The 248,672-nt window shown below is 37.4% G+C and overlaps 37 protein-coding genes and 2 long non-coding RNA genes across 85 annotated transcripts in view; 14 read left to right on the forward strand and 25 right to left on the reverse strand.

The window, feature by feature from the left end:
* Nucleotides 1–2,084: 2,084 nt before the first annotated feature.
* On the reverse strand, nt 2,085–4,349 carry LOC113688808 (probable inactive receptor kinase At3g08680). Its single transcript, XM_027206607.2, has 2 exons — nt 3,035–4,349; nt 2,085–2,944 (listed from the first exon to the last, which is right to left on the reverse strand). The coding sequence occupies exons 1-2, from the start codon at nt 4,278–4,280 to the stop codon at nt 2,358–2,360; spliced, it is 1,833 nt and encodes a 610-aa protein (XP_027062408.1). The 5' UTR covers nt 4,281–4,349; the 3' UTR covers nt 2,085–2,357.
* Nucleotides 4,350–8,589: 4,240 nt separating this feature from the next.
* Nucleotides 8,590–11,095, reverse strand: LOC113690152 (probable serine/threonine-protein kinase WNK11). Of its 3 annotated transcripts, none has more exons than XM_027207977.2 (3): nt 10,933–11,095; nt 9,595–10,154; nt 8,590–9,165 (listed from the first exon to the last, which is right to left on the reverse strand). In XM_027207977.2, exons 2-3 carry the CDS (start codon nt 10,087–10,089, stop codon nt 8,764–8,766), a joined length of 897 nt encoding a protein of 298 aa, XP_027063778.1. In that variant the 5' UTR covers nt 10,090–10,154; nt 10,933–11,095; the 3' UTR covers nt 8,590–8,763. The 3 variants fall into 3 exon arrangements, with proteins under 3 accessions (XP_027063778.1, XP_027063777.1, XP_027063775.1); XM_027207976.2 differs by having other exon boundaries at nt 9,595–10,098; nt 10,933–11,094; XM_027207974.2 differs by lacking the exon at nt 10,933–11,095 and adding an exon at nt 10,696–10,907 and having other exon boundaries at nt 9,595–10,098.
* An 897-nt stretch (nt 11,096–11,992) lies between these two features.
* LOC113690150 (truncated FRIGIDA-like protein 1) lies at nt 11,993–17,418 on the forward strand. Of its 2 annotated transcripts, XM_072058981.1 has the most exons (5): nt 11,994–13,076; nt 13,791–13,966; nt 14,062–14,549; nt 16,322–16,425; nt 17,236–17,418. In XM_072058981.1, exons 1-4 carry the CDS (start codon nt 12,245–12,247, stop codon nt 16,386–16,388), a joined length of 1,563 nt encoding a protein of 520 aa, XP_071915082.1. In that variant the 5' UTR covers nt 11,994–12,244; the 3' UTR covers nt 16,389–16,425; nt 17,236–17,418. The 2 variants fall into 2 exon arrangements, with proteins under 2 accessions (XP_027063773.1, XP_071915082.1); XM_027207972.2 differs by lacking the exons at nt 16,322–16,425; nt 17,236–17,418 and adding an exon at nt 15,981–16,320 and having other exon boundaries at nt 11,993–13,076.
* Nucleotides 17,419–18,364: 946 nt separating this feature from the next.
* On the forward strand, nt 18,365–24,231 carry LOC113690148 (probable WRKY transcription factor 20). The gene is made up of 6 exons (XM_027207970.2): nt 18,365–18,824; nt 20,116–20,310; nt 21,236–21,776; nt 21,893–22,052; nt 22,134–22,289; nt 23,457–24,231. Exons 1-6 carry the CDS (start codon nt 18,465–18,467, stop codon nt 23,947–23,949), a joined length of 1,905 nt encoding a protein of 634 aa, XP_027063771.2. The 5' UTR covers nt 18,365–18,464; the 3' UTR covers nt 23,950–24,231.
* Nucleotides 24,232–24,679: 448 nt separating this feature from the next.
* LOC113690153 (peptide-N4-(N-acetyl-beta-glucosaminyl)asparagine amidase A-like) lies at nt 24,680–30,393 on the reverse strand. 2 transcript variants are annotated; one of them, XM_027207979.2, is made up of 4 exons: nt 25,745–30,393; nt 25,505–25,554; nt 25,094–25,178; nt 24,680–24,979 (listed from the first exon to the last, which is right to left on the reverse strand). In XM_027207979.2, exon 1 carries the CDS (start codon nt 28,776–28,778, stop codon nt 26,916–26,918), a length of 1,863 nt encoding a protein of 620 aa, XP_027063780.2. In that variant the 5' UTR covers nt 28,779–30,393; the 3' UTR covers nt 24,680–24,979; nt 25,094–25,178; nt 25,505–25,554; nt 25,745–26,915. The 2 variants fall into 2 exon arrangements, with proteins under 2 accessions (XP_027063780.2, XP_071915852.1); XM_072059751.1 differs by lacking the exon at nt 25,505–25,554.
* Nucleotides 30,394–31,401: 1,008 nt separating this feature from the next.
* Nucleotides 31,402–32,186, reverse strand: LOC113690155 (NADH-ubiquinone oxidoreductase 20.9 kDa subunit-like). The gene is made up of 2 exons (XM_027207981.2): nt 31,925–32,186; nt 31,402–31,755 (listed from the first exon to the last, which is right to left on the reverse strand). The coding sequence occupies exons 1-2, from the start codon at nt 32,076–32,078 to the stop codon at nt 31,601–31,603; spliced, it is 309 nt and encodes a 102-aa protein (XP_027063782.1). The 5' UTR covers nt 32,079–32,186; the 3' UTR covers nt 31,402–31,600.
* A 991-nt stretch (nt 32,187–33,177) lies between these two features.
* Nucleotides 33,178–36,899, forward strand: LOC113690154 (transcription termination factor MTERF9, chloroplastic-like). 21 transcript variants are annotated; one of them, XR_011818636.1, is made up of 8 exons: nt 33,178–33,678; nt 34,126–34,180; nt 34,255–34,448; nt 34,531–35,220; nt 35,468–35,922; nt 36,173–36,227; nt 36,317–36,381; nt 36,562–36,899. XR_011818636.1 is itself a non-coding variant. In XM_072060313.1 (5 exons), exons 1-5 carry the CDS (start codon nt 33,343–33,345, stop codon nt 35,777–35,779), a joined length of 1,587 nt encoding a protein of 528 aa, XP_071916414.1. In that variant the 5' UTR covers nt 33,178–33,342; the 3' UTR covers nt 35,780–36,899. The 21 variants fall into 21 exon arrangements, 1 of the variants encoding a protein (XP_071916414.1); XR_011818628.1 differs by having other exon boundaries at nt 35,468–36,227; nt 36,317–36,411; XR_011818630.1 differs by having other exon boundaries at nt 35,468–36,227; nt 36,317–36,411; nt 36,565–36,899.
* Nucleotides 36,900–38,535: 1,636 nt separating this feature from the next.
* LOC140004121 (zinc finger CCCH domain-containing protein 18-like) lies at nt 38,536–43,636 on the reverse strand. Of its 2 annotated transcripts, none has more exons than XM_072060312.1 (8): nt 43,271–43,636; nt 41,195–42,169; nt 40,906–41,073; nt 40,633–40,812; nt 40,174–40,250; nt 39,684–39,842; nt 39,429–39,546; nt 38,536–39,042 (listed from the first exon to the last, which is right to left on the reverse strand). In XM_072060312.1, the coding sequence occupies exons 2-8, from the start codon at nt 42,151–42,153 to the stop codon at nt 38,970–38,972; spliced, it is 1,734 nt and encodes a 577-aa protein (XP_071916413.1). In that variant the 5' UTR covers nt 42,154–42,169; nt 43,271–43,636; the 3' UTR covers nt 38,536–38,969. The 2 variants fall into 2 exon arrangements, with proteins under 2 accessions (XP_071916413.1, XP_071916412.1); XM_072060311.1 differs by having other exon boundaries at nt 42,828–43,636.
* A 6,988-nt stretch (nt 43,637–50,624) lies between these two features.
* LOC140011098 (uncharacterized) lies at nt 50,625–53,925 on the forward strand. Of its 6 annotated transcripts, none has more exons than XM_072059283.1 (4): nt 50,625–50,803; nt 51,812–51,847; nt 51,985–52,006; nt 52,339–53,925. In XM_072059283.1, exon 4 carries the CDS (start codon nt 52,393–52,395, stop codon nt 53,797–53,799), a length of 1,407 nt encoding a protein of 468 aa, XP_071915384.1. In that variant the 5' UTR covers nt 50,625–50,803; nt 51,812–51,847; nt 51,985–52,006; nt 52,339–52,392; the 3' UTR covers nt 53,800–53,925. The 6 variants fall into 6 exon arrangements, with proteins under 6 accessions (XP_071915384.1, XP_071915383.1, XP_071915382.1 ...); XM_072059281.1 differs by having other exon boundaries at nt 50,626–50,803; nt 51,948–52,006; XM_072059282.1 differs by lacking the exon at nt 51,812–51,847.
* Nucleotides 53,926–56,323: 2,398 nt separating this feature from the next.
* Nucleotides 56,324–59,374, forward strand: LOC113689644 (putative calcium-transporting ATPase 13, plasma membrane-type). The gene has a single exon (XM_027207388.1). The coding sequence runs from the start codon at nt 56,324–56,326 to the stop codon at nt 59,372–59,374; it is 3,051 nt and encodes a 1,016-aa protein (XP_027063189.1).
* Nucleotides 59,375–61,149: 1,775 nt separating this feature from the next.
* On the reverse strand, nt 61,150–67,798 carry LOC113690643 (putative DUF21 domain-containing protein At3g13070, chloroplastic). 4 transcript variants are annotated; one of them, XM_072059318.1, is made up of 14 exons: nt 66,923–67,798; nt 66,350–66,447; nt 66,159–66,252; nt 65,322–65,399; nt 65,056–65,159; nt 64,468–64,549; nt 64,049–64,188; nt 63,883–63,961; nt 63,703–63,790; nt 62,986–63,077; nt 62,819–62,884; nt 61,838–61,957; nt 61,510–61,689; nt 61,150–61,421 (listed from the first exon to the last, which is right to left on the reverse strand). In XM_072059318.1, the coding sequence occupies exons 1-14, from the start codon at nt 67,520–67,522 to the stop codon at nt 61,173–61,175; spliced, it is 2,070 nt and encodes a 689-aa protein (XP_071915419.1). In that variant the 5' UTR covers nt 67,523–67,798; the 3' UTR covers nt 61,150–61,172. The 4 variants fall into 4 exon arrangements, with proteins under 4 accessions (XP_071915419.1, XP_027064436.2, XP_071915420.1 ...); XM_027208635.2 differs by having other exon boundaries at nt 63,703–63,766; nt 66,923–67,797; XM_072059319.1 differs by having other exon boundaries at nt 61,838–61,954; nt 66,923–67,796.
* Nucleotides 67,799–68,291: 493 nt separating this feature from the next.
* Nucleotides 68,292–70,354, reverse strand: LOC113690644 (tabersonine 16-hydroxylase 2). Its single transcript, XM_027208638.2, has 2 exons — nt 69,296–70,354; nt 68,292–69,058 (listed from the first exon to the last, which is right to left on the reverse strand). The coding sequence occupies exons 1-2, from the start codon at nt 70,184–70,186 to the stop codon at nt 68,435–68,437; spliced, it is 1,515 nt and encodes a 504-aa protein (XP_027064439.1). The 5' UTR covers nt 70,187–70,354; the 3' UTR covers nt 68,292–68,434.
* Nucleotides 69,053–70,789, forward strand: LOC140011490 (uncharacterized). The gene is made up of 2 exons (XR_011818669.1): nt 69,053–69,180; nt 69,279–70,789. It is a non-coding gene; the product is annotated as an uncharacterized lncRNA (long non-coding RNA).
* A 1,632-nt stretch (nt 70,790–72,421) lies between these two features.
* On the reverse strand, nt 72,422–75,090 carry LOC113689645 (cytochrome P450 71D10-like). The gene is made up of 3 exons (XM_072060232.1): nt 74,098–75,090; nt 73,258–73,678; nt 72,422–72,727 (listed from the first exon to the last, which is right to left on the reverse strand). The coding sequence occupies exons 1-3, from the start codon at nt 74,980–74,982 to the stop codon at nt 72,516–72,518; spliced, it is 1,518 nt and encodes a 505-aa protein (XP_071916333.1). The 5' UTR covers nt 74,983–75,090; the 3' UTR covers nt 72,422–72,515.
* An 847-nt stretch (nt 75,091–75,937) lies between these two features.
* LOC113689035 (serine acetyltransferase 1, chloroplastic-like) lies at nt 75,938–77,617 on the reverse strand. Its single transcript, XM_027206873.2, has one exon. The coding sequence runs from the start codon at nt 77,466–77,468 to the stop codon at nt 76,260–76,262; it is 1,209 nt and encodes a 402-aa protein (XP_027062674.2). The 5' UTR covers nt 77,469–77,617; the 3' UTR covers nt 75,938–76,259.
* Nucleotides 77,618–83,397: 5,780 nt separating this feature from the next.
* On the reverse strand, nt 83,398–86,107 carry LOC113688877 (small ribosomal subunit protein uS10c). Of its 2 annotated transcripts, XM_027206687.2 has the most exons (3): nt 85,747–86,104; nt 85,553–85,603; nt 83,398–83,888 (listed from the first exon to the last, which is right to left on the reverse strand). In XM_027206687.2, exons 1-3 carry the CDS (start codon nt 85,954–85,956, stop codon nt 83,577–83,579), a joined length of 573 nt encoding a protein of 190 aa, XP_027062488.1. In that variant the 5' UTR covers nt 85,957–86,104; the 3' UTR covers nt 83,398–83,576. The 2 variants fall into 2 exon arrangements, with proteins under 2 accessions (XP_027062488.1, XP_027062490.1); XM_027206689.2 differs by lacking the exon at nt 85,553–85,603 and having other exon boundaries at nt 85,747–86,107.
* Nucleotides 86,108–88,347: 2,240 nt separating this feature from the next.
* Nucleotides 88,348–90,272, forward strand: LOC113689646 (pectinesterase QRT1-like). The gene is made up of 5 exons (XM_027207390.2): nt 88,348–88,661; nt 88,995–89,190; nt 89,310–89,513; nt 89,605–89,840; nt 89,915–90,272. Exons 1-5 carry the CDS (start codon nt 88,348–88,350, stop codon nt 90,063–90,065), a joined length of 1,101 nt encoding a protein of 366 aa, XP_027063191.1. The 3' UTR covers nt 90,066–90,272.
* An 86-nt stretch (nt 90,273–90,358) lies between these two features.
* On the reverse strand, nt 90,359–95,057 carry LOC113690554 (uncharacterized). Its single transcript, XM_027208516.2, has 6 exons — nt 94,064–95,057; nt 93,170–93,234; nt 92,972–93,094; nt 91,958–92,692; nt 91,344–91,560; nt 90,359–91,211 (listed from the first exon to the last, which is right to left on the reverse strand). Exons 1-6 carry the CDS (start codon nt 94,356–94,358, stop codon nt 90,718–90,720), a joined length of 1,929 nt encoding a protein of 642 aa, XP_027064317.1. The 5' UTR covers nt 94,359–95,057; the 3' UTR covers nt 90,359–90,717.
* Nucleotides 95,058–97,226: 2,169 nt separating this feature from the next.
* On the reverse strand, nt 97,227–100,413 carry LOC113688980 (DNA-dependent metalloprotease WSS1-like). The gene is made up of 5 exons (XM_072059424.1): nt 100,290–100,413; nt 99,287–99,454; nt 98,707–98,896; nt 97,493–97,961; nt 97,227–97,419 (listed from the first exon to the last, which is right to left on the reverse strand). The coding sequence occupies exons 2-5, from the start codon at nt 99,442–99,444 to the stop codon at nt 97,304–97,306; spliced, it is 933 nt and encodes a 310-aa protein (XP_071915525.1). The 5' UTR covers nt 99,445–99,454; nt 100,290–100,413; the 3' UTR covers nt 97,227–97,303.
* Nucleotides 100,255–102,810, reverse strand: LOC113688979 (zinc transporter 11-like). Its single transcript, XM_027206808.2, has 3 exons — nt 102,035–102,810; nt 101,242–101,300; nt 100,255–101,144 (listed from the first exon to the last, which is right to left on the reverse strand). The coding sequence occupies exons 1-3, from the start codon at nt 102,528–102,530 to the stop codon at nt 100,626–100,628; spliced, it is 1,074 nt and encodes a 357-aa protein (XP_027062609.1). The 5' UTR covers nt 102,531–102,810; the 3' UTR covers nt 100,255–100,625.
* A 2,092-nt stretch (nt 102,811–104,902) lies between these two features.
* On the reverse strand, nt 104,903–110,815 carry LOC113688841 (mitochondrial import inner membrane translocase subunit TIM50). The gene is made up of 10 exons (XM_027206649.2): nt 110,408–110,815; nt 109,264–109,352; nt 108,699–108,735; nt 108,293–108,354; nt 108,056–108,175; nt 107,435–107,539; nt 107,252–107,353; nt 106,220–106,376; nt 106,022–106,124; nt 104,903–105,514 (listed from the first exon to the last, which is right to left on the reverse strand). Exons 1-10 carry the CDS (start codon nt 110,685–110,687, stop codon nt 105,475–105,477), a joined length of 1,095 nt encoding a protein of 364 aa, XP_027062450.2. The 5' UTR covers nt 110,688–110,815; the 3' UTR covers nt 104,903–105,474.
* A 4,164-nt stretch (nt 110,816–114,979) lies between these two features.
* Nucleotides 114,980–116,154, forward strand: LOC113688770 (uncharacterized). Its single transcript, XM_027206560.2, has one exon. It carries the CDS (start codon nt 115,121–115,123, stop codon nt 115,937–115,939), a length of 819 nt encoding a protein of 272 aa, XP_027062361.1. The 5' UTR covers nt 114,980–115,120; the 3' UTR covers nt 115,940–116,154.
* Nucleotides 116,155–121,649: 5,495 nt separating this feature from the next.
* LOC140010915 (heavy metal-associated isoprenylated plant protein 28-like) lies at nt 121,650–123,511 on the reverse strand. The gene is made up of 3 exons (XM_072058560.1): nt 123,433–123,511; nt 122,422–122,497; nt 121,650–122,330 (listed from the first exon to the last, which is right to left on the reverse strand). Exons 1-3 carry the CDS (start codon nt 123,451–123,453, stop codon nt 121,918–121,920), a joined length of 510 nt encoding a protein of 169 aa, XP_071914661.1. The 5' UTR covers nt 123,454–123,511; the 3' UTR covers nt 121,650–121,917.
* A 3,735-nt stretch (nt 123,512–127,246) lies between these two features.
* Nucleotides 127,247–131,810, reverse strand: LOC113690022 (meiotic recombination protein SPO11-1-like). Its single transcript, XM_027207847.2, has 15 exons — nt 131,714–131,810; nt 131,525–131,624; nt 131,046–131,119; nt 130,715–130,816; nt 130,263–130,336; nt 129,636–129,652; nt 129,059–129,128; nt 128,937–128,973; nt 128,661–128,711; nt 128,507–128,565; nt 128,345–128,376; nt 128,137–128,242; nt 127,847–127,967; nt 127,636–127,699; nt 127,247–127,555 (listed from the first exon to the last, which is right to left on the reverse strand). Exons 1-15 carry the CDS (start codon nt 131,775–131,777, stop codon nt 127,429–127,431), a joined length of 1,098 nt encoding a protein of 365 aa, XP_027063648.2. The 5' UTR covers nt 131,778–131,810; the 3' UTR covers nt 127,247–127,428.
* A 1,146-nt stretch (nt 131,811–132,956) lies between these two features.
* On the forward strand, nt 132,957–136,202 carry LOC113690392 (two-pore potassium channel 1). 8 transcript variants are annotated; one of them, XM_072059495.1, is made up of 5 exons: nt 132,957–133,126; nt 133,464–134,066; nt 134,283–134,459; nt 134,655–135,578; nt 135,727–136,202. In XM_072059495.1, exons 3-5 carry the CDS (start codon nt 134,428–134,430, stop codon nt 135,875–135,877), a joined length of 1,107 nt encoding a protein of 368 aa, XP_071915596.1. In that variant the 5' UTR covers nt 132,957–133,126; nt 133,464–134,066; nt 134,283–134,427; the 3' UTR covers nt 135,878–136,202. The 8 variants fall into 8 exon arrangements, with proteins under 8 accessions (XP_071915596.1, XP_027064068.1, XP_071915599.1 ...); XM_027208267.2 differs by having other exon boundaries at nt 133,464–133,670; XM_072059498.1 differs by having other exon boundaries at nt 132,958–133,126; nt 133,464–133,670; nt 134,283–134,393.
* A 7,429-nt stretch (nt 136,203–143,631) lies between these two features.
* On the reverse strand, nt 143,632–146,348 carry LOC113688818 (uncharacterized). The gene is made up of 3 exons (XM_027206619.2): nt 145,992–146,348; nt 144,377–144,474; nt 143,632–144,211 (listed from the first exon to the last, which is right to left on the reverse strand). Exons 1-3 carry the CDS (start codon nt 146,041–146,043, stop codon nt 143,936–143,938), a joined length of 426 nt encoding a protein of 141 aa, XP_027062420.1. The 5' UTR covers nt 146,044–146,348; the 3' UTR covers nt 143,632–143,935.
* A 4,911-nt stretch (nt 146,349–151,259) lies between these two features.
* Nucleotides 151,260–159,789, forward strand: LOC113690047 (DEK domain-containing chromatin-associated protein 4-like). The gene is made up of 12 exons (XM_027207866.2): nt 151,260–151,421; nt 151,917–152,574; nt 152,698–152,731; nt 155,126–155,205; nt 156,144–156,203; nt 156,287–156,397; nt 156,713–156,793; nt 156,926–157,009; nt 157,752–158,232; nt 158,539–158,651; nt 158,778–158,808; nt 159,311–159,789. The coding sequence occupies exons 2-12, from the start codon at nt 151,960–151,962 to the stop codon at nt 159,469–159,471; spliced, it is 1,851 nt and encodes a 616-aa protein (XP_027063667.1). The 5' UTR covers nt 151,260–151,421; nt 151,917–151,959; the 3' UTR covers nt 159,472–159,789.
* A 1,846-nt stretch (nt 159,790–161,635) lies between these two features.
* Nucleotides 161,636–163,276, reverse strand: LOC113691112 (nuclear transcription factor Y subunit B-3). Its single transcript, XM_027209316.2, has one exon. The coding sequence runs from the start codon at nt 162,499–162,501 to the stop codon at nt 161,854–161,856; it is 648 nt and encodes a 215-aa protein (XP_027065117.1). The 5' UTR covers nt 162,502–163,276; the 3' UTR covers nt 161,636–161,853.
* A 3,925-nt stretch (nt 163,277–167,201) lies between these two features.
* LOC140011154 (uncharacterized) lies at nt 167,202–171,771 on the reverse strand. The gene is made up of 3 exons (XM_072059628.1): nt 171,637–171,771; nt 168,965–171,514; nt 167,202–167,561 (listed from the first exon to the last, which is right to left on the reverse strand). The coding sequence occupies exon 2, from the start codon at nt 171,452–171,454 to the stop codon at nt 169,196–169,198; it is 2,259 nt and encodes a 752-aa protein (XP_071915729.1). The 5' UTR covers nt 171,455–171,514; nt 171,637–171,771; the 3' UTR covers nt 167,202–167,561; nt 168,965–169,195.
* A 3,347-nt stretch (nt 171,772–175,118) lies between these two features.
* LOC140010918 (uncharacterized) lies at nt 175,119–176,174 on the forward strand. Its single transcript, XM_072058570.1, has one exon. The coding sequence runs from the start codon at nt 175,413–175,415 to the stop codon at nt 176,106–176,108; it is 696 nt and encodes a 231-aa protein (XP_071914671.1). The 5' UTR covers nt 175,119–175,412; the 3' UTR covers nt 176,109–176,174.
* Nucleotides 176,175–182,423: 6,249 nt separating this feature from the next.
* LOC113689660 (LOB domain-containing protein 4-like) lies at nt 182,424–183,594 on the forward strand. The gene is made up of 2 exons (XM_072058571.1): nt 182,424–182,727; nt 182,997–183,594. Exons 1-2 carry the CDS (start codon nt 182,539–182,541, stop codon nt 183,408–183,410), a joined length of 603 nt encoding a protein of 200 aa, XP_071914672.1. The 5' UTR covers nt 182,424–182,538; the 3' UTR covers nt 183,411–183,594.
* Nucleotides 183,595–188,008: 4,414 nt separating this feature from the next.
* On the reverse strand, nt 188,009–192,694 carry LOC113690917 (uncharacterized). The gene is made up of 5 exons (XM_027209045.2): nt 192,575–192,694; nt 189,372–189,800; nt 188,959–189,096; nt 188,606–188,767; nt 188,009–188,406 (listed from the first exon to the last, which is right to left on the reverse strand). The coding sequence occupies exons 2-5, from the start codon at nt 189,726–189,728 to the stop codon at nt 188,293–188,295; spliced, it is 771 nt and encodes a 256-aa protein (XP_027064846.2). The 5' UTR covers nt 189,729–189,800; nt 192,575–192,694; the 3' UTR covers nt 188,009–188,292.
* A 647-nt stretch (nt 192,695–193,341) lies between these two features.
* On the reverse strand, nt 193,342–196,826 carry LOC113690916 (uncharacterized protein At4g15545-like). Of its 2 annotated transcripts, none has more exons than XR_003448513.2 (10): nt 196,374–196,826; nt 196,150–196,218; nt 195,638–195,691; nt 195,457–195,520; nt 194,886–194,960; nt 194,522–194,779; nt 194,227–194,272; nt 194,050–194,128; nt 193,810–193,960; nt 193,342–193,718 (listed from the first exon to the last, which is right to left on the reverse strand). XR_003448513.2 is itself a non-coding variant. In XM_027209044.2 (10 exons), exons 1-9 carry the CDS (start codon nt 196,656–196,658, stop codon nt 193,868–193,870), a joined length of 1,023 nt encoding a protein of 340 aa, XP_027064845.1. In that variant the 5' UTR covers nt 196,659–196,826; the 3' UTR covers nt 193,342–193,718; nt 193,836–193,867. The 2 variants fall into 2 exon arrangements, 1 of the variants encoding a protein (XP_027064845.1); XM_027209044.2 differs by having other exon boundaries at nt 193,836–193,960.
* Nucleotides 196,827–198,096: 1,270 nt separating this feature from the next.
* Nucleotides 198,097–201,586, reverse strand: LOC113689710 (uncharacterized). Its single transcript, XM_027207449.2, has 3 exons — nt 200,976–201,586; nt 199,960–200,148; nt 198,097–199,122 (listed from the first exon to the last, which is right to left on the reverse strand). Exons 1-3 carry the CDS (start codon nt 201,192–201,194, stop codon nt 198,712–198,714), a joined length of 819 nt encoding a protein of 272 aa, XP_027063250.2. The 5' UTR covers nt 201,195–201,586; the 3' UTR covers nt 198,097–198,711.
* Nucleotides 201,587–213,387: 11,801 nt separating this feature from the next.
* On the forward strand, nt 213,388–214,689 carry LOC113691074 (auxin-responsive protein SAUR71-like). Its single transcript, XM_072058390.1, has one exon. The coding sequence runs from the start codon at nt 213,587–213,589 to the stop codon at nt 214,010–214,012; it is 426 nt and encodes a 141-aa protein (XP_071914491.1). The 5' UTR covers nt 213,388–213,586; the 3' UTR covers nt 214,013–214,689.
* Nucleotides 214,690–216,286: 1,597 nt separating this feature from the next.
* On the reverse strand, nt 216,287–217,853 carry LOC140011216 (uncharacterized). The gene is made up of 2 exons (XR_011818524.1): nt 217,502–217,853; nt 216,287–217,316 (listed from the first exon to the last, which is right to left on the reverse strand). It is a non-coding gene; the product is annotated as an uncharacterized lncRNA (long non-coding RNA).
* A 1,303-nt stretch (nt 217,854–219,156) lies between these two features.
* LOC113690278 (nucleolar complex-associated protein 3) lies at nt 219,157–227,030 on the reverse strand. Of its 5 annotated transcripts, none has more exons than XM_027208120.2 (14): nt 226,854–227,030; nt 226,102–226,266; nt 225,505–225,674; nt 225,200–225,409; nt 224,562–224,770; nt 224,327–224,429; nt 223,548–223,711; nt 222,423–222,561; nt 221,852–222,028; nt 221,650–221,771; nt 220,679–220,984; nt 220,219–220,358; nt 220,032–220,129; nt 219,157–219,750 (listed from the first exon to the last, which is right to left on the reverse strand). In XM_027208120.2, exons 4-14 carry the CDS (start codon nt 225,245–225,247, stop codon nt 219,280–219,282), a joined length of 1,977 nt encoding a protein of 658 aa, XP_027063921.1. In that variant the 5' UTR covers nt 225,248–225,409; nt 225,505–225,674; nt 226,102–226,266; nt 226,854–227,030; the 3' UTR covers nt 219,157–219,279. The 5 variants fall into 5 exon arrangements, 4 of the variants coding, with proteins under 4 accessions (XP_027063921.1, XP_027063918.1, XP_027063919.1 ...); XM_027208117.2 differs by having other exon boundaries at nt 225,213–225,409; nt 226,102–226,344; nt 226,854–227,024; XM_027208118.2 differs by having other exon boundaries at nt 220,032–220,042; nt 225,213–225,409; nt 226,854–226,995.
* Nucleotides 227,031–237,495: 10,465 nt separating this feature from the next.
* Nucleotides 237,496–240,333, reverse strand: LOC113689809 (uncharacterized). Its single transcript, XM_027207596.2, has 2 exons — nt 239,704–240,333; nt 237,496–238,177 (listed from the first exon to the last, which is right to left on the reverse strand). The coding sequence occupies exons 1-2, from the start codon at nt 239,881–239,883 to the stop codon at nt 237,647–237,649; spliced, it is 711 nt and encodes a 236-aa protein (XP_027063397.1). The 5' UTR covers nt 239,884–240,333; the 3' UTR covers nt 237,496–237,646.
* A 7,174-nt stretch (nt 240,334–247,507) lies between these two features.
* LOC113689178 (ubiquitin-NEDD8-like protein RUB2) overlaps nt 247,508–248,672 on the forward strand; it is a 3,747-nt gene continuing 2,582 nt past the window's right edge. The window contains exon 1 of the mRNA XM_072059840.1: nt 247,508–247,921. Coding sequence (XP_071915941.1) covers nt 247,601–247,921 — 321 coding nt within the window. The 5' untranslated portion in view covers nt 247,508–247,600. The remainder of the gene's footprint in view (nt 247,922–248,672) is intronic.

The raw sequence follows: 248,672 nt of genomic DNA on the forward strand, positions 1-248,672 counted from the left end.
AGTCAGGTCACGGGACCGAATCCCCGATTTACCGTGGCTAGTGATGCTTAGGGCGAGCAGCTCCCAGCCCGCAGTGAGATTAGTTGGGCCGTACGGTAACCAGTCCATGGGCCCAGATACCTACTGTGTAGAAAAAAAAAAAGTAAAAATTTGTGATATGTTCACATAAATAGATTATTTTTTCTTTTTTTCATGTACGATGATAAAGAAGAGAAGATTAAAACATGAGTTACTACGTGATTTGACATACTAATACATATTTTAATACAATACTAGTTATATTATATGACTTCTTTACTCTACTTTGTAGGCTTTATTTCATTAATGTTTTTTTTAATATTATCAAGCTGTTGTTGGACAGCTTTGTTTTTATAAAATATTTTTTATTCAATTGTAATTATATATTAAATTTGAATTATTAAACCAAAGTTGTTTGACAACTATGGAGTTGCGGCAATTTATCTTATTATAATACAATTTTTGAACTTATTTGTATTTTTTAGATTTATTTATAATTTTTTCAGATCTATTATATCTGTAAAACTACGCATATTTAACCTGCCTATCTGTTTTTTTTAATGCATGTTTAACCTACATATTTGTTACTTTTCATGCATGTTTACTACAATAATATAAATTAATACGTGCTGAACGATTTCTCACAATCCGTTAATGAATTTTATTTTAAAAAAAAAAACCCCGTTTGTTTTGGTTAAACCGACGAGGATTCCAAAGAGGACCGCCCTTAAGGATTCTGACTAGAATAATTGAGTCATTCACCTCGAAAAAGTTCCCTCAAAAGTACACTTGGAGGGAGCCTTCCATTTTTAGGTCCCTCAAATTTTCCTAGTTACTCTATAATATCCCTTCTTTTTTTAAAAATTGTTTTGAGAGCTTGTAATGTGATTTGTTTTTGCTGCAAATGATAGCTATGAAGCAGTAGTGTTTTGATAATTAGTTAATGAGAATTGCTTAATGATCCAATTTCTAATGTAACTGCACAACAAAATGAGATTAAAAGCAAAATTAGCAAATAGTAGTAGTAGCATTTAGCATAGTAGGGCTACGCTTGGTCGATAAGATTGCGGCTTGCCAGCTGATTATTGCAATGCACCTCGGGTAAAAATAAGGTCAAGCGTCCACGTCTTGAGATTGACATGTGACAACATGTCTCTTCCAATATCTCTGATCCATGGAAAAAACTTTTTTCTTTTTCTCATAAATTTTATCCTTTTTTTCTAATTAATAATTGTATATAAACAATGGTCCAAATAAAAAAAAAAAATCAGTCCCAAACCTCTTTTTGATTAAAAAAAAAAAGTAATTTCGTTACAAACATATGAAAACATAAAACTCCAAGAGTTTCCTCCATTAGATGAATAAAAATCACATCAACTCAATAAATCTGTGTGCTGTTCTTGCATTTAAGTCCCCCGTATTGTATTGTTCGAGGCCTTTTAGGCTTTCTTTTTTTTTTTTTTTTTGGTCAACACAGAGGTATCCCAGTCATTGCCGGACTAATCCCCTGGGCTGTACAGAGCCCCGTCCACGGATATACAGTAAGATTCGAACTGGTGACCTACGAGATATTATCGCATGTGATTTTTTAGATTTTTTTTTAAATTGCATTTTTTTTGGACTTTTTGTAGAAAAAATACTATAGCGATTTGATATATATGAGATAAAAAAATGATTGAAAAATATATCCACAAAAAACGTAATAATTTTTCTTTAAAAAATTACAATCCAAACACACCCTTAGATTTTTCATTTTCAAGCTTTTTACCATAAACTGTAAGGGTGAGGTTTCGCTAAACTGGGATGTTGATGGTTGGGCCACCGGTGCGCGCATGACAAATTCAATTGGTGACACCCAAAACCGAATTGTCCTGAAAAGTGCCATGCATGATCATTGATGTCTTCATCAGGGATATATGTCTTTCTAGGGTCATCCATATTCTATTCACTGTTCATTCATTTCCACTAAAATAACACGAGTAATTCTACCATGCCCTAACTTCATATTAGAGTTCTGTGATGCTGCAACAAATTTAAGATTAAGGAAATAAGTTGAAACGCGAATATATTTGCAGTGGGTTGTCCCTTTTATACCAGCTATTCCTCATTGCAATGGTCTTTTAATCATGGTGTTTCTTACCTACAGAATCCACACAGAAGAACAATTAGTCGGCGTACCCAAGGATGTCCAGATCCAATATGGAAGAATCTACGAGGCTGAAACTGAAGATTAACTATGATTTCGCTATAAAGGTTCAGTCAACTAGTCGGCCGAACCTTACACATAATCCGGACGGTTGTTTTGGGATTTTAAGGCCACAGGAAGACAACAGTCTTTGCTAGATTGATTCCACAGAATTTGTGGAGGAGGAAGAAATATCTTCTTGAGCAGTTACGACTTCCTGTATTTTCTCCAGCACTTCAGAGATGGAAGGTCGGTCTCCAGGCAATTCTGACACACATTTGAGAGAGATGTTTAACAGTGAAAAACCATACATCTCAAACTTTTCAATCTCCTTGTCAAAGACCTCTCCGGTCCATTCCTCGCGCACCTTGGCCTTCACCCACTTCGGAAGGTCCAACCCATTCTTCTGCATTTCTGCAAACTTCCCTGTTAATAGCTCAAGAAGGATCACTCCAAAGCTGTAAACATCTGCCTGCTCAGTCAGTCGTTTTTCAGGTGCTGCGTAACTGGAGGAGTTGAAGAAACGTGCTTTGTTGGAAACTAAAAACTTTGCAATTCCATATTCACTAATGAGTGGTTCTTCCTTCTCGTCCAACATGATGTTTGAAGGCTTAATGTTGCCATGGGGGATGATCTCCCCGTCTTCAGGCCACTGATATATGAAGTTCAATCCCCTTGCTATCCCAATTGCTATTGATAATCGAAGTTTCCATGGCAAATTCCTTTTGCCCTCGATATAATCTGCAAAGGCAAGAATTGTTCACATAATTTGAATCTGCAGGAACGTGAGAAAAATTCATCACATATGTTTATCTATGCAATGAGACTAACCGTTGAACAGAGTTAGTAGACTTCCATTATTTTGAAATCTGTAGATTAAGAGTTTTTTCTCTTTAGAGGAATTGTAACCAACAAGAGATAGGATGTTTTGATGCTTCAAATTCCCAATCTTTCTCATTGTTTGGCCAAACTCCTCAAAGGACACCTGCAACTTTTTCAATCTTTTGACGGCAAAAGTGGCATTATTCTTCAGTCTTACCCCGTAAAGACTACTACAATGCCCCTGCCATCGCAGGTCAGCTGAAGCTTCAAGCAGCTCTTCCAAACCAAACCTTTCATGCTTTTCTATGAAGAACACGAGCTCTGAATGTCGTTCTTCCGCCTTTTCTTCTACCACAATCTCGACATGAGGACTTTTCGGGGGGGAAAGAGAGAGTGCGAGTTCCCTTGTAATCTCTGTGTCTTTAGCTGCTTGGACAGCTTTCAGCCTCGTGAAAAATATGAGCAGCAGAACAAATGTGACTCCCATAGCTAAAACGACCATCCACGATTGCCAATGTTTACGCGGATTATCATCATTCTTTGAACTTTGCTTGCCATGTGATACATCTTCTGGAGCTGGAGAGAATGCATATCTTTTATTTGAAATTTCGCCTTTGCTAATAGCATTGGCTTGTGATATTTCTGAAACAAGCCAATATTTCCCCACACGTCTGGCTTCACGATTCAATTGAGGATCCGTACTACCACAATGATTGTCAGAAATATCAAATCTTTTAAGATTTTTCAGCTTACTAAGAGCTACTGTAGGTAGGCTTCCTGTCAACAAATTGTTGCTCAAGTCCAAGTGCATCAGGCTTTTGCAATCTGCTATGGAATCGGGGACGGTCCCTCGGATTCGATTCTTGGCGAAGATAAGCACACACAAAATTGGTAGTTTGCATAGTGTCTCTGCATCCAGAATCCCACTAAGGTTCAGGTTTTGAAGTCTGATTTCTGTTACAGGGCGGCCAAATAGACTAACCATCTTGCATCTAACTACTACATTCCACTGATTTGAACATGGCTGTCGTAGTGACCGACTCCACTCAATTCTCAATACAGTTTTGGGATCAAGAGCACGAATGAATTTGAAAAATAGCTCGATTTCAGATAACTCACCTCCATTGCAGCCGCTGACAAATAAAGCTAAACCTGCCAAAGCTGCCAGCCAAGGAATGCTGCCCCTCTGCATGATCCTAGAGTTGCCAATAAATCGGAATGATACTTGTCCTGCTCTCAATTCAATGACTATCATTCCCGAGTATCATTCATTCTCCTGCATCTTCCCGTTTTTAGTTTTGCATAGGAAATGGAAACAATTTCTTCACGGTTTCCAATGACCAGCTCGCATAACATCATCCTACAGCGAAACACCCTATGCTCGAATTTTTTGATGGGAAACAGACAGGGGCGGAGGGAAGGGGGGGGCCAGGGGGGCCAACCGCCCCCCCTCCAATTGCTAAAAAAAAAAATTTCTAAGTAAAAAAATTTTTATTATATTGTTTTGCCCCCCCAAATATTGAAAAAAATTTTCACTTTGCCCCCCCTCCAATTGTTATAAAAAAATTTCTAAGTAAAAAAATTTTTATTATATTGTTTTGCCCCCCCAAAATATTGATAAAAATTTTCACTTTGCCCCCTCTCAAGGATCCAAACAATAATGTATAAAAGTTATTTGGACCAAGAGACTCGCCCCCTCTAATTGCAATTTCTAACTCCGCCACTGGAAACAGACTAAACGTTATTATAAATTTGCTCCAATCGTCCAGCACCCTATGCTCTAATTTGACCCTATGATAAGGTTAAAAACATGGGACAAACTCGTATCAATGTGTCATTGAGTTTGAAAACTCGATTAGATTAAATTGAGTTCAAGTACAAAAAAAGATTTGAAATCACGTTATTTCTAAACTATATACATAAATGTGAAATTTTTAAAATTAAGTAGGTGGACTATCTTTTAGTCTATGGCTGTTGCTTAAGTTGTATTTTACCCTTAATATAGGATTTTTCGATTAAATTTTTTCAAATAACAATATACGGAGACATGTTGGCATGCAGATTGTTTGTACCCTGTGTCGTGTTATGTAATTCTCAATAGCTGACCAATCAAAAATTTATGAACCTTATGGAAAAGGACGATTTGTATGTAGGGGTGTTAATTGAACTTTTTTGAGTCAAATTTTAGCAAAATCAAACTCGGCTGACAAATTATACTGGTTTTCTAATTTTGGGCTTTTGAGCTTCGAGTTCAAATTAAAAGACTCAAGTTTAACTTACACTACTATTATATGAGTTTCGGGTTCAAATCGAGTTTGGCTCAAGTCGTAATTAAATACATAAACATATAATATATATATATATATATTATAATTATGAATTACTATAAATTTATATAAAAATTATTAATATTTTATGTCATGATATGTACAATTATAAATTATATGTATTATTATTTTGTGTATATATAATTATACTCATATATCGATCGTGTGTTAAGTGGGTTCAAATCTAGTTTGGTCCAAATTCAACCCACATTTAATTTTAAACCCAAATTCTATCCAACCCAATTAAAACTTAGGTTCGACGCGATGGCATTGACAGCCTATTAGCATGTGCATTTGATGGAACTCTTGCAAACGTCAAAAGCAAGAAATGGGAACCGCCCATTTGTGTGATGGTGCTAATCGTAGCATAAGGTATATTAGGCAGATCACGTTTGTAGTATCTGACGAAGGAAATCATGTGATGCGATTAACTGTCTAGCAATGGTTTTTAGCAAAAGGGCATTAGATTACTGATTGAGACTGGACTTTTGAGTTTGATTGAATTGTGCAAGCTCATTGGTAACATCGCCCCAAAAAAGAAAAAGAGAGAGAGAGAGATATTTGGACGGCTCTTTTTTTTTTTTTTTAACTTAAAAATATTCTAATATTTCGACAAGATTAATCTTTTAAAATTATGTAAAATCTTATCTCAAAAATATATAGCGAAATAATATACAAAAATCGATCACGATATCACTAGATATGTCAGTAACTATCAGGTTACGAGAACAATTGGAGTATCCCCACGAGCCATTATGTTGTGTTGGCTTTTTGGATTCTACTGCACTTTTGGGTTGTCCGACCAGGGATCAATTCTTTATGCTTTCTTTCGCAGGAAGAAAATTGTGAGCAAAACCTTATTTACCATCTACTTGTGGCGAGGGGTATTAGATTATAGAGGGTCAGAATCAAACCACTGGCAATTTTGATTTAGATCCTTTCAATTACTACTACTTTCAGTATGCTAGGAGAACTGAAAATGGCAAAATTCAGATTTCTTTTCAACGCATATCATTTTCAAGATAATCATTATTTGGGCTCTGACCATTTTCCTGCTCGCTCGCGTTAGTATGAACTATGAATAAAAATTAGGGTAAATTTCAATTTGACCTTTCAAAGTAGATCAATGTGTTAAATCAATCCCCGAAGACGATCAAGCCCCAATTAAGCCCTAGTTCGTATCGAACCAGCCTAGGGATGGCAACGGGGCGGAGTTGAGGCGGGAGACCCCTCCCCCATCCCCCGCCCTGCCGCCTACAAATTCCCCCCGCCCCCGCCTCATCCCTTGTCCCCCGCTCCTCCCGCCCCGCCCCGCCCCGCTTCCCCCGCAGATGTTCTCGTGGGGCTAATAAGAATTTGTTATATAATTTTATTATGGTTAAATTTTAGCAAATAATCAAGTACTAAAATATCAACACATCATTAAATTATTATTCATTGTAATTTTACAATTAAAACTTATAAAAACAATCAAATAAAATCATTTGAATACAATCCAACATGATGAAATAAATATAACTAAAGTAGTCAAGTTTTCACTTTTTGCACAAATACAATCACTAATTCATTATTGTGTTTGTACTTTTTTTTAAGAAAAAAAAAGTTATTGTATTAAGTGTAATTAGGGATTTAGTATAAATGTATTAGTAAATTTAGTATAACCAATTAATAATTTGTATTAGTACACATATATAATTATTAGTATAATTAATAATATCAATTATATTATATACACTAATAGACATTATATAATACATATAACTAATAATATCATTATCATAAGTTTGTAACTAATTAAATTATATATTATATATATAATTATATACATATATATTTTAGATATTTATTTTTTTAAAGCGGGTGGCGGGGCGGGGGATGGGGCGAGACCTTTTCTAAGCGGGGGGGGGGGGGGAATTCCCCCTTAGCCTCCCGTGGTGATGCGGGTGCCTGCGGTCACCCGTCCCATTGCCATCCCTAAACCAGCCCTTCCATCAACTCATGATTGGCCAATAACGTATCACTAAAGTTAGTAATAAAGTAAAATCTATCAATCTTTAGGGACTTTAAAGGAATTCACTTCCCCATCTTAATGATCTAAAAACGATAAAATAATACTCTTCTAATCTGGAAAAAAAATATATATTTTTGCTGCTATTTTCAATCTTTTAAAGCCGAGTAGACTAGCACCGTTCTATAATTTTTCAACTCATCTTACACAGGAGGTTAATCGCCTCTGGAATCCAAAAAATTGATAAGACTTCACCGTACCAGTAAAGTTTGGTTAGTGTTGTTGACCAAACTATATAAATTTTGGTCGCTGCATGCCCATTATGATTATGCACCACCGCATTATCATAGATGAGAAGAGCTCCACCAATTTTTCCATTTTTGTGATTTTTTTGGTCATTACTGGAAGAAATCAGCCGCGACCTTTGTTTGGTCGTTGCACAGAGTTGATGGAAGTGGTTGGGCATGGAGGCAGAGCAGCCTACGAGTCCGACGGCCGTTAGTTGGAGAGGCCCATATGAAAATCTGCTCGTGCGCCATGCCGCCGTTGCACCGCCTTCTTTCTTTTATATTTCTGGCACATTAAATGAAACAGAAAGCAAGAGATAGCCGATCACGGCAGCCATTCTTTTTCCCTTTTCTTTTCCTTTTCTTGAGAGCGACAACTGGTACTTGCCAGCCGCTTCTTCTTCTAGTAAAGCTGTCTTCCCCACCTCCTACGCCAAAGAAAGGCCCAAATTCGTAAAAAAGTCAGAAGGTCGTTTGCTTCGGCCTCAATCTTTAATCTTCTGAGGTTGGAATCTTGGCTTGTTGGACGCCACCAATGCACAACAAAATACTAGTGAAATACTACTAGAAAACAAAACAAAATCACCCCACCGGCCAGCCAGCACCAGAAAGTGTGCTAGCTAGTCTGCACATCTTTGCCAGCGTTTAGTTTCAAAAGAATCAATCACCTATTGACTTGCAACTATGCAATTGCAAGTCGTCTTTAGCTTTACGTGAATTGTACTGACATAACTCTTTTTTTTTTCCATTGATCAGAATTGCGTCTCAGCAATCGACAAATAAATTAGTAATATTTTTTACTTTTGCTCGAGGAGCCGAAACGTTCCCAAAACCACTTATAAATCTTGTTCAACAACTTATTCTTTGGTCATGTTCTTTCTTGTACAACTCGACATCCTACTCATTGTCTTTGTTGAACTTAATACTAACATAATAGTGTGGTTGTGCAACTACAACTTTGTTAATATCAAAACAAATCATCCAAAACCAGTTGTGATCCTCCCCATGCCTCTCTAATAAGTCAGAGGCAAAAAGGGCGGAAAGCTGAAGAAACAATGCAACAAGGTTGCTTGCTGACTTAGCAAAACCAACATGTACATCTATAATCAATAGTCATCATAGACGAATATTATCCTCTGCATTATCGTCATCATCGTCAACTATCCCATCAAAGAACGGGTCCTTGAGAAGATCAGCAGCTGAGGGCCTATCCCTTGGCTTTGCAAGGCACTTCTCTACGAATGCCTTCACCTCAGGGTCCTTAATCTTGTCCATGGCTTGAGGTCTCACCCCAGACACCACCTTCTTGTATATCTTTGCAACATTGTCACACTCACTGTAGGGCAATTCAAGGGTTACCATCTCAAGCACACACATACCAAATGAATATATATCAATCAACTCAGTGTAATCCTCCTCGTATAGCTCTGGGGCCATGAATTCTGGGGTGCCAACCATTGTACGTGCACAATGACTCTTCCCCACAATTGCAGCCAATCCCAAATCACCAATCTTCACCTATATAAGTCAAAAACAAACTGTAAAGTTCCCCCCCGCAGAAATTTCAAGCAATTAACTAATATCACAATTTCCTAAGCCGCAAAAGGAAGAAAGTATTGCAAAATCAACTCCTGAGTTTTCTTTATCTAACCAAAAACTACATGTTCTACAAGGTTCAATTGAGAGGAGCGAGATAACAGTTGGCACGCGCACGCCTAATCTTATTGATCCTGGTCTCTATTTCTAAAAAGAAAGCAAAATCAAACAATCTCATTTACTCCAACCTAATTTAAAATTTCACTCAGGCATATACTAATGCATTATCAGTAAAGGAGAGAACATTTACACCGTTGTCGTTATCTAGCAACTACATTTCCAAAATTTCAACAACATCCAAGCAAATACTGACAATAGCAATGACAGACAACTAATAAAAGATGTTTATACCTGTCCAATATTGCCATTGATGAACACATTGCTGCAATTCAGATCTCGATGAATGATACAGGGTTCATGAGTATGCAAATAGTCCAAACCCTTGAGAATTTGCCTGGACCATTTCTTCAATGCCTTCAACGAAACCTGCCTATGCTTTTTCCTGTACTCCCTCAAATTCCCAGAAGTACAAACTTCAGTGATAAAATTCAGTGTTTTCTTTTCCTCGTCTCTCCACACAGAGTACAGGGCTATAATATTCTTGTTCTTTAATGTCCTCAGCAACCTAACCTCAGAATATAGCCTCTCAATCATAGCTTTATCATCACAGAATTTCTGCAATTTCACTTGGTTCCAAGCCACCTCTATTCCTTCCTCTTGATCGAATGCCCTGTACACTTTCTTCACTGATCCTGAGCCCAGAAGCTCATTATACCGGCCATATCGGCCACTGGGATCAACCTCCACGAATGGCTCTGTGTCTGCATTGGCCGCATCAGAGCCCATGCTTGTTAGCTTCAATGAAACGACCAAAACTTTATTCAGATCCCAACAATAAAACCGATTAAGGCCTGATGACAAAAAAATTCTTACGACTTGGCAGCTTCAATAAATAAAAAGATCGAAACTTTATTCAAATCAAAGCAAACATAATACTAGTCAAAAGCAATACACAACCTTATGAGTGCCAATTGAAATGATGCAATCAATCTCTGGATCTCAATTTTGTCTTTTCCTTTTTTTATATAAATGAAGCAGATAAAAAAGAAAAAAAAAACGAAATTCTAAGTAATTTGCAGGGACTCCAATTAACCGTCAAATTCCTAAATGCAAATTTACATAACAGCAATTATCCAACGATAAAAACTAACCAAATTTACGATTTCACAGGTTTATATTCAAATAAAAAAAAGATAAATTCATACTTATCCAAAAGATTTTCTTTAGCTAAAAAAAAAGAGCAGTACAACCGATTCTGAAAATCTTGTTAACGAAAGAACCACACAACTTCCCAAATAGCAAAAGCAATAAAAGGGAAAAAAAAAACCAACAATCCTAAACTTGACAATTCATAGAAATTTTCCGAAAAAAAAAAACTCCTAAAATTCTTACTTTCTCATATTTTTGCATGAAGATCAGAGTTTCATGGTCAACCCAGAAATCCAGAAGTTTTTTCTTTATTTTTTTTTAAAAAAAATTCAAAACCTATGATGCGCAATCTTGACTTCTAAGGCAGTTCAAAGCTTTGTTAACGAGAAAGTAAACATGCCAACCATACGAAAACATGCACGAAATAGACCAAAAGCCCGGGGTGGTTGGGAGAACGACGAAAAAGATAGGATCTTTTACCATGTAGGGAGAAGGCCCAGAAGGGTGGATGAGAAGACTTTTGTCTTCTTCACTAAAGTCTAAACAGAAGCTTAGAGCTTACTGCTGCTTCCGTAAAAAGACGAGACAAAACATGCGACATTGAAAACGATGAAGAGTATTGAGGTGGCGGGTTATATAGTAGTACTTGGGACTAGGGGGAATTTTTGACTTGCTCGGTTGGGGGACTTGTCAGCCAAAGCCAGCTAGGGCTGCTGATTCTCGACGGCTCTGATTTACTGGGTCTTAACCCCTGTTCGGTGGGTTTTACTGTGGTTCTAAAACTCGAGGGTTATTACTTACCAGTGACTAATTACTAGCACTAATTTAGCACTACTAATTACTAGCACAAGTAAATTGTTTGCGCGTGGATAAATTTGTCCAATTCTGATTTACTTCTATTATGGATTCTTCACCCAAAAAAAAAAAAAAAAAAGGAAAGAAGAATACACAAGAATGGATTATTATCATTATTGTAATCTCTATGATCAGAATTACAAAGTATATATATTGAACTGGTGAAGATAAATATTCCATGGGATTTGGCAATTCTTTGATTTGATTGAGTTTACAAATCCCACGTTTTGAGTGTGTGTGTGGGAAACTAATTGAACAAGATATGATAATGCATACATATTTATTAAGATTTGTTAGAAGATAAGAAGATCAAGACATATCCTCTAATAAGGAACAAGGTATGAGAGATAAAGGCTCCATATTACTACGTGGTGCTTCCCTCTATTTCCTTTTCTTTTTAACCTGACAATTTAAGTTAGGACTGAAAGTTAATGCATCCTTCTATCCTTTTAGGCTGGCTTCATTTGCTAAGGTTTTATTTTTTATTAGCATTTTTATTGGTACATAATTTTATGAACAAAATCAATCCCCCACCCCCATCCCCCTCTCTCCCGACCGGCTTCCTTTTGTTTTACTTTTACCGTGCCAAGCAAATATCTGTACATTTATATCAGTTGAATCGAATTTGGTTCGAGTGTTTGACGCCTTAAAGGCTTAAAAGCATATTTGCTAATAGCGCTCGTGTTAAGTGTTTTTTTTTTTTTTTTAAATCACTTCAATTCCAAACGGGTTCTCTCGAGAACCAACATCAAATTAAGCCCATTTAGGATCCGCTCGGGTTCAATTATCCCCAAATTTGGTTCGGGCGGCATCCTGAATTCAAGTCACCCGACTTGTTTCCTCCATCTCGGAAGAATTCGATTTTGATTGCAATATATTCTTCACCCCTAATAAAATTCAATCTTTGTGACAAAAAAACAGAAAAGCGGGGGAAAAAATGGCGACGGCGACCACCCAGAAATCAATCTCAAAGGAACTAGAACTGGTCGATGGAAAAAAGGCCAAACTTAAATCAGCATTCGAAGAGCTTCAAGCCCATTATTCTGTCACCAATCTCAATTGGGAAGACTTAGATTCGTACTTCACCTCCCTCCAGTCCCACCTCCTCCACAAGTTCTCCCGCCTCCAATCCCAAAAACCTGACCCGAAACCCCTGTCCCAACCACAGCCCCAGCAGCCCAAACAGAAAGAAACTCCAGCCAAGGATTTGTCGAACCCAGTTCCGGCTCGGGCTGAATTGAAGTCTTTCTGTGAGAATATGGATGGGTTAGGGTTGAGAAATTATATACTCGACCGCCCCAGAGAACGGGCTGCTATTCGGGTCGAATTGGCGGACGCTTGGAAGTACGCGCCGGACCCAGCTAAAATGGTTGTCGATGCCGTGCAGGGGTTGATTGCGGATGATTCGGGTTCGGGTACGAGTGTGGACTTGGGTGGGTTGAGGAGGGTGGGCGTGGTTTTGTTAGAGGAGTTGATGAGGGCTAAAGTGGAGATTAGGGACGGGGTTAAGGAGAAGGCGAAGGCGATAGCGGCTGAGTGGAAGGGGAAATTGGCTGCCGCCAGTAGTGGTAGTGGTAGTGGTGGTGATGGTGGAGGTGAGGAGGATGGATTGGAAAAGTTGTGTTTTTTGCATATGTTGGCTGCATTTGGGTTAGTGGAGAATGATGGTTTTGACTTGAATGAGCTGGTTGAGTATGCTGCTGTAATCGCGAGGTATCGACAGGCTGTGGAGTTGTGTCGTGCCCTTAAGTTTGGCGATAAGATTTCTGGTAATTTTTTATTGTACTAATATGCTCATCATTTTTACTCACTTTGTGTAAGTGAATAATTTCTTAGGTTTTTGTACGCTTTTAGTGGTCATGCAGTGACACGTGATTATTTTCAGGGGATATTTGTTGAATTTATGGATATTTATTGTGGAAAGATTTGAAAAGGCTAGTAGCCATGTGGTTGTGAGCTGAATTTGAGTTAGGTTTTGCACCCTGGTTTTTATGTATTGCTTTGTTGATTATTTGTTGAATTTGCCTGCCTTCCATCACCTAAATTGGGGTGAAAGAAGTGGAATTCTATGTGTAAACTGTCTCTAACTGGGAATTGCATCTGGAATTTGGCTGTAAAATGGTGAATAGAGTTATCTAGAACTTGTAGAAACTTTTGCAATTTTTGTACCCGAACAATGGAAATGGACGAACACCTTAGGTTAACGTAACTATTTTGTGGAGAGAATTCTCGCTCCTTGTACTGACAGGATGCTTGTGCATGAGAAATAGAGCAGAGCCAGACTAAGCTGTGAAGTCCCCTGCAAGTTTTGTCTTAATTATCTTTGCATCAGGCTAAGCCTTAAAGTTTGTTAGTCATTACACAAATGATTGCATACTCTAATAAGAAAAATGTAAGGCATTTATGGAATATGCTCTTGGATTACCGCTGAATCTCTTCTGAATTGTCTGATAAATATATTTTTCCTCGCTTGTTTGTGACAGACATAATTCAGAAACTTATTGGCGAGGGCAAACATCTTTTGGCTGTTAAGTTCATATTCCAATTTGAGATGACGGACAGGTTCCCACCGGTGCCTTTGCTGAAAACCTATGTATTAGATTCAAAGAAACTTGCTCAGAAAGTTCGCAAGGATGGAAAGAGTTCTCGTCAATCTTTAGTAATCTACTATACTTTAAAATGTCTTCTGTAGACTTCTTCACCGATTGAAATCTGCCTAAGTTGCTCAAGTAACCCATTCCTTCTTCCTTGTAGAATGAGGCAGCTGCAAAAGAAATTAGCTCGCTCAAATCAGTCATTAGAATTATTGAAGATCACAATTTGGAATCTCAGTATTCAAAGGACATCCTTCTGAAGCTTGTTGAGAAGCTAGAAAAAGAAAGGACAAGTAAGAAGCGACCTGCACCTGTCCCTGCAGTCAAAGCTCAACAACAGAAGCCCAATGTAGGTAAGCAGAGTAGGAAGATTGGAGCTGCTGGCCGGTCTACATTCCAAAAGAATGTTGCTACCAATCCAACTGTTCCAACAGTCCAACAACCTCATATGCAGATGGCAGGTTTATTGGCAGATCCATACCTCAGTACATCTGCAGCAGCCTATGGCTTGGCAGGCTCAACTCCTGCTGTTGCCCCATATGGAGGCACATCTGCTGGCATTTATGGGTTGCCAGGGACCCATATAGACCCTTCTGTAGCCGGTCTATACCCTTCTGAAACCTCCACGCGGCCTAGTTACTATGATAGGTCAGTTGTTTATGGTGGATATGGTTTCCCACCTCAGTACCATCAAGCTTACTATCCTCAGTAGTTTGCTTTTATAGATGGTCTCTTAATTTCCCCTGACTTTCTCCTGTGGCTAGCACAAAAGCATACTGCTTTTGGTGACCAGCATTTAGCAGATACTATACTTGGTTCTCGAAAGTTGCTGATATTTCAGTGATGGGTGGTACGCCTGAATTAATTTTCAGGTGTACATCCTTTTGGCATTTAAGAGATCACTTACTGATGATCAGTGATGCCTACCATATTCCCAAACTATCTTCCAGTTCCGATCCTTTTAGGCCACAATCATGTAGTTTCATTTGCATCCTGTGTGGCATAAGCACATAGTTCATTCCCATTCTTTTTCCCATAATCATGTGGTTTCACGTTGAAATTTGCTAAAAGAGATTTCTGGGGTTAACCACCATTGGAAACTGTTCCAGTTAAATATGTCTTTGTACCTTAATTACAGTTTTCATTTAGTCAGAATAGGTCAAACCTTTTTTTAATATTATTTTGTTCCTTTCTCTTATTTCTGTTGAAACGTGCAGCTAATTTGTTTTGTTAATCCTGATTAAGATATCATAATAATCCTGCCTCTCAGAACTTAAGAATATAAGCATGCCAGGAATTCTGTATTTACCACATGGATTGAAGTTGCAAATTTAAGTGGCCCGTTATTTTGTGTTCATGAGTTTATTTTGTACTAGGCTAGTTAAATGGGCTAGTTATTTTTAGTCTGAAGCTTGTAACGCTATGTATTGGTACTGCATCTTATCTTTAGAACTGAGTACTCTTTTTAATGCTCAGTGAGTGCAAGGTCAAATTTTTCTTCAATCGATGTTAGATGTATCTGCAAGCGCTGGTGCAGAACATCCATGGTTGATTTTTTTACCATCGACAGGCCTTTGTACATAAGTTTCCTTTTAGTGATGTAGCCTTTCACGTTAGAAATACATTTTCATCCTAGTGACATTAAGCTTTCATCATTGTCTTGTCGTAAATGAGAATCTTAGTGTCCATGACATAATTTACTTGTGTAGCAGAACCAATTGTTTTGCTGCCTTATATGCATGGGCAAACTTTTAAGTGGAATGCTTCTCCATGATGGGGAAGCTACTAGGCTGTGGGTCTTGTAGTTGGCTGATATGTTGACATGACTAATTGTTGATTGGGAACTTTTTGTGGAGGATATCATGACCGAAAGTGGACAAATTCTTGATCCTGTTTGTTTTGCATATTGAGAGCACATATTTAGGGTGTGCGTAACGGGTGCCATTTGCATTGGAGCTAAGGTTGTGAATTGTGATGCTGACTTGCTTCGGGCCTTGAGAGTAGTCATATTTGGCTGCCAACCTCGTTGTGTTGAACATCTCTAATAAAGTCTTGTCCATTCTGACAAACTTTTATCAGGAAATGGTGCAGAAGCCTTCTGCAAATCCAGATTCCACAGACCCTGAGATGGATAGGATCTTCTTCCTGCCCAGTCAAGCCCAAGCCCAAGCCCAAGCCCCCCAACACCCCCCAAAAACACCCTTCCTCTCTCTCTCTCTCTCTCTCTAACACACACACACAGAGATGTGCATGCATTTAAAATTTTATTGACAGAATAGTACTTGCTCTCATCTGTCTATTTGTAAACTCTAAAGATGTGGATTCAAACTGTGAAGTTTGTGAGAGTTGGGGTGTGATGTAATTATCTCAACTGTCTGATTTTAAGTCTATTTTATTGGCTGTTCCGGTGTTTTTAACAGATATGAGATGCTTCACTCTCTCTCTCTCTCTCTCTCTCATATTCGACGAAGTATGCTTCCTATTTGATGGAAATAGCACCTTACAGGTGTCTAGTCTCTAGCAGGTATGTGCACATTAGGTCTCGAAATCTTGATGATATTACAACATGAAAATGCAAGATAAAAAGGTGAATCGGCTATCATTCATAAGGTTTCTGTGGTTGTATGATATCCCAACACAACAAAACCTCTCAGAAAGTAGGTGGGGAAGTGCCTGGCGGTTGTAGCTGGAAATGGACACCTTTTGAAGTATTGGGAAACTGCTTTAGGCCTTGATTATATTTCTTGCGTCTCTGCTCTGCTAAAATCTAATTTTCACGGAATCTTAAGCTCCGATGTGGAGTCTTTTCTAGGGGGGGGGGGGGGGGGGGAATGATATTCATAGCTTGTTAATTATGCTTTGCTTGTTTCAAGAAGCCTTCGTTTGCTACTACTGCGGGAGAGCTCTATCTAGTGGAGGGCTTTCTTCAAGAGGGCAAAGGCATTCTTTAGATAAATGGAGGGAATTCTTTAGCGTTCGGACTTCCTTTTGTTAAAGATTTGTACAAAGCCTGGAATTTAGAACCATAACATATGAGCAGCACGTAGTAGCACGAGACCATAACATAATGAGGTCTGTCATTTTCTTTTTCCGGGGCAGGCGAAAGCAAGGTTCGTTCATTACGTGCAACCAGAACTTTTGTTCAGTTTTAAACGATTCCAAAATAATAATAAAACCGAATAGAACTATTATTATTTAGTTGTAAATGATATAAATCTAAAGTTGAACGTGCATTATGACGCGTCTATAATATCATCTGACCAATCTTTGGTTGTCTAAGATTTTTTTTTTTTCAGCTCAAGGTTCCTCTATTTTTTTTCTCTCCTTTTTACAGATACAGAAACCTTGCGGTGTGGTTTGAGCGTTACCTAAAGGGCATCTCTTGGCACAATAGCAATTGGAAGTTTCTCTTTTCCTCATTCGTTACAAGTTTTAGTCTCTTGACATGTTTTAGAGACCTGTTTAGTTTTGGTGGCATTTAAGGCCCTTAAAAGTTATTATAAAAGCGATTTTCTAAGTTTTGTAGTAATTTCTGGAGCCCGAGTGGCACACATATTCGTGAATTCTTTGAAGAATCACATGATGTTTATAGAACTGGAATAAAATAGTCCACTAAAATCTCTAAGGTTCTAGGAAGACAAATGATTTAGGTGAAATATTTTTGTGACTAGTAAAAGGTAACGTAGAATTCAGGGTTAAAAAAAAAAAAAGAAAGGAAGAAAACAAGGAGAAGATGAGTGATGGGACATCAATAATGAAATCTTGCTTAATCAAGCAAAGATCTAAAGTAAACAAGGAGGAGGAGGAGGAGGAAATTAAAAGAGAAGTAATGAAATTAAGTACTAGTAACAACAACTGACACTTGTTCGTCATTTGGAATTCGCTCCATGAAATGGAACCCAGTTTGCTTTCCCATGAATAACATATTGTCACCTAAACTCTTTTTTTTTTTTTTTTTTTTTTTTCTTTTCTAAACCAAAAACAAAGAAAGAAGGTCACCTATGAGCCCTAATTTTTTCAGCATAAAATTCTCCAATTTTGATTTTATGGTAGCTTGTCAACGGGGAATGATGATTCTCCACCAATACTCAGGTTCTTTGCATCTAACTATTTGATCAGTCACCTAATAGTGATTTCTTAACCAAAAACGCAATTAGTACTATAGTTATCTTGATACAAAATCCATTAACCTCACACTTTACCACATATATTCGAATACATTCTTAATCTTAATTAGTCTTTAGCAACCCCAGTAAAACTGCTAAACCACTGGTCCCTTACTGACAAGTCTACTCTCGCACACAACTCCGTATTTACAATCATACCCCTAACACGGTGCAAAGACAAAAGCTTCATCCAGGAGCAGCGTATTTCTATCTACTCAATAAATACAAAGACATCGGTCCAATGCTAATCCACGCGCGAGGTTTCAGAGGAAAACTCGAATTTACTGAAGCACCCCTGAACGTAAGTTTACCAAAATAGCCCTCTCCCATTAAACAAGAAGCAGCAAAAAGAGGTCCTCCCTCGTCCTCCCACCATCGTTCTCTTCTGCTTTTCCCAATGGAAGAAGCCTCCTCACTGCAATCACGCTATCACTCCCCTCACGCCTTCGAACAGCTGCACCAACAGCAAGTAGAAGAACAGCAAAGTGGTGCTTGTTCGAATGTGGAGATGGACGGACGGCTGACTTCATCTCTCCAGCGAGTCAGGGATGGAAATGGAAATGGAAATGGAAATTACTCAGAAGCTGCTGCAGCATACCACCACTCCGCCGCTGCCGCCGGTGGTGGCGGTGCTAAGTATAAGCTCATGTCTCCGGCCAAGCTCCCGATCTCTAGGTCACCTTGTACCCTCACAATCCCACCTGGGCTTAGCCCGACGTCGTTTCTTGAATCCCCTGTTCTACTCTCCAACATCAAGGTTAGCTTTTTATTTTAGATTAAATGGGTTATCTTCAGCTTTGATTTTACTTTTCAGTGGAAGAACAAGAGCCTTTTTCTTTTCCCTCTTTACTTTTGGTAGTAAAAATTAAACTAGCCTTAGCTTTAGGTTCAGATTCCGATCCGATACCCATTTTCTGTTTCATTTAGACACCGTACTTCCTAAAATTAAAAAAAAATGGCTACAAATATGAAAAAAGAATGGTTCTGAACTTGGACATCTTTTACAGCTCAAATGTTTTTTTTTTCCTTTTTCTTTTTTGGTTGGGGGCCGAGGAGGGGGAATGGGATGGTGTTGTTGACGTCAAGGGTGTCGCGAAACTGAGTGTCTTGATGATGTTAGATGTCTGTCTTAGTGTCTAGTGGAGAATTTGAGGAATTGGATGTTGTGAAGGGCTGCTTTGTAAAATGCTTTGTAGTCTATTTGTGGATAGTACCATTTCAATTAATGATAGGATGTTTGGTTCCTTACATCACGTCGCAATTTGTCCGTTTTAATTCCTTTTTCCATCTTGGGCGCTCAGTAGACTGAGAATATGAAGTTTTCTAATGGGATGTCTGATTCTTATCATCACATTTCACTTTGTTGGGATCATTTCCTTTTTGTCTACCATCTCAGTGCTATGTGGAGAATATCTAGTTTATTATGTGCGAACTTGTGTTTTAGCGTGGATGTCTCAGGACGTAGATTCTGATGCTCGCACTTGAGGTGTATTGTATTTGTTTCTTGGTGGATTTATGCCTCATGTTCTCTAGAACATTTTGCTTTCTGGGTTTACTTTTTAAGCTTCAGTATTGTTTTTTCACATAATGAATCTTTGCCTTATTTTTCTTTTTGGGTGCTTCCTTCTTTTCCGTTGTTGCTCTTATAGGGCAAATGATGTTGCATATGCATAAAATCACGTACTAAGTTGTTCTTGGCATCTAGAGAGGAACACATCTTTTCACTTCTGTTGGTGTGAAACTCATGAAACACATCTGATACGTTGAAGTTTTAGGTCTCATATTTCAAATTAATGAGCACTGTTGTTACTAAGAAGGGACCTACTTTCAATCATTCTTGAAATCACTCCTGGAGTGCCAGGACAATAAACATTTAAAGACTAATAATTTCCCTTCAGTTCCTCCCCCTGAAGATAGAGAGGCAAGAAGTTGGGGTGGGAAAACAGAAGAAAAAGATTAACAATTGCTCTTTAATTTCATTCTGCTAATTCCTGTTTGTTGATTTTTTAGTACCTAATTCTGCTAACTTCACCCTTGTAATTTTGCAGGCAGAGCCTTCTCCAACTACAGGCACCTTTTCTATGCCTCAAATGATGCAAGGCTCTAGTGGGACATCCGGATTTTCATATCTCACAAACTGTTCCAGTCTGAATACTGTAAACAAGACGAATTCCTGCAATTTTGAGTTTCAGTTCCATGCTGATTCAGGCGATGCAGCAGGATTGAGACCAATTGGACTTGCGGTAATTTGATCACTTTTAATGTACTTGTGTAGTTGATTTAAACAATTATTCAAATTTCTATGTTGTTGAGAACCTAGGTCTTATACAGTCTCTGAGGTCAAAGTTGTTTAAGCATTTCTAATGATAATCTCCTGAAGGTTTTTTAGTTTGGTGTGTTTTTGGTGAGTAAAAAAGGGGCTATAAGGCAAGAATGATTTTGAAAGCTGTTGATGTTCATGGTCCGCTTAATATTTCTTTGCTTATTGTGAATAGCTCTTTCCCTGTTTAACAGGGTAGAAATGATCTCTTATTTTCTAAAATTTCATGACCCTGAACTTAGGATATTATTATGCTATTAGAAGTTCACTTGATACCATTTCTTCTTCTGTTGAAGTTCTCATGATGGAAAAAGATCAAAAAAATATTGTCGTTCAAAAATTGTGTAAAAAATGAAGTTATATGCTGCACCACTATGTATATGTAATGAGAATGTTTTGAAACCAACCATTGACTGATGAGTTTCTCTTTTGGAAAATTTGTGTAGCTGCCTTTTGTTTACTGGTGTATTATTTCCTTCCTGTGACTAAGTTTATGTTGACATGCCAAAGAGTACATAATCATAAGGATTAGATCTTTTTTTTTTTTCTTGGGTTTAATTTTTTCTCATTATAAGTAATATCATGGAACAAGACTATGGTATTTATACATTTGGAAATATTTTTCGCCTCTTCTGAGGAACTTTTATTAACCAAAAGGAGAAGAGAAGATTTTTCATTTCCTGTGACTGCCCTTTATCAGCAACCATATTATGTCATAGTAAGTATGTCCCGACGCTAAGCAAAATCTCAAGGGCTAAAATATGTGGATTTGTTCAATACTGTTCATTAACTGCTTAGTTTGCCGCTTTGGGGGTTACTGGAATCTTACTTGCAGAATTATTTTGAAGGTGTCATCAGGTTTAGTCCAGCAGCATAATAAGTCACTTGGACAAGTTCCAGATTCGGGCCTTTCTCAGTCATTAGTATCTTCATCTTTGGTTAAACATGAGGTGGTGATGGCAAAAGAGTCAAATTTTTCTGCACCAACCACAATATCAGATTGTGCTACTACAGCTGTTGATTCTGATGTATTGAATCAGAAAAATCATCCAAATATCAGCAATCAAGTATCAAATTCTGATAGTAAAGATACAACATCATCAGTTGCAAATGACAGGTCATCAGACGATGGGTATAATTGGCGAAAATATGGACAGAAACTTGTAAAAGGAAGTGAATTTCCTCGAAGCTATTACAAATGTACGTATCCTAACTGTGAAGTGAAAAAGATATTCGAACGTTCTCCTGAGGGGCAAATAACAGAAATTGTGTATAAGGGTTCACATGATCATCCTAAGCCTCAGCCAAGCCGTCGATTTACTCCTGGTGCTCTTTTGTCTATTCAAGAAGAGAAATTTGATAAAGATTCAACTTTTACTGGTCAAGAAGGTAAAGAAGTTAACAAATTAATGCAGTTTTATGGAACTTTTTGATCCTTATTTTGCTGTATGCATCTAAGAATGGTAAATTAATATCTTCTCTCTTGTTTGCTTCTCTTGCCAAAGATAAACTAAACGTTAACAGCCAGAATACCAGTGTCGAGCCAAATAGCACTCCTGTGCCATCTCCGCAACAAGAAAATGATGATGGATTGGATGGTACCCTGTCAAAATTGCAGTGTGTTAATGATGAGATTGATGAAGATGACCCATTTTCAAAGAGGAGGTATTTTTGTTTCACAAAAGATCCATGTATTATTCTTACTCCTATGGTTGTCCTATCAATTCTGTAAAAATTTTTGAGCAGGAAATTAGATGGTTCACTTGATGTTACACCAGTGGTGAAGCCTATCCGTGAGCCACGTGTTGTTGTTCAAACTGTAAGCGAGGTTGATATACTGGATGATGGGTATCGGTGGCGTAAATATGGGCAGAAAGTGGTCCGTGGAAACCCAAATCCTAGGTACATAATAAGTTTATTGTTGTGCATAGAGATTAATAGTAAATTGTTGCTGTTTATGCTCTTGTCCCAGAAGTTGCGTTGTTTTAGAACATCACAAGGTACTATGTTGGTGGTGGTATATGATTCCTTTATCCAAATCCAGAAAATTATCTGGAAGCATCATTATATCCAAATACATCAATACCTTCTTGTGTCACATCTGTGTTGACCATCTGATATGGCTCAACTTGTATAAGTTGCTCTATTTTTGTGCTTGAAAGGATGGGTTGCATTTGATTGGGTGTTGAATTATACAATGTGCATGCTCCCATTTCGACTGATATCCAAAAACTCAACTTTATGTTTATTTGTGTCATGGAGTAACTGTACCTTCTCTTTGAAGCTGGCTTTTCTGGGATATCCTGTTCTACTTGGAGAAGTATGAACTTGATCATGCGTTGTTTTGCTTCTTTCATCAATAGAATTTAGCAACCAATTTTCTCTGCATATTAGCAAGGCGTTGAGGACAAATTGAGATATAAGTGGTTTAAAAAATTTCTTAGAATCGATTTTGTTCTGCATTTTGAACTACCTACTCCCAATATGAGATGAAGCTATGTTGCAATCTCTGCACAATTAGTATTTGAAGCCCTCTGAATTGAATTTGAAATAAAATTTTTATATTAGAGTGCACATAGTGCTTGTCCACATTTTTCTGACACTACATGGTCTGTGATCACTAAGACGGCACATTGTATAAAGGAAAATTATTTTGCTTGTAGAACTAACCTCCATTTATTAGGCCTAGCATTCTTTATGTATTTTAATGGAGTATTAAGCAAGATTTCTGTCTTACATTTATTTATTTATATTTTTAAATGTATGAGCTGTTGGTTGTTTGTAATCATTGATCTTCCATGAATTCTGCGAAGTCAAGTCTTGAGCAATCAGATTTTGGTTTTATGGATTATAAGCAAGTTGGTATTGCTCCTTTTATCTTCTTTGGTGGTTATAGTTGTATGATTCCCTCATTTAGGCGTTTCTTATTTTTGACAGAAAATACCCAGGCCCTTGCTATCCAGTTGCCATGCACACCCTATTTTCTTAAAAGAGATGGGTGTAGTTTTACCATTTAGCTAGGAATTATCTTCCAAGTATTTTGTGACTCACCACTTGGGTGTGATGCAGGAGTTATTACAAGTGCACTCATGCAGGATGTCCAGTAAGGAAACATGTTGAAAGAGCATCGCATGATCCCAAAGCAGTTATTACGACGTATGAAGGAAAACACAATCATGATGTACCAACTGCCAGAACAAGTAGCCATGAAATGGCAGGACCAGCAACGATGGGTGCAATGTCAAGAATTAGGTCAGAAGAGGATGATCCAATAAGCCTTGATCTTGGAGTTGGTATTAGCTATGGTGCTGAGCATAGACCTGATGCTCAGCTACAAATGCTGAACTCTGAGCCTCTTCAAAGCCAAGTTCCTGCAGCTGCTTCTACTCGAATGGTAGTTCAAGCATCTACATTGCCAGCATGTTATGGTGTTGTCAATGGTGGAATAACTTTCTATGGATCAAAAGAAAATTTGGACGAAGGCGGTGGTTTTGGGACAGCACCTTTGCGGTCTTCAAACCAATGTCCACAAAATCTTGGAAGAATAATTTTGGGCCCGTAAAGTGTTACCGAGTACGAGGAGGAAAAGTGAAAAAATAATGCCACCATTTATTTTTTTCGGGATTCTTGGTGGGTGAATGGTCGAATGATTCAACCGATGTTCACTTGTGAATGCCTGCCTCTCCAGTTTTATGTTTGAGAGCTGCTCATGCTGTAAGATAGTATTAGTTACCGTGTAAATTAGAATACAGTAAAGGTTGACATTGCACCCTCAAAAGTGCTCGAATTCTTTTGGTTTTTGTAGCAAATCCATCTCATCTCCCGTCCTCATTTTCAAGTAAAAGCTAGCGTCAATTTTAACAGGATTCTTGTCGTCTGCCCAACCTCATGATTGGCAACAACTAATGAAAGAATTTTGCCCCGGGTATGAAGGTTCCTCCATCTGCTTACTCATTCACTTTCCTCGGGCATTCTTGAAATCATTAATTTGTTGTTTATACGTCTGATCGAAGATAAAAAGGGACCACTACTTGGAAATGGCAGAACCTCGTCATGGGAGCCACCCGCCACGATGAATTTTTCCGCCCCTCCATCGGTGTGAGAATAGTTCCATCCGTGCTACATCTACAGTCTTTCTTTTGTTTACACTGATACAGGAGTTTATGTACCGAAATTCATGATTGATCGAAGGAAAGATCACCATCCATCATGCACAAACTGACTGACGATTAAACAGGTTGAGGAAGGTGTATTTGTCTGTCACCTCTTCTGATGCTTTCTGGGGAAAAGACTGACCTCCTCAAATGTGGTTATTTTTGTTACATGACTGCAAATTCCTTGAGTTACACAAAACAGGAGTCACAATCCGTATGTGGTGTACTACTATGAAGTACGAACCAAACCCAGAATTACAAGAATAAAATCTCCTTGAAACACAGCCCACAGACTGCATAAACTCGTACCCGCATCCATATCTATCAACATTTCAACAATGTACCCCACAAATGTCCTCAAGGCAAGAAAGGTATAATAAGCTATAGTATTTTAACCCGTGAAGAATCTTCTCCAAGACTGCCATGGTAGCCATCCACCTGCCAAGAAAGGAAGGGAATGCAGTCAAAGAGAATAAGAACGCACAGCGATGAAGGTTCTTCTGGTCGTGTCTTCCAGTTTGAAGAAAACAGAGAGTTGGTTAGAGAAGATACCACAGGCAGGACAACGGACGTATTGTTGGTCAGTCCGGAGAACTAGACCTGACCCTTTACATTCTCCACATTGCCTCTGTTTCACCTGCACGTTGCAATTTTCCATTTTTTTTTCAGTAAAACTACCTCGTGGACTATTCCTAGGCATTTCAGTAATCTTTTCTATTTTGCCTTCACATGGTATCAGAGATATTTGCTCTAGTATTTGCACGAATAATACTAATTTACCGCACCAAGCTCCCCTTTTTTTTTTTTCAAAAAAATTTCCTTCCTTTTTCGTTTCAATCATATATAACAATCGACAATAATAAAATCTGGATGGTAAATACTACGTACTAATCAAATTTACTCCATTCTCTACATCAAAATTCAAAGTAGTACGATAAACAGAAGGATCCTGGAAATGCTTACAATTCTTTTGCCGAACTCAATTCCAGCAACCATAAAAGGTGTAATTCCAGCTGCCAAAAATTACAACGCAAGGCAAGACTTCTTGAAAAGTTTGTATTCATATATTGTGAGAGCAACACTAATAATAATAATAATTTTTTTTTGAAAAAAAAAACTTTTCCCCAGACACCACTCATCAGAGAGACAGAGAGTGAACACCCGAACAAGCCAAGATAATTAAACATGGTCAAGGTCGAGTACCTAAAGCACCAACAACAATTTGCCATGTGACCACAGCCCGGGCAGGGTCAGAAGTGAAACTGGAAACCTCGGCCAGGGCGGATATTCTTGGCTTTGATTTCTTGATTTTGAGAGATTCATGACTTGTAGTAATACTAGTAGTGTTTCCACTGGGAGCCAGAGATATTGGCTGGGAAAGTGTTGTGGTGGGGAATCTGGTTCGGGTGGTGGGTTGATTTGAGCTTCGTATAAAGCCGCCGCTAACGACTGCATACCCCATCTTCGCTTTTGATTAAGAGCAGGGCCAGGGCCAGGAAGGAAGTCGGCCGGGAAACTAGAAAGCTTTTAACTTGTTCCGTTCGTTGATGATTCACAACATTTTTGGCTATGGCATTTTCGGTTTAGTATTTATTAGAGCCACAGAGTAGGAGCCGCTGATACTTCTCCACGTCCACTTGGACCTCCACTTCGCGCCAAACCCAGATATAAGTAGGTCATATCATACTTCTTCACGTCCCCCTTTTTTCTTTTTTCTTTTTTTTTTTTTCCTTTTCTTTCGGTGGAACCTGACCATTGCCCTAGGCCCCTAGCCATGAATTTCTTCCGCTCATCAAATTTTCATTAGGCTCCAGATGTTTGCCGGAGAGCAAGACGGATCATGGACTCATCAGCTTGGTTGATGACAGAATGCTGGACGGCAGGTGTCTTCTTGTTCTACTATAGTTGAATTAGCCGTCTATCCAATCATGGAAGCGCATTTTAGCGTGTCATGCATCCAATGATTGTTTTAGCACAGCGTATTGCTTTTGCCAAAAGACGTGAAAAAGGCCAATGCAGCAGCGGAGCAATATGGTTGCCGCCGCGGTCAACAATGGAGGGGCAAAAAGCATCCAACATCCATCAAGTATATTAAGCTAGGACAAACAAGTAAATAAAGCTGATTAAAGTAGCTGTACAAAACTTAAAAGAACCTCTGAAACCAAGCGGTTTAAATCAAGAACTGTCCAGATAAACTGCAGCAGAGCACAAACAATCTATGGCAAGCTGCAAGCTTGCTTCTACTTCCGGACCAACCGCGGTATATCTAGGTTAACTCAGTCTGGGCTTCAGAATTCCCCAGGGGATACTTCAGAATTTGCAACACATAAAAGTTTTAACTACAAAGATTTCTTAAAACAAACCAAAAGCAAAATTAAGAGGAAGTTGCACATAGAAGTTTAGCAGCGTCCTTAAGAAGAGTACCATTTTCAGCTTCAACTACCCGCGAGTAGCATTCTAACCCATCCTCGTAACTGTAATTTTGCTCAGTACTTGCACCACCAGAAAGAACTTCATGATCCTTGACAGACATCCACCCACTCGACTTCTGGCTGTTTTCCAAAGTGCTTTTAGCACGCCCTACAGTCTTCTTCTCCTTCACCGAATTTGTCACCCTAGCGATCATCGAATAAGTATTATTTCCCCCAGGAAGTGTTTCAGTGGTAATTTTTAGCGGATAAGTTCTTTTAGTCTTTGTATGGAGAATCCTGTACCCAGTACCAGATTCAATCCTCACTTTAATCTTTTCCATCACTTTCTGCTTAACCAATTTCCGAGTGCCATTGTTTTTAAACTTTATAGAGTTCTTGAACTTCAACTTTTGCGAAACTGAGGTAGTAAAATTGCCAGCAGTTGAGCTCACCCAGCCATAAATCTTAGTCTCCCTCTCTGCCTCGATTTGAAACTTTCCATCAAGCCCATCAAACTTCAATTCACGCTCTAAAGAAAACTCCGGAGAACTAAAAGCAATTCCAGCCTGAACCTCCTCTGAACCAGCATCCAACCAGAGATGCAAATTTGCATCCACAAGCCAAAATGAAACACCATCGGCCACTTGAACCGAAAAAGAATGCACCTTCCCGTCGAGAAGCAAGCCTAAATAGGGTGTCAACTCTACATCATATGAAGGAAGATCAAATGCTCCAATGGAAACCACTGGCTCCCAAAATAAGGGATTAATTCCACCAGTGAATATCACCGGAAAAGGTACCACCGATCCAACAAGATTCCCATCAATCATCACCAAAACTTCACGGTAAGCACCGTGGCCTCGCCCTATACTCACCTTATTCATGTTTGCATATGAATCAGAAGGATTCACATGCTGAGCCTCATCATCATTTGCCACCTTTAAGTATGAATCAGGAGGGTTAGAGTACCAAAACTCATCATTCCCATGAAATGACACGTAAATTTCAACCACAGCTCTATATGTATTCTGAGGAATTCGAACTCCTCTGGAATGAATATCTGATTCATTCTGAATCCTAAACCAATACCCTTCATCTCCAACCTCTGAAATAGGAATGATCAAATCCGCTGGTTTCTCATATAGTAAATCAAAGGAACCCTTTTCAGAATCCACCAGTGGTTCTAAAGGGTTGTACGCAGATTTCAATTTCCTACTACTAGGCCAGTAATTCTCTGAAGGCAAAGCTAACAAAGGCTTAACATTTATGGCGTTAGCATCATAGTAAAGGAAGGTAACATTAACTTGGTAAACGCCAGTAAAGACATCATTAACGATGTTTTCAAGCATGACGGAGAGAGTAAGGTTGTTCTGTGATAAAAGAGAAGAATACCTGGTGACGTCCTTCCTAACCGTCCAGAAAATTCCATCAGCTGTGGGCTCAGCCGTGCTGGTGCGGATCAGCTCGGCTCCACCGAGCCAGAGGGCGGCTATGCGGTCGTATTGCTCCCCTTGACAAGAGGCTTGGATCTCGAGAGTGACGTGAGTCCAGATGCAATTCAGGGGCGGAAAGTAAGGAACGGAGAGGGGGGGAAGGCCGCAAGTGTTGCTGAAATTGTGAGTGAGGATTGGGAGAGTGCATGTTGCGTGGACGCCGTCGAATGGAAGTGGCTTGGTGACTTCAAAATATTCTTGCGGTGGGGAAACGTTGCGATCATTTTGATGGAAAGAGCGTTTTGTAAAGTGAGATTGATGGAAGGGTAGCGTTCTGCACTGAAGTGGAATAGTGAGGCGCAACAGGATCAGTGAGAGGAAAAAAGTTTGCATCTTGGCTTTTTGGATTGTCTGGTTTGGATGGTCAAGGAAGAACCGAATGAGTATAGAGTATAGACAGGGAACTCAAAGAAGAGGAGGTTTTACATGGGTTTCGATTTTCTTGGATCGGGACTTGGTTTAGCCATTGATTCTGAGGAGTTCGATAAGTCAGATGGAGAGTTGAATAGAATGAAAGTCAGTAATGGATGTTTGGTGGCCTTAAACTACATAATGACAAGTTAACTTTCATTTTGATGGAAAGACGAAAGAGCGTTTTGTAAAGTGGGATTGATGGAGGGGGTAGCGTTCTGGACTGAAGTGGAATAGCGAGGCACAAGAGGATCAGTGAGAGGAAAAAAGTTTGCATCTTGGCTTTTTGGATTGTCTGGTTTGGATGGCCAAGGAAGAACCGAATAAGTATAGACAGGGAACTAAAAGAAGAGGAGATTTTAGATGGGTTTCGATTTTCTTGGATCGGGACTTGGTTTAGCTATTGATTCTGAGGAGTTCGATAAGTCAGATGGAGAGTTGAACAGAAGCTTGAGCAATGAAAGTCAGTAATGGATGAATGGTGGCCTTAAACTACATGATGACAAGTTAACTTTGATGAATCGAATAGGCTGTTGAAAACGAGAAGAGCTTCTATACGTGTCCAGCGGATATAGGGCAGATAGGTAGATTTGCTGTTTTTTAATTCCTGCATGGGACCCGTGGATATAGAACAGATAGGTAGATTTGCTGCATTTGATTCTTGTCATGGGACCGTACCCCGTTGAAAATTTCCAATATGAAAATTTTATAGTATTTAATGCAACAATCAGCAACTCTTCCCCCCACTTCCTAAGAATCTTCCTGAATTTTGTCCTACGATGCTTTCACTGGTTGAGCTTTAGTCAACTGTCCGTGCGGGCATTTTTATTAGGCCAGCAACAATGCCAAAGTCCGATTTGCACTATTCGCGTCAGCTTCTCCATCAATCTTGACAATAGGTTTTAAAAGCTTCAAGTCTTCTCTTATTTTCGTTCATTCTGAAGCTCATGAAGCTAAGGCAACTAAAGCTAGGAGTAAATGCTCTACAAGCCAGCTAATCCCTTCCAGGAAACAAAGTAGAGGGCGCCGATCAATTCTGAGTTACCAGTTATGTAGCTATGAGTTATGATGTCCTTGTTTCCCTCCTGATGTTTTGTTTTCTTCCATCTTCCTAAGGAGGAATAAGATTAACCATCACCTGTTTACACCACACAACTTCAGTGACGACCACTGTCGAATCTTTCTGCTGGCTTCCAACAATGTCATCGCATCTGGAAGATGCTTATTCACATACATATGACAATAAACAAGACAATCCCATCTGGATCATGGCCTTCCTGTATATTGTAGAACTATTCACCAATTTGCAAGTGTGAATGCAAACTGAAATCTAAACCATAATCCCTTGCTCTTTCTATTGGACATCTGTTAAATGTATCATGCCCCGTAACTGATGACAGAATACATTGCATCCAAAGCAAAAATCGAAGGCATGCATTACCATGGATTTGGAGAAGATAAAAGAAGAGCAATCTTTACTACAAGCTTGGATCTTTAACTCATAAGGACAATCAACTCATTGTTTAACTCAGTATCATTAAGAAGTGTAGTAAGAAGAAACAAAGGAAGAAAAAGAAAAGTAGAATATCCAAAGTGTTAATCTTCATACAAGGAAACATAACAGGTTTGAATGAGGGGTACATTGTTGTTGAGAAATCAACTCTTAATAGATTTTGATGGTCACAACTAAAAAGAAGTATGCACCTCAATTTTGATTACAGAAAACTCATGAGCTACTGTCGAAATGCTAGCTTCAACAAAGCATGCTTGGTTCGTGAATCAATACAGACTCGTATTCAGAGCTCAAATAACATTAAGAGACCACTCATAGAACTCACTATGATGTCCATACTTACCAAAGCGCAATTCAGGTTACAATATAAGCAGAACGATGCTTGCAGTAATGGCAATCATCCTTGAAGCAACTTTTGAACTATATATTCCATGCATGAACGATAAACTGACCAGAGTGGAGAACCATTATATTAAAAAACTGTCATTCCTTATGGATAACTTTAGCAAAACCAAAAGAAACATCTAATAAATGTCCGATTAAGCAGGTAATGATAAAGCCAACAGATGCAACTTCCATTGACCTAGAGCATCATATAGTTCTCAATTCAAAAAAAGGGGCTCTAAGTGCTCTCATCATAATAAAACCTTCAATGTTGAGATGGACGAGTAACCATGACAAATTATCAAACACAATAAGCAAAGACCAGCATAGGCCCTAGGCACTACCACGACAATAAGCAAGCACTGCAAATAAAGTCTCAATCAAGCACCGAGACAGCAAACTTAAGCAACTTAAATCTTTCTATTTTTCGATAGAAAGGAAAAGATGAGGGGATCTAAAACAGAAGTCATTTGACAATGCTACTCCAAGATATTTGGCAATGCGGTTTCATATATCAAATATTCATCAGCGACAGCTTTTCAGAAACCCAAAAAAGCCCAAAAATACAATGACACCAATTAGAGTCCAGCTAAAAAGGAAAAGAAGAAGAAAAGCTTAAGAACTGCAGGGCTAAGACAACAATCCAAATTGGGAGTAAAAGAAGCATCTTGAATGATCAATATATAAACTGAGAACAAAAACAATCCGAATCAAAGAGTAGCCAGAGTCTAATTATTTCTCATAGCACCTTTTTCACCAAAACCGTCACAAAGTTCCTTCCTTTCCTCAATTATCTCTAGAAAACGTAAAGAAATGCTACAAATTAGCACAAGACAGGGCAAGAACCCTAGAGCAACTTCTTGTACTTGGCTACCTCTCCATCATTAGGGAAAAATCCCATAAGCCTCCCTGCAGAATTCTGGTACGCGTACATGAACCCACCCATCAGTCCAATTAATCCCCCAGTCACCATTGATGGGCCCCTTATCCCAGGCTTTATTCCTAGAAAGCACAGGAAAAAAAAAAAAAGAAAAAAGATCTCACTTTTACGACCAAAAAAGATCAAGTCCACGATACGTATATTGAAGAACAAATTAACCTAAGAAAAGATAAAAGAAGCAATGGGTTATTGAAATATGAGCACAGTAGGACAAAGGGATCTTGCGGATACCGGAGAGGTAGCCGACCGTGACTGAAACGCCGGTGATGGTGGTGAGGCGGAGGTAGTCAAGGGTGCTGAAGTTGCCCACGACCTTGGTGAAGGGTGGGTTGCGATCTATAACTGGATATTCTGGCTTTGCTGATGCTGTGATGTCTGTATTCATTTTTTGTTAGCTCTTGTTTTTTCTTCTAACTTTTCACTTCTTTGCAGCTGCTCTTCCGAGGAAAGACTCCCAGAGGACTGTAAAATCTCTCTGCTTTGCTGCTTACTTCACTGTTTTCTGGAGAATAAAAATGGTCAGGTAAGTTTGGGTTTTAGGTGGGTCCACACGGGCATATCTGAATGTTGGTCTGCGATTAATTGCAGTTGGGCCGCTTGTTCTAGGCCACAGTGATTTTCAACAAGGTAGTAAACTGAAGGCCCATTAGTTCGAGGCATTGGATGAGATCTCGCGTCTAAGATATGTATGTGGTTTGTACAATTACACAATTAGGCCTCCTCCAGACAATTGAGCTTTCAATTTATTGGCGAGTGAGCGTATTTGGACACGGGATTCTCTGAAAAAAAAAATGTAGAATAATAGCGTAGCACATTTTTCGTAACATGTTATACCGTATCTATACATCAAAAAACGTGGTTAAAAAGAGGAAAAGGCGATTCACAAACATGTTCGTTCATGATGTAATTAAATACGAGTCACTATTTTTTTGAATAATGAGTTGAGTAAACAAATTTAATTATTCAGTAATAGGCAACTCGAGAATGATATTTAAGATTGTCACTTCTCAAATTCAAAATTGATGGTAATTTATCCGCACATAATTTTTTTCTTTAACCTCTAAACCCACCTATATTAGGAGATTTTTTTTTTTTTTCCAAAAATAGTTGTCCAAACTTTGGTCTTAAAAAACGTCAAAAGTCTCCATTCCTCCTAGTTCCCCTTCCCAATTGCCATGAAAAAACCTCCTCATTAATGGTAAGATACAACAAAAACTTTTGTGCTAGAGTAGGTAAAAACTTTTGTTTGGATTATTATTTTTATTAAAAAATATATTGTAATAATTTGATACATGTGAAATTAAAAAATAATTTAAAACGCGTTCAAGAGAACGTAAAAATTTTTCTCCAAATACCAAAGCATGTAAAAGAATAAATGTGTTGGCTCTTGGCTCACTACTTCACACTTCATCAAAAAAAAAAATAATAATAATAATAACAAAAATCACCCGCCTCCTGCCTCAGACAAACACTTGTGGGAATAAGTAATGCATAATTTGACTGAACTGATGACGGAGGGCGACCCGGGGAGGAGATGATATGCGAACCAAGAAGATAAGATAGATGTTGTACGGTCCTCTCCCTTTAAAGAAGAACTTGTTTTTGCTGTCAAGGGCTTTAGGGTTTTAGAGTATATTCTTCTTCTTGCTATGTCAGTCTCCTTTCACTCTTCCTACTATGAGTGTGCTATTAGACAGCATATGGCTACGTGCCCAAGCTTCAATTCCGCATTATTTTGTGCATTTCCCTTTCAATCTTCTTCTCCTTCTTTAATCTTCTTAAATTTGTCCCGTGTTTCTTCTGCTGATGGAAGCAGAAACATTAAAAATAGAGTTATATTTAGCAGAATTGGCGTTGCGTCATCTCATTCCAATCCGAATATTCTCAAGTCCAAGCACATGTCTAGGTACGGCCTACCGATTTCACCTTATGACACAGAGGAAGATGATGCTGAAGAAAACGAGGATGATGATTGGTTTTCTGACGTGGGTTTTGTTTCTTTATCTTTAATTGCCTGCTTAGCAAATTAGTTGGGTGTTTTTTTTTTTAATTCCGTTCTTCCCTGAAAGCATACTTTTCTACTGTATTATTATAATTTTTTCGTACTTAAGCAGCTTTGTTTTAAATGTTATTCAAATTAAGCAAGATTAACTTTTAGCAATTGGTTATAGATTTGCTTGAGTTTTCATTTCAAAGGTGCAACCTTTAGATTCTGTAGTCTCAATCGGACTATTCCAACATGGATTCTCTGCTGTAGGTTTCCATTCGATAAATATTACTCGAGGTCTAGTTGCAGAAACGAATTCTTGCTTCAATTTGTTCATTTCACATTAGCTAGTAATTGATTGCAAAATTTACATGTTATATAGAACTATCCTTATCTTTGACTGCATTGCTGCTCGCTTTTAACGATGTGCTATCAAATACTGTAGGATGATTCTCCAGGAGATAAAACAAAATCGTGGAATGCAAGCAAAACAAGGCAAGGTATACTTCAAGTTCTCCACGATAAATTACTTCAATCTTTTGTTTGACTATGACTTTAATAACCTCTTATGCAGTCGAGCACGAAAATTTTGAAAGTCGATGGGGTGTAAGATCATTGAACTCTGGGAAAAGCCTAGAAATGAACAAAGGCAGGTTTGGCAAAAGAAAAGGAAGAAATGCCTTATACATGAGAAACACTGGCAGTTTTCATAATACTTCAAAATTTTTAGCGACTGCTGGCTCATCTGCTGGAGATGCCAAAGAAACGGTACGCACTATAACCATTAAAATATGTAAAGAATACTCTGTTTTGCAATAGTACTTGTATGAACTTTATATGGCTGAAGCAGGACGTGGGAATATCCTCTAAGACCAAGTATCACCGTTTAATAGAAGAACTAGATTTAGACGAAGGATGCTTCGCACTTCTTGATTATCTCAGCGGCTTTGGACTAAAAGATTCACACTTTATCCAAATGTATGAGAGACACATGCCTTCCCTCCAGATAAATGTTGTATCAGCACAAGAAAGATTGGAATTCTTGTTGAGTGTCGGTGTTAAGCGCAGAGACATTAGAAAGATGATAATGAGGCAGCCTCAGATTCTTGAGTATACGGTGGAGAACAATCTGAAATCCCATGTAGCTTTTTTGGCTGGTTTGGACATTCCAGATTCAAAAATAGGGCAGATAATTACAGCAACTCCTTCCCTATTTTCTTACAGTGTGGAAAACTCATTAAAGCCCACAGTGAGGTACCTGTTGGAGGAGGTAGGTATCCAGAAGAGTGACCTAAGCAAGGTTGTACAGTTGAGCCCTCAAATCCTGGTTCAGCGGATTGACAGTTCGTGGAATACTCGTCTCAAATTTCTTGCCAAAGAATTGGGTGCTCCCAGAGATAGTATAGTGAAGATGGTAACAAAGCATCCCCAATTACTTCATTACAGTATTGAAGATGGATTACTCCCAAGGATTAATTTCCTGAGGAGTATTGGGTTGTGCAATGCTGACATATTAAAAGTCTTGACTAGCCTTGCACAGGTTTGTTTGTCCTTATTATGAATGAAACTACTTTAAGATGATGTAGCTGCCTGAGCTTATGTTTTACAGTTGTTAATTGCATCATCTTATTGCTTGCTCATTTTGATAATCTATGTGCAAAACTATTTTGAATGTTGACAATAAGAGGCTTTTGATTGTGCTTATGCGATCGAGAGAACATTTGAAATGTTTTTGTTCCTGGATTATCTTCTCATATGGCTCAGAGATGATTGCAACCCGTGTGCAGGTGCTCTCACTTTCTCTGGAAAAAAATCTGAAGCCTAAGTACATGTATTTGATAAATGAACTTCGAAATGAGGTTCACTCTTTGACCAAGTATCCAATGTACCTGAGCTTGTCTCTGGACCAAAGGATTCGGCCTCGCCACAGGTTTTTGGTTTCTCTGAAGAAAGCTCCAAAGGGACCATTTCCTTTAAGTTCATTTGTGCCAACTGACGAGCACTTCTGTCAGCAATGGGCAGGAACGAGCTTAGACAAATATCTCGAGTTTCGGCAGAAATTATTGCTCAGGGACTTTGCAAAGAAGTATGAAAGATAACACAGCAATATTTAAATTTGAAATTTGTCTTCTTCAGACATTGTAGAGGAAATAATGTCTCTTCTATACCATTATGCACCTCTTTCTTGAAGCATTCAAGAATTTGTGAGGGTGAACCTCTGATGCTGTTTCACAGATATATGGTAAGAGAGTCTTTGCCTTCAGTATATTGATTGGTTTCAGTTACTCACCTAATTGGACTGGTGAAGTACTTTGTTAACACCATAAGGTTTTGGATTAAAAATCTTAGAGCATTAATTATGTTCAAATTGTGCATTTGCTTCGTCCTCAGACATCCTCAGACAGAGTGCGATGCACTGAGCATCTCATATTGAAGATTTTATTTGACTCTGTCACTGTTCTCCTTGCCTGTTACTGGCAATGATCTAACAGGAAGCTGATATATTCATGGTTATATAAAAGCCAAAAGTGTCGATGAACGTTCAAGGTTAGCCCTTTCCAAAATGATGCTATTTCATCATTGGATTTGCTAGTATTAAGCTCGTGTCTGATGCCTCTAATTTCAACCTATTACAGGTTAATCCTACTTGCATTTTATCTCAGGGTTTTTTTTTTCTCTCAAGTGGCTTACATATTTTCTGGTGAGAAACCAGAGGTTAACAAGTCATTGTGTATGTGTTATTCTCACATTTCTGTTATACATTTGCTTTGCAACAGTGTGTCATTTTTGTACTGTACCTACAAGTCCTTGGACCTTGGTAATTTTCTTTGGCTGTTAATGCCTTGAAACATATTCTTACTTCTCATTTCATTTTTGCCAGAAGTCCTGGATGATGTAGACTGCTGGAGTTCCAGTATTGCGTTCAGATCAAAGGAATCAATGCATATGGATACCAGAAATATAGCGACAACACCCACTTTACAAGCCATAAAGAAGCATGTGTGAGGAGCAGTACTATACATCTACCTGATCTGTATCTTATCGAAACATGGTCTGTTTAAAGTCCAAACAGAGAAGGGGCAACTGCCTAAACTCTGTAAAATTTGTCGGATAGATTGTAAAATCATATGTTTAGCACTGTGAATCACATCATTGTAAAATCTTATGATTCATGTTGTCCATTTTGTGGTCTAAACAAGCAAAAAGGCCTTCTGCAAACTTGTTCTCAAGCAATATCAAGGTGGTGCCAATAATTGAAAGAAGCAAGCCTTCAAATCTCAACAGAACAACAATTATCCCGGAACCTGTATGCATCAGGATACGTGGCATGGTATGGCATCCGAAAGAAGGATTAATTAGCAGTTGATGACACAGTTTCCTTAACAATCAACGACAGAATGATCAAAGACTGTGGCCAAGAAAGCGATTAGTCTCATCTCATGTAACACAAGTATTAGAGTTCCACCTGTCAAGACTTAGGATCCAGTTCGGGGAAGGACCAAAATGACATTGATGAATTGCCACCTTGAAATTTACCTTGTTCAAGGGGAAAAAAATAAAGATGTTTAGAATTTATTTATCCAGGCAATCAGGCGCTGGCTTCTCCTTAATTGTTACTATTTGGCACCATGCGTTATGTCAACTCAAAGCGTGGGACCTGATGGTTTCCTGTTGCCATCCAATTGATGACTCAACTAAATTCATTATCCAACGGAGGAAGAAAACTCAGTGTCACTGTTGCTGTACTGGTCCTTCTACACTCCAACCGGGGGATCTTTGTTCTTGATCCCATTAGCTTTTTGTCGGGACGTTATTATATATTTGACATTTCCATTTGCATGGAAGAAATGAAGCTTCTATCTGCAGCTACTGTGACGTTATCTTTATTTCCCGAGATTAGCGGGCCTATTTTTGCCACAATCCAGCCATCTTTATGTTTAATTTATGTCTATTTTTGATGAGCTCAAGAGAACGTTTTGATGATCCGGTTTTCAAACAATTACTACTAGATCAGTGCCTGATCATCATCGGCCTTTTTGAGCATCTTGGTCTGCTGGATCCAGGTAAAGATGAAGATGAAGATGAAGAGGAAGAGGGGCAGTCCAACTCAAGGTGACTAAACACAACCTTACACATTCCAAACCAAATCGAAAACGGGGGCGCCTATCACATGTCACTTTCCAGAATTGCTGTACAGCAGGATAAGCTTCGGCTTAAGTGTGACCTTCCGCATATGCTCCATTTACCTTTATCACGAGGGTCAATTCTCACATCATAGGCTATACAGAAACTTATATTTAACAGGGCCCGTCCATTGCTTTCCAGAGGGACAACGCACCTTCAACCTTTTTGGACAAAAGCAAGCTTTATGTTTGTGTGGTACAGTTTTATTTAGCTGGAGAACGGTGAAATTTAAGAAACGAAGCGAGGAAAAGGGTAACCGAATCCAATATATCTTTTCTAATCTTGGACTCTGAAAGCCCCACATATTCCTGTTACTTCCCTTCTGAGGGGGAAAGCAAGATGACCATGGAACAGAGAGCAAGGCACAAGCATATTCGCCAACGGTCAGCAGATTACACAGAACTTTGCCATAAAGACCCTAAACTCCAGGTGCAACACGAACAACCACAGAAACCACCTATCATCTCAACAATAAACCCTTGGTCATAATGACTTTAGGCCGAAAAGGCAGTGCAACATGAGAAATCAGTTAGTCTAACAATAATTCTATAAATGAGGCTTTTTTCAAATCCTCAGCATGGTGGCAAAATGTGCATAGCTTAAGCAAAAGATCAAATAACAAGAAACTAGCAGGTTGGCATGGATAAATTGATCGAAGTGGAGACAACACTAAATAGCAAACTGATCTTCATCAATTAGTTGAAAATATGCCACCAGCGCTTCGGTTTCTAGTTATTTAGTATATTTCTAGGTCACAGATTCTAATACTATATTCACCTCTCTGAAACCTGCCATATATACTTAGCTTGTTTCATCTAAAGCTATATTACATTTCGACTTCTAGATATTCAAGGCCTCTTCCTTTTTCTGTGACTAAGATTGAAATATATAAAGAAAAGAAAAACCTGTAGAACTTCTACATATACTCGGTGTCATTCTTCTTTCCTAGAGGACATGCCTTTGATGATCCTTCCTTTGCTAAACTGTACTTGATGCAAACTATGTTTTGTAAATCCAAATGAGAATTTGGAAACCTGACTAATAGCTGTACTCTGTCAAAGAAAAGATACTGCCTTCCAGAACCAGTAGTTCAACTCTCAGTGCCTATATAACAGAAGAAATGCTGCTTGCTACCGGCAATTCAAATGGGCTGTCAGGGAGATTCAAACCTTCATTGCTGTAATGATGGGGGAACAAAATAAGAAGTTAATCAGATATCCAAATATGCAAGCAGATAGCAGTAAGCGTGTGAATAGTAAAAGAATAAGAACTCAAATATGAGTAGAACAATCGTGAATCTCAATGACATGGAGACAATGAAATGTAAGCAATGAGCACAGGAAGCTAAATAATAGGTTCAAATATGAATTCACTTAGCATGACAAATATCTTAAAAGCCCAATATATACTGAGTGACTAAAAGGTAAAAGGTAACCAATTAAGAATACCAGCAAGAAGAAAATAAGTCAACAAGCACATGCATAGACTTCTTTACCCAACTGCGAATACATGAAAGCGTAATACTGAATAACAAGACAGGCTGGCAACAGATATCTTCCATACCTCCCTTGATCAGTAAAGTTAGTGCCACGACGTTTTAGGTTATCATCACTTGTTGATCCGTAACTCAAAACATCCAGAAAATGATAATAGTTCTCTGGCAATGAAAGCTTAAAACAATCTGCAACAAACATTCACACACCTTGTAAATAATAAAGAAACAAACGAAAAATTGTGAGCACACTGGAGCCAAAACCAGGGTACAGATGAGTGATAAAAGAGACAAACTCATGATCACATATGATACACATGACAAACCTTCTGAAAGTTTTAGTTCATCCATGGAATGGCCAAAAAAAGATCGACTGGCAAGAGGTTTTCTTGCTAACTTTAACTGTGACATGCGTCTCTCCAATTCAATGACCTGTTGCTCCTGCTCCTGCCCTTGAATTTTTCTGACTCTGGGTGAATGCCATCCTGTTGCAATCCAAATCAAATTATTCATATAGAAGAGAACGTGCTGCAACTAAAGGTATTATTGGGTGATGTAAGAGGTGAATGCAGAAACATCATGAATAGGGACAATCTACAGAATACATCCTATACTCATTAAGCAGAAAGAGTTTATATACAAAATTAGGCAACCAAATTCTTGTAATCCATGATACAGACAAAATCTGCATTTAAACAATTGTCTCTACATATTAAGGAAGAGAACTAGGTTTTTCCTCAAGTTACCAGCAAACGCATACACATCATCAAAATTCAAGTCTTCAAGTTGGAGTGCAGTAAATACAAAATTCCTTACTAGCTTGAAGCTCAGAATCCATATTTATGTGGTCCAGATGGTAGCACATTGGAGACTCAAGCTTCTCTGGAAACTTCCTGCATTAGACCAATGACCTCACCATGTCAGGCAGAGAATAGAAGGTTCTTCTTGCAGGTGCTACTATTATAAATAAAAAATTTTAGGCGGAGATAAAAGTATGCATGGAGATACGCTGTATGTAAATATCTGTATTAGTTAGACTTTTAGGATTTATGGCATAATGCAGAACTGAAAAACTCATTTTGGGTGATCTTCAAACATCATTTACACGCACCATCACCCAAGGGTACAATGATAAGCAAAGCATCTTATATATCCACTACATAATATAACCAACCAAATTCACAAGGAATGAAATAACTCAAACTAAAACTTTAGCAAAAGAAACCGAATGATGAATAAATCCTATGGAATTCTTAATGAACATCATCAGCATACCTGTCAACAAGCTTTGACTTTTCCCTGTAGGGTTTCACAAGAACACGAGCACCACAAACATAATGTGGATTCCCTTTTGACAAAATCATCTTGACAGTGTCAGCACTGGCAAAAGTTACAAAACCAAACATCCGTTTCTGCTGACAAGGAATTCTAACATCTTGAACTGGGCCAAAAGTACTACAGAGAAGTTGCAAAAAGAACTAGATAAATTCCAGGAAGCAAAATTCATATTTCAAAGTTGCCGAAATATGGAAGATTGAGACAGCTTACCTGAAGTAATTGTAGACATCTTCCTCTGAAAAAGTGCTCTCAGCTGGAAATGTTAGATATATTTGTCGTGAACCACTAACAATTGGACCAGGATCATTTTTTTCACCCCGCGATTCCATGTACTTTGGTGCATCTTCAGCCAGTATCACTGCATGCTGTCCATGAGGCCTGTACACAACCAGTGAAGGGTCAAACACAGAATGGTACCAGAATTAACAATAAAACCTGAATTAATAATGCTACCAGGAAAAAAAACCTACAACAATGCTACCATGATAAAGGATCATACCTGTCAATCAGGCGAATACTGCCCTTCAATCGAGCAAGCAGTTTTGTCAAACTATAACCAGCTTTACCATGTCTCTGGCTCTCAGTCAGATATCCTTCAGCCTGAAGAGTTCTCCCATATTTTTCATAGTAGATCATCGGCAGTGATGCAATTGAAACTGGATTCCCTCTTCTACATTTCAAGAGCTCTGTGATTTCGAATTCCAATTTTTCAAGGGAACCAGGCGACAACAGTTGATCTTCATAAGCATTCTCATTTGAACTAGGGCCAAAAACTCGAGGATAGCTATCTGGAAACGGTTGTCCATGAAAGTACCTACAATTACTGCCATGCTTACAAAACCCCCTGTTGAAATAGTGACAAGTCTTGATTGGAAACTCAAGTTGGCTAAGAGGAACCCTGCTGCCTCCACCATTTGCATTGCAAAATGCAGCTTCAGGGTAATAAAAATCACCAGGAAAATCCAAATTTCTTAGGTTCACTGGTTCTAGCTGTTCTTCCATGCCCAGAAACTGATTTTGGAACCTATGATCATCAGGGACTGAATCAGGATAAGTTACTGGTATAAAATCCCCATTACTCAAAGGCTGTTGGTCAGTGGCTAATTGGCGTTCCCAGTATGAAGCTGAAACCCGGAAAGCAGCAGGAGATGAAAAGCGCCGAGGGGAAGCAGGTGAAAAAGTGGTATATTGAAGAGAATGATCCGAAATAGGAGTAGGATTCATATTAGGTGAAATTGGAGGAGACGGAACTGGTGTCGAGCCTAACATTAGCGCAGCCTTCGCTTTCTGTACCAAACTACGGATTAATTGGTCAGGTCCCAGAGCTAATCTTATCATCTCTTGATCAGGGAAGTCATGTAAGTAAATATATCCAACTATCTTCCTAGCAACATCATGTTCAGGTTCTAATTTCATTATTCTGTCATGTACAACTTTAGCAGCCTCAATGGAATCCATTTTATTGTGCTGGTAACTGCACATATATCAACCCAAAACAGAAAATAGAATTAGTAAAACAAAGATATTTTTTTTTAAAAAAAAAGGCTATAATTATTTCCAGATAATAATGATGGGATCTTGGGAAAAAAAACCCAAAAAGCAAGCCTAAGATAACAATATAAATGAAAGACTGAGAGCGTAAGGCGAAGGCTGCTACAATCTTGTCAGAGACACAATCTAAAAGACAGTAAAGACTACAACTTGGCCTAGGGCAAACCTCAAAAAGGGCTAAGATCTCAGTTTTACTAAATCATTCCACCTCATTGCTTAATTGAATCCAATCCATTTCAGGAAAAATTGAAAAAAAAAGCCTCAGACAACTCCAGAGAGGCTGTAGGACGGTGAGAAAGCCAAAGTAAGACTTTTTACTAAACAGGGAAACAGTAAAGTTTGCAATCTTTTGCAGAAAAATAAACAAAAGCGGAAAATATTGAAAAAGGAAAAAAATAAGGGTACCAAGCAGTGAATGCATGAAAGCTGCATAATTTTCACTAAAGCGGTTACAGAAAAAGATTACACTGAAGATCCAAAGAGTACCATAAGAAAAACATGAACAAGAAATTCAACCAAGTTAAGATGCGAACGTATTGGAATTTCAAATTCTTGAAAGCAAAAGGATGATATTCATTTACCAGAGCCCAAAACTGAAAACTTCCCCCTTACACAAACCAAAAGTTTGAGTTTTGATTCAACTCAAAGTCCCTATTCCCCCGGTTCATTACCATATAGAATACAACATCTTCCAGTACAGCGTTTCAAAATTCAAACATCATTAGATAATGATAATCCACAATCATGCTCCCACATCATGAAGATTTCAACCCCCCTTCCCACTCTCCCCCCTTAAAAATAAGAAAGGAAAAAAAAAAAAAAAAAAGAGTACTCTTGCACACATTAAAGAAGCAAAAGCAGACCAAAAAAAAAAGAAAAGACCTCAATCTTGAGGCTTAAAAACCTGTTCTCAGGATTTCAATAGACAAGAAGTACAACCAGAGTGAAAATACATCTTGAGACTCAACAAAAAGTCCATTTGGAAGAGCATATAAAACAGCAAAAAGACCAGATTTTTACATACCCCACAAAACCTTTTGAGTATGAGTAAGAAAATTTAAGTGTGAAAGGAGACCCCAAAACTGCTTGAACCCATGAAGAAAAAACTGAAAACAAAACTCAGAATTTGCGTCTTCACTTCACTCCATCTCTGGTTTTGCTTCACTTCTCTCGGAGAAAGGGAAGAGAGTAAAGACACCGTACCAGAAAGCAAAATGACGGAATTGAAAGCTTTTAAAAAAAGGCACAACTGTGTTTCCTCCGAAAAATATTATTCAAATAAAATGAAAAGAAAAGGAAAAGAATGAAAGCAGGCAAAATTTTACTTTAATTTGAATTTCCTATTCCAAGAAGAAGAAAAAAAAAAGTTGGTAATGTCACTTATTGGAATTTGTTTAAATTTTCCAGCTAGCATTATACTACTAATTAATTCATAATAAACAAAATATATTCCTAGAGTTACGAAATTGTTGAAGACAGCTTGAAGTTTACGATGTTACGATAGTACCCCTGCTAGAAATCCGAGCGGATGATATGATAAACAAATTTTTTTATATTAAAAAAAAAAAAAAGCCATTCAGTTTTTTTTATTATTTCAATTTGTGGGTTTTGGATAATGGTCTCGCACTACTAGTAGTGGCAAAATTGAAAATTGAGCGTAAGGTGAACTGGATTAGTTTTTTAGAGATTGGAAAAGCTTAGACTACAGATGTCGGGCGGAGGATCAATTGAGTGGCAACAACGTGGGGTGGGGGTTTTCTCTTGATCACAGAGCGCCTCCTCCTCTGATTGGACCGTTGGATTTGCGTGGGAAGGATTTGATTAAGATGATTAGAGCTGGCCTTTGATGTAGGATAAAATTGCTTATACATCCTAATCTGTTATTGTCTACTCTTATTGAATAATAATAAGGTGCAATGTTACTGTATATTTTGTCATGTTGTTCATCACTATGATTAAGGGAGCACTAGACATGATTAGATGCAACTTGTACAACACAGGACCCCCACTCCTCCTTTTTTGTTAATCGACCCCACTCATATCATTTATGTCTCGTTGTACACCACAAACAATTTCAGATACAAATATATGGCCAAAAATTGTGCAGTTAATTACACTTCCCCCTCCTCCTAAGTATGGAGTCGCCTGCACTTTGCAACCCCTAAGACACAAATGCTAATAAACTCGTCGCTCTGGCGTCTTATGGTTAATGGTTCCTTTCGATAATTCCACTCGCCAAATTTAGTCATAAATAGCATCCTCTTTAGACGTCGAAATGGCCAAATTCAGTTTCTTTGTTTTCGTTCGGAAAACCTGATTCGAAGAAAAATGCTACGATACCGGTGATGCAATTTTCAAAATAAATAAATTTTTAAGCCAGGACGTGTAAATGAAAGATGCTTAGAGGAGAGTTTTACATATGTATATCTATTTTGAACAGTTATGCATCTTTTTAAAAAAAAAAAAAGAAAAAGAAAAATTTCTCAACAGTAGTTCAAGTTTCAAATATCAAAGTTGGTGATAGAAAAACTTTTTGGATTATCCTACAAAGGATAAATTTGTTTTGAATGATCAACTGTTGAAGTGGTTAATATTTTTCTCGGTTTGAAAGCATTGCACTCAGGGGCAAAGTGCAAATGACCTTCACCTCGGTGGGGTCAAATTGTGATTTCTGGAATCTTGTGTGCTCTCAATACACTTTCTCCTCAATATATATATATATATATATAAAATAAATGACTCACTCGAGTTTACACTCAGAATGGATTATTTATTGTAACGTTTTATATGACAGAGTCCTAATCACAAAGTTAATACTGTAGACGTAATTAAGTCATCGGCACGTGATGTTTGCTCTTATTTATTATTTTTTTCCGAGAAAGCCAAAAAAAAAATCTCATGATTTTTTGTTTTTGTCTCCTGTTTAAAGGATAAAGTCGAACAGTTCTTACTGGCCCATCCGCCGCAGGAAGAATTTCAAGCCAGAGAAGCTATAAAATGGACAAAATTACAAATTTTTGCGTTTGGCAATGCGGCTGTTAACAGAGCAGCTGACAAAGAGCTTTGTACTATTTGCTGGCAATTTAGCAAACAACAATAAAAAAAAAAGTATTTTATTCAGACAAAATCTAAAAAGGCATAAAAATAATTTATGGAAGTGGAAGGGGGTGTTTTGGGAAGAAGAACTAAGTAAGGGACCGTTTCAAGCGGCTGGACGGCCGGATGACAGAGAAAGTTTTTCCCACGTTGCTTCCTTTTTTTTTTTTTTGGCTGTCTTCAGTTTCTGATGAAGGCGATAGAGTGGGGCCCATGGAGGTGGGTGGTTAAAGATTAAAATAAAGTACCACAAGTAGTACTGTATAAGATTTAGATTTGTTGAGCAGAGTCAAAGGGAGCAGTGAGAGGTAGCAGTTATTAGATGCGAAGGAGAGACTTAGGAGGGACAGTTTAGATCTGCTGTGGAAGCGGGCTTCAGTTACGTTCCCCGCCCGCGTGGACTCTCCAAATTTTGGACGTTTTGACTTTTTTGATTTCTTCTTCTTCTGCTTCATCTTCCAATCTGTTCTTTGCTTTGCTTGTAAGTTGTAAGCACTAAGTTTATTCGCATACTACAAACCCCCCCCCCCCCCCCCCCAACCCAAAAAATTTTTTTTTTCCACATAAGGCATATGCAATGTGTGTCCAACTAAAAATGTTTTTCGGTGAATCAATTTTATATAAAATTTTTGTTACTAAGGCAAATGGTGGTATTTTAACCTTTTTTTTTTTCCATCAAATGACAGTTATTTTAGTAGTTTCAATACTATTAGTATCAGTCGATCATTTTGTCAAGAAGTGTTTAGATGAGTTTTGGTTAAAAATAATCAAATTTAGTTATTTTAGCATTTTGTGTAAATAGTGAGTAATTTTCAGGAAAGTCAAAGTTGAAAGTATATAAAGTGACAAAAAAAATATTTATCCCAAAACTCCATCTCTTCCTTTATATATATATATATAGTATAGATTAATGTATTGGTTTAACATGGGGCATTTAACCATCTTGCTCTTTTCATAAAGGTTTGCAAAAAGACTTGCTTTATTTTTTGGATAAATCTTCTTGAGTTTGAGACTAAATTACATGACATTTGACTAAGAAGATTCTGCTCAACAAACCCACCCCCCTCCCCCACCCCACCAAAAAAAAAAAAAAAAAAAAGAATCTAATCTCTTGCATTACAGAATTGTGGAAAGAACACATCCATGCGTACGGCCGTATGCTGCATGCGAAGGAGATGTCAGTTTAGCATCGGATGAAAATCACAATCAGCTTTTGCAAATTACATATAAATATTAGAAAAAAAACTAAACAAAAGAAGAAAAATGTTTTAGCGACGTGTCCGGAGTTGACTACTTAGCCAATCATTTCCATTGAGCATATTACGTGCAATTTAAACCATACCCACAACACCCGACTTCAAAATAACTTGAAGCTGTCAAGGGTTCTCAATTCTCAAAGACGTACGTACTAACAACCATGTTGACCTCATTCAGATGCCTGCTCTGCTACTGCTACATATTTAGCTGCGCATTCATTTGTTTTTCAGTCAGCGAATTGGAAATTGTTATTTTATTCCGGCGGAGGAGGAGGAGTGAGAGTAGTTTAGACCGGTCTAGTCTAGATAATGTTCTAATAAGGAGTATTATTTTATTCTAAGCTAAGCATTCCCGCACGCTACGTAACACCTTTTTTTTTTTTTTTTTTTTGCATAATTAGTATTCAACATCTATTATTTTTATATTACTCCTATAAAAGAATGCTTATGCATTTTCCATAATTCTACGCGGGGGGAGCAGAAGTCACAAACTGATTATAATTATTTATAAGAAGGGATGAAGGGGAATGAAAGTATGTAGAAAAGGTTAATGCATATTTTTGTACTTGAAGAAAAGTCCTGAAATCCAATCAAAGTTGCCCCATGTGGCATCGACGCGCCACGATCACTGAACAAGTACACTACTTACGATCACTAAACAAATACACTACTTATCAAATTAATTAATTAATGATCCTTGGCCCCAAAATGTTAAACATCTAATTCCATCTCTAAGCACACCTATAAATTGCTCCTCGCTGAGTTTCTAACGTAATTGCACCAAACCATCCATTTGTTTAAGCAGGCCGCAATATATCATCAAATTCAAAGGGTTCTCTTCTTATTTTCTTTTTAATTTTTAATGTGCCCGGGTGGAAGGGTAATTAGTAGCGGGAGGAGTTTCATTGCGGATGGGATTGGGAGGTTAGTGGCTTAGTGCTTTGACGTTTTGAGTTCCAGCCTTCCTATTCGTCCATATTACCAGCTTCACTTTTCAGTGAAATGACCACTAATCAAGCGACTAGTGCTTAAAAGTTATGCACAAACCATAATTTGATGGTAGAATGATACTAGCATCAATCAATGCAAATCAATCTCGATTATTGTTCCTAAGCTATGAAGTCACGTGTCAAGTAATTGTTGGACCAAATTTGGTAAATTAATCAGCTAGCTCGTTCTTTCACTACTGTATCCCGGCTTCAAGTGGTCGGTCCATCAAACTGTGGGACATTTTGATTTAACCACAAATAAGATAAATAAAAAATAATCATGCTTTTGCTAATAAGATGGAGTAATAAAAAGTTGTTGAATTGTAGAGAGAATATAACCACCATACGGACTTCCCGATTCTGCCCATGAAGGCGCTGTTAGGCCTTGTTTGGATTGTGGCTTTTCGTCGAAAAATTACGTCATTTTTCGTGATCACATTTCTCTATTACTTTTTTCCCTCACATACATCAAATCGCTACAGTATTTTTTCCATGAAAAATGACGAAAAATACAATCCAAACGGGCCCTAGGCAAACATGTTGACTTGTTCAGATGTTTGCTAATATCCAAAGTTTTTTTGCCTGCTTAATGATTAATTCATACTAGACTAGATAGTAATGTCCACTTATAGAGAGTATCAAACATCAAACTTAGCATTGCTTTTCTGATTGAATTCTAGTCAACATTATGCCGCAAGTATGTATGAACAACATATATCTAGTGTTACAAAAGAATGCTTCTGTAACTATCATAATTAAGAGAACGGAAGTCACGAATTGATATATCATAATAGTTGAAGTCATAATGACCACTTTAATCAAAGTATTTAATCATTAAAAAGAGTAAAAGTTAGCGGATGAAAAGTGTCACCGTAAGGTGGTTAGGAGAGGATTCTTAGAGTGCTCTCTACTGTCAAGTTTAAGATTCAAATCTTATTTCTGACAGTTGAGAAAGGAAAATGTGTGAACAAAGGTATTTAAAAAAAATGTGTGGAGAGGGGTGAGAATATATTTTTGAAAATATATAGTGATAACGATCAAAATTGAGGGTTTCTAGAGAACATAAAACCTTTGTTATTCAATAAATATAAAAAGTTACTTACACTTCACCCATGGCTGAAACACTCCTGCTTACCTATGCAGCTTTTTTTAGTGTCTGGATTACGGCCTAAATGTTTGGAGTCCATGCACAATTCAAGAAACGTATTTCTCTCTCTCTCTCTTTTTTCCCCCCTTCCACAAATATAACCGACCGAACATAAAAATTCATATATACCCATGTCATTTTCCATTAGTCTTGTACTAGATGTCGAGGAAGGACTTAGCATGAGCACAAAAGGAAACAAAATGCGAATAAGAAGATTATTTGAGGGATCATGTAAGTTTATGAAATAAATATTCCTTCTTTTTTTTTTTTCCTTCCTCTAAGAGAGGAGACCAAATGAATCCAGTTGCCATTTGTGGCAGGTCATAAACAATTTCACAGAGCCGATAATGCCTGGAATTAGTAGTGTTTGATCTTTGCTGAAAGGAAAAATCAAAAGTAAATGGTTTCCTGATAGGAATCACATGCAGCCGGTGTTTGTGGGCCAAACATGATCGATTGCCACTCGATTACAGACAAAGCAACAGCGTCACTGTTACAATAACATTCACGTCCAAATTCCACACAACAACACGCTTCTCCACCTGCTCAATTGCTCCCATGTTTCCATTGACGATTATTGCATTAAGAGACATGCACCAACATTTTTCACTTTTCCTTTCTTTTTTTTTTTTTTTGGGTTTTCTTTTCTAGTCGGAATGGAAAGACATGTTCTGTAATTGCAGTCGGATTTGAGCATGTGCATGTTAATTTCGATCGTGGGAAAAACAAAAAATTCATTCATTTTGTCGAGCATAAGGATTGATCAAATCTGGTACGTAGTTGAAGCTGTTTTCCTGGGTCGACTGTTAATTCTCTCTTTTCATAAGGATTAATTCTTTCTTTCTCGAAATGGATTGATAGCTACACGATATGCCCGACTAGGATTTTGATAATCTGCGCCTCATTCTTTCGGGTGGGAATCGGTAGTTTATGGGTCGTGTTGAATACAGATCACATGCGTGGTCCATGAGGGAGAAGGGGACCATAGCATAGCATTGATTTACAACTTTTATAACGGAAGAGGCTGCATACTGATACTATTGACGTCGTTATTAGTGGATATCATTATCAGTAGTATTGTGAAAATTTTTTTTTTTTGGTTTTTGTTTTCTTGACCAAAGTAAGAAAATCAATTTGACTGTGAAAAATGAAAAATGAGAAAGAAATGAGAAAGAAGGAATCTCGCACCATTTTATTCTCCACCATGATATGATGTTGCTGTCAAAAAGCTTGACAAAACGTACGTACGTATTAAATTGGTTAGATTATTGTTTACTGCGGACGCTTCTACTTTTCGCTAACAAGAAGGTATAAAACCTGTGACAGTAGTAGTATCATGAAGATAAATTCTCCACTTGATGGCGAGAAAGCAATTGTTTAAGAATGTGATCTCAAAAAAAGCCAGCAACTCTGACACGATGAAAAGCTATCATTTAATCTCATGAGTTTTGGAAATGAGGAATTGTGCAAGTAGAAAGCTCTGGGTTCGTTCAAGACGTTCTGCTTACCGGAAAGAAAAAAAAAAAGCTCATGAGCTTTATAATAATTATTATTTCCAAATCCAAAATCCGAGCGGCTTTTATCATGATGCTGAAGTTAAAGAGGACGAGATTCATTTGATAATTGTCTGATCCATAGGTAATCAGACGATGTTTTATTTTCTTTGCCCTGATGGAATGAGTTAGCGCATCTTGATGATGATCCATCCACTTGCTCGGAATAAAAAGTTGCAGAGTCTTGGCAAAAACTTATTGGGCTGACACACTGAACACTTAGGCCTACATTTCCTGGACATTGACAGCCCAGAAGAACAATTAGAGTTCGGGCTGCTTCAAACTTTCACCCCAAGGGCTTTCAATCCTGCACGGCGGGACTAGGAAACCACGCTTTCAGGATTTCAACTTCCAAAAAGGCTGTTCCGGACCCACGCCTTAAGCAGCAGTTTATATTCAAGGATTATTTGACCATTCATTCCGACAAGTAACAAACCTCTCCATGACTCCAGCTGAAACAGCCGACGGAGAAGAGAAAGGGGAAAAGATTTTCATATTTCTCTCTGATAACTAGAGGTTAGGATTATCATCTTAATGAGTTGTCATCCGCTGATTAACCCTAATCTCAATGATATAACGCATGTCCTCGGGTGCTTAATTTTATTGTTTTCTTAATTGGAAATAATTTTACCTATTTGTGTTTCCTGTGATTTGCAAGAGATATATACTTGTCGTCGAAACTACATGTACTATTAATTGGGGCTCTGCTTGATTGGAATCATTTTAGTCTCAGCTGAGGTCTTTCTCTCTCTAATTCAATTTGTTCTTCGTTTTTTTTTTTTTTTCTTTTTTGCTTTTCTCTTGATGACTATGTATCCCGCCAATTATGAGGGAAATTTCCACAATTTGGTGAAATAACTGATAATTTGTATCGGGTTTTCCCTTATGATTCAATTTGTATAGTTTATTAATACCATTCACGGATCAAAGTCAGTTCTTTAAAGTGGCTGGATTACAGTTGCTTTGCCGAGATGTGGTCTATTTCCATATTATGGGTTCGTTTCATAGACATGGATTCATTGGATGACATGACTGATCATGGATGAGTGAATGAGGATTAATTTCGGAGTATTAGGCCCTGTAAATTGTATTTTTTTTCCTTTTTCTTTTTCTGGCTGTCATTTTGTACTCAATTTACCAAAATTACCAGTAAAAAGCCAATGTCTTGGATAAAAATTTGATTGCATATTGGTTCTGCTGCTGATTTTCTCCTTGGGAGTACTTGTAGCTGATGATGATGACGTATTGGTTATGCACTAGTTTGATGGTTTTGCTTGCTTTCTGTCTGCTATGGCGAGTGGTACTCTGGTTAGTCAATCGCAAATAAGCTTGAAATGTGGTCATGGACTCGTATGGCTGAACTGTTGTTCTAGGTGTCTGATGTAGAATGTGAATCTTCTTTATGAAGTAAAAGTGATTCTAGCTTCTAAGTTGGGAGTTCTTGTACTAGGTCCTCAGTGTGCAAGATTAGTGAAGCTAGTCTAGTGTCATCTTTTACATGTTCCATTTTATGGTTTTTGGCAGATTCACTGATGCTGATCATTTTGAAGTTTGTTTTGGGTAAGAAAAGAGGTTCTGGAACTCATGTAAAGCTGCGATTTTATACATTCATTTGCTGCCTTGCAACTAAGCATTCCTTCTTTACATGTTCTGTTTTGAGGTTTTTGGTGGATTCACTGATGCTGATCATTTTGAAGTTTGTTTTGGGTAGGAAAAGAGGTAATGGAACTCATGTAAAGCTGTGATTTTGTACATTCATTTGCTGCCTCGTAACTAAGCATTCCTTCTTTTTATTGTGGATTTGGCTTGATTAATGCTCCTTGTCACATCTTGCCACTTTCGATTTAACTATGCTTACTTGAATGACTTGCTTGGATTAAGATTCCTACAAGGATCCCAACCAACATTTTTTCGGCACTTCTGAATTTTTTCATTGCCATCAAGCTTTTCTTTTCTTTTTACCTGATAAAAGTATTTTTTTTTAATTTACTTTTGAAAAAGCTTTTCTCATTCTTTCTGTCTTCCCTGTTCCCCTCTCTATTTGATCTTAGGAGTTCCTTCTAATGGAGATCCGAAGTTGACCAATTATCGGTCTTCTGCTCAATATGATGGATAAATTGGATACAAAACAGGCAGAACTAGGCACAAATTGGGAGAGGTCGTTTCATCTATATGAAACTGTGATTGCAGGTGATGAAAAATCTAAGCGTATCCAAGCAACCTTCAAGCTTGGGCGCATGTCCAAACATGCACCTGAAAATATTTTAGCTTGTGCCATACCAGTCCTTGTGGAGCTTCTCAGAAGCCCATTTGACAATCAGACTCCATCCATTCACGGAGCATCTGCCTACTGCTTAAAATGCATTGCTTGCTTAGGGGAAGGTAGATTGGCTGTAATCATCGGCCAGTGTGGGGCAATTCCTTCCTTGTTTAGCTTATTACAAGCTTCAGAAAGCAACCTGCAAATGGTTATTTTGAAATGCCTTCGCAACATGGTGACTTTCAGTGATAGTAATCGCCCGGCTGTAGTTAGAAATGGTGGTTTGGAAATTGTTCTCAATATGTTAAATGCTAGTCCTGACGGATTAAAAAGGCCTTTATTGGAAATTTTGAGTGCATTATCTCTTTTGAGAGAGGTTAGAAGGGTACTTCTCAATTCAGGTGGCCTTCGTTTTCTTATTGAATCAGCAAAGTGTGGCAGCATGGCATCTAGAACTAGAGCTGCTCAAGGGATTGGGTTGCTGGGATTGGTTAAAAGAGCCAGGCGTACACTTGTTAATTTTGGGGCAGCGGCAGCACTCCTGGACTTGATTCAGAATGGGGATACTTCAGCTAAATTGGTAGCTGCTAATGCACTTGGTGTGATTTCATCGCACGTTGATTATATTAGACCAGTTGCTCAAGCTGGAGCCATCCCAGTGTATGCTGAGATTCTCGAGGGATGTGAACCATTAGGCAAGGAGATTGCGGAGGATGTGTTCTGCATATTGGCTGTAGTTGAAGAAAATGCTGCTCCAATTTTTCAGCACCTGGTTAGAATCCTAAGAGGAAGTAATGATGAAGCTAAGGCAGCAGCGGCCGATATTACATGGCATCTGGCAAGTTACAAGCAGTTGGTGTCCGTCGTGCAGGACTCGGGTGCAATTCCGGCGTTAGTTGAGCTCCTGAGGAGCGGTAATGGTGATGTTAAGGAAAAGGTTTCTGGGGCCATTGCCCAATTCAGTTACAGTAAGTCTGGGAGAGTAGCTCTTGCTGATTCAGGAGTGATTCCATTACTTATTCAGATGTTGGAGGATGAGTCTCAGGAACTGAGAGAAAATGCTGCTGAAGCACTTGTCAATTTTTCAGAGGATCCATCACTAGGTGATAGAGTATCGTGTGTGTTGGATAGTCCTTTATTTCAGGATACGCAGGATAGACTGATGCAAATTCGTGCCTCTGATGCACGCTTGGATTCTTCTTTGAGACTGTTGAGCATCGAACACCTCACTTTGGATCCTAGCCTTTCCTAATTTTTGTCCTTTAAAGGATCTCTGTAAATCGAGTTGCAAATTGGCAATGCATGTACGTATTCAGTAAGAGAATGTCGGTCGTCTAAAACCCGTTTTGGCAATCAAAAAAGATGATTGCTTATTCAAGACAGTTTGTGCAGTTTTTCCTTGTCCATCCTGCGACTGTCTCTAACTAGGGATAGACCAATATTTGTTGTCATCTTGTCTAAGATTTTAAATCGTTCTTTTTCACTTTGCTCTCGACTCAAATAGCGTCCGAAAGACCAAAAAACTGAAAAAAGTAAGAGAGAATCATTGCGCTTTCAAAAGAACCCCCCTCTATTCGATCGTTGCAAAAAAAAAAAAAAAAGGGGCCCGGGGTGGGGGGGGGGGGACGCAAACGTTTCCGCACTATGTCGGCCACAAATAAAAGATTATACAAATAAGGTTGCTGTATATGCGAATTTGCATGCACGGCCGGCATTGAAACTAGTAGCACATTTCTTTTCTCAGATGACGGACTCACATTTAGTTAAGAGTATAACAGCAAACAACTCTCACACCATTAGAAATGTTTTCGAGCGACTGTCAATCCAGCAGGGAAAAAACAAATTCAGTCTAAGAAAATACTAATGTCATTCTAATGGAAGTTGTCACTTATTTGCACCTAATTACAAAGATGGAATAAATTGTAGAGAGAGAGAGACAGAGGGGTCCCGGGGTGCATTGTCAATAGATTTGGTTCAGCCTGGCTGTGGGAATTGGTGTGGTAGGACGATGGAGACAGTTGAGATAACAAGATTGAATTTCAATTGGCATTTTCACTTCTTTGTAACGAAAATGCAACGAAGTTGTGTTAAGCTTGACGTAAAAAAAAAAAAAATTGACTATAAGGGCCACCTGACGTGAGGATGGATCATGGATGGAAGTATGTGTTCATTTTTCTCCTGGCGGCCGACTCATTATCGCAGTCTTAAAAGGTCCTCTGCAAAGATTACAGACAATGACGACTCGCATTCCCGATTGATATATCATTGATAATGATCAAATCACTGATTGATGTAATCAGAAGTTGCCACATTGTAAAATGCCAGCCGGCGTCCTGATCGCTCCGATGCCACCCACCCACGTACGACGTCCACTGGCTGGCTGTTTTTTCTAAGCAATTTCATTTCATGTTGAAATGCTTTTCTGAAAATCTTTTGCGCCTCCGGTGTCATGAGCCAGCCAAGTAAGCTGGACCAAGAGAAGGAGAATGATAATAATAGTAGTAGTGAGTTCCATTCCAAGATGAAAATGCACGGAAGGACACCACCAGTGGGATCGGAGTCAGCTGTGTTTTGACTGTATTCTCAATAGACCAATCGCATGATAGACTGCTGGTGGGTCATCCTCCCAGCAGCACGCCAAATTACTAGGAAGAGACGCCATTTTTGTCTCGTTATACAAGGAAAGATGCTGCTCAAATTTCAATCCATGGTATATATGTTCCCACACACACAACAAAAAAAAAAAAAAAAAAAAGAACCTATCTCTTTAGCTGCCAAACCTTCACTACACTATCCCAAGGTAGTTAAAGCGGCCTTGGATTTTTTTTTTGGCACATTTGGTTCAGGAACTAATTTAGGACTAATTAGAATTTAGGCCACAAGTTCAAGCACACCCAGAAAACAAGTCCAAAAAAAAAAAAGGAGGACTAAGTTATTATTGACTATGTGAAAGTTAGTTAGGAATAAAATCAAATTAACAAGTATTTGAGTCGAAACTTTTCAAACTAATAAACAATAACCATAATAATCAAAATAAATAATAAATAGTTATTCTCTTCGTTCCATAAAGATAGGCTCACTTTTCTTCTGTGTTTGTCCTCCAAATTATAGGCTTATTTCCCTTTCTAAAGAGTAGTTAGTTTGCTACTTTACTAACACACCCGTATTTAATGTACATAGTTATTAGCAAATGCACTACTCCATTAGTTGATTATTCTACTTTGAATATTAAATACAACACTAACAACTACTTTGATTTACCATTTTTGTAGGATATAGCAACGTGTGTCTCTTATTTTGAATGAATGATCTAATATTAGTAAGAGGTATTTGAGGAAAGTATAAAATAAAAAATAATTATTCTAACTACGTTAACTAAATTTCTTAATCTGTGTGAAAAAAAAAAAGAAACGGAGGCACTATAATAAATGACATTTGAGGTTAACTTGATTGAGGAGGTCACAAAATAACGAAGTTTAACGAACCTGTCGTTAGTCACTGAAACTTCGAGGAATACATGCACATAATTTCCAAGAGATTCTAGCCATACTCATTTGTTCAACATCACTTGCATATGATCATCCTTATAACTTGTTAAAAACCAAACAGTAGTACATACCCCTCATGAGCGCCATTCCTCTTCATTTCCTTTTCCCTAAGAACCTCATAGAGATGGAGTAGCGCTGTTTTTACTTGTTACAGGAAGCCCAAACTCTATTGCTAGCTACTTTGTCTTTCCAGTCCCCACATTGGTGCCAAGTGCTATTCAAATGTACATGGGATGGCCTATGAAAATTCTAAAAGCAAAATCTTGCAAAAGTACGATCACGAGCAACCCTAACATTCCGAGTGGATCCCATCTTTCAATAGAAATTGGGGACACTTCTGTTCAGGATCCCGTCCTGTCCTCATCAGCTGGTAAAAATCAAAATGAGCAAGATCAAGTTGATATGCCGTATTTCTCTGTTAGTCCAGAAAGACTAGCAGAACTTGTCGAGAGCAATGGCCTGAACTCTCCTGATCATCCTCGTCCGACAATCCAAGAAATCGGTGAAGCTTTGCGATCCAGCATTGATTCTGGTATAACAGGAGACGAAAAAGATCTTGATTGCAGAATCAAAACGTTTGGTTCAAACCAAGAATCAGACAAGCAACCCAAACTTGGGACTAAAGGCTTAAACCGGCTAGTCTTGGAAGCTTTCAAAGACGGCACGATTATCCTCTTAGTGTGTTGCGCAATTCTTTCTCTTGTGATTGATGTCAAGAGATATGGTCCAGAAAAAGCATTCCTTGATGGAGCAATCGTTTGTCTTGCGATGTTTGTTGCTGTCAACTTTGGCCATATCTTTAGATTCTTACAGCAAAAACGTATTCTCAAAATATCACAGAAGCACCAAAAAGGTGTTAATGTTGTGCGCCGGGGAAAGATGCAGGAAATACCAGCTTCTCAAGTGGTGGTGGGTGATGTAGTCTTGTTGGGGACTGGTGCTCAGGTCCCTGCTGACGGATTATTCATTGATGGATCCTCATGCAAGCTTGACGATGGTTTGTTTGAAAGAGGGGCAAACTATGCCAGCATGTTTACGGGTGCAAAGGTGGTGGAAGGAAACTGCCGGATGCTCGTGACATCAGTTGGGAAAAACACAGAAATAAGCAGGTTGATTAATATGGTATCAGTCGGCAATCAAAGAAAGCTCATGGATTCCAAGCTGCAGGATGGTATTGACCGATTGAACTCTCGTTTGGAGAAGTTATGGTTGAGCCTCTCCTTATTGATTCTCATGGTGCAGGTGCTTAGATGTTTCGTGTGGAAATGTGCTTGTGATGAAAGTCATAATCCAGACCCCAAGGGCGTAAAGAACACGGTGGAAGAGATAGTCGATGAATCAACAAGACTCTTGAAAAAGCAAGGTGGAAAAATCAATGGATTGGTGAGCATGCTCTGCATTCTACTCTTTGCAACAAGAGATGGCTTGCCCCTAGGGATTTTCATTTTGTTCTTCGTTGTATCAAAGAAAATGAAGTTTTTCAGTGCCATGATTCAAAAGCTTTCTACATGTGCCACACTTGGCTTGGTAACAACAATTTGTCTTACCAAGACCAGTGATTTAACCATGAAGCATGCAGAAATGGCCGAGGTGTGGATTGGACTTAACCACATCAAAGATATTTCTCAAGAAATAAGTGGCCAAGTCCTCGGGAAATTGCAGGAAGCTGTTTGCATGAATTCTTCCGGGGGTCAAATCGAGGATTCTCTCCTTTATTGGGCTCAACAGGTGCTTGATGTGGACGTGGATGAAATGTACAGAAACAGTGAAATCCTTCACAATGGACCCTTTCATCTTGAGAAGGATCAAAAGTTATTGGTTCTGAAGAGACTTGAAGAAAAACAGGAAATCTTGGATCTCCACTGGAGAGGAGCTCCAGATTGTATACTGCCTCAGTGTTCTAAATATTACGAAGCAGATGGAACCATGCAGGCCCTAGACGAAGGAAAGAGGGCCATGTTCGACAAGATAGTTGAACAAATTGCATCTTCTAATCTCCCGAGCTTTGCTTTTGCTTGGGAGAAACTGATACCTGAGGAACCAGAAACTCCAAAACCGGAGAAGGAAGGGTATCTTGATGATGAGAAAACCCTACAGGTTGATGGTGGATTGACCTTGATTGGCCTCGTGTGCTTGAAAAATCCGTATCCACCTGAGGTAAGGCAGGCAATCAAAGCTTTGCGGGACTTGGGAGTGAATACCAAGTTACTGGTGGATGACAATCCAAAGGCAGCAAGGATCATGGCCATTCACTCCGGAATCTTGAGGCGTGAAGATGACAGCGAATTAACTGTCATTGATGGCTCAGACTTTCGGAACATTTCTGAGGAAGTTCGCATGAACATGATCGATAAAATCCAAGTGATTGCAAATGCCTCCCCTGTCGATAAACTCCTAATGGTGCAGTGCCTGAAAAAGAAAGATGAGGTGGTGGCAACCATCGGTTCATGTATAAGAGACTTTCCATCTCTTGTGAATGCTGATGTTGGAATTTTCATGGGAGAAAAAAATGCAGAAATAGCGAAAGACTATGCGGATATTGTTGCAGGGCTGAGCATTGCTACAGTTGGTAACATCTTAAGGTTGGGAAGGTATGCATGTCAAAGTATTGAAAAGTTTCTGGAATTGCATTTGACTCTAAATATTTCGGCCTTCACCACAAATTTGATATTTGAAGCTTCCTCAATTGAGGTGCAACTTTCTTCGATTCAGCTCCTTTGGACAAACTTAATCGTGGAAGCTCTCGGAGCATTTGCTTTGGCGGTATTGATGGTAGAAATGGAACCATCAAAAAGTACTCAAAGCCAAGGGAAGGATAGGAAGAGTCCACCACCGGTTTTCGGTGCCGGTCCAGTCATAACCAAGACCATGTGGAGGAATATAGTCATTCGGTCTATGTTTCAAGTCGCAATCTTGATGGTCCTAGGGATGAAAGGGAAAGATATGTTTCACATTGACGAAGATGTGCTGGAAACCATGAGCTTCAATTCTTATGTTATGTGCCAAGTCTTTACATTGATTGCAGCCATGAAGGCAAGTAAGAAGAGCATTGGTAATATTTCGCGGGGGGAATTGTCGATTGAGAATTTGTTGTTCCTTGCGGTTGCGGGGATGATGCTGGCCCTGCAGATGCTTCTCATTGTGATCATGGTTGCTGTTGCTCACTGGGGAAGCTTAAATTTCAAAAGATGGTTGATCTGTATTGGACTTGCAGCGTTATCTTCTCCCTTAGCTTCGGCTGCAAAAAGGGGTTCTGATGTTGTGTTTCCATGCAACTGATCTCATCACGCAATCGTGCACTGTACATAGTTTATCTTCCTTCAGAAGCACGAAACTCGAACTCTCTAAATAAAAATTGGAACTTGTCCAGACATTTTCAAATCTTTGAGACAACAGGAAAAAACTTGAACAGTAGTCATATATTTCCTTCCTCCCTCGATCATCTTCGCCTTTCATCTCGTGTCATTGTGCATGGACTCCAAACATTAATTAGGCCGTAATCCAGACACTAAAAAAAGCTGCATAGGTAAGCAGCAGTGTTTCAGCGTGACTTTGGATATTTTTATGCAGCGTGAACCAAGTGCATTTTCTTTTCTTTTAAAGGTTATGAGTACCATTTGGAAGAAAGCATCCATGCGCGTATATAAATGGATTCGATCGTGGTCAAAAAGTGGAGAAAAATGAATGGAAACTTACAGGATGGGTCCAACTCGGTCTTCATCATTGCAATTAAGAGAAATTCGTTACGCCTCTCTGGTTCTGTCAAAACTCTAAAAGACTTGAAAAAAGTAAAAAAAAAACTCTAAAAGACTTGAAATGAAAATGGATGATAAACATTTTGCTACTCTTTTTTTTTTTTTTTTTTGGGAGGGAAGAGAAAAAAAAAAAATAGGGGAGCTCGAATCCAAAAACAAACAACTGACTAAAAGACTCGGTAAGACGGAGCAGATGGATCCGGGGCCGCCGACATCTTGAATTGGAAAATACACTACTATACATTATACATTTTGAGAAAGAATCAAGATTGATGGGGTAGTTATGACTATGACTTAGCTTTCATTCATTCATATATTGACTTTACCTAACATGAAAAAGGTTGCTCTTTCTGCGTATCCAGAGTAGCAATCAGTAGGGCATAATTCCCAGGTAGGTAACCCTATCCAGCCATGGCGGTTGCAGTTGGCATCGATCAATCAATCAATGCGTATTAATCCTTAAAAGAATACAGCAGCAGTAAAGCACACAACATCGACATAGACTTCGCGCATGGTCTTGTCGATTCTCAGATATAAAGTTAATTTAATAGTAGTAAGACTGAAGTGGGCTATTCTCCGTTGTTTAGATCGTTAATACCTTGGTGTGCTGTGCTGCAATTAGTACTAGTTATCCAATCGTCATAATACCAAACAAATTGCTTTCCGTCCAATCATAAAATCAGTTATTCAAGCCTTTCTGGTTCAATTATTAACTCCCATCATGATCATGCGCATGCCTCGAAAAAGCATCTGAGATCAAGGGTGACTTCAAACATTTGTTCTTTGGTTAAAAGGAGACCAACGATGACTTCTCTTCGTCTGGTCGGTCATTCCACGTCGCCCCGGTCACCCTCCTCATCTCCAGCAAGCCCCCTCCCCCTCTTTGGCTACCTGGACTCCTACAAGCTGGACATCTGAGATCATCTTGCATTACAGCAAAGGAAGCAAGGCCGTCACAAACAAGAATCCGATCAATTGAAACCCCGGGCAGTTTTTGTTTCAACACAAAACATCAACACAGGTCCCTATGCCTCGAGCAACGTTTTCCAAGGGAAGCAAAACTTTCCCTCAGAGAGAGTGAGGGAGTTTAGCCTAGGATTAGAGAATTTCATGTCAATCAAAGTTCTGCCTTGTTACTCAAAGGTCTGATGACGAAGGGCTAGAGCGTGCAGCACGTACTGTGATCATAACCATGCACTGTTGTTTTTTCATTCTTTTCTCGTATACGACGTAATAATCTGTTTCGTTCAATTGTTTTTTTTTTTTTTTTTTTTTATGCTTCTTGGCAATGCTGAAGGGTGGTTAGAATGTGAAATGCTATATTATTGTTTGATTTGATGGTCATGACTGTCAACATGCTCAGCATTTACAGTGTCATCAGAAAGGTTGTGGTCGACTATCTCCTTAACTAGGACCCCATCGTCGGCCTTGTCTGTGTCGTCATCAGCACCCCATTTCTTCTTCATAATCTTAGGGACCAAACGGGTCACCTCTTTTGTCTCCAATTCATCATCTTGGTTTACCCTTTCAAATCGGACGGCACTCACCTTTCTAGCATTTCCCGCTAGTATCTGCAGTGAGATGCAAATCACAACCCATCTTTAACACTTGCATATGTATATTGGCAGCAGAAAATGCAGAGCGATTTGGCAAATGTACCTCAAGCTTAAATATTTGACTCTTTTCATGTTGATCTGTCCGATCAGATTCTGCCTCTTCATACTCATCATTCTCTTCTTCATTTTCCCTTTCAAGCACCACTTTTATAGTCTCACCAGTCCTTGGGATGTAACCAAATGCTTCGCAGACAAAACCAGACACCGTCTCATACTGATGACCCTGAATTATAATTATTAAAAGTTGGGCTGTAAGGCAGCATTTGATAAGAGAATTACCATCCTAAAGTCTGAAGATTACTGTTTGAGTTACTCATGATGCTAGACAATAAGCACAACAATATCCTTTTTATATTAAATAAAAAAGATACCTCTGGCATTTTGATATTTAGATCCTCAGAAAGATGGTCAATAGAGGTGTTCGCATCCACATCGTATATGCCTTGAGCCCGCATTACAATATAACCAGTTTTTTTCTGAATTTCCTCCTGCTATATGATGGTAAACATGAGACCCAAAAAAAAAAAAAAAAAAAAGCTAAAAAATGAAGTGTATGATACAACACCAATTTTTGTATGAACTCAATTAATAAGAAATGCCCCCAAGCCACACTACTACCATAAGATGTCAGCGAAACCGTAAGCTGCATGCAAAGAACAACATTCAAGACAATAATACTTCCAATGGCCCAAAGCAAATGTACATTGTCAAAAGTCAATAAATACCATAACTCACAAAGAACTTCTCTATTTTTCCCCAAACATGGCTAGCCTGACGACATGTAATTGCAAGGTGTTCAAATTAGGGGTGATTTTGGTATGTTAATAACACCACTGCTACTTAAGCACTGTTCTGGCCAACAAAGATGGACACAGCGAGTACAGTATATTCCTTCCCACTTTTTTCATATAGGCTACTAGTGTTCCTACATGTTCCTAATTATCTATTTAGATTTATTCTAGTTAACCTGATGGAGATTTTCCCACCAGTTAACTTTCATATCTCCCTTAGTGCCTGTGCCTGGTTAAACTACGACATCCTATTGTAAGTGTACATTTATTTATCTGTAACTGCCCACTGATCATTTTCATGATCTGCTTTTCTTAGGATAGCACATTGAAACAGCTCAAGCTAAGATCACATCCTGAACTGAGTAGGGGGAAGCAAATTTATCTCATGAAATGCACTTAGATATCATATAACCATTTCCAACTTCAATGCTGGTTTGATATAAATGATCTAAACATACAAATTTAGCTCTGAACTGAGTAGGGGAAGCAAATTACCATCATGAAGACATATGCACAAAATTTTTTAAAAAAAATACTATTAGTAATAACAATGAGCCTTACACTTGAATCATTTTCATCAAAGATCTCACCAACAATTTCCTCAACCACATCTTCAAGTGTTACTAACTGTTACATTAATTAGCACAAAGCAAACATGAGGGATCAGGCAAAAACTCAATTGGAAAAAGGTAAGGACTCTTTAATAGAATCAAGTAAGTGATACATACTCCAATAGTTCCTCCATACTCGTTAAGAACAACAGCCATATGTACTTTTCTGATGCGGAACTCCCTAAGAAGATTCCACACTGACATCGAATCTGCAACAATTGAAAGTCATATTATTCCATTGCTCAGTAGTAGCACAAAATTAAATTGAAGGAGCAACAATTAAAACATACTGTCTAGAATAGAGATGAGAACACTCGATAAATGCGGATGCAAATTCAAATAATAGTTACTAAGTTAGAAACTTTGTTTTCCAGTATGATGCAAAACATCAAGTAAATTATAAAAGATCAATCTCAACAGCATTCTGTAAACAATGATATTCCTACAATGTGATTTCTGAATACAGCATACCTATAATCTTCAGCTCATATACATTACCAATAATGAGATGTGAACTAATTTAAAAACTCAATTGGGAAGGAGAAAATCTTAAAAAAAAAAACAACTGGGGCCTATTTCCCTCCATACAATTTTCTGAATGGGCACTGATATGTTTCTTTTTAATTGCTCATTCCAAAAACAGCATGAATCTGGATTTACTCCAATGTCTATGTGGTGTTCAATATTCTTCATAATCATCAATCTTGGAAGAAGTAATAAAACAATGAACTGCAAGCAAGGAGGCAGATAATACCAAAAGAACCTAGACAAACATAAGACATTCCATGACTGCAACATACAAAATCAATGAAACATCAGGCACTCTTAAATTACCAGGCACAAAGTATGCAGGTTTATGTGCCATATCTCCCACAACAGAACTTTCTAGTAGATCCCCCTTCAAAATCAAACAGAATAAATTCTGCAGACTGTGAGATATTTTTGCATGATTAGATAAAGATATTGCTTCCCTAATTAAAAAAGGAATATCATTTGCAGAAATAGTTGGTCAACCTTTTGGACAAAATCTAGAAGATCCATTGCATAGGCAATGCCAACTATGTTGTCAATACGCTGTTCAAAGACAGGCACTCTGCAAGCAGGGATTCATATTTATTAGCAGGCGGTTGATAGGGTAAAAAAAGGCCAACTAGACAAATGAAAATGAAGCTTCAAGTACCTGGAGTACTGATGAGTCACCCACAAATCATGGAAATCAACAAGTGTTGCACTGGCATCAATTGCAACAACATCAACAAGAGGTGTCATCACCTCTCTTACATGTGTATCTTTTATCTCTAACACATTTTCAATCATGTCCTGAAAGAGTCAAATCAAATGCTGTTCTCATAGGCAAATTACATTTTTCAACGGGATGCATCAAAACAGCTCAGAAAATGAAAACAAAATTAAGCATTGGATGATCAACTGCTCTACTGTTTAGTTTAACATGTATATCTTGAAATTTGACGTGTACAATGCTCCTGTGATTGTAAAAGTCTCAACCCATGTTTTTAAATAGCAGAGAATTGCTCCTATAATTCATATGGCCTCTATGCATGAAACATTATGAAAAAAAGAAGTGAGTGCATTACTAGCCTGTTCTTCCTCCTCAATTGCCCCACTTAACTCTGCTCCACGCAACATTAACTTCAATTCATCTTCAGTAACATATGGTTCACTAGTACATTAAGAAGAAGGCCAAAAAGCAGAGTCAAACGAGAATCCAATTTACATCTGAAACATGAATAATAGCAATAAACAGTAACAAAAACTTGTAGTGAAAATTAGTGGCACTGTTCAAGCATAGTTTGAACATTTTATTGTGTACAGATTGTTTGAAAGCCATTCAAAGCAAGCAGATTAAAAGAATTAAACTGTTTGAAAGCTACAGGGTACTGAAAGAGTCCTTAGAGTTACGAATTATACATCGTAGGATTCTTGGCACTAGAAAGCTTGATGGCACATGACCGTCCTCCTTAAAGGGGACTAAGTCCTAATTTTCCTCATCCTCATTAGAACTCTTCTTTACTGGCGCTAGCCAGGCAAAATTCAGATAAAAAAATAACCAAACATAAACAAATGAGATAGTGTTGAAAGTCCAAGTAAATTACTGATGCAGTGTACTAAATTGGCCATCTCATGGAAGTTAGAAAATGTCAGAAAATTTTGTATGCTGAGACATACCTTCTTCCCTTCAAACCAAGGAGTTTCAGCATTCCCATTGACAAATATGTGACCACTCTTCCTACAGGATACAGTATCAAGGAAAGCCACGCCACAGGCCTGACCTAGATACATTTACGATACATCTAGTCAAATGCACTTGATAGCAGAATATCTTCACACATACAGAGAGATACAGTAACGAGTTGGTAATTTTACAAAAAGAAACAATCTTCCAATCCTTATTAGCTTAAAATTTTTACTAAAACGAAACAAGTTTAACTTACCACAAACCTAGCAACATCGGTGGCATTATGAACAGCTATACTTTTTGGAGTAATTTCAGTGAGGAGCAAAATAGCCACCTGGCAACATTGTGGACAAGGGGTTTATATCAGTACACCACATAGAAGTCTTATTACTCACAGCTAAAATTGATGTTAACCCAGGGGAAAGAAGGGAACGAGACGTCCTTGTCATTGTACCAGAAGAAATGCAAGAACCTCTTTAATCCAACAATCAAAATTTTTAATCTTATGCATTATTTTCTTACTAAAATTTTTAACTTCCTTTATTGACGATAATTACAAATTTCTGAACTCCAATCACCAGCTCTAATAAGGCGTACCCTTTTTCAACACTTCAAATTCATTCATTAGTGACCATTTAATCTGCTGTAATTCTCACAAGTTAAAACCTTTTCCAATCCTAGCCCTGATGTCCCATTAAGATTGATAGAAAAAAATTTTACATCATAATTACAAGATATGGAAAATAAGAAAATGAACAGAAGTTTAGTTTGATGAAAAGGAGACTAACATGCAACTTTTGGCTCAACATGAAAGGAAAAAATATCAATGTAGGTCAATTTACTGCCACCCATAGCAAGTTTTCAAGCATGCCTTAGGACACTAAAACTGCCAAGACTTTTATCAATATTTTGTTTCAAGAGCATCAGACAATAAGAGAAATTCCTACAAGAAAGACACAGGAACCACGACCCTGAGATCAATATCTACAATGGAATACTGAAACATCTTCAGAAACAGAAAAATTTATCAAAAATTTTTTTACTGCAAACTGTGAGATTCTCAGTTGACAAACTCAGAGAGATCCATACATACCGTCATTACTCCAGTTGCAGCACTCACACCAGCTTCACCAAATATTGCCGTTGCAGCCTCTGTAACCAATGCCGTAGCTCCAATATTAACCACGCTGAGTACATAAATGAAATCTACAATAAGAGATAATGCTTGTCTTCAACTGGAGAAAACAGAATAGTCATAGTACATTTACAAAAAGAGAGCAGTACGTTGTGCCAATGAGGATAGTCGTCAAAAACCGAGTAACATCGCTACGGAGCATTTTAAAAACACCATTTTCAGATTCTTTTTCAGCTAGCTCCCGCACCTGGCATATTTAAAGTCTCAAATACTATCATGTAGAGAAATTAAGCAGGGAACAGAAAAGGTAAGAGAGACATCATCTATATAATTTGCAATAGTATTGCAATCAATACCCAAATAAAACTCTTCAGAAAAGAAGCAACTACTAGCATTTATAAGCCTGAAAGTCAGTGTTCTCCACATATGTTACATTTTTTTTTTAAATTTTTTTATAATTACACAATAGATCTATACTGGAAGGATTAGTTATTTGTTTCAATAACTCTTGGATAATGGAACATTAGCGAAAACAATATCGCGCTCCCAAAATCTGAAATAGCTTAAATTTGATACTATTATTGTATAAAAGTTTCGTTTACTAACAGGGTTCTAACTTCACCGTTCAGGATAAAACAGGAAACAGAACCAACAGATGCAATAAAGAAACCAACATTTGCTAACCATATTTCAGCGTTTACAGTGGAGCAGAAAGTTGATACCTTCCAAGGCCAAAGAGTAGTTATAGAGGTCTCAGCCATGGAGAAAAATGCCGATAAACCCAACAACGCAGCCAGAACCAGACCTTGCTCCTTAAAAACCCTAAGAACCTGCAAAACCTTAGGCCAAGAACTCCTCAACGCCATCCCACTCCTCTCAAAAACGCCATTCCATCCCGCATTCAGTACTCCCTCCACCGCCACCGCTTTGCGACACGACAACACCATAAAGCCACAAATAAACACTGCCAAAACCAATCCTCTCCTCAATGAAACCTCCACAAAACCTGAATTCGTCCCTGCCACTGCCGTCCCCGAAGATTTTTCCACATTCTCCCCCTCGTAATCCCTACTAATTGCTAACGAACCACTAAAAGCTTCAATTTTCGGACTAATTCTAATCCGTTGGGAATTGAATAGATTTCTCGAACTGTGGGATGAAGTGGAGTTGATAATTGTGGGGCGGTAAGTGTAAACTCCGTTTCTCGAGGGAAATTTGGGGAAAATTTTGAAAGTCAAAGTTCGGAAATTGCGAAATGGGGGTTTGGGAACGGTTACAGATGTGGAGCGACCGAGGAGCGAAGCTTCTACCGCTGCATCCATTTTTTTTCCCTTTTCTGTTTGTTTGTAAAATACAAATATTAATTCCAAAAGAAGGAAAAAAATGAAGCTAATTTAAAGGAGGAAGAAGAGGAGCTAGGGTTTTTTGCGGAGTTTGAAGCGGTGAAATCGAACAGCTGGGGAGGTCATCGCGGTGGTGGTGGTGGTGGTGGTTTTGTTCTTCTTTTCAACCAAACATGGAAGGATTTTTTTTTTTTTTTCCTACAGTACAGGCAACTGGGTGGCGCGGACTTTGGAGCGAAATGACGCCAAATGCCCCTGCAACTTGCATTTTCGTATCTTTGTCCTTTTCTACAAATAGTCGATAGGCGGACCGCAGACCTCTCCCATTAAAAGAAAAATGGGCTGAGATTCGTTGTTGCAGTAGGGGTATTTAGAAGCTCAGGCCCACCTTCGTTTTGCCCTCCAAACGAAGACCCTCCCATGATTTCCAGTTGGGCTCGTGCTTATTAGCTGGGATTCTGCAGGTCTCCTCCTTGCCCTTATAATTCCTCAAAACGTTGTCATTTTATGTGACTTCTTTAATATTCATATGGATGCGTAATTTGATGATAATTTAGTTTTCATCGATTTTTCGTGACCCTGTTGGGTAACCTCTTAGTATAAGTTAGAGTAGAACTAAGACTAGAAGTTAGACAAAAAAAAAAAAAATTCCTCGACAAAAGTTACATACTAGTAGCAAGGTACTAGCAAACAGTTTTTTTTTTTTTTTTTTTTTTCATATTCTAGTATAGTAAATTACTGTCTACTCTTTTGGTGGGAAGTAATTGTTCTACTTATATATTTAAAATTTACTCGTACAACAAAGTAATAATAGCATACATCAGATCAAATAAAATAATAGTACATGCCAAACTGCAAAGCTCCGTAACAGCCCCAAAACCACATTTAGAATTATTCCAGAAAGGAACAGCTACTGGGAATTGGAATCAAATACAGGTCATTTTTCCTCCTCACTGTCAAAGCAAAGCCCTCACTCATGTCCAGTTGCTCTGGCTTCTGTTCATTTGGGAGTTTCCAGTCAAAATGATACAGTAGCTGTGCAAGTTGTAGTTCAATACTAGCTAAAGCAAATGATATGCCTGGACATATCCTTCTTCCAGCTCCAAAAGGCATGTATTTGAAATCATTCCCATGATAATCACTTGGACAATCAAGGAATCTCTCCGGCTTGAATTTCTCAGCTTCAGTCCAGTATTTGGAATCCCTGCCAAGAGCCCAGGCGTTGATAATAACTCTTGTATTTACAGGTATGACATAACCATTAACTTCACATTGTTCACTGTTTTCCCTTGGAAGCAACAGTGGTGCTGAGGGATGTAGCCTCAGGGTTTCTTTTACCACTGCTTGCAAGTATTCTAGTTCATGAAGCCTTGATTCATCAACATTTCTTCTTCTGTCATAAACTTCTCTTACCTCGTCTTGTGCCCTTTTCATGATGTCTGGATTTTTCAACATTTCGGACATGACCCATTCCACGGTTGTGGATGATGTCTCGCTTCCTGCACTGAAAATGTCCTGAAGATTGGTGGACAAGGCAGAGGATAGTTTTTAGATTAATCTCACTGCATTTTCGAGCTGGATAAGAAGAGCAAAGCTCAGTTGAATTCCATTAGTGTAATATGCAACACCAGAAAGTGGTAAAGTAGAATCATCTATCCTTGCTTTCAAGATGAAAAGCTCTCTTTGAACTACAGTAAAGCAATTTAAAGAATGAAAATAATTGCCAATTTGATAGGTAAATGTTTCACTCACCATGACGACTGATTTGATGCTGCTATTGGTTAGTGAGGTTCCAGATTCACCAGATTTTTGGATGTTAAGAAGAACATCCACTAGATCCTCTTCTGCTTTTTCATCTGTACCTCTTGTCTTTAAGCTTTTCTCTTTATGGTCGTTGACAATGTTTTCAAGTATTGCATCGATGTTCTTGTGTAACCTCCTGAGCTTGGGATTCAATTGACTAATGACTTGAATGATTTCGACCGAAGGATACATGTCAGCTATGGTGAAGCCTGCAGCGATTATTATAGCTTCCTTTACGAGAGAGATGAAGTCTTCTTGGTATTTGCTCTTCTTGCCAAAGGCAGCCCGTGCGGTAATCCCATATGTTAAAGATAAAATCTTGCTGCTAAGATTGATTGTTGAACCCCTGTTGGAGGAAATTGATTCAATTAGATTCATTACCTCCTCTTCTCTAATGGATCGGAAAGTCTGAACGCGCTGGGGACTTAAAAGTTCCGTCTTGCAGATTCTACGCAGCTGTCTCCAGTAATTACCAAATGGAGAAAAGGCAATGTCAGTACAATCATAATTGAGTATCCTGCCCGATAGAAGCCGAGGCCTATTGGCAAAAATGATATCATGTGTTTTCATGAACTCTTCGGCAACTTCTGGTGAAGACACGATGAGAGTGGAAGCCTGACCAAGCTTAAGGTGCATCAGCGGTCCATATTGGTTGGCCAAGTCTCTCAGGATATGATGCATTTGTGAGCCACCAAGATGGTGCAAGTTTCCTATAATCGGCAGTGGCTTCGGCCCTGGAGGCAATTTCAGAGCAGACTCCTTGCCTTTGTACGGATTGAGAAGCTTTACTAGCATGAACGAAAAGAGGAGGAATATGCAGACGGTGGTGAGGAACTCCATGAGGACCGGGGAGAAAGTTGATCTGTTGTATTTTGCAGGAAATCAAATGGCCCAAGAGAGTGAGCAGATCATGGTTGCCAATATTGACTTTGTAGAGTCGCTTTCGAAGGGCAAAATTCCCGCTTGGATCCTCGGTGACATATCTTGAGTGCCAATTCAATGTCACCTCTAATATTGTGTCAAGTGTCCTGTTATTATTTACATTTTAATTTTTTAATAATTCAAATTGATTTGATTTAATACAAATTTTTTCTATCCTCTAAAACTTTGAACCAAAATTAACCGGCGGTCTAATTAAAATACCATCACTTTTGAGTTAACTACTCACGATCTGGGGAAAAAGAAAAAGAAAACCTAAGCAATTGAGCCACCAAAGTCTTTCATCGGTGATTGCTTTGAACAAAGCCAAAAAGAGACAAAGTCCCTGGAAGCTTGTGGCACCGTTGCCCAATAAGCTAAAAGTTGAGAAAAGACCTTGCATCACCACTCTAAAGTTTTGCCTGCGTTTTAATGCCAAGAGGTGACTTTTCTTCCCCTTTCTTGGATAACGAGATTCTCCTCCATATTGCTGTCAAGGACGATTGCTGGAGCGAACATCAGCAAGGGAATTAAAAAGATATTTTATTACTATCTTCAATTCTTCCCCTTTCTGGGCAGAGGCTGCGGGGACCAGCGGACGGAGGTGACGAAAGGGGAGAGGGAAGGAGTAGCAGAGGTAGCAGCAGTAGATGGAGGAGGGAGAGGAATTGTGGCAACTAACTGCATAGAATGGGTATCGACAATGGATACAGAGCTGCCGGCGGCGTAAGCAAGGAGACCGGCGAGAGATAGGTCGGCGGCACCGCCATTGTTGCGAGAAGGTGGACCGGGAAGCATGCTATCCCAAGATTCATTTAAAGGTCGCGGAATTGATGCCATGATCCTCGTTGAATCAGATGATGTGATACTAAATTTTGAATGGAATGAATTGGAAGGATGGGGAGTAGTGTTGAGAGATCTTGAGGTTCATCGTCCTGATGGGTAGAGAAAACTTGGTAAATGAATTAGACCGGTGGTTAATTTTGGTTAAAAGGTTCAGAGAATAGAGAAAATTTGTATTAAATCAAATCAATTTGAATTATTTAAAAGTTAAAATACAAATAATAACAGGATATTTGGCGTAATATTAGAGGTAGCATTGGATTGTCATTCAAAATATGTCACCGAGGATCCCAAGTGCAAAATTCCACGCCAGATGATTAAGGTTGATTCCAATGAAGGCAAAACAGTCGTTTTACCGTTTTACTAAATTCTCACAGGGCGGCAGAACCTCAATGGATATCCAATCCATTTACCAGCTTATACTTTTTCAAGAGGGCTTGGGGACACTTGTCCATCTATTTGATGTGCATTTGTGGGATTGGCTGTATTGAATGTGGGGATAGACTAGAGTTGTAATCGAGTCAAGTCGAGCTCGAGTATCGCCATACTTGAGCTCGACTCGACATACAGTTAGGGTGCTCGAGCTTGAGCTCGAGCGAGTAGTATTATTGGAACTCGAGCTCGAGTTCGAAGCTTGCTCGCAGTACTCGAGCTCGACTTGCATGGGTTCGAGTCCATTCGAGCCTATTTTCTTAATATTTTTTAAGCAAAATGATATTATTGTCCTTTTAAAATTTTTATATGACTTGAAACATTTCGTAAATTCGACAATTCTTTTGGATATAAGGGTAATTTTATAATAATAAAATAATAATATATTAAATAATTAAAATTAAAAATATTAAATAATTAAAATTAAAATGCTCGATAAGGCTCGTCGAGCCTTCGAGCATCGCTTCTGGATGCTCGATCTCGACTCGACAGCCTTATCGAGCTACTCGAACTCGGTTTGACCGAGTTCGAGTCAAGCTTTTGACCGAACTCGCGAGCAACTCGGTTCGATTACAGCCCTAGTGCTCGGTTCGATTACAGCCCTAGGACAGACGATCTTATCTACTTGTGATTGATCTTGTGGCTTGTGCAGAGCCATGTAATTTCTATCCTGAAGCAGATGATGAAAAACTGTAATTCATGGGCGAGAAAAACCTCTACCCAATTCAAAATGGCAAAACCTGGACAGCAGGAAATTTTTTTTTCCATCCCAGTATACAAAGTTTGCTGAACTTTGTCAAGTAGGATAATAAAATGCATATAACTTCAATCGACTTGTAAATTGTAATAGGTCTGTAAGTCCGAATTTTGAAAGACGGATAACGGATTTGAATCATAAAATTGTATCAATGGCAGTGTCTCATGAGATTGATCTGTTGAAATTAAACAATCTTGGCCTGGTAAATGGACCAAGTTCTTATGCCAATAAAGAACCAGTTTTGTAGGGAACTGCAACCAATTGCAGATCATTTTTTCGCCTGACAGTCAAACCAAAGGCCTCGGCCATGTCTAGCTGCTCGTTCTTCAGTTTTCCTGGAAGTTTCCAGTCAAAATGATAGAGCAATTGTGCAAGTAGCAGCTCCATTGATGCTAGACCAAGTGCTATGCCTGGACATATCCTTCTTCCAGCTAGGGGTGCAAACGAGGCGAACTCGAGTCGAGCTTTGGCTAAACGAGTCGAGCTCGAGTCGAGTTTTGGCTAAACGAGCCGAGCTTGAGTTAATTTTGTGAAGTTCGATCTCGAGCTCGAGCTCGACGAGCTCAAAATATCAAGTTCGAGCTCGAGCTCGAGTCAAATTCGAGTCGAACTTGAGCTCGAGCTTAAAAAATAAAAAAAATAATTATTATTATTTTATTTTTTAAAAATAAAAAATAAATATTTATTTTTAAAAGTGAATAAAATATTAATTTTTTTAATAAATAATAAAATATTAGGAATATATATGTAATTTTACTATTAAATAAAAAATAAAAAATAAAAAATAAATATACAATTGAGCTCGCGAGCGCTTAATGTTTTTGAGCTCGAGCTCGAGCTCGAGATCGACTTAATTGGCTCGAGCTCGACTCGAACTCAATATTGACGAGCTCGAGTCGAGCTCGTATTCAAGCCGCTCGCGATCGGCTCGTGAGCGGCTCGATTCGCGAAACACCCCTACTTCCAGCGCCAAATGGGATATATTTGAGATCTTTCCCCTGGTAATCGATTGTAGAATCGAGAAACCTCTCAGGCTTGAATTTCTCAGCATCAGTCCAGTGCCTGGGATCCCTGCTAATTGCCCAAGCATTGATGATAACTCTGGTTTTTGTAGGTATTTCAAATCCATTAATGTTGCATTGCTCGCTACTTTCCCTTGGGAGTAACAGCGGAACAGGGGGATGTAGTCTAAAAGTTTCTTTGATCACTGCTTGCAGGTACTTTAATTCATGAAGTCCTGACTCCCGGACATTTCCGCTTCCATCAAAAGCTTTTCTCACTTCTTCTTGTGCCTTTTTCATCACCCCTGGATTTTTTAACATTTCCGACATAGCCCACTCCACTGCTGTAGATGACGTCTCACTCCCAGCACTGAAAATGTCCTGAAACAAGGCAATCAACTCTTAGTGCAATTCATAAAGGACGTAAGATCAGGGTTTTGGCAACAGCAATTATGCTTTGAAAGCTAAAATGCAAGATTCAGATGAACCAAAATTGGCATTTATTTGCAATGCCAGCTTTTGAGCTTGGTCTTTAATCCTTCTTCCAAAACTCAAATGCCTTGCAATTCTATTATTTTTATAACACTTCTAGGTGATATTAGTTATATTTCCCCTACTAAAAGGCTTATTTTTTTAACCACATGACGACTAACCTGAATCACACTTTTCTTTTCATCTGAATTATACATGAAAATGGCAAGCATGTTCTTCTCAGCAAGCTGGTAGCTAGCGCAGTAAACAAATTGCAAAAATTCATTACTTTCTTTCTGAATGAAAATTGATAAATATCACTCACTCACCAGTATGACTGCTTTTATATTGTCCTTGGTCAAGGGGATCCCAGAATCACCGGATTTTTGGGCGTTTATAAGGACATCAACCAGATCTTCCTTTGTTGCTCCATCCGTGGGAACTATTTGTCGACTTTTCTGCGCATGGTCATCAACTATGTTTTCAAGGATTTTGTCAAGAGCCCTGTGCATTTTATTCAACTTAGGACTCATTTCACTTATCACTTGAATGATTTTGACTGAAGGATACACATCCGCTGCATTAAAACCTGAATTCATCTTTAAAGCTACCTCCATGAGTGAGATGAATTCTTCTTGGTACTTGCTCTTCTTGCCGAAAGCAACTCTTGCAACAAGGCCATACGTAAACGAGAAGATTTTTCTGCTAATATTAACTGTTGATCCCTGATTTGAGGAAATATCTCTGATGAAATTGAGGACCTCCTCTTCTCTAATTGGCCGAAAACTCAGGACGCATTTCGTGCTTAAGAGCTCCATGACACAGATTTTGCGCAGCTGTCTCCAGTATTCCCCAAATGGAGCAAATGCAATGTTAGTGCAATCGTAATTGAAAATCCTCACGCTTATCAGTTGAGGCCTGTTGACAAATTGGAGATCATGTGTTTTCATGAACTCTTCAGCAACCTCTGGAGAAGTTACCACCAGCGTGGATACTTCACCTAGCTTTAGGTGCATCAGTGGCCCATACTTAATGGCCAAATCTCTTAGGGTTCGATGTGCTAGAGAGCCAAAGAGCTGATGCATGTTTCCAATAATTGGAAGTGGTTTTGGGCCTGGAGGCATCTTCAGATCTGATTTAATGGGCGATCTTTTCAGAAGCTTGATTAGCATGAAGAGAAAGATAAAGAAGGCAATGACCGTGATGAACTCCATGAGGGTTGAAACTTGAAACGACAAAGTGCTAACAATGGGTTGAATAAAAAACTGGAAGAAATGGTTTTTTGAATGCTTCGCATCCAATTAACTGGAAGAAAAGATTGAAAGATTGCAACTACTTATTTTTTCAAGTGACTGGAGGAAGTAATATCTTATAGGCATACACGGTTTATCTGGGAACGAAGACAAAATTGTCTTTAGTTTATGAGGCAGCTTACGCAGGAGATGATCCGCGTACCTAATTGTTTATTTTGATTTGTCTGATACGATTTGGTTTTAAGCCATTAATCTAAGCGACCCGCTATAAATTACTTGTCTATGGATTCAACTTTTCTGTGCTTAGCTGCTGCACTGAAAAACGGATCCAAGGCACTAAAATCTTTTGACCACTAGCCTAAATATCAATTCATGAGTGCAACTGGTGCTTATATGAGAGCTTTAGGTAATTAGCTAATGAAATATTCATCAACTTTAAGAGGTTAAGGTTAATTCCAGATAATCTTATTTCCTTGCAAGCAATTATTCAACCCGCAGATGAAAAACATGAAACATCAGTTTGCTGAGTCTACTACAAGAAGAGGAACAAGATAAAGATGATCTTTTCTTCTTACTGCGATCCCTGAGGCTTTCTGTCATGTCCAACTCTTCCTGCTCCTTTTCTCTGTGTAAAGTCCAATCGAAATGATACAGTAATTTTGCAAGCGGGAGCTCCATATTTATCAGAGCAAATTGTGTATCCCTAGGCAAATTCTTCTTCCAGTACCAGAAGGGATATACACAAAATTTGTTCCAAATGCTACTCAAATGCGCTCACATTTTGATGAAATCATTTTACTCGAGTTGCATTGTGCAAAATGTTTAGAATTTGAATCGCCGTTCTTGTGTAGCACGAGTTACAGTAAAGAACATGAAAAACATAAATAAAATACTAGTTGAGAAATGAAAGTAGAGATCAGCAAAATTGAAATACCATTTCATCCATGACAATCAGAGATATCTGATATACTGTCCGTGGCCAAACTTGCAATCTAATCAGGCCTTGGTACATGAATTGGAGAACTTAAGTTCTCTCTTAGAAAGATAAGACAAGAGAGGAGTTACGGTCCCCGGGACTAATCAAACAAAGACCTAGATGGGAACAATGTCAAAAACATTCTAGAGTAAGGGTTGGCGCTAGAGAACCATCTTGACTTTAACTATGAAGATGACAAGTTCAATACTCAAATCCTCCTGCTTGCCAACTACAAACACATGTATATAAATATACCCAGAATCTAGATTACATAATCAGACCACTCAGATATATGTGAAGTGTGGTCCATGGTTAAACTGGGCATCTTGTCAAGCCTAATGGGGTTCTCCTTTCCTCCAACCAACCTTGCTGGATTTCCAACAGCAGTAGTCCTAGCAGGCACCTCCTTGAGCACAACTGAACCAGCGCCAATTTTAGCCCCGTCACCAATTCTAACATTCCCCAAGACACAAGTACCAGCACCAATTAACACCCCATCACCAAGTTTTGGGTGCCTATCTCCAGATGCCTTGCCAGTGCCCCCAAGGGTCACATTGTGCAAGATTGAAACATTATTTCCAATCACCGCAGTCTCTCCAATAACAACGCCGGTAGCATGATCAAGCAATATTCCCCTTCCAATCTCTGCCCCAGGATGAATATCCACTGCAAAAACTTCAGATACTCTGTTTTGTATCAACAGTGCCAATATTTTCCTCCCATTAGACCACAAACTATGAGCCACCCTATGAGCCTGGCAGGCTAAAAATCCTTTGAAATTCAAGAAACAGTGCACATAACTGATACAAGCAGGGTCTCTTTCCTTAACTGCTCTCAAATCATCCTTGACAGCTCTAATAATTTCCTTATCCTCAGCTATAACACCTAAGAAAAGATCAAACAACGTACCACTAGGAAGAGTCCCAGAATTGCTCAATTTAACAGAAAGATGATTAGCTAAAGCACTTTCCAAGGAATCATGTGCCAATATAGAATTAACATAGAAATTTGACAAGATAGGTTCCTGCAAAATATCTGATCTTGCCTCATTTTTCATCCTCACCCATAAATCATCCTGATTTTCAACAGGGTCAAAGCTGCCCAAATCTTCGGGGATGCGTATGCTTTTTGAATGATTCTCAGAATTCGGCACACAAGAAACAAGGTCAGAAAAATTGGGTCTGCAGTATTTTATGTAATTGCAGACACGATCATCAATTTGGGACCCGTTTGGATCGCAAGAAAGTGAGCTGGTCCTAGAATTCTCTGCTCTTGAAGTGTGAATACAGGCTGCCATGGCTAAAGCTTGAATCTTAGGAGTTTTGGGAGGGTTAAAAAAGATGGCTTTGAGAATGTTTGTTGGTGATCTGAGAAAATCTGTGGACATAGGCACAAGGAGACGAGGGGATGACAAGTGAGATTTATATAGAGGCGGAGGAATTGTGGATAGAGCAATAACCAGAAATTTCATACAAAAATAAAAAAAAATTAATTGCTACTAGTACTAATTATGTTCCTCGGAGCAGAAGAGAAGAGAGAGAATAAAAAGAATTTCTTGTGCGAATCTTCCGTTTATATAATGATGGATGCTCCTACGGCATACGCCGGTACTGTATTTATTTATTGTTCATAGAAGATGGTCCAATCCAAATACAGCCATAAACGTATCCAACAAATTTCTTTTCTATTCTCATTTTATATTTTTATGGCGCCGGTCAATAGGAAAGTCGGCATAATTTTTTTTTTTTTTTTTTTTTTGCATTTGCATATTTTGTTCTTGTCTTTTTTTTTTTTTTTTTTTTTGAACTTTTTCATTTACTATTAAGTGAGAAATAATATGTGCATATTTTGTTCTTGTCTATTTTTATGGAACCAATCAATTGAAGGTCCACATAATTTATCTCACCTTAGAAAGTTGCAATTGCATATCTATTGTCCGAGGATAGTGGCATTAATTAGTTTCTTTTTTAAGGTAGATTTTTTTATTTAGAAAATCCAAATGGCAATCTTCTTCGAGTTGACAAATGGAGAAACAGTTAACGTTTGAAATCTAAGGTATCAAACGCACTTGGTGACATATACTATCACTTGCGGTTTTTCACACTTGTCTTTATTTAGCCAAATGGTTGCGTTGGATTGCAATTTTTTGAAATTTTTATAGAAAGTGTAATGTAACAATTTGATACATATGAAGTAAAAAAATGATTGAAAAATATATTTACGAAAAACGCAGAAATTCTTTTGATAAAAAATCCCTTTCCAAACAATGCGGCATTAGAATTTTTTTTTTTGATAAAAAACCTCTTTCCAAACAAGGCGTCATTCAATCTCACATGGACTGCAATCAACCAGGTAATTTGTATAAGCTCCTTAAAGCCAAATACTTCAAAGGCACCTTAATCTGGAAGATGAAAGAGAAACATACTGATTCATGGTGTTGGAAAAGCATTTTGAGTGCAAGGTCATTGCTGGAAGAGAGGGTGAGGAAGAGGGTGGGAGATGGGAAGACTATAGACATCTGGAAGGATAGATGGATCCCTGGGGTGGCAGGAGGGAAGGTGAGCACACAACAGGATTCAGGTCTAGGATTGGGTAGAGTTAGTGAGCTGATTAAAAATGGGAATTGGAATGAGGAGTTGCTGGGAAGGGTGTTTGTTAAGAAAGATAGGGAGAGGATTCTGCAGATTCCCTTGAGCCTGCAAGATACCAAGGATAGACTCTTCTGGGCATATTTTGCTTTTGGGGAGTACACTGTCAAGTCTGGTTACAGGTCTGCTCAGGAGAGGAAGATAGGTAGGAGGGTGAGAAATAGTCATGAGGAATCTGGATGTAGGAACGAGGTAAATGCAAGGGGATGGGAAGCTTATGGCAACTTAATATGAAGCATAAACTGAAACATTTTATCTGGAAATGCATGAAGGGTATTCTGCCAGTCAATAAAAACATCAAGACTGGGAGCATGCAAAGCGGGCCACTGTATAAATGCTGTGAGGTTGTTCAGAGTCGACTGAACATATGTTGTTTCTATGTAATCATGTAGAGGCTATTTGAAAAATGGCTCCAATTCAGTGGGATGGTTTGGAAAGTTTGAGAGGGAAGTTTTGGTTGTGATAGTCTGAGTTGGTGGAGGCAACAGTTAAGGAGAAGGGGGAGGAGCACATTACTTTCACAGTCAACCTGCTATGACAAATATGGAAGGATAGGAATGAGATAAACTTCAATAGAAAGGGTAGGGCTCCAGGGGTAGTGGTACATAAGGCATTAACAGAATGGTTGGAGTACTAGGAGATCCAGGGTGAGGGAATGGAGGAAGAGAGGGAGTTAAGGCAAAGGGTAGGGTAGCAAGAAAGATGGGTTGCTCCTGATAAAGGGTGGATCAAGTTGAATACTGATGTTGTCTTGAATCAGCAGATAAATAAAGCTGGCTGGGGTATTGTTGCTAAAGATTGGAAGGGGAAGCTGGTTGCTATATGGGCTTGTCCTTCCTTTACATATTCAGCACCAATACTCGAGGAGGCATTGGCAATCAGAACTGCAATGGTTAAACTACTTTGGAAGGCTGGGAAAGGATCATTGTAGAATCAGATTGTAAGGCTGTAATAGATAGAATACAGAAGGATACGGATGATGTGGTTATATCCACAATCTTGCAGGATATTAAGCTGCTAAAACATAACTTTGAGGAATGTTGTTTCTCCTTTGTTTGAAGGGAGTTCAACTTTGTTAGCCATAAGTTAGCAAAATTTGCTCTAAATTTAGGATTTGTTATTGATTGGAAAGCTTGTTTTCTAGTTTGGTTGCTTGATAGTGCTCAAGCAAACATTGAGGAGCAGTTGCTCTAGAATGTGTAACTTGGTTTTGATGAACGAAATGTTGCCGTTTTGACCCAAAAAAAAAAAAACCAAGTAATTTGTACAGTAAATTGTAATTTGCTATTGGGAGGGCAATAAGCAATTTGGTGGGCAATAGCCAAAAGTTTATCTAGTTGGTGTCCTAAGGCACTATAAATCCAAAAAAAATAGAAAGTAAATTTGTTATTAAAGTTTTAAAATAATTATATAACCCACAAAATTTTACATACATGGCATTACAGAAAGTAGTATAGTATTCTAAATAATCTCATATCCAAACACCGCTAATAAGGACTAAATATTTCAAATAATCTCATGGCCAAATACCATTAATGATTTCATGAAAGAAAAAATTGTGCAAATAATCCACTATCCAAACAAAATATATGGGACAAGTTTTTGAAAAAAAATGTGGTAGCATTTTTTTATATGATGTATGTGAGATAAAAAGATATTTGAAAAATGTATTAATGATATAAATAAATAAAATGTGCAAATAACTCACTATCAAGACAAATTGTTCTTTTGCAATATTAAAATGTATTATAAAAATTTGAAATATGTAACGTAGAAAGATAAATAAAAAAAATGTGTTCACAAAAAGTTTAAAAAATTTTGGAAAAAAAAAAAGGTAATCCAAACAGGACTCCAATTGGACGAACCAAACGCAATTGCTATAGACCAATGATGATGAAACGTGGAAATGTTAAAAGCTGGCAGCGGGAGCGTTTAAAGAAAATAATGATGTAACTGCTTTCGTAATCGAACCTAATAATTGGACTCAAATCAATGCAGCCACCTTCCCGGACGGATGCAAAAAACGGTATTCAGTGTGGCCGCCGCCGCCGCCGCCGCCGCACACATATCGTATTCTTCTTGAACACAAACCCCCCATAAGGTTTGTCACAACACAAGCGTGGCAGGCGAATTATGTAATCCCTTACGTCCGGGGAGGTTAATTATTTATGCGTCCACCTGAAGCGTCCGCATACAATTCCTATCGTTTGACAATTGAGGTTATTTGCATTCTTCAATTTCATATCATTTTATGTACATTTAGTAGCAGTATATCACATCACTGATCACCCCATAAACTAATGCATATTAGTTGTGGTTATTTCATCCAAAAGGGTCCATCTAAATGCCAATGATTGGCCAAAAATGAAAATGCGAAAAAATTTACAGTTTCTCCATTATGCATTGTGATTAAATACTACGCGCAAACCACATTTAAGACTTCCATTACTGATTTGCATTTTGATACTCCCCTGTTCCATTTTGATAGTTCTAGTTTTTTTTTTCACACAATTTAAGAAAAAATAATTAATTTTGTTAGAAAAATAAATTTAGATTGTTATTTTTCTAAAATATCCTTACATTAAATAGAGTATAATTTTATATTAATTATTCATGAAAACTTGAATTGATAGTTTATGAAAATTTGAACTGATGATCAAGAAAAAATCAATCCTCATTTTACATTAAGTTGGGTATGTTATATTCAATAATAATTTATATTAAATAAGGTAATTTATACTAATAATAACCTACATTGAATAAAAATATTTTAGAGAAATTAAAAGATAACTACACTCTTCAATTGAAAAGTGAACAACAGTTTGAGACAGATAAAAAAGGAAAACAGGATTATTAAAATGACACATTCTGATTGATTATTCGTCCAAATTGGGATGGTTTCGGCAATTGGCATTTATTTATTGGGTAATAATGGAGCCTCATTCATAGAAATAAGAGTCGCAAAAGCAATAGATTCCCTAGCAACAAAACGAGGCATGCGCACTTCCTAGGAATTGGCATTCATGACTCATGAGCAGTCCCCTTCGCTTACTTTATGGTAGTAAAATTCAGTGATGGGGATGTTGTATTATCAACTTTGAAGATGAAAGAAGTGGATAGAACTTTTGGGTCTCCTACCCTGCAATCTTCTTCGTCACTCCCTGAAGGGCCCTCCGGTCAATGTCGATTCTTTTGTGGTTTGAACTTTGAATTGGCTTTTCATCAGCCAGAGCAGCTACATTCATTTCATTCGACCTCCAGCATATCAGTAAGAGCCGCCTATACTAGGCAGTTTTGGCTTGTATATTAGAGTCTTGGTTGTCAAGATAGCTAGTGCCTTCCACTTGCAAGAAACACAGCAGTTGAGCATTTGAGACTCTAAATTTGATCTGTAATGAATTAGTAGGATCCTTTAGGTTTTTAAGCGAGGAGGGATGGATTGAATGATACGGAAGTTGAGAATATAAGCGATAGGTTTCGGATTTGAGAGCTCCCATCCCACTTACATTGAACCCAAAAAAAAAAAAAAAAGAGCATCCTTTGTTTCCTGTCTTCTTCCCCAGAACCCAAGATTCAGGGACATGATTTGTTGATAACCATCATATATGCTCGGACAAGGGGCACGAATGGTTACAAGTGCAACCGTCTCCAATAGTTTTGGTTATTTTTAACAGCGCATAACTTTGGTTACACACAGCATAACTTTGTTTACACAACATGTAACTTTAGTACAAAATTTTACGGGCCTCACACATGATGTGAAAATCGATGCATAACTTGTTATCTGATCGCACAAAGTTTTTTGGCCAAAATTATGACCATTAACTGCTCAGGGACGGTCACCGTCCCTGCCCCATTTCCCGCATGCTCAGCACTGACAAACACTTTTGACTCTGGCGTCATAAAGAATCACAATAAGATAGTATAATAATATCAGCATATGCTAACTAGGCAAACCCAATACGTGCTGTAAAGCAACATAACGCTTCATCACTTGAGAATTACACGCAGGGCTTTAAAGTTTAAATTTGATAAACTTTGGCTGGGGATTAGTCTGCAGAAGCATACACGTCAGCGGAGAACTTCAAAGATTCACAAAATTTTCCCCACTCTGTGTTGCCACTTGACGCTTTTCTGGCAGCCCAGCAGAGACTTGGTGTCCATTAGTTGACCATGTTGGCTGCCAAATCAACTTACTATACCAGTACCATTGACGTAGTCTTTCCTTGCACCCATCTTGGTGAAGGCCCAAGGTCCCAGTAATACATGCAGTTGGAGGAGAGAGCAGTCAACGACAGGATACAATGGAAAAAAAAAAAAAAAAAACTTGATATGGCATCAAGGGCTAGGCGAAATTAGCAAAGAATTCGCGAGTCCACGAACCATAACAAATTATCCGACTCTATCCTGGCTTACTACACAAGTAACAAAAGTCATTATATTATCATGGTACCAAGTTTTCTATTATTGCTTAGAAAAACAAGGGTAATGTGTTTCAGCAGTTACCACAAATCTTGGAAGATTATTAGGAGAAATTTACTCGGGAAATGAAAGCCAAATGGCTGGTTGACACTTGACAGCATGGGAAAGATGATCAAAAACCTGACAGCATGCGTGAAAAAGCTGAGCCCAACTAGATTGTCTCCAATTGTAGAAATTGAGCAAAGAGCCACAATGCTAACGAGTGTGCAAATTTTCAGTAGACGCTATCCCAAGCCAAAAGCGTATGATGTCATAAAAAAGATACATGAATTCACAGCAACAGCAAAACATATTATAAACATCGCAAAATGTAAGATGGCAGTAAGATCCTGTTATGATATCCATAAGAGTTAATGCCAATTACATCATCCTCTTCAATGCTATGCTAATGGCCATTCTACAACGCACAGATATTCAAAAGTAACCATTAAAATGAAAAGAGTGCTATATCATAGCTTGACCTCCACATCAACCCCAGCAGGAAGGTCGAGCTGCATCAGCGAGTCAATTGTTTGGGCAGTGGGGTAAAGTATGTCAATAAGACGTTGATGAGTTCTGATTTCAAAGTGAAACCTGGCGTCTTTGTGGACATGGGGAGATTTCAGAACACAATATACCCGCTTCTTGGTTGGTAACGGCACAGGACCCATTGTCTTTGCGTTTGTATTCTTTGCAGCATCCATTATCTGCTTGCATGAGTCTTCTATCAGGGGTACCCAATATGACCTCAATTTGATCCTAATCTTCTGCTTTGGTGCTACCTGAAAACGTGTTTTTTTGGTAAGTATAGACGTACAGTACATGTCTTTCTTAGATAATAAATTCCAGCAAGTACAACTATAAATGGCTCAAAACTTTCATCTGTAAAAAGGCTTTGCAATTTTCGACTGTTGTGCAATCGCCACAACATGACATTTAGGCCATCAGATAGCAATTAGATTAGCCTGTTTTTTGCTAGTTTCTTCTTCCTCTGTGTGATGCTGTAACTTGATTTCAGTCTGGATAGAAAGTTTCCCAAGTTCCAATAGTTATCCACAGGACCAAGAACTAGCTCTTGGAGCCATGTAAATCTTTATATATCCCTCCTATATAGAATGCGATTACACGAGCATTCCACTAATTAATCAGTTGGTGATGTTGTAGCAATCCAATCACAGAAGGCCCATGGACAAGATCAATTTCATGATAGTCATGTTTCTCAGTTATGAGAAAGCTTTGGACATGAGTGAGATGTCGAGATACCTTAAGTAGTGAATGTTGGTTTTCAGTAATATTATCTCCCTTGGAGAGGTATCTCAAAAGATGACCTCACATTTCCAGCTTTGTTTGTTATTGCAGCAAATCTGAATATGGAATCATCTCATGTAATAATGATGGGCAAAGCACGATTCTGTGACAGTCGATACCAGAACTCATGCATCGTGTAGGTAATATAATCATCTTATGTCAACTGAGGTAGGAAACTAAGGAAATGATTTATGAAATTACTTGGAGATAGAAAGACAAAACCAATCAAATGGTCCATCAAGACGAAACTTCAAGACAAACATTGTCAGCCAACCAGCACAGTATTAGTAAGGCAAAGCTCAAAATACGAAGCACAATTAAGGAAGGAAATTGAAGACCAAAAACTCAAATGACCCATATATCAGGCACCCTTTGACTGATTCTTGATGAAGCATTTCATATAAAACTTTGTTCTTGATGCAGAGTTGTCATGACTTTGAATATAAAATCAAATTAAATTGAGAAAATAATTCCCAAGCTAGTGACGGTCAATGGAGTCTACATCCGAGGAGTTTGCAAATAAAATTAAGAATCAAACCTATTAATGTTGGCTAGGAATAACAAGGTAAGTATATCTATGAAAAATCTTCAACAATTGCATATACGAGTTTGGCAAACTCTCATGTTGCCACTCAAGTATCTAGTAGCTAAATAAAGCCATAATGTGATTAGTCGGTTCGCTTTTTTGTTTTGGCTCCCAAGAGATTACTCAAATCTGACAAAACTTGTGAAGAAGTAGCATATACTGCGAACCTCCTCAATACATTATAACAGAATAGCTGAAATTCCAAAAATCGATCTTTAGAATATCATTTTTGTTCCTTAAATTTGCCAAAAAGGATCTTTTGTTCAGGAAATGTATTGGCTCTCAGAGTTGTATTGAATTGCTTAATTTCGGAAGCGCAAAACGCAGCTAGAGACATTATTGATGAAAATTCAAAATGCAAAAAAAAAAAAGAACACGTCATATTTACCACGTATCAGCACAATATCATGGTGATATAATTCAGATATCCAAGAAATCTATTAAACCAAAGACCATAACCACCCTTTAGAAAAAAAAAAAAAAAAAAAAAGGAAAGGCAATAAAGAAAAAGAGACCCGGAAAGTTTCTAGTCAGAATTCATAATGGGCTCACCCTGTCAGAGTCGCCACCAGCACTCAACGTTTCAACACCAGAATCCTCACCCTGAAAACCCCACAAAAGAACACTCCTCAACCGCAAAGTTCAAAATACAATCTTGATCAATATTTAACTAAAATAGACTACAAAAAGCCAAAAAAAAAAAAGGGGGATAAAAATAAAAAGAATTATCAAACGAAAAATGAAACCTGAAAGCCAGTGGAGTCAGCAGTGTCCAAGACTTCAGGGGCAGCAGAGAGTGTTGAAACTAAAAATCGAGAGGATTTTCCAAAAAGGGTCGGCAGTTTTGCCGCATTTGAAGGCAAAGAAAGAAGAGAAAGCTTGGGTTTTGCAGAGATTGTGGTGGAAGACGAATTGCATATTGGAAAAAGTGTGGTAGAAAGTGACGAAGATGACATAGCTATTACTTAATTTCTTGAATTCAGCTTCACTTCTTTTCTTAGTTTTCGAATTTTGGTTCAGGCGTTGTCTATGAAGTATGGGAAGCTGGGAGCAATTCGTCCTGCAGAGCGAGCTTTGCAAATTTTGAGGTTTATCCTTAGAATTTTCGAATTTTTATTTATTTTCATTTCTGTTGACACCATGTGTTGTATGGGCCAATGCATATTTAGTCGGTACATTTGTAAGAGTAGAAGTGGGTGGGTCTAGTACTATTGGCAAAATACGAACTGGGCTAAGCCCATTATTTACAGATTGTACCTCGGACCCAAAGTTAGGGCGATTTTGTCCACGTAATATTTCTCTGATTTAGGCCCAAGTTAGCCCAACCCCAACTTGTGGTACTTTTAAGTTTTTACTTCTCTAGAGATGGTTCTTTCTAGTTCAATGTTTGTTTGACAGAGATCAAGCACACCAACAAATTAATCATTTTTTTCTTTGGACAAATGATATATACTCGCTCCGTCCCACTTTGATAGTCCTATTTCTTTTTTCACACAGTTTAAAAAAAAAGTAGTTAACTTTATTGGAAAAATAAATTTAGATTGCTATTTTCCTAAAATACCCTCACATTAAATATGGTACAACTTTATGGGAGCTTGAATTGATGGTAAAAAAAGAATCAACTCTCATTAAATGGGATAAGTTTATAGTAACAACTACTTACATTGAATAACGGTATTTTAGAAAAATTAAAATACAACTACATTTTTCAATTGGAAAGTGGACTACAATTTGGGACAGATGAAAAAGAAATACAGGACTATCAAAGTGAGACGGAGAGAGTACTAAAGTCACGTAATTCTAAAAATGTGGGTTGTGGTTTTGTTGACGAATTTCTATTGCCATGAGATTCTCGTATATGATTTGAACCCACGGCCTCTTGATATTAAGCCAACGCCGCGGCTGATCAGAAAGGAAAGGGCAGCTTCACTACGGCGCAACGCAAGCTGCAATTCATAAGGTTCAATCACATGATGAGCTAAAACAAAAAGTCAGAATCATTCTTCTAGGAATCTTCGTATTGGTTCTTAGTTTATTAGTAAGTTTAAAGGTGATTCAAAGTTATTCTGGTGCAATCGTAGAGATCAATATGATATCAAAGAAGAATGATGTTTACGTTCGATCAGTGTGATCATAGATCAATAAGATCTTTTTCAACAATTTGGATGAATTGTACAAATGATGTTTTAGTATGCCAAAGATGAGGTCTATACAATTACAGAGAAGAGAGAAGTGAAATATTAACTGATAAGAATAATGATCATAACTTTTTAAGCGTAAAATGCAGTTTTGATATTCAAACTTTATATCTATTAGCGATTTTGGTAGTCAAATTTTGGGTAAAAATAAATCTAATATCGAATTTTATAATATTTAAGCATATTTAGCATGTTCAAAAAAAACCCAAAAAAAAAGGGAAAGAAAAAGGCAACCAGATAACTGCCCAAATATATTTGCTTACATCACCATTACAATTTCCAATACACCTTTTTATCTTCTCAATTACCTTTTTATCTCATATACATCACATCACAAAAAGTGCTACAGTAAAAATATCTCAAATAACTTACAATCCAAACATATATAATGAGAAAATTTTGAAAACTACTGTAATATTCAGTAATACTTCAACTAAAACCTATATAGTTTCCTTCTTTCCCACCCAAAAAACATGATTTTGAAATTTCTTACTTTGTTCCCAAAGATGAAACAAAAAATACAGCGAGTATTACCGTAAAAATTTTGGCCCAACAGCACCAAATATTAGGTAATTCTGATGTACATATATGCCCTCTCCCTCTCAAATTAAATTTTAAAATCCGACTTCATCTCCTAGTACCCAATGGCGAACGCACCTGAAATCAAAGACAAGTGGTCCTAGACGTGGTTTAAAACATCAGAGTCGAAGAGCTGTTCCAGTTCCACCTCCACCTCTTACCCAAAGAAACCATAACTGTCCACCACCTCTTGAAGTTCCATAACTACTCTTCAACAAATCTCCTTTTCTCCACTCTACAGCCAAATATCTTGAATTAAAAACTGAACCCAATGGTTTTTAACGTACGTAGGTTCTTTAGGTGGCACAAATGCATAATTGTGCTCAACACATTTAATACTTAATGACCTCAACAGTCCTCATTTCTCTCCATAGACTAAACGCACACCATCTTTGTATTAAACTTCTACTTCTTCACATGACGTATATATTGTATGTAGTACACAGTTTCCTTCCCAGGACGCTCCCACATTTATGGCCTTGATCACAAGTTTTTTCAGGGTCGCAAAGCTCTGCTTTCTTTACTTGTCAAATTAACCACCAAGATATTATTCTTTTTGTTGTGAGGATGATGAATTTGAGTTGCTTTAGTACTTGCGGGATTGTGGTTTTATTAGTTCTTTTGTTTTGGGGTGACGTTCTAAAAGGTCCTCCTAAGGTTTACGCTGTGGAAGAGTTTGAGAAGCACTATATTGAGTGGGATGACTTGACTGTGGCTGATGAGAGTGATCAAGGGTTAGACTTGGATCGAAGAAAACCTAGCAAAGTTATTGTGGTTGATAAAGATGGCGGAGGAGATTCAGTTACAGTTCAGGGTGCTGTTGATCTTGTTCCCGAACACAATCAGTTGAGACATAAAATTTACATTCTTCCAGGAATATACAGGTTCCTCTTAACATGGCGATGCACATTTATTTTGCAGAATTCATGCATGTTTCCGTAATTATGTGTGTTTTTCAGCACGTTTTACTTTTTCTTGATATCTTCCCTCCCCTTGGAAGGTTGAAGCGCAGATTTTCTTTCCAGCAAGAGTCTTTGCATCTTCCCCAAGTATATTTGCATGCAACGACAAGAAAATAGGACGTGGGTTGTAGCTAGTGTTCAAGGAAGTTATTAACATAGTTAGTGGGCTAGCCATTTTCGTTTGTTTTGTTAATTAACTTGTTATATATTTTGTGCATGCATGGACCTCGGTGCCTGGTTAAAATTGCTGGACAGAGAAAAGGTGCGTGTGCCAAAATCCAAACCGTACATTTCTTTCATTGGAGAGGAAGGTCGAGCATCTGAAACCGTTATTACTTGGCACGACAAAGCATCTGACAAAGACACAGAGGGTAATGAAATAGGGACCTTTGGAACGGCTTCCGTTACTGTGGAATCCGATTACTTTGGTGCAAGAGAGGTCACATTCGAGGTACGAATAATTAGTTGTCTCTGCTGCAAAATTTCTCAGTTAAATACGAGGTTGAGAGTTAATTCTGGGACGACTGATTAATTTCTTAGTACCTCTCCTCCATGGATTTATTGTTGCAGAATTCGGTGGTCGCAATTCCTGGAACCAACAATATGCAAGCTGTGGCATTGAGATTAAAAGGTGATAAAGCGTGGCTGTATAGAGTTAGGATTTTAGGGACACAGGATACGCTGCTGGATGAATCTGGGTTACATTTCTATGAAGGGTGTTTCATTCAAGGCTCCGTAGACTTCATATTTGGCAATGCCAAGTCCCTTTATCGGGTATTTTCTTCTAAAAACCCTTCCTCTTCTTCTTCTTCTCCTTTCCGTATTTTAATCGTGTAGCGGGCTATCATGGGTTGGAGTTGTACAGGACTGTATCCTTCACTCTGTAGCAAACGGATCCGGAGCAATAGCAGCAAATCATAGAGACACGCCTAATCAGGATTCTGGGTTCTCTTTTGTCCACTGTCAAATCAAAGGGACTGGCAGAATCCTCCTGGGCAGAGCCTGGGGAAATTACTCCAAAGTAGCCTACTCTTTCTGCGATTTTGATGACATAATCGCTCCTGAAGGGTGGAGTGATTGGAACAGCACAGCCAAGGAAAGGTATAGGAAAGGAAGGTTCTTGCAGTTTCTCTTATTGTTACTGCTCAAAAGTTTAATTGGCTGCTCTGGCGTAGGACCGTGGAATTTGGAGAATTCCGTTGCAGAGGCAAGGGGGCCGGCAGGAGAAATCGGGTGGCGTGGTCTAAATCTTTCAGGTTCGATGAAGCGTTGCCCTTCTTAACCACCCAATTCATCCATGCTTATCAATGGCTGCTACGGCGATGAAGAGAGTTCATGTTTTGCAACCATGAAGAGAGTTCTATTAACCGTGTCTTAATTAGACGGCACAGAGTGCAGCACCAGCAATCAACTGCCTTTGCATTATTGTTATAAACGAGTTCACTAGTTGTGTCTAATATGTAGTGACTAATTTTATCACCTTCTAGGTCAGTTATAGCATCGTTTTGGAAAACATTGCCTATCGTATACCATATGGTTGCAAATGTTTCCACATTTCAGTCCAAGAACGAAGTGCAAATGCAAGTGGGTTAGGCCTTGCTGCATGAAGACATCACAACTGACATGATATATGGTACTATATATATATATATATATATAACCATTTGAATTTGAACGTTACAATGGGATTAAATACAAGTGATAAGCAAGAACACAAACACAATAAAGACTACGAAGAGTAGCCAACAGAGGAAGAGGTGGTCCAAACCCATATCACCAGACTTGTGTTCCCTATCCATCATATACTGGTGTTCCCATACCACCAAAGCTTTTCCCTTGCTACAGGCTCCCGAATCCTCCCCGTCAAAGCAACGCAATTTCCTAGTCCTCTATCTATTTACATCTAACCTAGTACTTTTAACAATCATCACCGCATCCAACAGTTAATACAACTGTTAAAAGACATTCTGACAGCATCTTACTCAGCCGCTTCCGCTCTTTCAGCTTCACATTGCCGCCCACCAGTCCCAATTTCTGCTAACTTGTCGTCATGGCTTCCCTCATTGTCATCATCACTATTCTGTGAATTGGCCATAACAGAACTGTTATCAGCAAGGTGAGATTCGGCATTGTCCCTTACATCACTGTCATCAACTTGTTTACCACAATGTTCCCTATCTTCACAATCAAACACTTGCTGCTGATCGCTATCGGCACACGCACCATTCGGGGTCTCATGGACAACGTCAAGTTTGATGTCAGTTGGAGCCTTAAGGCATGAAACAGGAGACCCATCGGATTTGACCTCCTTGGTAATGGCTGATGAAACAGAATGCTTACTATCTAAACTAATAGCTGCAGATATGATTGAGAGAATATCAGGGTTTCCCTCAACATCCATCCACTGATCTCCCACCCAGTCTCTTGATATTCTTAGCTTCTTTTTGTCTATATTCAAAACCAAGTTTTCACCTGATACAAAACACAAGGTAGGATTAGAAAAGTGGTTACTGGGGTCCGGATAATGTGGCAAGATCATGCAATAAAGTTGAAAAAAAAAAAGTTCAGCTGATGTCTTCAACAAAAATAATAAATAACACTTACTGGGAATATAAACTTGATAACTGCCTTTGCCAGAGTTGTAATTTCCAGTGACTACTCCCTCCCACCAGCCGTCACTCCACCAGGCATCAACAGGAGCTCCAACCTTGAAGACATCATCCATTTGATTAGAAGTGACAGCAGGCCTAATAGTTGGTCGGCCTGGGTATCTCATTCCAAATTTATCAGGAGTTGCCAGTCTAAATGCCGGGATCCATTCCTACCAGGTGCAAGAAAACGTCAACTCACATCTTTCAAATTAAATCTAATTTAAAAATTTGCGCCGTCAAGGCACGAAGGAAAAGTTAGCATGAATAATGAGAATACTTTGTGATACCAATTGGAAGAATCTAAAACCTTTATAGAGCTAAAACTTTCCTTGCAAGGAATCAGTTAATTAGTGTTTAGCTTGACATTTCTTTCATCAGGAATATTTATGGCCATAAACACCTAGCCCATTGTACCCTCAAAAGGTTAACGAGGATATCTTTGATATTATTTAGTAACATTTCTGACATGACAACTATTACTCACAAAGTCACAAGGATCTTTGTTATATATTTAAAATTGCATCTTAGCAATAAAAAAATAAATAAATAAAAGAAAACATTAAGTACCTCAAGATATCCACAGCCATCTTCATCCTCAATGTCATCATATTGGATTCTCATCTGTCTTCTTGAGATCTCCAATACAGTGCACCTGAACCAGCAGCCCCTGATGCCACTATCTTGGCACAAAAATTCAATCTTATCATTGACATTAAACATTGGAGTCTGCCAAAATTGACCTTCAACATGTTTTTGCAAGTTCGGCCCCCCATTTAGCAGACCATACTTCAATTTATGAGAGGAAAATTTGTTTGTCACATGTTGAGGTTCTCTACCTCTCTTCGTCCTTTTAACACCCACTTTTACCTCATCCCCAGAGCTAAATTCTTCATCTTCAAAGAAATCACGGCTAAAGCATGAGAAAATTGGTTGATTAAAATATCCACCCAATTTACTTAGCTTGAATGGTTTGACTCGATTGCTCTTGAATTGTCTAAAACAAAAATGTGCTCGAGCAAACACATCATTTGGGAAAACAGCTATGCACTTCTCATAATGTTCACGAGTCAAAACTATTGCAGGACCATCAACACACTCCGCACTGATAACTTGAGCATAAGGTGTAATAAATACTTCTTTAGGATGCGGGTTCCGTAAAGAAACAACACCCCTTACTTCTCGATTATGGTGAAACCATCTCACTTTTACCTTTTTGTGGCCCTTTCTGTCTTCATACATATCTTCCAAATATGCAAGATACCTGTTCTCCTTTTCAGCCATGACATATACAAATGATTGAACCTGAAAATTAGACTGCACATCAGTCTAGGCAAAATATTGAAATCCAAATGACGCATCAGAACAACATAGAAAGAAATATATATTAACAACTCAAGGAAAACATAAGGAGCATGCAGTTGATTTCCCCAGGTATTGGATGTCCCAAGCCTTCAGACTCATCATACTCAGCGGTTACATTAAATAATTAAAATCTCAAAGGGGAAAAGGAAGTCCACATCTTATGCAAATGCTACTGAGAAAACCTCATGTCAAGTCTTTAGGACGTCTCAGTACGCTCACCGCTATAGTAACCCCATTTCTGCAAAATGCTGGGAAGTGCTTAAGTTGTTTACCACATGCCCATGCTTCATCAGACCAAACTATATCCGAGGGATTTCCTCTTAAATTCCTTGCAAGACGGCCCTGAAATGAAAGAGCACCTGCATTAAGTTTCACTTCTAGTTCAGACTGCATAAGAAAGAAGAGGAAAACCAGTACCTTAGGTTCTCGAATTTGTGGCTGTCTAATGTTGACGGCAAAAATTGGATCATCTTTTGGTGATCCTGTAAAGAAGAAGGGCAATCTTCAATTGAAGGAACTAAACAATCTATAAATGTCAAAGCCAATATACTCGCACCAAACCATTATGGCTACTGGTCTTGAATAAAGGTAAAAATGTAATATGACAGAATCAGTGAAGGAATATGCAAAATATTATACAAACCTCTACCTTGCACGAGAATTTAATCCACAAAAACATTGCCATGAATTCAATGTTCAATTTCAAAAAACTGAGAAAAAATTGTCTCTAATGTCCAGAAATATCACGAATGAAATTAAAAGCCTTCAGCAAAGGCTTATCCGGGCGGTAAACCCCCATGTCTAAAAATAACCTGCCAACCCCAGGCCCACCAAGAAGAAAAAGAAAAATCAAATAGCCAGGTAAGTATCCATACTTACAAATATAACTTAGTTAATCAAGATTAATTTCTCAATGATGGCTCACGAATCCTCAACAGGGTAAACAAGGTCATATCCTTCCAAAATCAAAACTTCTAAGTATCGAAGCATGCTTATCAAACAAACAAGTGTTAACGCGTACCCATGAACGCTTGCGCAGGGCACCACGATTGTGAAAACTCAAATGCAAATAGAAAAGCGATGAGAAGGAAGGCAAAGTGGAAGACACATGGCTTCAGAGCTATAAAACAGGGAGAAGCCAACAACAATTTCTCTAATTTTTATCAAACCTTCAAAAAGTATCAGAATATGCAGTTTACAAGAGAGTTCCACAATTGAATCAATATCGGACTTGCTAAATCAAAGATATGGGCAATCGCACAACACACAGCTGGAAAACAGCTAGCACTACAAATGACGGCAAAAACATACTTGAGCAATCGCTTTGTCTATGCTGTTTTGAAAGCATAGATGTGAGCCAATTTACGACCTCTCTCCTTGATCTCCATCTGAAGCCAGCATGGACAGAATTCTCAGCCCCATAAGCATTCAAAAACTCCTCAGAAACAACATAGAACATGTGCCTAACACTTCTCTCAGTACCCACAACAGCAAGAATGGATTCCCCTGATGAATCCTTCAAGAAATAGTGAACCACCCGGTTACCCCTCTCTTTTGAAACAAATTGTTCTTTCCACTCTACAAAACACTGATCACTTGCAGCCATAATTCAAATAATACTAAACCTAACCTAGGGAGCTAAACGAACCGTCGAAGTCCTAAAAAATCCCAAATTTGCAAAACTTAAGCTGCCCTACAAAAGAAATCTGTCAAAGGGTGTTGACCAAAGAAAACTAGCCGTCCCCAAAAGCTAAAGCTGCAATCTTTGCAAGAACTGAAGGACAAAAGGTTACAATCTTGCCGATTGAGTGCTCAAACTAAGTTCACTCAAAAGGGCTTTTCCGAAATTCCAGCCGAAAGTCAAAGAAACTCAAAGCAGACAAAAAAGCAGGGTATTTGGGGCAAAACTGAGGACGACCCACAAAAGCCCATGGCTCAAAAGATCTGAACGAACGGCAGAAACCTAAGTAAGATAACAGTTCAAAACGCCACCTAACTTTTCATTTCTCCTACCTAAGTAAAAAAAAAAAAAAATCATCAACAAAATGAAGTAAGCGTCAGGGTTAACAACAATAGGGACAGAGCTAAGAAGAAATTAGCAAATCCAAATGGTTTGGGAGTTGAATAGAGAAAAGAATAGTATGCCCCAGTTGAACGTGGAAAAAAAATAATAATAAAAAAAAAGAACCAGTTTTTGTTCCCTGGCTTTCAGAAGCTGAACATTGAAAAGCTAGCTAGGGAAGAAAGAGAAAAGGAGGAGGAGGAAGAGTTGAGGAGAAACACCGGAGAGAAAATGGGGTTCAATGGGAAAAGAAAGCATAGTGGAAGGGAAGGCAAGGGAAGGGAGAGTTGCAGAGTCGTCAAAGGAAGCTGAAAGTGGAAACTGGAAACCCTTCGAGATTTTTTTTTTTTTTTTTTTTTTTTTGGAATTGGGCAAGAGGGAGTGGGGCTGGGGTGGGGACTCGTAGCCGGTGGAATGATCAAATGAGGTAACAAGTAAACTATGATCATAATGAATGATGGGTAAATCTATCATGTGATTCGCTTAGATGCTTTGAGCAAACAGTGGGACCTCCTACTTCATCTTGATCGGCTTGATCTTGATCCTACGGTTATTCCGTAAATTCTACTTTGTCACGGACGCTGTAATTCTCATTCATAGTAGGCATGACCGCGATTCCACAATCAACAATTTTGGTTTCAGAATCGTCGGTTCTAATTTTTGAAAGAGGTAGAATCAGAACCGTACCATATAAGATGGTTCTGGTTCTTCAAAGAGATAGAACCAAAACTACATAGTTTTGATTTTGATTTCTTATGGTTCTGGTTCTTGTTTTCGGTTCTGTATGGTTGTATTTAATTTTATTTAATTCCTTATCCTTACCAAATTTAATACGAATATAACAATATATTTAAAATTTTAAATAAAATGTAAAAAAATAAATACAAAATAAAGATCATATTTTAATTTTATTATTATTCTACAAAGTAAGAAATAATAAAAAGATAATATAAATTTTATGAAAAGTATATTACATTGTCAAATTAAAAAATACATTACACTATCAAATGGTTGTCATTTGTTAACTTTCTTGAGTTGGACAATCATCAATGTTGAAGATTCCATTTGAAGAAATATTGCAAAATATATATATTTGCTTGCTTGATTTTGAAGATGAGCTACTACCATCAAAACTTGTCATTTGATAGCAAATAAGTAAAAAAAAAAAAATTGTAAGTAATAATTTAATACTTACAAATTATAATGATAGATATTAGATGAATAGAAAGAATTAAGTAATTAATAAAATATATAGAAAGTCCATAAAATTTAAATTTTCTTAAAACCTATTAAACACAACTAATTTTTTTTTTGAATTATCTCACTACTTATATTAATTATTTTTAACGGTTCTGAAACCGGCAATTTTGGTTCTGATTTTATTTTTTAGAGAACAAAAGCCGGAACCTTTATCCATGGTTCTGGTTCCATGATTTTAATTTCGGTTCTAATCTGGCTTCAAACGGTTCGATTTCAATTCGGTTTCGATTCCAAATGAAACCATGGACATGTCTAATCCGTAGGTCTCTAATTTAAATTCCTCCCTCTGAAATTTCTACTCTCAATTGTCAATGCTCCCTTCGTCTCCCTTTTCTTTTTCTTTTTTTTTTTTTTTGAAGGACGCAACCGTTAAAACCTCATCCATTTTTGGGTCGGGTGTAAATGCTAACCAAAAACGGGGCATTGGCTGTTGTCGCAGAGTATTTCCGGAATGGTTCTTAATTCTTGTACGGTTGAGCGAGCTGGTTTAATGCTCCCCTCGACTCGACAGTTACTTTTTTGGGCAGAAACCTGGAAAAGTCAAGTAAATGCCCTGTTTGAGCACAAGATTTTACCTTTATTAAATTAGGGACTTTTCAAAAAAAGTTCTTGGATTTACATGACGAACAGCATCAACGCTATTATCCTTTTTTCCAAAAAGATAAAAAAAAATAAATTATCAATTTCAATACATGTGCTGTTGAAAGTAACTTCTGTAACACAAAAACAGTCTGACATCCACCGAGAACTCTGCGGTAATTTTGGGTTTCGGTCGGCTAGAAGCAGTATATCATTGGGTCCACAAGGGTCTGAAGGGCCGATCCAAAATGTACTAACCCGCCTAGAAACAGACCAAAGACCTACTCATGGTGGTCCAAAGTTCAACAGATCATTTTGATCTTCGCCTATGTATGGGCCAGGTTTTTTTGGGCCCCGAGGCCCAAGCTTCCAGAAGTGAAACCGAAATAAAAGGTCGCGAAGCTAGTAGCAGTACTAGTTTCTTTATGCACAGCAGCGTTATTCCCTGTGCTTCGGGGAGACGGAGCAGGACGGTCATCGAAGGACCGTCCCTGAACAGTGCACGGTCAGGATTTCATCCAAAAAATTATATGATTTAAATCATTTTTTGTACCTCGTTTTTGACAACGTGTGTGAGATCTACAAAAATTTGTTCTAAAATTACACGTTGTACAAATAAAGTTACACCGTGTGTAAAGTACATAAAATCACTAGGAACGGTTGCACCTCACACTCCCACATGGAACCCTAGTTGCATTGCTTCCACAAACAGATCTAGGAGCAGAATCGCTCGATAAATCCTCTCTACTTGACTCGAAATCGGCATCTGAGCAGGTGGATTATTTCATTATCAAATCCTAGTACATGATAATAAATCATAGACTCCGTGATTGAGGTACCTGTAGTTAGGTCCAAAAACTTAGACTTTGAATGACCATTATTAGACAGAGATGATGATGCTCTACTATTTAATCCACGCCTTCTTTTCCGAGATATCACATTCAAAGTCTGACCATCAAAACTACCAAAATCCCTTGGATTTTTTGAACTGTGCACTATATTCAAGGAATATTGATTGTTGTTTTCTTCTGCATTTTCAGATGCATCATAAGATTCAGCGCCACACCAGATATTATCTCTATATCTCCTCTCTGCAGCCATTGCAGCTGCTGGCGTAGGAGTAAGTGCCGCCATCATAGAACTGTCACCACCTATGCGTTTGGGTCCAGATGGCAGTAAGGGTTGCACTCTCGTTTCTGCAGCAGCCAAAACAGTCTGGCAGAGAAATGAAAGAGGGGGATGAGGTTTGATACCTCCCAACGGCCTTCCTGTCCCACTTATCCGCTTTCTGATAAGGTCCTCGCATTCCTATGCATATAACAATTGAATGACGAGATACGAGAGATTATACAAGGTAAAGGGCATACACGTTAATGCAAAATTTGGATAAAAACAGAAATATATACTCCCTCCGTCCCATTTTGATAGTCTTATTTTCCTTTTTCATCTGTCCCAAATTGTAGTCCACTTTCCCATTAAGAAAGGTAATAATCTTTCAAATTGTCTAAAATACCCTTATTAAATATCTTGTTATTAAATACTAGCCCACTACACTCTTCGTGATTAGTATAAGGGTATTTTAAGAAATTATTAATCTAAATTTATGTTTCCAATCAAATTAATTACACTTTCTTAATCTGTGTGAAAAAAAATCAAGACTAACAAAACAAAACGGGACGGAGGGAGTATATACAGATAACCACATCTCCATACGCTCAAAAGGCACTTTACCTTTTGCCATGTCGCCTTTAGTTACAAATATCCCACTGAGCCTAGTCATTAGTTGGTACAGCTAATAAATGATGAAAGTAATAGAAAATTCCTTTTGACGTCGCAACTGACAATCTTTCAATCCATATTTTGAATTAATGTCCATCACATGTTGAACATCAGAGGGCAGATTATTAAACCTCTAAATCAAACCAAGGTTTTTTGTTTCTACGTGTGATTTTTCAGTTTTCCATAAAAAAGCAATCTTTTTATTGGAGCAAGTTAAATATACTTCTTTGGTTCAACATCTTATCAAAATAAAAGCAGACACAGGGAAGATTACCCTCCTAAGTTCATCCCAGAGCCTGTAGAAGCCAGCATCGTGAGGGCCATGAACATTGTGGCAGAGCTCGTGAAGCATTGTATCAAGAACTTCATCAAAAGGGAAAAATTCCTCATCACTGTAATAACTCCTAAGCCTCAACTTTACATGCTGGCCTCCTCCTATGTTCAACCCCAGAAGGTTTTGTTGACTGCAAAACCAATCCGCTCATTCAGAAAAGAAAATGCAGATGAAACATCGACCCACCTTATTCAAACCACAAATTAGTCTACGAAGAACTTTAACAAGAAAAAAGAGAAAAGCCAATCCAGTGTGGTTCGTCTGCCGGCGAGTAACCAGTCACATACGGTCATGCCAACAATAAGGGAACAAAGAAGCCCATTTCAAAACTCCAAAAATTCCAACCTTTCCCGGTTTCTGGGTTTTTCAATCTAATGAAAGAGAAATTCTATCCCATACAAAAAATTAATCCTTTCTACTATATTTCAACAGATTAAACAGGCAATAAAGTGGTTACACAAAATTGTAAAAGCCAACCAAAAAAAAAAAAAGAGAGATATAAAAGAATAAAACAATTTACCAGAATTCGGAGAGGAGCTTGACCTTCCAGTTATGTTTTTGCATAATTGGTTGAACTTGCGCTGCGATCTTTTCTAGAAATTTCCTGGCTTCTTCATGTTTAGGCTTTGTCTTCATAACTCTAATTTCCCATACTTTGTTCCCATCCGCCGAATTCATGATCTGATATCTAATGGTAATGGAAACAGATAAACCGGAATTAGAGATACTTTATGCCTGCACTCTATCGATTGATTCCACGAGAACGAACACACGGAGAAAAAATTACAACACTGCACTAATTGGAAAATTTGATGGACGCTCAGAGTCGGAGACTGAGTTGGCGCCGGGGCGGGCATTCAAAATGGTCAAATAGAGGGTGTAGAAGTTGACTCGAGTGGTGGGTCGAACTGCTATATGTTATATGGGTCGAAGCCCTTTTTTTTTTTTTTTTTTCTCTTCAAAGGAGGTCGAAGCCTAATCCAAGCTATATGAATTTTTTAGGGAAATTCTGCCATCCTTGGTACCCATGATTCTAATCTAATAAACTCTTATGCTTATATCTCTTTTTATACATTCAACGGTGAATTATCGTATATTTCTCAAAAATTTTAAGGCCCAAGTCCAAAATATACAATGGAAAAATGTGTTTATATTATTATTATTATTCTTAAGAATTTGTTGAATTTGAAGAGGGTTGAATTAAATAGTAAGAGAAAAAAGATTGCAAATAGAAGATTGTAATTCAAAACCTCCCCTTGACAAAAGATGAAAAAATAAAAATAAAAATAAAAATTTTGTATGATTTGGGGACTGCTTCTAAAATTCCAATTAGACAAGTTAATTCTTGATTCTCGAACACCTTTGGCGGAACAATTGGAGTTTGGACATTCTGCAACGTGTTAGAGATCGAAGCAAATTTGTCGAGTGAATGGAGTCGATCAACGTTTCAACTATTGACGATCCATTCCATTTGTACTAAAATCCAACTCAACCACAAAAGGAAATCTTGATACCAAATTTACCTGCTGCAAGAAAAGCAAATCAAAATGGCTTAGTTCTGCAGCTGCTCAGACGCAAATTTTATTCTCTCTGCAAATCTCAGGCATGCAGATGATACAGACTGCTGCCGGTATGGATACCCCTTTAAAAAAAAAAAGAAAAAAGAAAAAGAGGGCGCCATTAAATTTTGTTCTATCAGCTATCAAAACCAGTCTAAAATTTGCTTAATCACTCGACAAAAGCTGGACGTGTGATTTTCTTTATAAGAAATTAAACTCTATCTGCAATATACACTGACGTACCCCCTCCCCCACCCCCCCCCAACCCCAAAACAAACACACAGCAGACTCAATATGAGCTCAAGTGTCCCAAATCATCACAACAGCGATGACTCCAACACCTAATAAGACGGCCAAAAATTTGTGATAAGGCATGTCTACTTCCTGAGGATTGTAACCCTTGGAGAGCAGATGGTTGATGGACACATATATGAACACCCCACAAGCAAGACCCATGGATATCGCATATGTCCAGTCTGCAACAGCACCTTCGGTTGTAGCATCTATTATAATTCCAATGGCAACACCTATAGGGCTGGAAATTGCAAATGCAAAAGCATAGGCAGCACAAGATAAGAGAGGGCGGTTTGGGATCATCCTGAGGAGAGCTATTCCCATTGCAATCGCTGCAAAGATCTTGTGCAGACATACGGTCCAAAGAGCTTTCCAAGCATCAGCTTTGCTCTCTGCAACTCCAATAGCGATGCCCTCAAACACGGAATGGAAACACAAGGCAACGATCAACAAGATGCTATCCCCAAGAGAAGCAGCAGTTACAACTGGTGCCTTGCTGAAGTGGTGATCTGAAGGGCCATGGACCTGTTAACAACGAGTTGTTCAATTGATCTGAGAAGTAAGATATTTTCTTCAAAAGTTAACTAGACCAGAGAGCTAAAGCACTGGAAGAAAGACCAACCTGAACCTCAGGTTGAGCAGCTCCCCCGTTGCCAGTTCCTTTTCCACTGTGAGCAACCCCTGCAACACCCATACAAACTTGGACTATCAATCACCTTTTAAACGCAAAACATAGCATGAATCCCACTCAATTGGAACTTAAAATATCAAGTTAACATGCTCTGACCTAGCTCTTTTGTTTTTTAACCATCTCTACAGACATAGCTACATCTGTTTTACATGGTAACCGTGCAAGCTTTGCAGCATCAGATAATCCAATCTGTAAACTCAGTTTCATAATTTCTTACAGCAGGCTCTCCATTGGAATCAGAAAAGTTCCTCTTTATGTCAAATAAAACCAAAAGATTCCTCTGAGCGGAGCAGTCTAAACCTCTAAACTCATGCTACCGCTCGAAGGGCCTTACAAGTTACCAAATCAATTGCATCACGACGACAAGATTCTATCTCTATTGTTTTCCTCAACTTCTTGGCAGCCAAAGGCAAGCTATAACACAGACAAATTAATTCCAAAAGCACTAAACTTCAAGAACATATTCAGGATGAAAACTTTTTAGTAGCCATTCTTCCAAGTTGGTATAATTTGATTCACAAATGTCTCGTCTCCACTCAACTTCTGGGCTTCTACCAACTAAACAAGTAATCGTCAAGCTCTGACTCAACATACATAAAACACGTGGCAACCATACACAGCTTACTCAATATCAAACCAAACCAACTTGCCGGAATTTGTCAGAATCTAACTCTGTGCAAATACAAATTGAGCATTTAAAAAAACACTTAGATTTAAATCCAACCTTGATGATGATGAAGATGATCAGCACCACCGGTTGAAGAAGAACCGTCATTACCCTGCTGCTTCCCATATATATAGAAAATGAAGCAATCAGCCAACATGGTCAACAAGTATCCAGCACTCGCCAGCATGAATGCAAAAGGGTATTCTTTATGAGTCAGATCCTCAAAAGTCTCATTAGAATCGCTCAAGAAATGCATCAAGGCAGTTCCCAGGAAAACCCCACCGGCGAACTGCGTCCCCAGCACTATAAACGCCTCATTCCACTTGAAGAAATACGGCGACATCCCCCCAGCAAAAGTCCCAACAAACACTAGAATCAAGCACCATATCTTCACCAGAATCAGTGAACGCGCTCTAAGATTGGGTTTTTCTGAAGATGGGTCGGACCCGGGGTCTGCAGAATCATCATCGCCGTCGTGAACGCCGCCGTGCGCCGTGGCGGAGACGACTAAGAAGAGGAGAATAAGGGCGAGGATTATATGGGGTCTGGCCATGGAAAACTGGGAGCATCTTTTGACGGGGTTAGATTTGGAGAATATATATGGAAAATTTGGTTTTGGTACTAACCGTCTGGAAAAACTATTGTAGTACAGAAATTAGGACAAGATTTATCATCGCTTTGGGTTTATCGTAGAAGACGACAGGAGTACAACGTACAGCGTACGATCACCGAAACACGTTTATGGATTTGATGGTTAAGCTGAGAACTTGGAAAGTAGACAGCTTTCTTTCTATCCACTGCGCCTTTGGATCAGTGGCCACACCTGCTTGAATGATGGGGTAATGTCACGTTTATGTGGCTTGTCTTCAAAAAATTGAGGTTGATGTACCGTGCACTCGTCTGATTCGGTGGTGATTTAGTCCCCTTTAACTTATTTCTGGGCTCTTTAGGTCCGCCTCTTTCTCTTAGTGTAGAATAGATTAGATTTATCGTCTTCAAAAAAAAAAAAAAAAAAAGACAGCCTTCTTTCTTTTCTTTGGAGCGTGATTTCCATTAATTCCTCCTGTGGATATTGGAAATCACCCGGAATGTAATCCAATTGCTGTATTTTCTGCTAAAATACTTGAATGATTTATTTGAGATAATTACCTTAATATTTTTTGTGATGTATTGCACGTGAGATAAAAAAATAATTGAAAAGATAAAAAGGTGATTGAAATTTATGAATCAAATTATTTTTTCTCAAATACGCTCAATTCTCATTCAAAGAAAATATTTCTATTTAAAGTACCAGCATATCTCAGAGAATATCAGTTTCCTTTTGTTTCCCTGTATTCTTTATAATTACCCTTTCATACATTGGTTAAAATTCAAAATTTTTTTTTTGTGGTTTGAATTCCAAATGTTGGTACGTAGAAATACAAACAAATTCTTAATATGTAATGGTGCAAAGCATTCCAATTCTCTTTCGAAGCATTTTTTTTTGGTAAAAGCAACAAAAAGGTTACCAATGTTCTTCGCAACAAAAAGGTTGCCACTATTCTATTTCATTCTTCAGTGAAATGAAACGAGGAAGCTATTGCTTTGTAGACAATTAATGCAAGTGTGTAATACTAATTCCTTTAACTTTACTTCGCTAAATTTTGTTTAATTGTGAGCAAATGTGGTGATTACAATGGGAACAAAATGTAAACTCGAGTTGCGCAACGTTTAACAGTTCTCTACGAAGTAAAAGAAAAAACCCAAACCCACACATTTCACTTCATTTTTTTTTGTTTCCTTCACTCAAAGTCGAATTCTCCTGAAAAATTAATTAGTGAAATAGGCCTACAAATAGAAGACAAAAGATGGAAAAAGAAAAAGAAAAGTAAAAAGAAACAAATAAATGGAGTATTACTGATCCAAAGAAAAGCTAGAACATGAAGCTCAACCTGCGTTTAGACCTGAGAAGCAATCTATCTTTTGCCCTTTTGCCTTTGGAACCAGAAATTAGTGTGCGGTAAAACATTACATCAAAGCCCAGCAACCGGCGTGCTATGTAGGCAACCTACCACCCAAGAAGAACAAGTCAGTCATTTTCTTTTGAGAAGACGATCACGATCAGTTTAATGCCGTGATGCCTCCACCGTTCGCTGGCAATGTCCGTTTCAACTTTGGAACAAAGATAACTTTTTATTATTCCCTCCCAAACATTTTGAGTTCCCTTTCTCCTCCTTTACCAAACCATTACGTGGTTAAAAAAAAAAAAAAAATTCCCCCCCCCCCCTTCTTTATGCATAGAGAACGATCTAGGCGATACAATTGCAGTCAGAAGCCGTCCAAACCACATCTCAGTTATCTACGTTTGCAGATGGAACAGAATATATACCCAAAAAGGATAGGTTAATGCCGTAACCGTTGCTATGATGCATCCTCCAGATCTTTTCTTTTCCTTTGTTGTGTAAATAAGGAAACACTAACATTGCAATAAAGATGCATTCTCCGGATTAATGAAAAAAGACGGGTAAGGCTTCATGAAAGGCCAACAATTTAAATGAATTCGTTACAACCGAACCAATATGTTGATTTTGCATGCGTCAAGGATGCTGAAATCAGTCCATAGCTGCCTAGCTTTGACCATCCTGTCTACATTAAAGAAAATCCGATCACAATGAGCACATCTGCAAACGTGCATTCTTCCCTGCGTTACGACTAATTATGTCTCCACTAACATATGGTTGGTTGGTATTTCCATTTTTTCACTAGATGAAATAATTATTGTTATTCCAATTCTATTTCTTTTTCAATAGCTGAGAAATTGCTCTTACTGCTGTTTGTCTACCGGTTCATGTTGTATATTATATTACTTTGTTCAAAACCACGACAATTACCGGGGCTGAAACATTTTGGGTATGCAAATTCAATTGGCAATTATGTGACTCCATATGCAAGTAATAATGTTAGTAAACCCGTTAAAAAACAGTGGCAGGTTATATAACGTGGGATCTCTTGAAAGTAAAGCCTAGCAGGCCCCGTCACCCGTTCCGCCACATTTAACAGAAAATCAAAATGAAACATTACGAACAACAGTGCCCTATGGAGAGGACCCGCGAAGAATTACCTTCTCCCACCAACAAAGAAGAAGATATTTCCCCTGCAGCTGAAAGTCCGGTGGTGCAATTTCTCTGCTTTTCTTTCAACTCTCCGCTCCTTTTTCTATACTTTCTTGCATTCTATATTCAACTCTTCATACCCCAAACCACGACCACCACCCTTTTTTCTAAACCCCTCAAAATTGACAATAATCATCGGTCAGACGTGTCCCCATGATGCTGCAGCCTTCAAAAAATGCGTACAAGTTTCTACTTGCTACATGGACTAAGATCATAGGGATTATAGACTATCGTCTTAATAATCATCAAGCGAGCTGAAATGAACTACACAACGGACTGACTAGTATCTCATCAGCAGTCATAATCCGACAAACACTCACTTCCAATAAATTCCAACCATATTCCTTAGCGTTGCCAGAACCTACGTTTCTGCTCTTGCATCCGTCTGCCACAACAAAACAAATACATCAGCCAGGCAATCAAAACTTCTGCATCATGCATAAAAGTTACAAAATAAATCTGCCTTAGGAGTACGCTTGATTTGAAGGAGGAAAGTACGAGTAGGGAATTTACGACTGCTTTCAGCATCATCAGCCAAACAGTCTAAAATAAATGCACGACACACCCAGAACAATTGGACACGCCCTTTTTCATATCAAAATATGAATAAAGATTTGTTACCCAGACACTAATCGGGATGACCAAGATTAAATGGTAACGCTTCCATAAATATGAACTAACATGAAACTGCAAATTTAGATTTCCACAAAATTCTTTCTTTTTATTGTGTTGGGTCTCTTTCTTTCTTCTTTATTCATTGAATTACAAAAAACTTGAATCCCTATCAAATGGGCGCCTAAAAATAACCGGACAAGGAGAAACAGATGCAACAGCAACGTCCACTCTTGAGTTTTAACTTTTAAACTGAAAGTGAAGCTAAGACAAACTTCACCTCTGATGCTCTTTGGAGCGTTGAATGAACTCTTTACCAACATCATCCCCTTTGTATGAAGCTAAGACAGCTCGAATATCAGGTGGTCTCACCTTAGCAACATCTGCAATCAAACAAGGTGACTGTAAATCCTGCTTCGTAAGCTCAACTAAATTGTCAACCACAAGTATCTTTTTGAAAGCATATACACAGGCTCACATTCAAGAAATGGAATTAGATCTAGAAGTGCTGTGTCTTCTGTTTCACCCTTCCATGGTTTTACTTGTACAGCATTTTCTGGTTGAAGGGTAGTTTCTGCTGCATGAGCACTCATATAAATAATTCTGGAGGGATCCCTGTTCAGCATTGAGAGGTCCTGCCACCAGGGAATGCACAGAGTACCAAGTGATATCCATCAAAAGAAGCTTTGATCAGACAATGTAACAAAACAAGGAAAATTACAAGTTATTTACCACTGGACTAACTTTGATCAGCTAGTCTATTCATACTAACAGACTTCAGATCATTGCAGTATGATAGAATGTCTGGACTCAGGACTCAATGCCTTGTTTTTGCGAAGCTCTACAATTTAAGCTTGAAGATTGTATCCTCTCTAAATGTAGGCCTAGATTAAATTTCTCTAAATGCACAGCATAAGAGAAAACAACTTGCTCATTCCTCGAAATCTTTCCTTGTGGAAGGCAATGAGTGACAACAGGTTGATGTTGCATTTCCTTCTCTAAGTGCAAGAAAGTAAGATTCCTAGTAGATCTCTGTTTCAGAAGACCTTGAGACATGCATATTGTTGTCCAACCTAGGCAATTCTGAGAGTACAACCAAAACTAGTCCAAAAGAATTCTTTTGGCAGACTTTGTTTCGTGTTCTAATAAAGTGAATAGGATCGATAGAAACCCAATTTAGAATATAGGAGCAGCTCTCAGAAGAGGCAACCATTTTCCCTAATATTGTAACCAGTTGCATAATAGTTATTATATTTGATTCAGTTGAATATTAAACAAATCCTCTCTTTTTTTGGTAATAATATATCAAAAAACAAGGTAACAGTAAGCAGTAGGATGTAGCTCCCTTCATGAAAAGGGAAAATGAAAATGTAGATGAGATGTAGGAAATAGTAACAACATATACAAAATTTATGAGAGATTTTTTCTTTTTGTGTGTTTTTTTTTGTTTGTTGGGGGGGGGGGGGGGGGGTGGGGGTAGGGAAAGAGATAAAGAAGAGCATAGACATACTCTATAGTGCTTTCCCTTAATATATCTAGTTGAAACTCTATCTAGCTTCTGTCTGAATATTGTTTGCTGTGGGTCTAATCTCTGAACCACAGGGTCCACAAACTGCAAATGACAGGAGTAATCATCACAGAATTTGATAATCCAGAACCAAGCAACCCAATACAAAAAGGAACATGAAATTACCATACTCGTTTGGTCAGAGTATACAATGACTTCGAAAAATTGCGAAACATGTTCTAAGAAGGCATCAACACCAGGTCTTTTAAATGTTCTCCAACCCCTGTCACGCTTTTGAAGACCAAAATACATAAGAGTAAGTAACATTAATTAGCCTATTATCCAAAATGCTAGTTACTTACAAAGAACCTTCTCAAAACCAGCTACCATACTGGGAATTCGTTCAGGATTTGCACATTGTAAAAAGTATAAGAGGCAAGAGGTTGAGACTCAATGAAGAAGGGAAAGTTCCTTTACCACAAAACAGGACTTCAGTTTCTATTATGTTATAGTAGCATCCATATTTGTTGAATTCTAGAAACACAACATTTCGTGCTATTTGTTCAGATAAGATAAAGAACCAGCCATCTTGTAGGTACATGGACTCTATCATCTCTAACACAACTCTGGAAGAACCACAATACAACTACTGAAGAAATTATGTCCAGAAAATGGGAACACAGTATATGATCATTAATAGCTAAAGTCTTCTGGTTGATCCTTAAATGCTATAAGCTACACCATCAACCAATATATGATCATTAATAGCACAATTAGTAATCATCTATTCAGTACTGAAAATTTTACCTTCCAATCAGAATATACTAGAGTCTCATTCAAATCCAGAACAAGAGTGAGCACGCGCGCCTGGTTTTCTTCAGGCAGCATGTCTGGTAGTAGCTTATCAGATGGTGGTTCAGAAAAATCCTACCACAATGCAAAATTTCATTAGATGTAGGGAAAATAGAAAGCAAAAGAAGGAAATAAAAATAACTAGTCAAATCTATAACTGTCAGAATTTCTCAATGTTCATAATCACTCAACTCGAATCTGATCTTCAGCCAACCTCCGTAGATCCAAGTAGAATTCAACTAATTTAGCAGGCACTGAAATAACATATAAACAAATTAAAACGATGGAGCATAAAGAATATTAATATTGAAGGAGAATAGTAGATAGTATGGAGCTATAGGAACAGTTTTTAGTCAAGAGTTTCATTAAAATTTGTTACCTTTTTTCTTCTCCAAAATTCCCCACTGAAAAATCTAAGAGTAGACTCCAGATGTCAAACACAACAGGTGACATTCACCATATATTATCCCACTTAAATAGGTTCAAAGGCTTATTTTCTGTTCCCTATTAAAATAGTTCAACGTTCTTGTAGCTTTAAGTGAGAAAAGAACACAATCTGAAACAACAAATAATAAAGAGTACAAACGGTTGTATTCACCTGTCATTCCTCCTGAGATCAGCAATCCTTTCAATTTCTGCATAAAAAGTATAAAAAGAACATTATCCTTCAAAGATGCAGGCATTACTGCAATTAAGATAACATGTCCAACCAAAATGAAAGTGAGAAAAAATTATCAATATCCAATATATCATGCACCTAGTTCATCATTGACTCTTGAGGTGACGTTACAGTTAATGCTCATTTAAAACACCAAACCAGCAGATAACCTTTTCTCATCATTAAAAACTATATGCTTTCAGTACATAAACGTTCTTATCTTTTACCTATCTTTCCTCCTTCAAAATGAGTACTTGTCATTTGGTAGAGTACTTATACATGTAAACACAAACACCACGATAGGTATTTAAGCACTTAACTGAAATACAGCCAAGAAAAGAATATAAAAGCACTTGAATATTTCCCTCAATCTGCTAAATGGCTTAGTTCAGCTCTTGATACAGAAAAAGGTGTTTGAACAAAATGGAAGCGAGGCTTGCAGCTTCTCAAGTGGATATAACGGCTGCTTTCATGAAAGGTTTCAAAATTGCAGTAGCATACTCACATCAAAAGTAGGTGCATCATCCTTGACAGTGTAGTTTGTATAAGCCCTCAAAGCCTTTGTTTTCTCCGCAACCTCTTCAAGAGTATATGCTGTGGAAAATATCAACGACTTTAAGTAAAAAAGATAAGTCAAAATCTCCTTGGCTGTAAATCACAACGACATTTCATGCAGGCACCAGCTTGATTCCCCAAACTTAAAAAATGCCCTGGACCTATTGACTTTTATCAGGAAAGTTGTATAAGTTTCTCAAAACTCAAAATTCATCTTTCTTGCATACCCAAACAATTAACAGGAATCAGATATACCCAAAGATTTGGAAACTTCAGAAAATACTCCAATCAACAATACGGTATGATAAAATACGGAATATTAGCCCAATCAAGCAATAATTGAATACTCGAAGCCTGATATCCTGACATGACGGAGGAAAACAAATAAACAACAAACAAGCTAAAGGTCTTGGTTTTAAACCTTTCTAACACGGAAATGGTTCGCGATACAGTTTCTTCGTTGTGTAATATAGCATATACTCTCGTACCACAAACTCCCGTTCTTGCCCTATGAACCAAATATTCAACTATTTACATCCGCAAAAAACATTTTCCAGATTTAAAAATAAGATAGGAACCTCAGCAATATGCATTTTTATCTTTTCCTTCCTTACCAACAAAACACCTCAAACATAAGCCTTTTTTCTTTTTATAACCTTAACTCATTCTTCACATTATCTGCAAGGAGAAAACCATAACAGCCCACGCTTCGTTGCAAACCCATACCCCTCTTAAACTTGACCTGGGGCCTACTGATTCGCATCGACCAATTGTCGCACCCATATCAACACGTGTACGTCAATTTACATAAGCAATAAACAAAATATGCATATTTTCTATTTTTATCATGTGCATGGGAGAATGCAGCTTTTACCTGAGAACCGAATTTTTACATGGACAATCTTCACCACAATTTAGCAAACAACTCACCATTCCTGCCTAAAATCCCATAAAAACACGTCTACGTATCCTATGGCAGATAAATTTGTCGAAATTAAGAAAAAAAAATGCAACTTGCTTCTTCTCGGAATAAAGACATTCCATCAAATTCCGCATGGCTAATTAAATTATAGCAAAATTAGGCAGAAGCGAACCATATGAGGCATAGCCAGCAGTAGCAACGCCACCGGTGATAGCGGCAAACAGACCGAACTTCATAAAACCCCAGGATTTCTTCTGGGCAACCTCGGGGGGAGGAGGAGGCGGCGGCGGAGAGGAACCTGCGGGAGGCGGATCGCGGTACAAAGAAGATGCGGAAATGAATTCTGGATCCCGATGTGGCTCATTAGCGTAACTTGAATAAGATACTCGACGACCGTTAGATTTCGAAATTAGTGAAAAAATTCGCGATCGAGTCGGAATTACGGAGTACATTGTTGAAGGATAAAGATTCGATTAGGGTTTGAGGTTTAGCATGGAAGAAGCGGGAGGACGACAGCAGGAATTAGCGCAGGGTTTTGCGAGGGGGGTTTTCTTTTGTTCTTTTTTGGGGAAAAAAAAATTAAAAAAAGGCAGTGCAAGGTTGCCGTAGAGAATAAAAAATGTTACTAGGAGTAAAAGTTCGGGGATCATTTTCACGGACGAATATGCCCATGGATCTTGACTGACTTTGCCTTTCATTGAGGGTGTAAAACGGTAAAAGCCTGCAGCAATTGGCTTAAACGCCCCGGCGGTCAAATGAGCTCTAATTGCATTGGTGGATAATTGGGCAATTTCACTTCCTCACAGGCAAATTTCACATTTTATGATCCTTTTTTCGTTAGTCAAATTTTATGTATGAAAAATTTTAATTTTGGAAAATGATACTTACTTAAATAATACTGCTGGCAAACGTTCTGGGAGTTGACCAATTCATGTGAAACAAGCTACTTTTTTTATTTGCAGAACTCGCAAACTATGCAAAAAGGCTATTTGAATGCATTTTCTTTTATTTATAGTAAAGAAAACTACGGCATAAAAGCCAATTGCTCTCGTGAATTTTTTCTTGGGTGCCAAGCAATTCACTTTTCTTGGGTGGCAAGCAAGAAGCCAATTGCTCTCGTAGATATTTTCGAGCTTGTATCGTTTGAATTAGTATTAATATTACTCGAAGGTCCTACAAGCCTCTGACCAATCAATAGGCTCAAAAAGATATACTTTGCAAGACATACTTAATTTCTATTGCCTTAATTACCAGATTTTTTTTTAAGAAAATAATTAATACAGCAAATTAATAAGTCCAACCGCCTTCAATTTCTTTCGCCTGTTTATGCATGCGCCCAATTCGAAGACAATTGCAGCTTACAGAGGAAAGGAGGGGAAAAAAAAAATATATTAAAGTAGTTGCGGAGGGAAATGGGAAGCAGCTGGTAGAGGATTCTGAGCCCATTGTGTGGCATATGTGTTTGGACAGGAGATTGTTTGCCCAAATATATTTGATTACATCATCATTACAATTTTTAATACAATTTTTTATTTTCTTAATTATCTTTTCATCTCACATATATCAAATCACAAAAAAAAAATATTTGTCAAAATTTATTTACTTGTATCATCAAGACATTTTTAAATTATTTTTTAAATTTCATATACATCACATTAAAAAAATGCTTTAATAATTTTTTTCAAATAATATGCTATCCAAACTAGGAGTGTTTCGCGAATCGGGCCGCTCGCGGGCCGATCGCGAGCGGCTCGAATACGAGCTCGACTCGAGCTCGTCAATATCGAGTTCGAGTCGAGCTCGAGTCAATTAAGTCGATCTCAAGCTCAAAAACATTAGTTCGTTGGCTCGCGAGCCGCTCGCGAGCTCAATTATATATATTTTTATTTTTTATTTTAATAGTAAAATTACATATATATCCTTAATATTTTATTATTTGTTAAAAAAATTATTATTATTATTTATTTTTAAAAATAAATAATTATTTTTTATTTTTTAAAATATAAAATAATAATAATTATTTTTTTATTTTTTAAGCTCGAGCTCGACTCGAATTTGACTCGAGCTCGAGCTCGAACTTGATATTTTGAGCTCGTCGAGTTCGAGCTCGAGTTCGAGCTTCACAAAATTAACTCGAGCTCGGCTCAATTAGCCAAAGCTCGACTCGAGTTCGGCTCGTTTGCACCCCTAATCCAAACACAATCACTATATTTGATTGTTAGTGGCCAAATCACAAGCAAGCATTTTATAAGCCACTACTACTAATTAATTAGTAATCACAAGTACACATGATCGTATAAGAAAAATTAATTCTAATACTAATCTAGTAGTTGGTAAGAAGTAACCAAAGATAGGTGTTAGCTAGTAACTTCTAAAAAAAATGAACAATTACTCAACTTCTAATAACCAAAGATCAATTACTAGAACATCGAAAATTTACAAGGGCTTTGACTACTATTAACCAAAAGTAAATTACTATTGGTGACTTTAAAAAATTACTCTTAATATGGCTGGTAGAAACCAAGTATAAGTTACTGGTAAGGTTAAGTAAATTATTAATTAATTACTCCCTCCGTCCCATTTTGATAGTCTCGATTTTTTTTTTCACACAGTTTAAGAAAAAATAGTTAACTTTGTTGGAACAATCAATTTAGATAGTTATTTTTCTAAAATATCCTCCCATTAATTAAAGTATAACTTTATGGGAACTTGAATTGATGGTAAAAAAAGAATAAACTCTCGTTAAATGGGGTAGGTTTATAGTAACAACAACTTACATTGAATAAGGGTATTTTAGAAAAATTAAAATACAACTACATTTTTTAATTGAAAAGTGGACTATAATTTGGGGCAGACGAAAAAGGAAAACAGGACTATCAAAGTGGGACAGAGGAAGCAGCTATTAGTAACCCAAAAAAAAAAAAAAAATTAAGCATAGAAATGTAAAATTACGTTCAACTTGGTTGCAAGGACAGATCAGTTACTAGTAATTTGTACTACAACTCATTCACACAGACACACCACTTATAGCAGGAAAAGTAGTTACTCAGCTATTGTAATCACCGCCCCGCCGGGAGAAGTGAATAAGAAATTTTGGTGCGTGCGTGCGTGCGTGTGTATATATCATTGGGATCAAAGGCTTAATTAATCAAATTGCCAATTCCCGGTAACAATAATGAGTTAGGCCAACGATTATTCACCTAAAATCATGAACTCATGATATAGTGTGTAAATATTTAGATTGAAAAGGTATCAATTTGAGGTCCAAAAGTTGCACACACTACCAAAATTAATAGCCATCTACCCCCAACATATTTGTTGGTTGTGCCCAGAATTCGAGTTGCTAATTGCTATTATGTCAGTTGCAACTTAATTGCAAGTTTGTGGAATGCTTTTGCCTGTGGAAAACGATTCACCCCGTGGCACTTAAAAAGGGGTAGGCAAGATATAAGAAGTTAAACCGTCCAAGAAGAAGACAGCCCAATAATAGAAAAAAGGTAGGATATATCCCTCATTTTAGTGCTTGTATTTTGGGAGAAAACTTGGTGATCAATAATCAGGAAGATGCATTTTACCGGTTCTTTTTTGCATCACTGAAGGACTAATTTTTCACCATTTATAACCTTCTCGATCGAGCCCTGCCTGCTAGATACTCCCTCCCTTTTTTCATAACTGACGTTTAAGAAATTTGCGCTAATGTACTTTTATCTGTCATTTTATTATCCCCATACAGTATTAATTATTTTTTCACAATTTTACCCTTTTATCTCTCTTCTCCAATACAGGGTTCTTAATTACTACTCCTAGTAATTATTGTTTCTCTCTTTGTAACAACCCAAGTAATTATTGCTTTTGGCATAATAAAACAGCACCATTTAGTACTCTAGTGAGAGAAAATATGGGTGAATTGGACAATTAATGAGGGTACAAAAGAAAAGTAGTGTACAGATTTAAGCAATGAAAAACTTTTCTTAATTAGTGTGCAAAACCTTAAACGTCAGTTATAAAAAAAGGGAGGGAGTAATATCTAGTAGTGATGGTCGAAACAAACTACGACCGCGCGATATCATGTTCCTAGAAACTTGAGGGTACGTAGTTGATTTCATTTTTCAGGTGGACTAATCTAGTTAATCTTAATAGTGTCTCTCTCTTGTTTTTTTTTTTTTGAGCCTTGTATACTTCAACTCATTTGTATCACTCCAGCTTAAATACACGTATTTATTTATTGCCCCAAAGGCACCATCAATTCAATCACCATCCCAACGTTTTTAGACAGTAGTGAAGTAGGTGGGCAGAATTCGTCCATCTGAAATGCAGTCAACTTCAGATTTGATAAACATGAGGAGGATCGCTCTTACCTTACAACTCGGTTGGAGGAGGACAGCTAAACACTTGAAGAAGACGATATATTCGAGTAAAATGCCCACATGGATTACCCCTTCCACATGGCAACAGGCAATCTCAAACCATCCACACACTTCTCTTTGGGGGCGGTTGGATCCCCTTAATTAATTACTAGTACTAGTACTAGCAAGTAGTACTAGCAATTCTAAACCCTACTAGTATCCAGAAAATTACAGGTCCTCCAATTGAATAACCCATTCATTTTCCTATCCTTATCCAAGGCTATTTTTGTCAAATCAAATTGCACAGAACGAAATGCTACCAAGAAACTAAGTGATACCAAAGGGCCGCACCGCAAATACACATATAGCTAGTAACGCCTATAAATTAAAGGGAGAAGCCCATCTCCTATCAAATTAAAAGCTTCAACTTCTCTACCTCCTTCTCAATCAAGAAACTAGCTAGAGCCAACGTTTGTCTTCTCTCTAGAGATTGTCATCGTATTAAGGAGGAGTACAATTTCTTGCATTTAGATGAGGAAATGGAGTATTATAACTTGGAGAGTTTAACTCATCATCAACCAATCACCCCTCGGACTCTAAGGACCGTGACCCAGTTTTTACTCTCAATTTCGGTGTTTACCTTCATCTACTGTTCCCACCGCTCATCATGGTGCTGTTTCATGCTAAATTCTTTGAAGTACTACATATCAGCTATCTCCTTTCACGGCTTGGACAAAAGCTGGATATTCCTCATATGCAATGGGATCTTAATGGCCGTAGCAACCACATCTGCGGGCTTGGTTTCTTCTCCATCTAAGGGGTTTGACATGGCAGAGAATCATGTTATTGCAGATGGGCCGCGTGCACCTGAGGAGTCGAAGGAGGACGTAGAGTGGTTGGCAGAGCCAATTCCAAATGCAGTTGTTCAAGTAGAAGAAATGGAAAATGATCATGAAGAAACTCTGAAAGTAGAGGACCAAGGGAGCCAAGATGATCCCCGCTTTGAAGAAGAGCGGGGAGGAGATCACTTAATCTTGATCGATGAAGATCATGAAGAACAAGAGCTGGAACGCGGAGCACCCTTAAAGCAGCCGGAAGAAAGTACTGAAGCAGAAGCTGAAGAAATTAGAACCTACTATACCCTGGAAGAAACGCACCGTCAGGAGAATGAAGAAAATTTGGAGGCTGGCGGAATTCACTTGGGAGAAGAAGTGCAGGTGGAAGACGAGGAGGAAGAAAAACGCGGACTGGAGAAGCTGAGTACAGAAGAGTTAAACAAGAAGTTCGACGATTTCATCAGGAAAATGAAGGAAGAACTCAGGATTGAAGCTCAACAGCAGCTGGTGGTGGTGAAGTAATCATGGCAGCAACAGTAGACAGTAACATCTACTATCATATAATTAGTTACCAAAAAATTTTCCATTTTTCCTTCTCCTTTGTAAATCGTTGTGTGCCCTTATGCATGTTAATTATTTCAGCAGCAATAGCAGGTCTTCATCCTGTATCAGTCTTATTGTTCATGACTTAATTAGATGAAATTAGTTAGTCTGTGCATGGTATGTGCAGTTCCTTAGTTGGTCAATTCCATGTTAATTTGCGAGGTAGATTAGCCTGATGTTACTGTCAAGTCTGCGTTCTTGCACAACGTTGTTTAGTGGGGATTGGGGAGTGTGAATACGTTATCAAAAAGATTTTGTTACGAAATCTGATTAAAAACTTGGAAAAATTCCATGGGAAATCTCCAAGTTGTCCTCGACGATTGAATATCGTACAGTTCCTTTCCTTGTAAGCACCGCACGCCAATCCCTACGAACCAAGTATCCAGAAACTTAATTTTAATAATAATTGGGACGTACTTTCTACATGAAAGTCAATCATTATCGATAAGCGGTGTATACCTCTCTGCAGCTTCTTAAAGGTCAAAGCTCAACGATACCCTGCTTCTTGTTACTAGCTAGAAATCCCTTGAACACCGAGAATAAACCAGTTTTTCTGATCCTAACATATGGATTTAGCCCTATCAGATAATTTCCCTGTTTCAAATCTCTTTTTTACGCACACCTGGGCGGATAATTAATTGCTCAGTACTCTAGCTAATAGACAGCAACCTTTAAAATTCTGCCAATAAATCTTTCAATGCCTAACTCGAGAGAATATTTGAATTGGGATTGTTTATCATTGTTAAATAACAAGCCGTATATTATGCCAGAGAACTGAATACTTGCTTTAGTTCTGATCAACGTCACTTAGCGGCGAGCAATTATGGAAAAAGGATTCTGGAGGAGGAGTTGATGATTGGTATGATGTGGCGACCGGAGACACATACGACCACATGAAAACAAAAAACATATACACAGGTTGAAATAATTAACATTAGTGGGTCTGATTGAGTTCTAAAGCGAAATGATGGATGTTAAATAATTATGTCTACCGTTAATCAATCACAGATACAGCGGATCGTACTTGAAGTTTGGACACCTGGAATTTTTGCACAGTTACCAGCCTTCACCTGACGTGCTTAGTCAAAGAATATAGGAAAAATCGTTTAAAACGTTCCTCACATTTTATAAAATAATTTTTTTCGTCCCTTACTTTTAAAAATATAATTTTACGTCTTTTATAAATTCGCATTGATCAAATTTGGTCCCTATTTAGGTTTCTGACTAATTTTTTTGTCGGAATTCACCACGTGATTTGCACGTGATCATATTTTAAGGACAAAAAATTCATTTTGAAAAATGTGAGGGACTATGAATCAAATTATGTAAAAATTTAATTTGACAATTTTGCTCTTAAAAAATGATCACATGCAAGTCACGTGGTGGATTCCGACAAAAAACTAGTCGAAAACCTAGATAAGGACCAAATTTAGTCAATGTGAATTTGTAAGGGACGTAAAATTATACATTTAAAAATGAGGAACGAAAAAAGTTATCTCGTAAAATGTGAGGGACGTTTTGAACGATTTTTCCAAGAATATATCATCGATTAAAGCTTTTTTTCTTTTCGTTTTGGTCGGCTTGCAATGCATCTCACAAATTTTTCGTTTGGGAATCCTCAATCAAAAAGGTTATTCGCGGGGAATCTTTAGCCTGCTTTAATGGGATCAATTTTTTTTTTTTTTGGTATTTTAACTTGTAGTGTAATTTTCAGCAACCCAAAATTCAAGTGGACCAATCAACACAAATACACAATGGGGGGAAATGAAAAACCAACCCAAAAAGGGATATCATTTCAGAAATTCAATTGCTAGCTGTTTGAGATTTAAAATACAGTAGTATCATTTATATTGTCACAAGTCAATCCGCATGTATCTTGGATAGTTTTACTAGTACTAGCTAGTATTTTAATCCAATGCCAAAAAAGAAATTAAGAAATGATCACCAGCTGTTATCCAACAAGACAGATCAAATATCAAGTTACAGGAAATGCATGTCAGATGAACAGTATGTTCACAAAAACAAGAGGCAATTGTAGTAGATATCATTCATGAAGGAACCGATGATGATCATCGACATTCTCACAGTTTTGCTGATGGATTAGAGGATTTAGTGTCTGTCCCCTCCTAGAATCCATACGTGACAAAACAGAACAGCGTACTTTCAAGGATTGAGAAGACTGTGTTGCAACCGAGGACATGAATCATGATAAGCTTGATCTCGGTGACTGAAAGGGACTTGCAATATATAATTGCACAGGTGGCCAAACAATTCACGGAGAAAAGACAGGTGTGGCCGTGATCCAATGGCCATCATTTTCAGAACCCCCCCTCCGCATAGATTTCAATCATGGAGAGGTTCCATCCCATTGATTGGGAATGGGATCCCTTTTTCTCGTGCCAAATTCGGTCAATCTCTTAAGGTCCGAATAAAAAGTTTTCATTCATAACCTCGACCCCAGAAGAAGGAAAGGTGTGCAAGATCTAGAAAGACCTCCCCGAATTGGCGGACATTCAAAAGAGACGTACTCTGCATTCGCAAACCTCGTTTGATTGCAAGTTGAAACTAAAATGAAATGTACGACCCACACCATAAAATGGATGTCCATTTTTTGCTTTTATGTATGGCACTGTTTTTTACCCCGGCTGCCAGATACGTGGGGGGTGAATTAGATGCTAATGGCGGGAGCACTACCAAGTTTATCTGAACAAAAAAAAACATCAAGTACTTATGAGATGTTTTAACACTAAGAACCGTAATTGAACTCGACAGCTAATGGTGAAATTTTGTGCCACCTAACATGGATGGAAGGAAGGTGACGACGTTTCTTAATTACCACATGAACTTGGCAATGATTGATCCAATCACGCGAGAGTACGAGTACGACAGGGTTCTCATTTGACTCTGATAAACATGCATGTAAATTCTAGATTCTGAAGCATCCATTTTTTTTTTGTATATTTTTCACCTGGGGCAGCCGGCTGCATTTCAAAATCCAGGCGGACGTCCTGGATAAGAAGCTTGATGATTTAAGTGCGTCGAGCTGGCTGAAGTGCTCGTAAATGCAATGATTCCCGGTTGAATGGAAGCCGACCACTTTTTGAAACCATAATTAACCTGATATGGTTAAACAATGAATTGGCTAAGATCGATGTTTTTAGCCAATTCTGGATTTAAAGCTCAATAGTTACATGGCGTCCCCGTATTCGACTAGATAACTAACGTTCCCAGAGCGTCCATCGATTCGGATTACCACGACAAATTGGCATTTGGCAGTGATCAGCAAAGCTAAGGAGAGAATAGAAATTTGTGGAATTCTGGCACAGTACATTTTACGCTAGCTAGCTGGTACCATGCATACAGCCAAAATCATTTCCAACGAAAAATATCAAAATCAAGCTTGTTCGATGAAAAAGAAATAAAGTTAAAATAAAATACCGCGTACGGAGGAGGGTTAGTGAAGATTGAAATGGAGTGAATTGAACCAGATATTCGAATTAATTTCCCTCAACTGGAGGGAGCTGACAAGTTCGTGGTCAAGAGATTTATGTGAATGAGAATCCTCAAGCTCTTCAGCCTCCTCCTCTATTGGCTTCACAAAATGAAGTGTACTCAAGCATTTATTACACAATCCTTCTCAACCAATTGCTAGCTACTGCTCCTTGACTACTGATCAGATCGACCACTCATATTCTTTTTGAGCTATAGAAATGCTGCAAGTCTTGGTCTGGGGTTGAAACTTGAAACTGAAAGAGGCACCAGAAATCCATCAACAGCAACCCCCAAAAGCAAGTTGTTTCAGCCTTTTAATTAAGTCCAGTAACTCTCTTGTTGATGCATCATTTTCCATCCTTAGGTTGCCGCGAGAGACAGACGTTGAAGCACAGCCAGTCATCGCACTTGAGTAACTAAAACTAAACGACTGACGAGCCTGTTGCCCAAGTACCGTATGCATTTAGTATAGGATCTTGTTGTGGTGGCTATTGATGCGAAAGAAGCGTCACCCAAACAAAGATCGAAAAATGTCGAAATGACAAAACCTAAACCTCTAAATAAACAAAGGCATTAAAATGTGGATTAATTTTTCCTACACTGACAGTGTATATATATTATCAGCGTTGGATAAGTGATAACTGTGCAAAATTTAAATTTGAAATTCAACTTTTTCACACATGTCATGAATCAAACGGTGATAGCGTATACACTGTCAGTGTATATAAGATTTAATCTTAAAATATACGAATAGAAACTTTCCTCCCCTAAACATAAGTTATGAAATTGTAGCACCATTATTCGCATTTTTTTTAGCATCATTATTCACATAAATAGCAAAATAACTAATACAAACATAAGCAATTTTGAGTTTTGATACCCAATTTTTGTCTCTTGAGCAACTCTAATACTCAAGCTTTGGACGAAAATAAATCTGATACCGAATGTTACAATTTTTAAGTACATTTGATACAAACTTGACAAATTTTTTAAAATTCCTATCGAAAAAATCACGTGCTCGAATATGAAATTGTAAAACAAAAAAAAAATTCACGCACATACCTAACTAAAGGATCTTTAGATTGTTGCTTCAAACTTTCATGTGAAACTACATTTCATAAATTTTTCTTGCGATTTCATGGTTGAATCTATAAATGTTCTATTTAATAAGGTCTCAAAATTCTTTTTTTTTTTTTAAAAAAAAAGAAACTAGAGAAGAGAAGAGAGGAGAGGAGAAAGGAGTTTTGAGCTTGTATAATTAGTTCATTTGGTTTCTTCCTTAAACTGCCTTCTAGATTAGCAAGTTATTTCACAACCCTCTTAGAAATTGAAATGGAGTGTTTTGAAACCAGATAGTCAAATTCCCGTGAATGAGAGGGAGCTGACAAGTTCGTGGCGGCTATGAGATTTATGTGCATGAGAATTAATAGCCTCTATCTATTGGATCCACAGAATGCAGTGTCAGGCATTTATTTATTAGAATGAAGTGTCATCAAACAATTAGTTTTAACTGCTAATTAAGACCACTCAAAGGAGTTGTGGAAATGCAGCAGAGCCGACCAGACCTTGGTTTACGGCTGAAGTTGACAGACGCACCGGAAATTGGTCAACAGCAACACCAAAGCAAGTTGTTTTCGCCCTTCAAATTGTAATAAAAGTAAATCCATAGAGGGAGGGACATTCCCATGATGCTCTGTACCTTTATCTTTGGAAGCCCAAGCGGAATGCCCGCACCCACGATTCCCAGTAGTAGCGAAGAAGCATCATTTTCCATTTCTAAGTTGCCTTGTGAGGCAGACGTTGAAGCATAACCAGTCATCACCGTGTGTATGCAGCTAGATAACCCTTTATTTTCCGGTCCTATCAAAGGAGAAGAGGGATGGAAGGAACGGAGGAGAATAGAGATTCGAATCTAAGATATCTAAATTTTGAAGGCATATACTCGATCTCAACAAATTGACTCACAAGTCCGTCACCCAACCATAGGAAGCATTTCGAGTGTACGAGCTTCTTCTTGTAGTAGGCATTGCATTGCTGCAATAGAGGCGCGGCGGCACTAAAAACCAATAAACAAATAAAGGTGGCGAAATTGGTAAACACAACTATTAAAGGATAGTAGATAAAAACTTTCCTCCCCCAAATATTAATTATAGATTAAAAGTTTTTGTACCTATATCACTCACATAAACTAGCTAATAATAGCCAAAAAAAAAAACTAATAAAAACAGAGCCCATCCGAAATTTTGCCAAAAGCTCGTGAACGGGCAAACGAAACAACATGAAACTTCAAATTCTAGGCAGGCAATGGTGATAGAGAAGGGGAGGAATGTAGACACTAGTTTCGTTTCTTTCTGCAGAAGAAACCAGGAGGCTGGATCAAGCGAAGCCATGCAGCCCTTCACATTTCACATGATGGAGCAGCAGTTGATTCGCTCATCGTCATAGGGATCATATTCTCGCCGAGGATATGAAGGAACATGCCTTGGCTGCGGCAGCGCTCCGCCGCCTGTGGTGTGGCTGTACGAATTAGGATAGTACTGATCGTGCCCATAACAACTAGTATGATCAGGCAACGACCTCCCGTACCCATGCCCATAGCCGCCGCCACAGGGGTTGTTCTCCAGAAGTGCATCATAATTATAGCCGTGGCGACGCCTACATGAAGCATTTTCGTTTATCTGTGGATGCTTGATGTCCATATGAACCAGCTCTGCATGTCTCCCGGATGTTCCTATTGCCCTCAGAAGCATGTTTGGGTCAACTTCGCCGTAAATCTTTGCTAGCCCTTCCTCGCCATCTATGGCGACAGAATACACCCCTGCAACATGATATATTTTTGTTTTTTTTTTTAAAGAATATTTGCATATTGGATTGTGACGCTATATATATATATAGTAACTGGGAATTACCAACTATAGAGCTGAGGATTTCCATTGTCTTCATCTTGCATGCTTCACAACGAAGGTTCACTTTCAAAACACAAGCCTAAATATACAAATGGAGGATCAGAATATGAATGATTTTTGGGATGAATTAATGGTACAGATCCAGATGAGCAACATTATGAAAGATCAGAATGGTCATTTATCTTTGTCATCCTCTACTACTCCATGTGAATATGATGTTGGACTAGGGGTCTACCTTAATTACCACAAAACTAAAGTTCTGCGGATGCCAAAAAACAAATAGAATCACCAGGCAGGGCATTAACGACAGACCTGTGAAAGCTTTCGATATGAAAGGAAACTATGTAAAGAGTATCACAGCGTCAAAAACAAATAGAATCACCATGCATGCATCAAATAGAATTGTTATATCGATTCTGGACATCGAACTCACGTACAACTCTATGAATGTATTGAACGAACCTTCATGAGAAACAGGTTATTGGACAAGAATAAGAGATTGAGTAGGAAAACTTTAAAAAAAAAGAACATAATCGAACTTGTACGCTGTTACTAAAATAGAGCGCAACGCATGCACTTAGACATGCGGTTACGTTGCAGGCAGTTCACATACATAACTCCTTTTAGCCAAATGTAAAATTTGTATACAAACCCATCTGTGGATTCATGGACTGGCTTCATCATCTTAACACCACACTACATACACTTCCCGTCGTTTAATTATTTTCCGCAGAATACTTTGTGGAAGATTTCCCACCAACCAAAGGCAATCAATCATAAACACACAAATTCAATATCCGGTGAGCCATTAATTATTGAAATTTATATTAACTTCAAGATCTGGACAAATATATATTTCTTTAACAAGGGGGGAGGATGTATAAAAAAAAAAAAAATTATCGTTTCAAATCGTAGTAGATTATTATAACATATCAGAAGCTTAATACTGTATATTACTAACGATGATATAGGAGTAAAGAGGAATCTGAAACAAAAGGGAAACCATGGGATTACCGCATCAGCATGAAGTGCCATCGAAATCAAGAGGGTTTTGAAACTTCTTCTCCCTCGCTGCCCAAATACGTACTCTAACAATAACACTATATATCAAGAGGTGAATGCTAAACTGATTATTTTGTAAGAAAAAAAAAGATGGAGAGAATGGTATTTATAGATTTAAAGTTAGCCTTAATTTCTTGTGATCGCCATTAAATATAGTATAAGAAACCTACCATTATACCTAAATAAAAACTTTCCATGTGAACGTTCTATGCTCGATCGCTTCATTTGAAAGTCGAAACCCCATACCATAGTAGTTCTTCTGGCTTATTATGTATATATAGGAGGAGATCAATCAATTGATTCTACTTTCCATATCTTAGATACTCTACTTCTCTTTAATTTTCTGTTCCAAATGGGAACATTTTGCTTCCACGACAGAAGATCTCGTCAATCATCCAAAATTCTAGGCACCCCAAATCACCAATGACAAGGTCGGTGGTATATTTAATTTGCATATCTTCCCCCTCCCTTTTTCTTTTCAATCAACAGAGGAAAAAACTGTCGATGCCTCCAAAATCGGTTTAAGCATTAAATGTGAGCGACCGGATTGCAAAAATTAGGCTGAGCTTTAGTTACTAGCAAAAGATCTGGGATCAATAATTTCTTTTAATGCATTACATGTAAAACGGAATGGCATGAATTAAGTCGCACCATTGCCATTGGTATGTAAAGTGCAAGACGATCTGGACGTAAACACCACCCCGAAAAGTTCTGTTCTGTTAAAAAAAAAAAAAAAATCCGGAAGGATTAATAATATAATTTGCATCCACGGTGAATCGTTAATAAAATTAAAAAAAAAAAACACAGGTAGACTTAACCATACTGTAAAACATCAGAAGAAATGACAAAATACTAATCGTGCATGAATATAGCCATTCCGTTTTACATGTAATGCATTAAAAGAAATTTTTGGTATTTAACCACTAATACTATACATCCCATTGATCACAAAATGAATATTTTGGTGCAATTTTTTTTCAAAAATTCATAGTATCAAAATTCTTTGTGACCAATGATGAATTCTTTTTTTTTTTTTTTTTTGGTTGGCTGAAAAACAGAAGTATTAATAAGTCAAAGTAAATGGAAGAAAATGGTGGGTATTGATAGCCGTCAAAGCCAGAGTACGTATAACTCTACATGGAGATCGAGTCACACTCACACCCTCGATGAATGATTTACTGCGCTTTGCATGTAAGAATCGAGTCGTTGCAGAAACTGCAACCATTAATGTGAATCGATCAAATTTACAGGATGAGGCTACTTTTTGTAACAATCGCAACAATGATTCTTCTACCAATTGTGGCTCAATATATCGCCCGTCATTCATACGAGTATCTAAAAGTATAAGCTCAACCCTTTTGTCTGTCTGCATAATTTCTTTCACTTTTGTTGCAGTGTTGTTGGCGTTCCCTTGTTATTTAGACAAGCAATTTGTTAGTTCAACTTGAGAGTTGGCACACTGAAATTAGTCCCCAAGCTTGGAAGAAATGAGATCATCAAAACACTCCACATGCAGTTATAAGCAAACCACCAATGGTTTTTAATTAAGAACTAAAACACTCGCCTTTGCATGATGTCTTTATTGCTAGTAGCATAATAAGACCTCATGAAAAGGCCGAACCAAACAAGTTTCAAACTCATACTAATTGTTCGAACTCCAATAACAGAAACCCAAACAAACACGAAATTTAACTACGTAGAGAAATAGCAAGCAGCATATTATTTGTAGAAGATATAGAAAAGAAGCCAGCCGTTGACATTGCAATCAACCGTTGAGGAGATCACCACATGCCAAAGCACTTGAAGGACCCCTTGCGGTGTCGCCGAGGCAGCTCCGGCATGTACGTAGGTGGTGGAATCAGCCCTATAGGAGGGCGGTGGAGCCGGTACACCCTCCTATGCGGGTATGCAGCTGTAGGATGTATTCTTCCGTAAGTGTAGCCGCAGGGATACCCGTAAGTGTAGCCGGGGCCAGAAGAATTACGCGAACCATCGCCGTTGATTTCTGGATGCTTGACATTGGCATGAACCAGATGCCCATGCCTGTTGTTGAATGATGTTATGGCACTCATGAGTTCTGTAGGCTCAACTTCACCATAAAAGCAAGCTATCCCTTCAATGGGATCTATCCTGACCGAATAGACTCCTAAAACACAAATTAATCAAGAAAAAAAAATTAATTGCAATGAGGAGAAAGCGAAATCAAAGAGCACTGATGGAGTACGCGGCTTAATTATTAGGAGTAGATATATACCGACTACAGAGCTGAAGACTTCACAAGCCTTCATCTTGCATGCCTCACAGCGGATGTTAATTCTCATCAGACAATTCTACAACAATCAAAGACAAAATATTCAAGACTTTGGTTTTTACAAATAACGTAGGGATAAGTCTTTATCCTCGCATGTAAAGGTAAACCAGAACTGGAAGATTAAGAATAATATATTTTAAAACGCTAAACATCAAATGAAAGAGTGGAGTCAATGTAAACTAAAATCTACACGCAAGGAATTATTAATCTGTAGAATCAAAGATTGTCGATCGATCTTTTTATCAAACAAAAAAAAATGAATTTTTTTTTTTTATAATTAACTATGCAAGTCATCACACATCCTGCACCAACGACTATTAACGATAAACCCAAAATTTAGAGTGAATGAATATGAAATTAATATATCTGCTTATAACGAAGACATTATTATTGTTATCTAGACAAAGGCCACCGTTTTAATTAGGGGGACATAATTTTGCGTTACAAATCCAATAGAGAGAGCATAATAATCAACACATATGCATCAAAAAAACTGAAACAGGCTTGAACGAAAAGCAAAAAAAATAAATCTTGGTTTATTACCGCTTCTGCGTGCAACGCCATCAGAACTTGCCCTCGATCGCGTTCTCCAACTGCCTCAAAAACAGGGTGAATGCTAGTATCTAACTTCGTGAAAAAGAAGTATGAATGCAATGGTATTTATAGATACGGTTTAGCCTTCTTGGAATGAAATTTAGGAAAATTTCCATTATAATATATTAAAGATACGCTCAATATATTATATTCGCTACCTTAATTAAAGACTTTCCATGTATATCCGATTCATTGCACTTAATTAAAAACCCTAGTAATTGCTGCCAGCAATGTTGGAGAAAATTTCCATTCCATGTTTTGGCCTTTTCACCCGTTTTTGGACATTCTTTTTTCTTGCATGAACCGAGTTTATTCCTTACAAGTTGAAGATCTCGCAATCGTCATAAATTCTGATCGTATATAGTAGCATGAGAGGTTACAATGAGGGGCAAAATAAGACGCGTCTTTCTTTGTTTTTTTTTGGTTGTTTGGCGAAGGAATTTAAATGATGATGATGATGAACATATTTAACTGTAACTTTAATTCTGGACTTGCACATAATTAGCAAAACTTTAAGGTTGTGTTTGGATTGCATTTTTCATGATTTTTCATGAAAAGATTACTATAGCGATTTGATATATGCGAGGGAAAAAAATAATAGGAAAATGTGATTACGGAAAATAACATAATTTTCTTACGAAAAATAACAATCCAAACAAGGCCTTAATCTGGAGAGGATTATATCGGATTCATTAGAAACTGTCTCTTATCTTATGAGGGGACTTGGGAAAACATTTACCAACTTGTGATCGTGCTATATTGACTACATTGAAGATTTGCTGGAAACAATGAAAATTTAATACATATATATATATATATATAGATTGGGTGTCCAGAGCTTGAGCAAAATAGTTCCACACAACAGGCCCGATCAGTGTATTTATAAACTTCTTAGCATTCATGCATAGAGGTACTGATCCTAAGAATATTAACCTGACCAGCGGCCAATGTACAATCTATCAGGGAAAAAAAAATAAAAGGGGCCGGTGTACAATCTATAAATCAAAAAGGAGGTCCTCTCATGTTCCAAATAACGAACTATTTTAGATGTAGACTCCTCCTCGGATCTTGGATGGAAGATACTCCTCAGACAAGAATGAAAGTGACTGCACCGATAATGCTTCTATCTCACATTTGAGTCCTCGAGCAAGGAGCAAGTCCAGTTCAAACCTTTTTTGAAAAAAAATGACCAAATTGTCAGCGTTGAGAGAGAGAAATAGAACCAATGAGACAAAGACACAGAATTCAACCTCCACTGAGGTGCTTCGCGTCGCAAGTAACACCTTAGTAACATTGCTTCAACTCTAGTCTTATCTGACAAGGAATTCAGGACTTTTATGAGATGTATTATGAAGTATGCCAAATTCAAGTTGTCGAATCCGCCAAACACACTAAAAGACAAAAGCAAGAAAAGAATAGAAAGGGAACGAGTAAGAGGCTATCCTTGAGCATGCATCTTACCTTCTCTAGTTAAAGGTAGCAGACAATGTTGAGGAAGGCAATACTTCTCAACTTCGGATGGAAAAACACCAAGCCACCTTATCTCTGGAACGCATAGAAATTTTGCATCATAGGCCATTTGCTTCAAAATCGGGAGAAAGATATCAGTCAATGAACCAGGTAATCAGGCTTCTATTTTATAGCAGAATTGCAGGTTCCCATCTCCATTACACGTACATAAGAATTTGATTATGCTAGCACGCGGTCAATATGTATTGAGAGTGAAAAATACTTCAGTTATGAGATCTCACCATAGAACCAAATCTGTAAGTTGTCAAGATATCAATGCCATAAGGATCACAATCTACCAAACAATAGGCGGGCAGATGCAGCTTTTCAATAAGGAGGCGCAAAAATCTGGTTGAAAGGCAAAGCAATAGCTACTGTTAAGATGGCCAACCAGAATCTTGTAGGTCATATGTTGCATATCTCAACAGCAATCGGAACAACAGCCTTTACCTTCTCGTTGGCACATCAGGATAGCCTCTTCCCTAACAACCAGACGTCAAATTATATAATTGTGCAATGAAATTCAACCAGAAGAAAACTAACTGTGATGAAAATGTAACTCTTTCTTTGTGCAACAAGGATCATTCACTAGTTCTGGAATACTAAACTCACTGTGACGACAATGCAACGGTTTCTTGTGCAAAAAGAATCATTCGCTAATCTCTGGAATACTGAAGGGTATATGAAGAACAAAAATGGTTAAAAATAAGAATCTAAATTATCATAATGATAACGAGCACCAGTTTGCTAAGAAAAAATCATATACCTGATTCTTTCTCGACAACTAATATATACCGAGCAACACCAATTATATCTACTTGCAACTATTAAGGATCACAAGATTCCATTTTGCTTATATTGACCTTTGCTAGCAAACTAAATCTAATAGCAGACTACTATAGCATGCTAGGATAAACTTTGATTCAGCCAATTTGCATGTTAAGTATGTCCTTGTTGGAGGAAGAGACCGAATGCTCTAAGCTATTGAACAGAATTGTAGTATCAAAGAAAGGCTATATCCATGTCTTTGTCAACCGGATACTTTCGACATCTTCCACATGAACAGGCACAGGATAAGCCTGCACAACAACAAACAAAATAGCCATAACTTTCATCCCAGCTTCATCCGAAAATTTCAACGTGAACATTTATTCTCATCTTTACCGTGTTAGGATTGTTGATGCAATCAAATTTCCTCCCAGCTTCTGAAAATTTGAGCCAACCCATAACCATTCTACATCAGAAGAATATGTGATGTAAATTAGGGCCACAACTGTCATAATATCAATTGAAGTCGGTATAAAAAATCAGAAGAAAATTTCAGCATATAAAAGTGATTGGTAGTTTTGCAATACAGTAAAATCACATCTTGCTGACAAAATATGGTAATGCCACGTTGAGGATAACTACAGAAAATGTCTTTTTTGGTTAGAGACAAAAAACAAAAAAAAAAAAAACTTCAGCTCAGATGCACCGGATATCAGTATCATAACAGGGTACTCTTATTAGGCAAAAGTAATAATCATAAGGGCTGCAGTTTTCATGAAACTAACAAGCATGAAGTTGAGAGAGATAGCCAACAGAAGCCATGTCAGATTTCAAGTACTAGTAAGACAATCCACTTGCGGAAGAGACATGTGTCACATTGACCACATCATTTCTACATGTCATGCTTGAAACATAGTTCCAGTGATTTTGATATGGAAATTTACTTTTGCCATATTCAGAAGAAGTTACCAACCCATTTCCAACAGATACCTGCACAAGAGAATCACAGATGCATTACTTTCGTGGTCATAAGTTTCTGAATAGTCGGGCAATCTTTTGAAGGAGTTTGAATTATTCAAAATGATAGCAGTAAAGTCACATGCATTATCAAGGCAGCATTTTGACATGGCCATGTGCTATAGCATACGTAAGTAGCACTTGGAACTCTTGAGCAAAGCATCAAAGCAAAACCCATAACATCTAAGCAAGCAAATAGTCACAGACAGAGCTAAGTATGTTAGACTAAAATCTTTTGTCAGCCGAAACTTTAAGCGAAAAATAGTTAATTCAGAAGAGAAGACGTTTATAAATTACTGCCAGAACAAAGTTTAATGAATGTAAACATATCTCTAATTTAAATCCTAAAAGCAGGCACTCTGGGTTAAACAAACACAGCAAAGGAGAAAATAACAGAGGTGAGTATTGAGGTAACCTAAGTTTTGCCCGCGTCATACGCGTTCATAGGAAAGCAAGCCAAAATATGTTTCAGATATTATTAGAAACATTTGGCAAGTTAAATACTACAGTTACACGTTTATGAATCACAGGTATATCCAGCATTGATCAACTAAAAATTGAAAACCACATTAACAGTATTTACCACATTTAAGTTGTGACGACTGCACTGCAGAAGAATGCAAATGTCATTAATTGCTCGGTCAACAACAGACTGCTCTGTTTGCAAAAATAAAATGATAGTTAGATGCCTGTCTTAGAAGTACAGGGAAGAAAGTTCCTTACAACTGTTAAAATTAAGTAACAGATTTATGCAAAGATCTAGTAAAGTATGATATGTGGTTAAATACGTTCCTCTAACAGGTATAGGGACTCCATTTCATCAGCCTATTATAAGTATGACAATACCTAGGGATGAATGTAGATCATTGAGCTAACTTGCTAAATGTAGAGAAGATTTTATAAAATCATTCATAGTCCTTCACTGAAACTACCCCAAAGACAGAACCAATATTCATTACTCATTCCTCAATTTTTAAATCCTGGAATTTGAAATGGACCATTATTGATTTCAAAACAAGGAAATTTTTTTTGTACCTTTGAAAACTGTAGGATGCATGTAGTAAATATCCCTTTTCGAACCATGCCTGTTTTGTTGCAGAAGTGTCTGAACTACAAGCAGCACTCGAAGCAAGACATCTGAATAGGGAACTCACAATATAGAAATTAATATGAACTTTGGTTTGCACTAACAGGAATCAAGATTCAGAATTGGCTGAACAGTCTTCTGGATAGTCATCTAAGGTTTGACCTGGTTCTTGAAAAAAAAATTTAGAGGATAGCAAAGTAAAAGCAAGGAACTGTCTTTCTGGTTTCCAAAAAGAAAAACATTATAGTCTGGGATACAGCAACAAAGTACATCACTCACCCAGTCTACGAGTATGACATTCTCTCTGCAACGTCAATAGCTCCTTCCCCACAGATATACCACAATTGCAGTAGCTGCACAAACACAATCAGACGCTTGAATCTCATGCGTCTGAAATTCTTTTTCCCCTTCTCTTTTTCAGCTAGAAAAAAAATTAAATCTCAAGGGCACTAATCCACTAGTCATTACTATATTTCGTTTCAATTCCACACATCATCTGTCAATTACTAATTAGAAACATCACTACTATACTCATTCCAGAAAAGGGGGAAGTAACTTAATTTCCTACAAAGAATAGCTCGTATGCCCGTTGTTCGGAAACAAAAGACATGTTGCAGAAATTCTAAGAATGACGCTGAAACATAATTTCGAAATTGAACTGACAACTGAGATTAATCGAGAAATTTGGGATGGATATTCCAAAATTAGAAAAAAATACTTGATCGAAGCATTCAAGGAGAAAAATCATGAGTTCAAACCAGTTTCCAGAAGTTTCGGTGCAGTAGTTTCGGAATCGATCAATTTGAACGACCGGCGATTGTCCATTGGAAAGATTCGTGAGGATCGATAACGTCAGCTCTGCAAAACGAAATCAAAAATTAAAAAGTGAAATTATAGTAGAGAAGTTTCTGTTCCTCAGTTGGGGCAGATAATGGTGGTGCTATTACTTCTAATTCTTCTGAGCAAGTCGGAGGGTATGGAACTGCTCAAGCACGAACGCTTTCCCTCCATTTTTTGTCTGTTGGAAGTTGGAACGAGCCTTTTTAAAGTTTAAACGCCGTGACCATAGGCGGGCTGTGGACCAATTGGGCCATTCAAATGTCGAACATGATTCGGCTTTTGCTGGGCCCATGTGGCCGGCACCGAAACCGTCATCATCTTATCATCCTGCAGGGAACGATTGCCACCAGTGTTGTTGGACCCAGTTCTCAAACTTTTCTTTCTTTTTTCATCCAAACATAATTTTGAGTTACCTAAATTGTAATATATGCATTTATTAATAGAAATAAAAAATGCCATTCATTTAATGTAAATATCAAAATGACTCATTTTTCTGAATAATCTCTAAATCAATATGTGTTTCATTCCTATGATTTTATCAATTTAGCATCCAATTTGCATTAGTTTAGTTTTTCAAGTAATTTTGGAGAATGGATATATTTTGCCATGAATTTACATTTTTATATATAATTATTAGATGTATATTTAATTGCAAGTCTAATATATTTGAAACATTTTCTATGATTGGCCGAATATAACCAAGAATTTAATTTTAATATTTTTGAAAACTTATAAAAATATAAAATAATTGTGACATCATACTAACGTCAGTGGATTTTTTATAATGGTTCAACCGATCCGATCAATTAATCCCCGACCCAATAATTTAGTCAAGTCGTTGTTCGATCTGAGTTTAATAAGTTGATTGCCACGGATGATGATTCATAATTTGATTTTTAAAAAAAAAAACTTTTTGCGCTCTTCTATGACTTTCCATGAGCTATAAGATACCTAACTTTGTGTTCTATAGCTATTCAAAAATTGACTTTTGGAAATTCATAAGTATTTGAAAGCACCCTAAGCTAAATGAAGAATCGGAGATGATTTAAAATAGATTTTTAAAATAATACTACAATACTTTCTGTGATGCGATATATGTGTAAAAGAAAAAGAGAAGAAAGATAATTAAAAAAATTGACACGAAAAACAAAAACAGGACTATTAGAAAGAGTTGATGCAGGTCAAGAGTCTAGAATGGTCCCTGACTGACAGTGTCTAATACTGTAAGAGATGATGATGGTAAGCATGTTGCAATGGCAAAGCTTTAAAAAATAGACCATTTTTTTTTTTCTTTTGGAAGGAAAACAATAGACTTATGTGGATACTCATCAATTATATTGAAAACGATAAGCCAAGCTCAACTTGTCCCAAAGTCTAAATATGCTTCGACAATGATATCATATCGGATTCCGTTCTGATCTTCTCCCCATTCAGAACCAAATCTGAAAGTAAATTATACAACTGAAGGTCAGCGAGTCTGCAGAGATTAGGAAGATAAATCATCCCCACAACTCCACAGTGTAATATTCTTTGAAACTTTTGTATACTTTCAACTCCTACATAATATAACCTAGCCCCTCCCCACCCCCTCCTCCCCTTCCCACTACCCCACCAAAAGGAAAAAAAGAAAAAAAAAGAAAAAAAAGAGTTTTGAAGAGCACCAAAATTATTACTGTTGTTGTTGTTGTTATTTTTTCGCCAAATGTAGGATATTTTCATAAAGTCCAGCCGAATGCTTTCATAACTATATATACAGGTTGATGGTAACTTCGTTTCCCTTTTTAATTTGATCCTATAATTTGTGTAAAGTACAATTAATTAACACTTGGTATTGGGCATGTGTCAATTATACATTAGCGCGGTAGCTTTACTCTACTGGAAACACTACTGATCCAGAAACTTTTTCTCCCGGGAACTGGGTCATCCTGAAAACGATGCCAAGCCCTTCGGATCCACGATGTTCTAGCAAATTCTGAGCAGGATTCCGAGCCTTCTACTTTGCAGTGCGGCAGAAAACCAGAATTTCTGGACGGAACCCTTATTGCCAAACTGTGCTTCCACTGTGTGAGTTTTTCTAGCCCAGATCATTTGCGGTTTTATGCTACTTGACCCCATCGTTCTCTAACTTGTAAATTGCTTTCTCCCTGCCTTGCTTACATATCTGAATTCATCTGATTATAATGCCACTTTTATATGTACTCCCCTCGTGTTCATTTTTCAAACCTAGTGGTTCGTTACTCTTTAATGTGGACTGTAGTGTATATGTTTTGTTTTCTTGATGATTAATCAGGCCGTGAAGTGGAAATCGATTTCTTGTAGTTGTGGTTTTGCAGTATTATCTTTTAGCCTAATTGATTTGAAAACCAATCACTTTCTTCAGAATAGTTTCTTTTTCTTTTTGTCCTGCTCCGGTAACTGTTGAATAGCTGATCTTTCTTGCAAAGCGAGGAATTTTACAAGGTAAGAAGTCCAAGAACTTACTGTAATTTTAGCTAGTTGTGTCAAAGTTAACATCTTTAATCAAACAGAACGAAACTGCGTTTGGGGGATCAATCAACTTGGGAGTTTAAAGGGATGGAAGCCTACAAATCGTGAGCTGCAAAACTAAATGGGGTTTGATGCGCTATTTTCTCACGGTGTTTTTTCTATTTCCTTTTTTTGTTAATTTTTTTGAAGGGAAGGGTAGGAAATAAGGAGCTGGAATGGGGTTTTGGATGGCTGAACCAGCAGTCGAAGATCAGGAAGAGTGATCCTTGACCATCTGGCCATATTCAATCCTATATGGAGGTTTTCCCTAACACATTTTCAGGTCAAATTTTTAATGACATATATTACATCTGGAAAAGTGCTGAGGTATGGTTTATCTAAAAGATGAGCTACCGTTATTGGCATTAATACGCAAACAAAATATATTTCTTTGAAAGTAGTACTAGTGAACTTCGAGGATGCTAGCAAAACCACTTCTTATATATTACATCACAGTCTGTAGAGTGTGATATATTGCGCTTCTTAGGTCCTTAATATGTTAAAGCTGTTAATATCGTGCAGGGTATTGCTCTACATTTGCTGGATGGCCGAGAGTGGTGTAAAACAACCATTGTTAACTGAATCACTTGATGTTGCGCCAAAAACTAACCAAAAAATTAATCACAGAAGAAGATTCCGCCGATGCAAAAGTGCACCACTAGCAGAATTTACCCCTGGAGAATTGAATGGAAAGGATGGCTCACTTCCTCGGTCTGAATCGATCTTCAATAAACTCCATCCAAGTATAAGGAAGGTTGCCATTTTCTTATTCTTGTACCTGGCTGTAGGCGCCTTCTGCTTTTACATTGTTAGGCACCAGATTGCAGGAGAAAGGACTGATGGAGTTCTTGATTCGGTTTACTTTTGCATCGTGACAATGACCACTGTGGGATATGGAGACCTTGTGCCTAACAGTGTAGCTACGAAACTGCTAGCCTGTGTTTTTGTATTCTCAGGGATGGCATTAGTTGGTCTGATGCTGAGCAGAGGAGCAGATTACTTAGTAGAGAAGCAGGAGGTATTGTTGGTCAAAGCATTGAATTTACGCCCAAAAGTTGGACCAACAGAAACGACGGAGGAGATTGAAACACAAAAGGTCAGCTACAAGTGTGCAACAGTATTTATCTTTTTGCTGGTGCTAATAGTAGTTGGGACAGCCTTCCTGACCATAGTTGAGAAACTAGACATTGTTGATGCCTTTTACTGCGTCTGCTCCACCATCACAACCCTTGGTTACGGGGATAAAAGTTTCTCGACCAAGGCTGGGCGTATTTTTGCAATTTTTTGGATTTTGATGAGTACACTTTGTTTGGCTCAATTTTTCCTTTATATTGCTGAGCTGAACACTGAGAAGAGACGGAAGGAACTGGTTAGATGGGTCCTTACTAAGCCGATGACCAACGTGGATCTTGAAGCTGCTGATCTTGATGATAATGGTATAGTTGGGTGAGTATATCTGCTGCCTAGAATTGATTCTGCAAACTCTTATTGCTGGTTCTTTTGTCGCTGGGCTCCTCATTTACTAAGTTGTTGCCAGATATTAAGGGGCTTTGTTTTCCAATTACTAATTACCTTTTTCTTGCTTGTATGATAGTGCTGCTGAGTTTGTCATATACAAGCTCAAAGAGATGGGAAAGATCAGCCAAGAAGATATCTCAGTTGTGCTGGAAGAATTTGAATATCTTGACGTTGATCAGTCTGGAACTTTGTCAACCTCTGACATATCCCTCGCCCAATCATCTTAAACTGCGATGTGATTACCTTATCTTTGAAAAAAAAAAAAAAAATAGTGATGATATCCTGTCTGCTAGTTGCTTGTCGTCATATAGAAATTCTTCTTTGTTGTCTACCATGCTTCACGCAGAAGCATGCTCCTTTCAACCTGTCATGAATGTAAATGAACTTGATGTTCTTGTCTCAGAACTGTGGGATGATGGCACAAGTTCTTTCTTCATGATGAGTATTTAGAAAGAGTTAGCGAATTCAGTCACCGGACGCGTTAACATCTCCTGTAGGGGCTTCCAAGATTGTCAGTTTGTTCTATGTTCAATTGCAGTCCCATTAAAGATAGACCTCTCCAATAGAGCTATTCGATTATGCACGTAACTAAATGGATATGCCCACCACCCATAAGCCCACAGGATCGGAGGCGTAGCAGCCCTCTGAAGCTCCATTCCCCGCTGGTTACGGGCCAGTTTGGATAGCGTCCGTTTGGAACAAGGTAAAAGTCTTATTTATCCCCGCCCCTATTTATATCTACTTAAAAAAATTTTCAACTTTTCTTTTTTCTTTTTTTTTTTCTTCAAGTGTAATGGAATTAGAATCTCCCAACTACACTATTGTCTTTCTTTCCCGGTGCTGCCCCAACCCATCCCTCCTCCTATCTAATGAAAGTTAATCAGTAAAGTAAAGGCCAACAACCTAAGAATATTGTCCATTTTAAGACAGCTTCATAATTTCCGACCTGATGAAAAAGACTGGCACCTAACCCATGATTACTCTTGTTTAGACATCACGAAAACTTGGTGTTGCCAACAAGAGTATAGATGAATGCAGAGTGCCCAACTATTGGAGGTTGGCTGGACGAAATATTTGATGCAGAGGCAGACGACAGACCAATATTTACCTAAAATCTTTTACTTTGTCATATTTAATTACTTTAAATTGTTGTTAAAACCCATGATTTAGTCAACAATCATCCATGTTGACTTCGTACATCAGTCCAATTGGATGGAATACAAGTAATTCAAAGAGCCTTTAATCTAGCAACTGAATTTGAGATTCCAAAAACCCACAAAATCCTGACTTCTTAAATTTCGGACAAATAAATAACAATATTGGAGCAATTTCCTTAAGAGTTGCTTGGCGGCCAACCATGATAATATTTTGTGCTTTTTTTCTTGTGCATAGAAAGCTAAGGCCTTTTTGGATTGCAATTTTTCACCTAAAAAGTTTTACAATTTCGTTAAATTATATCATTTTTTAATTTCACATTATATCAAACTATTATGGTATTACTGCGGTCCTCATAAACATATTTTTCAACTCACCTTTTTATATTTCTAACCATTTTCTTTATCTCAAATCCATCGTATCACATAAAGTGTTACGGTAATTATCATTACAAATGAATAATAGTAGTCTATCCTAACAAATTCATAACCATTCAAAGGGTTCGGCAAATAATTTTCATACTTGAAATTCACAAATTGAATACGGTCGTCGTTGCTTCATAAACATCTACGCAATAATAAAAATCATCAAGGGATTGGGCAAAGATTAAGAAAAAAGCTAAAGTCATTATTGTCCCGACATGGAGAAATGAGCGGACGGACCTAAGTCCTTTCTAAGGTATTGTCAGCCAACAGTGTCCGTCGATGTCAAATCACAGTCAAACGAGCGTCTCCAACTCTACTCTAATTCAACCCCTTTCATCATTTCCACATTGATTGAGAAAACCAATGGAATAAAAACAAAAAAAAGTACTGCCCCTTGCCGAAAGCAAAATCCCATTTTACTATGAACCACCACCAAATTCAAAATATGTGTACCAATTGTAACTTCTGCCAGAAAAATTGCACTTGGTGATACTCAAAGTGGTGAGAATAATTGTACGTTAAACAACATATGAACCACCCAAACGAAAAGGAATTAGGGGACCCAACTATCAAGCAGCAAGAGTGATCTGAACGACATTTATTTAATTTCTGCAATATACAATTCCCAACCTGTCAAAGTCCTTGATCTCCTTAAACTACAAACAATAATAATGTCGAGAGAGAGAGAGAGAGAGAGAAAAATCCAAGGAAAGAGAGAAACGTTAGAAACTAGCAATTGATTTATGCAGTTACTACACCATGCTTTTTACTCGTCATCATTTTCTGCTATTCCTTTTCCTTTTGCTGCTGCTGCTGCTGATGCTGGTGCTGATACGGCTGCCTCCTCTGCTGAATCATGTTCATCTACTTGGGTTTGGAGATTATCTGGCTCGCCAGCCACGTAATCTAAAATCCCTTCACCGGCTTTTTCAACCGAAGCCTCCGGAGGCGGCGGAGAAATCCGGCCAAACACCACTATGGCCACCAGGAAAAGAGCCGTTGAGACCAAAAGGGGCCAAAAGTACTTGAGAATATCTAGGAAACTGGGTGCGAGATAGACCAGAAAAATAAGTAAAAGGCTTAAAATGGCCCCAATTAAGATATGCACCTTGAACTTCAAAAGCTTTTCTGGGATATCCATAGCCGCTGAGATGGAGGTAGAGATGGGCTTGTGATAGGCTGTTGCGGGTTTCTGTGAGAAAGAGAGAGAAGGAAGAGAGGGAGTGGGGGCCTGAGGTTTTGGAGGCTTTTATCTTTCTTGCAGAGATTCTCTGGCCGGGAAAATTTTTTTGCCCTTTTTCTAAGGCTTTGAACTTCGAAGACTGTAAATATGGTGCAGTCTATTTTCGTGCCTTTATTTTAAAAGATTGAGATTTTGTTCCCATATTACCCATGAGGTTTTTTTTTGGAGGGGGTGGGGGGAGGGGAGAAGGAACCCCTGACAGGCTCCAAAACATGCCAAAATGAAAAGGAAAATAAAGGACCATAAAAATGGTAAAATCCTGTCCATTTTTTCTGACCTTAGCAAGAACAACCATCTATCTATTCACACGATCCTTCCACAACATGTGAAGGCAATTGAAGACTTGACGTACAAGCATTTGTATGGACAGTAGTTAATTTAGATGATTTATTTGAATTAATTAATATAGTATTTTTTGTGATGTGATGTATATGAGATAAAAAATGATTGAAAAAATAAAAAGGTAATTAAAATTTGTGAAATAAATTATTTTTTTTTTCAAATCATCTCAATCCAAACACACTTCGATTAACCTTTTTTTTCGTTCATTCATAAATGGTTGAATTTATGGAAGGATTTTGATTCACTTTTTATATTTGTGGATGCAAGAAGAAAGTGACAAAAGCCTATAAAAATGATTAAATTTTTTTATAAGTATTAAAAATGATTAACTAAAATACATTTTAGCATTAAAAGTTTGGAACTAATTAATACGTTTGAATGCTCTCAATACTTGTCTTAGGTCTGTTTGATAACATAAAAAAGTGCTGAAACTTAACCTTTTCATACATTCAGATGTGTTTGAGTATTTGATAAATGAAAATTTATCTATTGAACTTATTAATCAGTGCTGAACTTGTGTGTATTTTTTTCAGCACAAGAATCATAACTGAATGCTTAATTTTGATAAGAATCAATAAAATTATTTCAACTATCTTATTTTATCTACCAAATCTACCCTTATTTGTTAATTATATTCAAAATTCTTATCTAATTAAACAATCTGATATTTTCTATCTAACGATTTTCTATTCTCTTTTCTCCCTTTTCAATGACTTTCACTTATTCTACATACTCCTCATATAATATATTTCATTTTTTATATTAATTTGATTTAAAAATAAATATTGTCATTTTCATATCTAACAATTTTAAACTAATTAAATCATAGATTCTATTTCTTTTTTGAATGAAAGGATATAAAGGCAAAATTATCAAATTAAGCTTATTAAGCATTCAGTTATAAATATTTATCAAACAGTATAAATAGATTTAGTATTAAAATTCAGACATTCATATATTTCTTTTAGTGCTTAAAATTTAGTAAATTAATTATTTCAATATTCAGATTTCAGAATTCAGACTTTAAAATTCAGATTCACTATTATCAAACGGAACCTTAGTCAATTAAGTAAGCCACAAAGACCATAACTCCATACCTTTATTGACACCACCGTAGAATTACAAATACAGCTGAGGGTGTAAGAGTCATTTGGGACCGAGAATTCGAGATTTCACGAACCCCCGGCCACATACCGCATGTCCTTTCTCTGGTGTGTCGGCTACTTTTTGATCAGGGCTGTGTCCTTTAGCACTGAACTATGTTTTTTTTTTTTTTTTTGGGGCAAGCCTATTATATGGTGGGTGAGGACTGAGGACAGAGGGGAGGGGGGTTGATTAGATCCAGCAGCTCGGTCCCGTTAGCTAGAGGGAAAGTTATTCCACCATCTCATACTATGCAGGAATAATTCTATTCCCAGATCTTTTTGGTTTGGGCTGGGTGGGTGGGTGGGTGGCTGGTGTGTCCCTGCGGGAGCCAGGTCACAAATTGTACTTGATAAATTCTTGAAGTTCCGTAAACAAAAGTAGACAATTCTTTTTTCAATTGTTTATTGACTAAGTTATTACTATATATTATTCTTCAATCACAACATTTTAATTGACTTGGATGGTATAGATTCCACCTGCATTACTGAGTTTTGACAGAACCTTTACTTACGTGGAATTTAGATTCACCAAAATTGGTCTGAAGCCTATGTAAGAAATCCTCGAGAATAGGCTGCACTGCCGGAATTTGCCAATCGGGCGAATGTAACTGTGTATGTGATTTTCTGGTTCAACCCCGAGAAGTTGAATGTGCTTGGTTCGACGGCCACATACATCTCTACACCCGGCCCCGGGGGGGGGGGGGGCGGGGAGGCTCTGGACTGGGTAAGATGAATGAGCCTCGCCAACATTGGTTACTGTCCCTGTATACCTCACCAAACTTGATCCCAGAATGATGGAAAAAGAAGAACACTAGCTTTCTAAGGGCTTCCGATGGCTCTGTAGCTATTTGAGCATCAGGTGCCTCACACATGAACAATATACGTTTCTAAGCTGCACTTTGGAGGCAAATCATTGCTGAAAAAATGAAAGCTGAGCATCCAAATGAGAATTAACTGTATGTAATCTGTCTGAGCCCCTAAATGGAGCAAAGAACTGTGCAGCTTGGCTTTGTATTTCAGCTACTGCAGAAAGCTAAAGATACGCTAAAAGTGGAGTTGCAACTGCTACTGAATTTTCATATTGAGTGAGTAGGACTTTTTTATAAAAAAAAAAAGTGAAAATATATAGAAGGGTTCGAACCTGATATATCTTACTTGGATAATTACCTAGCCGCTCCTGGAAAAACAGGTCATTAATCGCTCCCTGAGTGAAGTAGTTGATTTGATTGCCAAAGTTATAAAACTTTTTTAAGGGGCATGCTTGCTAGTTGCTATATCCCTTTGGGCCATCGTCAATAATCAGGGGCAGTACGTAGTCACGGAAGACTAAGAAATAGAAGTCGCTATTTGTGGTTTAGGAGAAAGGAAGACCAAGGGAACAGAAGTCATTTTGTTCTTGACTTGACGAATTGTTTGGGTTTCTCAGTATTGTGCTAAAAAGAAAGCGATTGCAGACGCCCTTTTGCCTTTTGAGCTCGGAGGCTTCTGTTCCTTCATTTCCTGAGCTTATTCAATCCCCTCAAGTCAGTCTAACCTACCGCTGGTTGACTGCTCGACCGCCGTCTAACTTCAAAGACGTTTATTTGCACTTGACCCCGTCAACTACGCAAAGGATTCTATGAAATTGGCTTTGTGTCCTTGGAATAATTGACTCATGATGGAAATATGCACTCCAGGACAAAAAAAAAATTTGTAATTGTACGCTGCACCATATATACTGATAACAAATACAGATACTAGTATAATGACAATGGCACCTTCGACCAAGTTTCCAGCAGCTGTGCTTGCTCTATGGGTACCGTGGCCATATTCATCAGCTAATGTACCATTTTGATCATCTTGGACCAAGTGTTGTGCTCCAATGATTTTGTTGTTACACAAGGATGCAGGTTTGAGTTCACACTTCCGCTTCCACTTGGCAGGTGGAGGAGCGATTCCTTCATCACCTAAGGAAGGGTGTCCAAGATGCCAATGATCACTCACTCGCACCGTTACCATAATTTGAGTCTTTCCAGAATCCCAAATTTTGTTGTAACCCCATAGAACTAGGAGGATGAGTCGTGTGTAGCTAGGGATAGTTTTCTCGTGGGCGCGCAGAAGTAAAACCCATCTTTTTTCTCCATTTCTTTCACTCCTTCAGGAGATAATCTCGCGGCAAATCCCTTCATTACATTGCGATAGGAATAAACCAAGCGAGACTTAAAATTTGAGTTTTCAGTTGTTGTTGGCAAAAATGAACGGTACCAGCTTTCCAAGTCTTCGGACTCGGAAAAAAGCTGACCATCCGGGGCCTCAACGTGAACGATGTAAGTTTCTAAGTTGCTTTTTTCAGGAACTTCCCCCGCAACAATAGCCAAAACACAGAAAACGAGAGAGGAAATGACCATTAGTGCCATTTCCAAAGCTTTTGAAGTCTTGAAATTCTTCGTTAACAAGCTAGAGATTATGTGCTTGAGCGGCTGAACAAGGCAAGCATGTGTATAGAGAAAAGTGGAGAGGGCTAATTTCCTTTCTTTTCGAGCAGTGGTATTTAATTTATTGCCATCTTGCGATTGATTATGCATACTTTCCCACGGGGTAAAGTCATTTGGAAGAATTATTTAGGGGTGGAATGGCTACTTTTACAATGAATAGTCTACCTGTCTACCAGCCAATGGGGCATCGCTCTCCCCATTGCAATCAGTTGATGTTAGTGTTGGCCTTGGAGACTAAGAAAAACATGTCCGAGGACTTGGGAGTCTTTCGCAAGTATGGACTAATTAGCTCACTACTACATTTCCAATTGCTGTCTTCTAAGCTCGTAAAATGTGGGATAAGGGAACTCTTTACCTTGGAGACTAAGAAAAACATGTCCACGGACTTGGAGTAAAGAGAGGATTCTTTGTCAAAATTTATTTGCTTACATCATCATTACAATTTCCAACACGCCTTTTTTTCTTCTCAATTACCCTTTTATCTTACATACACCACATCACAAAAAGTGCTACAGTAAAAATATCTCAAATAATTTACAATCCAAACTGAGCCAAACTCGTTCTTGGGTCCAACATAAGAATTGACTTCTTTTAGGAAAAAACGAAAACACAAATTGGAGTATATTGAATTGGACTAATTAGTTCTTGGACGTATGATTGCATACGTTAATGTGCCAAAAGACTCTGCGCAATGTAAGAGTTTGAATGCCTCGTTTGCTTCAAAACTGCCAAAGTTACAGTGATGTTCTTGTATTTTTTTGTTCAAATGTCCTAACCTATCGATTTGCCCATGAAATTTCGAAAAAAAAAAAAAAAAAAAAAACCATCCTTCATCTTTCCCACATCAGACGTAAAATTGCAAGCCATCCTCGAATAACAATGTGATTAGTTAGCATTCATGCGATATTTCATTTATTGTCGCCATTTGCAGCCATTCTTGAACAGCTTGCCATCTGCTGTTGACGGTTTGATCAATAGAACCTGTAAGTGGCAAATCAATGTCTAGAAAGTTTGCATACTAGTATTAGATGAAAAAAATTTTGTACCTTACTCGCAGTCCTCACTCCTCAGACCTTATCCGTGTTTCTGCAAAGCACTACAAATTAGCACGTGTAAAAATGTCCACCCTATCTACTTCAGAACTGGAAAAAGAGCACCAGCTTCAAAAGGCAGCAAAGACAAAGTCTTCAAACAAGATACCAGCAAAATTTGGGCAAGAAAGTTTCAATTGGAAATCTAGTGTCAAGACAGGTAAATCCTGATATACAATGATAAAGTCACTAATGCTACTGAGAAATTTTGAAAAATTATTCGCCCAAATATGATCATTGGGAGGATTATTCTGAAAATACATAAACTCCAATTTTTGCCTCCCCTGGGAGATAGGACAAGGAAGTTGAGAGATTTATTGTAGCACTAAACAGCAAGTATGACCCTCAAGCCAAGAAAAGAAAAGGACACCAAAATGAACGAACAGCTGCAACAGATGCCACTAAACGTATCAAAGGTGTTTCCTCTCAAACTGAGACTCGTGACAATGTGGGTCTAGCCAATCCCTAGAAGAACTCTTTGATGGGTTGACAGGCATTTTCCCACCCACAAGCTCTCTCAAATTGTCCACCTTATCTTCACGACCAGTTCCACCAAATCTCCCATCTGCCTCCTTTAGTTTCTGTTTAAACCTCTGTTTCCGACTAGAAGAATTCTGCTCCTGTTGTCTCGTATGTGATGGCGGAGCACCATGCGGTCCAAGGTATATATAATCGTCCTTTTTGGCCTGCACAAGTGCAATCAGCTTGTGATAATCCTATACTGTCTCGTTATGTGTGTGTGCATGCATGCACGTGCAGCATTTGAAAGATTTGCAGTAGTTAAATAAGAAGGTTCCTGCAAATGCTTGCTTATTCTGATTTGCTTCAGAAATATATTTGCTGCAGCTCACCTTTACCAAGACATTAGGATCTGCTACTCCTGGAGAATCTGATTTCTTTTGGTCGGGATTGCTTATTCCCAAGCTTGGAATCACAAATCCATCAGTGTCTAGTCCAAGAAATAAGAAGTCAGTCTGTATTCTAAGACTTGTAAACAAAAGCTGATAAGCTTTTGAGCCTGAGTGGGTTAATTAGACACCAAATCGGCAACATGCAGCAGATTTCATGACTTGCTGCTCAAAATGCTAAAAATGAGAATGAACTGTAGTACACCAAAAGCGTAGTCAAGCTTTATATTGGTTAGGCAACTTCACATCATTGTTCATGGCCACTCAGATCAGCATTTCACACAGACATCAGCATTCTTCAATCCAGAAAATGTGCAGTCAACAACCGCAAATTTGATATTCTATCTCTGGGTCACGAGATGGATATAACCATAATTGCACAGATAACTATCAAATGGCTTCTTCCTAATCATATCTCCTCCTCCTGTTCTCAAGCTCGGGCTACATTTGTTTCCTGAGCTGGTGAACCAAAGAAAAGGAGCAAAGATCTTTTGATGTGATGCATAATCTATATGCATCCTACATGTACTAGATATGATCCTCAAACAAGAGGATTACACAATAGAAAGATGAGCCCCCTAACTTAATTTTGTTTCAACTCCAAATTTTAACCGAAATACGTACTTCCCTCGTGGATGAATTTCGACTCCAAATTTTAACCGAAATACATACTTCCCTCATAGATGAACTTACCATATCCTAAACGAAGAAAGTATGCAAGGAAAGAAAAATAGTGCAAGAGGAAACACAGACTTAATTAAGGACGCAAATATCACCTTCTCCAACAAGAAATACATGGAATAGTAGATATTGAATAGCATCTGCATTGCAAATTCACATACGAAGAAAATATTATTAACTCAACAAAACTATGAATTCACCATGAACTTTGCTCATTTGATTATGCTAGACAACATCCCACAACCTTGTTCAAAACTAAAAGCTGTTAGGTTTTAAACAAAAAACAAAAAATAAATAAAAAGTTAGTGAATTAACCACCAGCCGGAGAGTAACAGCATTGACCGATAACCACATTATGCTGTAGCTGTCCCATAAATTCCAAACACTTTCTGTGGACGTTCCAACAACAGATTTAACGATACCCTTATAACAACTTCATATCAGAGGTTCAATATAAACATACACTTCCAATAAGCTCAAGCAATAACTTTAGCTAGAAGGTGAAACTTGGACCTCAACTTCACTAACAATAATCAGTTAATCCACAATTTCCCTGACACCAACATCATTCTCCTGTATTCTTGAAATAATATCAATGCGCTAAACTTGCAGCAGCATATCATATGCACTGTTTCTCAGACTCGGACTAGGCAGAAAAACTCATTACTCCAATCATTAAGAAACTACGAGCATCCTATTAGCATAACCAACAACTTCACAGATTAGAAGTCAATTAATCACATAGATTACACAAGAAAATACCAATCACTATCAGTAACGGGAAAAAGGAATAAATTTTATACAAACCATCATCAGTCACTGCAATATTGTACTCATTCCAAAAAAATCTCATTAAAAGAAGAATTAAAAAACTTACCCCACTCATCTTCTTCAGTGGAAGGAGTGGTATGCACTGGAGATGGGTCCATGGAATGCAGATGATCATGGATTTTGAGTTGGTCCAGAGAGAAAAAAACTGGGAGGAATTAAACTGAGGAGTCAATTCGCTAAGAATTGGAATAAAGCTGAAAACTTTATCAGTCGAGTTAAAGAATTTTGACGATTGGAATATACGACACTGGCAACTTTTTTTTATTTCCCTCCCCCTCTCTCTCTCTCTCTCTCTTTAGTATGGGGTCAATGGTTATGGGTAAAGCGAAGTAAATCGATGAAAAATGGGGAAACCCTAGCCCTCCATCAGACCTGTATATCTCCCGACTCCCAATTTCTTTATTGCAGCCTGCCAGCAAAGCTACGTGGCAACTCATTTGCACGTTTAAGTGGAATGCCGAAACTGCCCTTTTATTTACTTTTTTTTTTTATAAGGGCCCTTTTATTTACTTGCCTGAACTACAATTCATCTCTCGATCTAACTAGCTCGTGAGTCGTAACATCCACTGCTTATTGTACCCTTACACAGAAAAAAAAAGAAGAAGAAGAAGAAGAAGAAGAGGAGGAGGAGGAGGAGGAGTAAACTATAATAAATTTTAAAAAATATGTGTTGATGACACGCATACTGTTTGTGCAATCTGGAAATAAGGATTGTTATTTTTTAAGTTTTTATAGAAATAGATACTGTAACAATTTGATGTGTTTAAGGTAAAAAAGAAAATTAAAAATTATGTTTACAAAAAACGTAAAATTTATTTTTTAAAAAATGACAATCCAAACAAGAGCTAAAAATTTTATATCAAATAATGTTTTAGAAACTTTTTACTACTAAACAAAATTATTACAACACTTATGAGTGATTATGTTGATGACATGTGTTTTTAGGTAATTGAGAAAGAAATTAGTTTTTATCCTTTGTTTTGAGGGTAAAACAAAAGTTTAAGAAGTGACGAAAATATCCGCACAAAGAAAATGGAAAATAGTCCAAAACGTCTCTCACATTTTGTAAAATAACTTTTTTCGTCCCTCACTTTTAAAAGTGTAATTTTATATTCCTTACATATTCACATCGGATAAATTTAGTCCCTAACTAGGTTTCCGATCATTTTTTGGTCGGAATCCATCATGTGCAAGGCACGTAATCATTTTTTAAGGGTAAATTTGTCAAATTATATTTTACATAATCTTATCTATAGTCCTCCACATTTTATAAAATAAATTTTTTCGTCCCTCACATTTTATAAAATGATTTTTTTCATCCCTCACATTTCACAAAATGAATTTCTCCATCCCTCGCATTTCAAAAAATGAATTTTTCATTTCTCACTAATTATGTGTGTGAATACATTTTTTTAAAACAAATATATATGTATATTTGATTTTGTTTAATAATAATAGCATAAACACATGTATGTAATTGGCCCCAACTTGTGAGCTATCTTCTGTTTTTGTATGATTATGACTAATATTTACCAATAGAACCTTAATTTGCATATTCTTAGTATATTTTGACCGAAAATAGCTTTATTGGACAACTTGACAATGAATGCAAGATTATTTACTAGCTAATACCAAATGAAATCAAATGATTACGTATAATATATGGTATTCGTATTGTTAAGTGAAATCAAATAGACACATACATATATTTATGCTATTCGTATTATTAAACAAAATCAAATAAACATATACATGTATTTAAACAAAATGTATTCACACACATTTTTTTTAGGGTTTCCCTTATATACATAATTAGTGAGGGATGGAAATATTCATTTTTTGAAATGTGAGGGATGGAGAAATTCATTTTGTGAAATGTGAGGGATGAAAAAATCATTTTATAAAATGTGAGGGGCAAAAAAATTTATTTTATAAAATGTGGAGGACTATAGATCAGATTATGTAAAATATAATTTGACAAATTTATCCTTAAAAAATGATCATATGCCTTGCACGTGATAGATTCCGGCCAAAAAATGATCGGAAACCTAGTTGGGGACTAAATTTGACCAATGTGAATATATAAGGGATATAAAATTACACTTTTAAAAGTGAGGGACGAAAAAAGTCATTTTGCAAAATGTGAAGGACGTTTTGAACGATTTTTCCCAAAGAAAAATATGTCTCTTACTTTATAAGATCATACCAAAGTAACTGTTTTGATGGTTTCTTGGCAAGGAAAAGGCATAAGTCATTCTGTAATTTTCCTAAGAAAAAAATATTACGATGGTTTGGGTATAAGAAACCGGAGCACCCCTTTTTTCTTTTATATTTCATTATTGGAACTTTGTTTTGTCGTTTAAAGACAGGCCCAATACTTTGATTGGGCGTTGAAACTGACTCTGGCGTTTAATACAAATAGTGGAAAATTTTGTAAGGTTTGTTCTCTTCTTTAAATTGAAAAAAAAAAGATCTTCAAAATTTATTGAAACACATATTCTCCCTAACAAATAGAGATATTCCAGTCCATTTTCTCAAGAGAAGTGGCGGAACAAACACAAATGATCCCTCTCAATATCCATAAAAGGCAGGACAGGTTCGTTTGGAGGCATAGCAGCAGTGGAGATTACACCACCATGTCAGGATATGCTCAAGCCAAATTAAAAATGAGCAAGAAGGCCAATAAGATGTAACCAAAATGAGGGATCCAGCGCAAGGAAGTATCATCCTACACTATGGCATCAAGTCTAGGATCTAAACATAAAACATAAACTGAAGCACTTCCTATGGAAATGCCTTCATAACATACTACCTACAAATGAAGAAGTGTATAGAAGAACTGGCAAAGGGGACAAGTGGTGCAAATGCTGTGGCGAAAAGGTAGAAAACACCTTTTTTTTCAACTGTAAAGCTATAGAAGAGGCTTGGAAGACATTCCATATCAAATGGGATGGTATTCAAGAAAGCTCGTGGAATTTTTGGAAGTGGTGGGAAGCGTTACAGGGTGCTAGAAACAGAGTTAACGCCATCAGTCACATAAAAGCCACGACAAACTTCTTGTGGCAATTGTGGAAAGCAAGGAATGCCTGGAACTTCAACAAGGAAAGCACAAAAGGTAACCTGATCTCAAATAGAGTTCTAAAAGAATGGATGGAGTACAAATAGATATGGGACTTTGAGAAAATTGAAAGAAAAAATGATGTTCCAGAATAACCAACGATGACCATCACAAAAGAACTTCAAGATCAACATACCACCCTAATGTTCACGGGTGCAGCAATGGACAAAAAGATAAATAGAAGGGGATTGGGCATCGCAACAAAGAACCATAATAGAAAACTTGTCAAAACATGAGCAATCCCTACTGGAATGATGAAGGATGCTGCCATACTAGAAGATGAAGCAATCAGATCAGCCATGCTCAAAGCTCTGGAAGAAGGGTGGACATCTCTACTTATACATTCAGATTGTAAAGGTCTAATGGATAGAATTAATCACATATGTTTTAGGCTATCTTTGTTAGATGTGTCGGTAGAGGATATTATACATCTTAGTCGATCTTTTTGGCGATGTTCCTTCATATTTATTGGAAGGGAATGTAATAGCACTAGTCATGATTTGATAAAATTTACCATCAACCTAATTGATGAAACAAGGTGGGAGCTAGACTTTCCTATGTGGCTTAGGACTGAAGCCTACAAAGATGTCCTGGCCGTGTGTCAGTAGTATGTATATGCTAGGAATATTGTAACCTTTCTGACATATATATTAAATGATGACCTTTTGACAAAAAAAAAATAGAGATATTTCACATGGAAATTTAAACTTTATATGTTTTGGATCAAAATTGCTGTGGCGCGGGGCAAACTGTATGCTACTTTCAACTTGGATTTATTCTACAAATATAATAGCACATTGTGTATTTTGATGAGTTACGGTTTATTAAAGTTGGGATCCCATTTGTAGTTGTAGGATTAAAAAATGAAATAAATTACTCGATACTTGAATCAAGGTCAATTTGATAAGAGTTCATTTGAGTTTGATTCGTAAATTAGTCAAATAAAGTTTGAATAGTATTTTATGCTTAATAAATTTTAAACTCAGCTTGAGTTTTATTTGATTAGTATAAAATTAGATTATATATATAAAAATTTAAAATTACTCGGACTTGACTCAAAATTTTTTTTTGAGTTTGGTTTGGTAAATAAATAAACAAAATCTCAAATTCATTAAAATAATAAAAAAAAAGCTCAAAACAAATATTTTTTTTAAGTATAATGACTTAAATTTGAGACATTTCATTTACACTTTATTTTTTGAACCACCCAATCCATTATTTTTCTAAGTTCGATTAAATTCATTTATACCCCTAGACATCATAAAAAAACTGATGAACATTCTTAATTTTGAAAACTCTGACACATGTCTACAACGTAATATTTAAATTACTAACGCTCTTAAAAACTTACAAGGACAAAAGAATTTATATGCTTAGGGTTTGCTTGTCAGAACAAAAAAGCTCAGGATTAGAACATTAATTCTAGAGATTGTTTGGATAGGAGTTTATTTGATTGATTTATTTGAGATAATTATTATAACAATTTTTGTGATGTAATACACGTGAGATAAAAAAGGTAATTGAGATATGTAAAACTAATTATTTTATTTCAAATCTTCTCAGTCCAAACACACCCCTAGAGTTCGTACATATTTGAAAAAAAATATGTACCTCTAGAGTTTGTACCATTATTTTTTTTTATTATTTGAAAAAATTTATTTCAATTGCATCATAAGCAAGCTTTCCAACAATACTTTTATCTATTTAATTACTATTTTATCTCACATAAATCACATCATAAAAAGTATATAATGTCATTATAAATAGTTTTATGAATAATGGGTATTGAAATACCCTATTTTAGGTTGCCTTTTATTTGGAAATTTGTTTTTAAGTAGTATGTTTTTTCAACTACTGTTTTGCATTCTTTTGTGAAAGTATTGTATAGTTTTTTTTTATAAAAAATAAATTACTTCTGAAAACGCAATTTAAATGGAATCATCAGGTCCGTTCTTATTTGCAAAACAACTAAAAGGCAAGCTAAAATTATTTTCGTTTTATATTATTAGAGGTACTAAAATATCAACCTAATCTTCTAAATTGTAAACCGAATATCCAATCTGGGCCGGTCATTTTCAGGCTCTACTCGTAAATAGATCAATGCCGTCGATTTAGTTCCCGATTTGAAATTCCGCCCAGTGTCACTGACACTCCAGTCCGACATGGCATAAAACCGTATTTTAAATCCGGAATTGAAGTCCGGAGTATAAATTCACAGTCCCGAAAAGGTGCACCCAGCACTAATGCTCGAAGTGTGAAATCGTTGAAAGCAGATAGCTAGAGAGAGAGGGAGAGAGAGAGAGTGAAGAGTGCAACTCGAACAGCTTCTCGGTTATCAAAGCGAGCTCAATAATCACCGTGAGTTCATTTTTCCCCTTTTCTTACTCGTAATTTGTGTTCAAATTTTAAGTATTTTGCTCGTTTTTCCTCTCAATTAGTTATTTGCCGGTATTTTTTGTGTAAAGTTGGGACTTTGTGCAGCTTAGGGTTTTTCGGTAACTCAATTTGGGAAATTTGTTAATTTTTGATGATATTGTTACTTCATTAGTGAAATTTTGAGCTTTTTCTTTGTGTTTGTATTTAGTTACTGTCCTGTTGATACTGTAGATCTTGATTGGCTAATAATACGCGCTCTTTTTTGTGCGCAGATTGTACCTACAAATTTATTTTTTTAATGCATGCGCCTGTTAACTTTTCTGCAAAGTTTGTGCTGCATTTGTTATGAATTACTGCTTTTATGCCTTTTTTTCCCTTCTCCTTTTGTGTTTAACTCAATATTCTCCTCATTTGATTTTGTGCGTATGTGCTGTTTATTAATTAATTTTGTTGGTTTTTGCCCCTTGTTGAGCAAAGGCTGGATTTTTGGTTTGGAGTATTTGTTTGAAGTTTATTTGAAATGGGAGAGGAAGATGCTGTGCCTGAGGTAGCAGAGGCCACAGCAAATGGGGAAGCTGCTCCAGAGGAAAAGAGTGGAACAGGGGCAGAGAAGGTGGAAAAAGAAGAAGTAACTGAAATGGAAGAGGACAAGAAAGATGATGAGAATGTTGAGGATCAGAAAATGGATGTAGACAAAGAAGGTGAAGAAACTGAAGAAAAGAAAGAAGAATTTGAGGGAGAAGAAAAAGAGGGCAAAGTGGAAGAAGGAAATGAAGAGAATAAGGGTGAGGAGGTGGAAGAGGATGCAGGCACTAAAGTGAATGAAGAGAATGAGGAGGAGAAGGTTGAAGCAGAAGTTGACGGATTGAAAGAGGAAAAGGAAAACTTGGAAGATGTTAAAGAGGATAGAGAAAGTGTTAAAGAGCAGAAAGGTTCAAAAAAGCGTTCAAAAAGAAAGCCCGTTTCTGGGGAAAAGGACAAAAGCAAGAAAAAGGAGGTGGAAAAGAAAAAGAAAGAGGAGCCAAAAACTCCTGCTGCTCCTGCAATTGAACGGCCTGTACGTGAAAGGAAATCTGTAGAGAGGCTGGTGGCAGCAATTGACAATGAAGGTGCCAAAGAATTCCGTATTGAAAAGGTTCTCATCCCCCTTTCCTGTTATTTCTGTGTTTTGTTGGCTTAGAGGGAAAAATACATTAGTTTTGTTTTTTAATTTACGTTCTTGCTTGGAGATTTACTTTGTGTTTTAATTGTTATCCAGGGTCATGGAACTGCTCTAAAAGATATCCCTAATGGTATATTTCTAGACAATTTCTATTCTGCTTGCATTTGCAAATCTTTATTTTCAATAAACGTGCTTGTCATTTTCTTTCTAATGGGAGCAATATGCAACCCTTTAACCGGGCAAAAGATACTTGCCTGCTGTGATGCAACTATCTACTTCTAATTGGCCCATCAATCTAATTTCATAGTCAGCTCCCTCTTTTTGGTTGTTGGATTATGTGGAATGTTGGTAGTAGCCCAAATCTAAATGAAATCTTACTGCTCCTAGTAAGTGCTGAACCATTGGTATGCCGGGAGAATATCTTAAATGCTATAAATTGCTTGTCTATGGTGGATTTATTGTCTCAACTATCACTCAATTTTGATATGTTTTATTTAAGCTTTTTTTTTTTTTAAAAGTTGTATGTAAACTGTTTTGTGTTTCCAATTGTAATGGATGTCTATCTGTTATCTACTACTTGGGTTCAAAGCATTTTTCTTTTTGGAATTTTCTCGTCCTTGTCTATTTAGTCACATAGATGGATGCTTCTCCAAAATATGGATAAATGGTCTCTTTGTTATTGTGGTACAAGGAGTTTCAACATAGTTATCAGTCATGGTATATCGCTGCTCGACATGAGAGCATAGGGACAGTGTTGGGATGATTGGTTAGAACTTAACAATGAAACAGTTGCTTAAGCAAAGTTTGGTTATTGAAGAAAATACGCTGGCCATAGGTTAGTTACATCAGAAATTGGTAAAAGATTATTTGTAGGACTAAGGTTTTTGTCGTTGCCCTGGAGTGTGCAATTTTGAGAATCTTTACGAAGACTCTTTGCCTTCTAATTGACTTTGCCACAACAGACAATTCTCAAAAGTCTATACGCAGATCATTTTTTTCTTTGTACTTTTAATGGGTGGAGTTACTGTTTGGTTTGTTTCTAACATTCTTGTAGGCATACGCTCAACAAACAGACTTTCTATGTAAATTATGTACCAATTTTCAGCAAAACTAGAGCATCCAGGAATATGTACCTGCCTGATATTGGTCTCCTATTTGGTGCTTTACAGCCACTCTAAGTGGTGGGTAGACAGGGGTACTAAGGCCCCATTTTTGGTTGTGGTTTGGTGAGCATCTTTCATAGAATTTAGGAGTAGAACTCTTGGCCATTCAAGCAGTTTTGGCATAAGCTTGAAATTGGTGCTTTTAGAGCAACTTTTATGTTCAAAAATAAAAAATTAACTTTAACAATTTTATTATAAATTTTGAACTAAATTAAGAGATAAATATGTTAGAAATTCAAAAATATGTATTGTGAAATAGAAAAAGTACTTAGGCAAGTATGCATCCAAACAATATGATTTACCACTTAATAAGTACTTTGACAATAAGTTCTATTAATGAAGTGCTTCTTGATAAGTCATCGCAACCCCCAAATGGGCCCTAAGTATATCAATCTTGTAGTCAATGTTTTGATTCTAATTTGTGCCTAAAACTTTGTGCTAGGGAATGTGGAAGTTCAAATTTCAAATTTAGTAATATGAGTATTCTGAATGCTTGTGCTTTTCTTAGTAAAAAAATGTGTACTGCTATCTAGGCCAGTATTCATCTCAAAAGACGTGTTAACCTCCCTGCACAAAAGCCAAGTCTATACCACAGATACAAATTTTTATGAACTATGGCATTGTGCACTCTCCTCCTCTGGGTCTGAATGACAACATAGCTGCACCAGTGACAACCTATCCTTCCTCAATCCATCTAGGACGCCATCTGACTGATGCATAAATCAGACTGTCTTTAACAGCACAACAAGAGTAAGAACCACAACAGCACTATTATGGAAGATCTTGACAGGCTTCATCTGCCTGGTCAAGAATTTGTGTCCTGTAGGCACTCAAAAGCTTACTGGTTTATTTGATTTGATCAACCTCACTCTGTATGCAGCCACGCAAATGCTGCCTAATAACAATATCCTTTATTCCAAAAAAAGCCTTGTTGACATTGACGAGGGTGTGGCCCCTGACCACTGGCTTCTTGTGGAAGGGGGAGGTCCTAAAATGATGACTTAAAGACTGATCTTGCAGCTTGTTGGCTGTGGCGCATTGTGCTTAGAAAGCAGCTGGAAGTGTGGAGGCAGCTGCTAGTTGCAATTACACTATGTCTGGATTTTGGTTCACTGGTTATTGGCATGAAAAGATGGCCAACATGGGTTCTGAAATGGCTTTGATTCCCTTTAATGGAAATTGATGAATAGTTGTTTTAAATCTATCCCTGTATTTGGTTATTAGGAGGGATTTTTTTGTAGAAAATCGTAGAAAGGTCACTTTTACAGTTATTAATATATACTTTTCTGGTATGCCTGCTATGCAGCTGAAAAGAACAGTTGAATTTAAAGCCATTATCTAAACCCTATTTTCTGTTCCAGTGGCATACAAATTAGCAAGGAAGAAGAGTGATGATACTTTCAAGTTGCTGCATACAATACTGTTTGGGAGGAGAGGAAAGGTGATGTTTCATAAATTGAATTTTGCATTATTTCTGTCTCTTGGTTTGGCTCATTTGATACCTTGCTTTGACAACTTTTCTCTGCTGCTTTAGTAAGTTGCGTGGATAATATCAGATACATCTGGGTGTCCATCTAAGTGTCATGGGATAGCTAATTTACTAACTCGAGTTTGGACACTTCCAGACCGACCGTGTCAATAGGAATCCAACCCCTCCAAATCCCCCCCCCCCCCCAAAAAAAAAAGCTTAATATTTGGGATGCATATCTTAACAGTTCTGCAAAACTATTACGTTTTATCCTACACATATGGTAATCAGAGGACTGTGCTGTAGAGTAAAAAATTGTTGCAATTGTTGCAGTGGAATAAACTGTTTAGATTTCTAACTATATTTGTGATTGGAGCTAACATTTGTGTTGCTAATCATTTCCCAGCTGCAAATATATATACTGATTAGAGGTGGTTACTTGATAGCCTGGTAAATTTTCTGTGACTAACCTTTCGATTCTATAGTCCATAAAAGTGTTGTAAATCAATGGAATGGTCCTTTGGATGATTTATTACTAATTATCATTGTATTAAAAAGTGAAATTTGAGAATTTGAATTGATCTGATCAAAAATTGGTTTTTCCTCGCACATTTTCTGTGTTCACATCCTTTGCAAAATGTTCTCAAAAGAACCTTCTATATTGGTAAGGATTCCACATACACCCGCCCCTGAAAGCTATAAAGAGAGGAAATAGATATAGGATGAGCATTAGATATTATGAAATGTTTTATCAGGATACTGACTTGCTCAACCACTTGATCACACTCTCTGTCATGCAACTTTTGATGATTACCTGCAACTACCTTGACATTATACATTATTGTGCATGTTGTGTTTGTTTCAGTTGACTACAACTCTGTTGTTATGATTGTAATTTTTTTCTAGTGCAGGCAACTCAGATCAAGAGTAACATTTCACGGTTTTCTGGCTTTGTTTGGCATGATAATGAGGTAAGCAAACATAGTGTCACTTATTTCTTCTATTTCACATGATATGAAATCTTGAAGCATCTTAAATATGATTATACTTGCAGGAAAAACAAAAAATAAAAGTAAAAGAAAAGTTGGACAAGTGTGTGAAAGAGAAATTGTTGGAGATATGTGATGTGCTCGATATACCAGTTGTGAAGACTAATACAAGGAAGGTTTGTTTCTTTGTTTGTGTTGCTCTTTCTGTTGGAATCTTTTGCGAGTATTGTAATAGCAGTGCCCAAGATCTACAGAAGACATTTATTTCATTTTGAGAAGTACATCTGTTCTCATTTCAACTGCAACATCAATCATTTGGATATTTCTATTTGAAACGAGGTTCAATTCACTGACAATTCACTGATTCCAAGCACTCGGTCATAGTTTTTGTTTGGGTGCTATAATGAAGTTGCCTATGTTGCAAAATTTGTAATTTTAATGCATTGCATCTCTTATGCACAAGCTTCAATTTGATTGAATTCTTTGTACAGGAAGATATTGTTGTAAAGTTAATAGAATTTTTGGAGGCTCCTCATGCTACATCTGATGAGTTGCTTGCTGACAAGGAACTGGTTGGTTGCCTTGACTTCCCCCCTAAAATTTTAACTCTAAAGAGGAACTTTTGTTTCTCTCATCAAGAGATGAGGATCGTAATTTTCTTTCCTGTTATGTTTCTCATCTTATATCCTTTGTATGTTGATCAGTCAAGTAAAGGGAAGAAGCGAAAGAGGGTCAGTAAAGGTAGTGGATCTGCAACGGGAAGCACACCTTCAAAAAGCTCAGCTAAGGTATTGACTCTCTGGTATAAAGAGGAATGCTTCAGCTCTTGTTAGTTCTTGAAAAGTAGGAACAAGGTTCTACTTGTAACTGGTCTCTGGCTTAAGTTTCGCCACCTTGGTTTTGACATCTGTAATTCAAAGTTTCTGCCTTTAAATCACTTTTTAAGTAGCTGTACTGCAACCCATAATAAATTTTTGTTTGCTGTCAGAGTTGAGGTTGGGGACACTCGTTTTTTCCATGTTGGTCCAATACAAGCATGATATTTCTGCACAGGGTAAATTTATTGGGTTTGATAATAGTGGTTCATGGATTTATTTCTGTTTAAATGCAGTTCTTTGGGGCAGCATAGGTATGCAGTAGTTATTCCTTTTAAGCGTTAGATTAATTAAAAAGATGATATTTGTTTTTAATGATGGCTTTCAAACATGGTATGGAGGCATACAATTGTCTTGTTTCTTTGCTTAGGCATTTCTTTACCAGTTGCTTAATTTGGGTTGGGTTCAATTTTCGTGTTCACTGTTTTCTTCTTAGATTACTCGGGGCTCTTTTCACCATGTATAGTAGATTCTATCTCTACATTGATCTTAGATGCCTTCATTTGCATGTGGACAAATTCTAAACAAGTGACTGTAATTCTCTCCCAGTGTCTATGGCACACTCCTAAAAAACCAAGAAATAGAAAAACAAAAGGAAATAAGAGCTTATTACCTCATATTCATTCTATTTTTTTTTTTTTGAAATACACATCAGAGTCGAAAAAAGACTGACACTGCATCTGAAAAAGGCGAGAAAAAGGATGTGTCTGAATCGGAAGACGAATCAGAAGAAGTAGAGGAAGAAGAAGAGGAACAGGAGGAAGCAGATGAGGAGGAGAATGCTAATGGTGTACCAGAAAAATCAGATGATGAGTTGTCTGATCAAGCTGAAAGTGACAAGGAACATGAGTCTGAAGCTAATTCTGAGGAGGAAAAAGGAAAGGACAAGCATGGCTCTAAGAAGGCACCAACAAAGGAGGACTCTGCAGGAAGCTCTAAGAGTAAAAGAGTTTCTACACCTAAAAAGTCGAGTCCACCATCCAAATCCACACCTTCCAAGACACCACCAAGTCGTTCGAAGGTCACTCAAAAAACCATTTCCAGCCCAAAGGTGTCCTCAAAGAAGAAGACAATGGAAGTAGATGCTAAGGAGAGGACCTCAACTGCCAAGAAATCTGCGTCCAAAGAGAGTACTGGTAAGACTCATATTTTGCCTTGTATGCATTTTTTAAAGTCAATGAATCCTATGAAGTCGTTTGTCTGGCGTGTGTGTAGTGTTGATATTACATGCACCTTGTGATTTAGTTAATATTGCCAAACTGCACTACCACCTTTATGTCATCTGTTTGGTGTACTCCCAAATTATGTTTCCATTATTGGCATCACCTACATGCTGAATTACCAAAGAAAAATTCACAAATTTCACGTTGAAGTTGAAAAATTACAATTTTCCCCTTCAAAATTTACATATCTGGTTTTGTGGTTTTTTGGTCTCCTTGAAGGTAAAAAGGTTGACAAAGGGAGAGAAAAGCCTAAAGAAGAAAAATTGAAGCCGAGCGATGCTGCACTCAGAAAGGCGATTTGTGAAATTCTTAAAGAGGTTGACTTTAACACGGTGAGTATCTGATCTTCATCTACTCTTTTAGCTGCTGCCTTGGGGGTTTATTTTCGTGTAGCCGTTTGTGCTATTCCTCATTGATGCTTTGGCTCACTCTGTTTCATCTATCTGTTGCATCTGCAGGCTACGTTTACTGACATTTTGAAGCAACTTGGTATGGTTCCTTGTATTATAGTGTTCATTATTTTTAATTTGATGTCATCCTACATGCCCTTTTTGTTCATAGAATATTGGTACTAGGTTTATTTTCTTTTCTTTTCATTTATTTTTCTGAAAATTTGACTTCTGTGGGTGTGGGTGGGTGAATCAAGTAAGGTGGGAATTATTTGCAAATGCTAGTGTTCTTTAGCATCCATTTGAAAACTGTCACTGATTTGGAGATTGCCCTTTGGTCATAACAAAATTGGGGGTGCAATCTGTAACTTGGCCTCTCCCTTGCTATTTGTATCTGTAGCTCCTGGATTTGATAGAACATCACAACTTAGGCCTTGGAGGGTGATGAGAATAACTGCACATGAACTCAATACTTACATAAACAAGTGTTTAAGTGTGACTGTGGTAGATTCATTCTGCAAGACAGTTTAGGAAAAGATCCTTTCTTCAGTGAGGAGTTCTCTCTTTTTGGATGACCAAATTGGTATTCTCATTATTTTCAGCCAAGAAATTCAATACAGATCTCACGCCCAGAAAATCATCTATAAAGCTCATGATCCAGGATGAGCTTACAAAACTAGCTGATGAAGCAGATGATGAGGAAGACGAGGGTGATGCTGAAAAAGATGAAAGACAGCCTTCAAGCCAAGATGTTGTGGCCTGAGAATCTAGATAGGAAATGACCACAGAGATATAATGGTAAAGCCTTTTGTGACTGACGTTTTTCTTTCTTTGTAGTCTCGTGCTTCTGATTGTTAAGGTAGTTGTAATCTATTTTCTAGCGTTCATTTCACTGGCAAACTTGTGTATCCTGGGATCCCCCCATAGTTGCCTCCTTTGTATCTGCTTAAAATCGCACCCTGTTATGTACAACCCATACCATTGTAGGAGTTTTATTTTCTTTCTTGTTTCCATGGCCTTTTTTGGGCTAAATAACTGAACCTTAGTGGAGTATCAATAGATGTTTAACTGTGTTGTTGTGTGTCGGGAGCATCATGCTGGATTAACATCCGTACTCTGCGTTCATTACGCTTTGCCAATGCAACTACTCTCTATTCTGTTCTCCATGTTCTTCTTTAGGGAAGGTGGGTAGGTTGGGCGATCTCTGTTTCCAAGATTAGGATGTCGTATATCACATGCAAATTTATGACAAAAGTCTGAAGTTGAACCTCTCCAGGCTCTGGTCGGGACGATCTACTGAGCTGCGGCGTTCACTGGATTTCGACAAAGAATTCGCGAATTACTGTATTTTTTATTTTGTCGCTATGCTAAGTGTTATTTCTTCTCATTTTACCGCAGTATAGATGCTCTTGATTTACAAGGAGCGAGTCTTGTATTCCCTTTTTGGTTTTTGGTGATATGTCTGGCGTACCTTGCGGAATAGGTAATCGAAACCTGTGGAAGTGCACAATACGTGGAAAACAAATGAGTTAGAAATTGTGACGTAAACTCGGTGCTTTATCTCAATGTCTTGGTCAGCAGTGTGTTGTTATCATTTTGTTTTTAATTTTTAAGTTTAACAACTTTTCTCTAGCTGTTCAGTACTTGAGTTGCCCAGGACAAATGGATCCACCTTGTGGTTGTGGTAGTGGAGCACTCGGTAAAAAAAAAGTGTGTAGAATATGAGTGGATGGCATTGATACCATTGGTGATATAGGATCATAGGATTTGGTCGTTGGGTTGACCAAAGCAATTCCAATTCTTGTTGGGGTGCATTTAAACAGTGTGGTCGCAACCGTAACGGTGCCTTCAACCGCAGGGATTACAAAAAAGTACATGAAGACCGGTGGCAGGATTGAATTTCGTTGTTTTGATTCATCTTTCATGGGTTTTGGCTGCGCCGCTCAATCAATTTGAAGATTTGGAGATGGCTGAGATTTTACTCTCTTTCGTCCAAGGAGTTAACGAATTGTTTGAACTGTCTAACGCACCGGGGCCAGAGGAAATTGCTCCGATTCGATGCCACGTGTCTTGTAAATATAAAATATCTTCCATAGCTTTCATTGGATTAAGATAGATAGAGCGAAGACAGGAGAAGAAGATGAATTATCTTCTTTATGCCTGCCTAGTGGGCCGATCCACGTTCAAAATATTTTCTTTGTGCGTCGGTAAAAAAAAAAAGAAAGCAGAAAATCACCAAAAAATGCCCTCTCATCATTGTGGTGCCTCCCCGACTGGCAGTTGAAACTTGAAAGCTTAGCCACAATGACGTGGAAAGACCCATGATCATTCAATCTTTATCTGCTGACACTTGCCAAGCTCTCAAGGGTCCACTTGGTTCCCAGATTAACAAAATTGAAGGAAAAAAATGAAAGCACTTTGTACCGAGTGACTTTGCATCATGGGCACCCCCCCCCCCCGGGGGGCCTTTTCCTTTTATTGCTTCGCATGTGCGCGTTTAATGCAATCACTAACCACAACCGCAGCCAAAAGTTTACTAGTGTATGGTTTCAAAGCCCATCAGTTTGTACTAATTAAATAAATGGTAAGCAGCAGGTTAATCAGAGTCCATCCCCAAGAAAAAAGGGCATTGCAATTCTGATACCTAATGGGAAGAACAAAAGGAAGTTATTCATGTGATTTGATTCTTGTACTTCATAACATCTCACTTGTATGCCAAGGAAGCAGAATAAGTCTCAAATAAGTAAAAATACTACGAGGGTAATAATCCATAACATCTTTTTTTTTTTTTGGGGGTTTGAGCACTGAAGGAAGTAATAAATCACAAACCACCTCACTCGTGTAGTCGTGTCGTGGCTCTCTCCAACTGAACTGCCTTAGTACTGCTGCTCTACATCAGTCTGACAAAACTTTCAAAGGCGCACGTCTAACCGAAAAAAACGAGAGATTTTACTCGAATCAAATCCTCATGTACATTCATACTACCAACATATTTCTTATACATGTATAGGAACAATTCCTATATAATATTCCATTTTGAACATATATAGAAAATATTAAAACATTCCCAATTTCATTTCACCTGCTACTACTATTTGTCAATCATTCCCCGGCAAGGCAATGGCAATCTGCTACAGTGTATTGCCTACCTTGGCCTCCCTGGGGCGGATGACCCGGATCCCAGGTAACCCGATCCAACCTTTCCAGGCCCCCCACCGGGCATCTGATTGTATACCCCAGAGCCGTACACGTGCCCCTGATGATGCTGATGCTGCTGCTGCTGCTGCTGCTGATGCGCTGTCCCCATCATCAGCCCCGTTGCACCCCCATACATCCCACCGCCACCCTCCCCTACATAACCTCCCCCAGAATTCCCCATATTCACAACGCTGCCATTCCCCCCGCCGCCTTCTTTCTCCTGCCGTCCGGCCATGGCGCTCTTCTCCCCTTCCATGTCCCTGAACCTCTGCAAATAAATCTTCAAGGGCTCAACATAATCTTCAAACCCCAGAGTGGTCATGGCCCACAACAAATCATCACCGTTGATGGTCTTCCTCTTCTCCCTTTGACACTTGTCAGAGGCTTCTCCGGTGATGAAGCTGATGAACTCAGAAACGCACTCTTGAACTGTTTCTTTAGCATCTTTTGATATCTTCGCATTTGCAGGCAAAGCTTTCTTCATGATTCTGCTGACGTTCGCTATGGGAAGAAACCTGTCTTGTTCTCTGGGAGAGCTTTCACTGAGGTTGTTGCCATCTCTGTTTCCTCCCGACTCGTTGTCAGAATCAGCCATTGTTGCAAAGTGGTCAAAGATTGGATTTTTTTTTTTTTTATTAATTTTGCTCGAAGAAGAGTCCCAACCCTAAAAAAGCTACCTTTCTAATTCGCTAATATATAGTGCAGTGAGAGTAAAGCGGAGGTCTCGGTGGATTTAAAAAGCAAAAAAAAAAAAAGGCTTCTCTTGGGAAGGCACAGCTGGGCTCTGATTACAGATAGAAACCCGATGTTAATTATGAGTGGCGAACTATTTCAATAATTAAAGAGAGAAGAAGCTATGGGAGGAAATTAAAAAGACTGCTTAGTTTTTTATCATTCCCGAAATTCCACTGAAATGGGATTTTTCTGTGAATAAAATAAAAGGCTTTTGAAGGAACTTTGAGAGTGAAAGTTTAGAACTTGCAGATGAAGCGATCATGAATGATTGAGAGAGTACAAGCAGCAGCAGTAGAGGAATAGCACAGCTTGAAACATACCATCAGTTTTATGGAGTTTTTCAGTAGTGTAAGATTAAAGAACTAGGGAAATCAACAATCGGATACATATCCCATCCGCGGAAACAAAAGAATTTAAGAAGAAAAAAGCCTTTGACTTCTTTTTTCTCTCTCTCTCTCCCTCTCTCTCTCTTTTTTTTCCTTTTGACTCTCAGAACCTTTGAAGTAAGACTTCTGAAATTTTTACAGAAACCAGTTGTAAACTGGGATAATCGGCGGAAAATTTTATCCGGTGGCCGCAGGGGCGGCTCCGGGGAGGCTTTTTGGGGGGCAAAAAGAGGGAGAGATATTTCAGGAAATTTTGGACAAGGAGAGAATGTTGAGGTCCGTTGGATCAAATGCTATAATAATGCGATCAGTAGTGATACGTGGCCAAATATGGACCCTTGTTTGCCGATAACTATGTGTTCCCGGAGACGAGTTTTCAGCCATTCGATTGGCTGGAAGTGGAGAAATCTGGGCCGTTGCTGTGGCATCTGGCACGTGGTCGGCTACTGCTGGTGATCGATTTTTTTTTAATGCCCAATGGCGATGAGGCATCATTGATGACGTGGACCACGCTCTTCTCATTTTTGATCATCTGCCCCTTTTCTTTTCAAAATTTTTTTTTAAAACTTTTCATTTTTCCATTTTAACAAAAAGGTTTGATCATCTTGTGCTAGTCCTTTCTGTAAGGTTTACTTTGTAGTATACTATTAGAAAGTTTTTTTTTTTTTTTTGTTATTTATTTTGCAAGATCGTGACCCTTCATTTATAGAGGGGCCAGACCAAATTGGACGGCTAGACCCACTAATCCTACCCACTAAGTTAATAGCTTTGTTTGATTTGGAAATACTACTAGCAAAAGCAAGTAGCAGATAAAAAAGAGAGAGAGAGAGAGAAATAAAAGGTTGTGTAGCATTTAAAGAAAATCTTAGGTATCATAAAGTTACCCCATGGAAAACCATACCTCTCCTTGATTGTGTGTTTTATTCAATTTAGTTTAGATGCTACCTAAATATACTTCTCAGGTATTTAATACTTCTCGAAAAATATAATAATGATGCTTTGACATTTTTCCATGGTTGTTTTCAAGAATTATATTTAATACTACTTTGGTTATGGATTGGAGATCAAACAAATTATGAGGTCTAACATGAATTCGGGGTTTAAATTAAAGCAACGTAAGGCCAATGTATAAATTTGGGAACGATAAAAGGACTAACTTGCCAAATGAATAAAGGATTGTTTTTGTCCTTAGAACCAAGGCTGGTTGGTAGAGTATTATTAATCAAGTGATCATGAGGTTTTTTTTTTTTTTTTTTTTTGCCTTAAAATTCAACTGCAGTGCGAAAAGTGAAAAACAAAAAACACAAATTTTGGGATGATTCATTTGGGATGTTTACTGTAGCACTTTTTGTGATGTGATGTGATGTGTGTAAGATAAAAAAGTGATTAGGAAGGTAAAAAGGTGATTGGAATTTGTGAGGCAAAATTTTTTTTCCAAATTTTCTCTATCCAAACAAACTCATTGAGTTTTAACTCAGTGATCACAAAAAGGGATTAAACCTATCTTTGTACCGTAGATAGGTCGGGGGTTCGAATATCACTTGTAGTGAAAAAAATTCAAATGAGATATCAGAGCACCACTTTAATCTAGTCGAACGGCCAAAAAAAAAAAGAGTGTGTGTTCTTCGCTTGACTTGATTTGCAGTAACAACTAATTTTTCTTTCGAAACTGTAATTGAAAAAAAAAAAATTATACATTTCATATGAAGTGACATTTTCAGTCCATGCATCACTACGGAGGAGCAATCAAATTTATACGTTTCATTTTTGGTGCTAAAGTTTTGCTTTTGTTAGTGGGGGTTGGGGGAAGGGGTTGTTAACTTGATATGCTATTAGTTTTGATGTACTCGGACTCTAAGAATGAGATTGTTCTGCGGGGAAAAAAATGAGATGCTAACTCAACTTTATTTTGGTGGCCAAAAAATCATTCACACAATCAAAAAATTTGGGCCCCATGTCTTCCTCTAACACAAGAAGTCGGTCGGTCCCCGCGTTTCCGCATGGAATGAGTTAGTTTGTTGACCAACGTAGGCCGCAAAGAAGGCGAGGATTAGCTATTTCTAGGTCGCCAACAACAGTGTCGACCAATACCAGGAATTTCCTCTTCAATATTCAGAGGACTGGAGTGGGGACTGGGGAGGAGGAGACTAGATTATTCAGACAAAATGGAGGGAGACATAATCATGGTTGCTTCCTTTGCATTCCGAAGCCACTACAAAAGTCGAAGACCACCACCACATTCAGATTCAGCCCTGCAAATGCGACCCCTGCTACGTGAGTTATGAATACAGATTCTTCAAGCCCCTCCGTATCAGCCCCCAACCCCCCACGACAAAAGGAAAGGAAACCCAGAAACCAGAAATAAACACATAAAAAGTAAAGCATTAATCTGAATGGGACGGATTGGTGACAGATTATTTTCATTTTTGGCCTGGAAAGCCGTCCACTCTCTTTAGGCTTGAAGTTAGAACTTAGAAGAGAAAGTCCATGAAAGATTTTAAGTTATGGCATGCAGTGCACAGATACTGTAGCATATGTGGTTTTCCTGATGGTAGTTGCAATTTCAGCCATGCGAGTGCAAGCCTTCGATGTGAATTATGATTACAGCCATGCATCAAACCACAACCCTTAGAGCCACTGCCCAAAATACACGCACAACACACACAGAAGAAGAGAAACAAAAAGAAAATGTAAATGAACAAGCAATCTCAGTGGGAATGGATTGGTATTACATCATTTTGATTTTTAGCCCAAAAAGCCAGCCCACGCTCATTCGCCTCGACCAAAGTAGTGCATGAAAGATTGCTATTTACTACTACAGACAGATACTGCCTGTTTTTCTGACGGTAGTAACATTTTCCTATAGTAAGTGGTTTTTTTCAATCCTATATGATTTGTAAAACATAGGACCTTTTTATCGACATAAGCATGACTTACAATAAAAGGTGGAAAATGGAAAAACTTGAGGCTCAATCTAGTAACAAAATTCCGCTAAGAAAGTACTACTATTGCCATTCAAAGGAAGATTTAACAAAACAAGGTATACAAGCTATCAAAGACAATAACCAATTCTCCCAAAGCGAGTTAGCCACCAAGTGGAACACATAAAGTGCGGGGCTTGCTACGGATCAGGCTTCAAACCTCTGCACTTGTAATAAAATTCAAAGATCTCTTTAATAAGTAGGAGTAGGAATAGAGTTAATAAGCAGGAGTAAGAGTAGAATAGCACGATTGATCTGGAAAAAAAAAAAAAGAAGCTAGTAAAGACAGACAGAAACTGAGGAGTTGCATTCCCAGTTAGATTACCCGACCACTTTCTGCTGGTTAACGGTCCGAGTCCATATAAAACTAGGCTGGACCAACATAAACAAGGCCAGATCCACAACCAACATTGATTCGTGTGAATTTTGGTACCAACATTCCTCACACAACATGGAAGTAAGTCGTACCCATCAATTGGACACCAAAGTAATGGACATTAACCGGGCTCATCTCCCTATTTTTGTTCCAGGCTTCCAGCAACCAGGTAATTCACAGTTGGAACAAACTTTCTGTGGACGAGCAAAATCCCTCCTCGTCATTAAAGTTGATCTGATGTCTAGCATTTTGCCGGTAAAAGCTTGCAAGAAATACTTGGCGCAGAGGGAGTTACCACCGCCATACAGCTCTTGCAATAGAGAGGCGGTGGCCTCATATCAAGTACTATCTTCTTCAACCCCCCGACAACAATGCGAATTTATGCACAGAACCTGCCTTTGTTTTCTAAGGCTATTAAACAAAAGATATACTCCTTGCTGCAAATTCGGCAAAAAGCTCTGGGACATTCAAACTTTTACCGCAAATTATTTGCCATCAATACAACAGAATCTGTGCAAAGAAGCCAAATAATAGCAGGTATTGCCTATTGGAGGAAATAAAAATATAGGGCTAAAAGCTAGGCGAGCTAACCGAGCACAAAGATCAAATGCCCAAGACAAGAGATTGGGCTTTGTTAAATTGCTGATTCAGGAATACAGACCAGTACATTTCTTAAACACTGGAGTAAACTGTACAATTCCTGTGCCAAACACAAATTTCACTACTACAACAGGTCAGATTCTACAAAAAATTCTACATGGAAAAATTGTATGGTCAACACAGCATACCCAACAAAAAATAGGGGTAAGGGTGAGGATAATACAACAAAAAGATCAATACAAAAAAGGGGCCAGATTAGTCACATCCTCAGCGTATCAATCCTAGTACATCAAATTCAAATAGTAAATTCTAATTATCCACCACATCTCAGACTTCAGCATTCAAGCCACAATCATCATCCATAACACTGGTTTGTTCAAGTGACAATTAGCTAAACAGAAATAGAAGAAAAGTGGCTAACAACTTAGTTGGAATGTTCACTAGCAACAGAATTGAGTAAACAAGTAACGCATGGAATTGGATGCTCTCTCACATCAGAAACTTCATGTCCAACCCCATCTTCAATGACTCCAGGCATCTGCTGAACAGCTTCGTTTCTGAAGTAATATCCTTCAAGCTATGACAAAAAAACTAGTAAGACCACAAAATCAAGCCCGATGTCTTAATATAACACTGTCAGTGCAAAAACTTAAATACCAAATTAACAATAACTAATCATGAACTTAAATTTTGCAAGAACACAGTTGCACAAGTTCTATTCAGACAACAACAACATGAAACACATCAATTTGTGAACTCACACAGGCCCCATGAAAAGTATTGAAAGTATCCAACAAAGAAATTGTCAGAGTTCAAATTGAGTGGAACACACTGCACACACTTTAAAGCCATCAAAACTGCCCCCAACCAATTAGTAGTATCATATACCAACACAAAACTTACACAATTTTGAACTTATGTCAATGGCTAAGTTGGACGATTAGACATTTAAAATCAAGAAGATTAGACACTAAATCCTATTTAGCTATTGCTCAGACGAACATTACAATGTACCATTTTGGACAAGGAGTGAAACCAGATCAGATGCGGCAACAGCAAAGAAAAATTTCCATCATGCATAATATTGAAGACTACGGTATTATGCATGAATGTAGAAAATGGACATGCCATGCCAGGAAGATGACCAAAACTAATTTCACTCTGAAGATAGACCAGCATAGTAGCAAAAGAATTACCACAGCCAACATAATGAAAAAACACTAAAGTATGGCTACTTTCTTTGAGCAAGTACAGTTGTAGGTAACCAACTTGAGTAAGATCTCGGGAAAGGCAATAAAGGGTTCAGATTTTATTGACACATAAAGCATTCCAAAATTAACTCCATTAACCGGGAAGACACCACCATAAGTGGAAAACTTTTACTTTTTCAAAGACATTTAAGATTCAGAAAGGAGAGAAAACCATTATATACCGCTTTGCCGAGGCAAAAGTTAAAGTTAAAATACGGAATCTCAGTTGAACCATGGCAACCGAGAAAAAATGACTAGTTTATTCCTTGTTAATAATTAAAGAATGAAATGCACTTGTATTTGGAGCTTAGTCATAATGCAGAGGACCAATGCCAACATCAAATAAACTAAATTAACCACAAGGACATGCCAATATCCTTTTCAAACTGACCAATGCCTAAAAGAAAGGTAATAAATGCAAGAGATGCTATTTTCCTATTTTTCATTTACAGTTTATCTATCAATTGGTACGGCCACAATAAATTTTTGAAATCACTAAAGGAACCATGAAGCAATAGTAACACATTCCTACGACACAACGGAAACACAACAGAAAAGTTATGTATAAAACAACTGCAACATGGAAAAAGCTCAAGAGGTCAAGACGCAACGACATGCAACCAATTTTAGCAGGTTCAAGTTGCAAAGTAGTGAAAAGTTAAACATTTGTTCTAAGAAAGAAAACTCAAAGAGCTGAATGAAACTAATAGAAGTGGGACAACTGACTTACTCCTTCCAATTGCTGCAGAAAACAGTGCTCCCTTGAGAAAGGAGCTATGGAAAAATCCACAGCATCTGAAAGATGACAGATAGAGAATACTACAAGTCATTTGGTGAAGCCAAAGCCAGGCAACCAAACAGGCAAGTTCGGTGAGAATCTCAATGAATGTCACAGTTCGTGTAACTTCAATCATCATCTTTGAGTAATCAAATCCGGACAGCAATACACCTGCAAGCCTGGTTATTCAGAGGTTAATCGCCGCCTCTTCCCATATTCAGCATCCCTTGATCTTGACCTTTGCTCTTCTTCATGTGATATTCGTGACTTGCTGTGAGTCCTAGAAGACCGTCCCCTGTCCCATTCATCATCGTATTCTAGATCACGTTCCCTGTATCTATGATGATCTGCATATCTGTCCCTGTCATCCCTATGACGATCCCGGTCACGTTCTCTATCACGATCCCTATCTCGGTCACGCTCACGGTCTCGAGAACGCTCCCGATCCCTATCTCGCTCCCGATCCCTGTCCCGTCCAACATCTCTTTCATCGCGTGGCCTCCTTTCTGACCACTCATTTTCGTGTCCCGCATCTTTTTCTCTTGGTATATCTCGGTCATACCCTGGTTCTCTTTCGTCACGATATCTCCTCTCCGAAGAACCAGACCAGTCTCTTTCTGAGCCTCTATCTTTTTCTTTGATGGCATTGGGCCAAGCCCCTCTGTCATGACTTACTTCTCCGTACTGATGATCAGATACAGCATCTTCCCCATAACTAGACTCTCCTGCTCTCCCACCATGGTCTTCACCAGCCCATCCACCCATATTAGGATCAGACCACATTCCCATATTAGGTCCATCAACTCCAGCTGTGGGCATCATGCCCATAGGGTTCATAGGCATCCCTCTCCCAAAAAATGCTGGATTCACGTGAGGAGCTACACCAGGCAAACCCACACTTCCAACTGGTGGAAATGAAGACAGAATCCCTGAAAATGGAGGGGCTGGGGCACCAGGAAATCCACCATAACTACCCATTCTTCCCATAGGCCCTCCGAAGCCAGGGTCAAAGCCTTGGCCCATCATTGTTTGAGGATGCATAAGGGGAGGAGTTGCACCAATGCCCTGCCCAAATCCATTCCCACCATTCCCCATCATACCCCGTCCACCCATTCCACCACCCCTACTTCTCATTGGATTCATAGCTCCCCTATTGCCCATCCCTTGAGCATTACCTCTACCCCAATTTCCTCTCCCATACGCTCTATTATTTTCACCACCACCCTGGTAATTACCACCTGTTGCAATGTTGCTACCACCAGGCTTACCCGGCTGATCTCCAGTCCCTCTCCTACCTTGAGTAACAGTAGATTGAGCCATTTGCTGATTCCTGTTCACCTGAGCCTCACCCATCCTCTTGACAGTATAGGGAGAGGCAAATGCAACAACACATGGTCTGCCATTAAAGAGATGCCCATTCATTCCCTCCTTACATGCAGTGGCAGCTGCGGGATCATAAAACTCAACCTGGCAATACCCTTTTGACTTCCCACTAGCCTTCTCATCAAAAAATTTCACCTCTTTCACAGGCCCATACTTGCTCAATTCACTCTCGAGCTCAGCATCTGTCGTCCACCAGTGCAAATCACCTACAAAAAGAATAGTCCCTTGGCCACCCCCAGCACCAGCCCCACCTCCACCACCGACAGTGCCACCAACATTGCCATACCCGTTTCCACCAGCTCCATTTACATTTGCACCTCCTGGCCTCACTGTGCCCTCAATTCCACCCATATTTCCTACACTCCCCATGTTTCCTACAGGACCAGCTAAGCTACCACCAGATGGTGCATGTTGATGTGGAGGAGGCTGCTGCTGAACCATACCCCCTTGATTCACAACACTATTGCTAACAGTTTGCTCTTCTAACTCACCTGCCCGCTTATTACTCGAAGGCTGCCCTAACTCAACCCTCAGCCCACCACCACCGCTAGATGTCCCAGTGGGACCACCTCCAGCACCAGCACCTGGTCCCCTAAACACCATATTTTGCTGCTGCTGCTGCTGCGGCTGCTGTGGCTGCTGCTGATATCCATCAACAACCCTACCAGATGGCGCCCTAACAGCAGTAGACCCTACCTCATCTCTCTCAAAGTTCCTCTCCTCCCCTCCTCCTCCTCCTCCTCCTCCAACACCACCACCATCCAGCGCCCTTTGCGGTGGAGGAGGCAACGGCAGCGCCTGCGAAGAGGGATTCCCAGCCATCTGTACAACCCTTTTCTCAGACAGTCCCTCCTCCTTTCGAACCCCAAAATCCTCAGTCTTTCTAATTGACTGAAGAAAATTCTCCCCGACATTAACATCGTTATAAAGATCCTCGTAGTCATCGTCCTCTTCCCCAAGAAAACCCTCGTCCGCAACGGCCGAGATCGCTTCGTTCCTGTGGAAGTGGTGGTCGTTCGGATCTCCACCGAACCCGCCTCCACCTTCGTTCTCCTCCATGTCTTCTTCCCCTCTTTCTCACAAAACCTAAGGTTAGGGTTTCAATATTTTTTCCTCCAGCTACATAAGTTTCGAAGAAAGCCCAAATGAATACCCAAAATTACAAGAAACAAATGAACCAGACACTAAAAGGAAAAGGAAAAAAAAAAAGTACAGAAGAAGGGGGGTTTTGAGGATCTTACCAGAAGAGTGAGACGGAGTTTGGGGAAGAAAGCAGAAAGAAACCCTAATCCGGAAAGTCGTGTTGTGACTCGATTTTGATTTGTACTCGTAGTACTTGTATTTGGGGAAGAAAAAAAAAAGGGCAAAAAAGTAAAGAAGAATGGAGAGAGGGAGATGCCAGTGCTATCTATTGGACGTCACAGAACACTTGACTACTTGAGTGAGTATGGTTACGTTGCGAATTCTCCGGTGTGCCACGGTGCATGTGCCCCTGTAGCACAATACCACACTACTTGCACCTCCAAAAAAAAGAAAATAAAAAAACGCAAATAACCTCGGACTAAAAATATTTTTGCTCTATTGCGATTACCAAATGGGGATATAAAGGAGTTTAATTAACCACGCTAGTTGCACTCTAATATTTAAATTTATTCGATCATTTTGATGAATTTATAATTATATTCAAATTTAGTTTATTTATTTTTATCGAGTTGAATTCAAATGAATTTTTATCAGACCGAGCTCGAGTAACTTAAGTCCTTTTTGGATTGCTACTTTTTGAAATTTTTATTAAAAAAAATGTAATACAATGATTTGATGTATATGAGGTCACAAAGGTAATTTAAAAATGTGCTCACTGAAAACATAATAAATTTTTTTGAAAAAAAGATCATCAAAACAAGGCCTTAAATTTTTTAAACATAAATTCTAATTTTATGATAATCGAGTCAAGTTCAAGTCAATTTTGAAAAATTTACAATACGCAAAATATTATTCGAATTTAATTTGACTAGTTACTTGAACGAGTTGGTATTGAATCGGATGCAATTCAAATATCGAGGAGTTTAGTTGTCCTTCAACTCTATCACTAAGAACAAGTGTGGATCAAAGAATAAAAGGATATACTTAGCATGAATTAGGATTTACTCCTAGCAATCTGGTTGACCTTAGGGACCAGAGGGGTGGCCTAAGAAGTTGATATATCCATCAATCAAGTATTACGGCTCCGTTCAGATTAACTATTTTTTGGGATATTTTTGAAAAAATTTACTTTAGCAATGTGTATGAAAATTTTTTACTATAAAATTTTTATGAAGTATTTGATATATATTATATGGATAAGATATTTTTTAAGGTCTTATGTATTACTGTAGCATTGCATTTGAAAAACTTGTTTTTGCTGCACATCTAATAAGTGCAAGTTGTGATAGAATTAGGGACAAGTATACTCGATTTTGGTCCAATCCACGCTGTCGTCACATTCCTTTTAGAATTTGGTACAAACTTATACATACACAATTGTATCAATACTACATTATTGTATTGATAGGATGAACAAAATATCACGCGTATAATAAATTACATATGGGCGGGTGCTAAATCACGGTAAAATATAACAATTGCAAGTAAACTTTAATATAAATACAAAAAACTAAAAAAAAATATAACAATTCAGATAACCCCTTATGTTTAGTAGTCAATGCAAATGTAGTTGATAGAAAATTAGTATCATCCACAGTGAGAGTGTGGACACTAATACACAGTGGTTGCAAAATTGCAATCCAAAAAAGGCTAAATCTGTATACTATTTTACATCAAAATAGAACATTTTACCATTTCGCCTGATTGTTACTTTATCATTTGTTCATCAATCGACATTCACCCCACTTTCTCAGTATCCCCATTCCCTGACTGGACTTGATCCGTTCGTTTGTGCCAAATAAATTTAGGGGGCGCTTGGTTAAAGTTTAAGAATCAAAATTGTTATTGGAATCATACAAAAAAAAAAAAAAAAAAAAAAGTTAGTATGGATTTTGGGCAAAGATATGGACCGTGTTTGGCAAACAAGTTTTTTGCCAAGTTTGTCTGCTACAAGTTTTTTAACAACTTTAACTATAGTAACTTCAAAAAATTTCTCAAAAATTTTAAACTATATACTTTAAAATATCCAAAAAATTTGCACACTTTAAAAATTGTTTCTACAACTTCTACAGTAAATTACAGTAAAATTTTAGACAAACATCTAAAAAACTCACTTGCCAAACGGGGTCCATGATTACAAAAGCAGGTGCTTGGTAAATATTGGGCATCAATTTTCTTTTTTTCTTTTCATATCTTTCTTATTCGAATGTTTATCCCACGTACATATCCATCATAATCCTATTGAACCAATACCCAACCATGACAATACCTATTGAACCAGCACCTAACTACCACCAATTAGTATCTACATTCAATTTTTTGTAAAGACAATGGAGCTTTAGAAGCAACAGTCCCAATGATGCAACAATAGCCGAAGCAGATCCGGATTTTTATTTTGTCGAAGTTTATGACCGGAAATTGTGAGTATACCTGCATAATTTCAATCCCCCAATCATCAACACAAAGGAGGTAAAGAGGTAGAAAGAGATTGAGTTGCTGTGGAAGGCAAGAAGAGGGGTTTACGTGAGAAAGAGAAGGGACCAGAAGCTTTTTTTTTTTTTTTTTTTTTTTGATTTTGGAATCAAATGTAGGATTCATCAAAACTCTCCGATCTAGTTGGGTATGGAGAGTGGTTGGTTTTTTATAATTCATTTTAAGATTTCAAAACTCATACCCAATAGTCAAGCAATAATTATGGGACTCAATCCAATTCTTGATTCCTATACATTCCAACCAAGCACCACCTTAGTACTACTCTAAAAAGAAAATGGGAAGAAAGAAGAGAATCAATAAGTTACTTAAAAATATATATATACCAAAAACTGGAGGAATAAAAAAAATATCATTTTTTAGTATATAAGAATGAGTTGCGGTTAAAGGGATGTTTGAATTTCAACCGTATGGATAGGAGATTTTGAGGAATATGGAATGTTGTGTAATTTTTTAAAAACTTTTGATATAATTGAGGGCAACATGTGTTTAGATATAGTTATCGAAATACCATAATTTTGGTACATTTAAAGTTTTGATTTATAGAGACATCTAAATATTTATGAAATATGGAATTATTTTGTAATTATTTTTGCACTAAGTACGACTCATATAAACTCATGTATTGGTATAATTATTGAAATGGTATTATAGACACATTTAATTGAAATGTGACTTTTGTTGTATAATTATCACAAAAATAAAGACATATTAACATATTGTGCAATTAACACGTTGGTATAACTAACAGTTTGAGAATATTCCTTTATCTGAAATAATTTATGTTTCCTCTTGCACGATTTTTAGCTGACATCCATAAGAGTTTTTTAAGAATGAAAAAATATTGATAAAATAAAGTGTACAAATGTGTATTGTTATTAAAATATACTACTATTATTAGATTTATCATATTTAATGACAATTTTTTGAGAATATACTATTATTTATCTAATAAAAAATTATATTTAATCACAACTCACAAGCACCGAACAAACCACGGATGTGCGGGCACTCCTCCCTAGTTAACTGTATAAGGAAAGGAACCACGATTGGATGGTTGGCTCCATGTAAAACTTTCAACGGCTCTCTTTTCCGGCTCCAACGGTCACTTCGCTTTTGAAACATTCATCAGACTCGCACCGTTTAGTACTACTTACTATCTGATGCGAACCCACCACCAGGCACCCTCCACCCTCCATCCCGCCTCCTTGTCTTCTATATAAAAACTCACCCTTCAATCCCCTCCCCGCACCGATCTTCATCTCATATCGCTGTAATCACCCCCCCCCCCACCACCACCATCTAACATTCTCTTAATATTATCCAAATATTCCTTCCATTTCACCCTCGCTCGCACTTCTTTTTTCTGCCCACACACTAAACTATGTGCAGACGGATTTTCTTTGCTTTTTTATTATTCTTGTGTGTGTCGTATTCCGGTGAGGCACAGACGACCCCTCATGCTCCTGCACCGGCACCCAAGTTCACCAATGTGTCTCCGGCACCCTCAAAAACTCCCGTGCCCGCAGCTTCTCCGGCTAGCCCTCATGCATCCCCGGTTCCTTCTCCATCTCCGAAGATTCCTCCGACAATCCCTGCGGCTTCTCCCCAAACCAGCCCGTCTGCTTCCCCGGTACAGTCTCCGGCAGCTTCTCCCAGAACCAGCCCGTCTGCTTCTCCGGTACAGTCTCCGGCAGCGAGCGCTCCACTTTCTCCAGCGCCCACTCCGTCGTCCAGTGCGTCTGCACCGGTCCCATCTCCTTCTCCGTCGGCCGAATCCCCGGTGAATGCTCCGGCAGTGTCACCGCCTGCATCATCTCCATCTGGAAGCCCGGCGAGTTCTCCAGTTCCGGCCACTGCAGAGGTTCCATCCGCCGGTGCCAGTGTTCCTTCCACTTCTGCGACACCGGCAGAGTCACCGGCGATGTTCCCTTCGAGCAGCAGCCAGCCAAGTCGCTCACCGGCTGGGACGAGTTTGGCACCGGAAAGCCCAGTTGCTGATGAATCGAGTGCGACCTCCATTCATGGGGGCCTAATTGTTCTTGCTGGGCTTGCTCTATCCGCCGGTTTTGTCATCTAAGAGTCTGTAGAAGTGTAGAACACGTAATTTTTGTGGTTACGGGTTCGCTTTTTTTTTTTTTTTTTTTTTCCAGATATTTCCTGTAATTGGTTTCCAGAGATTATTCACGTCATATATATATATATATATATATATATATATATATATATATATATATATATATTTCTGCCGTATAGTTTTTTGTTGTTGGACACAGCTGTTGATCTTAATTCACCAGGGCAATAAATTTATATATATATACACTGGATTGCTTTACGTATCATTATTTATATATTATGGTTGCGAATTCTATTTGGATATATGCTCTGTTAACTCTATTGGATATAATTTAAAAGTTTTGGTCCTTTTAAATAAATTGTAAAATTATCCTGCATTGAAGCAAAGTGGCCCAACCAGTTTTTTCACCATAACAAAAGCACATAAGCAGTGATGGCTTATTTTAAAAATCCAATGACCCCCCGACCTGTTGTATTTGTATCCTCTTCATTCATATTGTTATTGGTCCTTCCACTTTCATGAACTTGCATTTACTTCATCTTAACCTCCTCCCTGGCCGACAAGATGATTTCCCACCCCCAACAAATACTGTGAAGATCAAATTATCTGGATGACCATCAAACTTTTGAAATCGTCGAATTTTGACCATTAAATTATGAAAAATATAATTTTAGTCATTGAAGTATCTAAAGTTTAGATTTTAGATTATTTTATTAGATTTCGTCGTTAAGCATGGTAGATTTCGATGCTCACACAATTTACGAGACAAAACAAAGGGGCATTGTTAATGATTAAATTTAGTGAAATGGCTTAAAAGCTGTAGTAGGCCCGAGGGTCAGTACATAGGCTTCTTTTTTTTTTTTTTTTTTTAAATATTGGTTATCCTACAATTTCACTTCTTATTCCTTCTTTAAGTGTGAGCTTTAGATGATAGTTCCAGTTATCATAAGGACAAAAAGAGCCAATTCACCTCCCCAACTACACTACTGGCCCACATCCTCCTAAAGTCCCCTGCTAACAAATTACCTCGATTTCACAACACTTAAAATGGGGCAAATTCCTTAGATTGTAGTTAAAAAAAAAAAAAAAAATCGATGAATTGTTGTTATGACAAAGTTATATTTGCTGTGCTGACGAATGGGTAATCGATTTTTTTTTTTTTTATTTAAAGGCAAAGGCTGCTGTACTTAGACGGGGCGCGGTAGCCAATAATTAAGCCACCAAGGGCTGCCGTGTCACGCTTGCTAAGCATGGCAGCCAACAATTGTGTTTTTTTTTTTTTAATCTCTGGTTTAATCAATTGTTCTTAAAAAAATTAGTTTCTAATTTGTATCACAGTTTTATGCCTTGATCGTATTTAGGCTATCTATACCCCACTCCATAGAATTTTACTTGTCCCTTTGACAAATAGGCATGTCATACACGTACGCTGGCGACCCGTGAGAATTGACACATTTACCTCAAACAATCTTCTTGTCTGAGATTAATGGTATGGTGGAGCAATTAATTGCCTGATTTCCCCAATTGGTGGAATCAAATAACATCTTAGGTGTTATTAACGAAACTAAGTAATGACAAAACCAAAAAATCCTCTCAGAGTGTGCATACATAACGTAGAAGGCAAAAAATGTTCTCAACTTTAGTGAAGATGCGACGAGAGAATGTCATTTTTTTTTTTTTTTTGTATATTTTGATGAAACAGCAAAATCAGAGCTCGAACTAATATGATTTAATTCAATAGTTAAAACAAACAAATCTTAGAGCTGATTAACAAGTTACAACAAGATAATATACACAAAATTATCTTCAAATTGTACGTAAAAGTTTATTGGCAGACTTCTTTATGGCCTACTCATAATCATTTCCTTCTCTTCTCCGAGTGCATTATAGCTTCCACGGCACTTTAACAAGTATATTGTTAAATCAGACAAAATCCTATTTACAATAGTAATTTAGAAAGACGCAAGGGGCAGGCAGTTTTGATGGAACTTATATCAACATAGCACCATGAAGGATGTGCAGAAGACAGGACGAAAGCTAACAGAAGTATTGATTTTGAAAGTACATGCAAAAAAAATATATATATATATATATATATATTGTTGGCTGCCGTGGTTAGTAAGCATGACACTAAGCACAGCAGCCCCTGGTGGCTAATTATAGTCAGCACAGCAGCTTTTGCCTTTAAAAAAAAAAAAAATGGTTGCCCATATACCGTGCTGACAAAACACGACAGGTATAGTATAAAAGCACAACTTTGTCAACAATTCGCCGATTTTTTTTTCCAGCTATAATATAAGGAATTAGCCTTAAAATGGGCAATCCATGCAAAGTGAAGTGCTCCACTTTGGTTGTTGGCAACAGAATCATTTCAGTACTCTGTCACTTCAACTTCTCTTCAGGGGACATGCTTAAATGACAAGATTTATTTTACACGCGGTTTACTCAAATCATTAGAACACTGCATTTTTAGATCAGTTTAAAGAAAAATTAAATTCGATGATGCTAATATTGCTAATGATAGACTTCACACGATAGTATGGCTATTCAAAGCGGATGCGGAGGCTCTCTTCAATGTGCTCAGGCCCGTTCTTCCTTTTTTTTTTTTTTTTAAAAAAAAAAAGTAAAATAGAAATTAAACAAAGGATAAAAAGGACCAAGAAACGAAGGTCTACGATCACAATGATCCTTAGATGCTCAAACAAAGAGTTTTGTGTTTTGATGATGGTCCGTTGACTTTTCATGTCGTAGTTACTGTGTCTTCTTCCTTTTTCGCAGCACGAGTTTCTGATGACTTGGAGGAAGCTCAAGAAAGAGAAACAAAAAAAGGACTTGAATCGCAGAAATAGTCCCTCGCATTCACATTGGAGCTTAATTTGCACCTTTTGAGTCTCTTACTTTTTAAAATAATGATGCGTTTTGTTACCTTATATATTTCAGTTTGTATTTTTTTTTTTTAGTCCTTTCACTTTTGAAATTACGGGTTTGGTCCCATACATACACGGAATACAGCATTTTCCTCCCAAAAATCAATTTTGATCGCATTTTCACCTAAAATAACAATAAGCAATATGCCAAAATATTGTGAACATGTGTGTAGATTCCTGAAATGACCATTAAAATTAGTACCGGTACCATTCGAAGCTAATTTGCAGTAGGAAAATGCCTTACTTTGAGCAGGACCCTTGAAAATCACCCATAATACGTTATTATGACCAAAAATTATTTTTTTTTTCCAAGGGTCATTTTATGGAAATTCAGCAACCGCCAATGACATGCATCACTTCCCCACAATGCAAGATGCTGGTTGCTGTTATTATCACCATATATAACCTGATGTAAGAGTACTTAAAACTCGGTGGATGCTTCCAATTGGCATTTGTGTAGCAAATAAGATTTTCTTAAAACTTACAGTTGCTCACGTTTGCTTAAAGTTTAAACCTAGGACCTTTATGCTCTCTTTAAAAGAAATAAATAAAAAGAAAAACAAAAATCTGTCATACATCGGCACGCCAATCTTATCTTGATCATTCTGACGTCAAAACAAAATCCTAGTCTTTTCCTTTTGGAACACGTAGAGAGAAGAAAAGGCCGTCGAAATTATCCAAGCAAACATCCATGTAAAGGGAGAAGGGCATTGCCAGTGCAATTTTCTTTGACAATCGTCCACAGTTGGCCTGCCTGTGCATTCCAAACTCAAAGAGGACATCATTCAAAACACAAAGAGGGTTTGTCTTTAAGTATTAATTTTTTCAAAACAATAAATTATAAGGTAGAAAACAAAAAAGCCCCCCCCCCCCGTAGTTTCAAAAGATACAACACGACACCTCATGCTTTGAACTAAATTATAAAGGCGACGGAATCCGTTAAACTTAAAGAAAATGAACGAAATGCCCTGATATAATTAAGCAAAAGACAGTTCAAAAAAATCATTTGTTTTATTCTCTAAATAGAGAGAATTGAGAGTTAAGAGGTAGAATAGGTATATTTGTTAAAAATTAGGTATAAATTTTTTTTTTTTTGGTTCCAACAAGTCATTTCCATTAAGTATAATGGATTCCGTCATCGTTACAATTTAGTTCAAAACACGAGGTGTCGTGTTGTATCTTTTGAAACTACAGGGGTTTTTTCTGTGTATTAGACTTATCACAGGTGTTTTTTTGTTTTTTACCCTAAATTATAATAAGAAATAGTCTAAATAAATGTAAAATGGAGTTAATACATATATACGAGTGTATGACACTATACGTAGCAGTGGCTAAGGGGCACTATCGCGTGCGTGCTTAAAATTAGGAAGGTAGGTTAGCAGACAGTAGTGAAATTTCTTTCTTAGTCACGGGTGTCGTGGGTATTTCTGGTAATTTCATAATGTTTGATGTACGTAGGAGTGAAAAAGGTAATTAATAAGACAAAACATGATTAAAAAACAAAAAAAAAAACTTAAGTAGCTGCACGGATAATGGACAAGCACTATATATTTTTAAGATCCAATTCAACTAGTAGAGACATTTTACTGTAATATTCAAATTTGACTTCCAAGAACACACCACCTTCACACACACACTCTCTCTCTCTCTCTAAAAAGAGAATTTGAATATAGCATCATAGTAAAAAAAAAAAATTTTTTTTTTTGGGATCCGGAAACCATGCATGGATAAACGATCATGATTAGCGTTGTGAAGCCATGCCAAAGTCAATGAAAGGAATATCTCTTAATTATATCGCCGACCCATGGCATGGATAATTGATTTGTTGAAGTAGTGGACTTGCTTTTCCATAAAATCAAAAAAAATAAAAAAAAAAAGAAAGAAAGAAAAGCGACTCGTATGACATATAGGTGAGGTGAGGACTGAGGAGGAGGTCCGTAATAGATGCGAAAACGCGAAATAAGGATCAAAAGCTTGTCAAATAAAGCGTGCCCCCATGTCCCAGGATTAAGATAAAGCAGAGAAGTCGCACTCCTACGCCAAAAAAATATACTCCTTAAATTACTTTGGAAGTAAGCAAACTTTTTTTTTTTTTTTTTTTTTTTTACATGGCGATGGCGTGAGGGAGTTTGATGCTGATGTTGGCCATGTTTGCTGCTTTGTGTTTGGGAAAAGTAGATAAAACCCCTTTCATGGAAGAGGAAGACGAAAATGGGCACTACGGGGCAATTGAGGTCCCATGCAACGTAGAAAAGTGGTGACTTCGTGAAAGCTTTTCCATTAGAACTTGGAAGAATTAACAAAGCCCAAATTTCTCGATCGTATGAGGACGGATTTGATAGCTGATCTACTCCCCAAGATTTTGAATGATCTATGGGTGCTACGTGTAATGAACAATAGCAGTATCTCCAGCTCTGGACAAACGTCAATGGACAAACTTTCAAGCTCAATTACAGAGACCCGTTGACAAGGATGCAGTCACAAAGCTCAGCACCAGACAAAGTGGTGGTAGAGACGCCAACAGCAGTTGCGGCCCGCTACGTTGAATTTGCATCAAACTTTTCGTTTCGATGGATCAAGCATCAAAGAATATCGGAGACTAATTAAGGAAGATTTCCTAAGCATGTAGGCCAGGTAGAGCCATCAGATCACCCCTGCTCGACCGACGTGGTGCTCGGACACAAACATGCCCATGCTTCTCAATCGTACGTAATTCAAAATCAATCAATCATAAGTTGGATCGATACCCTTAGAAGATTTGTTCACTGCCATATTTGGCTCAACAACTATCGTGTTAGTTAGCTAGTTGGGTGTATTTGAATGTAAGATTATTTGATGAGATGTTACTTGAAATAATTATTATACAGCTGCTTTTTATGATGACACGACGGTGAAATGAAATAAAAAAAAAAGGTAATTGAGAAGACAAAAAATATTACTGTATTAGTTAAACAACATGTTATGTTTGTAATGCAAGCAGACAATAATTATTTTTTTTGTCAATATTAATTGTGTAATGTGATATCCAAACACACACTGGTATTCTTGGAGGAGCTCCATAGATCGAGTTGCAGTAGAATAGGGTTGTAACTGTAAGGCTGTGTGTGTATGTGACAAAGATACGCCGTAAATTTTCAACCGGGAGGAGAGAGCGGCTTAGTCAAAGAGAGGATTAATGTTGTGAGGTAATTAAATCTTAATTAATTAGCCACCATTGTTAAAGCTGTCTTGCTCGTTAGTAGGACCCAGTCAAAGATCTCCGGCCCTCATGACCACCTGCCATCAACCCATGGCATGGCATGGCACCACGGCACGGCACGGGCTAGTGTATATCTCTTCTACTAGCTAGCATTACTCAGTACTACTATATAAAACCTGATTAACCAATCCTTTCCTGGAGCCTCAGACTAGTCCAATATTCCCCATGTGAACAAGAAAGCTGCATAACTTGGAGGAGAGCGGAAGATTAAGTACATATAATAAATTAACAAGAATGAAAAATTAAAATGAAGGAGAGCGGTAGAAAACACGTAGGTGTGGTGGCGGGGGGTTCCCCTTGCGCAGCATGCAAGCTTCTAAGGAGGAGATGTTCTCAGGAATGTGTTTTTGCTCCCTACTTTCCAGCTGATGAGCCGCACAAGTTTGCCAGCGTCCATAAGGTGTTTGGTGCCAGCAATGTAAACAAGATGCTTCAGGTTTAATCATGAATCCCTTTTTTCAATTCCCTTTCCCTCTATGTACCCCCAAACCCCCTCTTCCCCAAAAAAAAAAAAAAATTGAAGAAGAAGATTAAGTTTGCACTTTGCAGTTAGCTAGCTATACTAAAGGGATGCTGATGTATATGTACTAGTATTTGCTAATTAGTCAAAGAGCCAGCAGCGCAGTGCCTTCGATTGATTCAAGTAATTATTGAAATCCCGTTTTCCTTCATCCCCGAAATTTAACATTTAACTTAATAATGCAGGAGCTGCCAGAGCAACAGCGAGGGGATGCAGTGAGTGCTATGGTGTACGAGGCAAACGCGAGGATGAGGGATCCAGTGTACGGGTGCGTGAGTGCTATATCTTCTCTACAAAACCAGGTTGACCTCCTGCAGTCTCAGTTGGCACTTGCACAGGCTCAAGTTCTCCAAATGCGAATCTCCTCCACCCAATCCTCCTCCTCGCTGATATCTATGTCCCAGGATCAGTACTATAACAGTACCACTGTGCCCACTGATCACAACTCTGCGCCACCTGATCATCATCATCAGAATCACTCTCCCACCGCGTCCAGGGATCATCGCCATCTTGAGCCCACCTCGTCCCATTTCAACACCGATACGCCGCCCATGATGCTGGATGAGGGCAATATTGGGGATTCCTTGTGGTCGTACTAGCATAATATTGCATATACATGTCATACACCCACATCCCTAGCTAATTCCTGTAGCTGTATACATTTCCATGTACTACTACTATACTACTATGGATTGACTCCCCTGTCCCTCTTCTTCTTCTTCTTTTTTTTTTTTTTTTGTTTTTGGGAGTTTAATTGCTCACTTTCTGAATCCTTTACCCGCCTGACTCGTGAGTTTGTTTAAATTAATTTGATATACCAATCACTAACCACGCATGCCATAGTATATACACTTGTACCTATCTAATTTGTATCGGCGCGTGATTATATATGCTTATGATTTTCAATTTTTCAGTTGCAGTAGTTCATTAGATGTATACGCCTTCTCTTGTAAGGCATTTTATTTCTAGTTCCACGACATGTCTTTCCGCTTCAAGTTACCCGAGAACGTTTGTACAGCAGGTGCAGGCTTGTAAAGTGAAATCAGGCACTAACTACTTCTTTGGAGTAGTTGACCACCGCATGTCTTGTGGAGTGGAATCAGAGATAAGGGTTTAAACATTGCCTCCCTTTCATTAAAATTGTCACTTAATGTGATTTCTTTTAAATTCATATGGGTGTTTAGTGCACCCGTGTATAGTCCAATGGTAGGTCAGTCTCATTGATTCCCCATGGCCCTTCCCTTAGTATAGGTGTAGATGGTGTAGGACTATGAGTAAGAGCAGGTGTAAATGATAATAAAAAAAAAAATTAGTCCGAGAGTAGTTCAGTCTTATTAGTTCTCCGTAGCCCTTCCCTTAGTATAGGTGTAGAAATATAGAAATATGAATAGAAATAGGTGTAAATAGTGACAATAGATTAAAAAAAAAAAAAAAAAAAGGATGTCAGGCGTTTTGGTCTGTGCCGGTGAGTTACCTTTAAGGCGTGACTATCGGAAGAAGATTTACAAAACTGCAGGACTAGCTGGGCCTGTTTGAAGTTAGTATGATTTAAACCCTTGTTTAATGGGCCGAAACACATTTTTATGGGATACGACATGGGCCATTAAGGCTATCACTCTAACAAATTTATTGGATTGCCGCGCCCGAGGAAAGCTAATCACTTGTACTAAGAAGAATCATTACAAATGTATTGTTTACCCGCGCGTCGCGTGCATGCTGCCATATTGATATTATTATCATGTACGTACTGCTCCAATAAAACTACTACTACTAGTCTATACAAAGGCCTATTTTTTTTTTTTGTCTGTCAACATTCCATTATAGTTATCCCCGTTTAGAAGTTTCCATTCTGATTAGAGACGGGTTTTTTTGGCCAAGCACAAAACTATAGATTGCAAAATGTTACTTCACAGGTACTGTTACTACTTCCAATCTTGTTCAAGCGCAATGAACCTTTTGCATCCCACTAATCGACCTATAATTATGATAGCAATCTCAAATGGAGAATCCTCGTCTGCAAAAATTTGTTGTTCAACTAGTTGGTGTAGCTACTAGCTTCTGAGGGGACCAGCTTACGCACTACTGTTTGGAGTCAAAGCACAGGTCACTGTCCAATTCACCTTCATGGCCTCTCATTTTTCTTTTTCCTTTCGCCTTCTTCTTCTTCTACAAAAACCTCATGTGCATTTTGCAAAATCTATGAGTAGTCAAATCAGTCCCTAAATCGAAAGAGGAGATTCCAACGGCCAAAACTTTTCAACTTCAGAAAATGCGGAAATGATCACCTGAAAGAAAGCTGCGCGCTGCTCGAATCTTCTGTATGTCATTTTCCCAGTACCCTTTTTCTTATTTATAATAATTGTACTACAGTAAGTAATTATTTCATGGATTCATTGGTTTAACAACCATTCTGTACTAATAATTTAGTTCTTTACACGGCCACACTAGTGTGTGTGTGTGTATATATATATCCGTTTGGTAGACAGCCAATGAATGCGTGATCATGAAAGTTAAAATCCCACGTGGTTAGGAGCTTCCGATGATCAAAGAAACCTACAGTAATTGATTTTTATGCTTCATGGAGGAGTTGATGAGTACTGATCATGTTGGAATTTATAAGTTGTTTTGTGTTAATGGTCAAGAGCACAAGTGAAGCAAGCATCTTGTTTCCGCATTCCATTACGATGCAAATTACATCAAGTATACTAAATATATAGGAAATGATAGTGGCACTCACCCCTTAATTAAATTTAATCTAATGCAAAAGAAAGAAATGTGTGTCTAAGGTTTTTTTTTTTTTTTTTTTTACTTCAAGGAGTATTAATATCATTTCCCATACTAAATTGGTACAACATTTAGTTGTCTTGTCACGGAAGTCATTTGACCATTAATCAATGTGTATTATTTGTAATAAAGTCTTGTTTCATGCATTGGTCCTCATGACCCAAAGGAAGCTTAGCTTAAGTTACCAATCACAAATCACTTTGGAGATCAGTATCACCACTGTTTTTATTGGGCATAGTGATTATTGCTCACAAGATTATGCTAGAGATTATTGACCTCAGGATGGCGATTAAAGAGCGTTAGTGGTCAACCAATAGGAGAGAGACGCTGTTGAGTTTTAATATATCAACAGTGTGTTGGGGGCCTTGAGGTGGTACTTGTGGTGGTGAGTGGCTTCGACTCCCCAGCTTTGTGGTCACAAATAGGATTGCAAGACAACTAGTTATCGCCGACAAATCTACTGGGGATTGATCGAACCCTTGAACATGAATTTGGAGCCAGCCCCAATATCCATTCCTGCAACACTAGAAAATGATCGGAATCATAAACTGTACTGCTACTGCTAAGGCCTAAGCTTAGCTATCTCGTAGGCTCACAAGTCACAGACTTTTACATCCCACTCAAGACATAACCATCCTCAGTTAGCCCTACCTCAACTCCAAAGGACGGACACACTAGACTGATTTCTTCTGTATTCCCTCATTTTGTGTGATTTCGGTAATGATTGCGCTGCTGCATCGACAAGGACAGGGCATCACCCCAGCCCGGCCGCCACCATTTCCATTAATTCCCCATCTAGTTGCAGGGGAAGGGCTGGCGTATTTGTTTCCATCATGCCTGATTTGATCAAACATATTACTGCTATCTCCAACGAAACCCGGCCAGTGGATTTAGTTGCAATCACATGCAGTTCTCTAATGTTCTATCGCACTGCAACCCAATTCTTTGGAGTATTGGCATTGGAATGATTAAATTGGATTGCAGGGTTACAGTAGTATATGATCTGGCGATGGGGACAAATTTGCAAAGTTGATGTTGCAGTCACCTCAGTATAACAATCTTTAGTGCCTTCTTACGATCAGGAGAATGCCTGCTTGTGACACCTATCTTTTCCTTCCTCCTCCTCTCCAAATTCTCTGACGAGGAATTCTTCAGAAAACTTAACTAGGAGGGGGCCTCTTTCCACCGCACTTGGCATCTTTTTGTTGACTTTCGTGCTTGACTTTAAATTTGCAGAAAAGATGAAAATATATATATATATATATATATATATATATATATATATATATTTTGTGCCTTAATTCCTGTTCTTTAATAATAATGCACTATTTACCTATCAAACAAATATCGCAATCATGCAGGCTAAGTGCGAGTGATGTTTTTAAACAGCAGTACTCAGTACAGTAGTATATTATCCCAAAGAGTTTTTATCATAAGCCAACATCACTATGCTTTCGAATCACTAATTACTTTGAAATTAGTACGTACCAGCATTAGCTCAACTAGCTAGTGTGGCGCTGGTCAACTTATTGAACAGAGCAAGGAATTAATATGTGTTCATTACATCATATGCGTTCTCAGCTAGACATTCAGTAAATAATTATACAATATCTATTGTGCAGCTATAATACATATGAAATATTAAAATTTTGTTGGTTAAAGTTCCATTCTATACTAAATACGCAGTTTTTTTTTTCTCGATTTTGCAATCCCTCTCCAGCTTGCAACAATCCGGCACGAATCGCTATCTTTTAATAATTCATTAACACTTGATAATTGTTTTTATTTGATCATCCACAACAAAATTTCCTCTTTAATTTTTTTTTGTCTTTCTTCGTATTCATACAAAATTTGCTTTCATTAGTTTCAAACATAGATTCCTGTCTGTCAGCCAGTTTGGTTGTTGGCCATGCACGTAAAACGTAACCATCCCGAACCTTACCCTGGTCACACGTACCAACCATTATATAAAATTACGTAATCCAAAAGAAAAAAAAAAGGGTGCTTATCTGCAGTTATTCAACATTTTAAGCCTGGGAAATTCCGTAATAAATTGCAAGCTAAATGTTTCTTAAACTTCCAATTTCAACCCCAACTGTTGATCGTTGTTCCCGGTCTTGCATATGGCTGGAAACTGAATCAAAGTGGGGTTTGGTCATTTGTGTAGTACCTGTGTTTAAATATTACCCCAAGCCCAGAAGATATTCTCCCTGTCTCCCGCTTCCCAACTGATAACATAAGACTGGAAATGGTTTGTAATTTTGGGAGGTCAGATGCGGTAACGATTCGTTCTATAAATAAATTTTGGTTTTTCCCCCCTCAAAAGTTGCCAAAATTCATCGCACATGAAAGATGAAAAGTCACGTATTAACTTAAAGAATCCAAACCGTCTTTGATTAAAAATATTTGCACGTAGGGTCAAATAGCTACTATGTATGTATGTATGGTGTATTGGAAGTATCCTGCAGCATGTTTCATCCGAATTAGCAATCACAACACGTATGGTTGTCCAGCTAATTAAGCTCAGTAGCCGGATATATATGGATCTCAACCATGAACAACGAATTGCGCGCTTAAGCCACAGAAACAAGAAAAAATCATGAACGGGCCAAATATCTTAGTATTACAATGATTTACCATGAGGGGACCAAAAATAAATAGCATGAATCAGCCGGCTTCCCAGCTTGGAGAAAGATGCTAGTTCATCAGGTACTTGTCCGGAAGCTCCAGTCCATTATCCGGCGCTATACGATAACACATAAGGCTGGCAATAGCCTCCTGCAGCCATTCCTCGTCATAGGATTTCATGATCTGTTCCAGTAATTAATGTAACTAACAAGCATATAGTCTACATATGTGGCCGGTCAAAGATTACTTTTTAGCAACCTAGCCCCGGCGCGGAGTATGATAATAGTATATATGATCGACATGATGAAGTGATGACGTGCGAGCGGTGATGGTTTGACAATTAATTAATCAAGCACCGCGTCAGTTATAGTTAATCGGTTACCCGGTCGTCGGCAGGAATGTTGTAGCATGAATCTGCTTGTTGAAGATTGCTATCTGTCTTCACCAGTACTAGCGTTTGATCATCTTCGCAACATTCATTATTCCTGGCAAATCTTCCACGAACACGGACCCTCTTGTCGGCTAGGGTTTTGCGACAGGCATACTGCACAAGCAAGCAGTGCAATATTTGTTTTTTCCCTCAAAAAAAAGAGAACTATATATATAGATATCAAATGCTGAAACCTTAACTTTTGGTACATATATATACAGGGGGAAGGAAAAAAAATTCATGGTCCATTATATTATATATACTGACGGAGAATAAGGACGCATGTAAACTGATCATCAAGTAACCTTGATAGTCTTGTTGAAATTCCTTTGACTTCTCTTCTTTAAGTATCTGAGAATTCTGTCTTTCCTCTCTTCAGCTGAATACCGGGAGACCTTCAATGTCGCCTCTTCCATCCTTTGTGCTACCCCGCCTTGAATTTCCTAACACATGAAATTTAACCTGTCAGCTATGTTAATGAACAAGAAAATAAAAATGTTCCTTCAGTCCTGTAAGAATAGAGAGTAGTATGGATTTCCAAATATAGAGAAAAAATTTTAAAAACAATAAATAAATAAACTATTTTGTTTTGAAATAAAAAATATATATATGACAAAAGCTTGTGAATTAATTGCACGTGGTGAAGGGTTGTTAAAAAATTAGTACATAAATTAATAAAGGAGAAAAAAGTACTAGCACTAGTAGATAAACTGGGTACCCAATTGTCGGAGGTCATGGCCCGCGGATAGAGAGGCCAGAAGTTGGAAGCCGGGGCGCCGCATTCTTGATCTCCAAAGTCATATGCCCGATCATGTTGGTGGCAGTAATTGCCGGCACCACTGCTCAAACCTTCGTTTCCGGAAATGCCAAACAAGGTGCCTGATAATGTAGCATAACTAGTGGGCCCTACTAATGCTGGGTCATGGGTTGTATCCGAAGGCCCAAGCGGTTCGGCTGTTGGGTATGATAATGCTGCTGCTATTGACGACAAGGATGAGGAGGAGGAGGAGGGGGTGGAGGAGCAGCTGATATCTGAATCAAAAGGGACCATACTACTAACTGATGCTCCATTCATGTCGGAGGAGAAAGGTAAGGTTAGTTGAGGAGCAGTGATGGCGGAGGATGTGATGAGGTGATCGGCTGGAAGCTGGGTGGTGAATTCATCAGAGCACACGTAGTTATCAGGGTAGTAAAACTGAGAAAAGGAAGCCATTGAGAGAAGAGGAGAGAAGAGAAGAGAAGAGAACAGGGGAGGTGTTGTGGGCGGTGTCAAATGCTTTATATGCCCATTTAGTATTTATAGCATATGTAGTAGTAAAAGCTTTTCGAGGCAGGCAACTTGTTCTCCCTGCCACAGTTGCACTGTTGCCTGCTGCCTGTTGCCACCACCCCCCAACCATGCATGTGTGTGTGTGTGTGTATATATATATATATATATATATACATTTTCTTTGCTCTACAGTACTGTTGTGTTACGAGCTTTCAGTCAACAGTTGAAATGTTAGTAAGAGGAAATCCTTGAACCAAAGTTTAGTTCGATTCCTTTAGGTTAGAATACCAGGTTACAGTCCATTCAAAAAAAAAAAAAAAAGGAAATTGCTTGGAGAAGAACCAAAATGAATGAAGAATTTTAATTGTTGGTTCTGGAAAATGGATTTTGATGAAGGTAATTAATTAACAAAGTGCTTTGTGGAGGAGGGAGCAGCATGATTTTATTGTTTTCGGCATACGAATTAATTTTAATTCATGCACGAATTGCTGAAAAAGCAGTTAAAATAAAACTCGTAGCGATCGATAGTATGCACTCCACTACTGACACGACACGCTGTGTAGTAAGTACTCCATAACATAACTGTGTAGTGTAGCCGCAGGGTAGCAACATTTTGAGATGGCTAAATACCGCCACCAGCACTTACCACCATGCGACATGCCTCTATAAAAATGAAAAATAAGTCATAGGAAACGAACGAAAGCATTAGATCATCGAGTTTTATGTATTCCCCTGCCATAACAAACCTCTATATATATACATATATGTATCTTCTGCTAATCACATGCATAGTTCCACACTAATCAGATATCCTGTCTACAAAGTTGATTAAGGTATCAGTTTTGGGAGTTTTACGTGATACTCCTTAGGCTCTCAATCCTTCCCCGTCCAGAAGGGATGGAACCAAAAAAAAAAAAAAAAAAGTCCTACCCGATGGAATAAAATTCGATCAGCTGCTGGGGTTGGGTTCTAAAACAAAATTCCAAGAGGAATCCATTGGGCATCTCAAAAACATGTGCACAAACAAAAGGCAATTATCAACAAAAAAAAAAAAAAAAAGGCAAAAAGATGCATGCATAAGCATAACATAAGAGGTGTTTTTTTTTTGGTTAAAAAAAAAAAAAAGGAAACCCATATTCCGTAACCATCAGAGGTGTCCTGTTATTCTCAGTGGCGGTAAACTTTGAAGACTTGGACTAGTATGGTATGGTATGGTATGGTAGTACACTGATATCGGGTGTTATCTGGTGATTGCAAAGATGTGACCTATTCCTTCCTTTTAGGCTACGAATCCAACACATGGGGTGGGGGGCTACTCACAGATTGTGCATTAACGCGCCACAATCCACATATATATTATGCCCAGAACGAGATTCCGCATTTCCTGTTCCTTCACCTGTTCCTCACTTGCCAAATCTACAGTCTACAGTACAATACAAGCCGCCTCTTACCAAGTTTTTGTTTTATCTTCCAGTTCTCTTAAATAAAACTCAATTGGAACAACCCTCTTCCGCTTGGCTTTAATATGCGTCGAGTTAAAATATGAGTTTTTTTTTTTTTGGGGCTTTAATTAATTATGACAAATGGTGAATCAACGAACGAACGAACGAAAGAATTCATTCATAATTGGGCCAAGGAAGGTGGAGGCTGTAGTCCCCAATCTTTGCGAGACGAATCAAGCAAGCATTTAGGAATGCCACTTCCATGCGGGCCACTGCTGCCCTTTTCCACTTGGTAGAATTTTTCTTACACAAGCTTCGCCCTATTCTCCGCGCCGCAGAAAGATGGAGGAGAAAGAAATCAGATTAAGATAACTTTTTGAGTTTCTTTTTTTTTTTTTTTTTTTTTTGGGGGGGGGTTGGAAAAAAATAAAAACAGCCAAAGATGCATATCATCATGTACATATCGCCTGCTGCTGCTGCTTTTGGATTAGCATCAGGTGCTGAGTAGTACGACTGCGTCTCCTCTGGCGGGGCTCCCATATTCCATCATCACAGAAGTTATCCAGCTAAGCTTAAAGGGGCAAAAAAAAACGTCGGCCTTTTTCACCCACCCACTAGCCCCCAGATGCATTCCAACTTCATCGAATTTTGATTTCAGTGTTTATCCTTACCCGACACCCCGCGTAAAACCTCGTTCATGTTTAGCAGACTACAAGGATGGTGCCGCCATTCGGTCACAACTTGCTAGTTACACAGCACAACTTGCGGTTCAACGCCTAATGATCTACTATATAACTTAATCTGGTCCACAACAATTTATTCCTGAGAGTGATTACGAATATATATATTTCTTTTTTCATTTCTTCAATTCCCACAGAATAAAGAACTACTGAAGCCTAGCCTGATGAAGAGCAAACAAATTGCTATAAAATTCCTCAATCACAGAAACTAGCGTCTGGAAGATTAACTAGTGATGTGATGTGAGAGGAAAGGAAGCGTCTGGAGTACTGAATTGGAGGCAGGAGAAAGCTTACACTTGCAATTTGAGATGGACCAATGTTATCTTAATGCTTCACTACTGCATCTATGGGTTACTTCGTGTGGTTCACACAATGATGTCTTTGAATGCATCTTAGAAGACAAAATTTCCAAATGATTTGATGGAAATCTTCCAACTTTGGAATAAAAGCGGAGGAAAATATCTCTCACCTCTGAAGAAAGATCCAGACGCGAGAGTTGCTAAGTACACGGTACGCTTTGTTCTCTGATCGCTCGACATCTAGTCTCCCCTCCTCTTTTAGTCTTTTCTTTTAATCCGTCCGCTACTTTGAAAGTAGATGGAATTCATTTGCCAACAAGGTCATGTTGCACCAACGTGTTGCCTGACAAGCCAAAAAAAAAAAAGAAAAGGAAATGAATATGAATCTCGAGCGGGGCATCAGATCACTGCAGATCGATCTTTTTTTTGCCAGTTTTCCTTTTTTTTTTTGGACAGTACACTTTCTTTGTTACCCTAAGCAAGATGAGATTCTCTAGTCACAGCTTTGTCAATCCTTTTATCTACATGTTCAGTTCTCTGTTTACCATTAGGTCGGCATCCCAATCCTTTCTGTCAAAACGAAGATCAGAACTTAAATTATTAATTTTTCTTTTCCTCATAAATTGCATAGAGTGTGTGACTCTTTTATATTTTTAGCCAAGAACAAGGAGGACTAGGCATGCTTCTGAGTTCTGGCATTTAGCATCAGCGCTCGCTCTTCCCCCACAACGAGATGCTTTATGTCTCTGCAAATAAATTCTTATTTCGATAAACTAATATCAATATATATTTTTAGTAAAAGGATTTTTTTTGTTTTTTTGCCTTAAATAAATACAAACAAGCAGCAACAACAGGTGAACGTGCGAATTCACATAGCTCAAAGGACGAGTTTTGATGCATGCAAACCTCAATGGAGAAGTCGACATAATAGATTGCATTTGCCCAAACACAAGCAAGCATTTCATCATTAGAAGCAGCAACAGAAGTGAGATTTTTGTCATAGGCTGGTTTTTGTCCTCAAATATGCCTTAATACACAAGTTATGAAGTCGAGCAGCTAAATGGATCACAGTCGTCTACCTATATAGTAGACAGAATCCCGTCCAATGTGAACCAGGGTCAATACATACCATAGTACGGACAGCCAGTGCTGATATAATTTCAGCGCATCACTACCAGGCACCATGGGATTCAACAATTAGTCCTAGATATATCTCACTGGTTCAGTCCCTGCTCATTTGCACTTCCACAAATTTGCGCAGTGAAAAATATCTTGTGGCGAAATTCAGCTGTTACCAGAGACTTGACCCCCAAACTGTGATACAACAAACAGAGATAGACAAGTCACAAAATATTCAATTATTGAATAATTATATATATATATATATTTGCAATTTTGAAAGCACCTGAAGGATGGTGAACTTAATTATACCTCCTCTGCAAACACTTCCCAGAAAATTCCTTCTAGTGTACGTTTCGATTTAGCAAACCTTGAAAAGATAGGTATAGATCTTTGTTATCCATACCAAAAATCTGTTCCGCTTTCCTCAAAGTTTCCTGGTTGTTTGAAAGAAAAGAGATTGTGCAGTTAACAGGGCTACATGAAACCAGGATAAAAAAATAAGATTAACTTCCGTGGTTTATACCTCACGGGATTGCTTTTGCGCATTTAGTTCCTTTATGTTGGCCAGAAATGCACTGAACTGCTCATAGGATAGACGGCTCCTACATAAACAGTCCAGAAGCAATCGAACAAGTTTATAATCCCTCTGAATTAAGCAATCAAGTTAGGGTAACAGAAAGAGCAAAAAGTTGGTAGCTACCTTGCTTGACGAAAGAACTCTTTTCCATCAATTCGAGGAGTGCGAGCTTAAAAGTTCCAAATCCATAAAAAGAAAATGCAAAAAAGATCAGAAGCTGTCTAACCATATTAAAATGCACAGAATTCATTAGCTACCAGACACAGCAATTAATACAGCTTCCAATCAGATGTCCTTCCTTAACGATGATGATATGACTAAGAACAACCCCACATCACAAAATATTTTGCAGATTGATAGGCTTTACCTTTAAGACTAGCTATCAATTATGAAATCTAATATCCAGAATTCAGCAGACCTGGCATGGGGCGACCACGAGGGGGAGAGTTTGCTGCTGATGACTGCTGGCTTGATGGGTACCATGATGATAGTGAACCCCGCATTTCATATTGGCTTTTAGTAGGAGAGGTAGCACCAGAAGTTTTTTGAGGGGATCCTGCAGCAGAATACCTCCCAGGGGACACACTAGCAGAGACGATTTTTGGAGTTGCAGTAGGAGTAAGACGTGGAGATAAATACGGTGTCATAGAAAATTTCAACCCACTTTGTTTCGAGGCTGTGGTACCGCAAGCCAAACAAAAAGGAGCAAGATAAATCAGATAAGCGATATAACCTAAGCAGGTATCCAAGGTGATCCAGAAGAAGGATTTCATAGCCCCTACCATCATCAGAAATGCTTGCAGTATCTGTTCCAGAGGAAGAATAATGTTGTGTTGTGTAGCCATTCACCTCCTCATCTGCAAGGTGGAGTAGGTAGACGTGTTAATAGAGGAGCACATAGATCTAAATGCCAAAGTCACCATTTGGAGGGAACAACAATAAACTTATAGATCCTGAGGCTCGAATCAGATTTCAATGCAGAAAGAGAGAGAGAGAGAGGGAGAGAGGAGAAGAAGAAGCAAAGATCTGCAAATGCAAGAATCCTTTTGTCTGTAGGTCCAGCCAAATGGAACCAATGTTGGGAAACAGAAAGGATACATTTTCTCATTGTATGACGTAAAACATTTCCAGAAAAGGTGGCAATTCGCGAAAGATTATAGACCTGTATTGAGTGTTTCTCAATAAGAAAGAGACTTGATGTCTTTGGGAATGACTTTGAAACATTTAGGTCCATGAAGTCTTTCTTTAACCAAAACAACCAAATTCCAAAATGCTTGTCAAGAACACATTGGGGGTTTTCCTTTTTCCACAGAGAGAAATGCAATTAAAAAAAAGGGGCAAAGCTAAGTTTACCTTTTGCAGGACAGGCTTTGGGAACTGATTGGTCATAAGTCCCAATATCAACAGTGTCAGCTTGCTGATAAGGATGAGCTCGGAGTGATTTGTAGCAAGACACAACGTGAAATGTTATATAGAAGTTGCAAACAAAATAAACCACGAAAATACGAGCAGGAAGACTAGTTAGGAAACTTACAGATGAATTGTCATCATTAAGTGACTGCATCAACTGCCTCTTGAATGTCTCCAACTGTCAAACAAGATCACCAGGCCGAGGATTTTAATAAACTTGAGTATCATATTCGAGCAAGTTCAATGTAGAGGCGGTTTGAGACCGTAACTCTTTGCACACAATTGATGAATTAATGAATTCCAGGACACGCAGAAGATGCAGTAAAACGGGCAATTGGCAACACGCACTCACATATCAGCTCCATAGTTTACAACGACTTGGATAAAAAGTTTACAGCAAAAACAACAGAGACCACAACAACAATAAATGATAGCATTGGTAAAAAGGTTGAAGTACAGGTTTTAGCACCCAAAGAAAAATGTATTAACAGAAAGTAAACACAGGTAAATGCTAGGCCCAGGAAAAACAAAAAAGAAAGCTAGTACAAGTTGTTATCAGCATGTAGAAACAAATATTACTAGTAGAAGATAATAGAGGGGTGGAAGGGGGAACAAAAAGAAGTAAGAAAACTATACCTTGGCCAAGTCACGGCTCAGCTTCTTGGCGGCTAGGGCCAAGGAATCCCTCTCCTTTGTCAGCTTCATCTTCAATAGTATGAGAATGAGAAGAACAAAAATTAATTCATTACAGCCTCTTTTATATTTATATATATATATATATATATATATATAAGTAACCAATTCATCAGAGCAGAAGAAAAATAAAGAAAGGAAGAAAAGATGATGAAAAGTGTATGTACATTGTTGTCGAGAGCGATTTTGAGACGCAAGTCGGTCTCCTGATAAGCGTGCTGGAGCTGAGAAAGCTTATCCTCGAGGTCCACAACCAGGCGGTCCTTGTCGTAGAGCTTCTGGCGAAGCCTCCCCAGTTCAGACTCCAGCTTGGTGACCCGGGAGGCAATGGCCATGGACGTAATCTTGCGGGCCAGATCTAATTGGTCGTAGGGGTCGGTGGGAATGACCGATAATATCTCGTCCGGTAGATAGAAGTCCGGCGACCCACGACCGCCCTCGCTGCTCGACATCTCTAACCCGAAAAGTAATTAGCTTTAATCCCCGGGGGCTGGGGGTGGGGGAAATTCTCTCTTGGGAGAGAGGAGAAGGAAGACTGGACGAGGACGAGGACGAGGACGCGGACGAGGTGTCGGAGAAATCTATGGGGAAAAAAGGGGAAAAAAAAATAGAAAAAAGACCACCTTTTAATTGATTCAAGGAAATCAAATGCACCCTTTTGTAAGTACGTGCCACTACTTATTAATACTCCCTCCGTCCCGTTTTGTTAGTCTTGATTTTTTTTTTCACACAAATTAAGAAAGTGTAATTAATTTGGTTGGAAACATAAATTTAGATTAATAATTTTCTAAAATACCCTTATGCTAATCACGAAGAGTGCCAATTAATATCAATTACAGCTAATGGGTTAGTATTGGAAAAGCTCAATGTATTCAATGCAGTGGGTTAGTATTTAATAACAATGTATTAATAACAAAATATTTAATAAGGGTATTTTAGACAATTTGAAAGATTACTATATTTCTTAATGGGAAAGTGGACTACAATTTGGGACGGACGAAAAAGGAAAACAAGACTAACAAAGTGGGACGGAGGGAGTATAAAATACTACTCTACTCACAAATTATATAATATATGACTCCATAAACAAACGGAAACTACTCCCTCTTCTTACCATTCAAAATTCAATTGCCCTCTTTTATTTTTATTTTTTTTTAAACCACGGAAATAATACACTACTAATTGTCTACTATAACAGAGTACTCTTATATTTATAGTAGTAGTAGTAGTAATCCTTTTTGAAATGCTGCTACCAGTCGTAGTAGTAGCATACTTTCTCTTTTCGAAAAGCTTTTGCGCTTTGAGTTTTGGGTGGAATGGACCAAATTTGGGGTTAATGGGTCTGGATTTGAAATTAAATTTTTGGTTTCCCTCCAACTCCATACAATTAACTGTCCATCCTTTTCTTTTTTTTTTAAAAAAAAAAAATAACAATGGGGCCGTCGTTTTCTTTTTGTTGTTTTATTACAACATATATATTCATTGGTTAGTATCGATTGGGACAAATGACAAGTTGAGAGCTCAAGCCTCAACTCAAGGGACCGGTGCAGGCTAAGGCCCACTCTTCCTTTCCTTTCCAGCCTCTGAATAATGGAAATTATTTTTCTTTTTTGCAATTACACTTAGACCTTGGGAATGTTTTGAACAAAATGAGATAATCGGAGATGATTTTAATTTGCTTTCTCCTGAATTTCAATTGAACCTTTCTTTTATCTGCACGAGGACAGAGGACCTCTTTCCTGCTCTGCTGTCGACAAAAAAACTTTTTCCTTTCTTTTTAAAAGCCTTTTCTGCTTGTCAAAAAATAATTGAAAAAAAAAAAAGCCTTTTCTGCTTGTCAAAAAATAATTGAAAAAAAAAAAAAAGCCTTTTCTGCTTGTCAAAAAATAATTGAAAAAAAAAAAAGCCTTTTCTGTAGAATGAAGCCAAAACCGGTCAGGATCCTTTTGACACCAGTACTTGTCTGCGCTAGAACAACATTCTAATCATGCAACGATAACATCTACTCCATAGCCGCTTCCCTGCTTCTTGTCTAAATGTGCCATTTTGAGTACCGTCTGAATCTGCTCCGTTAAGTGCGAGGAAAAGGAAGAAGGAATTTGATTGCGCCTTTGCCCATAACACAGCAATAAGCCAGGAGAGAAATGTCCCTTCAATATCAGACATCGTAAATGCAAGCCCAAGGTTCTATAACATCCTTCAATCTTCTTTTCAAGCCCATCAGAAAACGCTAGTCCTGAGACACTGCCTTTGCCATTCAAGATCTCCAGATACACAAAAATCCCTTGAACAGAACAGAACAGCTTCAGTGTTGATCATTTGCAGCCAACCAGCAAAGCATTGCACGTACCATTTGAAGTTTCATTTACGAACCATCAACTGCAGCCTTCAAACCACAGCACCTCCGTTCATCCATGGGCGGCGTTACACTCTACAGACACTTGTCTGCAGAGTCGGTCATAAATGAGTCAAGTAAAATACATTGTTCGGGCAATTCTTCTGACGTTACTTTACCGCACGCACACCAACTGTTCTCACTCGGAATCTGTACTGGGGCTGAGAATCATTGTCGCTATCTTCATCATCATCTTCGCTGGATTCATCTGCAACTCTATCCCACCTTGAGTAGTCAAGTTGTGAGTGTCCTTTCGGTTTTGGGATAGCTTGCCACCCAGAGGAATCTTGTTCGGATAACTTACCAACGGCACTATTCTGAGCAGCGACCTCCCCTCTGGCAGTAACCCCACAACTCTCAGCCTTCTGCTCGTCAGGAACTACCGCCTCTGTAACTTGCTCTACTCCATCTTCACATTCCTCCAATGCTTTTCTTTCTTTTACCTCCTTGTCCACCTGCAGTTCTGTATCATCTTCATCTTCTTCAAGCTCTGCATCATCTTCAGGGATGGGAGCAAGGGACTTTCCTCGAACAAAACAAACCATCTTTTGTCACTAGTGAGCAAACATGGGCCTAAAGATGTGAAACTACTACATCAGAATTTGCTCATATTGTACTTCGACACATTGTATGTATGATATAGACTCCATGTGACTCGCAGTACAAGAAAAGATGCATCACAAATATCCGTAGGAAGGCTGTCTGGAAAAAGTTGATGCTCCTGTAAAGGTCATATTTAGCAGCTACAAATAATCCCTTAACCACCCCAATCAAATGCAATTTTACATTTTCCTATTCCAGAAGTAATTTGGCAATTGATTTAGTTATTCTCCACTTACTATTTACATCCTAAACAAAATCAAGATTGTTTTCTGTATACAACATGTAATTCTGGGACAGCTCATCTTGTATCTTGAAAGTCCGAATTTCTGTCCGTTAAAGCTATCGACCGTCTAGTACAAATTCTTTACAAAATTTAGAAGACATTTTGTACATCAATGTTGTTCATTTCTCCAAGCCACATGAAATGCAATTGCTCCACATTGATGAAATTTATCTAATTAACATCTGTCATACTTAGAATGCTTTGATCCTCAAAAATAGTTACCTTCTACAACTGAAACCACGTCAAAAAATTCCAAGGCAGGTACTTCATTTCTTTATTAGTATAACAAACTCTGCTGCATCTTCTTAACTCAAACATGTATAAATTGCTGAGTTCACAAAACCCGTAAAAAAAATTAATAAATAAACTAAATAAAAGCTGGAAACAAGAGCAGAAAATTATATTAAAAAAAAAGGAGCCAAACGCAAAGGATAGGAGCTAAGGATTTAATAACAGAAAGAAGGAAGAATACCAATTGTGTCTTTAATCGGGCCTGAAGATTCTGATAAACTTCTGATGAAGGGTTTAAGTCAATGAGCCTATTGACGTCAAAAAGAGCTGAGTTGTACTCCTTTAGAGTGACTAACGTCTGAGCACGCAACATCAATGCTCCAGTGTGATTGTGATCAAGCTCAAGCACCCAGGTGCATTCTTCAGCAGCCTATACAAATTTGCAGACATTATGCAATCAATACACAGAACAAATTTCAAAACGGAAGTGCAATTCAATCTAAGTCTGATCTTCATCAATTCAGAAGTAGTGAAAGCAACATACATGGATTGGTCAAACAAATAAACAACGGACGTGACGTAAAGACGCAAAGACAAAAACCAAAAGCATGTATCCCATTGAGGAAAACTCCCCAGAGCTGAATGCCAATAAGCCGTCAAAATCCATAACCAGCTACTTTTGAACAACCATTACCCCCAGAAAACACCACACAGAAACCACAGACCACAAAATATCCAAAATGGAAATGTCCAGCTCTTAACCTCCATCATGGAGAGAAACTTATCTGAACGACACATAAAATAAAGTTGGGTAGATAAAAGATTATACAGGTTAAACCAACACTCCAAGATCCTAGCTCACTAAAGTTTCACAGCCAGGAAACATTCAAAACTATCGAACGAAGTTAACAAGAGTTCATTCCCCCTGTTCCAATAAAAAATAGTGGATATTCCACGCTTTCTGGATTCCAACTGCCGCCCCTCCCCCCCCCCCCCCCCCCCCTCTTTTTCTCTTTTATTTGGGTTTCTTTTCGGCAATCACTCTATCCAACAGTCTTACCTCAATAAACTAATCCAGTTTTTCCACACCCAAATTGATGACCCAAGCAATGAATAATAAAGCAAAAGTCATTTCTTAAATAATGAGGAAATAGTTGTTGAATCTAAGTAAATCGATCGAAGCTTAAAATCATAGAGGAGGGAAGAAACAAGAAGGATGAAAACAGGATAGAAGCGGGAGCAGGAGAGTTTGAGAACCTTCTTGAAGTTGTGGAGTTTGAGAAAACAGGCGGCCCGATTGCTGTGGAGAGCGATTTGTTGGGGTATGGACTTGGCGGCGGAAAGCGCTTCGGTGTAATAAACTAAAGCTTCCTGGTACTTACCTTCTCTATACATTTGATGAGCTCTCTCGATCTTATTATTCACGTTCATCACCCCCACCCCATTTTTATTGGTACTACCACTCGTCGATGCCATTTCTCTCTATCCCTTCTTTCCTATTTACAGTGCTCCTACCACTGCGTGTAATCTTTTCTATTGCTTATAATCTGATTTTGATACAAGAGGGATCATACGAATAAATTCGGAACCGGACCCAATAAATAAACCAATCAAACACTACCCAGAAGAAATTAAAAAAGATGGAAATGAAATTTGATGAGATCAACAAACGAGTAGCAAAGAAATGATGGGAAATGGATTGAAGAGAGTGTTTGTGTGTGTGTCGGACACGGAAGAAAACTTCGGAGAAATCTAGGTGGCGATTTTAAAAGTGGCAGCTTCCAAATGATTTTCAGATGCAAACTGGGGAGGCGGCTGCCGACGAGTTTGGGGCCGTGAAAAGATTGGATAGTTCATCATTTGCACAAATTTATTTATTTGTTTGCATAAATACATTTTTTTTAATCTTTTTTTTTTTAATTTCAAGCACATTACATTATTACTAAAAAAATGTTATAATATTTATTTCAAAAAAAATTATCCCGTATCCAGGCATGTCGAATATGTATTACAAAACCCCATTTTCTTTCCTAACTTAAAAAAAAAAACAAACAAACAAACAAATAAAAGCTAGGGAAAAAAAAAAAAAAAAACAGCTTTAGCGGGGATGTCGTCGTCTAAGATACGGAAAGTATTAAAATGTTTTATGTAAAATCTCTTTCCTTGTTGGGAAGTTCAGCCTTTAGGGCACTGTGTAATATATCAAGCAGCTGGTTATATCAATAACATGGAGTGTTGGTTCTAGAATTTTGTAAATTAAATAGTACTACACTAGTGTGAATATTCGTGCTACGCACGGTACTGATATTATTGAAAAAAATAAAATGGTGAACAAATAAAGGTGAAAATTTTGAATCAACAAAATTTAAATGTAATATCTGTTTAACAATAGTTTAAAATATAATAGAATGTGTATATCATTCAAGAACTGTCTTTTTTCGAAAGATGGATCCTGAAAAAAAATTAAAATTTATATTAAAAAAGGGAATGATATATTTCTACAAATGAATGTAATTGAATGTTGTTAAAATGAAATACTTACAAATACTAAGCATTCGATTTGATAATCTTTCTTGAAGGTGCTAACACTTTTCACATCAATCCACTTTTAGTACGGAAGTCAAAATTGATGATTTAATTAACTATGTTGAATTTTGTGGAGTGTGTACTATAAATGAAAATGCACGATCTTTGACGATATAAAAAATTGCATATTTACCATGATCACACAAAAGTATTGGTGATGCAGATGGCTGTCGAACTTGAAAAGAGTCAATATTTTCATTTCTTTGATCTAGAAAAAATATATATATTAAATCAAAAATAAATAGTTTTTGTATTTATTTTATGTGTAGTAGGTGATACATTGTACGAGAATTGTTAACAAAAAAATACAATAGTTAATATATGAGTAGCATCAATAGAATTTAATACAATTGTGTTGTAATCAAATGAAAATTACGCACCAATAGCATTGTTATTAGCACCCATAGTTAATGAAGCAATCTCTATATAAATATATTTTGATACATGTGGACCCCCCAAACCCCGCAAAACCAACCACCACTTATTGAAAACAAACCAATAAATGCACTAAAATGCCTCTCATCTATATCTCAAATTGCACTTTAACCCACGAATTTTGTGCGAAATTATCCCTCTAATTGCTTTTGTCCTTTTCGATTTTTTCACATATCGCTAACTGCTTCATTCTCTTTGCTATCACTTGTATATTAAAATCAATTTTTAATATTAAATAAAAAGGAATGTATTAGTTTATAATATGTTCATAATGTAGATAAATTATTAAATTTGGAAAATGACGTATGTTCTTATAGGCTTCTTTTCTTTCATTTTTTTTTTGGAGAAAATGAGTTTGTTCTTGTAGGTTTTTTTTTTTTTATCTTTTGGATACAGAATTGTTTTTCAAAGATTTTGGTTCGTAATCCCTACTATGTTTAAACCATCTTTTAATATTCAATTCAATATTGTCTTTTAATTTGGCAGCCTCTATAATTTTTAATTTATTCTTTTGGTTTAAGTTCAGTTAGAATTCGAAATTTTTCAACTACCAAGAAAATTCAGATTTTTTTAAAAAATCACCGTCTTAAGTCAGGTAGAGCGCCGAAATATGAGTCAGGATTATTTCCTTTATGCAGTTAGTTTCCTGATATCTGGTATGATATATAATTATGTCCATTGGGTTTTTTTTTCATATAGATATCATTAGGTTTTTAGCATCACTACTGAACATAATTCAAGCTTAGAAGGACACGTTTTTTCTAATTCAGTGGATGCAAAAATACAAAAATACAAAAAATGAAGGTAATATTGTGATTCAAACTCTAAAAAGTAGGATACCATCTTTCAAGAAATTTCATGCCTTCTTTAGCATCTCAAAAAAATGCAACACAGAACAGTTATTTGAATGCTAATAAACTCTCTTTATATCATTCAATTTTAATAATGGGCGTACAGTGCCTTAGTTATTAGTAGTATCTGAATTGTTTTTCTCTAATTATAAACCATTTTTTATTATTTTTTATTATCAACAAATATTTTTTTATTTCATGCACGATCATTTTTGGAATAAAATTATGAAAATAACTATCGTAACACCTTTTTTATATGATAAATGTGCAATAAAAAATAATTAAAAAATTTCAGTAATACAAACAAATAAATTTTTATAATATACAATTTATGTTAGAAATAGTAAAACCCTCAATCATGAACCTATATCATCCACAATTATATAAGCAAGCAATACCTTATGTTAGAAATGTGATTGTGATTTTGTGTTTATACTCTATTCTACTATTGACTATATTTGCTTTACAATGTAACAATAAGCAAGCAACCGTTCATAGGATTTTGTAAAAAATTTTCAGAAATAATGGATGATCAGAAAATCAATGTAATATCATTCATGACAAAAAGTAAAGCAAAAGCAAAATATACTTAAAAGGCAGAGGGAACCGACCTGAAAAATTAAGATGGCAAGAATATACTTCCAATTCTCCACAAGAAGGTTGAGTTCTGCTGAAGTCTCTGCACATAATATCTTCCACTATTGCTCATAAAAGAAACAAAATCAATACATTTACAAAATGAATAGAGAACCAAAAACAAATAAAAAATTGGGAGAGAGATAGTGGGATAGTGAGAATAGAGAATTTGTAGGAATGATTGTAAGATGAGTTAAGATAGTGGGATAGTGGGAATATTGATGGGTGATAAGTGGGTTATAACCCACTACATTTTATGTATAAAAATAAATACAAAAAATCTAGAAAAAAGAATGAGAAGTTTAGAAGTCATTGAAAGAGTTTCTGCTAAAAATCCCTTCCTGAATACATATAGATATAGATGATGCATTGAAACATTTTTTTCCATTGATTCCAGTGGTGTAGCCTCTATCATCCCAGGAGCAGGAGGGCCAAAGGGAATCTGGATAGATCTTGGAACCTAAGACTGGCTGGCAAATGAGTGGGTTTGAGAGTCCAACAAGACCAATTACATGGCTAATTTCGCTTCAAAAAGGGCTTTGGTTTCAAGCCTTCTAGGGAGGGCATTGAGACTTGGTGGACATCACTGGCTAATTTCTCTTTGATTGATTCCCTTCCAAGCTGTAACCGGGCCGGCCTCATTTAACTTTGAACGCCTTTGCAAGTGACCCAAAAACTCCATGCCTGTTGCTATTATCACTCATTGGAAAACAATAATATATTTAATGGCCAGGAGTATCACAGAAAGAAAGGCGAAGGTTATGGGGTGGGGGCGGCGAAAAGGCAACTTCTTCTCATTTGATTTGATGAATGGGGTGTTCTGGCTGTGGCGTTATTGTCAAAAGACAAATCCCGCTGCCGCCCCCCCCCCTCCCAAAAATAAAAATAAAAGGTAAAGCAAAGGGCCGGTACAAATTCTTTATCTTTCTTGACTACGATTTACAACCCAATAGAATGATAGAAGAAGAAGATTACTCCAGCTTCCTGCGTAGCTAGTAGCATTGGAAGAAGATGGGGCTGCTGATGTGGCATTTGCCTCTTTTTTTTTATTTTCAATTTTTTTTTTAAAGGTGCAAAGAGAGAGGGCCAGTGGCCCAATTACACGTATGGATATTAAGAGACAGAACGAATGGTGCAGAGGGATAATTTTGTTTAACCAACCGAGAAAGACGCCATGACCAAAACGAATACATACATACTACTACTACTATATGTGTTGTTAGTCAAATGCTAGTAGTTGTAGGAGCTAGTAGGCTAAAGGAGGACCGGACCAATTGGGTAACGATGGTGGGGAAACGAGCACCAACAACCTTTTTCTCCGTCAAATGAACGTGATGACGTGGCCGGTGTAGTACTATATATATATATATATATAGTTTTCCTAATAGTAATAGCTCACTCACTTTGTCCCTTGACTCAATTTTCCTAACAATAGATGACCTGCTGCTCTTCCTCTTTTCTACACTTTTGCTTGATTCTTTCTCTTTTTTTTTTTTTCTTCTTCTAAATCTCCCTTGCCTTTTCAAAGATACCAACGTCGTTCAAACATGACGGCCTCCTGCCATTCCATTCATGTACTGCGCTTGGTGACCATTTTTCCCTTCCCTTTTGCTTTTCAAACGGCTGTGGTACGTCTGCTTTATTTACATTCAAAAAGTGGTTGCAAACAAGTTGGTAAAAAATAATTGGATCCTGTCAAGAAGATAGATAGAATCAAGGGAGAAATTTTTTGTTTGGATTGTCTTTTTTTTTTTCAAAAGTTTTTTATGTTTTTCCGTATACACATCAGACCACCGTTACAATTTTATTTATTATTACTCCCTCCGTCCCGTTTTGTTAGTCTTGATTTTTTTTTCACACAGATTAAGAAAGTGTAATTAATTTGGTTGGAAACATAAATTTAGATTAATAATTTCCTAAAATACCCTTATGCTAATCATGAAGAGTGCCAATTAATATCAGTTACAGCTAATGGGTTAGTATTGGAAAAGCTCAATGTATTCAATGTAGTGGGTTAGTATTTAATAACAATGTATTAATAACAAGATATTTAATAAGGGTATTTTAGACAATTTAAAAGATTACTACATTTCTTAATGGGAAAGTGGACTACAATTTGGGACAGACAAAAAAGGAAAACAAGACTATCAAAGTGGGACGGAGGGAGTATTATTATTTTTTTTTACAAAAACTCTAAAAGAAATAGCATTCCAAACGAGCTACTAGAACTACCAACCTTAGAACTAGAAATAAATAGGTTTACTCTTCTTTCACTTGGATCATACTTTTAATTTTTTACTCAAACATGGATTAGTGTTTTGTGCTTAATCCAGAATTGTATGGTAATTTTATCTTTGATTCGAACTCTAAAATAATTTGTGTTTTATCATAATTTTATCTTTATCCCTCTTTCTAAATAATGAGAAACAATTTGAAAGAACTGAATTGACAGCCTTAGAATTAGAAACAAATACGTTTACTATTTTTTCACTTGAATCATAATTTTAATTCAAACTCAAACACAGATTAGTGTTTTTTCAAGAATCTAGATTTGTGCCGTAAAGACAAAAGAATGAATCGGATGAGGTTTTTTCTTCTTAAACGCATTCATTGATTTTGACCTTTTGAGGTTTTTTTTTTATATATAATATAATTTCGACTCTGCTTTCCCAAGCTCACCCTCTGCGAAAATCTATCGATTTCTTCGTATAATCTCATTGGATATATATATCTATGTATAGAAAATGTGTGCGCGCGTGCGCGAAATCATCCATCATATAAGACATCCGGTGTCCTAAATTTGCCTTAACTTTATAATAACTCGTGTTCGTGTGACATGTCCATGAGATGTCGTGATTAATAGAGCACTGACAAGATGTGGTGATGCAAGAGCTCCAGAATGGTACTACTATCACCCATGCCTGTCATTTGTTTACGTGAGCCTTATCCTTTTCTGGGGTAATCCTACTAAATTAAGGACGAAGCGTCAGCTACAATGAAAGTCTCGATCCCGTACAGGCCGATGAGCAATAGAAGGGCAAGTAATTAATAAAGGGACGTACGAGAAGGCTTTGTCATCGACTGATGTTACTCATTAGCACCATATCCAGTCAAAAAGTCCGCACACCCATTTGTTTTCCCAAAAAAGTCACGACGGATACATAGAGGATAGCAGCCGCCAATCGGGGAAAAAAATTTTTTGCCTGCTCTTATTCTACGTTAAGAGAAAGGAATGTATCCAAAAGAATCAATGAAAAATTCAAAGAAAAATTGAATCGCCACCACCGAACCAAAAAAATTAGTTTGGACTGAAAAAATTGTTTACCCAAGTGACCAAGCGGATTTGACATTACATGGCCCAAAATTTTATGGTGATGGCCTTGTTGGAAGGAAAGCAGTAAGCTATACATGTAAGGCTTTTTACTCTGTACCAGTGCTCAATGCACACTCAATACTAGTGTTATCAAAAAATATATAATATTTATGATTATATATTTTAAATAAAATTTTAATTATTGAAACAAATTTCAATCTTTTAATTTTTTTTTGTAAAATAATTTTATGTTGGCAATTATAATGTTTAGGGGTAGTTATGTTGAAAATATATATTTAAATAATTAAAAGTAAAAATAATCATGAATAATTATAAGTAATTAAAGTAAACGCAATTTTTATCGAGGTAAGAAAAGAAATTCATAAAATAACGATAAATATTAACCGACTGTTAATCCCAAATCCCCTTTTCAGGCTATAAAAAAATATATATATAATATATATATATATATATATAGCACGGGCAAGTAGATCCCATGTTTAACCAAAGTAATAGACATATATACATGTATATATAATTGGGGATTATTATTAGGGATAATTTCAGAAACCTCCCTCGAGGTTTCATGAAATATCACCTAACTTCCCTAAATTTTTTAAAATCTCACTTAGCAACCTTGAAGTGATAGTAGAGCCATATCAAAGGTGATGAATTGTCAATAATACCCTCATATTTAAATTTTCTGAACTTGTTTTTCTTTTTCTAAATTTCCTACTTTTCTTTAACAATGTCTATACATACATACATACATATATACATCCATACATACATATTGTATGTATAATTGAATTGCAGATGTCAATAAAATATATGATTTAATCAATGAAATATTCAATGAAAGAATAACTGCAGGTTCTTTTTTTTTTTTCTTTTTTGGTGTTTCACAATTTTATTTATTTATTTATTTATTCCTATTCGTGTAGAGCGCAAGAGAAATAAAGTAATTGAAACTCCAAATAGTTTTTCAAATTCTGACTTTTTCTATAATAAAATTTTCATATTTCACACCCATAAAAAAAGTTTGTCTATTTTAAGTAAATATTTTGTATGATATTGAAGTTGAATTTCATTTATTACTAAGTTTTTTTTTTGCTCAAATATATGATTTTACGTGCTAATTACCTTCAACGCTATAAAAGGTTCTATTTGTAGAAATGATTTAAAAAATATTATTTGCTTTTACTATCTGTTCCTATTGTAGCAATAACTATTGACTTTAACATAAAATCTTACCAATTTTCATCTCCTTACTTTTAAGATGGTTCCAATTTAGTACATTTTTTCCTTGTTTTGTAAAATGTTCATTTTTTTTTATAGTTTAAGGGTATTAAAGGCACTAAAATAATCTCTCTCCTCAAACATGAATTTTTTAATATTACTTTTGGTTAGAATGACTTCCAATGTTATTAAAATGTCAATTCAAAGGGTGTTAAGTGAGATTTTGAAAACTTCAAGAGAGCTAGGTGATATTTCATAAAACCTCAGGGGAGGTTTATGAAATTATCCTTATTGTTATTATTAGTTTGGTGATGGAAATGCAAATTTATACGAGAACAATTAAGATCCTAAACAAAAAGCAAACTCCAAGGCCCCCTAATACTACAACGGTACAAGCCACCAAACAATTCTTTTCCGGAAAGAAAGCAACGGAGCAGACGCAGTGAGGAATGAGGATGAGCACGTCTGCGTCTGTTTGGCGGACTAATTTTTATTTCTTTATTTATTTTTTTTAAAAACAGCGAAACTGACGCCGCTACAAATAGTACGTAGCTGTTGGCGGTGGCCCCACTTGCGTGGACATTCGTGTCGTGCCCAAGTGATACGGAAGGGCGGTGCTTTCCGTGTACTACTTGACTGTACGGCATACATGGAATTTGCGACGGTTCCGCATATCGGCCTTTCCGTACAAGTACCTTTTTTTTTGGCCGACGGTGGGTTTATCAATTCTTCTCGCAAGTGATCAATTTACTCCAGATCCAGCTTTGCTTTCCGCCTTCCGGTGCTAAAATATTTTATTATGCTTACTATTAGTAGCGAGTACTATCAGAGTAATTACGGACTTCACCTCCTCCGCCCCACACCTAAACTTATATCGGCGGTTATTTGTTCATAAGAAAAACCGTCTGGCTGAGTTTAGATTAACTTCTTCCTAGTGTTTCCATTACCAACCAATGCCGAATCTGTACTTTTTTTTATGTTCTCAGAGACTGGAGAGCATATTCGTGGATGTCTCTCCAGTTACAACTGTAGCATATATATCTCTATTAACACTAAATTTCTGACTGACGGAGCCAGATAGTGACCATGCACGATCTCGTATAGGAGAGCTGCAATTGGTCAAGATTCCCTCCCATCTTCCTAATGCAGACAAAGACCCGGGGGGGGGGGGCCCAAAAAAGAGGTGTCTTACATGAAAACTGTATTCATTAATTCATTTCTATCGGTCAAAAGCATGGTGCATTTATTGATTTTGAGCCGAAGAAAAATTTTCACCAATCCAAGGCTGGTTTCCCCCAACTCTGCCAATGTCTAGCAGGCCACCTTTCAGTTATGTCTGGAATTCTACTATAGAATAAGGTGGAAAATTCTCTGTTATGCATCGTGGAATTACCTGAAGGTAACTGCTAATACACTGCTACGAGCATTGAGAAAAGGAAACAGCTAGCCGGGTAACAGATCGTAAAAACTAAGCTGCATAGTGAAAGAGCTTTCGCTGGTGCCCTATTATTCTAGCCAAGATAAAAGGCCTCCTACTGTGAAGCAGCACAACCCATACCTGCCTCTTAATTATGTACCATGTAGTACATGATGGTTTTTTTTTTTTTTTTTTTTTAAAAAAAAAGGGAAGTTGGAATGCAAAATATCCATGAATATTTTGACCGCGTTACGCAGCTAGCGGAGCCTGGATGCATATCTCTCTTAGCTTAGCTAGCTAGGGATCAGAAAGGGTGCAGGTGAGTTGTTTCTTTTAGCTAGATATGGATGGATATTACGAGTTCATTTGTCCAGGGAATGGATCTGCAGCAGCAAGCTAGCTAGCTAGCTGAGGCAGGCCGATGGATGCATGGGTGAGATATGCAGAGAGTTGGCTGAATTAAAAAAGTTGATGGCTGGAGTCTTCAATGCACGTGGGAGCGCTCCCTGCCTGCTGCTACCAGCTGCAACAGCATGGGAGCATATTTATACGCATGCAGCTGAGCTGCTGCTTCTTAATTAGTAGAAATTGATTTTAGGATATATATATATATATATATATATATATTTCAGGCCAGGGTAATTCCCCTTCAAATTCATGGAAGGGTAATATAATAGTTGTAGTGAAAAAGATTGACTGCACGCACTACCTGGTTAGAGTCTTTCAGAATTTAATATTCCATCTAATTAAATGGATATAAATGGGTTAACTCACTTATATCCGTTATTCATTTTATCCAATTCAAACCCGCTCAAATCACCCATTTTAACGCCTCTGCTCCCAGCATTGAATTCCAATCACATCGTTGCTAGCTAGCTTGAATTTCAATTCCATGCTCCTTAGGTATCAAACAATTAACTCAAGATCATTCACGTACGTGTTCATAGTCACTTATAATTTTAATTATAAGTGCTGATGCTCAACCGAAGATGCACCTTGCATCAGCACACCAGTTGCCTTTAACCTTGCACATCCAAAGCTATCCTCTCCTTCCTTTTTTTTTTTTTTGTCTCAATCATACCTTTTTCCTTCAAAAGCTTGATTTATAAGATAAAACAGCAGTTCCATAAAAGGTTAAGAATTAATGGATTTGTTTGGATTGTAAGTTATTTGAGATATTTTTACTGTAGCATTTTTTTTTTATGTGATGTATGTGAGATAAAAAAGTAATTGGGAAGATAAAAAGGTGTATTGGAAATTGTAATGATGATGTAAGCAAATAAAATTGGGGAAAATAATGCTCAATCCAACATATAGTAAATATATGTAAAAAGTGAATTTTCAAATCTGAATAGAGATTTTATGGATACGTTTGGACTCATTAATATATAAAAAAAAAAAAGATGAAATTTTAGACTATTTCCAAATGTTAAATAATGAAACTCATACCCAAAAAAAAAAAAAAAATCACCTGGTCAAGAGTAATAACCGCAAAGAAGTTGAAAACAAGCATGGATTCTGTGCAAGCTATAGTAGAGCTAAAAACAGAAAAGAAAAAAACACACAAACGCAAAAGAAAGAAAAGAAAAAGAGGCCATCTCGAGTGTCAGCCAATGTGATTATATATATATATACGGCTTTTGTTGGACCGCATTTCAGATGGCACGGCATGTGCCGCTCGTTTAGACGTACGTTCATAGGTTTCTGTTTCAAAAGGAGGCTGATGATCAATTGATAAAGTAGTAATAGAGCCAGGAATACCGTTGTCAAAGCCCGATGCGAGTGCCGCGACCGGGGGGCCAATTTTGTCTCCAGAGGGTAAATAAGCAAAACAAACGTCCACTGCTGTACCTAATTAGCTGTGTTTTAATCCATCCTTTACCTTGAAAATTCCAACTATTACCGATGCAACATCTTACGGTATACAGGGGAAAAAAAATTAATTATATGTACCTCTTTATTACCACCATTATTACAGTAGTAGTTCTGTAGCAGTAGCGTATGTTTGTTTTTTTATTTAGGATTAATCACAATTAATCCCCGTAAGTTATATCTCATTTATCACTTTATCCCTTGACCTTTAATTTTGCTCACTTAACCCTCTGTAGGACGAAATCACCCTTACATTATTTTAACTTTTCATTTACCTTTTTTCCTTTCTTTTATTTCTTTTTCTCTCTCTTCTATCTTTCATCCCTTCCAATAGAAAACTCTATATCAAAGGAAATTTTTATTTTGAGTTTGCTATTGCATTTTTGGGTGAAGGTTTAAAAGGTATTAAAAACTAATTTTGATTTTTTGTATGATGCCACGTGTTACAAATTTCAATTGATGATTATTAATCAGGTCACAATTTCATCTTATGATATTTTCTTGAAAATAAAATGAGAAACTAGAAAAGAAAGAGAAAAAAATCAAAATTACAAGAAATTGAAAGGCTAAAAAAATTGTATTTTAGAAAAGTGATTTGAATTTTTTTAATCATTTACGGAGAAGAGAGATCTCTACAATTTCTCTTTTTTAATTTCAATCATTAAGATGAAAATTTTTGTGGGAAAGAGAAAGGATTAAAGAAAGAAGCAAAGAAAATAAAAGAGCACAGAAAGGGAAAGGAAAAAAATAAAAGAGAAAAATAAGAGTTTAGAATAATAGAGGGATAATTTTGTCCAATGGGGGATAAAAGTGAAACAAAAAAATGATTAGGGAGTAAATGAGATATACTTTAAGGGAATTAATTGTGATTAGCCCTTTTATTTATTCATCAGGCATTTCTCAGCTATACTTAAAAACAGCTGGTTAAGTTTTGCTTTAAATGAATGACTTAATTAGTAGTAGTAATTAAATTTGATGACGGGTAGTTAGTAGAGTACACCGAAGAGACAAAAATAATTGTACCTGCCAAGTACTGCTTCCTACCCGTACGTACCTCTTTCAGCCCCTCGTCCTTTATTATTATTATTTTTGTTTGTGTGGATTGTTTATTCTGAATTCAACCATCCATCTTTTCTTTTCTTTTCTTTTCTTTTTTCCTTTTCTTTTTGTAGGGACTGGGGACTTAGGTAGGGATGATTATTGTATTCATTTTCTAACCTACTGGGACATAACAACCTAGGGCAGGAGGTGGGGGGTGGGGGGCGTTAAAGTACCACTAAAGGTACAACTCCTCGAAGCCTTTTTCCTCTTTTAAACAGCCTTGCCAATTAACCATACTGCTAGTACTATATATACGGCCCCCTCTGCAACGGCCTTTCCACTCTCTCTCTCTCTCTCTTTCCTCCGATACCAAAACAAACGCTCCTCCGCCTCCTATCTCTTCTCCTTACCATCTCTCTCTCTCTCTTCCCCCCCGAACTCGTCCCACATTCTCCGCCATTACTCACCCAAACTATCCATGAAGAACCTTATAAGGAGACTATCACGAGTGGCGGATTCCTCCCAATATTGTCAACTCAGATCGGAATCCGGGACCACCACCACCACCACGTCTAATTGTTCATCATCATCGTCGTCGTCGTTTACGAGAGCAAGAAAGCAGCGGCGAGGTGGGGCCGGAGTGCCGGAGGGTCACTTGCCGGTGTACGTGGGAGAGGAAATGGAAAGGTTCGTGGTGAGCGCGGAGTTGTTGAACCACCCGCTATTCGTCAACCTCTTGAATCAATCGGCACAGGAGTACGGTTACCACCACAGAGGCGTGCTTCGTATTCCTTGCCATGTCTTCGTCTTCGAGCGAGTCCTCGAGGCTCTTCGTCTCTCCCCCCATGACTACTCCCACCTTCAACATCTTTTCAACTCTTTCTCCGATCAAGACCTTCTCTAGCCAAACGTACATCAACAGTAGATATATATATACGTACATATATATATATATTTTTTGTTTGGTTAAGTTATAGGGAGGGAGCCAGCCAGCCAGCCGGCGTTGGTTGAAGATTACCGAGAGAGAGAAAAGGGGAGAGATATGTCATAGATATATATACTCCAATTAATTAATTTAGGGCAGGCTGCAGGTAATTAGAGAGTGAGATAGAGAATGAATTAGCGCGGGGGAAGTCAGATCTGAGACGATCTACATAGATATAGATGGATCGTCCGTTTGGTATAATCCAACACTTTGTCTTCTTCTCTTTTGTTTTGGTTTGTGTACATACGCTGTGGTGTCATCGTTCAAAGGACAAAAAATGGCAGCGAGTTTGGAGTTTTTTTTCTGTGAAAGCTGCTGTTAGGCCTGTAAGATGATATGATGATGGATTCATTCAGGAAAATGGACAGAATATTCCCTATCAACCAGCACCAAAGAAAAAAAAAACACACATAAATATCATGCCAGCACCAGCAGAAGACTAGTAGTATTTTTCTCTTCCTCGATTGCTGAAAGACTAGTACAATCACCACTTTGTTTTCTTTCTTTTTTTTTTATTTGTTTAAATTTTTTGTTTTGAACCAAATATACCAACTGCAATTTGTTTATTAATAGTCGAATGGCAAAGTACTTGATGATGTGGTTTGGTTGGGGCGTCATCTCATAATACTCAGGAAGCAAACTGTGTGCCTGCCTTGATATCAAAAGTTAGATGTGGTAGCGGACGGCTGGCGCAAAGGAACTTTCAGAGAGAGCAAAAGCTACTCTACTGATTTCATTCTCTCCCCCTTTTGTTGATATGATGATTTCTTTTCTGGGCAGAGGCTACCAACCAACCGCTAAGCAATTACCAACCAATGCCAAGTATAGTACTAGCGTGCGATATGGGCAAATTGCGCCATATGCCGCCTTTCTTCAATTGGGTGTTTCTTCGGTCCTTAGATTGGCTTAATAACTTCTTTTTTTTTTTCCCAACAATAGTTAAGAGGAAATCACAAATCTAATTTCACCGTGGAACCCCAAAAATCGGTAATTTTCAAAGCCCACGGAGGAGACTTAATAACTTGTCGCGCCCGGATTATGTACGGTTTCTTTGTGTGTGTGTGTGTGTGTGTGTGTGGAGGGGTAACAAAAATAAAAACTAAAGATCTTTTTTAGAAGAAGAAGAAGAAGAAAAAAACTACTGGCAGTCGGTGTCAAGTTGGATGCTTGCCATATACCATGCAACAAATAAAACACATTTTATAGCGTTGCACCTAAAACACAATTGGGTCTTTGCTTTGATTCCGTTTTTAACTCAAACTAGCCATGCATCGGATGTGCTATAGTGTCGTCTATTCTCAGTTACAAAGCAATCCTTTAAACACATGCACGACAGTTCTCTCCCTGATTTTCCGTTTACATCAAAATCCTATTTCTATTTTGAAACAGCACGGCGAAGCACATGTTATTTATTTGGATGGATTATCTCAGATATATATATATATATTATATATGATCGATCAGTTATTGAATGACTCTATATCTATCTATCTATCTGTTTCCCCCGTACGTGGTCTTCCTTCTTCTGCAATATATCCAATCTATCTGTGTCCCCGTGCTGTTTCGTATCCTCTTTTCTTTCTTTTTTTTTTTTTTAAAAAAAAAAAAAATTTCTTTGAGAGAACAAATTTTCAGAGTCATTTGTGTTTTCTTCTAACTACGTCGTGATTAACAGAATGGCGAGACTTGATTACAACATATTTACTCTTGGGAAGTATATATTGAGCTGCTTAATTAAAAGTAACCATTTTGAGCTACTTAATTAAAAGTAGCTTTACGATTCCTGAGTTGCTCTCAAAATTGATCTTAGAAAACTGGAATTATGTACTATGTTTTTAAGTTCACCAACCCCCAAAACAGTTGAAGGCCAAAGAGTGCCCGCCTCACGTCTTTGGAAGCATCTAGAGTTTTCTAATCAAAGTGGGTATGATTCTGATTGAAAATTAGGCTGAATGCTACCCTCTCTCTCTCTCTCTCTCTCTCTCTCTCTCTTTTGGATGGATCGACTCTGAAATGGAGTAAACTCACTAACTATGTCCTGCTCAGGGGCTCACAACACAGAGAAAATTATATCACAGATAAATACCCACCAGCACACACACACACACGCAGTACACGGAAAGAGCTAATTTTGGATAACGTACTACTTGAAACACTTACTGTAATAGTTTTTATGACGTAATACACATGAAATAAAAAATAATTAAAAATATAAACAGTGTATGATTATTATTATATACTGTAGTATACAATCTTTGGCTGATCAACCCAAGAAAAGCTACGCACCTACACCTACACGAAACGATTCCTCAAAATTGACTCCTCCTCCCATCAAGTATGAACTGGGATTCAAAGTTCAAGACACTACTGTCACGATATTTATTATTGAACTACTAAAATCGTCTCCATCAATTATCAATAGTAGGCAGTGTGTGTCTCTAAAAAAAAAAAAAAGAAGTGTTCACCTATTTGACTCGATCGATAGTGTGTGAACGTGGACTTTCAAATTGGAACAAACCCAAATGATTCGATTAGTTAATGGAATGCTACTGTATATATATACATACATGTCAGTACGTACGCGTTTCTGTATCAGCAGTTTGGAACAAACCCCAAATGATTAGTTAATCTTACCCTCCGATCCATTCGGTCTTCTCTGACTTAGCCTCCCCGAGCTCAACCATGGCTTCTCATTCCGGCTAATTTCATGCCAAAGCCACCATCAATTTTCTCGAGTCTTGACCGTACTGGAAGCTTGACTTGCCAGTTGCCGCCATGTATCGAAATAGACAGAGAAGAGATTATAAATTGCCCCCTTTCTGAACTCGATCGGTGCATGAAATGATCGAGCCAAGACATGCAGATGCCTGCTGGCAATGGCATGGATCAATGACATCATTTGAACACTTTTTCAAGCCGTTCCTTTCGGCGTCACTCTCATGGTTGGGGTTTTTTTTCCGGTTTAAACACGACCCGACCGACCCTTGGTGAGAAAACAAATTACTAATGTATATATATATATATATATAATGAATAATAACTAGTGCATTATTGTTATCATAGATCAAAACAAATCTCGGGGAGGGCATTACGCTGATGAGAAAAAAGGACAGCCGTCCGTCCGTCAATCAGGGCTTAAAGAATAAAGACTTGGCCGCCGATTGGGCGTGATTGATTGTTGTCATTCCTGACTCAGTGGTTTATTGCTTGTGTCCAAGTCGTCCTAATCACGAACCAGTATGAATAAACAACAGGATAAGCTTATAATAATAATGATCATCATGAGAATCATGGGTTGAGCAGAGATATGGTGGCAGTGGTACTTTGGAACTGCACAGCACAGAATAATACTAATAGAATACAGTAATAAAATGTCGCAAGTTAGCGATGATTAAACTATTGGTTCACCAGATTTCCGATGATCCACGCAATCAGCACCCACATGCTCTCAACTGTCAGTCACACCCGCCGGCCGGTGGGTAACTGCACTGCAGCAGCACTTTCCAACTGCTTGTTGTTGCAGTATATTACTAGTTAAGTAATTAATTTGTATTTGCAGCAGTATATTTTGATTTGCAGTTGCTGGTGTTGGTGATTCTTTCTCTGAATCGAAGACGACGAATAGATTCCAGCCGTACAACAACGTCGTGAGCGGGGTAGGCTACTACTAATATACGATAATAGTACTACATGCGACAGCTGGGATGACGGGGGATACGGTGCACATGCCCTTTGCAACGCCTCCTAATCATTTTCACAATTATACCCTTTTTTTTTTAGGTTAACAGAATAAAATAAAAAATTAATCGTTGTCAATCTCTCCTTTTTTTTTCCTCCTTCGAGAAGAGATTAGGAACTCATGATGCTTACTAACTTTTTTTCCTTAATAACTTCCCCGTAGTCCCACATTATTTCTCTGGGGTTGGAGGTTAGGTAGTTAAGTCCTCAAATTTATCTCAAGAGTTGTCGATTTTTGAAATTAAATTTGAGATTATGTTTAACTAACTAATTTCAAAAATCAAAAGTCTGAAAAAAAAAAAAAAGAAGAGAGTAGGAACTCATGATGCTTTATTATTTTATTAATGCAAGGGAACTCGAGTCCTCCTCGTCTCATTACTTCTTTGCAATTACTTTACCAATATGATGATGATGATGATGATGGCGTGTTTACTTTACCAGCTCAGAATCTCCGACTGCCTGCCTTCTCAATTACTATTAGATCCGTCTAGATGCTCTTATTCATCCATTTACAATTCATAATTACGTCATAATTATATTTAACTTTTAAATACACTCACATGTTTACATGAGTTTTAATACTCATTCTAATCCACCAACTATTTGCTTATTTACACTTTTTAACTTTTGTAAGTAGAAGGTCAAAGATGTTTGCATAGCATTAATTATTTCTAACATTTTCAACTTTTGTATTCTAATTTTTCCTACATTACATGAAACCGTAGCTGGTCAGGTTTGAATTTGCAATGTTAATCGGTCAACAAATTTTGAGCTCAATTAAAGAAAGACATTGAACCCATCAATCGATTTCTCTGATTTTGCTCAAAATGACCGGTCTTTTCTTCCTTTTTTTTTTTTTTTTTTTGTTTTTTGTTTTAGCACAATTGGATTTCGAAGGTTGCCCAAACCGAAAAGCAGCCCATCAACAGATCAACCGGCTGGGTTTTAAAGCAATGCTTCTGACCTTCCCACACTCTGATCCCAATAAGAACAGCTAAACTTTTATCTTACCGATCCAAAAAACCAATAGAGCCCAAAATTCACCATGACTCTGTTCTCTCCGTGCACTCATCAAGACCAGCCCAACTTCATTACCTTAAACAATCACTTTTATTTTACCTCAAACAACTCATTACCTTAGGTATTTTGTACGTGTAATATAATTTCTACCATCACCGTAGATTTAATGAAAGTTTGATGCTTTATTGACAAAAAAAAAAAAAAAAGAAGGTTCAACAAACTGTGAAGATTGCAAACTCTGCCAAAATAGCTAAGACCCTCTTTTCATGAACAATAACTCAAAAAGGAAATAAAAACTACTGAAATGGACGACCAATAAAAAGACTCATCCGCCATTGATTCAAGAATAGGACAACTTATACACCCAATACCAGGCCTCGAAAGGCCCAAAAGTAGGCAAACAACTTACAAGGCTAATCCTTTACAACTCATCTGATTCTCTTTTTCTGCTTTCTGTACTGTTCACATAATTTCAGAGACATATTTGTGCAATACAACTCAGTCCTCAATCTCTCGTTTTCTACAATGTTATCCAGTATCAAGAAATGCTCAGAGAGTTTATTTCTAACAGCATTTTCATCAGCTAAAGTCATCAGCTCATCTTTTGATGCACTGCTAATTGGGAAGGACAGTCTGCATCCCTTTTTTCTCTTGTTACTTGTTTTTTTAGTGTTGCTTGCTGGGATGAAAGATTCATGTTCATGAGACAGCTGAACAAAAGCTTGTTGAGGAGATATATTGGAATGAGAAACCTGGTTGCCCACAGTATTCATAGTTGAAATGCTTGAAGCCATTGTAGAAACAGCTGGATGGTAATGTTTAGTCAGAAGGTTGAGCTCCCAAAGGACTGAAGCAAGTGCACCGCTTAGGCCTGGGTCCGTAGCATAAGGATTGTATTTCTGCAAATTTTAAAGTGATCATGAACATCAGCAAGCAAATCCTAGTATCGTTCACAAAAGTGCAAATAATAACTGAATCATTGAACCCGTCCAAACAAATAGAAAAATTAATCAATGCGCATGCACATGTAAGTATGCAAGCATATACATGTTTGCACAGAACAGGTAATCTGAGGTGGCTGCAGAACTTTCAAGCCACATGAAAGATGCCATCCCATACAAAAGTCCAAATTGCACTGGCATTTTTCTTAATCTTCTTGCAGAAGAGACAAGAGCATTACCGCGATGCCACCTGAAACAGATCCACCACCGGCATCATTTTCTAGCAAATTCCGGCATTTGGCATTCTTGTGCAGAAGATGCCTCAAAGTAACTAAGGCTGAAAGAATTTCAAGCAAGAAACATCACAACCTTTTGTCATCACATCAAATATGCCAATTTGGTTGGATTTTTGAATTCAACACTTACCAGCCATGGACTCAGCAGAACCAAAGCTTAAAGAGAACGTGGCTAGACGTTTTACAAAAGCTGCAGCTCTTTGCGTATCATGTTGTCTATCATCACACAGCATTATTTTTAGAGCTTCAGCTAGCACTTCACCTTTATCCCTGCCAGAAAACTAAATGTATAACAAGCTAGCATGTGCAGCACAACACAAATCTCCAGAAAACAGTTTCACCTCCTAATCCTTGCCTCCTTTTCTCAACCAGCTTCCCGGTACAATGAACAAACCAAACATATTAAGGACAAATGACTTAAGTGCTGGTATGTCAAATTTTACCTTTGACAAACTTCATCAAAATTTAATCCAGGGAACCAAAAAAAGGATACTTAAAAAGATCCACATTATAGCTAAGAATGATTCTTTTGAATACGTTCACAAAGCAACATTTTCTCAAGCAAATCATTTTTATAGCTGCATATTTACCTTCCTGGTCTATACTCAAGTATCAGACCATAAAGTTGGACAAAAAACTCCTGCAAGTCAACATTGAGGGCCTCCAAATTGTTTTTCATTACTTTGAATGCAACAATGCAGCATTGCAGTCTTTCGGATACAGTTAAATGATGTGAATCATTTTTTTGGGAACCAGCTCCAGCAAGTTTTCTCAGATAATTCATCAGATCAGCCATGAAGTCTAGGTCAATTATATGTGAAAATTTCCCAATTCCATTCAAACATGGAGCAAGCAGCGGAAGACTGAAAGATTCCCCCATTGAACTCGCTAATGATCTGCAATCCACAGACGAACATAAATGACCTACTATGACAACTTCATCTCCTCAATGATAGAACACTGACAGAAAAGGTAACCACACTCACAGAAACAGTGTCTTTTTATTCAGTTTGTTTGCAAAGAATATTTCATAATGCAAGGTTCAGAGACTCATATTACAATTTCCATCAAATTATTAAATGACTGGTACAGGTATAAAAGATCAGATGTTCTCTGAAAGAAGAATTTGTGACCAAGCTGGTAAGACCATCCGAAAAGTACATGCTACAACCAATATATTAAATTGATAACGAATCACCTGATTCACAGGAAGAAAACCAAGGCCAGAAATTAATTAGTAGAAAAAGCTGAAGTATTCGCTGTATAAAATATGACAATAATTGTAACTACGCATGTAGTTCCAAAATGTGCTTAAACTACTGATTTAGAACTATAATTGTAGAGACTCAAACTCCTCCAATACTTATTCAAACTCCTCCAATACTTTCATATACATCACAATATCTATCAAATAAACTTATTTGAATTTTTCAACATTACAACAGTTGGCACTGGAACCATCGAGCTCCTCAGATGAAAAGTTGTTTTATCAACTGTAAAAGCCATATCATCTACAGAAATTGCATTTACTAAAGGTTAGATGACTGAAATAAACACCTACTGCATAGCATGCTTTAAAATGCGAAAGAATGTTTGAAATACAGCTGACAGAGTATCAGACTGCATCCTTCTCCGCTCTGCAACATCTTGGGCAAATGAAGCAGCCTTATAGTCTGCTTTCACCTACAACAGCCAGCAACATTTAAGAAAGATTCACAGAATTCTATTTAAAAAAAATGAAGCCCATATATGAACAAAAGTACCTCCTCTCGTGTCTTTGATATGATTTCTTGCCTACTTCTCTTGTTCTCACTAGCTGGCAATTTGTTTGGCTCCACAAGCTTCCTCTTCTTTTTAGAGTTCTTCATTTTGGTTTTGTTATCCACCTCAGAACTTTCAGGTTTCCCGAGATCCTCATCAAATGATAGAGACATAAAAACCTGAGCATCCAGCAGAAATAAATCAAGGTTATGGGGGAACAAACCACCAGAACAAATGGCATGTCCCAGGAGGACAACAGTTGCTTTGCACATTTTAGGCTTAGCACATTGCTTGAAGAAACAATTCAACCTTAGATAGGCCATATGCTGGGAAACCTTCACTAAGTCATCTAAAAAATATTTTTTTGCGAACTAGCTAGACACAATTTTTTCTCCCTAATAAATACATCAAATCAAAACTCTTGGCAATTTAATATGCTATAAATGGAGGAGCAAACAAATTCTGCTGGTTGTCTATGTGACCCTGGGATATCACATGACCCAGACATGATTAACATGAAGCCCTGTTCAAGAGACAATTCAAATAATCAAGTATAGTCAGGACAGTTCTTACGTCAATAGAATCAGGATGCAACTGGCAGTTGTGAACTTTCACAAGTTCAGCGATCATTTTAACAGCCTCGACCGTAGCCTCACCCCCATGTTTTCCCTCATGTTCAAAAAGTGATTTAACCGTAGCACAGCAGAGTTTCCTGTAAAGAAGCAGCAAACAATCATTTGAGACACAAATGACTAAGTGAAAGAAATAAGAAACATAGAAACACATCTTGCGTGTACATGTGAAATAAACATCAAAATAGCTGAGGAACGAATTAAGTGGTCTAATGGACAGAAAGCAGCAGTAACCGCAGCATAATAGGATCACAACCAACTTGGTCACAACAAACCCTTTGTAAGCTAAAATTCTTGGCGACATCAAGGATAAGTTTCCCTATAGGTGAACAACTCCCATTCCACTAAGAACATATGCCCTTTATTTCCCAAAGAAATAAGCTCCCTGAATTTCAATTTTTCCCTTCTCTTACATGTATATGTTTCTTTGGCTGAGTTGGAGGTGGGAAGAAGGGTTGGTTGCACTTAATTAAGTGTCTACTCACTGTGGCGATCTAGAATACCAATGCTATATTTTGGCAGCCCAAGATGTGGAGTTAACTTGACGGAAATTTGACCTCCCCTCTATGCAGTTCCAGTAAACAAAAATGAGTCAAATGATTGCGAACTGTTGATATTACAAAGACTCGTATTGTTGGCGTATGATGTAACAACATCCTTGTGGTGCATGATTGTCATGTTTTATTCTGGGGCGCTTAATTCGAAGTTTAGCATGCTCTATCATACCTAAGATTAAGGATGTTTTACTTAGCAAAGTGAACAAATAAAGCAATGGATCTGACACCTTTTGGTTCTCAACCACCAATCACATCATTAGATACTTTCACCACAAATCACATTAATGTTGTGAAGCCATTGAGCTTGCTGAATAAGTATATCCTCAAAACAACAAAAGAAAACAGACCTTTCAGATCTTAAAAAATAAGACATTAAAGGCTAAATGTACACACTGGCTTTTCAGAAAAAGAAAAATCATTCACCTGTTCCAAAATTAATGACTCAAACATGCTAAATGCAATGGAAGTTGACATATACAAGTATCTTGAAAAAAAGGAAAATGACCGACCTTACAACATCATCCTGGGAGCTTATGCCTTTTACAACAGCCACTAACAAATTGTCTCGGAAGTTAAAATGTGGAACTGCCTCAAGCAGAGTGCATATACAACGCATCGCCACACGCTTATACACAGCCTGCTCCTCAAGTGCTATCAATTTCTGCACAAATGCCTGTTGATGCATCAAAAGAGAACGCAAAGTTGTCAGCATAACTCTGCATAACATGTACATATACTCCAATCAACTAATGCAATAAATTTAATCGTTCATAATAGTGATCCTATCCCAACACTCTGGTCAAAAACCAAGAATATTTCATATCAAGCCAAAAATTAGTTTCACAATGTTTATCAGTTCGCAGTCCAACTGGTTACCTAGTTTTAGTATTAACTTGGACGGGCAAACTAGCCAGTTCCCAGTCCAACCACTCGAACTGACCGGTTTGATGCAAGTTTTAAAACACCAATCAGGACAAGAGCATTACTAACTAAAACTAAAATTAATAGTAAAAGACGGTAAGTTGATAACATGGTAAGTAAGCACTGTCCAACAAAATAATGAAGGGTAAAACAATTCCTGAAAACTCTCCCTCAAAAGGCATTCAAAATCTTGAACACAAACAGCCAAGCATTGTCCAAAATATGTCAACAACGATAAGGTAGTCATTTTTTCAACTCAGAAAGCAGCACCAAATAGGTCAGCAAATCTTAGCTAGGAAGAAAACACAAGGTTTGAGTTTAAAAGCTCAATGCCTGCAAAAACTGTTTCAGAAGGTACATATCAAACCTTGTAGGCAGTTAAGAGGGTTGACTCGTACAAGCGAGTTTTTTTAACAGCTTTAGAAACCAGCATTTGCTGTTCCTTTTCTGTGGGCAGTCGGATACGATACCTGCATTACAGAACGGAAAAGTTGTCACAGTTGTATGTTCGTCTATACATATGTTTTTGAAAAAGAAAATAAAACTCATCTTGAAAAACAAGAAAAGCAGAAAACTTAAAGAGTCCGAAGTAAAACTTCTACCCAGGAAGAATGTCTTTGAAAACAGCCAACAAAGATTTTAGCCCCAGTATCACTATAGAGTGATCTCCATCTTTTGCAATCTGCAGCATCTCCCTAAGAGATTTGATGTTAGATTCTGGATCCACGAGTAGTGCAGTTCCCAGCTCAGCAAGTCTATATTTCTTCTTTTCATTGGCTTCTTCAGCAGTGAGCTCCTTTTTCACCTCATCCTAATATGTAAAAGTGCCATGCCAATAACAGATTGCAGACAAGCAACAATTAGGAACTTCTGCTTCAGATATAAAACAGTGGAAATTAGAAAAATGATGAAAGATAATCCAAAGAATCTAAAGGGAATGACTGGGTTGAATCAACTTCTTTCTCATTGTTAGAGTTTTCTTTTTTATACCTTTTTCTTCTATAAAAAGAGTAGAAAGAAAGTTAAAGCTTTTAAAGTACTACAGGATACACTAATGAGCATGTAGAACACAAGGCACTCTGTATCTTTTGTGCCCGGAATTCTTTGTATCGTTTATACATTTGAGTTGCCCATATAGTTGTATTAGGGAATTTAAATTGGTACATATGGTGTGCCAGCGTACAAGTATATGTGTTCTGTATATCTATATAAGCAAACCAAACACAGATTTGAGATGTACATGGGCTATATACCAACACTTCTGACTGAGGTGCTTGCCGCACCTCATCTGATTGAGCTGTCTCTTTAACTTGTTTCTTGGCTTCTTTCCGCAACTTTTTCTGTTTTGCCCTCTTTTCTGCTTTTGTCAACTTGACCATGGGTGTTGCTGTCCCATTGTCTTCACTGGCAGCAGTAGCTTCAGTCTCAGATTTTTTAGCTGCGCTTGGCACTGCAACATAAGCAAGCAGGTGCAATCAAATTACACTTCAGCATACAACAATCAGCCATCATTGATCAAAAACCAAGACAAAACCCAATTTATACCAGTTCGGTAATAAAGTTTTCCATCCAAAGTCTTCACTGGAAGTGCATCAACAGGATCGACCTCAACCTCATCTTCTTCCTTGTCTTTATCAGCTGATTTCTTCCTTAAACGTCTCTCGTACATAGACTCTAAAGCATCATCCTTCACATCCGCAACACGAGTAACATGCCTTTGAAGTAAAATAAACCAAGCTCATTATGCAAAAGTAAAATGAATGTATGTCAAAAGCCAGCATTAGATACTAGAATAAGTAGTTAAAAGATAAGAAACCACAAAAGAAACTAAGGCCTCGACGTTGGAGATTATCGATCCATGCAAATTGTGAAGCTCAAACACTTAGCCAGACAATCAAATCCTTTGGAAATATAGCAATGCATAAACAGATAGTATTTAGCAAATGGGAACGGAAGCCGGCAGCAGAAACAAAGAGAAATTACAGTTCAACCTCCATCCTACTAAACATGATGAAGTTTCTTCTTTTTCTTTTTTTCCATGTTTCAGTACAGAGAAACATAAAACAATTATTCCTTCTTTTCTAATTAATGCATTGATATAGATGGTAAAGGGAAAAAAATTAAAAGAACAAAGCAACTCACTTGGTAATGGATTTAGTGTCCAGATTGGATACAAATCCGGCATAGTCTCGATTCTGGTCGACGAACTGCAAGTCCTCGTCAGAGACTTGAATTTCATCGTCGGGCACTTCCGGCGGAAGCTCAGGCGGCAACACTATCTTCTGCTTTTGCTTCTTCCTCATTTTACTGTATCAAAATCCCAGCAGCTTTGCTTAAGGTCATATAATTAGTCCTACTTTCAAAAAAAAAATGCTGCTGGGAAATCTGAGAAAGAGCGGCAAGAGATAAGAAACAATATCCCACTACACCACAGCCCACAGGAATAATGATGTAAGAAAGACTATAATGTATCCTCGAGCAATAGAAGTCGACGGAAAATCAGTGCTTTCCACAGAAATGCTCTTCTAACTTGCTACTAGACCAGAAATTCAGTTCACTTGCGATGCCCAACCCCTCCCCTCCAACCCACACAATCATGCGCAAGCTGCTGCAACTATTACGATCAGTAAGCAAGAAATATTAGCATTCCAAACAAAAGACCTACAACTCCTAGTCGTCACAGCAGCTAGCCACAGGCAAATGAAATGCGATAACCCCAATAATTCAAGTTAATTAGCCAGCCCAAAAGCTTTGATTTAACGAATATTGATTGGAAACTCAAAAACCTAGAACCAGAAAAAGAGACAGACCCGTTCCCTCCTAATTATCAAACAATTTAAGCGCACAAGGATAACAAAGACGAAGATGTCAGCAAGAAAAAGATGAAGATTTACCTCCGATCACTTGCCGACGAAGATATCAGCTCGATCTGGGATTCTGGTTGGGCAAAATTTTAGGAGGATTTAGACAGAGAGGATGGGTTTAGTTGAGTAGTGATTAGAACTGAGGGGAATGGGAGGCGACGGCGGTAACCGCGAAGGAGGGACGGAGGAGGAATTGAGAGGGATAATAAGGGGTTTTGTTACTCTTGTGTGTATAAATATACAGGGAAAATCGTCCAACACGTCCCTCATACTTTGCAAAATAACTTTTTTCGTCCCTCACTTTTAAACGTATAGTTTTATATTCCTTATATATTCACATCGGACAAATTTAGTCTGTAACTAGATTTTCGATCAGGAATCCATCATGTGTAAGGCATGTGATCATTTTTTAAAGGTAAATTTATCAAATTATATTTTACATAATCTGATCTATAGTCCTTCATATTTTATAAAATAAATTTTTTCGTCCCTCACATTTTATAAAATAATTTTTTTCATCTCTCAAATTTCACAAAATGAATTTCTTCATCCCTCACATTTCAACAAATGAATTTTTCATTTCTCACTAATTATGTGTGTGAGTACATTTTTTTAAACACATGTATATGTCTATTTGATTTTACTTAATAATAGTAGCATAAACACATGTATGTAATTAGGCCCAACTTGTGGGCTATCTTCTTTTTTTGTATGATTATAACTAATATTTACCAGTAGAACCTTAATTTGCATATTCTTATTGTATTTTAACCGAAAATAACTTTATTGGCCAACTTGACAATGAATGCAATATTATTTACTAGTTAATATCAGATGAAATCAAATAATCACGTATAATATATGGTATTCGTATTATTAAGTGAAATCAAATAAACACATACATATATTTATACTATTCGTATTATTAAGCAAAATCAAATATACATAAATATGTATTTAAATGTATTCACACACTTTTTTTTTTAGGGTTTCCCTCACATACATAATTAGTAAGAAATGAAAAATTCATTTTTTGAAATGTGATGGATGGAAAAATTCATTTTGTGAAATGTGAGGCATGAAAAAAAATCATTTTATAAAATGTGAGGGACGAAAAAATTTATTTTATAAAATTTGGAGGACTATAGATCAGATTATGTAAAATATAATTTGACAAATTTACCCTTCAAAAATGATCACGTGCCTTGCACATGATGGATTCCGACCAAAAAATGATCGGAAACCTAGTTAGGGACTAAATTTGTCCGATGTAAATATGTAAGGGATATAAAATTACACTTTTAAAAGTGAAAGACGAAAAAAGTTATTTTACAAAATGTGAGGGACGTTTTGGACGATTTTCCCTATGTAAAATATAATTTGACAAATTTACCTTTAAAAAATGATCACGTGCCTTGCACATGATGGATTCCGGCCAAAAAATGATCGGAAACCTAATTAGGGACTAAATTTGACCGATGTGAATAGGTAAGGGACATAAAATTACACTTTTAAAAGTGAGGGACGAAATCATTTTACAAAATGTGAAGGACGTTTTGAACGATTTTACCAAATATATATATTTTTTATGGGGGAACGGGGCTGGGAATAGAGTCGTTTTAAGGCGGGAATGTCCCGCCCTATTTCTACCCAAGCAGGACAGCCTCATTGCCATCCCTACGCAGGAACGAGGGAACAATGATCTTAAACCCTAGTCACTCGGTCAGTCCGGAGTGACCCTCCCCGACCCGGGCATTTATTTTTTTGAAAAAGGGTTAATTTCACATACCTCTCTAAGGTTTTTAACAATTGCAGGAAACTCCCTTCAATTTCTACAAATTACACCTATTTCCCCTATTTTCACTATTTAAGTAACATTTTAGATCCAAAAGGCTATATTTTTTTTCCAAAATTCTTATAATGCTATTGAGTTATAATTCACAACAAAAATGTAAAGAAAAAAATTATTTACTTTTTCTATTTCATTTATATTTATTTCCTACCATTATTACCTATTTATCAACATCGAAATCACTACTAAATAAACACTTATCTTTGCTTTAATGTTTCATTTTTACCTAAAAATTTATGATAGATACCAATGCATCATCATATATCCTAAAACTCACCTACAATTTCATAACAATATCATTTTTTACTTAATATACTACAATATTTGTCAATATCCATAAATTTCAATTCCATGTCTGTCACCTTTTTAATACAAAATAATCTAAATCATCACTACTAATATCAATATCCAATATATTTCATTGACACAGAGTTCAAAATCAATCAAATTATCTATATATGAATAATATCAATAATTGTAAATAAAAAATAGAAACACAATGCAGTTATAAATATATACTAAAAACACTTGTTTTCATAATAATCATAAACAGTGTAATCTATATTTAGTTCTTATTCTACTTCTTATCTTTAATTTTTATTTTTATCATTGTCAGTATTTTCATCTTCATCTAATTTGATAATGAAATTGGCACTCAATTTTTCATTCGACAATTTCAATTTGATAATACCTATCAAAAATTGAAAACAAAAATGGGCGCAAAGAAACTATTTACTAATAATGAAAAATCGAGAATTTGAAATAAATACCAAGATATATAAATATTGGTGGTTTAATGTGTATGGTGATTTTATTAGTAGTGACAGTACACATTTGATTGATAATAATAAATAAATGAGTTTGACAAAAAAAATAGATATATGAGAAAGAGAATAAATAGTTAAATGAAAAAAACTATAGTTTGAATTATTGGTTAATAATAGATAAGAGATTGTTAATATTTGATAGAATTTTTCAATGAGTTGACAATTAATAAAGGGCATTATTATCTTTTTATCACAACAAATGAGGTATCTGTAATTATGTAAATTTCAAGAGAGTCGAGTGAAATTGTCGAAAACCTCAAAGGAAGGTTTCTGAAATTATCCCAAAAAAAAAATCATGGGATTGTGTGTTTATTTTGATTTTATTGGGCCATGATAGGCCGGCAAATGGCATTGGGCCTTCTATTTGATACCAACACAGCACTGTGAACTGAATAAGCCATTTAGGGCCCATTTTCTTCCCTTTCTATTGAGGATTTGGGCCAACTTGCTTAATATGATATTCTTTTTCTCTCATTCTTAACGAAAATGAAGTACTTCTAATTTTTTTTTTTTTTTTATCATCATGATAGATTTTATGTTATAACTACTTCTACTTTATATTGGAGGGAAGGGAGATCTAAAGAGGTGAAAGAAAATATGGTACATGTACTCTACGCTAGAGGGAAGGAGGACCTAAAGAGATCAAAGAAAACTCGATGAACCACTACCAGTCAAAACATTTGATTTCTTGATCTATATCCAAGGAAAATTTTAAAATTTTTTTAATGGCCAACTACTCTAAAAGTAGTTAGTTGAGTACTTCTGATCCACAATGCATTTATTTGGAACTGTTGAGGGGGGTGCAAACATTTTTTTAAAATATGTATATGTATTTTTTGCTTTCAGTCAATCGCTATCTTAATCGAACATTTTTGGCTTTATAATATTGACTTAAACACCCTATTTCCAGCTTCCTCATAAAACATTATTAAAATGAAATTGAACCCACATTAACCATGACAGACTCTACTTATTATTTATACCCTAACACAAGAGTTTATTTTAAATTGTAATTTTTTGAATTTGTTTAATTGTAAAAGTTTTGGTTCCTTGTATTGTGTAGAACTTCTCTTCTTCGCTTACGTTGAGTTATACTGTCATTATGTGGTAGCAGAGTAAGGCCCTGGGGTGGATGCAAAGTGTATGTATAGAAATTGCTACAGTATTTCATTACTCCACTTGCGCGAGATGATGAGAGAGCAGTAAGGTAATTGGTGTTGGGATTTGTGTGCCCATAAATAGGCCTGTCAACGGGTCGGGTCTAGACCCGGATCCGGACCGGATCCGTGAAATTATTGCGGGTATGGGTAGGGATTTAATTCCGTTTCCCGGATCCGGATCCGGATCCGTTTTGTCAAACAAAAAAACGGGTCGGATACGGAATATAGTATTCCGACCCGTATTAGACCCGGATCCGGATATAAATGAATTAATAATTTAAAAAATATATATTTATCAATATAATTTGATTAGGGTGATGTATTTTAATAAAATTAATTTGATTTCTTTTCTTATTTGGTTTTTTCTTTGCATTAGTTAGAAATTAGTTTACAAATATATTTTTTCTCATTTTTATTAGAAATTATAAAATTTGGTAAATTTGTTCGGGTAGACCCGGATCCGGATCCGGAACATAGAATAAAAGACCCGTCGGGTAAACGGGTCGGATCCGGATCCGACATAGTAATTCGGGTCCGGGTCCGGAATAATGAATTCCGGCCCGGACCCGGCCCGTTGACAGCCCTACCCATAAACAGTTCAGTCTCGCAACCAGGTTCTAATACCATTTTTTAGGATTTAAATACGAAATAAACAACTATTGATATATCAGATACACAATAATTTAATGACAAATAAATCACAAATATGAAAGATAAATGATACATAAAAATTTAATATGGTTTGATTCCATCATTAAACATACATCCATAGAGAGAAATCCATTCTTTATTATAAGAGAAAAATTCTATACAATAATATAATTTGAACCCAAATGCAATAATATATCATTTATAATCTCTCCCAAAAACCCCCATGTATAAGGCTACGTTTAACCTCTTGTGTGCTCTTATGTATTATTTTATAGTATGTCAACTCACCTATTTATAAAAAAAATATTATTTTGTAAAAAATCAAACAACAATAGGAAATCAATGCTAATTCATAAACTTATATAGAATAAAAAATTTATTGACTACTATTTCAAGTAATTAAAACCAATTAAAAAATTAATTACTTCCACTCAAAATAAAAAAATTTTCTAAAAGAGATTAAGTTAATTTCCTAACAAATTTCCATTTTGACGAACATTTCTTTTACTAACCATTTGATTTTAACTACCAAATAATATGGTAGCGAACCACACATTCGAATCAATTCAATTTTGGCATCAAATTGATTCGATCGACAAATTAACATGTATAATTATCCCGAATTTAATCTCCAGTTGACTCGCAAAAAGGTGTCTCAATTCATCATATCTCGTTGTAGGATTTTTTTTTTCTCACCATCCCTTGCAATTCGGAATCTCCTTTTGTGAGTTATATTTCTGATCATTGGGGCAACTAAATAATAAAATCATCGTACTTCTTCCTATTCTTAGAACCGATCGGCTATGTGTGATTTTCATCGATTCAAGTTCAAAATCAACATTAGATTTCACTTTTTTCTTAATTCTTGAATCACCTGTCTAGATTCACAGTCAAGTATTTCATACTTTCCGACTTTTCATCATTCACTATTAATTTTTTTTGCCAAATCATGGAAACAAGGATATCAACTATTAAATTGTTGAATTAATACATGTACCAACTCATTTGATCTAAATAGTCAATCAGGATTTAACCACGAACCCCGCTCTAATATCAATTTGTTGAAATTCAAGTGCTTGTGAGCCGCCTAATTTCGCAATAAATTTCTGATACTACTTGTTAAGATACAATTTAATTAGAAATAAACCACAAGTATGAGAAGGTAAATGAGATACAAAAATTGAACATGGTTTGACTCCATCATTGAGTTTATATCTACAGAAAAAAAAAATCTGTTATTTATTGTGAGAAAAAAATCATATAAAATAATATAATTTGAATCCAAACCCAACCCTTGTATACTATTTTTTATCTCTTAAGAACTCCCTCTCTCATCTCTATGTATAAGGTTATATATCGTTTGACGTCTCTTGCGTGTTACTTTATAATATGTCAACCCACCTACTTATACCGAATATTATTTGGTCAAAAATCAAATAACAACCGAAAATCAATGCTAATTTTTAGACTTATATAGAATAGGAAATTTTTTAGTTACTATTTTAAATAACTAAAATCAATTAAAAAACGAATTACTAATTTTCCAACCGTTAGAGCATAAATAACCACATGATGACTTCAGTCAAAGCTTTAATGTTTAGCAGAGCAGCAGTGGTAGTCTATTCCAGGCGGTGGGTGAGCAACTTTTAAATCCATTTGAAAACATTAAACCAAAGGAGCAGTCATCATAAATGCCTTAATTAGCGCCATGATGATGAACCTCTAGCTGCCTGTACTTCTTGGCTAAGGACATCCCTTTCGACGAAATTTAGGTAAATACTCTTTTCCATCATTAATTCAGAGGGTGGTCTATAAATTTATGAACGAGAATGCCTTTTCTTTTATTGTATTATGATAATATTATAATATCGTAATTAGTAATTCACCTCTCAAGATATATACAGCTATATATATATATATATATAGAAGTGTGTGTGCGCGGGCGCGCGAGTTCTCTCTACGTACAATCATACAAGTTGGCAAAAACAGTTGTCGAATCAAATGTTCCTTGTATATGCTGTTGGCTGCTCGAGTACCCTAAATTCATGAAACAAAGTCCTTGTCGATAGTCAAGACTCCAGAATGGCTTTTGATAACGAGACGAGCACGCATCCTTTCATCAACCAATGTGTGCGTATCCATTAATTAATTCAAGGAAATACACATACCTTCGCAAAGGGGTTCCTTTCCTGTACTTTATTTATTTATTTATTTTTACCATAATTTTGGTTATTGTGGTTGATTGAAGTAAATAGCCAAAAGCAGACAAAATGCTCCGGAACTGAAGCTTTTATCAATTCAGATAACTATTTGAACTCCTAAATTCTGAAGCTTTTGTTGTTGTTCTTCTTTTTTTTCTTTTTTTTTTTTGTTCTTCTTTCTTTTTCCTTTCCTTTGGGATCTCTTAATCTAAAACTAGTGGGCCTTCTTGAAGGTAAAAATAAAATTAAAAAAAAAATATAGGCTAAAGAATCAAGATCTCTGTATTAATAGTCATGATTAATTTGTACAGCTTCCAACCGCAGCATTTTAATAATTCGATTTCGTATATGTGTGTGTATATGTATTTATGAAGGAGCAGACTTGAGCAATATTGATGGCGAGACGGGACCTATATCTACTGATATTTATAATCACTTATGAATCCTATCCTCCATTATGGTTGCTGCGGCTACGCAGCTTATTATTAGAGCAGGAGTCGTAACGTTGAAAGAGGGATGACGGATAATTGTGGGAGCATGAATGAGTTATGATAAATTTATGAATGCAGGGAAAAAGATGGTACAGTAGCAGTATTATTGATGATTTGCTCTTCACTGAATGAATAATGACGGCAACAACCAAAACCAGAGCCAGAACCAGAACCATTGCGCGCATGCAGATAAATTCATTGAATTGCTGCTAGCTCTCTTGAATAACGTTTTTAATTTAAGTTGCAGGCATGCCAGTGGATGCCCGGCGATTGAATACAAGGCCAGTGAAAGCAATAAACAACCCGCCGGCCTCTCCCCCAAAGTTAAAACGTAAAAGCCACAGTTGCGTATGATGACACACCAAAAAAAAAAAAAAGAAGGCGGCCCCAGCTAGCTGAAAATGCAGCTGCCTCTCTCTTTGACGAGCACCAGTACTTGAATCCGCTTCCTTCATTGTGATGAAACATATGATGATGATGATGACGACGAGCTCGCTTTCCTCATTTATGAATGTGTGTCTACCGCCCAAGGATGCATGCATGGTACTTAGTACTATATACAACAACAACAACAACAACAACAAAAAAAATGAATGAAAGGGACCCTTTGTGGGCAAAACATAATTTCATATTTTCTCTGAGGTTTTTTTTTTTTTTCAAAAAAAAAATTTCTCTAACTCTGTGGCCGTAAATTTTTATAGTTTAAAGCGAACTAGTCACTTCCAAAGCTTGGAATTTGTAAAAGTTTCAAAAGAAAAAAAAAACTTGGAATTTATAGTAAAAAAAAAGATTATAACTGGCGTGCAATTGCATTTACTATATATAAAAAAAAAAAAAAAAAAAAAGCACAGGGGATGGAGGAATTGCTACTATTAGTGGTTTTTTTATGAGAGAGTGATAGACATGAATAATCAAACCTAGAAGATGACGAGATAGTTGATCGATATTAGTAGCATAGACAGTTTATCACGTCATGAATTCATTTGAGATGGTAATTACGAAATACTACTGCTGCTGCTGCTGCTGCTGATTAGTGGTTGAAGTCATGCGACAACAGCAATCTTAACATGCATGGAAATAAGCCGAAGCCGGCAGCCGTACCGCCATCCTGATCCCGCAGGGAGAACAAAGTCAACCCTACCTAGTTTGCCTATGATCATTGTTATATTATAAAGTCATACATACAATACAATACTTACTTATTCGTGTCCTGATCATGAACCTTTGCCACCTAAAACCTATGGCCAAAGTGGCAGGTGAGGAAATGTGATGGCTCAAGCAAAAAGGAATTCGGAGACTTGAATCGATCGATCGATCTTCAGAGTAAAAAATTAAGAGCAAACAATTGATGGTAGTTGTTTCGTTTGATTATGGACTATATATTTAATGCAGGTTAGGTATGTATAATGAATTGCCGTAGTAAATGCCATAATTAGCATTTGATTTTATGAAACAAAATCAATATCTGTTTGACGAAGTTTAGGTGGACAGTCCTCCCACTCATTTATGGCAATTCTATGCCACGATGCATGCGTTCCTCCGTCCCGTATCTCTTTCTCTCCGCATTAATAATATAAAGCGGCAGAACTCAGCACAGCCCACCAAATTCGTACACCAAGCCAAGCCCCGGAATGAAATTTTCAGCACTACCTACTCAGGCTAAGGCTTGTTAAATTAATTTGCACCGCATAACATGGTTTTTTTTTTAAAAATTATTTTTTGGTTTTGTGGAAGACCAAGTTGAATTTTCCAAGCATGATGATGGATTGCAAGGCAAAATTTTGTATAGAAATAGAACTTGCTTGGAGAGGAAAATCTTCATTTGTAATTGTTGGCATGTTAATTTCATATAATTATTTAGCAGTGTTTTAGTCGAATTTATCGGAGAGTCGAGTTAGAGTAGTGATTTTATTATTTAGGTTTTCATATTTTATTAAAAAATTTATTATGGTTGTAAGACTTTTCTACCAGATCACATATATAGATAGTCTATATGTTTGTGATCAGTTGATTAGCATATTTAGTTTTGTCGTTTTAGTATGTGATCAATATATTATAGATTTTTTGGTGATTTTTTCTTTTTTTTTTTTTCAAAAAAATGTAAAGAATAAAATTTGACGTGTGATTTTGAACAACTGCCGCCTCCACTCTTCACGTCGTCCATTTATGCTTGCAAGTTGCAGGGTGCTTGAATCGAATGGATGCAAGTCATGAATTTCAACCCGGATGGATGCTTGTCGTCTCATTGATGATCAAGTCGTACAATTAATGTATGCGTATGGTTTTGACTTCATCAATTGATTCAGAACTGGTCCGTAAATGAACTCATGCCGTAAATTTCATGACTTGGAAGGGGATTTGGAAGATAAATGACTATCTTCCTTGCATGCTATTGCTAATCAGCCATCTAACGTCAACCAGCAGTGCTATATTTATTTTTCAAATGAAAGCATCCCAAGTTAGGTTGGTTTGCGCTAGTGCGCAATGTTATGGAGCAAGCATTGGCCCGTGCGTTAATTCCCACTGTATCATGCACAACTCAAAAAGGTCAGAATTCTTTATCATCCATCTTTCGGAAGTTGGAAAGTTTTGTTGACCTACGATCACTTGCTTCTCTAGGACTTCCGGAGTAGAGAACAGACTGTACTTGTTCAACACGGACACCCCCTCTTTTCAGTTTTCACCGTCCACAGACCACACACAAAAAGTAGAAAGTAGTAGCAGGTGGAAACTCAAAGCACACCAAGTCAATCAACTGTGCGCCAACACAACTGCAACGTCTCTAAAGAGGCGATACAATAAAACAAGAAATGTCTTTTACACACCCATCTCCAACAACATATTTTGCGAATAATAATTTTTAAAATTTTTTTTAATCTTTAACAAATAATCATATCCAAACCAGTAGTAGCATCCCGAGTTCACCTGCCTACAAGAAATGGGGAGCTACAGCTGGTAGGATGTCCTGGTTCCCACGTTTGTCTACCGTTTCCAGTTTCCAACACCAAAGTACCAACTACAATCACCACTCCTCGATTCTTAACACCCCCAATTTCATCAAAAAAGAAAAACCGAATGCAGTGAGCGAATGACGCCATTAACAACAATACACTCCTGTCCTATCAAAATTGTTTGGGATACGAGTCTGCGAGCCTTTAGTAGAAAAAGTCCGCGCGCGCGCTTGTAACCGCTGAGGCAACAATCCTGTACCGTAGGCCTTGCCCATTGATGGGCCTTTCTTGAAGTTTTAATCATGAAATGTGACGGGACGTTTAACTTGTACGGCATTTCACACTTGATTCGCTCGAGTGATCTTTTCCTCTTTGTCCTAAGCTTTAATTTCTTTCCCCAACTGATATATGCATTGAACCCGCCATTTGATACCTGTGTATTAAAGACAAAAATACATGCACGCCTAGGCATTGAATCGGGTTAGAAAAGAAACAACACCATTTATGTCAAAAACAAGGGTTAAAAATAAGGCCATGGAAATCCAAAATGATTTTTATCTGCTATTTTGTCCCAAGAAAGGAACACCAAAAGCCTTCAAATATTTGGTTGTGCTAATGCTATTGTGTCTTTACTTACAAAAGCTATCTGCTATCTTTACAAAAAATCAACATAATTGTCCTCATAGGGGCTCATATCGAGATGTTAAGATCAATACGCGGTTTTTTCACTGTCGAAGGCGAAGGCAACGGCACAATAGCGTTGCACCGAGGGCACTTGGGGTTTTTTGTCGATATGAGCACATAAAGCAGACAACTGGGACAACCAGCCGCAAACGAAGCTGCTGACTTCTCCTCATCCCCAACCTCACCGTCTTTGATTGAGGATGAAGAATTCGAAGGCGGTGACGATGATTTTGACATAGATATCGACCGCTTCCTGAATGTTTCTTTCTCTGCCCTCTCAAGTGCTGACTTTACCTTGTCCAGAGTGCAAACGCTTTGGTAATTGGAAGACGGCGCTGCCGATGCGGATGCTGAAGATGATGGCACCAGCTTAAGGTCTAAGCTGCCATCGTCAAACAGGTCCATTGGCTGCTTTGCAGCTGGTGGAAAGTTAAGGTCCTGAAGCTTTGAACTCGTGCGGTCGTTCTGTTTCTTTTGATCTGATGTTGAAGCAGATGCTTTCTGAGGATCACATCTCTGGAGGTAGACTTTTCCTGACTGCAATTCAAGAATAACATATTCCATGTACACATCAGTTGTCAGGTATGAGATGATCACGAGGAATTACACAAGAGAGTATCTAACTGTGCGCACAGAATGCAAAAAGACGTGCATACCTACTTATGATAAAGAACATGCCAATACCAATACCTCTGCCATTGTTGTACAATCTGATAGAACAAGTAAAAGGACCATACAAAGGAAAAAAAAAATTTTTTGTTAAAAAGGAGGCCTTGGCTTGGTGGTACTGACAGGTTTTCTTAAATTCGTCCCCTTCCGCATTTGCTAAAAAATACTCCCACACATTACTGCGGCGACTATGATCTCCGTTTGAGCCTACAAGCTTTCGTCCCATCACGTCTCTCAACCTCACAAAAAAGTAAAACAAAAAGAAACAAGGAAAGCAAAGCAAAGAACATAAAAACCTTTATTCCTTTTCCTAACAGGCAGGGCAGGGCAGAGATGGAAGGAAATGGAATTACCAGGAATGGTTATTATCAACTGCAAAATAAGTGATGCCATCATTTTTAATGCTTAAAAGCTAACAAGTGTAGCTGGCGTAGTATTCCCTCAACAAAAAAAAAAAAAAAAAAAAACGTAACTGACGTAGTATCTAGGCATAATTAATAATTTATTCACGAATAGAAAAAATAATAGAATTGGGCAAGGCAAGTGAATAGTGATTTTATTAGTAGGATGTTCAAAACCATATCCACGAACGATCGGATCCATTACTTCCATTCAAAGTTAGCAGCTTCTGACGAAATACGATCATCACATCATAATTTAAAATAGAGAAGTGAAGTTACTCCAGTAATTACTAGTGATGATTTAGTACAGCCTAAAGAATCTCCAAAAAAGAACTATTAACCTCATCTGCAATAAATTCAATTCAATGCAAATCAATCCCCTCCTCCCCCAAATAAATGCCGAGCAAGACAAAAGGGTAGTCCTAGTTCATATTCAGATCAAATTAGCATAGCAACGAACATCAATCCATCCAAAACCAAAGGGAAATAAAAGATTTTCATCAGCACTTCTCCATAGTACTAATACACAACAAAAGCAATCATCAAATGAAATTTTGCAAAATTAAGGGGGGAGAAAAAAAAAAGAAGGCTTTCTGCGTACCATTTTCTCGCACAAAAACACATTAAGTAGTCATTGAAATTGTAAAAGGTCACTCCTTTATATTGCAACAATCACTGATAGAGACATAAGAATGGATGAAGCACTAATTTAGAGGGGTGAGAACTGCCACCTTATTTTCATCAGACTGAAAGGTTAACGATATTTTTAATCCCAAAAAACCCCGATAGCAATCCAAAATCATAAAGGATCCACAGAGACTGAATCGTAAATAGTAGTATAACAAACGAAGAGTTGACTCATTTCAAGAATCATGACCATTAAAGAATCAAGAAGGGATTTATCTTCTTTTTTTTTTCAGAAAAAAGGATTGGCTGGATGTTCTGGGGAAATTGAAGCGATGGGGAAGAATAACTGCTGAATAAAGATGATACCTTCAAGTCGAGGCGCTTTTCCCAACCAGATGGAACTTGCATGTCCAGGTCCAGCTCTTTGGAATCAAGAGGACAACCGCCACCAAGAAGGTCACGAGTGATCAAAGCCGTTGATTTACCGGAGTCGTTAGAATCAGCAGCGTTCAAAATCCTAATTAGCGAACTAACTTCTGCGGCCATCGGCGCTGCCCTCTCTCAAGCAAGTACTTTTCTCTCAATAAAATAAGCGTATCTGCTCTTGTTTTTGCAGAGAACAAACAGAGCAAAAAGTAGAGAGCAGCATATATAGAAGGAGAGATACTGGGGCAGGGGGTGTGGGGGAGGGGCGGTGTTGGGCAACGAGAAACTGAGAAAAGAAAGAGAGATAAACTCTCTCTAGCGCCCGTGTGTGTGTGTGTGTGTGTGTGTGTGTGTGTGTGTGTGTGTGTTGAGGTGGAGGAGGGTGCTGTAAATGAATAAATTGGTGGAACACGTCGAGAGACAGAGGGAGCAAGCGCGATCCGTTAATATGTGAAAAGAAAATGCTAAATCAAGCTCACCTCCCCTTAAGCTTGCTATAATTACGTAGACCACCTCTCCTTTTGATTCACAAAATTACATGAGTACCAATAAATAAAGAATGACACTCTTATGCTACGGTAACCAAGCAATTATGCTATATTTGATTCCACAAATGTAGTCCAAACCAGCTATGCAAACATCAGCCAAGGGAAAAATAGTTGTTTAATTGTTAATACTATAATATATATATACATATGTGTGTGTGTGAAAAAGTCTTCCTAAATTGATAGACTTTGCTGAGCCTAGAAAGAAGAATGTGAAACTACAGAATACGTAACCTTGCTTACTTTTAAGACGAGTGAGTAACTAAGATATAAATTATTTTAGGTAAACGGATGAAGTGTTGAATTAAGTTGTAAATAAGAGATTTTGAGGTTCAAATCCTCTTACTTACATGAAAAAAAAGAAGTCGCAAAAAAAAAAAAGGCAGTGGAGCTAAGCTTTCCATGCATGATTGATATAGAAAGGGAGTGGCTCTAAATTGAATTATAATGCTAATAATAGGGGATGTCAATTCTATTTTGAAAAGTGTGTGGAAGGTTATGTAAATATCCAAAACCTTTGGCGAGGCCAGTGTAATGAATGGGCATACAAGGGAAAAAAATAAAAGCAATAAAGGAGATAATTATGGAATAACAATAATTTAGAATTATTAGGGAGTTATTTGGAAGTAGCAAAAAGGATTTGAATTCATTTAAGGAGATAGGGAGGTGTATTAAAGAGGGGGCATTAAATGTTAAATGGTGGGTGCAGGGAAAATTCAACTTTAGAAGGAAAGGAGAGAGAAATAGGGGAAGGAGAGGGGGGCCGTGAGTAATGGCGGCATTAAATGCGACGAGAGCACTAGCGGACAGCTGTCATTTAATGCAGGCACACAAAATACAAATAGAAGTATATGAATTAGAATACGCCATTACCATCTTAATGCCAATGGGATCGCTCTTTGGCTGCCTACCATTTGCATTTAAGACATTACGCGGACCTTTTTGGCACTTTCCCTGGATAGATATCATACGCATTAATGATGGTAATGACCCTCTTTTAAGTCCCTCTACTGCTTTTCTTTCCAACAAACAAAAAATAAATAAAAAATAAAATGGTCTCTCTATTGCTACTTTGCCTCTCTTTTTGGATTTGGATCCTTCCTTGCCCTGCCCGTTGGATCTTTCATTTTTTTTTTTTTTTTTTTGGAATCAGATCCTTGATTGTTCATCGTGGACTGTTGATTGTCACACACCTCCAACACCCGTCTCCTGCTCTCCTTGTCCCAGGTGCATACTAATAGTACTATATTTTCCTTTTACTTTTTTATTCTTTGCGGTACCAGGTGAAAAGAAGTTAGAAGTAGGAGAATTTGCAATACTTGTCAACCCCCTGTGGCATGGCATGGCATGGCATGGCATTTGTTGAGATTTTCGGATCTATCCTTTTTTTTTCATAGAAACATCGATATTTCATTAACTTTCGAATCTTTTTATTCGTACACATGATCAATGAGAGATGAAAATTTTTATTTTGTAAAATATGAGGGATTGTGGATTGGATTATGCAAATTTTGATTTGATAATTTAGCCATTCAAAAATAATGACGTGCAAGACACGTGGTGGATTCTAACCAAATATCAGTTAAAAATTTAGATATGAATCAAATTTGATCGATGTAAATTTGTAAGGGATCGTAAAAGTACACCTTTAAAAGTGAGAGATGAAAAAAATTATTTTATAAAATGTGAGGGACATTTTGAACGATTTTTCCTATTACAGAAGAAATTTCTCAGCCTTTTTTTTCCTTTTTTTTTAATTTTAATATGTAAAAAGGAAGTCCAAAGTTTCATGGTCAACCATAACTTCTATATCTCGTAACCATAACTACTTCTTTTATTTTACCTTTTTTTTGGGTCAACCATGCCGTATCCTGCACAATAGTAACAAGCAATAGAATATCAAATTGATGTAAATAAGAAGGACAATGTGCAAGATGAAATGAAACATCATATAAATAAGAAAAATGTAGCACTGCTGCAACTTTGGACAAATAAATGAGGAACGCTGAGTGTATACCCCACTATTGTAAATCAACACGTTTTACAAGTATTGATACTAATGATACAGATAATCAGTGCATGAGAAGTGTAAATATAAAACAATTAACGCTTGTCAAGAAAAAAAATTTTATGCAATGTTAGTTTTTAATTAATTTTTTTTCCGTCGTAATAAATTTCACTATAAAGATTGGAAAGTTACATATCTCGTACTATATAGAAAAATTTCACCATTAAGCGGAGGTGAAATCCTTGATACCATATATTTTCCGTCGCTTTTTCTAGCAAAAAAGTCAACCACGTATATAAAAATATTTTTTTGAGGGAATCATGCACGTCTATAAAGTTGGATCGGTTGCTTTTGTGGGACTCAAATTACTCCAAAGAAATCATTAGGTGCATACCCCCCACCCCGGGGCAGTACAGGGTTGTTTGCTAGTCATTTTCTGGGAGGTTTACCTTACATGCATGCCTGATCGAGGAAAGCGGCGACTGAAACTTTTAATCTCCTGTTGTATACGGGAATCCTGACAGGTACGCCATCAATTATTACTCATGTCCAGCGTAGATCATGGAGATTCGTTAACTGAAAATGTTAAGACTTTTTCCCTTTTATTTTAATTGAAATGTCTATTCCTTTAAATATGATAAACTCTTCTAATTTGATAAAAAATCAACTTAATAATAATGTTTTTTTTTTTTTTTGCTATATTACCCATCATGAAGCACGATAAAGAAAGCAGGTTATTGAATTAGAAGTTTTGATAGCGCCTCTTTTTGTCGAGCAAAAAGACTTCAATGCCAAACGGTACAGGTGTGCGCCACCCAATGCGGAGTGAAAGTAAGTGTGAAGATTTATGGATTCATATTTAATGGCTTTCAATTCGCATCTATGAAGGAAGTTAATAATTTCCGAGAATTCTCATCTCTTTCCTTCTATTATTGTGATTTTACTTCACCCTTGAGATGAAGATGAAATGCCAAAGGACCACCTTGTCATCAGTCAGGACCTCATAACATAAGCAAAATCAATGCAGCATTTATTACGCTGAAAGAAACATCTTGCGCTGACCAATGTCTTACATCATCCTCCAATTCCTTCTAATCGCATTCTTCTTCTTCTTCTGCCTTTTTTTTTTCTTAGGATGAAAGATCAAAGTATGGTTTTTTTTTTTTTTTTTGTGTGTAAAATACCAAACAGCTCATTGTGATTTGACAAATATTCAATTTAACTCTCTCAAATTTGAAAACCTACGCTATAATTCCCTGTGATTTTGACTAAATTAAAATTTGAATAGAAAACATCAAATCTAACGATTGGGTGTAAAATATCAATATTGCTCCTATAAAAATGAACTTCCTATAGTTTGTCGAATATTTAATTTAACTTCCTCTGGTTTAAAAAATTACATTATGACTCCTTATGGTTTCGACTAAATTAAAAATTGAATGGAAGGCATCTCAAACTCCCTATAACGTCTAATTTAACTCTCTCTGGTTTAAAAAATTACATTATGACTCCTTACGGTTTCGACTAAATTAAAAATTGAATGAAAAGCATCTCACGTATAGTAGGGGCAATATTGACATTTTACACAAATCGTTAGATTGGATGCTTTCCATCCAATTTTCAACTTAGTTAAAATTATATGGAATTATAGTGTAGGTTTTCAACCAAAAGGGAGTTAAATTGAACATTTAACAAATCACAAGAATTTTTTTTTGTATTTTACCATTTTTAATAATAGTTGCTCGATAAACACTTGTTAAAACATCTAAATCATGATTTTTTTAAGTGGGAGGGCTTGAATACGTGATCTCTCATTTACACCCTCTTATTCGAACCATCAAACTCATCCCTTTATCCATCTAATTGGTTGATGTGTATTAGAGGAACTTACTAAATAATAGGGTTAAATTGAAGCAATAATAATAAGGACCACAAATATGAACATGTGCATTTTCTACATAACACTATAGGGGAAGTCCGCCCTAAGCGTGAGAGTTTTAACCTGTATGATGAAATATTTATTCAGATAAAATTATAAAAGAGATAGTAATTTTAGAACTGCATAGTAATAGGTTTAATTGAATCAATTGAAGTGCATGAAATTATAAGTAAATTGGTCAAATCCACAATATTATAAAGGAAAACAAATTTATAAGCGAATGAAATATGACTGTAATAAATACTCATACCATTATAAAACAACAACTATAGCAAAAACATCATTACCTTTGTTACTCTACCATTATAACACAATCATGGTCATATCCAATCAACAATTAATATGTATAGACTATAAGGTCAGATTTGGGTTTTATATTAATCATGAAATTGCAGTCAGCAAATAATCTATTTTTACTCACAGTTTAACCACTTGCGCCCACGAACTTCATATTTTGAAAATATAGTTAGAAAATATAAGAAAGTTCTTATGAATATTTGTATGCATATATTATGTATCCCATAATGAAAATTTCACAATCATATAATAATTACTGACAAAATATTAGGGGTAGAAAACTCACAATTTTTATTATATCAACTAAATATCAAAAAATGCAAAAAAGGGATCAAGTAAATAAGCATACCTGTCAAATGGCCATAACAAAACATGGAGCACAAGCACTATTGTCAAGAAGCTCAGGAGCACTACAATTAATTTTGTAACGGGTTGAAAATATGAATCAGAACTAATCATATTCATTATTAATACCTTCCCAAACCAATCATCTTTAGCATTAAGACTCTCTTTTATTGAAACTATAAAAATTGCCTAACAATTATAGAAGAAGACGAAGAGCATTGTAATTACACTTGTGAGTGGCATAAATATCACTTAAAAGCTTGATAATCATGTGAAATATAAATCGATTGTATATGGGAGGACATAATAGTCAAATCCTACTAAACTATACACTGCGATGTTATATAATGTTTGGTTTAATCACTTGCATTTGATTTTTTCCCTGCCTAAAAAATATATATGGATTTGACTATTATGTCCTCTCTAAATATGTATATATATATACACACACATACATAGGAAACCGTGTATGCCTAACATTTACTTTGATGTTTTTATATGTATGATTTTTTATTTTGTCTAACATTCTTTCCTTCCGCTTTACGTCATTAAACACGCATAAATTAGTATTTCATACGCATGGTGAAAATCACAATCCCCGTATACTTCCTTATAAATCAAACGCAGTACCATATCGTTTGATGCTTTCTTAAAATTGTACTTAATTTCTTTGACGAAAACTATAGACAAAGTGATGTTCCCCTGCATAAATAATAAAAATATTTTGAATATGTGCTTAAAATTCGTATGTCATTCAGCGTTTTTTTTTTAATTTTTAAAAAAGACACTTGATTCTAAAACATTGATATTTGTTATTTTCAACAACAAATTTTTAATAGTTGATGGAAATATAACGTGGTTTTGAGGATAGATTTTTTTTGGTTTTAGGGCCCATTTGATAATCTGGAGTCTGAAATTTGAATTCAAAATTTGAAAATTAAGTGTTGAAAAATTTAAGTTGTTGAATTGATTAAATTATATATATATTTGATAACTAATTGAATTACAATATTGAACAATATGTTTTTGTCTTTAAAAATAATTTCCTATATTTGTGTATTTGGAGAGAGAAAAAATGTGTATATGTGTGTGTGAGGGAGAGAAAAATGAAACAATTTAGAGGTAGTGTATTAAGTTTGTGTACTTGTGTGTGTGAGTGCGTGTGCACGTGCATATGTGTCAAACAAAAGGAGAACAAAAATGCACGAAAATGTGTTATATGTGTGAGAAGTGTAGTACGTGTCGTCAATTCAGAAAATTCAGTGCGAAAATTTCACATAAAATTTTCTACACAAATTAAATAGTGCTTAATAGATTAAGTGGTAAGACTTTTTTTTATAGTGAAATTATAGACATTTCTATTATTAAACACGTTGAATTCAAAAAGTTCTGAATAAAATAATTTTTAGTATTAATTAAAATTATGAAATAGGCCCCTAGTGTTTTCCTTAGGAACCGCAACTACTCTTTGCGAGTTTAGACTTTGGTGGAGCACTTGTTGGGAGACTTCGACAATTTTGGCTTCAATTTGTACAGGCAACTGAATTGGACAATATTTACTTTAGCCGGAATATTATGTGAGTTACATTTTTAATTCGTCTCCTTCACTGTTATAGGTTGGGTTATTAACACTCTGCTACCTTTTTTTTTTTTTTTTTTTTTTCTGGGATGGAAGTTGTAGCGTTTTTTTTTTTGTCAACACAGGGGTGTCCGGGTCAATTCTTACGGGGCTCAACTAATCCCCTGCGGTCCGGGAGGGAAGGCCCCACTCCACACCGAGCACGTTAACAACGGGACTAGAACCCTAGACAAGCCAAGAAGGTCGTCATAGCCTAAGGAGAGGGAGCGGATAGCTCGAATTATTCCGTGAGGGCAGAAGACTAGCCACTTAAAGTGACAAGTTTGTGGGAGGCAGGGGTTGAATTCATGACCTTCAGCATCACCAAAGACGGTGATGACCACTGGACCATGTAGCTTGATTCCCTATGCTTTTAGGAATGAAAGTAAAACTACTATGTTATAATTTGTCCTTTCATTTTCATAGAGTGATTGTGATTTATTGCAAAAAAATATTTATTTTTTTTGTGAACACATTTTCCAATCATCGTTTTACCTTACATACATCTAATCGTTACAGTACATTTTTTAACAAAACTCCTAAAAATAGTAATTCAAACGAGCCAGTGTTTAGATCTTATTCGCATAGTACAGGAACAGGGTTCGAGTTGGATCTAATATTAAATGAGTTACAAATATTACTTATATTGCTTAAATTTGATTTGTTAATTTGTATAGATATGTGAGTTTGAATTCGAAGTCAACTTGTTAAACTAAACAAGTCTCGAACTCGAGTTTAAAAATGATTAAATTTGATTTTATACAAATAATACACAAATTAGAATAAATTTAATTATATTCTTTGTTTTAGAAAATAAATAATACTATTTTTATGTATAATTACTTTTTTTTAAGGAAATACAAGGTATATATACATATATTTAATAATATTAAATATATTTATATTTGTATTTACTTACTTTTTATAATTAAATATTTGTCGATGAATCTATTTAAATTGTTCGTGAATAGGTTCACGATGGCTTAATTCTAATATTGTGGTGGAATTCGATTCGTTTGTTTATTATACGATCAGGATCAAAATCGTTCTTCAAACAGTTAAGGTTCGTTAAAAGCTCTGCTGAGATGGGATGGGCGCTAATTTCGTATTTTCATAATATCAGGGGCCTAAACGTAATTATGGACACGGTCTCTAATCCAATGGATCGAGCATGTATAAGATGCATTGGAAGACAGAGCAGCGTTAGCGTAATTTTGCTGCTATCAAATTCAAATTCAAACAGAGAAGAAGAGGAGAAGAGAAGACAAAGGGACAGAGCATCCACCACAAGAACAACATCATCATCATCGATCATGCAGATCTTTGTGAAAACCCTAACCGGGAAAACCATCACCCTCGAAGTTGAGAGCAGCGACACCATAGACAATGTCAAGGCCAAGATTCAGGTCCAATCTCTATACCTATTCCTATCCCCGACTTATTATCAACCTAATAGTTTTGTAGTGGAGTATTTGCTTTGTTTATAACTACAAATTCTTATATATTATCACTTTTTTTGCTACTTAAAGTGTCCACTGTTGCTCTTAGTTAAACTCGGATGTGATTTTTGTACATCTTGTTGTGGAATCTGATAAGTAATTTTGTCAAGAGTAAAGGTTTTGTTAGTGTTTCTTAAAATAAAAAAAAGGAGATGCTGTTCTGCTGTTTTTAATTGGACTAGGGTTTTCGAGAGTGATAAACTAACTTATTGGATGACTGTAATGGACCTTAAATTTGAATCAGTTTATATTGTGTCAACACCGAGAATTAGTAGGACAAGCCGCTTTGAGATTGATTTTACCAGTTGTCACACCAATTTCATTTTATAAATTGGTTTTATCAGTTCCTTCAGCTGCATGGATTATCGACCTGGGAACTCGTAGCAAATACATTGTTCTAAGCGACAAAATCATACTGGGTTTGTCCTTTTAACATAGGCTATTATTTCAATGAAGGCTGCCCTTATTAATCGGTTCTTTCCTTGTGCAACATAACATTCTGCATGTTGGGTTTTATCTTTAAATGCTGTGATTGGTCTGGTTCTTCTTCTTATATTTGTTTTTGCAAGTCAAAATTGAATGCAATATACATTTGTCTTTGAACTACATACCATTTGGTAAGGTGCTTTTCTTTTGGTAAAGCTAATGCTATCTGACC

Source organism: Coffea arabica, chromosome 7e (assembly GCF_036785885.1).
Source record: "Coffea arabica cultivar ET-39 chromosome 7e, Coffea Arabica ET-39 HiFi, whole genome shotgun sequence".
In the NCBI taxonomy this organism is placed as follows: domain Eukaryota; kingdom Viridiplantae; phylum Streptophyta; class Magnoliopsida; order Gentianales; family Rubiaceae; genus Coffea; species Coffea arabica.

Coding starts and splice junctions, on each gene's coding strand:
- LOC113688808 (XM_027206607.2), bottom strand. CDS start 4,280: ATGATAGTCATTGAATTGAGAGCAGGACAAGTATCATTCCGATTTATT. Junction 2,945..3,034: donor TCTACTAACTCTGTTCAACG/GTTAGTCTCATT, acceptor TTGCCTTTGCAG/ATTATATCGAGGGCAAAAGG.
- LOC113690152 (XM_027207974.2), bottom strand. Junction 9,166..9,594: donor TCAATGGCAATATTGGACAG/GTATAAACATCT, acceptor TGACTTATATAG/GTGAAGATTGGTGATTTGGG.
- LOC113690150 (XM_027207972.2), top strand. CDS start 12,245: ATGGCGACGGCGACCACCCAGAAATCAATCTCAAAGGAACTAGAACTG. Junction 13,967..14,061: donor AGAGTTCTCGTCAATCTTTA/GTAATCTACTAT, acceptor TCTTCCTTGTAG/AATGAGGCAGCTGCAAAAGA. Junction 14,550..15,980: donor CGGCCTAGTTACTATGATAG/GTCAGTTGTTTA, acceptor AACTTTTATCAG/GAAATGGTGCAGAAGCCTTC.
- LOC113690148 (XM_027207970.2), top strand. CDS start 18,465: ATGGAAGAAGCCTCCTCACTGCAATCACGCTATCACTCCCCTCACGCC. Junction 20,311..21,235: donor TGAGACCAATTGGACTTGCG/GTAATTTGATCA, acceptor ATTATTTTGAAG/GTGTCATCAGGTTTAGTCCA. Junction 21,777..21,892: donor AACTTTTACTGGTCAAGAAG/GTAAAGAAGTTA, acceptor CTCTTGCCAAAG/ATAAACTAAACGTTAACAGC.
- LOC113690153 (XM_072059751.1), bottom strand. CDS start 28,778: ATGCAAACTTTTTTCCTCTCACTGATCCTGTTGCGCCTCACTATTCCA.
- LOC113690155 (XM_027207981.2), bottom strand. CDS start 32,078: ATGAATACAGACATCACAGCATCAGCAAAGCCAGAATATCCAGTTATA. Junction 31,756..31,924: donor CACGGTCGGCTACCTCTCCG/GTATCCGCAAGA, acceptor TGTGCTTTCTAG/GAATAAAGCCTGGGATAAGG.
- LOC113690154 (XM_072060313.1), top strand. CDS start 33,343: ATGTCAGTCTCCTTTCACTCTTCCTACTATGAGTGTGCTATTAGACAG. Junction 33,679..34,125: donor ATGATGATTGGTTTTCTGAC/GTGGGTTTTGTT, acceptor CAAATACTGTAG/GATGATTCTCCAGGAGATAA. Junction 34,449..34,530: donor CTGGAGATGCCAAAGAAACG/GTACGCACTATA, acceptor TGGCTGAAGCAG/GACGTGGGAATATCCTCTAA.
- LOC140004121 (XM_072060312.1), bottom strand. CDS start 42,153: ATGGATTCCATTGAGGCTGCTAAAGTTGTACATGACAGAATAATGAAA. Junction 40,251..40,632: donor AAGTCAAAGCTTGTTGACAG/GTATGCTGATGA, acceptor GGTCTAATGCAG/GAAGTTTCCAGAGAAGCTTG. Junction 39,843..40,173: donor GGATTCTGAGCTTCAAGCTA/GTAAGGAATTTT, acceptor GGATTGCAACAG/GATGGCATTCACCCAGAGTC.
- LOC140011098 (XM_072059283.1), top strand. CDS start 52,393: ATGATGGATAAATTGGATACAAAACAGGCAGAACTAGGCACAAATTGG.
- LOC113689644 (XM_027207388.1), top strand. CDS start 56,324: ATGGGATGGCCTATGAAAATTCTAAAAGCAAAATCTTGCAAAAGTACG.
- LOC113690643 (XM_072059318.1), bottom strand. CDS start 67,522: ATGGATGCAGCGGTAGAAGCTTCGCTCCTCGGTCGCTCCACATCTGTA. Junction 65,160..65,321: donor CCGATGTTGCTAGGTTTGTG/GTAAGTTAAACT, acceptor AAATGTATCTAG/GTCAGGCCTGTGGCGTGGCT. Junction 61,958..62,818: donor TTGATGAAAATGATTCAAGT/GTAAGGCTCATT, acceptor ACCATCATATAG/CAGGAGGAAATTCAGAAAAA.
- LOC113690644 (XM_027208638.2), bottom strand. CDS start 70,186: ATGGAGTTCCTCACCACCGTCTGCATATTCCTCCTCTTTTCGTTCATG. Junction 69,059..69,295: donor GCATCAAATCAGTCGTCATG/GTGAGTGAAACA, acceptor ACCAATCTTCAG/GACATTTTCAGTGCAGGAAG.
- LOC113689645 (XM_072060232.1), bottom strand. CDS start 74,982: ATGGAGTTCATCACGGTCATTGCCTTCTTTATCTTTCTCTTCATGCTA. Junction 73,679..74,097: donor ATATAAAAGCAGTCATACTG/GTGAGTGAGTGA, acceptor GCCTTGTTTCAG/GACATTTTCAGTGCTGGGAG. Junction 72,728..73,257: donor TATCCCATTTGGCGCTGGAA/GTAGGGGTGTTT, acceptor TTGCACCCCTAG/CTGGAAGAAGGATATGTCCA.
- LOC113689035 (XM_027206873.2), bottom strand. CDS start 77,468: ATGAAATTTCTGGTTATTGCTCTATCCACAATTCCTCCGCCTCTATAT.
- LOC113688877 (XM_027206687.2), bottom strand. CDS start 85,956: ATGTCATCTTCGTCACTTTCTACCACACTTTTTCCAATATGCAATTCG. Junction 85,604..85,746: donor CTGACTCCACTGGCTTTCAG/GTTTCATTTTTC, acceptor TGGGGTTTTCAG/GGTGAGGATTCTGGTGTTGA. Junction 83,889..85,552: donor CTGGTGGCGACTCTGACAGG/GTGAGCCCATTA, acceptor ACACGTTTTCAG/GTAGCACCAAAGCAGAAGAT.
- LOC113689646 (XM_027207390.2), top strand. CDS start 88,348: ATGAATTTGAGTTGCTTTAGTACTTGCGGGATTGTGGTTTTATTAGTT. Junction 88,662..88,994: donor ATTCTTCCAGGAATATACAG/GTTCCTCTTAAC, acceptor ATTGCTGGACAG/AGAAAAGGTGCGTGTGCCAA. Junction 89,841..89,914: donor AACAGCACAGCCAAGGAAAG/GTATAGGAAAGG, acceptor GCTCTGGCGTAG/GACCGTGGAATTTGGAGAAT.
- LOC113690554 (XM_027208516.2), bottom strand. CDS start 94,358: ATGGCTGCAAGTGATCAGTGTTTTGTAGAGTGGAAAGAACAATTTGTT. Junction 93,235..94,063: donor TAGACAAAGCGATTGCTCAA/GTATGTTTTTGC, acceptor TCTTCTTTACAG/GATCACCAAAAGATGATCCA. Junction 91,212..91,343: donor TTATCAAGTTTATATTCCCA/GTAAGTGTTATT, acceptor GTTTTGTATCAG/GTGAAAACTTGGTTTTGAAT.
- LOC113688980 (XM_072059424.1), bottom strand. CDS start 99,444: ATGAATTCGGCGGATGGGAACAAAGTATGGGAAATTAGAGTTATGAAG. Junction 97,962..98,706: donor TCTGGGATGAACTTAGGAGG/GTAATCTTCCCT, acceptor TTATATGCATAG/GAATGCGAGGACCTTATCAG. Junction 97,420..97,492: donor GTTTTTGGACCTAACTACAG/GTACCTCAATCA, acceptor CCACCTGCTCAG/ATGCCGATTTCGAGTCAAGT.
- LOC113688979 (XM_027206808.2), bottom strand. CDS start 102,530: ATGGCCAGACCCCATATAATCCTCGCCCTTATTCTCCTCTTCTTAGTC. Junction 101,301..102,034: donor TCATCTTCATCATCATCAAG/GTTGGATTTAAA, acceptor TGGGTGTTGCAG/GGGTTGCTCACAGTGGAAAA. Junction 101,145..101,241: donor CTGCTCAACCTGAGGTTCAG/GTTGGTCTTTCT, acceptor CGTTGTTAACAG/GTCCATGGCCCTTCAGATCA.
- LOC113688841 (XM_027206649.2), bottom strand. CDS start 110,687: ATGTACTCCGTAATTCCGACTCGATCGCGAATTTTTTCACTAATTTCG. Junction 108,176..108,292: donor TGGCTGAAGATCAGATTCGA/GTTGAGTGATTA, acceptor GCATTGTGGTAG/GATTTTTCTGAACCACCATC. Junction 107,540..108,055: donor TAGTATATTCTGATTGGAAG/GTAAAATTTTCA, acceptor GGTCTTCAAAAG/CGTGACAGGGGTTGGAGAAC.
- LOC113688770 (XM_027206560.2), top strand. CDS start 115,121: ATGGAGTATTATAACTTGGAGAGTTTAACTCATCATCAACCAATCACC.
- LOC140010915 (XM_072058560.1), bottom strand. CDS start 123,453: ATGGCACTTCATGCTGATGCG. Junction 122,498..123,432: donor TGGCACTTCATGCTGATGCG/GTAATCCCATGG, acceptor TTGTATATTTAG/GCTTGTGTTTTGAAAGTGAA. Junction 122,331..122,421: donor AATCCTCAGCTCTATAGTTG/GTAATTCCCAGT, acceptor ATCATGTTGCAG/GGGTGTATTCTGTCGCCATA.
- LOC113690022 (XM_027207847.2), bottom strand. CDS start 131,777: ATGGAGGGAAAGCGTTCGTGCTTGAGCAGTTCCATACCCTCCGACTTG. Junction 128,712..128,936: donor TCATGTGGAAGATGTCGAAA/GTATCCGGTTGA, acceptor AATAGTTGCAAG/TAGATATAATTGGTGTTGCT. Junction 128,566..128,660: donor AGTTGTCGAGAAAGAATCAG/GTATATGATTTT, acceptor TATACCCTTCAG/TATTCCAGAGATTAGCGAAT.
- LOC113690392 (XM_072059495.1), top strand. CDS start 134,428: ATGACATATATTACATCTGGAAAAGTGCTGAG. Junction 134,460..134,654: donor ACATCTGGAAAAGTGCTGAG/GTATGGTTTATC, acceptor AATATCGTGCAG/GGTATTGCTCTACATTTGCT. Junction 135,579..135,726: donor GATGATAATGGTATAGTTGG/GTGAGTATATCT, acceptor CTTGTATGATAG/TGCTGCTGAGTTTGTCATAT.
- LOC113688818 (XM_027206619.2), bottom strand. CDS start 146,043: ATGGACCCATCTCCAGTGCATACCACTCCTTCCACTGAAGAAGATGAG. Junction 144,475..145,991: donor CACTGAAGAAGATGAGTGGG/GTAAGTTTTTTA, acceptor TTCTTGGACTAG/ACACTGATGGATTTGTGATT. Junction 144,212..144,376: donor ATCCTAATGTCTTGGTAAAG/GTGAGCTGCAGC, acceptor GCACTTGTGCAG/GCCAAAAAGGACGATTATAT.
- LOC113690047 (XM_027207866.2), top strand. CDS start 151,960: ATGGGAGAGGAAGATGCTGTGCCTGAGGTAGCAGAGGCCACAGCAAAT. Junction 156,204..156,286: donor TTGTTTGGCATGATAATGAG/GTAAGCAAACAT, acceptor TTATACTTGCAG/GAAAAACAAAAAATAAAAGT. Junction 157,010..157,751: donor CTTCAAAAAGCTCAGCTAAG/GTATTGACTCTC, acceptor AATACACATCAG/AGTCGAAAAAAGACTGACAC.
- LOC113691112 (XM_027209316.2), bottom strand. CDS start 162,501: ATGGCTGATTCTGACAACGAGTCGGGAGGAAACAGAGATGGCAACAAC.
- LOC140011154 (XM_072059628.1), bottom strand. CDS start 171,454: ATGGAGGAGAACGAAGGTGGAGGCGGGTTCGGTGGAGATCCGAACGAC.
- LOC140010918 (XM_072058570.1), top strand. CDS start 175,413: ATGTGCAGACGGATTTTCTTTGCTTTTTTATTATTCTTGTGTGTGTCG.
- LOC113689660 (XM_072058571.1), top strand. CDS start 182,539: ATGAAGGAGAGCGGTAGAAAACACGTAGGTGTGGTGGCGGGGGGTTCC. Junction 182,728..182,996: donor ATGTAAACAAGATGCTTCAG/GTTTAATCATGA, acceptor TTAATAATGCAG/GAGCTGCCAGAGCAACAGCG.
- LOC113690917 (XM_027209045.2), bottom strand. CDS start 189,728: ATGAATGGAGCATCAGTTAGTAGTATGGTCCCTTTTGATTCAGATATC. Junction 189,097..189,371: donor CCATGACCTCCGACAATTGG/GTACCCAGTTTA, acceptor TTCATGTGTTAG/GAAATTCAAGGCGGGGTAGC. Junction 188,407..188,605: donor ACATTCCTGCCGACGACCGG/GTAACCGATTAA, acceptor TTACTGGAACAG/ATCATGAAATCCTATGACGA.
- LOC113690916 (XM_027209044.2), bottom strand. CDS start 196,658: ATGTCGAGCAGCGAGGGCGGTCGTGGGTCGCCGGACTTCTATCTACCG. Junction 195,521..195,637: donor TTAATGATGACAATTCATCT/GTAAGTTTCCTA, acceptor CATCCTTATCAG/CAAGCTGACACTGTTGATAT. Junction 194,129..194,226: donor GAGTTCTTTCGTCAAGCAAG/GTAGCTACCAAC, acceptor CTGTTTATGTAG/GAGCCGTCTATCCTATGAGC.
- LOC113689710 (XM_027207449.2), bottom strand. CDS start 201,194: ATGGCATCGACGAGTGGTAGTACCAATAAAAATGGGGTGGGGGTGATG. Junction 200,149..200,975: donor AACTCCACAACTTCAAGAAG/GTTCTCAAACTC, acceptor AAATTTGTATAG/GCTGCTGAAGAATGCACCTG. Junction 199,123..199,959: donor CCCGATTAAAGACACAATTG/GTATTCTTCCTT, acceptor GTTCGAGGAAAG/TCCCTTGCTCCCATCCCTGA.
- LOC113691074 (XM_072058390.1), top strand. CDS start 213,587: ATGAAGAACCTTATAAGGAGACTATCACGAGTGGCGGATTCCTCCCAA.
- LOC113690278 (XM_027208117.2), bottom strand. CDS start 226,262: ATGAGGAAGAAGCAAAAGCAGAAGATAGTGTTGCCGCCTGAGCTTCCG. Junction 223,712..224,326: donor CCCTCTTAACTGCCTACAAG/GTTTGATATGTA, acceptor ATGCATCAACAG/GCATTTGTGCAGAAATTGAT. Junction 220,130..220,218: donor TTCTGCTGAGTCCATGGCTG/GTAAGTGTTGAA, acceptor AAATTCTTTCAG/CCTTAGTTACTTTGAGGCAT.
- LOC113689809 (XM_027207596.2), bottom strand. CDS start 239,883: ATGGCCGCAGAAGTTAGTTCGCTAATTAGGATTTTGAACGCTGCTGAT. Junction 238,178..239,703: donor AAAAGCGCCTCGACTTGAAG/GTATCATCTTTA, acceptor CTTGAATTGCAG/TCAGGAAAAGTCTACCTCCA.